General features: G+C 38.3%; 5 protein-coding genes across 6 annotated transcripts in view; 1 reads left to right on the top strand and 4 right to left on the bottom strand.

Moving 5' to 3' along the window:
* Nucleotides 1–10,702, bottom strand: part of LOC306861825 (alpha-N-acetylneuraminide alpha-2,8-sialyltransferase-like) — a gene marked incomplete at its 3' end in the record, with an annotated part of 14,988 nt that extends 4,286 nt beyond the window's left edge. Inside the window, exons 1-2 of the mRNA XM_079404312.1 lie at nt 10,518–10,702; nt 2,322–2,466 (exon numbers count right to left, since the gene is read on the bottom strand). Of these exons, the coding sequence (XP_079260438.1) occupies nt 2,322–2,466; nt 10,518–10,696 (324 nt within the window). The 5' untranslated portion in view covers nt 10,697–10,702. The remainder of the gene's footprint in view (nt 1–2,321; nt 2,467–10,517) is intronic.
* A 14,761-nt stretch (nt 10,703–25,463) lies between these two features.
* Nucleotides 25,464–39,196, bottom strand: LOC306861728 (beta-1,4-N-acetylgalactosaminyltransferase 3-like). Of its 2 annotated transcripts, none has more exons than XM_079404151.1 (20): nt 39,142–39,196; nt 37,953–38,038; nt 37,799–37,816; nt 37,128–37,217; nt 36,948–37,038; nt 36,748–36,848; nt 33,812–33,879; nt 33,651–33,726; nt 33,493–33,559; nt 33,102–33,245; nt 32,897–33,003; nt 32,227–32,327; nt 32,028–32,089; nt 31,334–31,505; nt 30,631–30,854; nt 30,068–30,221; nt 29,899–29,971; nt 29,614–29,767; nt 29,206–29,332; nt 25,464–26,535 (listed from the first exon to the last, which is right to left on the bottom strand). In XM_079404151.1, exons 4-20 carry the CDS (start codon nt 37,203–37,205, stop codon nt 26,433–26,435), a joined length of 1,902 nt encoding a protein of 633 aa, XP_079260277.1. In that variant the 5' UTR covers nt 37,206–37,217; nt 37,799–37,816; nt 37,953–38,038; nt 39,142–39,196; the 3' UTR covers nt 25,464–26,432. The 2 variants fall into 2 exon arrangements, with proteins under 2 accessions (XP_079260277.1, XP_079260276.1); XM_079404150.1 differs by having other exon boundaries at nt 39,036–39,181.
* A 62,373-nt stretch (nt 39,197–101,569) lies between these two features.
* LOC306861823 (IQ motif and SEC7 domain-containing protein 3-like) lies at nt 101,570–242,339 on the top strand (the record flags this gene model as incomplete). Its single annotated transcript, XM_079404310.1, has 15 exons — nt 101,570–102,162; nt 132,251–132,328; nt 160,354–160,813; nt 180,123–181,342; nt 193,360–193,521; nt 212,210–212,332; nt 214,973–215,139; nt 217,018–217,157; nt 220,708–220,833; nt 222,755–222,854; nt 228,502–228,663; nt 231,953–232,045; nt 235,227–235,296; nt 241,583–241,718; nt 241,869–242,339. The coding sequence occupies exons 1-15, from the start codon at nt 101,660–101,662 to the stop codon at nt 242,337–242,339; spliced, it is 4,011 nt and encodes a 1,336-aa protein (XP_079260436.1). The 5' UTR covers nt 101,570–101,659.
* A 10,929-nt stretch (nt 242,340–253,268) lies between these two features.
* On the bottom strand, nt 253,269–268,590 carry LOC306861185 (sodium- and chloride-dependent GABA transporter 1-like). The gene is made up of 15 exons (XM_079403321.1): nt 268,444–268,590; nt 267,032–267,395; nt 265,140–265,271; nt 264,075–264,175; nt 262,397–262,506; nt 262,048–262,180; nt 260,848–260,982; nt 260,081–260,184; nt 259,803–259,927; nt 259,293–259,405; nt 258,515–258,646; nt 258,329–258,431; nt 257,691–257,791; nt 256,325–256,492; nt 253,269–255,739 (listed from the first exon to the last, which is right to left on the bottom strand). The coding sequence occupies exons 2-15, from the start codon at nt 267,267–267,269 to the stop codon at nt 255,635–255,637; spliced, it is 1,800 nt and encodes a 599-aa protein (XP_079259447.1). The 5' UTR covers nt 267,270–267,395; nt 268,444–268,590; the 3' UTR covers nt 253,269–255,634.
* A 10,597-nt stretch (nt 268,591–279,187) lies between these two features.
* Nucleotides 279,188–288,358, bottom strand: part of LOC306861822 (sodium- and chloride-dependent GABA transporter 2-like) — a gene marked incomplete at both ends in the record, with an annotated part of 17,326 nt that continues 8,155 nt past the window's right edge. The window contains 8 exons of the mRNA XM_079404309.1: nt 279,188–279,349; nt 280,555–280,701; nt 281,206–281,306; nt 281,820–281,922; nt 281,996–282,127; nt 282,241–282,353; nt 283,202–283,326; nt 283,432–283,535. Coding sequence (XP_079260435.1) covers nt 279,188–279,349; nt 280,555–280,701; nt 281,206–281,306; nt 281,820–281,922; nt 281,996–282,127; nt 282,241–282,353; nt 283,202–283,326; nt 283,432–283,535 — 987 coding nt within the window. The remainder of the gene's footprint in view (nt 279,350–280,554; nt 280,702–281,205; nt 281,307–281,819; nt 281,923–281,995; nt 282,128–282,240; nt 282,354–283,201; nt 283,327–283,431; nt 283,536–288,358) is intronic.

The following is a 288,358-nucleotide window of genomic DNA, read 5'->3' as shown; positions in this document are numbered from 1 at the left end:
AAATAACTAATCTTTTGGACACCAGTTGGTGAAACGTCATGCAAAAATCTCTAGAAGAATGAAACTCTAGTAAGATCATATCATTGCTGCCTTATCTGGCATCAGTGATACATATTGTTCTGATAAACATTACAAGCAGATGGTTAAATTAAATTTCAGTAAGTCTGACGTATGCTGAAACATAATACTGAGAATGAGAGTGAACGTCATTTAAGACTATGTGTGTAAAAATAAATCTTTTTAATGGCTTTTCTGGTCACAAAAGAACCATTTACGACTAAATGTACTATAAAATTATTCATTGACCCCTTTTAGTAAAATAAAAACAAAAAACGCTGCGTCCATAGTAACATGCAGGCTGCATAACCCATAGATCTCATTGAATAAACGTACTAAACCACATTGTAACTACATTAGAGTGAGGCAGGGGCGTGTGAGTGTGTGTAGGATATTGGGTTGCGTGTTTGTGTCCATCAATAATGAGCGTGGGCTCTGAGACAGTGTAGGAGGAACACTGCGACTGAAAGGCGGCATGATGCCCAGTACAGGACAATCAGGACCCATGTGGGAGTCTCTCCCATGCCTATTTATTTTTAGAAGGCGGAGTGCTGTGCTGAGCTTCATGGAGAGTGGGGGTGGAAAGAAAAAAAAGGGCCAACTGCTTCGCTTTCAAACACTTACACATTCATAATTATATAGTTTTTTAAGCAAAAACATTCCAGACATTTACCTGTAAGGTAACTGAATTTTTTTTCAATTAGATTTAAAACACCATAAGTGTGCAATTACTTTTCTAAGTGATCAAACTTTCTAAATTATTATTATTTTTTATTTGATGTGCAATTAAATGGACAACAAAATACCTACTAATATTGTAATACAGAAAGAAACAACAGTATTTGCTCTCTCATGATTCAGTGTAAAATTCTTGTTTTGGTTCTGCTGAATTTTTGGTTAACCATGCTTGTGTGTACATGTTGAGCATATCATCTTGAATTAACATGAATTTGTAACAGTACACTCTTGTGTCATGCATAACAAATTGTATTAGGAATTAAATAGATGATTGTGGAAACTAAGGATGGCCAGAATGTTGTTATGTAATGTAAGACAGTAGAAATGCATGAAAGCAAACAGTAACGCCAAGGAAGTCAACACAAGGTAAGAATAAAGTTAATATTAGTTTTACTATTTTTAGTATTATGTTGTTAAAAAATGTAAGCTAATGCCAGACTTGGATTCAGATAAATAATAGCATTTCACAACAATCACCAGTCATGCTTACTAGTCTTGCGTTTGGTCTCGTACTGTATCGCGTATCTTGTCAGTGTCCGCGCTTGCTTGGCTACTTGTTGTGATAAAAAGGAAAGTGTGTCCAGCTGAATACAATTAGTATTATGTTAGACGGGTATAAATAAGGTTAGTTTACCGCGGCAGCCCTCGTGTGAAGACCGAAGAGTGTAAAAACCATCGACTCTACCGTGCGACTCCACCGGGCAAGGACAAAGGATAAAGGGCAAAGGATATAAGTATCGCTTTTTATTTCTACTCTTTCCTATTACATGTTTCACTTCTGTTTCAGTTTTTATAACCATTTCTTACTATGTGTAAGTAAGTTTTTTTTTTTTTTTTTTTTTTTTAGCATGTGTGTTTGGCTCAGTATTATTTGTTCTGGATTACTGTTAAACTAACGTAGTTTGATTTTTATTTGTTATCTATTTTAATTTTAGTTAAAGTTGGAGTAATGTTTGCCATTTTATTATGTCTGTATAGGTTTTTTTATTAAATGTTAGTTATTTTAGTACTTCAACAAACTACATGGAAATGAAAAAATATTGAATTTATAAATGTGTATATATGTGTGTGGTTGTACATACACATATGTAGTTGTTTTTTTGGTGTTTGGCTTAGTGTTATGTTATTCCTTTTGTTCTTTAATATTTTGAATTGTTTTTAGCTTTATTTTTTGTTTTCATTTAAATGTTAAGTTTTGATATTTTGTTGTATGCATTTGTCATTTTTATTTAATTTCTTGTATGTTTAAATATTTTAATTTCTTGTATGTTAAATATTTTATTTAATTTCTTGTACTAATTTTATGTGTATATATAGTATTTATAATGTTTTAGCTTTGGATCTGTTTTAATTGTTTTAATACTACAATTGATTGCTTCTGTTGTCCTCATTTGTAAGTCGATTTGGAGAAAGGCGTCTGCTAAATGACTAAATAATAATAATAAAATAATATATCCCAGCATAAAGATGTAGCAGAAAAATCAAGTCATATTTTTTGGCTCATTGACTTTTATGAAAGACAGTACCTGAATAAAGATTGGGTAGGTTTCATTGGTGACTGTGTGGTAATGGTAGATCTCCCCATCGTACCACAAGACTTTGCCTATTGGGGAGTTCTCCTTAGTAACAGCAAACTTCCTCTTTGGGTCACAGCATTCTGTCAGCAGTTTCCTGTCCAAAAAGAAAATGAGATATTATGACACTGATTATGGGAAGCAGAATTAGTCGTTAGCATTTGAATTAGTCCTTTCTAACTGACTGAGAACAAGCAGAAATTTTTGGAAGCACCAAGTCTTTTATTCAGCAAAGATATTTCTGTGCAATTACACTTAAAATAATTCAATTACCAATGTGAAAGCGAGCATAAATGAACAGGATTTATTAAAACAAACAATGAATGAATAAAAAAACTTTCCATGGGAATTAACGGGAATAAACTGGCAAAATTACAGGAACTGGGAACTTAAATGTAGTTGAGAACAAAATCTTGCAGCATAATCTTTGTTAAAACAACCAGTTTTAATGCGATTTCAGTTAAATTTCTATCCTACACATTTCTCAATCACATGCACACAGCACACTGCTTACAGCAGGGATATTGAGGCCACACCCCCTACATGCACTGTGCTTTCCTCCATAATATGAACAGATCATTTCTTAAATCCTGCACACAAAATATCAAAATGTCCATTTTGGTAAGTAGTCATATAAATTACATGAATATGACAAAAAATGGTTGAAAACTTCCTTGTGCCGTGTAATATACTGTGCAACTAAATTAGGCTATACTATAGTAAAAAACAAATACACTGACTGAACAAACATTTAGGTGAGGGATAATAATAACAAAAAAGTCTAAAAATTACCCTCCCCTCACACACAATCCAATCTAGTCACCTGAGAGGGGGATTCCCCTCCATTTGCTGCATTTGAGCCCAAAGACTACATCTAAGTTTTGATATTCTAAATATATTTGATCAATGGGATTTACGTTTAACTAGTAAATACCAAAAAGTGTTTATACAGTAGCTAGACAGTTTATGAGGTATGTGCTATATAGCTCAAGCTGTGATGCTCCTTCTGCTAGTAAGTTTTCTGTTATCATGGTTTTTAAACATTGCATATCTTTTGCTCATAAAGCCTTTATTTATTTGATCAAAAATACAGAAAAAAACTAAACAAAACAGCAATATTGTGCAGTATTGCCGGTATTACAATTTAAAATAATGGTCTCCTGTTGTAATATACTTTAAAATATAATGTATTTCTGTGATGCAAAGCTGAATTTTGAACATCATTACTCCAGTCTTCAGTGTCACATGATTCTTCAGACATTCTAATATGCTGAGTTATTATCAATTTTGGAAACAATTGTGCTGCTTAATATATATATTTTTATTATTATTCTTACCTGTGATTCTTTTTTCAGGAAACTTTGAATAGAGAGTTAAAAAAGGAACATTTATTTCAATAGAATACACCTTTTTTTAACAATAAACTACCATTCAAAAGTTTGGAGTCAGCATCTTTTCTCTTTTTTTGAAATAAATTAATACTTTTATTCAACAAGGATGTGCTCAATTAAAGTAGTAGGAAAGACTTATGTTGTTAGAAAAGATTTCTATTTTGAACAAACACTGTTCATAAGTTTTTATTCATCAATAAATCCTGAAAAAAGCATCACAGATTCCCTCCCAAAAATGTCATTTTTAAAATGTGTATTAATTCACATACATGTGAGCCTATGATCAAACTAAATGTTTATATTTATTTTTGTATATGATACAGTTTTATAAATTTCCCAAAATTTTCAAATAATTCCCATAAATTCCTGGTAAGTTTCAAACTTGGAATATTTCCAAAATTCCCCAGATGAAGTTCCCATGGAAAGTTTCCGGAAAATTTCCGCCCCTTTGCAACCCTACTGGCTAAGTAGTGATTGTGTTCCCTTTCGAGGGTACTTCAAACTGCGTCCTCTAGGGGTCGCTATGGGGGAACGCCTCGGCGTGACCGGTGTCTTGAAGCATATATCTAATCACGACAATAACATTGGCCGGCGACAGCCTATGACATTACTACCTGCGCGGCCACAGTATAAAGAGGCGCCGGGAAAATACGTCATTCTCTTTTTCGTCTTCACTGACCGTTTGCTAGCAGAAGCCAAGCACGACTAGGAGTGCATGTTCTCTCGCACGGAGGCTTTGTTCTGATACCCGCAGTTTCACACAGCTCGCGGGTTGTGTGTGTGTGTGTGGTGAAGAGCAAGCGCGTTCAGCTCTCGAGGGAATTGAATGCGCTCGTGTGCTCATCGTGATGCATTTGCGGGACTAATGAGAAAAAGGGAAGGTGAATGCTTCACTTTTTACTCAAATTGTAATACCCGTGTCTGCATGAGTGTGTTCGCCTCTCGCTGGAATAGTGATGCATTCGCGGCGGTGGCTCCGTTCTCGCTTGATTCGGATGTAATCTAGTGCGTGGGCGGAGCATGTTCAGCTCCTGTGCACATTGCGAGTGCCGTGAGAAATATCTGCCCATTGCCCGTGATTCGCGGTTCATGGGCAGAACAGGGAAAGGACCTGATGGGAAATCTTCCCTATCAGTAATTTATTTGAGTCACACTGTCCTTATGGTCAAACCAGTGAATCGCCCCTCCGTGGAGTGGGTTTGAGTACACTGCTTTCCCTGAGGTACGAGTGAGAGGTGTTTCTGCGGAAACCCTTCCTGAGTGCTTTTGCTCTTCAGACATGTATGGTTTTTTGGTCTATGCTCTCTATCAAGATGGAGAGCGTAGGACTACATTCACCTACTAACAGATGACTGTCTCCCTTTGGGTGCTGCTGGACTGTCCTTTTATTCTGGCACTGCCTTCTGGTCGAGCTAGGGTGTCTCCACTCCCCAGAGCTCTGTGAGTCAGCAACTTCAGGCGAGCTCTGCTTGTTAGTCGAGCTTGCATTGCTCCCCTCAACTTAGAGGGTCATCTATGAGCATGCCGCTCCCTTCTGAGCTGCCTTGGTAGAGCTCTCTGCTTTGGTAGAGCTAGCATTGCTCCCCTCACTATAGAGGGTCACCTATAAGCATGCTGCTCCCTCCCGAGCTCTCCTTGTTGGTCGAGCTGGAATTGCTTCCCTCAACTTAGAGGGTCACCTATGAGCATGCCACTCCCTTCTGAGCATCTGAGTTCCCTCTCATTCTGAGAGTTAGGTTCTCCGCTCCCCGGAGCTCTGTGATTCAGCTGCCTCAGGTTCTTAGGCCTCTCTATGCCTCCCTGTTAGGTCGCTCTGCTTGTTGGTCGAGCTAGCATTGCTCCCCTCACCATAGAGGGTCACCTATGAGCATGCTACTCCCTGCCGAGCTCTCCTTGTTGGTCGAGCTGGCATTGCTCCCCTCAACTTAGAGGGTCACCTATGAGCATGCCGCTCCCTTCTGAGCATCTGAGTTCCCTCTCATGCTGAGAGTTAAGTTCTCCGCTCTCCCCTCACTATAGAGTCACCTATGAGCATGCTGCACCCTCCAGAGCATTTGAAAAGACGGTGTTTACAAATCCATGTTATGGTAAGTGCGCACGCATGTCTCTGTGCACTTTCTGAAAGGCACGTTGTGGTAAGATCACACACTAAGTGTTTTGCGGTCTTTCTAAAATCCTGTACGGTATGGGTTATGCGCTGCGGCTTCGTACCCATTCTTTGAGTCGCTCAGGCCCCGGTTTCACCTTGGGCCTCACTATACCTATGTATGTGCTGAGTGCCCTCTCATGCTGAGAGTTAAGTTCTCCGCTCTCCAGAGCTCTAAAGCCATGGTAGAGCATCTGAAAAGAATTCAGCTCTATGAGTCAGCAACTTCAGGTTGTAAGGCATCTCTCTGCCTCTCTGTAAAGTTGCTTTCCTTGTTGGTAGAGCTAGCTTTGCTCCCCTCAGCATAGAGAGTCACCTATGAGCATGCTGCTCCTTCACGAGAATATTTCAAATCCATGATATGGTAAGTGTGCACACATGTCTCTGTGCACTTTCTGAAAGCCACGTTGTGCTAAGATCGCACACCAAGTGTTTTGCGGTCTTTCTAATATGGTATTGGTTACGCGCTGTGGCTTCGTGTCCATTCTTTGAGTCGGTCAGGCCCGGGTTTCACCTTGGGCCCCACTCTACCCATGTATCCCCAGTGATACTACTTGAACAGGGTGTTGCTACCAAGGATCTGTTGAGACGGTTCCTTCAGCGAGCTCTTGCAGAGCAAGCAGTAGCCCCTGGATGACAGGCCAAGACTTAGTTACTATCCTAAGCGCTTGGTCGTATCCCCTTAAAGGAATCTCTTCTTCTGATTCCAAGCCTTTGAGCTCTACCCTGGGTCCAGGAGGCCTGGCCCCTAACAGGTAAGTTCTGGGGTATGCAGCTCAGGCCTTTGGCCGAAGGGGATAATGTCACTGACAGCCGTCGTACCATCCCAGGGGCAACTCCCTTAGCCGGGTAGAGTTGGTACTTAGTGCTTGGCTTCTGTGCTTGGCTTGCACTCCCCTCAGCATGGTGGCGTGTGTATTCCGTTCCCCATAGCAACCCCTAGAGGACACAGTTCGAAGTTCCTTCGAAAGGGAACATCTCAGGTTACGTATGTAACCATGGTTTCCTGAGAGTAGGGAATGAGACACTGCGTCCTCTAGGTTCGGTGCCATGCTTCGAACGCAACTTCAGACGAAGAAGTAAATGACGTATTTTCCCGGCGCCCCTTTATACTGTGGCCACGCAGGTAGTAACGTCATAGGCTGTCGCCGGCCAATGTTATTGTCGTGATTAAATGTATGCTTCAAGACACCGGTCACGCCGAGGCGTTCCCCCATAGCGATCACTAGAGGACGCAGTGTCTCGTTCCCTACTCTCAGGGAACCATGGTTACATACGTAACTTGAGACAATTTTCAGCAATAGTGTGCACCCTTAATTGACAGAGAAAAGGAGGTCAGAGAAAAATATGTAGATGGAAAAAATCCATACAAGTTCTTTGTGCATTTTTCTTTTTTCTACTTGTTACTTTGCACTTTTTGTTAGAAAATGTTTATTTACTATTTATTCAAGTTTTTTAAGGTATCTAATATTTTGCTACTTAATTTCCATGATCTAAATATTCTTAAAAATGAAAAGTTTGTTGTCATTTGGAAGTGTGTAGGCCTTCTTGCATTATAATGCTGTTACATTATGATTATATATTCAGTGGCATAAAATGGTCTTTAAAATGACTTTATCGTGACAGGCCTAACTGCAGGTTTTGTGAAGTTAAAGTTAAGACTTTTTAAGTCCAAGTCAAGAAAATTCAAGGAATTAATGAAAAGAGGCCACAATGAAATTTATCAAAATAAATAAAATTAATTTTATGCATTTATGATTAAAAAAAGAACAAATATCTGCCAATTTATGGAAAGGTGGATAAAAACTTTTTTAAAGAATTTTCTCCATCAAGTAATGTTTTACAGCAGATCTTTTTTATTATGCATTTCTAATTTAATAATAAAAAAGTATGATATGCTGAGAGAACAATCATTTCGCAACAGTTGTTGCAACAAACTTCAAACCAAAAAAAAATAAAATACAAAATTAATAATAATAATAAAATGTAACAAATCTAATAACAGAATCAGCCTCTTTGTGACATCACAAAGAGCTGCCTTTCAGGGAGTTCAGAGTGGGGGCCAGGGACGGATTAACGCATGGGCCTACTGGGCACCTGCCCAGGGCCCTGGACCAGAGGGGGCCCAGCCGAAATACCGCTACTCCCAGAACGCGATTTCAACCGTGCCCCCTCAGATTTTTGAGGCAAGTGGATTTTGAATGCAGCATCCAAAAGACAAAAAAAAAATAGCCGAATAATATTTTTTATATTTAATAAACGATCACACCGGTGTGATTAGATAATTCAGTGCGGCACATCATCAGCTGCTAAATTAAAATCTGCGTTCGCTCAACTTCGCTGGCAGGCACGGAGCCAGAGACAGCCACGTTTTTCAACAGCACTGCGCATTATAACCAATCACACATGATTCTGTTGAGTTTATGAGTACAATGGCCAATAAGAGGCGTCCAGATGAGTCATCGCTGAAACAGCTGTTTTGTTCAGTGCGCGCACTCCCTGAATGAATTCTGCTCTCTGCCAATTTCTCTCATCAGAAACAACAAAGTGCAGAAGTGCGTACGATGTAAGCAAGATATTAATTTCACAATGTAAGCAACTTGAGTAATTAATGGGAGTTTTTGAGAATGCTTTAATTGTGGCAAAGTCAATGATAATGTTCTTTGATAATGTAAATGTACATTTAGTGAAAATAGCCCACCTTTTGGCATAGGCTATTTACACTAATTCCGCCCACCAACGTGTGATTGGGACTGTCAAGATTATAAAACACTGCTATGAACCAACAGGGGAGTCTGCAGCCCTGGAGCAGGCAGTTTTACGGCCCTGTTATTCCTGATGCGTCCAGTAGGGCGAGGCTGTACAGTCTGAGCTATCAGAACAGACTAACCCTGCGTCCCAATGTGCATACTATCCACCCTATCTGCCCTAAATGGTTTTGAAAATTACTAATATCACATAGAATTTAGGATGGATAGTGTGCACATTGGGACGCAGGCTAAGTCTGGAAGCGACACGAATAAGAGGTATGTAAAATAATCGCTAAAATTGTTATTGTTCAGCAATCGTGCAACGTTGCAACATTTAAAGTTAATTGATTTGCTAAGAGTCGATGTCAATTCGTTTTAATATGTTAACAGATAGGTCTAAAATGTACTTATTGAGGGACAGGTAAATAGTAACATTTGCATGTAACGTTATGCTATTTGTTTTCTTTGTTTAAAGAGCTTAGTCTTTTGTGTGTTTGCTAGCTATTTTGATTGTTATCTCTTGCAGATTGGAAATGCCTGCATGAAACTTGTCTATGAAGAGGTTTGAGCACATGTATAAATCTTTTTCACATTTTATATCAGCTGTAGTTTATCTTCTGTAGTTCTTAATTTCATATTTGAATGGCACACTTTGATTGACAGATGTCTCGTCCAGTCAGCGATGAGTAATCTATTCCCAAATCAGTGGCGCTGTCTCAAACTATACCTACCTCTTCCGGTTTGTCTGATTTGTCATTGTGTTTTCTGATTTGTTAATTTGTTTTCGGATTTGTCATTGTGTTTTCTGATTTGTTAATTTGTTTTCGGATTTGTCATTGTGTTTTCTTATTGTTATAATGTTTTCGGAATTGTTGTTGTGTTTTCTGAATTGCTATTTTGTTTTTTTACATTTGCGTTTGTAATTTGTTATTTTTTTTTTCAGAATCGGGATTTGTTTTGCACTCCTCGGCCACCGTATAAAGCGCATATGTGGTCATTTTGACGTGATCGACTAGTGTTCGAACCCGCCTTAATTTTGCCGAACTTTATTTCTCCATTTTCAAATCTCATAATCACATTGTAAAGTCATTTTTAATAAAAATGAAAGAAATAACCAAAAATTGAAAATAAAGTATCGGGTAGGGTTAGGGTAGGTGTAGCGAGGGCTTTATTATCAATAAGGTGGCATCCATTTAATAATCTGAATTAAAATTATAATTTACACTCAATACGTTATTATTGCATACTGTTTTATAATGCAGTACAATACTGAAGTGCAGATAATTGCCACTATTTTGCAACAAATAGTATAAATAGCAGAAAATCCTGCTATTTTAAGAGTGTACTGTAAATATAATCTATAGCTATTTGCATTTAGTGTAAATAACATATTGCTAAAATTACTGCTGTTTTCACTTAGATAGAATCCATTACTATTTGAACTTAAGAAAAATGACCGTGATTTCAACTGAGGGGGGCCTAAACAGTCCGTGCCCAGGGCACCTATGCGTCATGATCCGTCCCTGGCGGGGACAGATAACGTTTCAAGCGCAAAAAACAAAAACAACAAAAAAAAAAGATAACGTTTCAAGCGCATCTACCTCTGCGCATGCGCGTTCTCTTAATCGGTTTTCCTGGGGAGATGTCTGTCCTCTGCAATACTCATATGTCAGCATGAAAGCCAGATTACACGGAAGAGATACTGATTGCAACCGCTCCATTTACTTAATTACAGTTACAGAGAGACTACATGTCATTCCAAATCGCGTCACGGTAACACTTTTCTAAGATATGCGCTATCATAGATGCGCTCACAATCAATAAATAACTGAATGCGACGAATCAAAGTGCACTGAAATACCTGTACAGATCTACACCGGTTTGGTTTCTGCTCCACGTTTGTCCCTGCCGCAGAACCTCATCCACCATTTCCTTGTCGCTGGGGATCCTATAAACGGGGAAGATGTAAAGCCACAACAACGCCAACAAAGCCAGAGTGGCCCATATATACTTGCTCCGGTGACATCTCAAATACACCATTCCGCCGATCTGATCAGACAAATGCCTAGTTCAAAAGCACGCGCTCACGGCTGACTCGTTTATATAGGTGCCGTTGCCATAAGAAGAAAAAAGCCGCTGAAACACCGTTATCCTGCTATTTCCATTACGCGCTGTGAAAGAGGCCAACAGCGGTGCTCAGAGTTTCATACATGCATCAAATTCCTCCACATTATATTCACAGCTGCAATCACGGTCGAGTTATTCTGGGATGCGATTCCCTCTGACCCAGCAGGAGGAATCTCACGGGATTTTATACGGGATCCAGATATCTTCTGCCCCCATCACCTCCAATGCAAACCGTCTTGAACTCTCCAACAAATCTGATCCCTGCGCTAGCCGGCTTCATGTCGCCTTTAACACCACATCGCGGCCCATCTCTATGCAAATTCAATTTTAAGGCCTTCCCTCCCAACCTGACCGTCTCGGATGCAATCTTCCGAATAAGTGATAGACAAAGCTCAGTTTGCGAATGCTTAGGTACGCATCATTGCCCTGATTATTTGTGACGGTGCTGCCCCCTTCTGGTTAATGTAGTCACATGGAAACGGCCGTGGATACATACAGCACGTTTTACACCATATGTTGCCTACAAATGGTTTTGTCTGCATGATCAGAAACATGCTGTAACAAACATGTTTTGGTCAGTGCAAAAGTGTCTTTTTCACATTTTCTATAGGCTACGCCTCAGATAATTTCCTACTACATTTGAGTCATGCAGTTTAGGTAAGACGGAGTAAAATGAAGATTGTTTTTCTACAGCACATCAGTGTTTTTGGATTTGTGGAGTAAAAGTGATAGATTTTTATTTTGAAGCAACAGAATTGGCAGGTGAAGGCCCCAACTGAGTGTTATTTTTAAATGTAATACTTTGGTAATTGACGGGTTATTATTGAATATTTCCATGAATTCTTTCAAACATCATAGTTTTTATTAAATCCTATTGGTTAATTGAGTGAAAACATTAAATCTGTATTCAAACTGTTGCTATTATGACATATTCAATTAAAATATTGATAATTATTATGTAAATATTCTTATGCCTGTATACAAGTCATTTAATGATTTTACATCTCAGATCAAAATTCTGCTTTGTCATCATCGGCTATATGATTTTTCATCTAAATAGAATTTAGAATCAAAATCAAATTGAAATAGAATAGTTGATTCAGTATTTTGCATTAAAGACATTTTAAAAATATACAAATATGAACAGGAATTATATCCAAAGTCATTTATAAGATTGGGGTACAGGCCAACTTAACCATATTGCAATGTTTTACATTTTGTGCTATAGCAACTGAACAAGCAAATGTTTGTTTATTTCCTATAATAACACATTAGCCGATGCATTATCATCCTTAACATGCTAAACTTATATCTAAATATGTTTACATTTCAAAAGTAAATCCACATCGTTCTTAAGAGGGGCTTCTTCCCCATTTCCCCTGTTTAATATTCATTTAAAAAGTTCGATTTTTCTATTAACAATTTTCTTCAGAAAAAGGCATATTAGAAAAGGGTTATTCAGCAACATAAAGTTACTGAATAAAGGCTTTCAGATGATGATCTTTATTAATGATCTTCCTCTCCACTAAAGAGCTCCAGAACTTTATTAGTGCAAATTATAATGTGCATATTCAGGACACATGCAAATTCATTTAAATATTATTTGTTAAAATGCTTCAGTGGGGTGATGAGCAGACTGTAAACTTCAGCCGCCAAACTGGCTAACTAATACATTATTAGGAAAGGTGATTTGCAAATATTCATAAAAACCCTTATACTCACTTCTTCTGTAGATGAAGCTGGATCACGAATGATTCGCGTGAACATAGACGCATTTATGTAGATCGGGGATCAAAGCATTCCCTTCAAAACGAAAGTAACGTTAATCCTCTGCGTCTTCAGCGGCTCAGATGTAGGTAGATAGTAAATGACGACTGCTATATTCATTATTAGATCCAACAACAAAACACCTCAATCGCTTAATGGGAGACATTCTTATCTTCCGCTGCACCGGAGTCAACACAGTGGCGGACAGCTCTCAGCTCACTCAGGGCGGGTCTAAGGTAAGACGGCCTTGTCAATCAACTATTGTGGGAGCGGTCTGTACAGAACTACGTCACTCTGACAGGAATCTCAGAACAGCCTGATTTGAGAGAGGTGGATTACTGGGTGGATTCTTATCTTTATAGGATGGATGTGTACACACACATTTATGTTCAAACAACATAAAATTAGTTTTTTGATCAACTAAAGTGAATTTTGCATCTGATGACCCCTTTAAGGTCATTTTCTAGGTTATGTAAATACAAGTCAAGTTGATCTCCAGAAATGTGCGGAACAGGCATGTGGCACTTTAGAAATGTGCGGAACAGGCATATGGCACTTTAGAAATGTGCGGAACAGGCATGTGGCACTTTAGAAATGTGCGGAACAGGCATATGGCACTTTAGAAATGTGCGGAACAGGCATGTGGCACTTTAGAAATGTGCGGAACAGGCATGTGGCACTTTAGAAATGTGCGGAACAGGCATGTGGCACTTTAGAAATGTGCGCAGGAACAGGCATGTGGATTGTTGCAGCTACATACCTTTCTGCAAGCTTATTATCTGATAGCTAACATTATGAAAGCATTTTTTCACTTCTTGAGACAGTTTTAATTGACTTCAATCTGTGATTAAGTAAAAAAAAAATCAACAAGTCACTACACACAAATACCATTTTGTTTTAAGATCATTTTGTGTTAAGATCTGTTAACAGTATCTTTTAAAACAAACAGAAATGTTGACAGAAATGCAGTTACACTGGGACAGTTCAGATATGTAATGCCAATGTGTTACTTCTTGTGGGATGGATTCGGCACACATATGCTTTTTACATTTTATATAAATTTCATACAGTTACTACATAATATTTCATTTATCAAAATAATGAATTGTTTTAGTTTTTTTGTCCAAATCATATCCAAATACTTTAGTTATTTGTTTTAGCCATATGCTTGTAATTAGCATATCACAGTGCAAGAGAATAACTTTTCAGTCTAAAAACGATTTTTTTCTTAAAATTACAATAAATATGAATGTGATATTGCTTTTATTCAACAGTTCTTACCAATTAATATATACCTCCTATTAATGTGAGAATATGAACAAACAACAGATTTCCAAAATTTTTCTCTCTTTTATTTAAATGTATTTTTTAAATTGGTTGGATAGCCACAAATCCTTCAAATCTTTGCTAATCTACCTAATTTTGGTTTCATGTTGACAGGTGTTGAAAGGCAGTGATGCATTGAGCCATCAGTGGAGTGAACAGTAGTGAACAAGTTCCCCATAACTGTGTTGGGATCAAGTTTCAGAATAAATAGCTGAAGCACCTGCTCTGGACTATAGTAGCAGCATGTCAACAAGGTAGTTTCCCTTCTACTGCCTATTATATTATTTCCTTTGCATATATGAAACAATATATGAGCAATAAAGCTTATGAAGAAGAGTGTCAAAAATGGTTGTCTCTACTAATGGTTTCTTGCATTCTCAGTGAAATACAGTAATTAATTTGTTGGTAGAGTAGAAATAGGGTAGCACTTTATTTAACAGTATGTGCACTTCCCTGATACATACATGGTAAATATCTTGTACACAGGCAAATGAGTGGTAACACAAAGTACTTAGAAGTGTATGGTAACAAATTAGAAACATGGCTGTACTTAACAGTCGTACATGCACGGTAATTAGTTTGTACATACAGACAAGGGTGGGTAAGAACGATCACTTAAAGGTAGTGCCCATACAAGGTAACTAATTAGATACTTAAAGTGCTACCAGAAATAGTTATAACTAACATATATAATATATAGTTATAGGCATAACTTTAGAAATGTGCGGAACAGGCATGTGGATTATTGTTGCAGCTACATACCTTTCTGCAAGCTTATTATCTGATAGCTAACAGGTGAAAATATAGTCACTTTGTCTTTAATTATGAAAGCATTTTTTCACTTCTTGAGACGTAGTTTTAATTGACAAAAATCAACAAGTCACTACACACAAATACCATTTTGTGTTTGTTATACTTACGTTCTATTTATTTTTCAAAATGGTCATTTTGATTGAAATTTGATGAAAAAAACCTTTAAAATATACCTTTAAATAAACAAGCTAATGTATTATGTTCTGACTGGCATAATTATTACTATTAGTATTTATGAAAACCTTTTTATTTCCGTTTCCTTAATTTTAAGTAGTTCCTGTTAGATGTCAGCAAACACAATGGGAACACAAGGTTAAGTGTGTATAACTTCAGGTTTATTGAGGAGAAGACAAGACACCAGCGAATATATTGTATATCATTATCCAGGTAGCGGATAGAGTAGAGTAGTTTAGCTTGGTGGATTCACGTGTCCTTTCCTTTCTTCCAGGTGGGAACGCTGGAGAACTGGTGGGCAAGTAAAAATAGACTTGGGTAGGTGAGTAACACAGTAACCAGACAATAAGCGCGTGGAGTGAGTGTTCTCTTATAGGGCACTTGATTGGCAGCGACAGCTGAGGAGGATTCACTGATAGATGTCAGGTGTGAGTGATTGACAAGGGAGTGCAGGTAAGTGGCAAGAGGGATGCTGGGAAATGCAGTGCAAATGCGGCTCAACTGGGGCATGTTCAAGCTCAAACTCAACAATGAGCCAATTAAACGTTTTTTTTTTTTTTCTGTTCGTTGTCTTTTTTTTTTCTCAGTTAGCCAAGGCTGGCTCTGAATTCCTTGATCGGTTGTTTATATTGATTCCATCATAGCTATCCATTTTTGGGTCATGAGTCATGACCGGTCAAGGAATTTTAAGAGGGTATATCCTGCATGTGAATGATAAATATCAATTGAGTCAATTTTTTTTCATATGTGTGTTTATGAATTCAACTCCAGTCCAAAGAAAAGTCATTGTGTAGTCTTATGTATTGCTGTATTGTTACAGCTTCATGGTTAGTGATATTTCATTTGTAGAACACTGCCAAGGCATTCCTGGCGACAGACTATATCTGCCAGCCAGTGGCGGCTGGACTATAAAATCCCTTTGTCTCAACACCCTGTTGTTCTGCCTCCTGTCCGTGACCATCAGTCAGACAGAAACCAGGTATGACATCCATACTTAAAAAAAAAACTAACTTAGCTGTAAAATTTGGCATAATAATCTGTATAAATGCCAACCCCTCAGAGGACCTCAGAGGATGCCAACGCTCAGACAACATACAGAATTACCAAATTTTCCCATAAATTAAAAATATTAAGGTTCTGCAATATATAAATATATTGTGGAAACTTAATTTCCTGTAGAGCTGCTTTGCAACAATTTGTATCGTAAAAAGCGCTATACAAATAAACTTGAACTTGAACTCTGTTAAATTTATTGTTAATATTTATTATGTATTTATTTTTTAGGGTTCATCTGAAATCTCTGGTTGAATTTCTTTTTTTAGTAGTTCAACAAGACGGGCAAGTTCAACAAAAATGGGCGAGTAAGTACAGTTCAAAAAAAAAAGAAAAGATTATTCAACATTTGTTCACAGGATAGCCACTCAAAATGCATTTCATCACTATTTAGTGAAGAATAATTGCTTTTTTGTTTTATTACTCAAAATGCTTTACTGATGATTGTTTCCTCTTTTTTTGTACCTTAACTATTGATACTGGCAATACTATTTAACATTTTTACATTGACGGTGTATTTATTATTTACACAGATAACAAACTAATGCTTATTTTCACATTTAAATGTTTCTGCTTTATTTAAATTGTCACTTCACAGATACGAAGGCCTGGAAATCCAAAAGTGGACATCAAAGTATGTCTTAATCAAAGACATGCTAAGCAATATTTTACTCAAATATATAGCTTTTTATCTACATCTCATTTCCCTCTCTTTATTCAACAGCCTAAGTAAAAAATTTCAGCATCTCGAAAACTTTCTCTGAAGGTTGGATTATTTACATTTTTGTACCTACATTATTTCCTACTTTGTTGTGAAATTGTTATTAAAGCTCCTCTTCCTTCTTCAATCAGATAATGCTTCTAAACAGAGCAATAGAGGATTTGGAGAAAGAGAAACAGGACAGGGAAGAAGAGAAAAATCGCTACCTCGAAGAAAAACACCCTCCTTTGCAGCTTTCTGGACTCTCTCTTGCAGAGTTACAGGTGATACACTCAGTCAGAAAGAACATTTAAGTTGAAGACAAAATGTGCAGTTTAGCTTCAATTACTATTTGTCAATTCTCAGACTAGTTGTATTTATGTTGCATATTCATTTTCAGAATCTGTGTAAACAACTCTACGCAAAAATCGATGTAGTAGATGAAGAGAGATACGACTATGAGGATAAAGTCAACAAGCACAACAAAGTTGTAAGTATAAAACCAACCAATAATATATTTTCAGTATGGACTGTACCAGGTGGGTAACTCCCAGCCAACATTTCATGTTGAGGCCAATGCAAGCATGAAATGGGTTTCATCAACTGTAAATCTTTCTACTCACCACGGGGGTTCTGCTCATTCATTCTTGTGAGTGCCTACATTCCACCACAAGCGCACGTTAGCTCAGCTTTACAGAAACTCGTTGATCAAATCACAGACACAGAACAACAACACCCGGACTCTGTTTTAATCATTCTAGGGGACTTTAATAAAGCAAATCTCTCACGTGAACTGCCAAAATACAGACAGCATGTTATATGTCCCACCAGAGACAGTAATATACTGGATCACTGTTACACAGCAATAAAGGACGCATATCACTCTGTCCCACGGGCAGCTTTAGGACTCTCTGATCACTGTTTGGTTCATCTTATTCCGACCTACAGGCAGAAACTGAAATCAGCTAAACCTGTGTTAAGGACTGTAAAGAGATGGACTAATGAGACAGAGCGGGTTTTACAAGCCTGTCCCGACCTCACTGATTGGAGTGTTTTTGAAGCTGCTGCAAACGATCTGGACGAACTCACAGAGACTGTAACATCTTATATCAGTTTCTGTGAGGATATGTTCATTCCTACCAGGACTCATCTAACTTGCATTCTCTCCCCACTGCTCTTCTCCATCTACACCAACGACTGCACATCTAAAGACCCCTTTGTCAAGCTCCTGAAGTTTGCAGATGACACCACACTGACCGGCCTCATTCAGGACTGTGACGAGTCTGCTTACAGACAGGAGGTTAAGGAGCTGGCTGTCTGGTGCAGTCTTAACAACCTGGAGCTCAACATGTTCAAAACTGTGGAGATGATCGTGGACTTCAGGAGAAACCCCCCTGCACTCCCCCCACTCACCATCATGAACAGCACTGTAACAACAGTGGAGTCATTCAGATTCCTGGGCAGCACCATCTCTCAGGACCTGAAGTGGGACATTCACATTGACTCTATTGTCAAAAAATCCCAGGAGAGGTTGTACTTCCTGTAGCTCAAATAGTAGAGCATGACATGGCGCGTCATGGGTTCGATGGGAAAGCAAGAGCTGATAAAATGTAAAAACTGTAACTTGAATGCAATGTAAGTCGCTTTGGATAAAAGCGTCTGCTAAATGCGTAAATGTACTGTAAATGTACTTCCTTCGCCAGCTGTGGTAGTTCAACCTGCCACAGGAGCTGCTGAAACAGTTTCTTCCCTCCATCTCATAAACATTTTAACTCTTAACAATAAACATGAAATACACAACACTATCATACTTTTTTATTTTTTATTTAGCACACATACTTACAAATTAACATACACATACATTTCAAATTTGCACCTAACACACCTGTACATACTGAATTGTCGATTTTGTATATTGTGTTTGTGCTATTTTGCATATTGTCCATTTTGCATATTTGCACATAACTTTTTTTATTATCTGTGTCCAGTACTGTCGCTGTCATTCTGTCGCACTGTGGAGCTACTGTCACTAAAACAAATTCCTTGTATGTGCAAACATACCTGGCAATAAAGCTGATTCTGATTATTAACATTTCACCAAAATCAAGTTCAAATACGAAGTTTTTGACCAGCGAATGTTTTCCCATCATTACCACCACATCAGAGGCAGTACGTGCATCGCATTTACGTTTCATGAACTTGCAGGTTATACAGTTTTCTGTTGCTATGTGGGCGCTCAGTTTTTTCTTTGGCCAAAATATCATATAAAAGATTAGCTTCGCCCATGCTATTTGGCTGTGACTTAACAACAAATGATAGACTAAGACACTCTTTTCTGCTCCTTAAAAAAAACAAAAAACATTAACCTTTATAAATATTGTGTTTCTTGAGTAAAGAAAGTTTTATTCAATCGACAGTTCTTTATTTACCTTCAGACTGCAATCAAGCTGAGATGCTCTAAAATGCCTGCCGCACTTCATTGACGAGAGAGGTGGAAGGAATAAGATTCAAGATTCAAGAGTTTTATTTGTCATATACACAATTATACAGGGTATAACCAGCAGTGAAATGTAGGTCAGGTCCGCTCCAAGGACAGTGCAATTATAAAGTATACAAATATTAAGAAAAAGAAAAGTAGAAAAAATAAGAGAATAAAATAAAATAAAAGATAAAAAAATATAAATATAAATGTGCAGGTCAGTACAGGTCAGTATGTTGTTGACTTATAGCAATAGCAATAATAGCAATAAGAGGAATGTGCAAAAAGTTGTCCAGGGTATTTAAATAGCAGCAATATGTGGTAGAGAAAAATTATGAATAGCTATTGATATGGTGGTATATACATGGAGTCATGTGGTGTTATGACACAGAGTTAGAGTTTAGGAGCCTGATGACCTGGGGAAAGAAGCTCCTCCTAAGTCTCTCAGTTTTTGCCATCAGGCTACGGAAGCGCTTACCACATGGAAGCAAAGTGAATAGACGGTTACCAGGGTGATTTGAGTCCTTGATTATTTTGACAGCTCTATTTTTGCAGCGTTTGAGGTAGATGTCCTGCAGAGAGGGGAGAGCAGACCCTGAGATGCGCTCAGCTAAGCGCACAACTCTCTGTAGTGCTTTGCAGTCCTGATTGGAGCTGTTTCCATACCACACTGAGATGCACTGAGTCAATACACTTTCTATGGTCCCTGAATAGAAAGTTTTCAGGATTGCTGGTGAGACCCTGAATTTCCTCAGCTGTCGCAGATGGTACAGTCTTTGCCTGGCTTTCTTAACCTGTGTTTGGATGTGTGTAGTCCAAGTCAGGTTCTTGGAGATGTTTACACCGAGCTACTTGAAGCTACTCACCCTCTCCACAGGGGTCCCACTGATCATAAGAGGAGTGTAGGGCTGCTGCTGTCTCTTCCTAAAGTCCATGATCAGCTCTTTAGTTTTGCTCACATTCAGAGAGAGACAGTTGTCCTGGCACCAAGATGTGAGTCTCTCTACCTCATCCAAGTATGTGGTCTCATCGTTGTTGGAGATGAGGCCCAGAACCACAGTATCATCAGCGAATTTGATAATAGATGTGGAGCTGTGAGAGGACACGCAGTCATGCGTGTAGAGAGAGTAGAACAGGGGACTCAGGACACAGCCCTGTGGGGCTCCTACGTTCAGAGTGATGGAGTTTGAGGTGAACTGGCCAACTTTCACCACTTGAGGTCTGCCAGTGAGGAAGTCTTGAATCCAGTCACAGAGTGAGGAGTTTAGGCCGAGGTCTGTGAGTTTAGAAGCCAGCTTGATGGGGATTATAGTGTTGAAAGCTGAGCTATAATCAATGAATAGCAGCCTTACATAAGATTGGAGGACGTGAGAGATGGCATCGTCCGTAGATCTGTTTGGGCAATAGGCAAACTGAAGAGGGTCCAAAGTATCAGGGATGGAGGAGCAGATGTGGCTCTTTACAAGTCTCTCAAAAACCTTCATGACTATAGATGTGAGGGCAACTGGGCGATAGTCATTCAGGCAAGAGGGCTTATTGTTCTTTGGCACAGGGATAATGACAGATTTTTTAAATGCGGTGGGAACCACGGACGTAGCAAGGGACTCATTAAAGATGGAAGTGAACAAACCAGCGAGCTGATCGGCGCATGACCTCAGAACACGGCCGGTTATCCCATCAGGTCTGGCTGCTTTCCTGACGTTCACTTTCTTTAGCGCCCTCCGAACCTCATCCTCCGACACGGTGATTACAGGATCGTCGCTGCTCTGCCTGCTGCTTCCTGACGCGCTGGGCGGCAGAGACGTGCCGCCGCCATTGCCATCGAAGCGGCCGAAGAAGGTGTTTAATTCGTCGGCCAGCAACGGATCTGCTCTCACCTCCGCGGAGGATTTGTTTCCAAAGGCACAGATGGTCCTCAGTCCCTGCCACATCCGTCGAGAGCCATTGAGCTGGAAATGAAACTCAATTCTCTCTCTGTATCTGTGTTTAGCGGCTCTTACTGCGCATCGGAGAGCATAGCACGATGCCTTGTACTCGCTCATATTCCCGGTCAGAAGAGCCTCATTGTAAGCGGCAGTGCATGTATTAACCGCAGCACGGACTGATCTGTCCACCCACGGTTTCTGGTTGGAGAATGTCCTTATAGTTATTGTTTCTGTAGCTTGCTCGGTTAGCGTGTTTACAAAGCTCAATGCTACATCCGTGAACTCGCTGACGTCAGAAGAACTCGCCCGGAACATGTCCCAGTCGACGTCATCAAGAGCCGCCTGCAGCATAGCCTCTGAGTGGGAGGACCAGCGCGTCACTACTCTCTGCACCGGAGGTTCCTGAACGAGCCTTTGTTTGTATCCCGGTGTTAGAAAAATGGCGGCATTGTCCGATTTGCCAAAAGCCGGTAGTGAGCGGGCTTTGTAGGCATCCTTGAACTGAGTCTAGCAATGATCCAGTGTGTTTGGTCCTCTAGTTGGACAGGATACATGTTGATGAAATTTCGGCATGGCCTGCTTGAGGTTGGCTTTGTTAAAGTCCCCCGCGATGATGAAGGCAGCGTCAGGATGTTTGTTGATGTAGCCGCTGAGCACATCGTGAAGTTTAGACAAAGCCAGGCCGGTGTCTGCCTGTGGTGGAATGTACACAGCAGTAACTATGATCGATGAAAACTCCCGGGGCAGATAAAATGGGCGGCAAGTAATGGAAAGATGTTCCAGATGAGGCGAGCAGGAACGCGACAGAATGGAGATATTCCTGGGATCACACCATTTCTTGTTAATCATGAAACACACTCCTCCACCCCTGGGGATTAGATATGGGGTACAACAGGACTATCAGCAGCATTGTACTGAAACAACGGCCTGCTTAACCTGTTTATTTACTGCTGTCACTATTGAATAATGAGGTTTGACTGACAGTTTGAGGAGCCAATGGCGTTACGAAGTTTAGTGGCGGTGGCATCTCAATCTCAATAACATCAAGGCTATAATGTGATTGGTTATCAAGGCACACATGATCCAAGTTGACCCTTATGTTGTCTTTAATAGTAAGTAAAACAGACACTTCCAAAACTTCCAAATACTAAGACAATCTCTGGTTTAGCTTCAACCCTAATTAGAAACACAAGAAATGGCTAATCAAGGTCTTCAGGACATTCACTAGAAACTTTCAGGCTGGTGTATTGGAGCAAGTTGTTGCTAAACTCTAAAGGAATATCAGCCCTTCAAGAGCAGGATAGAACACAACTGACTTCAGAAGATTAACTAGCATTAGTTGTGAAAAACTGCAGCCACTTTGTCTGCATAGGTTCCTTAAAATGATTTGAACTATTACATGCCTTCTCATGATTATGTAATGCCTAAGATAGGGCTCTACAATTCCAAACCGTGGAGGGCCAAACTCGCCAAACAAGCTAATCTACTGAATTTCTTTTTAAGGACAGAGAAATAAACAACAGTTCTGTGTTTAATTGTTAGTTTCAAAGATTTTTAATTGCATCAAATTGCACTTAAATGCAAGCACAATATAATATATTATAACTAATATTTTAACACTTTTTACATATATATTGCTTCATGATAATTGATGAACAGCTGGTATTTAAAGATGACAAATGATTAATTGTTTTGTTACAACATGACAATGATTCATTATCCATTCTTACGTTCTGGCTCAGATGTAATATTTCCCTATGGTGAATCTGAGAAGACAAGCTAAGCTAGATGGTTAAGGGATGGGCCATCTCCCATGGTGACAGCAGTAAATAAATGGGTTAAGCAGGCCGTTGTTTCAGTACAATGCTGCTGATAGTCCTGTCGTACCCCATATCTAATCTTACTCAACCTTGAAGAGATGAAGATTAGAAAGTGCACATGTCATTGTGAACTCAAAGCGTGCAGGGTGAAAGAGTTTTCCTGTTGTCACCTAGATGGGTCATTCAAACTATGAGATGCACGGGAACACTGGGAGTCCAGGCATATTTGCAGGGCCGGCCCAAGCCTTTATGGGGCCCTAAGCAGAATTTTATTTGGGGGCCCCTCGGTGCCGCCAATATGACTGTTTATTGTCAAAGCTTGATTATTCACACATTATAAATCTAACACACCCATTATCAGTTTTGTTTGTTGTAGCTGTGTTGCTTACATCATACCATTGCCTGCCTGCATGTTTTTACCTTTCTGTGGTTTTGAACAACAGTTGCAACAGTTGCAAACTTACAACAGTGGTCAAGTGTTAATTTTCACTTTAACATTCAAAGTCTTAGGCTCGGTTTCACAGACAGGGCTTAGACTAAGCCAGGATTAAGCCATAGTTTAATTAGGACATTTAAGTGATTTTTATAAACATGCCTTAGAAAAAAAGCATTACAGGTGTTCATCATAAGACAAAACAAAAGCACTGACATGTTTTAAGATCAGTCAGTGCAAGTTTCTTTCAGCTGAAATAGCTCAGATTTACATTTTAGTCTAGGACTAGCCTTAAGCCTAGTCTGTGAAACAAGAAACCGGGGGTTAAAGTATTAAGTGGCATACTTAATGTGCTGAAAAGTAGCTAAATAAACCAGCAGACAATGCATTTACAGAACAGAATGTTATTTTAACAACATAAATATTAATCGAAGTTGTACTTTTATTACAAGTCGTACTTTTTTATAATAAATATTAAACACAACAGTGAGCATCTATATAAAACAACAACTCTTAATTTATATCTATCTAATTGAGGCATAATGATATTGGAATATAATAGCAAAGACGCAAAATGTAGGCTGAGGAGAAGCTTATTTTTATTACAAAAATATATACCCAGGAAAGTTATGGCAATTTTTACTGATCTGACCAGGGGTGCATTTCCAAAAAGCAACTATGGTGGCAAGTTCTGTCGTTACAAATAGAGTTCAGTGGAAATAACGACCATAGTTAGCTAACAATGGTTTTGAGAAACGCACCTCTGATTTGAGAAACGCACAAAACCCCCATGTTGAATTTGTCCCCCTCCACCTGCAAAACACCATTGATTTTAACCCTTTGAGCCAGAGAAAGACGAGCTCCGAAAAAAATAAAAAGAAAGACGCGCTCTGTGCTTTTCATATTTCATAACTGTTCAGTGTTTTCAACTAAATACAGTTTATTTTAGGTTTCAGACATTTAAATACACTTCAGTTAAGTAAAAAAAAAAAAAAAAGACATTTAGTTTGTTATAGGCTATAGGCAACACGATGATTTCTATGGAAAGCGGCAATAATAATCCTTTCAATTAATGGACGACATGGTTTATTCCTATCAAATAGGCTACACATTTACCATAAAGTTTACTCTGTTTTTCTCCCAGCTGACTGACCACTTACTTTCATGTATTTCGGGAGAAATAGGTGAATTAACGTGATGTTAATCCGACAGATCCAGACGGCAGCGTCCGGCGCATATTATCAAATGCTCATTATTGTGCCTGCATGACACGTCACTATGGAAATAATCAAATGATATGCATAGAATATTGAATTATTTAATATTTCACTTTTGTATAATTATCACTGTCCATTGACATACATCACGAATATAAGATAAAATAAACAGTAACAGCAGCCGCTTAGTTTGCTTATGCCTTGGGCCGGCTCTGCTTATTTGTATATGTAAATAGTGAGGTTTATGCTAAAAAAAAGAAGCAATGACATAAAAATGCTTCTCCAGTAAACTGATCATGATTTAAGAATATTTAGCCTTATTTAAGGATTTAAAGGTTCTTTTAACCTCAACCAGTAAGCAACAACTTCATCACTCATTGTAATCATTCATTACATCTGCCTTTCAGCGCCCTACGAACAATAGCAGAAAATCCTAGCCACTGCTAAGAAACGACTTAGAACACCCTAGCAACCTCATAGCAATGCCAACATATGGAACATATGAATCCTGCCTTTCCTGATTCCCTCTCTCTCTCTCACTCATTTCCTGTCAGATCTCCACTGTCCAATCAAGAAAAATGCAAAAACCACACACACACAAACACACACACACACACACACACACACACACACACGCACACACACATACACACACACACACACGTCTTTTGCATATCACATGGAAATACAATTCCTGTTGTTGACTGTTTGGCTAATGCTACTAAATTGTGATTGGATACTGAAAGGCTTACTTTGGTCATAGAAATGTCCCTTTCTCACTAACCATATTTAGACTAATAGCTATATCTTAATCCATGGTTTTATAAGTTGAGAGAGTAGCGACGTCTAGAGTTGGCATCATCTAAAGTGGCTCGTACTATATTTTTAGACCATTTGTTCATTTGCAACTAATATCACACAACCTTGAAGAACATTTGAGTGCACAGCCTCCACTATGAACTCAAAGGCAGTAGAGAACAAAGATGTTTTTTTTAATGACAGCTATAAAAGACCATGGGCCTTCATACATTAAATACTAAACATTACTGTTGAAAAGTTCAAAATAATGTGACACTGAAGTAATGGCATCTGAAAATTCAGCTTTGCCATCACAGGAATAAATAACGTTTTGAAATATATTCAAATAGAAAACAATATTTTATGTTAATATTTTACAATATTACAGTTTTCACTGTATTTTTTTTATAAAATAAATACAGACTTGGTGAGCATGAATTCATTCAAAGACATTAAAAAAGCTTGTCAACCCGAAGAGTCTATTATTTTATTATTTCATATTTAACAGACATTTTTTTGAGTATGTTTTCTTCTTTATTTCCATCTTTTTTTAATAAATCAACACTTGGTTTCATTGCAACACTGTGCCCAAGGCCATTTGCTAAACACACAATAAAACTGTTTTTCTGTGTACAGAAGTGTAAATATGATCAAGCTGAATAAACAACTGAAGAAAGGAAAAATAACAGATGTTCATACATTATTATTTTTGCTGAGTATGAGAATTACTCTGATATGACTTAAAGTTAAGTCATCCAACAACTTCATTCAAATGGCAATAATAATTCTGCTAGTAAAGGCTGCCATTAGCACTAGCGATTTTTCTTCTTCACTAAACCACTGAAACACCACCAGTTAAGATGTCAATAGTCATGCCAATCACAGGGCTGATTGTCTACACACCACTGAAACAAATGCTAACCTCTAACTTTAATTTACACTCCAAGTATGTTGGTTGCATATCCTTATAGCTAGCAATACTGGTTGTCGCAATCAGATCCATCCATGACTTTTCTGAGTTGAATCCATGAAGTCTCTTGACAGATGACTGCGTGACTGAGTTGTGAGATTGACCAAAGATTCGTCTTTGGTGGCGAGGTTTGCACTCAACTGGTTTGGAAAAAAAAGTCATGCACATTTGCTGTTAGCCTTGCTTGTTGTTTTCCCACATTCCATGTCTGGAATGAAAATGGTGGAAAAAATTTCTGAGGTGGAGTCGTTCCACTTCTAACCCATTTCCTAAGACTCTAAAAGAGAGAGAGGGAGAGAGAGAAAAATATAAAATTTATATATAGTATTTCACAGAAGTGAGTACACCTTCATATTTTTGTAAATATTTTATTATATCTTTTCATGTGAAAACACTGAAGAAATGACACTTTGCTACAATGTAAAGAAGTGAGTGTACAGCTTGTATAACAGTGTAAATTTGCTGTCCCCTCAAAATAACTCAACACACAGCCATTAATGTCTAAACTTTAACATCTAAATGCTGGCCACAAAAGTGAGTACACCCCTAAGTGAAAATGCCCAAATTGGGCCCAATTAGCCATTTTCTCTCCCCGCTATCATATGAATGTGGAGCAGGTGTGTTAAATTTGGTGTTATCGCTCTCACTCTCTCATACTGGTCACTGGAAGTTCAACATGGCACCTCATGGCAAAGAACTCTCTGAGGATCTGAAAAAAAAGAATTGTTGCTCTACATAAAGATGGCGTAGGCTATAAGAAGATTTCCAAGACCCTGAAACTGAGCTGCAGCACGGTGGCCAAGACCGTACAGCGGTTTAACAGGACAGGTTCCACTCCGAACAGGCCTCGCCATGGTCGACCAAAGAAGTTGAGTGCATGTATTCAGCGTCATATCCAGAGGTTGTGTTTGGGAAATAGACGTATGAGTGCTGCCAGCATTGCTGCAGAGGTTGAAGGGGTGGGTGGGGGGGTCAGCCTGTCAGGGCTCAGACCATATGCCGTACACTGCATCAAATTGGTCTGCATGGCTATCATCCCAGAAGGAAGCCTCTTCTAAAGATGATGCACAAGAAAGCTGCAAACAGTTTGCTGAAGACAAGCAGAACTAAGGACATGGATTACTGGAACCATGTCCTGTGGTCTGATGAGACCAAGATAAACTTATTTGGTTCAGATGGTGTCAAGCGTGTGTGGCGGCAACCAGGTGAGGAGTACAAAGACAAGTGTGATACAGTCAATCATGGTAGTGTCATGGTCTGGGGCTGCATGAGTGCTGCCGGCACTGGGGAGCTACAGTTCATTGAGGGAACCATGAATGCCAACATGTATTGTGACATACTGAAGCAGAGACTGGGCCGCAGGGAAGTATTCCAACATGATAACGACCCCAAACACACCTCCAAGACGACCACTGCCTTGCTAAAGAAGCTGAGGGTAAAGGTGATTGACTGGCCAAGCATGTCTCCAGACCTAAACTCTATTGAGTATCTGTGGGGCATCCTCAAACGGAAGGTGGAGGAGCGCAAGGTCTCTAACATCCACCAGCTCCGTGATGTCGTCATGGAGGAGTGGAAGAGGACTCCAGTGGCAACTTGTGAAGCTCTGGTGAACTCCATGCCCAAGAGGGTTAAGGCAGTGCTGGAAAATAATGGTGGCCACACAAAATATTGAAACTTTGGGCCCAATTTGGACATTTTCACTTAAGGGTGTACTCATTTTTGTGGCCAGCGGTTTAGACATTAACGTTAACTGGCTATGTGTTGCTATTTTGAGGGGACAGCAAATTTCCACTGTTACAAGCTGTACACTCACTTCTTTACATTGTAGCAAAGTATCATTTCTTCAGTGTTGTCACTTGACAAGATATAACAAGATATAATGTGTGTGTACTATGCATATTTATTATGTATATATAAATATACACACATACATGTATATATTTAGAAAATATTTACATGTATATATTTATATTCATATAAGTTATATTATATATAAATATATTTAATATATCAATATAGCATATTTTTATATATTAAATATATTTATATATATAATATAAATTATATGAATATAAATATATAAAATATATAAACATAGCATATTTTTCTGAAATATATACATGCATGTGTGTGTATTTATATATACATAATAAATATACACAGCACACACACATACAATGCAATTAATCACAATTAATCGTTTGATAGGCACTATATATATATATATATATATATATATATATATATATATATATATATATAAAATTTTGTTAGCTTTTTTGACACCTAAAGGTAGTTATTATTTTTATTAGCAGTAGCAGAGGTTACCAACTTCATGTGGAATATGAGTATGTTTACATGACAATGATTGTACTAAAAAAAAAATATATATTCCTTTGCATTTTTGAAACGTTTCGTGCACAGACAACAGTGTTGTCAAAACAATCCCTGTTCACACTGATCCGTGAAAATGATACAAAAAGCTGTATTATCCTACCTGGCCAGTAGTTGGTGATGTCATATAGTAAAAAAAAAAACCCTATGTGCCTGCACACATTCAAATTTGTGTCTTCATAGTTTACATGGAGACGATAACGGTATTGTTTTCAAAATCTTGCACTTTGAAACCTGTTTTCAAAAGTTTTCAGAGCCCCAAAATGATATTGTCAGTGAAATAAACGGCCGAAATGCATAAAACTTTTCCAATTTTAGTTTAAAACAGTGCCATATTAACATCACCAAAACAGCTTTTTTGTCTCCACAGAAGACTTTATTACAGTCTTCAACTCATGTTGCTTATGATACTTATTAAAAAAAAATGTAATTTCTTTAACTGCAAAAGTCTTTTAATTAGAAAAAATAACTGAGTGGACCAATGTAATGAACAAAACACTAGAAAATGTTATATAATTGTTAAATAATTCCAAAGATGATTGGCTTATATTACCTGTCCAATAACTCCCAGTCTTCACCCCCCCATTTGTCTTTGAATTCTCTGGTGTTCATGCCACCAATACGGTCCATGTCAGATTTGTAGATTCCCATCAGACCGTAACCAGAAACCTCCCAAGAACCTATGGCAAATATTTAACTTACTTAAGAGCACATTAGCAGCATTATCATGACATATCTGAACATGTACCAAATATGTACCAGTGTCGGCAAAGCAAGAAAAAGTTAGTGAGTGTAAATGTTTTGGTGTTTGGTCCTAAAGCTTTGCTGTTGTCATGAGACACTGCCTTATAAAAGCAGTTTTTTCACCTGTTTCTTCATCTACCTGATGAAATTGCAAGTCTGATTACTTTGCAAACATAATGAGGTTTGTAAAACACTAATTAATATTTGAAATCAGTACCAGCTGGGGCTCTTGGGGAAGCACCGCAATCCAGTCTCATTACAACTGGAGCATAGATCATCTTTCCCTCGACACAATGTTTTCGTATAGTGGTTACTATATTCACCGGATAGTAGAGGTGCAGGTCACAAAGGAACAAAATACTATGTTCATCCTGAGAAAGAAGAACTAAAATTACAACATCTTCCATATATCAATTCATTCATCCATAACAATAGCTTCACATTTCAAGAAAAATGAAACCGAAACATGAAGAGCTTATATTGTTAAAATGAGGTTACCTACTTCAACAAGATCTATTCCAGCTTGAAGGCCACCTGTTCTTTGAAAATTACCATCCATCTTCTTAAACTTGTAGCTGTATATTTGTGCATGTTGACATCATTAGCCATAGGAATTGTGCACTGATCAACACACACATATATACAAAAAAGTATAAAACAATGCGTTTTACCTTGGTAATGTTGCCTTTTTGAGTCTTTTCTCAATATCTATGTCAGAGCTGTTATAGTCTACAATTATTACATTAAAGTTTTTGTCCCCAGTTTCTCTGTACACTTTTTCCATTTCCCTGATAAACTGTATGATCCATCTGGCCTGATTTTTCACTGTTGGAAGATCAATGAAGACTGCATACATAATTTTGTCTTAGGAACCACATGCACAGACAATATCAGACAATAAAATACTGTCACATTCAATTTAACAATGTTGCATTCAGGTTGTAATGTTGGCAAAATAATTTTTTTTGATCAGGAAAATGTTCACATTGTTGTCAAGCTTACATTTAACATGTAATTACACATTAGTTATAAGGTAATTACAAGCGTTTTCATTTTTATTTTATTTTTTTTTACATTATATGACATTATATAACAGTAACACTTTATTTTAAGGTGTACACAAGTAGCTCCAAGTCAAATATCAGAGTTGTTGTTTTATTATTATGGTAATTCAAACAAGACTTGAATGCAGCAGAGTTAAAAGACAGATACCGATAAATCTGTTTAGTTTCACCTGCCACGATAATATGAACAGTAGCAGATGGGTTCCAGCTGAAGGCTTCTGGACTGCAGAGGATTATTGGATTTTTTGAATCCTCAGCTAGTGCATAAACATAACGCGAAACAAGAACTTTCTGACCCTGTGGGCCTACAAGTTCAAGTTCCACCAGATAACGGCTGCCCACATCCTTGTCTTCACGCCTTACAACATTCACCACACTCAACAGGGAGTAGCCACTGTGAAGATGGGGAAACTATTATAGTAAACACCACACCTGCTTTCTGTATTGTCATGTTGGACATATTGTCGTGTCTCATTCTTTTAAAAATATAGTATCAATATGGGTGCAGCTGAAAGAGCCAGACATGTTGATCAGATAATTGTGTATGTATATATTTAGGTTAAGCTGTCACTTAAGTTGCATAACAAAACCATAGAAATATGCTTTTAAAAAAGTGACACAACTTGCCCCATTTGGGGGTAATATGTGTCATGTCAAATTAAGGCATTGAGGAATATATGATTTATATTTCAGATATTAATATTCAAAGAAAGGTTACATTCTTGATAGAATATTGAAAGATTTGACCAACGTTTTGATGCTGAAGTAGTTTTTTTTCCCAGTGCATTATTTCTTCCCTATATATTTGTCTATTAATTGACAAACAATTTAAAATGAGAAGGGTTAAATGAGGTAAACAATGGGCAGGCTTACCGTGTCTCTTCTCTTGAATGCAGTGCATTTAAAAAGGCTCTAACAATTGGCATGGCATGATTTTGGGACATCACAATGTTTCCAGCTGTTCTGCAGGAATTTGCCACAATGGTAGTTTGCTTTGACGCAACATTGAGGGGTTTCACGTCATAGACACGCTGCCAGAAAGGACCTTTAGGACATGAATTAAGCAAGTATTACAGTGGCACTATATTCAGTATATAAATTGAGCCTACAAATATAAAAACAAAGTGTTTTTTGAAGCATTCTAGGTTTTAGCAAAGAACTGTCTTCATATCAAGAACCATTTTTCATTTTATTGTAATGTTAATGACATGGACTCAAACCATCGGAGTGCTTATAATGTGCTTTGTAAATCATTTATTTCCACACCTTTTCACTGTTATGTAATTCCAAACATATCTAGCCAGTCTTGGAGATTGTTCAAAAGTTAATTTACAGTGACAACGCTGACATGCTTGAGGGCAGAGATTTTGTTCCTGCTGTCAGCATATATAAAGCAAACAAAACTAAAATCCCGTTACTCAACAAACATTATATAGCAATTTGGCTGTTAACATTAACCAAAACAGCCTTGTGACAATAACTAAAAGAAAATTTCAGGAGAATCGTGAATCACAATAAGAACAGGTTTTAGTTTTTCCTATTGTTTAAAGCTGTAATAGAGTTTTACCTGTTTCTATCTTTTTTACCTCAGGGTCTTCAACCTCGGTCAGATAAGAAGCAAGTCCTTTACTAAAAAAGTGAAGACGGGGTAGCATGCAGTTAGTTGCTAACAGGAAATACTGGTGATGCTTGCTTATTAACTAACAAAAAGATTACTAAAAGCAGTGGAAAGGTGTATTCTGATTAATGCAGTACTGTATGCATACTCTGCCTGAAATAATGGATCTTGTCTGTAGAAGCACATCTCATCATTGTTTGCATGAGTTTGCCTCGTGTAGTCATTTGGATACACTGAAGAAAACTGAATCTACAAGAACAGAAACATAGCCAAAGATTACTCTTTTTGGTTTAGTTATTTCACTGTTTGTTAATCTAGGTCAAAGTTACTTTATGAATACACTATTGTTCTTTGATGAGTCATGTTAGTTTATAATACATTAAGTACTGCTAATTTATACTTGTATCTATAATTTATACTTGTAAAGTTATACTTCAGTCAATACATGTAGATTACATAACATTAAGATAAATAAATGATGTAAAGTTGTTAATTATTAGTTCATAGCAAATTGATGTGTTGTTTTTGTTTTATTTTGTGGTTGCCAGTCTTTTTAAATACTTACATTGAATTCAGACTGTAAATCAAGTAAAATATGACATATTTTGCCATTAGCTGTAACGTTAGCATGGTAAGGCAAGCACTCTCTTGGCCATTTCTGTGATTAGCATGCTAATGTTAGCGATTTCCCCTCTGAAGGCTGTGATTGTATTCTAGAACTCTTAAAAATCAAATTTGCCTACTCGGGGCAAAATATTCAGGAAAAAATCAGTGGTTGTAATAGAAACTGAAAAGTTTTGTCAGAATGCTTAACTCACCAAATATACACCTTCATATCGTCCAATCTGGTTTTTGAGTATGTAACTTGGATTGTAATGGCATTCAGGAAACAAGTCTTTCAGGTAGGACTCTTCTATCATTTTGTCTGTTTAAAACAAAGGGAACACATTTGGTCTGTTTAGAAAAAACAGAATGTTTAAAATGCCATTAAGGCATTCCATTTAAGATTTCCATAGTGCTGACGTTTATAGATGTGGTCTCGTGGGTCTTCTCTGATCATGTCTCCTGCAGGATGGGGTGACATGGGAATCGGCTCAAGGAGCATATCGTAACTCGCTTTGGTTTGAGGTATGTGATCAATATCTCCCATTTGTAGAGAAGATTCATCTGGCAAAAGAAATTAGTCTACATGTTATCAACAAGTCCTGTAAAAGTCAATATTGATACGCCTCTATCCCACACATCGTGTTTCAATAGCAAATATATCAACACTAGCAAGAACTTGTGCTTGTTAAACATAAATATCCTTTGCATATATATATATATATATATATAAACTATATATATATATATATAAGAGTTCTATTCATGATCGAAAAATGCCTTGCAGATGCCTTCATTGGGACAAACGTACCTTCATATAACGACAAAAACTCAGAGGTTATCACAGAAAAAGCGCCATTGTCACGGTTTAAACTCCACTGCAGAAAAAAAGTAAAGGAAAAGATGTACAATTTTAAGTTCAGTGTACAAGCTAAATCGTTTACCACACACATATACTGTAGTACATACAGCTATTTCCAGATGATCCATTCCGCTATTCTGTTTTAAAAGGATTTCAAAAAAATATTTCATGTCTTTCACTAACCTAAGGAAGAGAGAGACCCAACATTATAGCATGATAGAGTCATTTTTGAATATGCTTTTGAAAAAAAAAAAAAATAAATCCTTACAAGACAGGTTTGGATGCCTGGGATGCAAATTTCCAATACTCGCCTGGAGCAGTCCATTCATTTCCTGTCTGATTCAAAACAGAAACATGATAATCGAGGTGATTTCAATATGTTTTTTAAAAGGAAACATTTAGAGTTTTTAAATAATTAAGTCACATTTACTGTGTTTACATAATTATATATACTGTACCAAAATTTAAAACCAAATGGAATCTGCAAACAACTATTGCAGGAGCTGTTTTTCTATATATTTATTGCATATTTAATTTCGAGAGCATACTTAAGTATGTTTATATTAATTATAACTGTATCATTAATAACAATGTCACTTGGATTCAGATATGTTATAACCAGTTTTTAATACAACAATTTTGATAGGACAGTTCACCTAAAAATGAAAATTCTGTGTTCAACCATCTTTGCCATTTCAAACCGTGTATGACGTTTTATTCATGCACAGCAAGGTGATTTAAGCATTTCAGAGGTGTCGGTGTGGACGAGCAACTTTTGGAAAAGGTTTAAAAACACTAGTGTAAACAGAATGTGATGTGAGTTTTAGGAAGTGTTTACACTGCACTTTTTTCTAATAAAAATGGAAAATGTTTGTATGCATTTTGCACATTCGTTTACATGACAATGGCCTTAAGACTGTCAAGACTGTTTTGTGGGCCGTAAGTTAAAAACTTTTGAAAATGGGATTTATGTAATAGTATAAACACGCAAATTTTTGCCAGATACCAATATATTGAGCTCATTGTCCACACCTGTTCCACATTTTTTAAAATCTTTTTTTACTAAAGCACTTACATAAGATTATTCATTAATATTATTTGAGCAGTGAAAATATGCAGTATCAACGACATCAAAGGTCAATTTATTTAAGACTATCAATCAGTTATTAATTGGGCATGAATTAATAATAAGTGATAATTTATGTGAAATTTGGGTAAGCTATCATATAGGCAAGCATAAGAAAACACAGTAAAAAGTGTGTTGTGCCATCTACTTAAAAAAAGGTACAGTTTTTAAGGCCTTCATTTCTTTAATGCAATCTACCTGAATAAATCATGTAAAATCTCTACACATTTATATACAATGAAATTAATATTATTAGTGAAATGTGCTCATTTATTTTTTAATTGATTCTCAAACGTCTGTGATTTCGAGTAAAGCCTGTTTGTATTTGATAAAGTTATTTTGTACAATTTAAAAAATAAAAAATAAATACAGCTAGACAGCTCAAACAGGAATATACTTGATAAATTCTGGAAAGTACTGCACTAGTATTAGCAAAGCTACTGCTCATTGAACAAAGCATCATACCACAGTGTTACAGCCGTTATAACCTAACCATAAGCTCTACTCTTTTGCACAATGCAACAACAGAAACATGTAACAGAAACTCTTTCAAATGTCAAACATTATTGAACAATAAACATTAACAGATGTTTCCCTTCACTCAAAACACATAAAACAGCCCTTAATTTCAATATTTACTCTCCATATCCAGCAATATGCAAAGCATGTCGGCAACTAACCAACTAATCTGCACAGCCAAAATAAAACGGCATAATTGAGCTAATTCTCTTAAAATAAATAGCTGGCCTTCTTTCCTTAATTTCTTCCTTTTTTAAAAAGTTTAATCAGTTCCTCAATTCAAGACTCAATTGCTTAAATTTCCTCAATAAATGAACGAGACATGAGGATCCAGGTGCAAGCTTTTATAAATAAACAGTCAAAAAACAGGCAGGGTCAAACAACGGCAAACAGGTATGGTACAGGCAAGATACAGAGCAATCCTAGGGCTAGTGAGAGTCGACGATCGACGCGCCGCCACCTCTGGACGGTGAAGCAGACAGAGCAGAAGCCCACCAGTGCGGAGCAGACGGGGCGCCCAGCAATGTACTCTCAGCTTGCCATGTCACGGTCAAAGGAGCCGTTGATGAGCACTGTACCGGTCCGGTTACTGAACTCTACCTGTTTCCTGATGTTACCACTGTAGAACCTCCAGAGGTGGCGGCGTCTGCTGCAGAATCTCCAGAGGTGTCAGTGGTACCCTCCTATGAACCCTCGTCCTGCCCTGTCACGGCTATGGAGGCCATCTATGAATCCTCGTCCTGTCCTGTCATGGCCATGGAGGCAGTTTATCGCCGATCGTCGACTCTCACTAGCCCTAGGATTGCTCTGTGTCTTGCCTGTACCATACCTGTTTGCCGTTGTTTGACCCTGCCTGTTTTTTGACTGTTTATTAATAAAAGCTTGCACCTGGATCCTCATGTCTCGTTCGCCCCGTTACAGAATACTCCGCCGAGAGGAAGTCCATGGTTTATGTAGGCTGTGTGATCAGTGCAATCAGCTGTGTGTCGTCAGTGCAATGGATGATGGGAATTGTAGTCTGAGGTGGCATGCAAGAGTCCATGTGGTGAGCGAGTGACCTCTGGTGGTGCGTTAATGGAAGTTCATAGACCAGATTCATGACACCCAATTTCTTTAATAAAATGTACATGGTATTTTTAACTATCACCTTAATTCTTTAAATGAAAATGACGAGACATGATTAATTTTTACGGGAAGATTTAAAAACATTTTTTTTTTGAAGAATGTTGTGTGAATCTGGCCCCTGAAATTATGTGGTTTATGGTGATCTTGTCATGCTATTTTGTTCTCTTTAGTGCTTGACAGCATGTGGACATTACAAATTGTCACTGTATTGAAAAGAGCTTCATCAATTCTTTTTTTTCTTCTGTTCCACAGATAAAAAAAAAGGGGTTTGGAATGACATCAGGGTGATTAAATAAATACAGAATCTTCTTTAGAGCTAACTGACATAAATTGTATCATTTAAACTTGTATTTATGTGTGCTATGCTCTCTTACATTATAAATCGCACCAACTTGAATCACTCACAAACACATCCGCGTTCAGACCAGACATACCTCACCAACATAGACGAGACGTTGAAGGTTTTCCGGACTTTCATTTAAACTGAGCCAGAACTCTGAGTTATCATCAGAGGAAACAGCAAATATATATTCATCTATAAGCAGAACGATATCAGTGCATTTGTTAATTGCCTCTATATGTTTTATTGCATTCAATATATAACAAAACACTTTTATTTTCATGCTGGACTCACCAGTTTTTGCAGGATGGAGGTAACCAAAGATTCTCAGACCATAATTGTTCCATTGAGGCGCCACAGCAAGTCTGCTTACTGTAGTACGCACCTTTAAATAAACCCATGATATTATATTATACTTATACACTGAGACTATCACTTGAAAACAGTATACAACTAAATATATATAGAACTAACATTGGGAAATAGTGGATAGAGCAGGTTATTCCTAAGTTGCTCAAGGGATCCACCGCAACAATCTTCAAAAACGTGCATGTTCACTCGACCCTGAGGAGAAATTAGAAATGCTCAGGTTGTCTTCAGTAAGCCATGATAGAATAAAATATTTGCAACTGGGTAGTTTTTGTATTTGCAGACATTGTTTTTAAAAGTACAGTTTGACATCTAATGCTACAGGAGAACAGTTTTAGGCTCCACAAACCCTTGTCTATATAGTTGAATGGTTCTCTATATGAGGCAATACATTTTCTCCAGTATATTTACTAATATAATTTGTTTTCCACCACTCCTCCCTTTTTAAGAAATTGATATATCAAATAAATGAACAACAATTCTTTTTGTGATTCAATGAATTTCATGAACTGAATGTTTACAAACAAACAAACAAATAAATAACAGATTTCTGTATTTCAAAATTTCAGTTAAGTTATATTATTTTAATAAATCATTATATTAATATTAATCTTATTTCAAATTTAGGTGGAGATTTTTTCTTGAAGACACCGATAATGTCTTTTGTATATCAAAACTTTCAAAACATTAAAGAATATAAAAAAAATATTAAGAATTCTCTCTTTCTCTCTCTTTTTAAATCGCAAAACACTCAATAAAACTAATGTTATACACACCTTATATGTTTTGATTGGCTGTTGATCATCAGCAATATTTTTCATAGAAAATTCACAAGAAGAAGAAAGTTTTAAAATTGGGAAATGAGAGAGAAATAGTAATGCATCTTATTAAAATATGTATATCTAAATAAAGTCAAGTCAACAATTTTACCTGGATCTCCTCTGCATCCGGAGGTTCATCATTAAGAGGTGATTCTCTCTTCTTGATATCTTTGTCGATGTTTGTTTTTGGAGGCCCTTGAGAAAGTAAAAAAAAAAATATATAAAGCAAGAGTATGCTAATGCTTCTGCATTTGAATGGCTTATATGAATTCACACCTTCAGTGGTGGCAATGTACTATATTGTATGAAGCCTTATCATCCTGTACATGCAAAGCCATCCTTATCTATGTTATATAAATTCAGAAGTAAAAATGTTTGCCCATTTTCCCATACTTCCTGCTAAAGAACTAGAAGTTAAAAATCAAATGTCCTATGGGTGGTGCCAAAACAAGAATTTTCTTCAGTACAGAAGAAATTATAAGCAAATATTTATTAATAGGTTATTTAATAATAATAATAATAATAATAATTCTTATAATAATAGTAAATACATCAACTTGGAATAATACATTTTCCTCCCCCAAACTCTAACTTTAATACAATCTGAATGAATTATCTGAACTATCTCAAATATATATATATATCTAAATAAATAAAAAATTGCTAGGGAAAAGTGTACGTTCTACAAGAGCAACAGAAAAAAAAAACTTCAGCAAAACATCTGAATTGGGATAACTGACAGACACAGACAAACAAATAAATCCCAACAAAAAAATCCTAATAACTCCTAATCTTCCCTAGTAATCTTGATTTGTTTCAATGAGAGTAAAAGTTCTAGCACTTTTAGTGTCACAGTAGATATTTTACACTGGCTCTATGAAAAAAAAGCAAAGACATCTAAAAAGGGCTTATAGTTAAATGAAGGGTGGAGTTGCAGAAAATGACAAAGCTTATGAAACATTACACCTTACATAGTCTCGATCAGTTAATACATGTATAGATCTGGCATTTTATGAATGGCTAATTTGAGCAATTCACTGATTTACTCAGTATTTTTGCTTAAACTCTTTTTCTGAACTGGATCTTGGGACTTACCAGACAAATACTTTTTTGAAAAAAGACTAAAAAGCATAAAACATCAGTCAATAATTAAATAAATAAATCCAGCCATTATAAATAAAAGATAACTTACCAGCAGGCAAAATATTGTTTTGTAAGCTTGCATAATATGCTCCTAAATATATGAAAACATAAAATACAATACATATTATGAGTAGACTAAATAAATGCAGCATCACCTTGCGGTGGTGAAAACCTCTCAGAGTAAACATTCTGCTAGACACTGAGCACCGTATGATGCCCAGAATATATTAAGCTGATTTTTAGACACCATTGTCTCACAAAAACCGGCTGAACAAGATAGAGTAAGCTTCTATGACGAGGGTTAGTTAAATGTCCTGTTGGCTCTAGGCCAGAATCTCTCCAAACCTGCTTTGGCAGATCTTATCAGCTCGTGAAAAAGGAATAAAAAGACTATGAAAAACATGTAAATATACAATATCCTTTATTTAGATCTCAAGCAAGGTAAAATAAAAAGCTGAATGATTTAGGGTGAAGATCACGTTATGTTGATTTCTTCTCCTTTGAGAATTCCCATTTTTTGTTCCCATCTTTAAAAGACAAAAAGTAGCTACATAGCTACTGTACATGGTAAAAATCCATTAAAAAGCCATTTTTCTAAATATATAAAATGTCCTCCACTAATATTGACACCCTTGGTAAATATGAGCAAAGGTGGCTGTGAAAATAAGTCAACATTGTTTATCCTTTTGAACTTTCATAAAAAAAAATGACATTTCTATTCTAACAATTCTAAGCTATCATTGATATAAAATAATGGAAACTGGGGGGGAGGGGAGCGTCTCAGTTATGTATGTAACCCTCGTTCCCTGATGGAGGGAATGGAGAGACGTTATGTAGTGATGACTTTTACTAACTAATAACTAACTAGTTATTACTATTACTAGAGTCTAAGTTATTACTAGGGTCTAACTTGGGAGCCCCAAGAGAAAACGCCAATGGGAATTCAAGTCAAGTCAAGTCAAGTTGAGCTTTATTGTCATTCTGCTACATGGGTGGACATATAGTGGAACGAAATGTCGTGTCTCGCAGGACCACGGTGCTACATACTAGTTAAGCATAAGATAAACATACAACAATGCAAGTATAAGGAAAAAAAAATAGAGCATCTGACTATAGACAAAAATAGACCATCTAACTATACATATACTATAAATACTATAACTACTATACCTAGTTGCCTAGACATACACAAACTGAGACTGTACAATAATTTTACATATATACTGTACATGAAATTGTGCAAAAAAAAAAAAAAAAAAAAAAAAATAGTATATATATATTTTGTACATTATTGTTGTGCAGATAAAAGATAGATCTTGTGGGAAGCAGCGCATAGTGCAAAAAGATTTGTAGTGCAATGCTCAAGTAAACATTTTCTTATTGAGTCTTTGTAGCAGGGAGTGTTCATAGAAAGTGTCTAGTGTGCATATAGTGGGATGACTGCGTTACTACAGGTGGTTTGTACAGCCCACTCACCTGTGTGTAGCACTCTCAGAATTGCACTTAGGAAAAGTTGTCAACTGTATTAATGAGTTGGGTGGGTGGGTCAGAGGGTTAAGAGCTCTCACAGCCTGGGGAAAAAAGCTGTTGAGCAATCTGACAGAGCAAGATACTCCGGTAACTTGTACCTGATGGTAGGAGCTGGAAGAGGTTGTGGGAGGGGAGGGTGGGGTCTTTCACGATTCTGGAGGCCGTGCTGGAGCATCGTGCAAGGAAAATGTCCAGGATGGAGGGGAGAGGGGGACCGATGATCTTTGCGGCAGTGTTCACTGTCCGCTGGAGGGTCTTGCGGTCAGCAGCACTGCAGTTCCCATACCAGACAGTGATGCAGGTGGTCAGCACACTCTCAATGGTGCCCCTGTAGAAAGTGGTGAGGATGGGTGGTGGGAGACTTGCCCTTTTCAGCTGGCGGAGAAAGTGGAGGCGCTGTTGTCCCTTCTTGTTGCGTGATGTGACGTTGGTGGTCCAGGTGAGATCCTCTGAGATGTGCACCCCCAGGAATTTAGTGCTGCCGACACTCTCCACGGTTGAGCCGTCGATGGTCAGTGGGGGGTGGTCAACAGAGTTTCTTCTGAAGTCCATCACAACCTCTTTTGTCTTACTCACATTGAGGGACAGGTTGTTAGCACCACACCATTTTGCCAGCTGTGCCACTTCCTCTCTGTAGAGCGTTTCATCGTTGTTGCTGATGAGGCCTACCACAGTTGTGTCATCAGCAAACTTGATGATGTGGTTGGAGCTGGACTTGGCAGTGCAGTCGTGAGTCAGCAGCGTGAAGAGCAGCGGGCTGAGCACACAGCCTTGTGGGGCACCTGTGCTCAGTGTGGTAGTGCTGGAGGAGTTGCGGCCGACACGGACTGACTGAGGTCTTGCAGTTAAAAAGTCCAGGATCCAATTACAGAGGGAGGTGTTAAGGCCCAGCAAGGTTAGTTTGTGGATGAGCTGTTGTGGGATTATAGTGTTGAATGCTGAGACTTAAGAGTCTTTCTGTTCCAGGTGAGTAAGAGCTAGGTGGAGAGTGGTGGATATTGCATCGTCCGGGTGACTTCTTTGGTACTGGAATTATGGAGGTGGATTTGAGACACGTGGGGACGACTGCCTGGCTCAGCGAGGTGTTGAAGATGTCTGATAGGACATCCGTCAGCTGTGCAGCACAGTCTCTCAGTACACGTCCAGGTATGTTGTCAGGGCCCGCAGCCTTTCATGGGTTAATCCGGGCCAGGGTCTTCCTTATGTCGGCTGCAGAGAGACAGAGTACCTGGTCGTTTGGAGATGCGAGTAGTTTCTGTGCAGGTGTGTCATTATGTATCTCAAATCGTGAGTAGAAGTGGTTGAGTGCATCTGGTAAGGATGTGCCATTGTCACTGACCTGTGGCGGGAGCTTGTAGTCAGTGATGGTCTGAATGGCTTGCCACAGGGACCGAGTGTCTTTATTGTCTGTGAAGTTGTTGTTGATTTTTTTAGCATATTGTTGTTTTGCCTTCTTGATGCCATGAGACAGATTGGCTCTTGCTGTTTTGAGGGCTGCTTTGTCTCCTGATCTGAATGCTTCATCTCTGGTCTTTAGCAGCCCACGAACCTCTGCTGTCATCCATGGCTTCTGGGTGGCACGTGTGGTAATGGTCTTGGTGACTATCACATCATCTATGCACTTTTTGATGTAAGCAGTCACAGTTTCAGTGTACTCCTGCAGGTCTGTGTGGTTGTTGTAGGTGGCTGCCTCTTTAAACATGTTCCAGTCTGTGTCCTGGGAGCAGTCCTGCAGTGCTGAGGGGGCATTGTCTGGCCATAGTGTGATCTGCTTTTGAACCGGTTTGGCGAGTTTAAGAAGTGGTCTGTATGTTGGTATTAGCATAACAGAGATGTGGTCCGAGTACCCGAGGTGGGGGCGGGGTTCAGCTTTGTATGCGTTTTTCTCTGTTGTATAAACAAAGTCCAGTGTGTTGTTTCCCCTTGTTGCAAAGTTCACATGTTGGTAGAACTTTGGTCTTTAGGTTTGCATGGTTGAAGTCATCGGCTATGATGAAAAAGCCATCAGGGTTATTTGTTTGTTGTTCAATGATGGTGCTATACAGTTCACGAAGCGCGTCCTTAGCATTTGCACACGGGGGAATGTAAACCGCGACAATAACAATAGCCGTGAACTCCCGCGGCAGGTAGAACGGTCGACACTTCACAACCATAAACTCCACAGCGATGAACAGTGTTTTGATAATACCGCAGCATTGTTACACCAGTCTTTGTTGATATACACACACAAGCCAGCTCCGTGGGTCTTACCAGATAGTGATGAATCTCTATCCGCTCGGAAGCTGGTTAGCCCGTGCTGCTGAATGTTTGAGTCCGGGTTGTTGTCGTTTAGCCATGTTTTGGTGAAAACAAACACACAACAATTCCTTGCCTCATGCTGTGTAGACCGACTGAGTTGAATTAGGTCCAGTTTGTTTTCCAGAGAGCGAGCGTTTGAGAGCATGAGTGTTGGAAGAGCCAGTCTTGTGGGGTTAGCTTTTAGCCTAGCTCTTATACCTCCGTGCTTACTGCGCTTCCGTCCTCTCTCACACCGCCTGCCTTGTGCGGGTAGCGTCAGTAGACGAGGCCACGGTCTCGAGGTCCGGCTTCAGCAGTAAACAAAGGCCTCGTAGCTTCTCAGTAGCCGCCGGCGAGAGTTGGTGTTTGTACGCGTTGCCAATATCCAAAAGACTTTGGCGATCATAGATGAGTTTTGGAGTGATTTCTTTATGAGTTAGCGGTAAACTGACACTATTTGGAGACGAACAGACGACATTAAAAGACATAAAAGCACCGTCGTTGGGACCCGGAGTAGCCACTGCGTCTGACCGCGCTGCCATCTTGGATCTTACATTAGCTAGTAGATTTTGCATGCCGAGTCGCTCCCTGTACAGACGGGTATATAAGGTGACAGCGTGCATCCACTCATTCAAGTTTTATGCTGAGGAGCTGAGACCTAGTCCCTGCATTCAGCGAGTGGTTCAGGGTTGTGGCAAGGGGAAATAATGTCTCCGTAGGCCATGCTGCAGTTCCATCTACAAAATGTTTTAACAGAAGGAATTTCCTTGGGGGATAGATCTTTCTTCTCTTTTTTATTTACTTTCAGCAAGGCTAGATAAATGCTGGGTAAGCGTGCTTTCCAAGGAGAAGTTTGCTACAAAGACACATCCTATCTGTAGGGAGGTGAGACTAATATAGACTGACCAAGGGGCCAGTACTACATATGAAATGGGTCTGTGAGGAAGGTCCTACCTAGGAGTACCCTTACGAAACAAAAATATATTGCAATATACTAGAATTTATATTGCAATACATTAGAAAATATATTTCAATGTATCAGAAACTTCCTCATATATTTGAAAATATATAGCAATATATGAATGGACAACCTATTGCTATATATTGATTCATATATTAAAATACATTGATATACAAACAAAACTGTATTACATTATTGCATGTATGTTTATTGAAACAAAGTATTTTTTTTTATGAGTTAAGCAAGCTCATGCATAGGTTTACAGAGAGGTTTACAGAACCGTTTAATAACGTAACTTAACTAGGCTGGAGTAAAACACAAACCTCCTTTTCCAGTATTTCCTTGTTCTTGATGGAATCTCATATTCTGAACCATCAATGTCGGTACCACTTTGCTGCTTGCGCGATCCGTTATGCGCATGCGCAGATGATAATCCTGTTTACGACACTGCACGATCCCACGCTTGTGCACCTTTTTTTTTTTTTTTTTTTTTTTTTTTTTATTGAACATATTGAACAGAATATACATACACAATGGCACTGACAAATATAAATCAACAGTATTAAGCAAGGCACATATACAACATAAATACAAAGTATCAGTAATTTTGCACATATTCTGAAAAAAAAAATAATAATAAAAAAAATAAAAAATAAAAAAAAGGAAGGGTAGGGGTCTCTTCATTCCTCTTCAAATAAATCAATTTCTCTTATTATTCCAACAAGTTTCTGGGCCTTTTTACTTTTAATACATTCCAATGATGGAAAGTAATTGTTAATAAAGTCTCTTTTGAAAACAGAAAAATAAGGTTTCGTTTTCATACATTTGCATTTATGAAGAAAAAATTTGCCCAGAATTAACATTGTATTAATGAAAAAATCATTCTTTTTATCATCTAATAACATTCCAAACATAATGTGTTTTCTAACAAAATTGGGCAGTGACTGAATTTTTGTCTCCAACCAATAAGACATATTTTCCCAGAAAATTCTAGAATACATACAAAAAAAGAAAAGATGATCAGTTGTCTCTATGTCGACTTGACAGAAAGTACAGACATTCTCTTCAAAGTTGAACCGATGTCTTAAAAACTCAGATGAGGGATATATACCGGTAAATATTTTAAAATGAGTTTCCTTTGCTTTAGGAGCCACTGGAAAGCTAATATACTGTGTTCGCAATTTTTTAATAGTCGGCTTATCATAAGCTTGTAAAATATTGTTTTGGTACAAGGATGTCGAATATAGTACAGAATTGAAACAAGAGCGAATAAGTTTGTTGGGAAGCATTGCTTTGAGATCATTACCATTAAAAAGAAGTGACGGGAGTTCACATGAACCATCTGGTATGTTAACAAAAGTATTTTGTACTAGATTTATAAAACTTTTTGGAATAGCATTTAAAACACGCTCAAATTGTCTACGTTCACAGTGCAAATTGTATTTGGAACAAAAGTCACCAAAGGATAACAAACTCCCATCCTCGTTCATTAAATGAAAAACTGACCAAACACCCTTCTCAAGCCAATCAAGAATACATAGAGACTTATATCTAAATAAAATAAACCTATTGTTCCATATTGGGGTTCTGTGTGGAGTAAAATTGTGATTGTATAATAATTTCCAATATAGCAAGACCTGTTGGTGAAAGGTAGATAATTTGATTGGTAGTCTGGAAACAGTAAAATCACATCTTAGAAGGAAATCAATTCCACCCAGTTTTCTAAATAAACCTCTGGGAATCCAAAACCAAAAATTATTTTCATTTGCAATAAAACTTTTAAGCCATTTAACCTTCAACATACCATTTATACAAGAGAAATCAAAGGCTTGTAATCCACCATTTTCATAGTCTTGAATAAGTTGTGCTCTCTTAACATAATGCACACGTTTTCTCCATATAAAGTTAAAGTTAATTTGGTTGATGGCATTAATAGCTCTATTAGAAATAGAAAAACTCTCCATCTTAGTTACATAAATTCTACCAAAAATTGACAGATCCCGTTGCATCCATGCATCAAGTCTGCCTCTGCATTCATTCCATCTGTCCCAAACATTTTGTTTTTCCATCATAATCTCTTCTTTAGAAACGTGTATGCCTAGATATTTAACACTTGACTTGATTGGGATATTATATGCAGTTTTAAGGGGGCATTCATGTATAGTAATAATTTCACATTTGCCAATATTAAGTTTTAAACCTGAAAATTTTGAAAAATAATTGACCATCTCAATTACTCTGGGAATCTGATCAAGATTTTTTAAAAATAATGTGGTGTCGTCAGCCAATTGACTAATCACAATTTCCTGTCCAAACACATTTAGTCTTTCAATTTTTGAATTTTTAATAAGGAGGGCCAACATCTCTGTAGCCAAAATAAATAATGAAGGTGAGATGGGGCAGCCTTGTTTAACTCCTCTCTTGATATCAAATCTAGGTGAAGTACCTGTTGGTAGGGCAACAGAGCTATTAGTATTTGTGTAAAATAACTGGATAACCTTACAAAAATTCTCGCCAAACCCATACATTTGTAAACACTTGAAAATAAAAGAATGCTCTAACATATCAAAAGCTTTATAGAAGTCTAGAAACAAAATAACCCCATCATCCTCAATTTCCTGATTATATTCCAGCAAGTCCAAAACTAGTCGAATATTATTATGTATAGACCGGCCTTTAATGAATCCAGTTTGCGTCTCCCCAATAAGTTTTGATAAACCTAATTTTAAACGATTATTATATACATGGGTTATTAATTTATAGTCATTGTTTAGTAAGGTTATAGGTCGTAGGTTGTCCAACAATCTTGAGTCTTTTCCTGGTTTAGGAATGAGTGTTATTAGTCCTTGTCTTATTGAACTAGGTAAAACTAAATTTTTAATAACTTCTTGAAAAGCAGCAAAAACAAATTCCCTTAGTGAACCCCAAAAATGACGATAAAAGTTAGACGTAATACCGTCTGGTCCAGGTGATTTATCTAACGATAAGCACATAACAGCAGAATCAAGCTCTTCAATTGTTAATTCTGCATCACATATCATTTTGAATTGTTCATCTACATGAGGGATAAATTCTCTAATTTTTTCAAAGAGGGAATTAGGGTCTAATATTGAAGAGGACGACGAGTATAAATTTTGATAAAAGTTGGTAATTTCCTCTGCTATTAATTGTGTATTTGAGCATTCTACCCCGTCAATAGTTAAAGTTTTAATCGAATTTCTTTCTTGGCGCTTTTTTTCTAACCTACAGAAATAAGCAGAGTTTTTTTCACCTTTTTCCATCCACTTAGCTCTTGACCTAATATACGCCCCCTTAGCTTTCCTCATATAGATTTCATCCAACTGTGATTGCAAAAATAAAAATTTTGATCCATCAACCTCCGTTAAATTTACTTTATTAGAGTATTCATTTATTTCTTTAATAATAGAGGTCTCTTCCATAATATAATATTTATTAAGTTGTTTACTATAAGAAATAGATAATTGACGAAGTTTGTATTTAAAAAATTCCCATTTACTAGTCCAGGAAACCAGGCTATCATCATTAACAATACTTAAAATTGTATCTTTAACCAATTTTGTATAATCTTCTTTTCCAAGAAGGTTAGAGTTAAATTTCCAATAACCTTTGTTCCGGAAAGATTTATTTTTATGATTTATTCTCAACTCAATAGAACAATGGTCTGTAAGGGGAGCTGGCGATATACTGGATATGGTTTGATAGTTCAAAAAACTATGAGAGATTAACCAAAAGTCAATTCGAGACTTGCTAGAGGCATCAGGTTTGAACCAAGAAAACTGTCTCTGATGAGGGTTTGACTCGCGCCAAGGGTCTACTAAACCTTGATTATTACAAAAATCTAACAATAATGAATTATAATGATGTACATCATATTTAGTTGGTGACCTATCTAACCACTCATCATGCACCATATTAAAATCACCACCCAATATAACAAAATCAGTAGCATACTTAGTTTTCATTTCCTCTAATATCAATGAAATTTCTGAAATTAAAAGTCTGTTTTGGGATACATTGTTGTAACCATACACATTTCCTAAAACAATGCAACAATTTTCAAATTTTTGAATACAAAATAACAAATGCCCATCTAAACTGGACCTGGACTCAATAAGTTTCCCAGGAAAATTGTTAAAAAGAAAAGCAACACCACCTGAACGAGTTGTGCCATGAGCAAATAAAATTGGTTCACCCCACTGATTAGACCAAAAGGTACGATCACTGCCACTTGAATGAGTCTCCTGCAAAAGAATACATTGTGCTTTTCTCTCTTTACAAAACAAAAAAGTAGCCTTTCTTTTGGTATTGTCTCTTAGACCCCTAACATTTAGTGAAAGAAAAGAAATACAGCTGTTAAACTGAAGCATGGAACAAGTGGAACACTATTAACAAAAACACAATAAACAATCCCTACTGGGGATGGAATAACGCCAATTAAGAAAACAGAAAGAAACAACATGAACTGATGCTCTGGCAGATAATGTTCAAGTTCAGTCCTCACTACTCACAGTCTCTTCATTTTATGAAAGAACTCATTCGGCGTTTTTATTTGCAGATGAGATTAGGCGACCGTCGATGTATCCTAAGGGACCACGATAGTACGCCTTCTTACCGGCGCTTCGGGCTTCTTGGATGAGCGGCCAAAGAGCTGCACGCGCACTCCGGTCCTCAGCTGACAGATCCTCCGCGAATCTGATTCCCCGATCAGTGCACAGATGCGAATTCTTTGTAATTTTCCAGAATTCGTCTCGGTATCTTCGCATGGCGAACTGAACAATCATTTGACGGTGTCTTCCACTTTCCTTTTTTCCAATCCGATGAACCGAGTCAACAACATCGTCCAACTTCTGTGCCAAGTGCGGAGCTATGTTTCCCAAAAGTTCAATCACCTCTTTCCGTGCATCCTCATCAACATGCTCTTTCAACCCTTTAATACGCAGATTCCATCTTCGCTTATAACGCTCCAATTCTGATGTTTTCGATCTCAAGTCCTCATTAGATTTCACGAGAACTGCTGCTTGCTTTTCCAACACTCCACATTTTTGCTTGCACTCCTTAATCTCCGCAGCATTAAATTCGACTGACTTGGAGATGGTCGCAATCATGATGCTGTTTTGTTTGAGTTTATCTGCAATATCCTCCAACTTTCGGTCTTGAGAGTCAAATCTCGCAGTTAACGAGTTAATAGCCTGTAGCAAGGCTGCATTGGAAATGTCAGTGTCTTCTGGTTTGGCCTTTTTTGTAAGGTTTTTGGTTGGAGTAATGTGAGAAGCATCCCGTCGTCTTTCCTTGATATTTTCACGACCGTAAATGTGATCCGTCTCCATGGGTAACGTTACACTTTGGGCCCTGTTTGCTAAATGCGCCATATTTTCCCGTATGTTTTATCCTTAACGAAAAAGGAAAAAAACTGAACCAAAGCGCATTAAGAGAAATAAACGCAATAGTGGATTTAATTAGTCAACTGAATTTGTGAGGAGGTAGCAACAAATCATACAAGTTTAAATGATTCTGCCAGAGCTCAGCAAAACATGTGCGCCTAGCTCGCCATCTTGCCGGAACTCCACGCTTGTGCACCTTTGCACCGCGCGAACATATTGCGCATGCGCATAACCGATCGTGCCGCCGAGTCTGTGCGTACGTGCCTCAGCGGTGAGAGGAGAAAAAAAAAAGATGAAGTTTGCGCTAGTGAGCTGGTCAAAGGGGAAGGATAAAGATGCTCTCAGTATAGTCCCCGTAAATTGGATCGTAGACTTGTCCTGAAAACTCTAAAAAGGAGTATCTTATCGAGTGCCGCAGCATCGGTGGCAAGAGGCCTACTAATGGGTGGCCGGTTGAAACAGGACACATTTTGCAGTTGGCAGGCAAGTACAGTGCTTTTTTATATATATTTTTTTACTTGGTTAGTCGTGGAACATTATTGATAGCAATTATCCTGTTGAGGTTTTTGCATTATTGGCCAAGTAACTTTCGCTGTAGGCTATTCGCTTCGGGACAGTGACGAGCTAGCTAACGGCCGTCACGTGAGTCCCGCTTCATTTGAACTTTTAGTTAGCTAAGGGCCATTAGTCACATGAGTATGAATTTTTATTTAGAAGTGAAACATTAAACACTTACTTTAAAAGTCCTAAATTGAAGATTGTCAGCTAAGATTTGGGTTAATAAGAATACTTAACTGTCAACATTGTCAGCCAATAACATTGTACAGTGAAAATCAGTTTAGCGGCTGTACATGGCAGCAAAATTTAACGTGTTAAAATGAACCGACTAAACTTGTATAAAAGCAGGGGCAAAATAATACAAAAAACTGTAAAAACATCAAAATGGCAGTTAAAGGCTCCAAAAAATGAGCGGAGGTGTATTTTGTTTTTTACATGTTATGTATTTACAACTTGTTTGGAGTCCTGTTGTGGTAAATTCGGTGGGCCATATTTTCCAGAAATTCCATCACTCTTAGCAGCTGTGAGGACCCTCATTTCAGACAAGATCACAGAGAGCTCAAGCAATGGAGGTGAAAGCGAATATGAAGCCAGTGTTTCTCTACCATCACCTCCTCAACCCACATCTCCCAAACCAACATCAGTAAGTACATTTTTGTAATGGTCAATTAAAAACATAAAACATTCTGTCACTGGTGATTTTCTTTGTTTTTATTCTGGTTTGTCTTTCCTTCTTACAATTAATTAGGTGCCACTAGGGAATGATGACTCCTCCAGAGTGTCTGCCCATTGTTGGGAGACTGCAAAAGCACAACCTACAGCGAAAGGAATGGCCCGCACCCTCCTGCTGGGCCTGTTCAGCATTGATGTCCTACTGAAGTCCAACCTGACGGGAGGGGTCAACAAGGTCGATCCATCTGCAGAGAGACGCCAGCCTCTGGACCCCAAGAAGCTTACAGCTTTACTCAGTAAGACAATAAGAATTTATTTTTAATGGATTAATATATTTTGCAAAGTTATTGTAAAGGGTAACAAACACTTTAGGACTGAAATGTACACAACTAATAGCGAAACAGATGGACGAATAAAAAGCTTTAACAGCTTTGATATTCTTTTAGATATAAAGCCATTTCTCTATCTAGTCAGAATACATCTGAATACAAACATTTTTTAGCATTAAAATAGATCCCCTGTAGCAGCTTTAAAATCCCAGCACCAGCACCAATTCACCTCCCATAGGCATGCTTGGCTACGGCAAAGTACAGTTGCTTTCACTGACCACAATACTTCCTGGAAAACAAAGTGGATACAGTAGTATAACCTCCTCGCTCTAAAAGCCCCTTGGAGAACCTTCCTAACTCCTTCCTTGGTTCCTTGAGAAGCCAATTCTGATTTCAGACTGAACTATTTACAGGTAACCCACTGAAGAGCGAGGACTAGGCACATAAGAACAATTTTACCAGTATTAGGATCCACCTCATCTTTTGCAACAATCAGAGGTTAACATGGATGTCTTTCTTATTTTCTTTTCTTTTACAGATGCAGTTGTTCAGCAACACCCAGGGGCGAAGATTCCAGACATACGAACGGCCATAAACAAAAGGATCTGTGAGTTAAGACACCAGGAGAAGAAAAAGTCCATGGACAACTGAAGGACTGGCCAAGGCTGTCTTGATAAGTTAGCATGTGGGATCCATAACACTGCACTAAAGGATTGTTGTCCTGTTTTTGTCCACTGAGGGATTGTTCTGTTTTTGTTGCACTGAAGACTGTTTTATTTTATTACAATGAAGAACAGTTGTCCTTTAGGAAATGTTTTATTAATTCTTTTAAGTATTTTTGTTCATTTATAGTTGTTGTTGCCATCTATTGGATCACATAAAAATATAACATGTTTAAAAGAAGAAAAAAAAAAGATTTTATAGCCTGGAACTAATTATGATATGGCATATATGGCACATCCCTACCAGCAAACCAGCTTGCCGTTTGCCGAGCACATTATGTACATTATGTGTACATAAGCTTCAGATGGAACCATGGTGACATGCCTTTCATTCTGTTTGTTCTCAGGTCACTGTCCCTTCAGCTGCTGCTTTTGAAATAAACCTCATTCAGTTAATGTGAACTATATTGATGTCTTATTCAATCTATTATATTTTAAAATATATGACAGACATTGTACATTAGATAATTTCATATTTACCATGTATACAATATATAATATAATAATTATATATAATATATTATGTAATATAAATCAATATATTTTTCAACATATTTAAGACATATGTTCCCATATAAATCTGATTATATTATCGTGTACATTGAGGTATATTATCTCATATATATTTACATATATATACAATGCCTCTTCCAATATATAATTTCATATAATGTGGGATATATTTCAATATACATAACAATATATTAAATAGTATAATAATATGTATTTATTCAATATATGAAAACGGCAATAATTGCAGTATTGTCCCATATATTGCAATATATTATATATATGTAAGTTATATATCATATGATATATTGCTGTGTAAATTTCACAATATATGGAGACACATTAAATATATTGTCACGTAATATATTGGGAAATATATTTTTGTTGCGTAAGGGTAGGGTTGTAACTACTGCCAGTAGAGACTGACAGAGTAGGTCTCTCAAGGGAAGACATGTGTTTACCAAGAGGAAAACCTTGCCGTGGAAGAATACACATATGGGATTGCCCACAGGGAATCACATCATATGGACACCTAGCCCAGTACAGTCTGACTGCCAAGGGTCCTGAAGGATGCTTGACTAGGGTTTGCCATCCGGGGAAGAAAGGCGCTCACATCACCGTGTGAGGAGGAATGGCGCAGCAAGCGTGACACTGAGCCTGTTCTTCCCGTCACTTATCTATGACCCAAAACATGGGAAGATACCGGATTTATGCGAAGGTTGTAAAACCTAGCAAAGGTATTGGGTGCCCAGCCAGCAGCTCTGCAGATATCTGCCAGAGAGGTGCCGTGCGCCAAAACCCAGGAGAAGACAACACTCCACGTGGAGTGAGCCCTCACCCCTAGGGGGTATGGCTCGCCCTGGGATTTGTACACCAAGGTGATGGCATCCACTATCCAGAGGGCCAACCTCTGCTTGGAGACAGCCTTCCCTTTCTGCTGACCTCTGAAGCAGACAAAGAGCTGCTAAGAGCTTCTGAAGCTCCAGGTGCAGTCCACGTATATGCGCAGTGCTGTGCCAAGGTCTTTGCTGGGGATCTGTCTCTGTTGGACATCTAGTTGTCATGGTCTCCGCTGACATTCAGGGCTGACGAGGTCATCTATAAGTGCTTTTGCACCATCTGGACTGGATACGGATTGGATCAGGGTGACTGCAGTGACTGTCTAATCTGCATACAGACTGTATCTGAGTGGCTACATGTTGTTATGGGAAGTGTTCCCAGTTTTGGTTGTCTTAATTAATGCAGCCTAAAAATCGATTAACAGATTTGAATAAATAGAAATGTGTTAGTGTGTTATGTGTAAGGCAGGTTAAAAAAAAGGTCTTTAATCTAGATTTAAAATGACAGAGTGTGTTTGCCTCCCAAACAACGCTGGGTTGATTTTTCCAGAGTTTGGGCACTAATAGGGAGCCAGTGCGGTGTTGACAGAACCGGGTTAATATGGTTATTCTTCCTGGTTCTAGTAAGAACTCTAGCTGCTGCATTTTGGTATTATTTAATAAGAGAGAATAGCAACCACCCAAAAAAGCATTACAATAATCAAACCTTGAGGCCATGAACGCATTAATTAACATTTCTGCATTTGACATTGAGAGCATAGGTCGTAATTTAGATTTATTTTTGTTATGGAAAAATGCAGTTTTAGAAATACTATAAATGTGGCTTTTGAAGGAAAGACTGCTATAAAATAGCACACATAGGTTCCTAACTGAAGATAAAGAATTGACAGAGCAGAAATCGAGTGTTAGACAGTGTTCTAAGTTATTACATGCAGAGGTTTTTGGTCCGATAATTAATATCTCTGTTTTATCAGAATTTAGCATTAAGAAATTACTAGTCATCCAGTTTTTTTTATATCAGTTATGCATTCTGTTACTTTTGCAAATTGGTATGCTTCATCGAGCCACGAAGAAATATAGAGCTGAGTATCATCAGCATAGCAGTGAAAGCTAACACTATGTGTCCTGATGATATCTTACAAGGGTAACATGCAAAGCATGAAAAGAAACAATCCTAGTACCGAGCCTTGAGGTGATCCATCCATACTGCACTTGTGATCGGTATGATATCTTATCATTCACTGCAAGGAACTGATGGCAGTCAGATAAGTACGATGTGAACCATGCCAATGCAATTCCACTAATGCCAACATAATTTTCTAGTCTATTCAAAAGAATTACTAGGTAGTTGTGGCCTAGTGGATAGAGAGTTGGACTTGTAACCCGAAGGTTGTGGGTTCGAGTTTCAGGTCCGGCAGGGATTGTAGGTGGGGAAGTGAATAACCAACACTCTCTCCTGTATATGTATCTCCACCCTCAATACACGACTGAGGTGAGACCCTTGAGCAAGGTACCGAACCCCCAACTGCTCTCCGGGCACCGCAGCAATGGCTGCCCACTGCTCTGGTTATATGTTCACTACTGTGGGTATGGATGGGTTAAATGCAGAGCACAAATTCTGAGTATGGGTCGCCACACACCAGTTCCTTTTCCCTTTCCAAATGCAGCGCTATCATCCAGTAGCACAAATAGAGAGATACAATCATGATCGGGTGATGAGAGCAAGTTATTTGTAACTCTGATGAGAGTGGTCGCAGTAATATGATACAGTCTAAATCACTGGAAATCCACACAGATACCATTTTTTATCAAAGAAGGAACATAGTTGTGAGGATACTACTTTTCCTAGTAGTCTAGTCTTTGACAGAAAAGGGAGATTCGAGATCGGTCTGTAATTAATTCTTTAGGGTTAAGTTGTGTTTTTTTTTAAATGAGAGGCTTAAAAACAGACAGTTTGAAGGTTTTTGGGACATATCCTAATGACAATGACAAATTTAATAATATTCAGAAGAGGATTTAGTAGCTTTTAGTAGCTTAGATAGTATAGCGTCGAACCTACATGTTGTTGGTTTATATGATTTAACAAGTTTATACAATTCTTCCTCTTCTATAGCACAGAATGAGTGGAATTTCTATCTGATGCAATACTATAGCTCAGGGGTTCTCAAAGTCTACATTCAAAGGTCCAAATCTGAATTTTCATCAGTGTCAAAGGTCCGGAACAATTGGTTATTACAAAATGTGTTTTTAATAAACATATATAACATATAACAAATAAACACTCATTTAAAAAAAAAAGGTTCCCTTTGCATTCAAAATACTTTAATAACAAGTGCAAAAGTGGCAAAACAATTAATTTAAGTGTCGGCAGTAGAAGTCAACCTATAATGTTTTTTCTCTGGCCAATGCTGATATTTAGAAATCAGGGCAGCCTATGGCCGATATATGATGCTGATTTTTTGGGCCGATTTTCTCTTTTTTTCCCTTTATATCAAAAGAGAGTTTGCGTAAATGGTTATTGCAGGGCACAAGATAGTAATAGTATTAGTAGTCTAATTCATAGTAATAATACATGGCTCAAAACTTAAGCACCTTCTCAAAACAGTTCTGAAGCATGCTTTTTTGTTTATGTTTGCTGACAGACACCAGTGTTTCCCGCAGACTAGCAAATGCAAGTTGATTCTCTGCCAGCAGGAGGCGCTGTTGGAGCGTGATATATAGCTGTTTCCCCGGTAACGACTGTAATCAAATAAGCGCTACTTTATCAGCCATTACAGGAAAGACCAAATGAAAATTGACAAAGCTTTTCTGAAGAAAACGGACGGTTCTTTTAAAAGATACATTCATATAAAAACACCCGCGCAGCATTTTATTTTTGAAACGCGCAGTGCTCAGTTTATTCAACGAAGTATAAGCCTTTTGGAAAATCAATTTGTAGCGGTCAGTTTTGATATTGTGACAAGCCGCCACAAATAAATGTATACACTGGGCACTGCTATAAGACAAATTGCCATAATATAAGTGATAGCAAAACAAAACAAAAAAATAAAAATATTAGTGGTGAAATATCGCCCGATTACGTCAAACGTCATACGCTCACTGGATGTCATGATGACAACAAATGTCATGAAGGAAAAGTTTCAATATCTCGCCTGCAATTTCGGACCTTCTCCAAAAGACATAAAAAAATAAGAATAAATAAACAAATGATTTACAAGTTTAACGTGCGTTTATCAAAGTAGGAAATATAATTAGTGTTCTTGAAATATGAAATAGAAGCGGGTCCGGATTGAATTCCCTCCGGGTCCGGATCCGGACCGGAGTCCGGACTTTGAGAAGCACTGCTATAGCTGATGGCTGCGTGGTTACAGTTGTATCTCTAATAGGATTGATCTTGGAAGTAGTTCATAAAGTCATTACTGCTGCACTGTTGGGAAATGTCAATGCCTGTTGATGCTTTATTTTTAGTTAATTTAGCCACTGTATTGAATAAATACCTGGGGTTGTGTTTGTTTTCTTCTAAAAGAGATGAAAAGTAATCACATCTAGCAGTTTTAAGCCTTTTCTGTAGGAGAAAGTAATTTTCCTCCATGCAATACGAAATACCTGTAGTTTTGTTTTCTTCCAGCTGCGCTGCATTTTCCGGGCTGCTCTCTTTAGGGTGCGAGTGTGCTTATGATGGAGCCAGTGATGAAGTGGTCTCATATGGAGCAAACCGAGCAGCGTGACTGCAGCTGCGGATGCCATATTTCTCAGGAGCCTGTGAAAGTGTTTCACTGGTACCACTGTTTTGCCTCTGAAGGGACTCAGGCAGTTCAGCACTGATTGGGCGTGCTCATTGGTCATCATACTCACCGATTCCAACTCCATACCAAGAAAAAAAAGAGATTCTCTGCATGGGGGAGAGCTTGCTTTTTTTCCCAGTTGACCCGAAGCACCAGCTGGCTGAGGTGCCAGAGGACCGGGTCCCTGCGATTGCACAGCTGTTCTTGCGAATGGGCCATGATGAGCCAGTTGTCGAGGTAGTAGAGGATTCTGATGCCAATTTTAGAAGACCGCACAGTTGTTTTTATACTGCTTTCCTTCCTCATTGCAGGAAATTCCCTGATGCTGTATAGTAGTACAGAAAAGAGCACTGCTGCAGTTATTGTTTCATTCCTAGTCATTCGCCATTATAATCCTGAAAAAAACGTATCAGTGAATGAGATTCTCTGTTTTATCAACACTAAGACAAAACAATATTACATTAGTGTAGATGTTTTACCATGTTACGTCGGTCTGCTGCCTCAACGGTCAAGACAGTTGCTAGTGAAATGCTTCAGACTGTGTCCATCATTGCCATCATCCAATCAGCATTCTCATGACATCATTTTCCTTTGGCTTCAGAGTAATTGGCTTTTATGGCACAGCTTATTAACTCTAAAAATGAGTGCAAAATTCAAAATCCATAAAAAATCAACATTTCCATTAATTAAATGTTAACATAATAACTAACTAACTAACTAAATATATATATATATATATATATATATATATATATATATATATATATATATATATATATATATATGCCCTTCAGTCATAACTTATTTACAATACAGCTTGCCTCAAGTACCTTATTGAATGAATGAATGTACTGTATATATATTTATATAGCGCTTTCATTGTGTATTGCTGTACACCCAAAGCGCTTTACAATTATATGGGAATCTCTCTATAACCACCACCACTGTGTAGAATACACGTGGATGATGTGACGGCAGCCACAGTACAACGGTGCCAGTGCGCTCACCACACACCAGCTACAGGTGGAGAGAACAGGTTCCTCCGGCTCTGCCTTGGTCTCGTCGACCATCTGTTGTCTCGGGACTCTACTCCTCTGGTTGCGGCTTGTCCCTCCGGCTCCGTCAGGCTCCTCCATCCCTTCGGCTGCTCCTTGGTCCTCTGTCACGCCAGCTCCACCGCGGCCTTTCAGATCCCCGCCTACGCATCAGTCGCCTGAGCCATCTGTTCCTCCTCGGCCCTCCGGATCCTCCTCGTCACCATGGCTCATCAGCTCTCTGTCTCTGCCTCGGGCTCAGTTGTGACAGTCCCATGAATGTCTCTGTATTATTTGTTGGACATCAGTACAAATTTTGTAAATGTAATTTGTTTTATACCACATCCCTTCAGTCCCTAGTACCAGCTTAAATTTTTGTTGAATATTCGTGGATCCATTGGAAGTAACACCAATGATGATAACTATAAATATAGAGTTTTAATAATCATTCCAGTTTTCAGAACAGGGAAGTCCATATTCGAGCTGTAATGATAATGACAGAGGAACAATAGTTAGAATCAATTTCAGAATGATTTTTTCCAGCTGATGAATGATAACATCAAAAAGTGTTTTGAGTTAAAGTGTCCCTATTATGGGTAATGAAAGGTTCATATTTTGGTTTTGGGAGTCCCCAACAACAGGATGACATGCATGCAAGGTCAAAAACACTTTCATTGTCTTATAATATGCATTTTTATTTTTACTTTACTTGCTAAATGACTCCCAAACAATTCGCTCAACGATTCATTTTCCAAACCCCTCCTTTGAGTGATGCTAATCTGCGGTGATTGGTCCAATGGGTCTCATTTTCATTTCATCATGCCTGTAATGCGTGATAAAGCAGTGTTTGTGAGCACAGTGCTGCTTTGTGTGCAGCATTACCAGGGAAACTGTTATTTTAACCGCTCCAAAAGCAGAGGTGTAAAGTACTTGAGTAAATGTAACTAATTTCTGTACTTAAGTATCGTTTCGGATACTTTGTGGTTTTACGGAGTATCAAAGACATTAGCAACTTTTACTCTCTACTTCACTAAATTTTTGAATGAGTATCTGTACTCTTTACTCCACTACCTTTAAAATGAGTGTTGTAGTTACACATTACATTTTGCATGGCACCTAGCTTTTCTGCAGCAGTTTATTTATGCTACAAAAGATGTAATATCACCAACTACAGGGCACTGAAAGTACTATATCTTGTTCATTTTGCCCTTACCCAAACTTGTCAATAAGGTTACTTTATGTGAATGTGAGTTCCTTAGCCAGTAGTTGTGAATCATAGCACATCCAGTGCAAGAAGACTTTGACTTCTTAACTTTACTTAACATTATTTTATTTATCAGTTATACTGAAGATAACTTTTTGAAGGATATAGATTCTTGCCTCTGCATGTTTTCGCCAGCTTCTCTACAACATTTTTTCACTGGCGTGTCTCTTTGACTAGTGCATCTTTGAGCCTATATTTAGTATAAGTAAAATACTTAAGTACTGTTAAAATCAGATACTCTAATAATTTTACTCAAGTTGTTTTGGAATTGGTGACTTGTAACTTGTAGTGGAGTAATTTTCACTGTAAGGTATCTGTACTTTTACTCAAGTATGGTTTTCAGGTACTCTTTACAACTGTCCAAAAGTGTCACCTAGTGTAAAGAATGAAATTGCATTTTCATTCAGACCAACAAGTGGGTGGGCAATATGAAACGGCTTGTGATTGGTTTAAAAAAAAAAAATGACTCGTTTCAGAGATTCAGAGTCAGTTCTTTCTTTTGAGAGAAAATAGGCTTGTTCGAGATGAGCTATACTAGCCTGCCACCGGCTGGCGAGAGTAGCCACTTGCAGTCAGTGCGGAATTAAAGATGGAGATGTCTGTAACGGAGTGACAGAAGTGTGAGGCGTGCGGATCCATCTGCAGAGCTTTATTGAAAGGCGTGGTCATGAAACAAGCATTGATTGATACACAGCAAATAGACATATACGAGATAAGACAGAGTATTCCTAGGACCAGCGTGGATCTTCCATCGGCGAACAATATCCAACAGGGCAAGGCAAAGAGAGATAATTCAGGTACACGAGCAATAATCCAGGCAGGCAAAAACACAATCCAAAACAGCAAGGCAAAGGGTTAAACCAAGATACAGTCTTGCCTTGCCGGTTTTGATTCTAGCCTATGACTATGAAAACTACGATAGGCTCCGTAAGGTAGCTATCAGCTAAGGTAGCGATATGTGCTTACAATACTCGGCGATGAGAGAAACACAAGGCAGGGAACACAAAAAGTTAATCAACAGTTTCCCCGGTGACAACTGAGTGGGCAGGCACTTCATAAACCGACTCATTGATTGACACTGAACATGCAAACAGTTCAAAATCAGGATCACATGCTGACAATTCACACTCAGGCTTATTAGTAGGGACTGGTACTGAATTAGCAAACAGCTCATTGACTGAAGCTGGATAGACAGACTGTCCAGAATTGGTTCCTTCGACTGTAACTGGACACACTGACAATTCATAATTAAATGAATTGGCTAGAATAGGATTGGCAGATAGTTCACAATCAAGGGCACTGAAAGAGGTTGAAGTGGACAGTTCAAAATCAGATTCACTGAGGGAAACTGGACTGGTAGGTTGTTCACAAACAAATTCATGGGCTGATAAAGTATAGATTGACAGTTCACAACTAGTTGTATTAACCGGAGCTGGATTGGTAGACATTTCAGTGACTGAAACTGGATAGATGGATGGTTCAACTAGACTTGGTGTTAACAGAAACCAGATCAGCAGACAGTTTTAAGTCAGATTTTACAACTACATTTGTACAGACAGATTTTTCATAAGCAGGTGCATCGACTGAAACTGGACTGGTAGACATTTCTGTGAGAAACTAAACTGGCAGACAAGTCGCAGTCAGTCATATCATTTGAAATAGAACAGACAGATGGCTCGTTCTCAGGCTTATTGGTTGAAACTGAACACACAACAGCTCAGGATTAAACTCATTACCTTGAAAGGGATAGACCGACTGTTCACTAAATGTCTCGTGAAGATGAACTGTATCTGGGCTTGACTCATGAAGATTAGCGGTGACTGGACTTGACTCGTGACGATCATACGAGACATACACAGGCTCTGATGCAACAGCCGCGATGTTAATGGGTTCTGAGGCAACAGAAATGACATGACAGGGTGCTGTTGTGGACTCATTTTGTGAACGGGCTCCACTGTCGCCACCATTTTGTGAGTGTGCTCTAACGCAGCTGCTATCTCGGTCATAGATGCAGTGTCGCATTCTTCCTCCGCAATACCCACCGTAAACAAAGAGCCTACAGTCAACAAAGCATAATCCATAAACTTGAGCGAGTGATGAATGCAGACCCTCGCGTCTAAAATCAGATTGTAGTGGTTGATTAATGCCATCACAAAAGAACTCTATCAACAAACAGTCTGGTAAATCAGAGTACTGCGCGATGGCTAAATATTCCTGAATATAGTTCTCCAGTGAACGCGTGCCTTGTTTAAGAGCTAATAATATATGCGCTATATCCATACCTGGCCAATGTTCTTTAGAAAAGCTGCTGGATCCTTTTGTGGCTGAGTATTCTAAGTTAAACCAAGATACACAGGCTAGAATCAAAACAGGCATGACTATGGGCTCTGTAAGGTAGCTAGGGTAGCGATATGTGCTTACAATACTCAGCGATGAGACAGAGGAAGTCCAAGGCTTATAAAGCGTGTCTGATGGGATTCAGCTGTGGAATCAGTGCAATGTGTGATTGGTGATAGCTGTGTGATCAATGCAATGGATGATGGGAAATGCAGTCCAGCGTGACGCGCAACAGTCTGTGTGGTGTGAGAGTCAATATGATGGAAGAGCGACCTCTGATGGCGAGTGGATGGAAGACCACGAACAAGATTCGTGACAACGTGAAGTCGGACACTTTCTGCTCCCAGTAGTGACGCTCTCACGGTGTTTCCATACTCTTATCACAGATAAAGTGAATTAAATGCAATATTTTTCAACACCAAACGTTTTTATGAGCAACAGAAACACTTTTTTTATATACTGCTTAATACAGCGCCATCTGATCATGAATAAAGTTAAACATTAACATATACTATTTAAATACCAATAAAATAGGGCTATATATGCTTTTATCAGTATTTTGGATAAAAATGACTCAAGATAACAGTACGACTACACTAAACAAGCTTTACTGTTATAAAAACACAGATTTGTGAGCATTATTGGAATTCATCACAGAATCTAACCAACGAGTATAAAGTGTGTCGTCATCAAGGCTTTCGCAGTCGATTTTGAGCAACTGCAGTGCCTGACCTCGGCGGCTGGTCTCGTTTTGCTCTCGTGGTACTTCGATGGCACATGTGATCGTAAGGCAGCTGCAGCGCCGATCAAACTCGGACAAATGTTCTAACCAGAATGCATTGCTTTTGTCAGGCGGCAGCCAATCTTAGTGGCGCCGCATGAAGTCGAACAAGCCTAATAACTTTCTACACGGTGCACTTTCAGATTTAAAACTTTACAGGATGTTTTCATTCACTTAGATTTGTGTTACACACTGCATGAAAGGTAATTTTCAAAAAGCCATAATAGGGGCACTTTAAATAGTGCTGTTGATGAGTGTGATGAATGATGACAGGTGGCAGTGATTAGTATTCAGGGGAATGGTCTTGAAATCAAGGTGGCCGACCTCTGCTGCAGTGTGCAGGACTGTCAGGATGTCTCTCATGGAAGTAAGTAGTTCAGGGGTGAGGATGTAGTTTCTGGCAAACCAGGATCTCTCTTCTGAGCCGTATCCTTTCCAGTCCACCAAATATTTCAGAAGACCACCACGTCTGGAGCCCAGGATGTCTCGTACTGTGTACATGCCTCTATGGTCACCCCATGGAAGTGCCAGGAATGTGATGTGGGACTATGCTTGCAGTTAGACAGGAACTGCTTCAGAGAGCACCATATTTAAATGACTGGATTTATTGATCCAAAAACTCCTGGAGAACTGGGGTAAAAAAAAAAAAGCCTCCCGAGTAAAAACTGTACAATCCAGTGTCCCAAAAAGACTTACACGTGTGTGTGTGTGTGTCTGTATTATAGTTCCTTTTTCAAGATTAAGGCATTGGATTCTTTTGTTCATGAGTTTTCTGATGTTTTCTAAATAAAAAGCAGTAAAATATATTCCCTTTTTTATTTTTTTTTGTCTATTTCAATTCTATTGACAAACTCACCACTTACAATAATGTACAATAACTGTAATTTCTTGAAAGCCAGTTATTTTCTGAAAAAACGGACACCTTGCACTTGAAGATACCACATTGTGTTATAATTTTATACTCAAAAAAACTAAATGAGTGAAAATGGCCTATTTTAGCTTCCAAAAACGCCTAAAGAACTGGGGGTAAAGAAAATGGCTCCAATTGAGCGCCTAATGGCGCCTACAGAGCAAACAGGTCTGTGGATGATGCTGTCAATATGGGACTGCACTTCATCCTGCAGCATCTGGACAGATCAGGGACTTATGTGAGGATCCTGTTTGTGGACTTCAGCTTCGCTTTTAACACCATCATCACGGACACCCTTCAGAATAAACTGTCCCCACCTCCATCTGTCAGTGGATCACCAGCTTCCTGACAGACAGACAGCAGTTAGTAAAGCTTGGTTCGTCTGTCATCTGTGCTGTTCGTTTATTGCATGATTGTGCACTGGTTCTATGCAGTTTCAGTGCTCACCTACGATCGCCAAGCTTTACTGAATATCAAAAGTTGTATGGGACTTTATCGTGGATGGTGCCCGTTTCTGCATTCTCATTCTCAATTCTTGTTCAACCAACCCGCGCTGGAATGCGTTCGCAGGTTACCGTGCTGTGTTCCTACCTTAAGGAAACGACGCAGGAAGAGAGGAAATCGTGGTGGTGTTTGTGTGAGAATCAGAAGGGCAATTGCTTCTTCCATACAGCCTTTGATGTAATTTCCTCTGGATAGTAGGAGCTTGGAGGGTCTGCAATTATCGCGACGTTCATGGGATTACAGATATGTTTTTCATCTCCCGGTTTTTCCGGATTGTCACTCATCTATTTTTTCTGCTCCTCCGCGTTTACGGATTCGTCAAAGAGGAGTGAACTGTTCAAATCTTTGCCAACTGGACCTTGGTCAACATCTGGATTTGGACTTGTCATCACAGCCTCCTTTGAATATGGCCTTAGTGAACACTAGGTCTGTATGCAACAAAACTTTCATCCTACATGACCTTTGCACCCGTTTGGATCTGGACATTTTGTTTTTGACTGAGACTTGGGCCGGTGCTGGTGAGTTGTCAGTTTTTGAAGAACTTTGTCTATCGAACTGTCGTTTTATAAGTACCCCAAGATCTGCTGGTAGGGGTGGTGGGGTTGCAATGGTTTTTAAGCAATCACTTAAAATTCAATCAGTTTCTGCTCTGACTTTTTCATCTTTTGAAGTACAGTGTGTGGCACTGCAGTCTACCTCATCCGCGCTGTTTTGTGCTCTCATCTATAGGCCTCCTAATTTTGATAGAAGTTTTATAAGTGAGTTTTCTGATTGAAAACTCACTTATAAAAGAAAGTGAAGTTTTTCTTCTGTTGCTCCGTTGTATGATCGTATGTTGCTACTGGGTGATTTTAACATACATCTTTGCTGCCCGGGGCGTCCTTTGGTTGCTGAGTTTCGTAATATATTGGACTCGTTTGGTTTTTCTCAGCATATAAATCAAGCAACTCATATCCTTGGTCGCACACTTGACCTTATTATGTCATATGGTTCCTCTGTAGTTGATGTTTTTATTGATGATGCTTCCTTCTCCGATCATAAACCCATTGTTTTTAAGATTCCTGTTGTGAGCTCTGCTACTGTGAATAAGCCTGTTGGTTCTTATTCTCGTTTTATAAATTCACTGACTGTTTCTCGGTTCAGTGAACATTATCTAGCCAATGCTGTTGAAGAATCTATCTTGCATTCTGCAATGACATCCTATGGGCCTAACGATTTGATTTCTCTCTTTTACACAGATTGTACTAATATTTTAGATTTGATTGCTCCTTTTAAATTGAAACAACCTAAGATAAAATCATATTACTGGTTGGATGACAATGCTCGCTCTCTTAGACAGGCGTGCCATAAAGCAGAGAGGAGATGGAAGCATGATCGGCTGACTGTGTCTCTTGAGATTTTTAAAGAGTGTCTGGTTAAGTTTCAGAGCGCTGCTAAGTCAGCCAGATCAAAATATTTTTCGGAGCTGATTTCAGCACACTGTCATAGACCTAAGATTTTATTCTCCACGATAAATTCAGTTATTAATCCAAATTCCCAGTATTCTAGGGAACTGTCAGCAGGGCTCTGTGAGAATTTTTTGACATTGTGTGTTGATAAAGTGAGTAACATTTGCTTGTCTTTTATTTCACAGCTCTCAGACCGGTCTTTAAATTTGCCTGCTAGTCCATTTTTATTTTGTCATTTTCAACATGTCTCTTTAACTGAACTCTCTGATCTCGTTAACTAAATGAAGACTACCAACTCCTCACTAGATGTTGTTCCTCCTGAGATCATAAAAGCAGCCTTTCCAGTAATTGGACCCAGTATCCAAGCGTTGGTTAACTCATCTTTGGATACTGGTGTGGTTCCTAATTGTTTTAAGCATGCGGTTGTTCAGCCGTTGCTTAAGAAGCAAGGTTTGGATGAAGGTTGTTTTAATAATTTTCGGCCTGTCTCGAAATTATCCTTTTTGTCAAAACTTTTAGAAAAATTTGTCCAATCACAGTTGATCGCATTCTTAAATACAGCTAATTTATTTGAACCTTTTCAATCTGGTTTCACTGCTTATCACAGTACAGAGTCTGCTTTGCTTAAAGTGTTCAATGATATTTTGGTTGCAGTTGATGCCGGTAAAAATGCAGTACTGATTCTACTCGATCTTACAGCTGCCTTTGATACCGTGGATCATAATGTTCTTATTGGGCGGTTAGAACATCTGATCGGTATCAGGGGTACAGCTTTACAATGATTCAACTCTTATCTCAAAGACAGGTTTTTTTCTGTAGAGCTAGGCAAGTTCTCCTCATCATCTGACCCAATTATTAGTGGAGTACCTCAGGGCTCTATTTTGGGACCACTTCTTTTTAACCTATATATGCACCCTCTGGGGGATATTATCAGGAAGCACAATGTTTCTTTTCATCTGTATGCTGATGATACAGTTGTACCTCCCACTAAAAGTTGGTGAGTCCATTCAACCACTGCTGGAATGTATCTCAGATATTAAATTATGGTTGTCGAATAACTTTCTCCAACTAAATGAGAATAAAACAGAAATTATTGTTTTTGGTCCCCAAAAAACGAGAATGAGTATCATTGAGGAGCTGGGCAACCATTTCCCCTCAATTTCCTCACAAGTTAGAAACCTGGGTGTTATTATAGACTCAGAATTATGTTTATCCAAACAAATTAATTTGGTCATTAGGAACAGTTTTTATCAATTGCGGGTCATTTCCAAAATTAAATCATTTTTGTCTTTTCAAGATTTGGAGAAGGTTATTCATGCTTTTATTACCTCACGCCTAGATTACTGTAATTCTCTGTACTCAGGTCTTCCTCAGTCATCGCTTTCACGCCTCCAGTTGGTACAAAATGCAGCTGCAAGGCTGCTGACTGGGGCAAAGAAATATGACCACGTCACTCCAATTTTAGCTTCACTACACTGGCTTCCTGTCCATTTTAGAGTTCAGTTTAAGATTCTGCTGTTTGTCTTCAAAGCTCTTAACAATCACGCTCCGTCTTATCTTAAAGTTCTTCTTATCCCTTTGTCAAATACCAGACATTTAAGATCCACTGACAGGGCTCTTTTATCTGTCCCTCGCTCCCGTTTGAAAACCAAGGGTGACAGAGCCTTTTCAGTCAATGCCCCTCGTCTATGGAACCAGTTGCCTCTAGAATGCCGCCTTGCACCTTCCATTACCAGTTTTAAATCAAGACTGAAAACATATCTTTTTTCCTTAGCATTTTAATTTCAATTTTATTGATGTTTTATTGGTTGTCTTGTTTGCTTCTTTTTTGTTTTCTTTTCTCATTTTAATTTCTGTTACATTGTTAAGCGCTTTGGATAGCTTTGCTATGTTTAAATGTGCTATATTTAAATGTGCTACTTACTTGGTAAATCCACATCCAGCACTCGTACCATCAGCACTGGAGCTCCTCAGGGCTGCATTCTCTCCCCACTACTCTTCTCCCTCTACACCAACGACTGCACATCTAAAGACTCCTTTGTCAAGCTCCTGAAGTTTGCAGACGACACCACACTGATCGGCCTCATCCAGGATGGTGACGAGTCTGCTTACAGACAGGAGGTCAAGGAGCTGGCTGTATGGTGCAGTCTTAACAACAATGGAGCTCAACACGCTCAAAACTGTGGCGATGATTGTGGACTTCAGGAGAAACCCCCCTGCACTCCCCCCACTCACCATCATGAACAGCACTGTGACTGCAGTGGAGTCATTCAGATTCCTGGGCACCACCATCTCTCAGGACCTGAAGTGGGACAATCACATTGACTATATTGTGAAAAAGGCCCAGCAGAGGTTGTACTTCCTTCGCCAGCTGAGGAAGTTCAACCTGCCACAGGAGCTGCTGAAACAATTCTACTCTGCCATCATTGAATCCGTCCTCTGCTCTTCAATAACTGTCTGGGTCAGCTCAGCTACCAAATCTGACCTCAGAAGACTATGGAGAGTAGTCCGGACTGCTGAGCGAATCATTGGTACAACCCTCCCCATTCTCCAAGAACTGTACTTATCCAGAGTGAGCAAAAGGGCTGGTAAAATCACTCTGGACCCCTCACATCCAGCACACTCCCTCTTTGAACTGTTACTGTCTGGTCGATGCTACAGAGCTCTGAGAACCAGAACGACCAGACACAGGAACAGTTTCTTCCCTCAGGCAATCCATCTCATGAACACTTGACAATAAAATGCGGAACACACAACTGTATTATTTATTCACCACACTTGCTTACTTTTTTATTTATCTAATTTTTTTCATTTCAAATTTGCACATATCAGACCGGTACACCATAATTGTCTATATTATATATTGTGTTTTTGCTGTTTTGTACATTGCCTATTTGGATATTTGTATTATTCTTTATTATCTGTGTCCTGTCCTGTTGCTGTCTCTCTTTTGCACTGTGGAGCTTCTGTCACTATAACACATTCCTCGTATTTGTAAACATACTTGGCCAATAAAGCTCATTCTGATTCTGATTCTGATCACACTAACAGAAGTTGAACAGGCAACACTAAAAAAAATTCCATATATGCTCTTTTGCACCAGAGTATCTGTTCATCCAACAGATGTCAAACAGAGCAGATGTTTTGAAGCCAAATAAATAGTAAATAATGATTAAATGATAACAGAATGTCTCTTTAAGCATGTTTATCAATGGTGGAATATATTAAGTGGGAACGAATGCAGAAACATAAGTGGAACAACTGAACTTCAACTTCCTCATTGTCTCACCACAGTTTAGGTTCTTTTCTTTTTTTTTTTTAGGTTTGATTTGTATACGTGCTTTCATAGACAGATGGGAGAAATTTGCCCATAGTCAAATCTGTGCAAATGTGTAAAAAAAAAAAACACACCACGCTACCTGATTTTTGGAGATCTGAGGATTCTTAATTTACATACAGTGCATGCCCTACACATCCAATATCATATTTACTATAGAATAGTTCATTATATAAAAATGGTGTTAATTATTCTTGTGATTACTTTTTAAACTCTCACTTTTAAATTTGATTTTCCAATTTTCAATTTCAGCATGGATACACAACTAAAAGCTTCCAACCTTATTGCCTGCAGAAACAAGATTCAGTTCAAAGACCTAGATGACCTTTTGTGACAATAACGGGGACAATGTTGTCACACTATATGATGAACGCAGTCTCAATAGGGAATGTCATTAAATCAGCTTTTGTAGGACCTTTAAACAGTGAACTAGGTAACAACAACCAGTTATTCCCCTGGTAACTATCCATAGTAATTTGAATGGGAATTCAGTAAATTCATCTTTCTGTCGTTCTTAGATTTCAATTCTACATCCTAACAAATTCAAATTCATCTCATGAACTGAAAAGGATTTAATGTTCAGGCTAATTTGAATTTTGCTCAGAGCTGTTAAGAAAAGGCTTTTATTTATCATTGGCTTTTCACACCTTTTTACACTGTATACTTTTAAATGTATTTCTAAAGACTAGTCAGAAATCAAAAACTTATTTGTCTGTCTGAAACTATATAGCTGCCTGTTATATATCCCCTGTGTCTGCTTGGATTAATGTCTTACTTTGTTCCTCTTTCCTGTTCTGTTTTTGTAAGACAGCTGATAGTCAACTTTGTGTTAAAATTTGATTGATTGCCCTGTCATAAAAATTCCATACCCCAACCACACCCTCCCCACCCATCTGTACACCTGTTTAGACACCTGTTTATGTACACCCCACACATCCAACTTGACATCTGTTTGTACATCTGTTTATCCACCCAAATCCAAAGGAATTTATGAGCTTAGTTTTTGAACAGTTTCAATGTCCCACACAAAAACACATTCCCAAACAATATGTGCTTTAAACTTTAAAATGTGAAAGGGTGTATTGGTTGATAAATGGGATCAAGGGACATTTTTATTGACGTTTTTTTCATATATATTTGAAGAAAAACATCTATCATACAGGCAATAGAACCAATGTGAGGACTCTGTTTTCCAAACAAGTCGAGACAATAATTTACGTATTGTTATACAATTTTAAAAAAGTAGAGTTTGATACTGATATGAGTTAGAAAATAAAAGAAAGAGAGTTGACCATCTTATATGCTGATCTTAAACAAAAAGTCAAGTCAAGTCACCTTTATTTATATAGCACTTTTAACAATACAGATTGTGTCAAAGCACTTAACAGTATCAAATTGGAGGATAGAGTGTCAGTAATGTATAATAATAAGATTAAACACTCAATTTTCAGTTAAAGGCATTTCATTATTAAATTCAGTGATGTCATTGTTGATCTCAGTTTAGTTTAAATAGTATCTGTTAAATCAAATTGACGATAATCGCTAGAAATCAAGTGTCCCCAACTGAGCAAGCCAGAGGCGACAGTAGCAAGGAACCAAAACTCCTTGGGAGAAACCAGGCTCAGTCGGGGGGCCAGTTCTCCTCTGGTCAGTATATTATTGCTTATTTATTGTTTAATTATTGATTTAATTAAAATTTTAAATGTATAGATGTATTATAGTTCTATTTTTATATTTTTGCAATTTCGAACAATAATAGTATTATGTAGTTAGGTATTTTATAATATTTTTAGTTATTTAGTTTTATTTTTATTTTTATTGTATTTTTAGTCAAGGTCTTCACTGGGGATATGTCCCCGGGGCTAATCCAAGTGTCCGGCCTCCGCCAACGATCAAGGCCACAGACATCATCTCCCGGTGCCGATCCACCATCTGATCCGGACACGGACTGAGAAACAGAATAAGAAAGAAACAGACAAATATTAGCGTAGATGCCATTCTTCTTACAATGTAACGAGTACATCGTGTGTTATGAGAAGTGTTCTCGGTTCCGGTTTATCTAATTAATGCAGCCTAACAATCCTTTTGAATAATAGAAGTGTAGCAGTGTTATGTGTAAGCCAGGTTAAAGAAATGTGTCACACTGACAGTGTGTCTGCCTCCCAAACAGTGTTTTTTTACAGGTAAGAACAGGTAGATTGTTCCAGAGTTTGGGTGCTAAATAGGAAAAGGATCTGCCGCTCGCAGGATTTGATATTCTAGGTATTATCAAATGGCCAGAGTTTTGAGAACGAAGCGGACGTGGAGGACTATAATGTGATAAGAGCTCGCTCAAGTACTGAGGAGCTAAGCCATTCAGGGCTTTATAAGTAATTACCAAGATTTTAAAATCTATACGATGCTTGATAGGAAGCCAGTGCAGTATTGACAGAACTGGGCTAATATGGTCTTACTTCCTGGTTCTAGTAAGGACTCTAGCTGCTGCATTTTGGACCAACTGTAGTTTGTTGATCAAGTGTGCAGAACAACCACCCAGTAAAACATTACAATAGTCTAACCTTGAGGTCATAAATGCATGAATTAGCATTTCTGCATTTGACGTTGAGAGCATAGGTCACATTTCAGATATGTTTTTGAGATGGAAAAACGCAGTTTTACAGATGCTAGAAACGTGGCTTTCAAATGAAAGATTGCTATCAAACAGCACACCTAGGTTTCTAATGTTCACGGTGTGTGTGTGTTCATTGCTGTGTGTGTGCACGTTGGATGGTTTAAATGCAGAGCACGAATTCCGAGTATGGGTCACCATACTTGGCTGAATGTCACTTCACTTCACTAACTGATGAAGAAGAATTGACAGAGCAGTGTTCTAGGTTATTACATGTGGGGCTTTTAGGTCCGATAATTAACACTTCTGTTTTTTCTGAATTTAGCAGTAAGAAGATACTCGTCATCCAGTTTTTTTATATCGACTATGCATTTCATTAGTTTCTCAATTTGGTGTGTTTCACCAGGCCATGAAGAAATATAGAGCTGAGTATCATCAGCATAACAGTGAAAGCTAACACCATGTCTCCTGATAATATCTCCCAAGGGTAACATGTAAAGCGTGAAAAGTAACGGCCCTAGTACTGAGCCTTGAGGTACTCCATACTGCACTTGAGATCGATATGATACCTCTTCATTCACTGCTACGAATTGATGCCGGTCACATAAGTACGATTTGAACCATGCTAAGGCACTTGCACTAATGCCAACAAAGTGTTGTAGTCTATTTTAAAGAATGTTTTGGTCGATAGTACTACTGGATCTTAGCGCTGCATTCGACACTAATAAAGAGATACAATCATGATCAGATGATAGAAGCACGTCATTTGTAACTCTAATGAGAGCCGTCCCAGTACTATGATACGGCCTAAATCCTGACGGGAATTCCTCACAGATACCATTTTTCTCTAAGAAGGAATATAATTGTGTGGATACTACCTTTTCTAGTATCTTTGACAGAAAAGTGAGATTTGAGATCGGTCTGTAATTAACTAGATCCTTGGGATCAAGTTGGGGTTTATTAATGAGAGGCTTAATAACAAGTATCAATAATACTTAATAAAAAGTATCAGACATGTTCGTGTAACCAATACGGTAGTTGTCAAAATCTTGTAACATTACAATTATAAAAAGGTATAGTTTGTTACTAATACAAAGTAAAAAGAGCTGAGCATCTTACACTGATCTGAAACAAACAAACAAACAAACTCTCTGTTGCAGTCTAACATTGTGTGTGTTCACGGTGTGTGTGCACTTTGGATGGGTTAAATGCAGAGCACAAATTCCGAGTATGGGTTACCATACTTGGCCACATGTCACGTCACTGTCACTTTCACTGTCACTGTCACTTTCATTACAATATAGTTGTTATTGATACAAAGTTAAGTAAAATAAAATAAAAAGAGCTGAGCATCTTATGATGATCTAACCGACACGCTTGTTAAATAACACCATATGGTAGTTGTCAAAATCTTGTAGTCTAACATTACAATTTTAAAAAGTAGAGTTTGATACTGACACTGTCACGGTTCAAACCTCTATTCCTCTATTGCTCACACTGCGACAGAATCTACTCACCACATTATGGATTCAGCAGAGGAGACGGAGTTGCACCAAGCCCTCTCGCAGCAGGGCATTCTACTGGGTCGGCAGCAGGAAGAGCTGGAGGCTTCTCGTCATGCCTATGTGGAGGTTTCGCTCCCACTTAGCCAGCTGGTGGAACAGCTGGACCAGCTACAGGTCAGCTCTTCGGGGACTCTGGCTGCTGCACCCGCTCCTGGCCCGGAAGGAGCAATTCCTCGCCACACAGAACCGCGGCTTAATCCGCCTGCTCCGTACTCGGGTGAGCCCAACTCATGCCAGTCATTTTTGTCCCATTGCTCACTCATCTTCGCTCTCCAGCCATCCTGTTTTCCCACAGAGCTTTCCAGGGTAGCATATGTCATTATGCTCTTGGTGGGTCAAGCGAGGGAATGGGGCACGGCCATGTGGGATGGCGAGCATGCCTGCTGTCAGTCGTTGGAGGCGTTCTCGGAGGAGCTGCGCAAGGTGTTCGATCGCTCGGCTCATGGAATTGAGGCGGCACGTGCTTTGTCACTGCTTCAGCAAGGCGAGCAGTCCGTGTCAGGTTACTCCATTGAGTTCTGTACACTTGCCGCCTCCTGTGGCTGGAACGAGAAGGCACTCTGGGATCTATTCCCTTGAGCTGCCTGCTGGCTTGGATGGGTTGATGGGCCTCGCCATTCGAATCGACGACCGGATCACTCTCCGCTCCGCAGGGGAGAGCATATGGTGAGCGTGACTGCCACTCGACTGCCATCGTTTCAGGCTTCGTTACGGTTCGGGGGAACCATTTCCCAGGTTTCTGCATTAATCGACTCTGGAGCGGAGGGCGATTTTATGGATTCCGGATTGGCCACACGCCTGGGGATTTCGTCTGTTGCCTTGGCCGAACCCATTTCTGCTAGAACACTTTGTGGCACCCTACTGACTAATATTACCCATCTTACTAAGTTTGTTACATTAACACTGTCTGGTAATCATGCTGAGGAGATCTGTTTCCTCCTTATTCACTCGCCCACCGCTCCAGTGGTGTTGGGTCACACCTGGTTGGTCAAACACAACCCCCATATTGATTGGGCTCGCAGTTCTGTTTTGGCTTGAAGCCCTTTCTGTTTAGCTCAATGTTTAGGCTACCAGCCACCATTATTCCCCTCTCAAGAATCCGATGCCGTTGTTCCTTCTGCGCATTCGTTTATTCAGAGATGCCTCCATACTTGGAGGATCGCCAGAGAAGCCCTCCCTCGGACTGGCAAGAAGAACAATGCGTCGGGGGACCGTCACCGTACCAAGCCCCCACTTTACATGTGTGGTCAGAAGGTCTGGTTGTCTTTTAAGGACATCAACTTCAGACTTCCCTCACGTAAACTGGGACCCAAATTTATCGGACCATTTATTATTGCTAAGGTGCTCAGTCCGGTGACGTTGCGGCTCAAATTAACCCCACAGTTTAAGAAGATCCACCCGGTTTTCCATGTTTCCAAGATCAAGCCCTTCTTTCGCTCCCCCCTCCAGCCCCTGATCTCCACCCCTCCGCCTCCTAGACTCATCGAGGGGTTGCCAGCCTATACGGTGCGGCGGCTCATTGATGTGAGGCGTAGGGGTAGAGGTTACCAATACCTGGTAGACTGGGAGGGTTATGGTCCCGAGGAGAGATGTTGGATTCCGGCTCGTGACGTTCTGGACCGCACTCTCATTGATCAGTTTCATCAGCATCATGGTGAGTCCTCCGGGGATGCCAGGAGGTGTCCCTGAGGTGGGGGGTACTGTCACGGTTCAGGGTGCCTTCTCGGATCCTCGTGCTGTCTGTGTTGTCCTGTTATGTTCGGTAACTCGTGGTCTGGGCAATCAGTGCTGATCGTGCAGCGGGAGGGCACAGATCACGAGCTGACTCTCCCCCACCTGTCGCTCATTACCCCACTCCCATATATGTCCCTGTTTTTCTGTTCCTCGTTGTGAGTAGATTGTTTTGTCCTTCCTCGTGTGTGTATGAGAATCTCACTTCTCTATTTTGACCCTCTGCTCCCTTGTGCTACAGGACTCATAGCACGGAGATCCAGCAGCCTGTGTGGTCCGCAGACTCTGCCGGCCAGCTCTGGAATCTCCGCTTCCTTAAGCCACTGTTATATATTGTTTATGGTATTTTGTGTTTTGGTGGCGAAAATAAAAGTTTCTCCTGCTTTACTCTGCATCTGAGTCCTCTATTGCTCACACCATGACAGACACGAGTTAGAAAAGAAAAAGAGTCGACCATCTTACGTTGATCTAAAACAAAAAAAGTATTGTATTGTTGTGCCCCCTCCCCCAGATATTATGGACGTATAAAAAAACACACAAAAAAATACCTACTATAGAGGTCAAAATAGAACTTTAATAAAATATAAAAGTAAATAAATAAATTGTAGCTAATTAAATTTTATTATTTACAAATTACAATTGTAGCTCTAGACAGTGACCTATGGCTGTCATTTTATTAATACATTTGTCTGATTGATTTTGAGTCTCAAGCACTCAGAAATGTGACAACATTAGGGGATTCACTTGGGAGCCCCAGTCACCTCTGATATTAAGAGAAAACGCCAATGAATATTGACTAGTGGATTTTGCATACATGAGCCACTCCCCATGCATACGGGTATACATAGGCGACAGGTGCATCCACTCATCAGGTTTTCCGCTGAGGAGCAGAGAACGTGTCCCTGGCAACCAGCGATGGTTCAAGATTGTGGCATGGGGACATAACGTCTCCGTTCCCTTCATCAGGGAACGAGGGTTATGTACGTAACCGAGACGTTCCCTATCTGTCGTTCACTACGAGTTATGTCGTGACGACATTTGGGGTTCCATGGAAAGCACCACAACCTGAACCCTGTCACAACCTCAGGCATGCAGATGTTGACAAGAAAGCGCGTGACAGACAAATGCCCTGCAAAGGTTGCAACCTTCCCATCGCCCCAGCGCAAATTCGCTGACCTTGGTACCCGCAGGGACCAGTGGAGATTACATCACTGCTGGAGATAGCCAAACCGCTGTTGCTTTCCCCACAGAGTCTGGAAGGGATTTCGACCTTCAGTGAAAGATTGCTTCAATTCTTTCCTATTTGTTGTTACATCTTGACAGTAATGACAGGGAAGCGAGCCTTCCGAAGAAGGGCGCTACGGAGGCCACATCCTGCCCGTAGGGAGGTAACATGTGGAGACACTGGTATGGACTGACCCAGGCCTGGGGCAGTACTACATACAGAATGGGACTCTGAGGCAGGTCCTACCTAGGAGTAGGGAGGAGAGCTACCAGCAGAGCCAAACAGAATGTTCTGTCAAGGGGAAGACACGGGTTTACCAAGAGGCAAACCTTACCGTGGAAGAATACAGATATGGGATTACCCGTAGGGAATTAAGCCATATGGACACCTAGCTCAGTACAGGGGCTGACCGGTGACCCGGGCAAGCTAACACCAATACTGGGCCTGGCGTCAGACTGCTCTGCCCAGTCTGACTGCTGAGGGTGCTGGAGGAACTCCACCAGGGTTCGCCATCCAGGGAACATACTGGAGGACGAAAAAGGCGCTTGCATCCCGGGTGAGGGGGAATGGCGCAGCAAGCATGACACCGGCCAGCTCTTCCCACCACTTACCTATTACTCAACACACAGGAAGAAACTGGCTCAATGCGAAGACTGTAAAATCTTGCGAAGGTGTTCGGTGTCGCCCAGCCCGCAGCCCTACAGAAGTCTGCCAGAGAGGCGCCCTGTGCGCCAACGCATAGGAGGAGGCAACACTCCGTGTGGACTGAGCCCTCACACCCTAAAGCTCCGGGTGCGGTCCACGTATATGCAGATCCATGTGGATCTGCCTCCTCCGAGGGCAGTGCTTGCAGGTTCACCACCTGATCACGGAAGGGTGTGGTGGGAACCTTTAACACGTATCCAGGCCGGGGTCTGGAGTAGGCCGGCTCGAACACAAGGCACTCTTCGCTCACCGAAAATGCTTGGCGGTCCCTGACCCTCTTGATGGAAATGAGCGCGGTCAGGAGCGCTGCCTTAGCAGACAGGAACTTCAGCTCAATTTAATCCAGCGGCTCAAAAGGACCCCTCTGAAGTCCAGCCAGGATGACAGAGAGATCCCAGGAGGGCACCAAGGGTGACCTAGGAGGATTTAACCTCCTGGCACCCCTCAGGAACCTCACGATGAGATTGTGCTTTCCCAGGGACCGGTCGTCCACTGCATCGTGATGGGCCGCAATAGCAGCCACATACACTTTCAAGGTGGAGGGGCGACAGCCTGAACTCCAACCTCTCTTGCAGGAAAGAAAGCACTACTCCAATCGTGCATCTTCGGGGGTCTTCTCGGTGAGAAGAACACCAGTTTACGAACAGACTCCACTTCAGTGCATAGGCTTGCCTAGTCGAAGGAGCTCTAGCCTGATTGATGGTGTCCACCACAGCCAGGCCACTCAAGTCTGCCGCGTCCCATCCAGGAGCCACACATGGAGGTTCCACAGATCTGGACGCGGGTGCCATATGGTGCCAAGCTCCTGAGATAGGAGGTCCTTCCTTGGAATGCGCCAAGGAGGGGCTGTCGTGAGGAGCATGAGTTCCGGAAACCAGGTCCGGGTGGGCCAATATGGCGCAACCAACAAGACCTGCTCCTCGTCCTCCCTGACCTTGCACAGAGTCTGTGTGAGCAGGCTCACTGGGGGAAACGCATACTTGCGCAGAGCCCGAGGCCAGCTGTGTGCCAGTACGTCCGTGCCGAGGGGGGCCTCAGTCAGGGAGTAATACAGCTGGCAGTGGGAGGACTCACGGGAAGCAAACAGGTCTACCTGAGCTTCCCCGAATCGACTCCAAATTAGCCGGATTGTCTCGAAATGGAGTTACCATTCTCCGGGGAACGTGAGCTGTCGTGAGAGCGTGTCGGCTACATGATTGAGCTCCCCCGGAATGTGGACGTCATGCAGCGATTTGAGCTGTCTGACTCCAGAGAAGGAGATGGCGGGCGAGCTGTGACATGCGGCGTGATCGTAGACCTCCCTGACGGTTGATGTACGAAACAGCCGGAGTGTTGTCCGTACGGACCGACACATGCTTGCCTAACAGCAGTGGCCGGAGCTGCCTCAAGGCCAGATGCACTGCCAGCAGCTCTAGGCAGCTGATGTGCCAAAGCAGTCGAGGCCCTGTCCAGAGCCCCGAGGCTGCCTGCCCGTTGCATGTAGCGCCCCAGCCCGTGCTGGAGGCATCTGTTGTAACAACAACATGCTGGGACACTTGTTCTAAGCGCACCCTGGCCCGTAGAAAAGCAAGGTCCGTCCAGGGGCTGAAAGAGCGGCGACATGATGGTCACACGATGTGTACCGCGGCGCCATGCCCATCTCGGGACTCGTGAGTGTAACCAGTGCTGAAGTGGTCTCATATGATGCAACCTGAACGGCGTGACTGTGGCTGCGGATGCCATATGCCCCAGGAGACTCTGAAACTGTTTCAGCGGAACCACTGTCCTGTCTCTGAAGGAACTCAGGCAGTTCAGCACTGATTGGGTGCGCTCGTCCGAGAGAAGTGCCGTCATACTCACGGAGTCTAACTCCACACCGAGAAAAGAGATTCTCTGCACAGGGGAGAACTTTCTCTTTTCCCAGTTGACCCAAAGCCCCAACTGGCCGGAGCACCAGGCCCCTGTGACCACACAACTGTTCTCGCGACCGGGCCAGGATGAGCCATTCGTCGAGATAGTTGAGGATCCTGATGTCCACTTCCTGTAACGGGGCAAGGGCGCCCTCTGCAACCTTCATGAAGACACAGGGGGACAGGGAGAGCCTGAAGGGTGAGGACCCTGTATTGCCATGCCCGTCCCCTCGAACGCGAACCGTAGGAACGGTCCGTGTCGAGGAAGGATTGAGACATGAAAGTAAGCGTCCTTCAGGTCGATCGCTGCAAACCAATCCCGGTACTGGATGCACTTGATAATGCGCTTCTGCGTCAACATCTTGAACTGCACCGCACTCCTGCGAGAGGCTCGACGCGCCGGCCTAGGTGTCGATTCTGCACGGGGCGGAGGAGCTCTGGAGGACACAGGAGGGCGCCCACGGCGACGAGCAGACTTAGGCCTGGCCCTCGGGCCAGTGGTGGCAGCTGGAGCATCCCGCCGGGGCAGGATGTGCTGGAACACTCTTGCTTTTAAGCCAAATACATGCTGAAAAGAATAATTTTACTGACATCTGGATGTAAGTCACTATTCTCTCCGTAATCGCTGATAAAATTGGTCATGTTTTCTCTGCATTAGCACTGTTTTCAGCTTACTGTTTAAATTCGTTCACTGGATCCTTGGACTTTCCAGGAGTTTACGGTTTTAAATGATGTGATTGCTAAAGCCTGCTTATGTTCATTTTAAGATATGATTTTGGTTATAAAGTTCTGATTCAAATTAATAATCAATAATTAATTATTATTCTACTACTCCGCGCACCTCTCGCGCACCACACAATGAAGTAGACCGATTCTGCTTGCGTTCATTCACATGATTGGTCGAGATGAGAGGGGATCCCGCCTGGGTAGTGTGATTTACATAGTTTCTATATCATTTCTAATCATATATGGGATCATATAGCCTAATCACCCAGACCCTGACGATTTTACTTTGCATACCGGCAACATGTCAGAAGTGCCAGTACTCACAAAAAAGTGCAGGTACTCTAAAGACTAAAATACCATCGCTAGGGTTTACAGAGAATGGTCCGAAAAAGAGAACTATCCAGTGAGCGGCAGTTGTGTGGATGAAAATGCCTTGTTGATGTCAGAGGTCAGAGGAGAATGGGCAGACTGGTTAGAGATGATAGAAAGGCAACAGTAACTCAAATAACCACTCGTTACAACCAAGGTATGCAGAATACCATCTCTACCATCTCCATCTATTTTTACGCAGATTGCATCAAGTAATAATGTAGTAAAACACAGATATTAAAAGGCAAGATTCAGTGGACACCTTATTGATGATGTATATTTTGTACAGGCAAGAGGATGAAGCCAGAATATAAATGCAATGTGCAAAGTTTCACATTAAATGGCTTCCCATAGAAAACCATTAGATGGAAAACACTGAACCATTAAGCGGATTGCGTTCATATTCTGGCCTCATCTGCTTGCGTGTGTAAACTATGCATCATTAATATGGTGAATACTGAATTTGATCTTTTAATATAATCGTTTTAAATATATTACCTGCACTTTAAATGTTTTTACAACATTTTGTCGCACTGTTTATGATTGAAATATTGTCGCGGGTGCTTAATAGGGATTGCAAATGGCCAAAACTTGCATTTTGTTCAGAAATACCTTTGTTTTATTCTTTTGAGAGGTGATCTAAATATTTGCGGCTGGGAAACAGATGAAAAATGTACATACTTGTGCAGCAGTTCTATGGATGTACATACTTGTGCAGCAGTTCTATGGATGTTTTGCCCTCCAAGAGCCGGTCACGTGACTGAAAACTATCAATAGGGAGAGGCTGTACTGGTGGGGGGCATACATAAACAGGTGTCCAGTTAGGTGGGGAGGTTGGTCAGGGTATGGAATTTCTATGACAGGGCAACCCATCAAATTTTTACACAAAGTTGACTGTCAACTCTCTTTTGTAGTTTTTCTCATTTATTAGTTCCTTGATTGATTATGGATGTAATGTATGTATGTATATGTTTGTATTTGTTGGTAGACTGTTAGCCCTGTCTGTATTTATAGTGTTTTCTTTTTTTTTCAGGCTGTTATGTTGGCTTAGTAGTTATTCTGTTATTTCATACCTGGACATCCCTTGAATCCATTTTTTTTGTTTATCTTGGTTCTCTTATTTCCTTATTAAATTAGCAATGTCCAAAAAGTGTCTAGTGTGGATATGGGAACATTTACCTGTGGGAGTTTGATAAAGCGTATTGTTGGATCCATGCTTGGTCAGGTCCTCTGCTACACTGGGTGAACTCAGAGACTAGTGAGGGTTGGATCCAGTTGCATAGCTAATGTTTGAATTGCTAAGATTTAACCTGTTAACGTTTGCCAGAGCGACGGCGCACTGAAGCGTTTTTTTTCGGTTCTAAAGTTCTACAAACTTTCCGGATTTTGCTGTCACAGATCTCATTTGGACAGGACAAACCAATCTCACAATTTTAGTCAAAGGACTGAAGTCACAACTTCAATCACACTTATACACCCACTAATGGTCCTCGAGGGAGCCTTTTTGAGTATATGGACCTAGCCCTCGAGCTAAGTGGATCTCCTTTCACTGTGGGAGTGGTGGAGAAAGATCTGGTGACTAACCCACAGGAAACCCCAAACACGAACCTTGGTCTACTACTGATCTCAGTGCGTGTCCCCAAGTCCGGTGGGCCTAGTGCTTCGAGGCTGTTTTTTGGTTCCTGGACTTCCCTTGTATCTGTTTCTTTGCTTATCTTGCTTCTTTTATTTCCTTATTAAACCTTATTTTGCAATTGTAACCTCGCTTATCTCTGAGTTCACCCAGCGTAACACTCTATGTTTATTTGTCTGGCATCTATAAAGCCCTGTACTGTATATGACAGTTAGATTTCTTACTGGGGCCATCTAGGGGCCAGTAAACCTTATCATAGTTCACTACAGTAAATTTGCAAATCTGAGAAGTGCTTATTCCACACACAGTTTTCTTCTTATTGTCACTGTATCGTTGTTCATTGTTTTATAGTCATTTTTATTTTATTTCTGGCAGACAAATGCTGTTGTTCGAATAGCTAAAGACAAGAAATATGTTTTTTTTGTGTGTGTTTTTAGCTTGAGAAGAGAGAGACTTACCTACCTTATTCAATGCTTATCTAATCATTGTTGTCTTTTTTTCCCCCTCCAATCACACTGATACACAAAAGGAGGCCATTCGCCAAGCTATCTCCATGGAAACAAGAGAGATAGTTTGGGAAAGCCCACTTCAGAGCATCCTTTACATTTGTGTGATCTGGACCCTCATTACAAACGAACCAGGCTTAAACAAACAAAAAAAAAAACGAAAGAAAGAAAGAAAGAGAAAGAAAAAAGAAAGTCCAAGGCCTCATCTGTAACCTACACAACACTTTAGAAGGGCTTCAGGAGAGAAGACAGAGCCATTTTTCTTGGGGTTTCCTGAGACAGCCTGGAAAACATGAATTTGTCCAAGGTCCATGGGGGAGGATGAGGGGTTTGACAGTAAACAATTACCAGCATTTTTTTATGTGGTCTCAGTTCATTTCACCTTTGGAGTCACCAGCAAGTAATGAAAAATTATAGGTTTACACAGCAGGATGACAGCCATATCATTGTTCTATTGTGTGTCTAGGTTTGGGCATGTAGAGGGACTGGTATTCAATAAAGACTGTCATGTAATGACATTGAGAAACTTGGCTCTTGAAAAATAAAAGTGTAACTATTAACTAAAGACATTTCAACTGCTATATGGTCGATTAAAAACTTGAAATGTAAATTTTATATTTATTTTACTACTCTCTATATGCTTATATGCATTTTTATTTTTTTGATCCTGCTCCGAAAGACATGACAACTGCATGCACACACACACACATGCATACAAGATATACTGTATAATATATATATATTTTCTTGAAATATACTTTATTTAAATATATTATTTAGTTCAATATATAGAATTAAAATAAGTGTTTGCTACTGTATATAAAGATATTATTCTCTTGACTTTTTTGTTAAAAAGTTATAAATAAAAGTAAGAAAAATATATTTCTTTAAAAAGCATAATAATAATAACAATTATTATTATTATTATAGTCTTTAAAACATTTACACAGAAGTCTGTCAAGACAAAATGTGGTAGATTTATATAACAAGTATATATTTATTTCTTGAAATATGCTATTTATTTTTTATATAAATATATGATGTATATTATGCAGAATTAAAATAAACATGTTTGTTTAATTAAAATATTACCTTTCTCTTGACTTTGTTTTGTTAAAAATAAGTTATTTATTAAAATAATAATAACCCTAATAATAATAATTATTATTTCAGTGCATTCAAATTGCTATTTATAATGGCTGCAATTCTGCATCATTTTAGCTTAAAATTGCTTCAATTCAGAAATGGAATTAAAATGGGAAAGATATTCTCAATTCAGTTCAGAATGGTGTTTGAAAATGAAATATTTTTCCAGTGAAAGATGTTTCAACAGTACAATATGCTCCCAGAATGGTAAAAGTGTTGCAATTCACTCAACAAACTCAAGATCAAATCAACATGTAATCATATATACGCCTTGCCCCAGCACTGTTATCTTATGTCTTGTGGAGGGTTAGGTAAGTTGGCTGTTCTTCCACAACCCACATTCAGAAGCTTTTGTGACACTACAGTGAGGATGAGGTTGTGTCTCAGTTTGCTTTGAAGTGGAGGAGCATTAGCGGTGGTAGAGGTTGTGTGGGCTGGGGTTCTCATTAAGATGGATAGGTTCACAGGAAGCTGCTGAGCCTTGATTGTAGGATTGGGGAGTCATGTCATTTGGGTGCATATATTCCTTGTATCTCCAGGCAGCCGCCACACTTCAAATACTAATTTATGAGTCATCACCTACATAGCAGGCTTTCTTAGGACTCTGTGCTGCTAATTATACCAGTAAAACACAGAATCTGAGATTATATGATGAAATGCTGGGAAAAAGATTTGATTGGCGACCTGCTGTGTATCCGTAGGTATTTGTGCATCAAAGATACAAAGACAATTTCAACAAAAATCTCATGCCAATTTGTAGCTATTTTACTGAATTGCTGGCTTAATTTTATATGAATTTTTACAATCTCCTTCATACAATCTGTTTAAGCCCCACAGATGATTCTCGGAATTGTGTGTTCTCGTAAGAATCACGTCATATGAATTCACATCATGCGAAATAGCTAAATCATAACAGTTACGTCATTTTATGGGTTCGGGTTGACATTTTTTTTTAAATGTTTCGTTAGACACTAAAATTTATAAACAATTTCTAAAACTAAAGGAATGAAAAAATAAAAAGTTACCATTTGGTCACCCTCATACCCTTCCAAACTTGTATGGCACGGAATGGCTTTCTTTGTGGAACACACACACCCAGAGACAACAATCTTATGAAGAATGTCATCGCTGTCCTTCTTTCATGGTACAACATGCCATCTGCAACCATAAATTAACCTGCTTAATTTAAATGAAATATTTACCAAATTCAAAGTAGGCCTGCTTCTGCAAAAACACAGACCTCTCTCTCTCTCTCTTTCTTACTTTATTTCTTAATCTATGTTTTCAACAAATAAACGTAGCCATCAAAATAAGATAAGTTGATTATTCAAACAAATAAGTTGCTCCAACTAATGGCATTTGTGGCCCTGGAAATTAATCTTATATTTTTTTCATTTAAAATCAACAGCTAGCATAGCACATGCTAAATGTAACTTATTTAACTTATAATTTAATTAACAAGAAATATATTACTTGTCACTGACCATAGCATAGTCATAATTCATAAAATCAATGTGTTTACCTTCATGTCTAATCTGTTGATTAGCAATAGATTACTATTAACAGTAGTATCTACAAGTGTAACACTTGAATAATCTTTTGGTAAATAGTCTCTTTTGCATTTATGCAATATACTGCTGCCAAACTTGAGAGGAGCAAAGATTCCACAGCATTCCTGTATGAATAATTAATATATTATACCTCAAGATGGCGCTTCGCATGGCAGCCATTGTGCTTGGCTCTCCAGTTGTTTTAGTGTTTTTGTTAGTTTTTCCTGTTTTTTGTTTGTCAAACACGATCAGTTTCACCAGGGAAGAACTGCTGAACATTCGGCAGAACACACCACAAAATCTCCAACCGTTTTTCTCGGATGTTTTTACTCGGATGTTTTGCAGAACATAGTAGTCGGCAGAGCTGCGGCGCTGTTTAGATGCTTTAGGACGCACAGATGGGGGAAGCGAGCCGGCGTGCTCGTAAAGCTCAGACAGCGCGGATTTCGAATGCGTTGCCTAGCATCCTTCTGGCAAATCTCCGTTCTCTACCCAACAAAACAGATGAACTCCTTCTGCTTTCCTGGGTTAAACAAGGACTTTTCAAACTCTGCTGCTCTGTGTTTCACGGAAACCTGGCTGAACGGCGCCATTCCAGACAGCGCGCTATTTCCAGCTGATCAGAGCAGATCGCGACGCGGAATCAACGGGGAAATAGTGCAGCAGTGGGACATGCTTCTACATCAATGAAAGGTGGTGTACAGTTGTAAGAGTATTAAAGAGGATGTGCTGTTCAGATCTAGAAACGCTTTTTCATCAACTGTAAACCTTTCTACTCGCTGCAAAAGTTCTGCTCGTTCATTCTCGTGAGTGTCTACATTCCACCGCAAGCGCACGTGAGCACAGCTTTACAGAAACTCGCTGATCAGATCACAAACACAGAACAACAACACCTGGACTCTCTTCTAATCATTCTAGGGGACTTTAATAAAGCAAATCTCTCCCGTGAACTGCCAAAATACAGACAGCATGTTACATGTCCCACCAGAGACAGTAATATACTGGATCACTGTAACACAGCATTAAAGGATGCATATCACTCTGTCCCAGGGGCAGCTTTAGGACTCTGATCACTGTTTGGTTCATCTTATTCCTACCTACAGGCAGAAACTGAAATCAGTTAAACCTGTATTAAGGACTGTAAAGAGATGGACTAATGAGACAGAGCGGGTTTTACAAGCCTGTCTTGACCTCACTGATCTGGATGAGCTCACAGAGACTGTAACATCTTATATCAGTTTCTGTGAGGATATGTGCATTCCTACCAGGACTCATCTAACTTATAACAACGACAAACCATGGTTCACTGCTAAACTCAGACAGCTCCATCAGGTCAAAGAAGATGCTTACAGGAATGGGGACAGAGTCTTGTATAAACAGGCCAAATACACACTGGAAAAGGAGCACCAGAACGACCAGACATAGGAACAGTTTCTTCCCTCAGGCAATCCATCTCAAGAACATTTGAACTCTTAACAATAAACATTAAACACACAACACTATCATACTTTTAAATTTTTTTTATTTAACACACATACTTATTACAACAGACCTGTACATACTGAATTGTCTATTTTGCATATTGTCCATTTTGTATATTTGTACATAATTTTTTTATGTTATGAATGTAAAATACATATGAAAGTTTCACTTTTTGAAATAAGTTACAAAAAAAAGGGGAAAAAAAAAGTTTTTCACGATATTCTAATTTTTTGAGATGTACCTGTATGTTTAACAGACAATAAATTACACAATTATGATTTTGTGCACCAACATCAGTATCAGATTGCTGGGTGTCTTAATCACATCAATTATTTTAATATTAATCGAATTGGACCCAGGATGCTTCTGAAAGAATACTCTGCTGTTGCTGTATAACGAAACTCGTGCGCATCTGATTGACAGATAAACTGCACGCTGTTATATTAGTTGTTTTTTATTTTGTGGATATTTCAGCTAACAGTTTGATTTGTACATTCAGTTGAACAACATTAAAGTGAAAGACTGTCCGCAGCGACTAGGAAGCTGTTCCAAATCCTGCTGCACCATACTTACTGCTGCCACTTCCATAGTTTACCAAAAAAATAAATAAAATCACATTATATTTGTCCCAAATTATTGTTGATGTTCATGACTTTATCCTAGGCTGAAAGATTGTGTATCTTTCTGCACAACGTTTGTCTTTCTGTCCATATGCATTATATAGGTAGCTAATAATAGGCATAGATCGCGCATTCGCTTTCCGTTTGCTCTGTTTTGTCAAACAAACACCACTTCAAACTCATCAATGCAACTTTGTTCATTCCTGAAGTGGGCTTTTATATTAACTGTTTTGGACTGCTGTCTTGAATTGGGTGCAATACCTGTGAGTTGTTCTAAACGTGGCTGTGCTTCTCATCCGGTGTATGACTACATTTCACACATGTATTAAATGAGTGTGTGGTTTTCTAACGTATTTACTTTAACTTGTTAGGTAATATCAATTATATGATGTTTTAGATGCGTCTGAACACACATATATATACAGGAGCGGCACCCGGTGTGGTCTTCTGCTGCTGTAGCCCATCTGCTTCAGGGTTCGACGTGTTGTGCGTTCAGAGATGGTATTCTGCATACCTTGGTTGTAATGAGTGGTTATTTGAGTTACTGTTGCCTTTCTATCATCTCTAACCAGTCTGCCCATTCTCCTCTGACCTCTGACATCAACAAGGCATTTTCGTCCACACAACTGCTGCTCACCGGATATTTTCTCTTTTTCGGACCATTCTCTGTAAACCCTAGAGATGGTTGTGCGTGAAAATCCCAGTAGATCAGCAGCTTTTGAAATACTCAGACCAGCCCGTCTGGCACCGACAACCATTCCACGTTCAAAGTCACTTAAATCCCCTTTCTTCCCCATTCTGATGCTCGGTTTGAACTTCAGCAAGTCGTCTTCACCACATCTAGATGCCTAAATGCATTGAGTTGCTGCCATGTGATTGGGTGATTAGCAATTTGTGTTACCAAGCAATTGAACAGGTGAACCTAATAAAGTGGCCAGTGAGTGTATATATATATATATATATATATATGATTTACACTATCATTCAAAAGTTTTTGAACAGTAAGTTTTTTTTTTAAAGAAGTCTCATCTGCTCACCTAGCCTGCATTTATTTTATCCAAAATACAGCAAAAGCAGTAATATTGTGAAATATTTTTATTATTTAAAATAACTGTTTTCTATTTGAATATATCCTGTGATCAAATCTGAATTTTCAGCTTCATTACTCCAGTCACATGATCGTTCAGTAATCCTTCAAATATTCTGATTTGCTGCTCAAAATACATTTATTATTATTATTGTTGTGTCTTTGTGAAAGAAATGAACGTTGCAATAAGAATAAGATGACACACAAGTTAGCTTGCTCAACTGCTATGTTTACTTCGTTTTTTTATATAGCAACTTCAACCAGAACATTTCCGGAAAGTAACAGTGCATTCTGGGTGCTGTAGTTAAATAACAATGCAACCAAATATACAACATCTCCTCCCCCCTTACTTTTAAGGTCAGCTTAGTAACTTTGAACTAGCACCATGCAGAATGAATGTATAACATACAGTTTCACCTTAACATTCTATGAACTTTTTTTTTTTTTTTTTTTTTATATATATATAGAAATTCTCAGAACATTCAGTTTTCCTTGTTAAATGTCCTTGGTAAATTAACACAACTAATTCCCTGGGAATGAGGGTGGACTACCTCATACCCTAGTTTACCCTTAGGGGATTATTCTGCCCCGATGCAATAAGGGTAGCCCCTAACTAAGTATAATCCAGAAACCGTTGAGGTTGACGCCGCTCCCTCATTGGATATCGGCGGCCTACTTGATTTCCATTTTCTGTCAAAACATCCGGGGATGACAATTCTTTAGTAGATGGGGAATTTGGGGTCTCACCAGGCTCGGTAGGAACGGTCACAGAAGCTGGTGAGTTGGCACCTTCTTGATCATGATCGTCGATACCTTCAGGAAGGTCAGTGAATGTACTTCGTCGATACCTTCAGGAAGGTCAGTGAATGTACTGACTCCGCTCAGCAACTGATCAGTATGTCGCCTCCATAGAAGATTCCCAGCAGTTTTAACTCTGTAGGACACAGGACCTGTCTGGGTCTCCACAGTAGCTGGAACCCATTTCGGACCGGTGCCATAGTTCCGGGCCAGCACTGATGAGCCTGTCAAGAAGGTTCTGTCTTTGGCTCGCAGTTTCCGTCGCTGTACCTGATTTTTTTGTTGTTGTAGGACAGTTTCCTTGAGGGTTGCTGGTTTAAGTAGCTCAAAACTTGTCCTGAGCTCCCGATTGAACAACAAATAAGCTGGTGACACTTTGGTAGTTGCATGCGCAGTACTGCGATAGGACAGCAAGAAGTCATGAAGGCGTTGATGAAAGGTGCCTTGTCCAATCGAAGCTTTCAAAGCATGTTTCATGTTTCACGAACCTTTCTGCTAGCCCATTTGTTGCAGGATGGTAGGGTGATGACTTGATATGTTGCACTCCATTTGCAAGTAGAAATGTGCCCATCTCATGCGAAATAAATTGGGGTCCATTGTCTGAGACAAACTGCACTGGTGGTCCAAATCTACTGAAAATTTCTCCCAACTTCTCAATTGTCTTTTCTGCTGAAGTAGATTTCATGATGGCCACTTCAGGCCACTTACTGTGTGCATCAATGACGACCAGCAACATTTTGTCCTCGACTGGACCTGCAAAATCAGCATGAATGCGATGCCACGGTTTCTCTGGATATTCCCATGGGTGTAGCGGTGTCAGTTGTGGTACGTTGCGTATGCTTTGACATGACGTACATGTTCTTGCCTTCTCTTCAATTTGTCCGTCCACTCCTGGCCACCAAAAGTAGCTCCTGGCAATCTCTTTCATGCGGACCATTCCACAGTGTCCCGCATGCAGCTGTTTCAGCACTGATTTGCGCAACGCTGGTGGAATGATCACTCTCCTTCCCCACAACAAACACCCTGTCTGCACCGAAAGTTCATGACGTCGAGTGAGGTATGGTTTGAGCTCTAGGTCATGGTTCTCACCTTTTCCTGACATGATGATATCCATGACCTTAGACAGGACAGGGTCATTTCGTGTTCCCTTGCGCACTTGTGCAGCTGTTACTGGGGTCCTTTCCACTTGACTGAAATAGAAAATTTCAGCTGCTTTTGTCGCTTTTACTTGGTCAGCAAGAGGCAATCTGGACAGTCCGTCTGCGTTTCCATGCGATTCTGACTTCCGGTATTTGATGTCATAGGTGTGAGCAGATAATAACAAAGCCCATCTTTGCATCCTACTTGCAGCCAGAGAGGGAATGCCATGGTGAGGGCCAAAAATCGCAGTCAGCGGGCGATGATCGGTCAGAAGTGTAAACTTTCTTCCGAAAATATACTGGTAAAACTTACGCACTCCAAACACAATGCTCAATGCTTCACGTTCAATCTGAGCATAATTTGCTTCGGCTTTGTTCAGGCTTCTCGAAGCGAATGCGATCGGCTTCTCTTGACCATTCGGCATGATGTGGGACAAAACAGCTCCCACACCATATGGAGAAGCGTCGCAGGCCAGCTGAATTGGAAGGGAAGGATCAAAATGGGTGAGGGCTTTTGACGTTAACAGAGTCTCTTTCGCTCTGTTGAATGTCTCCTGACATTCAGTAGTCCACCTCCAGCTTTTCTCATGACACAACAATTTGTGTAGAGGTTTCAGCAAAGTAGCGATGTTTGGAATAAACCGCCCGTAATAATTAAGCAAACCGAGGAAAGAACGCAGCTGGCTGACATTTTTGGGCGTTGGAGCATCCACTATGGCCTTAACCTTAGCTGGGGACGTATGCAGACCAGAGGCATCGATAACGTGGCCCAGGTACTCAACTGCAGGCTGGAAAAATTCACATTTGTCCCTCCGTACTCTCAATCCGTACTCTTTCAGTCTCTTGAGGGTAGCGTCCAGGTGCTGCAGGTGTGATTCATCGTCATTTCCAGTCACAAGAATGTCATCTAAGTAACATACTACTCCTGGAAGGCCCGCCAGGATCTGGTCCATCGCTCGCTGAAACAGGGACGGAGCCGAAGTGATTCCAAATGGTAAACGCTTATACCGAAATAGGCCCTTGTGTGTGTTGATGGTCAGTAGTTCTCTTGACTGTTCCTCCACATGCATTTGCAGATATGCTTGGTTGAGATCAATTTTACTGAATTTCTATCCTCCGGTCAGTCCTGCAAAGAGGTCATTTATGAGGGGTAAGGGGTATTGTTCTGCAAACAACACTGGGTTCACCGTGACTTTAAAATCCCCGCAAATTCTTATGCCACCATCTTTCTTTAAAACTGGAACAATAGGTGTTGCCCACTTGCTTACACTGACTGGTTCCAGCACACCCTCCTTCACAAGTTCATTTAAGCTTGCCTCAACTTGGGGTTTGAGTGCATATGGCAAAGGTCGGGACTTTAAGAATTTTGGCTGGCATTCCGGCTCAACAGTCAATTTTACATTGATCCCTTCCATGCTGCCTAACTCCTTTTTGAAAATGTCGCTATGTTTCCGAAGGACACCCTCTAAATCCAGTTTTTGTGATGTCATCATGTGTAAGGCCTGCCAGTTCACCTGCAGTTTCTCTAGCCAGGAACGTCCCATCAGTGAGGGGTAATCACCTGAAACCACATACAATGGCAATTTTTTTGTTTGTTTGTTTAGTTCAACAGTTACCTGGAGGAGCCCTTTCATGGTCACTGATTCGCCAGTGTACGTTTTAAGGGTCACATCGGGTGGTTTAAGTGGCATGTGGCTCAGTATTTTGCTGTATACCACATCCGACACAAGCGACACCGCAGCACCAGTGTCAATCTCCATCTTCACTGGCTGTCCTTCCAGCAGCGCTGTGACTTTGTATGACTTTGTTTCCCCTGCCACAGTAAGCACATGCAAAGGAAGTTCATCATCCGATGTGTCTGTACCCCTCTTGTACTCTTGGTCAACTGTGAATACTTGTTTCTTTTGTTTCCTTCTGAATGTTGTTTTCTGCTGCATTTTCCCTTTTTCTGCTTTATTTCTACATGCACGCTCTATGTGTCCTTTCTTTTTACAACTGCGGCACTCCACGTCCTTAAACCAGCATGTGGCATGCGAGTGCCCAGTCTTGCCACAGCGAAAACATGGGCCTTTATTTTCCATTTGTGTTTCAGTGTCCATTTTATACACTTTGCTGTTTGAGCTCAGTTGCTGAGCTTCCTTAGCAGCTAATTCCATAGCCACGCTCAGTTCTATTGCTCTTTGTAGTGTTATGTTGCTCTCAGTTAATAGTCTTTTCTGAATTCCCTCACAGCGAAGTCCGCACACTAATCTGTCCCGAAGTGTGTCATTCAGTGTATCACCAAATTCGCAATGTTCAGCTAATTTTTTTAGCACTGCCACAAACATTGTGACAGTTTCTCCTTCTAGTTGATTTCGTCGGTGAAACCGAAATCTCTCTGCAATTACTAATGGCTTTGGAGAGAAATGAGCTTTGAGAGTATTCACTATTTGCTCATATGTTTTCTCTCCCGGTTTCTCTGGTTGTAGGAGGTTACGCAGCAGCGTGAATGTCTTTGGACCCATCACACTTAAAAATGTGGGTACCATTTTATCTTGATCAATATTATTTGCTTCCACAAAGTACTCAAAACGTTCTGTATAAGAACTCCACTGCTCACTGCTTTCATCAAACGGACCCATACAGCCGAAAACTGATGCCATTTTGTTCCGTTTCCAGTCGTTAACAATCAATTTAGTCACTTATCTGAATCGTTGTCTGTCCTCCCCCTTTACCAGACGTGAAAAAGCAGCCAGCTCGTATTTTCTCTCGTTTCACACAAAACCGCTTTTTTTTCCTCGTTCTCATAACACACGCATGAGTGCTTGAGTTCTCGTCGCCACTTTGTTGTGTCTTTGTGAAAGAAATGAACGTTGCAATAAGAATAAGATGACACACAAGTTAGCTTGCTCAACTGCTATGTTTACTTCGTTTTTTTATATACCAACTTCAACCAGAACATTTCCGGAAAGTAACAGTGCATTCTGGGTGCTGTAGTTAAATAACAATGCAACCAAATATACAACAATTATTATGTTGAAAACAGCTGAGTAGACTTTTTTCAGGTTTCTTTGATGAATAGAAAGTTCAGAAGAACAGCATTTATCTGAAATAGGTGTTCGGATCCCGGCACTCATGTCTTGTTCAGGCTCATTTTTGGCTCTGTGTCGGGGTTCGGACACTCATATCTTGTTGTGTGAGCGTGCGGTCTCGAGTTCACTCCGGCCGTGCACTTATCTGTCCATGTGATTTGTGTTGTGTTGTGTTTTGTGTAGCACGCAGATCATGTTCGGCCACATGCTTTTCTCATTTTCTTGTGTTGTTCCATGCAGTTCGTGTTTTTATCAGCTGCATGTTTTCATGTTATATTTTGTCTTGTGCTGTGTAGCACGCAGATTGTGTTCTTCATTGGCTGCATGCTTTCATGTTGTCATGTCTTATGCGAACACGCGGCTTATGAGTATTCTCATTAGCTGCGTGTTCTGTGGATGGTAAAATTCACCAATTCGCACCGGGGTATCGGCATATAAGTTAGCGATGCATCAGTTAAAAAATGTCCTTTCCAAATATGATATTCAGATTCGGGCACATTCCTGTGCCATACTGAATTGCATAGCATCATTTCTTTTTTCCATTGAATCATATCGCATTGTGTTGAACTGAATTGAAATCAGATCGTACTGCCTCATAATAGGGGTGAATTGTATCTCATCGCATCGGTAGCTGCTTCATATGTATCTTGAATGTATCGTATCACTGGTTGTGCATATTGCATCGGGCTCAGCTTTGGAGATGCTCATCCGCGTGTTCCTCTTGTTTTGCACATGGCCCGTGATTGGACCATAGCATCAGGACTGCCTCAGCTGAAGTCTCCTATTGAGACGACGGTCCTCAGACCCGCATCATTTATAGGAAGACTAGACTGATAGAACCAGAGCCTGCTCAGGCAGGACCCAATGAGACACACTTAGCAGGGACTCCCTCACCGCCAGGTGCCTACTGAGGGAACCAGTCTCTCGAGACTGGCCTCTGGTGTGCTTAGAGCTGCTAGAAGCGAGAGTGCTAGATCTGGGGAATGCAGGTGGAGATAGGGGAACTCGTCTCCAACCCATCCGCCAGATCCATGCTGCGATCCCTGCGATCTCACTCGCCGCCATGCCTCAGCAGTGGCGGACCGGAAACGCGATATCTTACGGCGGGGAAAAGCACAATCAGCCCTTTATCTTACAGCTGACAGTACGAATATAATGATGTCATATATAATATAATATGCATAATATGCTTGTGCAAACACTGCAGCTTTACAAAGCTCATCGATGTCCTTCACGTCCACCTCCTCGGAGGAAAACAAGCGGAGCGTCGAGCCCTCTCTCTGGGGGGAAGAAACCGCAGGGCGGCCTTCCGAACACAGAGAGCAGGCGCTGGATCTGATGGGAAAGGAAGAAGATATGGGCTCGCCCGTCTTCATTCCCTCCACCTGATCCATGTGCGATTCCCACGAGCGCAGCCGCCGCTCCGGCTTTTTTTCTCATTTTTCGGCAAAAGCAGGACTGGCACCACGAGGAACGCTAGTGAAAGCTCACTCCTCAAAGAGAGCCTTCTGAGAGCAAGCAGACGCACTCCTCCCTCGAGAGCTGACTATGCGTGCTCTACTCTCAAGCAGACCACACATGGACTGTGTATCCCCAGCAGTGATATAACGTTTGCAGGTGAGGAACATACAGCCTGTAATGCGATCTGCTCTCGCCCAAGTGCTTGCACACATTGTGAGCTTATTTCAAGTGATTGTGCTTAGGGACAAACAACACTAAATAAGACTCACAACACAGATCGACAGACACACACACAGAGTAGCGGTTGCTGAATGACAAAAAGCTGACGCCGGCTCCGCCGTACATGCTTTTATGCTTCCTGGTTGATTACGTCACCCGCCTGTGACGTCTCGCCCTTCCATTGGACAGATTATACATGTATTCAGAGCGCGGTCACGCTGAAGGCATTCCCCTACCGTTTTCGACGCAGCTCGAGTTCCTGAAGGGGAATCACAATCATTCTCTCTGAAATTTTGGTGATTCCCTAATTAAGAAAGATGTTTTAATCACATTTAATTGTCTGGTCGGGCAAGTACAATTCTCTTTCACTTGCTCCTTCAATTCAATTCAATTTTTTTCAAAACACTTCTTTCTTTATGATTTGTAAACTTGTTTCCTCAGGGAGACCTAAAAAATGTCCCCACAAGGTCAAAAGAACTGATATTTAGAGTATTCCATTGAACTAGCGGCTAATGCTGCCTTCACGTGCTATCGGAATTATCGTAAATATGAGTTTCCTAATCGGAAATTGGACGTGAAAGGCCTCTCAAGTAGTCTTTACTACTGGGAAATTCGGAAATAATTTTGATAGCTGAGTTTCCAAGTTGGGCGGGTCATAAACTTTAAACGTGGTGGAGGGGACAGCCATTGCTTCTGTCAGTGCTGTCCTCACAACAACTACATCCCTTTGTCTTGTCGCTAAAGTAGTGTATTTATAGGCTAGGTGTGAACGATCATTCGAAGCATATTGTATATTGCAGTGAAATAAGCATGTATTTGACCGAAATTCTGAAATTGTCGGCAAACTGCATGCGGTGAATGTTTATATGATTGTCAACCAATGGGACGATACCTTTAATTCTTTCTGACATTAAAGCACTTGAATACGACATGCTCGTAATCACGACTTCATAAGTGGGAAATAGGAAATTTCCGATAGCACATGAAGGCAGCATTACAGTTGCTTTTGGGAAACACACACCTAATACTCTCCATGTTGTGGGGTTGGCTGTTTGCTGTACGTGCTGCACTTTCAGGTGCATGGGCCCTCGAGTTGATCACAAACCGGATCAAACCCTGATTTGACAGAGAACATTTACTTTATTGAGAGTTGTGAGCCCGCAGAACCTGATCTAAACAAGCTAACAGGGAACGTTCCCAGGACATTCACTAACATTCTTTAAAAGTTGTGTAAATGTTTGTACAAAACGTTATTAAAATAATGTTTCTAAAACGTTCTTAAAACGTTCTTGGAACGTCTTTAAGCATTATTTACTTGATGAATGTTCTTATAATGTTGATAGAAAACTTTCTTAGAACAACGTTCTTGTAATGTTCTTGTAATGTTATTAATATAATTTCAAAATTAATAATTCATTGCTAAATGTTATTATGGTGTTATCATAAAACATTCTGAGAACAGTATTCATGTCCTTATAATTGCAGGCTACTTTATGAACATTGTCATAATGTTGGGAGAAATTAAAGGTTATATAAAATATATGAATATAATAGAATTGAATAGATACATACAATATATATATATATATATATATATATACAATAATTGCATTAATTGCATAGCCACACTAATTATTTCATAGGCATTTTGTAATAACACAGTTTGTTTTAAGTAAACATCTGTTTACTTTACAGATGGAGCATGGAGAGACCAAACAGTTCCCACAGTGCTAGATTTTGGGCATCCACACACAAATTCATATAGAAGTTTTCAATGATTAAACATTAATATGATTCGTTTATATTTAGCTGTGAAGTTATAGATCATTGTCATAAATATTAAACTAAATATTAACTTTATTTACATGATATGCAATTTTCACCAGTCTGTTCAATGTGTTTATGAGATTTTTAATAATTCAGTTACCTGTTGAAATGCATATGTAATATATGCTCGTATCTGGAATGTTGTGTTCATAAAAATTATGCTGAAAGAGAATGTTGCAACAATGCTAATCTTAAAAGAGCATTTTATTAAACTAAACTTTGTAATGTTCAAAATAAATGCTTTTAGAATGTTGTAAATTTTATAAAATGTAACGTAAAGTAACGTTCCAGCAATGTTAGGCAAACTGGACATTTTAACTTTCTTGGAATGTTCCAAATAAACGTTCATAGAACATTATATTTTCAATTAAATTTAGGTTGCAAGAACATTGCAGGAACTTTATGCTAACCATAAAATAACGTTCTAGCAATGTCAAGCAAACTGGACATTTTAACTTTCTTGGAATGTTCCAAATAAATATTCATAGAACATTATATTTTTAAGGAAGTTTAGGTTGCAAGAACATTGCAGGAACATTATGCTAACCATAAAATAACGTTCTAGCAATTTTAAGAAAACTGGACATTTTAATGTTCTTGGAATAATCCAAATAAACGTTCATAGAACGTTCTATTTTTAAATTAAATTTAGATTGCAAGAATGTTGTAGGAACATTATGTTAGCCATAAAATAACGTTCTAGCAACGTTGAGCAAACTGGACATTTTCATGTTTTTGGAACATTCCAAATAACGTTCCCACAACCAAAACAGAACGTCAGAAAAAACATACTCAGAACATAAATTTGATAGTTTTGTAAACTCTAAACCTACTCTAAAACTCAAGTTTTTTTTCCAGCTAGCATACCTTTTTCTGGTCCAACAGCACACATGCTGAGGACCAGCAAACCAACAACCAGCATCCTATGCTGGTCCCAGCAACAAAACATACCTTGTGCTGATCAGCAATGCTGGATTTTTCAGCAGGGCTATAGCATTAAATATATTAACTTTAAATGTAATATAAAATTATGCTACAGTTATATTATAATCAAGCAGTTTACATGTGCTGTACTATGTTAGTCAACACATCATAATAAGTGTACTTCTTTATTAAAGCATGGTAAAATATGATTACAACATAATGATTTAAAATGTACTTTAAAGGCAAATGCAATTTAACATTGTTACAAAGTCTACTTTTTAAGTGTACTCAATTGTGTTAAGAAACATAGTTATGTATTTAGGCTAACTACACTTAAGAAAGAGCTTTATTGTTTTGTTTTATTATTCTGATTCTGATTCTGATTCTGATTCTGATTCATATCTTATGCATGACACAAACAGTCATGAAACACACAAGAGCCAATGCTATTTCACAAATCAAACCTTTTGTAATACTTTTCAGCTGGCAATGTGTTTGTTATTTAAATATTACAGCTGGAGATTGGGTCTGTTCCTTACACAAATCAGTTGCTTGGCCTTGAAGACTTGGATTTATGGTGAGCGTGATTTCACCAAGTACAACATGTTCCTGGATGAACATCCTTGTTGATCCTGGAACAATATTCCAATCAACCAATCGGAATTGACCATTCGCAAAAACGGCCCACCCTTAGTTACTGTTGCCTTGACCGACGAACAATGCCGCTCTCACACTACCAAAGACTACAGGTGTTTCTCAAACGGAAGGCTGCATCCAACAAAGGCTGCATTTCTCGGCTGCCACGTCATCAATCGGAAGGATCCTTGGAAGACAGCCTTCGTTTCGCATCCTTCATTCAGTTGAATTTGAAGTATGCATGGTATGTATCCTCCGCGACCTTCAATCACCCACAATCCTTTGTACCTATTCCATTTCATGAAAATAAACTGATGAAAAACGAGTCAGTACTAAGCTTGTTTGAATTTATTATGAAATCTAAGACAAAAATAATGTTTTCGGACATGAAAGGATAGATGTAATCTTTTGTTTTGCTGTAAATTACTTAAACCTAAACTGCCAATAACTTAAGCCACAGGGAGATTGTAGACGGCTGTAATTCATTGTATTGCATTAATAGAAAGCCAAATAATATAAAGATTTATAATACAAAGTATTTTTCCAAAACTAAGTTTTATTAGTGTTTTCGTGTCGTGAGTGTGAGGGCGGGAACATATGTGACGTAGCCACGCGCACTTACTAGACCGTCTTATTCTGGCATTTATATGCTGAGGAGGACTCTAGCCTACAAGACTCTGAAGGACTGAACTAGGAAGGATTCAGCCTCGGTAGGATGCAGCCTTCCGTTTGAGAAGCACCCTATGGAATACCCAAGACATGTCACTTGTTTCGTTTTGAATGGGGAAAAATGCAACACTAAATATGGCCGCTCAATCGCAGGATGAATGAAAGAGCCAATCGCTAATTGGTAAAGACTGCGCGTCACTGCAGCTGCCGTTAGAAGTCCCGGTTGCTATACAAACGGTCAGCTTTCTGAGACGTGTGCCTAGGATTGCGCATGCGCACTGGCTGATCTAGCCTGAAAAATAAGCTTTTATAATGCTATTTGAGCAAATAAAAAACAACATTTATGATACAGTTGTTGTCAGATTTATTTGGTGATTTCAAATCTGAAATTTAATCGTAAGCTTAATGAACATTTTGTGAGAATTTGATGTTTCCCCATTCAAAGAGATAGGAGCTGCGCTTGCATGCCCAAGAAAATGTCCGCCTAGTGACATGACTTGTCTTAAAGAGACTTTGACACTACACGCGTTCTCACGCAGTGAAAAATACATCGCAGATCAAAGAGGAAACTAACAACACACCGTCACCATCAGAGAAGACAGAGCAGGTTCTGATATGAAACAATGTCTCAGGACCCTCAGCTTTTAAATTGTGTAATTTTTAAAGAAATTCAAACAATAAATACCGTTTTGTGGCTCTTCAATGTGTCGTGACAGATCACTGTATTGCCTCAGTTCAAACACGTGAACCGATCATCTTTTTATATGTACTTAAAGCACGAAATGAACATGAATAAACATCAGAAAGTGTTTTATTTCAACCGCGGAACACAACATTTTTCAAGTTTAAGTGTTTTCTTTGAGCCACATCAATTATTGAAGCCAAAGTGTACTTTAAATGGCCATTGCCTGAGAATGGGCATAACCTAATCACAGCTCAATTTAGACAGAATTTGTCATGTCCAGTTAGATGCCCGAGTCTCTGGTAGCACTGCAAAAAGCATTTTTGGCCCAATATGCTCAAAAATGATATTGTGTTGGCTGGACGACTGTAATTTCTCTTTATGAGCCTGGAGTGATTACATGGAGAAACGGCCTGGCTGGTCTTTCCTTTGCTGTGATTTTCAAGGTCAGTGAGCATCTATGATTCAGCTCTATTGGATGTCAGTCAGCGTTTGCCATTATTTCGAGAGATCTGACATGGAAAAGGAAAACTGAGTGTTCTATTTCAAGGTATTCATAAATGTTTTTATATTTCCATAAGAAAGAGGCATGTTTATATAGTGTCAAACGGGGCCTGACAATTGGTGCTTAACCTTCCTAAAATGTTGATCGTTTGAGATCGTTTGAGATTCTGATCAATGTCAGTATTACATGACTGGCTCTAAGTTGTTAGTGGTTTGCATTTTTTGCAATCCTGTTATCATAATTTGGGACATTATGAACGGATATCAAAATCGAATACACTGTTAAAAATGGCGGCATGTGTAACAAGGTTGAAAATATAGCCTAAAGTAAGCTAGTACTCAGCAAAGGCAATAGCTAATTTGGGACCAGATCTCTTAGTTTGCAATCATGTTTGTTAGTTCCTGTTTATGCATTGTGTGGTGTATTCCCCATAGAGATCATGGATATCAGAGAGAGTTTTCTGTATTTAATCTCCCTCACATGCTGACATTAAGCTGGTTAAGTAAGGCCTGTCAGTTATACACTTATGTATCCCAAAAGCCAAGTTAAAGTTAAATTTAGAGATTAATAATTGTAGTGGGTCATAATAGCTTCACAATAATGCAATGGAGTAATGCTTTTACAATAGATGAAACATAAACTCACTTTGATGTCAAAATCATTTAAATTAATTAAGTTCTTAAAATCATCTGACCTAATTTTTTATAGTGCTTGTAAGTCATATAGCAATCATTTTATGGTGGGTTAGTCCTGGCTGAGCTAGGAAGCATTTCTGTGTGCAAATGTTCTCCCTGTGTTAACAAGGGTTTTATGGCTTTCCCATAGGTGTGCATATGTGTGAGCTCTTTGATGGACTGGCCATCCATTCAGAGTGGCCTCCGCCTGTGACCCGAGATGCTGGGATTGGCTCCAATGACCCTGCAGAGGAAAAAGAAAAGAAAAGAAAAAAACTTATGGAACATTTATGGATAATAGATCATTTGTGTACATAGAATGGTAAATGTTAACATGATAAGCACAAATATTTAAATTTTTCTTTCAACCACATTTATTTTGTCATGGTGAAATATGCAGTTTTGCAATCATTGTAAAAAATAAAATAAAAAATGCTGCAGTTGACCAATCAGGGCTGCGTTTCCCAAAAGCATTGTAACAAATGGTGACTATGGTTCTACAATCAACTTAGGCTTATGATGTTTTTAGGAAACACATCCCAGAATGATGTATTTAGAGACATGTAATAAGAAGACATATGTTTCAGTGATAAACTCAATGTTATTCACACTGATAATATGATGAATCATAATGCTGAACTTCATAATCAAACAGCATCAGTGACTCAGATTTAAGCTTGGGAAGAAAGCAGAAATGAGGTGGACAGCCTGACTCAGATATTTAAGATGTTAATAGGAGAGGGAAGATAAACTGTTCTAAACTTCTTCTTTTTTTTACTACAGTGTGGAAGTATTCATGCAGACTGCATTTTTAAACAGTTTTAAAACTGCACTTTGCAATGATGTTAAATTCGAAATTTTACTTTAAAGTATATTTAAAAATCATTATTTTAATAATATTATGCCATGCTTTAAAATAAAGACACTTATTTTGATGTATTGACTAACATAATAAATCACAGGTTAGAACTTTGGTATAGCTAATTTTATCTGTAGAGCATTATTTGCTATTGCATTTAAAGTGAATATATTTTTAATGTACTAAATTGCAACTATATCATGTCTATGTGTAATTACAAATATACTTCAAAACATACGTTTCAATAGAAATTACATTAAAGTATATTTAAGTTTACCTTAAATATTTTGCAGTACACATTAACCATATTTCAAAGGCAATATAAGGAATTCTGAAATTACAAATGTAGATGTACTTAATTCTCTCTGAAGCGGGTCAAGAAAGCACTCTTAAGTTCAACCTATTGCATTTAATGTATATAATGTAAAACATCTGTGAGTAATTTAGTGAATTTTGCGACTTTAGAGCCACCTAGAGTTAAGTGAGTGAAATTCACTGTTGTGAATACATTATAGTAATACAGTGGATATCTATACCAGAGTTGTGCAACAGTAAATCATTGTTCACGGACACCATAGAAATGAATGAGAAGTAGCCTACAGTTAACTGAATCTTACCTGTTAGGATTTGTTGCCAAAAATAGATCAATCCAAAAAGAATGTTCAATGGTAAACATAGTATAGCCAATAGGCTGTCAGTTCATTAAATAATAAGCTGTTTTGCCACAAGAACACTTTTTTTTTTTATTTTATTTTCTTTACTGCAGAAATATAATGTAGCCTAATGTGGTAAGTTCTTTTTTCAAAAAAATACTTAGAAGTGTACTTCCATTTCACAAAGGTATATTAAGGTAAATACGATGGGGACTTGAAAATCACTGCACAGGAGGCAAGGCAGGTGTAAAACTTTTAATGTGGAAAAAAGTTTCTAGTGCATCTTTAAATTGATGCCACTATTGGTAAGTGTGTACTGCATGCAAACACACTTCTCAGTGATTGGTCAGAGCATTGACATCATCACCCTCCGTAGCTCCTCCCCCAGTCTCCCCTGCATCAGGACCCTCACTTGGCATCCTTAGAGCATCAGCACGCCACAGCACATTCTCTGCATCCAGAAGACTCCTACTCCATCCTGATACAGCAGGCTTGAAGCTTTGAGATTATAGTAATGGAGAGCTTGCTGGATAACCCAATGAAAGCCGTGCTTTATCTAAAAGAACTGACAACTATTGTACAAAACCAGCAGAGTCTGATTCAAACCCAGCGGCAGCGGATCGACGATCTGGAGAGGAAGGTTGAGGATCTGATCGGCGAGAACCGTCAGCTGAGAGATCCGCATCAATATCACCACCATCATCCGCACCACCATCACCACCCATCCCCGCGGACCAGCAGCCCTCAGCCGGCCGCTCACCCGCACCAGAATCCGGCGACTCACGGTCAAAACCAGCCGCAGCAGCATCCGTCCAAACAGCCGCAGCATCCTCCGACAGCACCCATCCATCACCCGCAGCATCTGCAGCTCGTACCCACGTCCCCGCCGACTCTCAAAGCGAGCCAGTCCATCCCTGAGCCCGCGGAGGACGAGAAGAGGAGCCCGTCTTGCAAGTCTCTTGTTCCGCAGACTCCTTCGACATTGTGCCGGTCCGTTGGGCTCGCCAGAAAACCGGAGTGAGTAAAAATCACACTGAGAAACGAACAGTTCATAACACACTCTCTTACCGGGTGATCATGCGGCATTTGTATGCTTTCAGAAATCGGTACATTACAGCGTCTATACGCCAAAAGCGGAATGCAATGATAACAAATTTAAAGGTACATATAAAGATTCATATGACGTTTAATTAGTAATAACACAGTCTAATTAATATTATCTAACTATTATACAAGTATAACTACAGTTATATTATTCATATTTTCACTGATACATTCTAGATTATTATTATTAATAATAATACATTTAATTTGAAAACACCTTCCATACATGAAATGCAACTCATAATACTTCATATAATAATATCAGATTATTATATCAGACAAACAAAAAACAAACAAACTGCAAACAATTAAAATATAAGCCTATATGTATTACATATAACACAGGTTATTACACATATTGCATTGCAATGTATTGACATTATGGCCTACGGATAGCCTAACATCATAAATACATTTTTATAAAGCATTATAGAGAATATGTATAATGGACATTACATATAGATGCCAAAAAAACAAACAAACAAACAAACAAAAAAAACTTAAGTTTTTAAATCAAGATGTTGGATGTTGGAGCTTTAAGATCTTATTTTTACATGATCTGTGACATTTTTTGATGTTACCTTTAGTCAGGGCGATTCCACGTGAAGCATTAGCAACAGCTATACCTGACATTTTAGAGTGTAGAAAATGTACCAGAGTTTACAGAATTCCTATTGTAATGTCATATATGTATACATCTATTATAAATCTATTGAAGCATTCTATGAGTCACAATTTTGAGGAATTTATAGAACTCCAAAATAAGCAATATTTGGTATTTTTAGAAGCAATGTGGCAATTATAATAATAAAAAAAATGTCCATATAGAATTAAATTTGAACCTTTTAAAACCTCTAAAATCTTTCAAATAATAATTATAAATAATAATTATTTTAAAGGTTTTAAAATAATAAAGTTTTAATAAAATAAAATATAAAGTTTTAATAAAACATAAAACCTTTAAAATAATAATTTTCATTATTATTCAGTACTTATGTGCAATTACAGGGTAAGAGGGACACTTTAATGTACCCTAGAATAAAGACATAGACATCTTTTATTTGATTTGATTGCTTTACACAAGCTTCTGCAGAATAATGAATATTAATGATACACAGACAATCAACTGGACGTGAGTGTACTCTATATTTCTGTGTCTTTTAACACACTGACTGGCTTTTACCAACCCAACTCACAGAAAACCAACTCATGCTGATTGCCTTAGCAAATCCTCTTTAATATCAAAGGCTTATTTTAGGGCTCTTTCTACAAATCTGCTAAACAAATTCATTCAAATAATATCTGGCTTTATCCTATGATGATGTGCTGTAACTGGACTGATGACACTTACAATCTGAAAGTGAGAGAGTAAAATAATTGTCTCTTGGTATTAACTCGCAACCTGATTAAGATAAAATCTAGGACAAAAATAAAGTGAATATTGTAGAAAGTTATTAAACAAAATCAGTTGTGTAATAGAAGCTATTAAAGGGCTATTCCGAATTCAGTATAAGCTTAGTCAATAGCACTTGTGGCATAATGTTGATTACAGACTTTGTCTTGTCATTCCTTTTCTTTAATAAAAGAAGAAGAAAAACTGTCTTACAGTGAAGCACTTGCTGAAGACATAAACTGTAAAATACTCACTGTTTCAATAATATAGCCACAGGACATAAACAATATGCAACTTAACTTGATTTTAGTGCAAAAACAATCACTTTCTAACCCTCTCCGTGTGAAATTTTATCTAAAACAATTTAGTTGCCATGACAATGTAATACTAAAACCATGAAATGATTATAAAAATGATGAGAACAACATTACAGCTCCAATAATACAGAATTTTAACAGAAAATGTTAAGCTTCACATTTCTGCTTTCACTCAAAAATTGATCCCTTACACTTTACCTTCATTTTTGATAAACTCCAAAAACTTACCTATACATACGATTCACTATGGTTTCATCTGAAATTAACACTAGTTGCAAAAAAACACTTTGATGGTTGCATCACAGTCAGTTCCATACTGCGTTGCATTTTTGACATAGTAAACTTGCATGGTAGCTCACCTGGTAAAGAATCACACTTGTGGAAGCCTTGGGCGTGAGTCATGTGAATACAAAACTTGTTATAAAAAAGCTAAAAATGGCATGGACGCTTCAGCAATTAAGTTTTCACACTTGCTTGTGTCAACATTATCAGTTAGGTTTAGGGAAGCATTTATTGTCGGTGGTATGTTATTTTTAAATGCGACACAGCAATAACCTTTTAGCGCCACTCATCGGACATAATTGCACAGATGTCTGTGATATTAAACCAGATGTTATATATGTCAGTTAGTATGAACATATGGATATGAACATATTTAGAAGATTTACTTGTAACTTACTCAAATAGATTTCTTCAAACATTTGAAAGTGAAAACTCAAGAGGAGTTTATGCTAATGTCTACTATAGTATTGCTTTCAGCAGCAATGAGAATGCAACACATACTTGCTTTGCGTTATGAATCTCTATGATTTCAGTTTGGCTCTATTTCTGAGTTGAGGCTTTATCTCCTTAGAACGTTCCACTTAAGAAGGATATGAAAAAAAAATTGCATATACCAGATGACACAGTGAGTCACCGCAGCTGGGATCTGAAAGGGCACAGGTCAGAGAAACCTGTGTGTTGTGGAATTAATGTTCATCCTAAGATTAATGGCAGTCATAAATCACACTTGAAGGTTAAAATGGAAGGATTAAATAAATAAGCCACAGGGAATGTCGGTTAGACTGGATGCTTCCAGGGAATTGACTTTTGTACAACATGTTTGTGTGTATGTGTGTGTGTGTGTGTGTGAGTATATCTCATACATCTGGGTATCTAACGACAATATGAACTCCCTTTTATGATGGAACTAGTTCTTAATTTCTACTGCTACTTTTGGCATCATCAGCTTTTTCATTAGACATTTTAAAGGCCAAAACGTTTAAGATCTCAGTGAGAGTCTAGTGTAACTGCTGGGAAGATGTGATTTTCATGCACTACACATTGAATGACAGATAGCATACTTCAGAAAGATGTGAAATTTCTGAATGCATGACCAAAAAATAAATAAATAAATAAAATAAACACATAAATATCCATATGTTTTTTACATGTCTTTGCCAGATTGTTTTATAAGGAAATGTTCTTTATGTTTGTTTGTATGTATGTATGCATGTATATATTTATTATTATTTATCATATTGATTGTAGTATTATGCAATAGAGGCATTTAGAGGACTTGGAATCAGATGAGTACTTAATTTGAATAATGCATATGCTAATTGTTAATTGAGGCCTACATATCTGTAGGCCAATATTTTCCATTCAGCAGCTTAATATATTTCTCAGCTGATGTCACAGACCTCAAAGCACACACATGCTCAGGTCTGAACGCCATCTGTTGAATTTGGCATCTGTGCTTGGTGAAATATCCATAAACACATAATGATTGGAATGCTAAGAATATGCCATAAAACCCTAGACAGAATCTAAGATTTTTACCACTGAAAACCATTTTTTACAGAAATAATATACTTTAAGAATATACTTGTCATAGATGTCAAACAAGACAAGGAGGTGAACTCAGCAGCAGTGCTTTTATTGGAAAACAAAATTACTTGACTGCCAAGTAATTACCACTGTCAAGGCCCAGAAAAGTGTGAAAAGCATCTTCAGGATAGTGCCATCTGCCATCAGTGGTTCAATCTGAATTTTATGATGCGACGAGAATACTTTTTGTATGCAAAGAAAATAAAAATAATGACTTTTTTCCAACAACTTGTCTCCTCTCTGTCTCTCCACGTCAGCGTAGCGCCATTTTAGAGATTATCCACAAATTGCGTACGCTCTTCTGTATCAGCCGCAACACAAGGATGAGCTATTCTAGGTGTATTTACGCTTTGATTTGAACGAAAATAGCGCATCCTTGTTTTGCGGCTGATACAGAAGAGCATACGCAGTTTGTGTCCAGTGGTAATTACGTGACACTGGTAATTACTTGGCAGTCAATGTGACAGTCACGAGCCTCCCGGTTTTCATACAAAATATCTTAAATTGTGTTCCGAAGACAAACAAAGCTTTTAGGGTTTGGAACGACATGGGGGTAAGTGATTAATGAAAAAATTCTCATTTTGGGGTGGAGTAACCCTTTAAACGTTTATAGCATTCTTGTCCTTATAGAATAATCGGGTGAGCATGAGGGTAGATAGACTGTGATAGAAAGGGGGAGCCTGGTGTAACTGTGACAATGCCTCCCCATCCACAGACTGCTCCTGAGGGTTAGAGCCTCTGACGTTGTAAACCAGCCCATTGTCCATGAGCAGTGGCGGAGGAAGATTGTGAGTTAAGATGGCTGTGAGCTGAGTCCCATACCATCTCAAACTGCTCTAAGCAGTGGTTCACACATGGAACCTCCTTGTAAGAATCGCTGGACATCCTGGGACATACTGAGCCACCATTAGCGATTTTGGATGAGTGAGAGGGTTTGCTGCTTGCCAGGATGACCCAATCCCAGTGAGTCTATAAATTGACGGAGGTTTGAAGTGGTAGCTTCATCAATTCTGGTGTCCAGGGCCTATTGAATCAGGCCTACAATCAAGGAACTTGGAAGGATGGGTTTAAGCTCAAGGGGTGGTATGGAAGGAACATGGATTCCTAAGAGAGTGTCTGCCTTGGTATTCTTGGACCCTGGAAGGTAGGTGGCATGGAAGATGAACTGCACAAAGAACAGGGCCTACCATGAATGGCGAGGGTTCAACCACTGGACATCTCTCAGGTACTTGAGGTTGCAATGATTGGTGATGACCACAAAAGGATGCTTGGAAACCTTTAGCCAGTGGCACCAGTCCTCCAGTGCCAGCTTGACAGCCAGTAACTTCTGATTGCCAATAAGTTCTGCTCTGCCGGGGTAATTTTCCCAGAGAAGAAGGCAGGTACATGGACAAGATTTGGCAGATTTCTCCTGTTGCTGAAAACGTACCGCACCAACTCCTGCGGTAGACGCATCAACCTTGCCTATGAAAGTCAGCTCAGGGTCAGGATGGGTTGAAACTCAAAGGGTGGTATGGAAGGAACATGGATTCCTGATAAGTTTTCTGCCTTGGTATTCTTGGACCCTGGACGGTAGGTGACATGGAAGTTGAACTGCATAGAGAACAGGGCCCACTGGGCATGGCGAGGGTCCAACCACTGGACATCTCTCAGGTACTTGAGGTTGCAATGATTGGTGATGACCACAGAAGGATGCTTGGAAACCTTTAGCCAGTGGCACCACTCCTCCAGTGCCAGCTTGATAGCCAATAACTCCTGATTGCCAATAAGAAAATACCCTCTGCCAGGGTAATTTCCTGGAGAAGAAGGTTCATGGATTAGGTTTGGCAGGTTTCCCTTGTCACTGAAAATATACCAACCCAACTCCTGTGGTAGATGCCTCAGCTTTGACTACAAAAGTCAGCTCAGGGTCACGATGGATGAGAACTGGTGCAGTGGTGAAGCAGGACTTGAGGAGTTGAAAGGCAGCACTGGGTGTTCTAGGGCAGAAACTTGGGCTTGGATTTTAGTAATAAAGTGAGAGGGGCGGCTATAGTTCTGTAATTGTGAATGAAACAATGATAGAAATGTGCAAATCCTAGAAAACATTGGAGGTCTTTGTGGTAGGTTGTGTTATGGACAAGACTGAATGGCTTGCATCTTCCCCTGGATCCCACTTGGCTGTTGATATATATGAAGAAGTGTGTGGATGGCAGGTAGATCTCACAAATTTTCAACCAGCTGGTTCTCTTTCTGTTTTTTCCAAAACGAGAGTTATGTGGTGATGATGATCAGTTCCAGGATCCAGGAGTAGATCAGGATATAGTTTATGAAGATGATGACAAACCAATGTTTTCGCTTGACACAGCCTTTTTGACAGACAATCATTGCTAACAAAAGCATTCTTTAAACTATCATAATCAGTGGATCATCAAAATAGCTGGTCAAACAATTGATTAAATTTGTCATGGTTCAGGGTGCCTTCCCGGCTCCTCTGACTGTCTGTGTTGTCCTGTCAGGCTCGGCAGCTCATGGTCTGGGCAATCAGTGCTGATCGTGCGGCGGGAGTGCACGGATCACGAGCTGACTCTCCCCCACCTGTCGCTCATTCCCCCACTCCCTTATATGTTCCTACTTTTCTGTTCCTCGTTGTGAGTAGATTGTTTTGTCTTTGTTCGTGTTCTGTGTTCGGATGCACGCATCATCCTCTTAATCTCTGTTCCCTTGTGCTGCAGGATTCATAGCACGGAGAACCGGCAGCTTGTGTGGTCCGCAGACTCTGCCGGCCAGCTCTGGAATCTCCACTTCCTAGCAGCAGTTAAATATTGTTTTTGTTACTTCATGTCTTGTGGCGAGAATAAAGTTTCTCCTGTCTCTCATACTCTGCATCTGAGTTCTCTATCACCCATTCCCTGACAAAATTAAGCAGTGGAAGTCCCTATAACCAGCCAACTCTTAAAAGTGAAACATTGTAGTAACTTCCAATACAAAAAAGGGAGAGAGAAAGAAAAATGAAAATGAAAAATATAAAAATTAAATTAGAAAATATAAATATTTGATAGTAGTATTGTTGAGAGCTCAATAATGCATAGAGGGCTCCATTCAACTTAGGCAGGAAGAAGAAACTTGAAGCAACATGGGGTGTGGAAGGGTGGATGTATCCCTATTTCATAGCCTCTTCCATATAGTCCTCCATAGCCATAAGGTCTGGTAACGACAGAGGAGAGACCTGTCCTCTGGGCAGGGGTAGACATGGCAAGAGATTGCTGGCATGGTATGTGGAGGAAGTTGGGAGGCCCTTTGTGGACTGAAGATGTTGAGGTATGGATAATATTCAATAGGGACTTCTACCTGACTCTCAGCATGTGATGTAGCATTGATGTAGAAGGGTTGGTTCTCCGCAGGAGATTTTTGATGATGACGCTAAGGCAGATGAAGGCATCTTTAGAAACATTGTTCACCCCACTCAAGGATATCTCCAGTAGCCCACAACAACTGAGGAGAATGTTATTAATCCCAAGGACATCCCATGATGATGTCAGCAGTCAAGCACTCCAGTACCAGAAAATAGATATTCACCCTAGCTGAAGTTGAAATGTGGTTGTACAGTGGGTACACGGTCAAGGGGTTTGCCCTCTATGGAGTGGATGGGGAGTTTCAAATTGCAAGGGATCATTGGGAGAGCTGGCAGCAGAACTTCCTGGAGATTAATTTTCTGGCCACATCAAGGAGAGCCATAACTGTACGAGAGACATAATTAGGAAATCAATACTTAAGTTTGTAATTGTGTATTTATCTTAGAAATTGGTTGAATGATGGTGACAGCAAGATCTCATGGAACACTCTGCGATGACATGGCCACCAGCTCCTCAATATAGACACAGCCTCTCTGTCATATGTCATTGTCATTCATGTGGGGAAAGACAAAACAAGTCCACTTGCATAGGCTCGAAATATGGTTCTGGTGACCAAAGAGGGAGGATTGCACAGCGCTGTTGCTAATACTATATGACTGCATTCAATGACCCACCCAGATGGAGAGCTGAATAAAGTTCTCCAGTTCCATCTGGTTGTCATATGATGTGAAACGCAGCCAGAAGGATGGTCCAAGGCCCGCCTGTTAGCTGTGGACATGGCTGAAGTGAATAATCGATGATGGATTTCTTTCCTTGATGAAAATGGTAAAGTTTTTATTAAGCTTTGCTTCCAGTGAGCAGACAGATGTAGGCGAATTTTGGACCACTTAGTGGGGAACTGCTGCGAATGCATCTCCAGGACTAGAGAACACTGAAGTAAAAAAAAAAATACAATTCGGCAATCCTCCGCTGCATCATAGTAGGGTGCAGGATTGACCATGGGACTAGCGGCACAGGTAGTAAAGGAGGCTGGAATAGTTTATGCATCGGCACTGGTATCTGGGGCTCTGGAGAATGGCTGTAAAGCTAGTTTTAATGATAATGGTGCACTGCGTGAAGGCCCTGCTGAATTCATATTGTTGGTATGGGCTTACAGTGTCACTGATTTGGCTTTTGTTGAAAAAAAAAATTATAACAGAAGAAGGGCGACTACTGATGCTGCAGTGATAAACAGTGATAATACATTTGTAGAGTAACTGACAGTATATGGTTTCAGGTAACTTGGAGATGTTAATTTCATTAAAAAAATATGTTAACAATGAATACTCAAAAGATAACAAGGTGACTGTGGAGTTGAGGTAGCAACAAGGAGAACAAAGAGGGAGTCAGGCAAGACAAAGTAGGTAAATAAAGAGTCCAACAATGACGGTATACACAAGTGAGTACAATCAATGAGTGATAATTTTTCCCAATTGCTTATAATATCTTTAATAACGGTGATGATTGGTGACAGGTGTGGCTTTTTTCTTTTCTTTTTTTCTTTTTGCGGACACTTACAGATTAATATTATATGCAGTTGCTTTATCGACCCACTTAAGTAGCACTTATTTCATAATTACTTCTTTTGTTTTTTTAAATATGGTTAATGTGTACTGACAAATGTACTGAAAAGTATTTTTGGTAAAACGAAATACACTAATGTAATGTCTATTGAAACTAATTTTACACATTTGTAATGATGATTTTGCATTTGAGTACTTTAAATATATATTACATTTAAATGTACTACTGGCACTAAATTTAAAATTATAATTAAGTACTTCTTTAAAGCGCAACTAAATATTATTAATACAAAGTGATTTAAATGTACTGTAGGTTCGATTTGGCTTTATAGTGCACCTTTATAAAAGTGTACTTAAGTGTATTAACAAACAGTCATGAATGTATTCTCTCTTTAAGAACACTTAAGAGGGCATTCATTTTATTAATATTGTATTGTAAGTACAGTTATTATTTCTTATACTTAAAGTTTATTTATGCTTATACTTACAGTTATTATTTTAGCGTTTTTGTTCAGTGTTACTAGGGGTGCAGAAATTACACTCCACCTAAAAGTTTATAAAGGTTAAAAAAAAGCACTGTCAGTTCCAGATTCTGCTCACTGAATATTTAAAGGTGTCCTCAAAGTTTGTTCCCTTCCTCTTACGAGTGGCATCAGCTCTGAAAGCAGCATTTGAAGCAACTCCAGACAGGTTCTTGTCTTCACTTTCTGCAAGGGACACAGCGTCACAAGTCCGCTTTGGAGTTTGTCTCAAATAAGGACAAGTTGTTTTTCTAATTTGGCTGTACCGCTGAGAACACATGTCCCTGCAGGGAGGAGGGAAAGGTTTCTACTCGAAATGGGACTGATGTGATGGAAAGATATAAGGGCATGAGGGAAGGTGGAGGATGCCTGGTTTTCAGAATGTTCCTGATGAGTGATGACAGCTAGGAGATGAAAGTTTGTCCTAATTTGACTTAATTTAATCATTGGTGTGGTAATTTGATTTTGTGGAACTCATTTAATTTTTCTCCCATATTTTATTGGTGCAGACAGCAAAGAAGGGAGAGGAAATTATTGAGATAAATGGACAAATCAGATAAGTGCATGGTATGGGTGGGATCAAACCTGCATTGTCCACATGAGCACTACAGCTCTTTTTTTTTCTACTGGTCATTCCACTGTATAAGGTATACACTCTATAAGGTTCCACTGATTAACTACAGTAGCCACGACCAGGGGCGTATATAAAACAACAATAATATATATAACATTACAATATAACATTTCTATAATATATATAACCTACCAGTCAAATGTTTTTGAACATTTTAATGTTTTTTAAATAAGTCTCTTTTGTTCACCAAGCCGGCATTTATTTGATCTAAAGTACAGCAAAAGCAGTAATATTTTAAAATATATTAAAATAGAAAACAGTAAATATTTCATAATTTTACTGTTTTGCTGTAATTTGGATCAAATAAATGCAGGCATGGTGAACAGAAGAGACTTCTTTAAAAAACATAAAAAATCTTACTGTTCAAAAACTTTTGACTGGTAGGTTATATATATATATATATATATATATATATATATATATATATAGGCAACTTAAATTTTTCTCTCATTTCTATCTTTTAATTGACTAAGAAATAATACACTGCATATACTACAAACACTTTTTTTATCACATAATATATTCTATACTCTAATATACTATGTCAATTAGCACTGCATTGTTCAAATACTTTATTTATTACTTGGAGATGAAAAACACAAATGAACTATGTATATGTTTAATGTCTTCATGTTTCCAAACATTTGTGTTTTTCTGTGAAAACAACTGTTTTCATACAGGGATCGCTGGACCTTTTGTCCATATTAGGAATTTCCTGGTACAACTTTCTCTGCGAGAGCGCCCTCCACATCCCCCGAGTGATCTACGGTTTTTATAATTTAAAAATAAATTTACAAAATATAATATGTCATTTTGGGGACATAATCATGAGGCAAACATGTAGATCTGTACATTTTGTAAAGTTGCAAACCTCCTTCACAGTTTGTAACTTTACCCTCCATTTCTGCTTCTAATTCTAATTACTGTTTGATTATGTGTGTGTGTGGAGTGGGCTCTTGAGGTACAGGCTGCTCTTGAGCATCCCTCTGGCTCTGAAGGGCTGCCTCAGGTGCGACCCACAACATCGCCAGCTCTCACCTCAATTAGAACATGCAGGTGTTCGCCCAAGTGATCTGACTTACACTTTTGAGCACACACAATGACATCTACTACAAATATGAATACACACACTTGCATATTCTGCCTGGCTTACACTAACTCCCTATCTGCTCCTTGGCTCCTGTTTAGCTCCCCGTTTCTCTCCATATTTGTCTGCAGCTGAGGAGCTACAGGATAGCAGTGTGTGCCAAGACTTGTGAAGCTATATAGAAATGAAGGAAAGACGTAGCTATGCCATTCATAAAGCACTTAACAATTCTATGATTTATTTAATAATTTTTCAATGCCAGATAATGAATCCTCACTATATTATCCATCATATTTTAAATATAAGAATGATCTGGTCCATTTTGTAAGTTGAATGTGCGAGGCATCCAGTGTCAGCCACTTCCAGTCATTTTTGCTGTACAGTCTGTTATGCTGTTTGATATCGCAAATTATATCATTTATATTATCTCAGTCATAAACACACCGCTTTGTTGTGAAAATAGTACTGTTATTCTTCTAGTTATTCACCTATAGTGAATAATGAATTAAAAGTCTTGAACGTTCATGGAAAATAACTTACTTCTGTGTTGCAGCACATTATGGATACCATGTACCATATTGGATTTTTGTTTATAATAATTATAATAAAAAACTATTAGTTTTGTAAAATTTCATTATTTTACATTCTTAAATACTGTATACATTATTCAATATTTATTAAGTATTGTACACTTTATTACATGATTAAATATGTACTTAAATATTTTACATTACCCTAAAAATTGTGTATCTGTATTATGAACTATCATCATATAATCGAGCAGTGTTACTACATAGAATTCTCACAAACATTTACAACATAACAGCAATGGTTCATGGTTTATTTTGAATCGGATATGACCAGAACAAAGACTTGGAAAGACACCGAGTCACATGTATAGCAACCGCTCTGACTTATTCAAGTGAGTGAGCTTATTTGTGATTTGTTTTGACCGATTCATTTGCGACACATTGCAATAGGAAGATGCAACGTATACATTTAGTTGTTTAGTGACATCCTTTGTGACATCCGGTGACAAATGTAGATTACTGTAGAGAAGACTGTCAGAGTGTTTTAGTCTGGTGTTGTTTCCACACCAGCAGAAAAATGCAGACACTCAAAATCATTCGGTTCCAGTATTTGTACACAAAATGGAATAAAAATCGGTTCTCGATTCTCAACCCTAGCACTGGTGCTAGGATATTCTCAGTATGGATGCCAGACACGTCTGTGTGGTTATGACAGGGTGACTGGCTCTGGCTTTTTGCGTGGCAGAAACCCAAATCATGAATATCACATTTTCTATTGAGTGCTTTTAGATTGCTTCATTTTTCTTTTTCCTTTTTTCCATGTCTGTGCAGTCAGCAGCAGCATCTGAAAAAGCCTTGCACAACATTAGTCAGAGCCGTACGTGCTCAGAGACAGGAATGTGGGGGGAAGGGTGTGAAAAGGTGAATATGCAAAGGTGACTTTCAAACATTTGCAGATACTCCCTGCTGCACCCAATGGACAGAGAGACAGAGAGAGATGGGTATTGGGAAAGGTCGCACAGCAGTGGAATTCTAAAAGGCAGTGCGACCAAATGTTTTTACATAGTGACCGCACACTGGCTCACTCACCAATAATAAGTGTCAGGCTACATTGTGGTAACACTTTTATATGAAAATTACAACACTGCTACTGACAGCAATGTTACTGACAGTCACTGCCACGGACAGCAACACCACTGTCTGTATGAGAGTAACGGCAACAATGCATTGACAGTGTGACATTAACACTATTGATAGTAACACAACTAATAACCATGCCACTGACAGCTATATCACTGACACCAGTGTTGCTGAAAGCAATGCACTTGGCAGTAACACCACTGACACCAATGCAATAGACTAGCAGCAATGCAATTTAAAGCATTCCCACTAATGGCGATGTCAGTGACAGCAATGCCACTTCCGGTAGCGCCATTGACAGCAATGATACTAATAGTAATGGTAGCACCATTGACAGCAACAGCACTGACAACAACTCTATTGGCAGTAATGGAACTTACAGCAATGCTACTGACAGTAAGACAGAAAAGCTAAGATAATAAAGACAGTAACACCCTTTATAGTAACATGACTGAAAGCAATGCTGCTGACAGTAATGCTGTTGACAGCAACATCACTGACACCAGTGATAGACATCAACACCACTGACAGTATTGCTATTGACAGCTACACCACTGACACCAATGTAACTGAAAGCAATGCCACTAACAGCAACACTACTAGCAGTAACATCACTGATTGTAATGTCGTTGACAGCAACACCACTTATAGCCACTGACAATAACAATGCAACTGTAAGCAATGCTACTAGTAAAGCTACTGACATCTACAAGACTGATGCCAATGTGACTGACAACAGCGTAAACTCATTGTAACAAAAACACAGTTTGCAACCTTTTGAGAAATTTATTAAGTGCTGGTCAAAAGTATTTTTGGTGTTTTAAGAGTGTGATAACCACTGTGTTGGTAATTGCTTTAATCTAAATACGTGTTTTTTAAATCAGCTTTTTCTTATTTTAAAAGATAATATATTTCACAACATTTTTTTCTACTATTTTTATTTTTTAGCAAATTTTCATGCTCTAAGAGTGAATTATAAATAGTATTGTTAAGATTATACACACTGTCCCCCACCTAAAATTAATCTGTTGCCCACCTGCGCATTGAGAAATCCTGTTGGATCTTCAAGGATGTGCATTTCGTCTTTATCATAGAAATTAATATTCCTTTTCAAATAATGCTTCAGTGGAGAAAGATGAATTATATTTGCATTTAACCAATGTTTTATGAATACGGAAGAGCTTGCTATAATCACTGCTATGTCGGCATGTTGACAGTGCAATCATTTCTCAGCATGGGCACCAGGAAGGTGGCAGCAACTTCTCATTTGTGGAAAAAATTTGTTGTTTTGTACAAATTTCTGATTTACTATGTAATATACTTCATACTTTCATATATTTTATATTTTATCATATATATATATATATTCATATATATTTTACTAATTCATTTTTTACATGTTTCTGAAAAACACCGTGCAAAACATGACACTGTGATTGGGAAAATACCTGCAGTTTTACATAAACAAACAAAAAATGAATGGTCCTAAAAACAGGCTCTGTTTTGGACCAAAATAGATTTTTTTTTGGGGGGGGTTAAAATATGGCCAAGAGATGAAACCCTTTAAGTTAATCTTATGAGAATGGAGTTAGCTTCCAGAAAAATCTCAGTGGACGTTTGAAAGGGACTGCAGCTGTGGATTGCATGCACATGTGGTCAGTGCTGCAGTGCAGTTGTGCAGTGCTAATCGCCCTGACCTTACAGAACTCTTCGTTACGTCATCAGTTCGTGTGGTGATGACTCAGGGCTTAAACTGCAACGGTGCATGTCTGAACATGTCCTTCCTGTTAAACCACAAATAATTTGCTTTATGTAATTTGTTTAATAACCTATACAGGCATTTGAAGAAATTAGCACTCAGACATGCAACTTAATAATGTTATAAAGGTGCCTACTGGATCTATTAGTTTTTGTTTTATTATTTGACACAGTCATAACAGAGCGGCTCAGTTTATAGTATGTTAAATTTGGGCTCTCCATTTCTAGCGCCACCTATAGTTTAAAGTTCACTTATGTTTTAGCAGTAACACTTTACAATAAGGTATATTCGTTAACATTAGTTACTTCATTAGTTAACATGAACTAAAAATGCACCCTATATTTTCTTACAACATTTATTAACCTTTAGTAATGGTAATTAATAATAAAACATTTTTTTTCATTGGTTAATCATGTTAGTTCACGGTACATTGATGTTATCAGATGCAGTTAAGTTTAAAAATTTGTGTAGAAGCGTTGTTCATTGTTAGGTCATTTTGACGAATGTGGTTAACTCATGTTAACAACTGAAACCTTATAAAGTGTGGCCACCTTAGCTCACAACTTTTGAGATGTGGCGTAAAAGGAAAAAAATAAATAAAATAAATAAATAAATAAAAATCTAATTCCTTTTGTTTCAATTTTTGTTAGAATTTCAATTCCAATGTTTAGACTTTTCCATTGTTTTGGAGACAAAACAAAGCATTTACATTTACCTTATCAATAAACAGGAAGTGTTGCTGTATCGTAACAATAATTTCCTTGTTGAAACGAAACATTGTAAATAACCTTGGTTCCATGTGACCAATCTCCAGCATACTGCAATTAGATTATCTAAATCAATTCTTCTTTTTCTAAATAATTGTTAGTTGGTTGTTGAACATGCCTGGGATGGGTTAATGAAAAACAATGAGTTTATCATCATGAAGCATCTTTTTACCTTTACAGTTGTTTACAAAAAAATAAATAAAAAATCTTTAGTGTTCATCTTGTTAACACAATGTTCTAACGCTAACAATTCTTGGTTGGCAGTTGCTTCCCCCCCCCAAAAGGTTGAATGCACATAATCAGCCTGAATTCTGCAGTCTCACAGCTGTTAACAGGAAAAAATAGAAGCAACGGACAAATGTAATGAGCTGTGTGCATACTGCATGCTTGAAAGTAGGGTGAACCAGTGGCATCAATAGGAAACCCACGCATCTGCAACCATAACATTATAATTTGCCTTGTGCCGATATCGCATGTGGCTGGTCTCAGTCTGTGTGGGTGTTCTGAACTTTTGTGAATGTAGTGCTAAAGGCTTAGCATTATTTCGCCAAGTAGGACATATGCATGGATCAACATCTTTGTGGGTTTTGGTTTTATATTCCTATAAACCGATCAGCTTAGTTTTAGGGATGAAGCTCTGACAACATTCTTATCAGTGTGTCTGCTGGTTCCTAAAAAGTATTCAATATTTGAAAACCAAGTCAGACTTTGTCGCTGTCAACCGGTGCTCATTCTTGCACAAAAAAATCAATAGTGTGAGCATGTGGTACTGCATTAGTCTTTTTAAACACCATTTTATGGTATGTAAGCCAAAGCAGATTCTGCGCTGCCTTTGCATTGAACAGATGCCAATAGTTTACTTTGTTTTCCAACCGAATAATATCTGAATCACGACTGAACTCGATAGTAGTAGATGCAGTATGAAAGTGTTAAGATGGGGATGTTCTGCTATAACCCTGCTTGTAGTACTTCTTATTCTAATTTAGATGAAGAAAAATACGGAGTAAGTTTGATTAGAGAAAAGGGTAATTTCTGTGAATCAGTTCATTTCATTTTCATGCAATTACAAGTGTAAATCTAACAATAGTGACTTCATATCTCAAGTTGCAGTTATATATCATATTTGCAACTTTATTTTTCAATTATAGCTTATTCTCTCATGATTTTGTCTTTGCAATTTTCTTTCAAAATTGTGGCCTTGTATCTAGTAATTGTCTTAATTTTTTCACATTTGTGACTTTTTTCCTCATAAATTAGGCTTTATTTTAGTCATGACAACTCTCGGAAAGGATTGTAAAAGCTTTATTAATAAAATTGGAAAGAGCATGGGTTTGGTCTTGGCAGACTAGATCTGCTATGCTGTTGCTGCTGCGGAGCAAGTAGACTTGATTTGGCTAAATGCACAGATCATAAATTAAAAGGAACATGCTGCTGCTGCTGCTAGAGAGAGAGGAAGATCCCCCCGTAGCAGATATAGGCAGGTGTTGCTGGGGAGGCGGTGGGCTAGCAAGAGGATACGCATTGCGTAAAGGTACACGGTAATGATTAAGGAAACTTGATTGGCTGGGAACATAGATTTGAATGAACCAATTAGGGCACCTATAGAGTTTCATGGCTGAACTACTCATATCTACAACAATTATGTCTTTATTTTTTCCATACGCAATTTTTTTTTATCATAATTGTGGCTATATTTCTCAAGACTGCATCTTTTTTCACATTTGCAACTTTTTTTTGTAATTATGCCCTTATATTTCACAATTGCGTGTTTATTATTATTTTTTTTTACATTTGCAACTTTTTTTTTCAGATTGAATGTCCTCGGTGTAATTTTAATACTTTATATTCTTGATTAGTTATAAAAATGGTCTTGAACTTTTGTTAAAATTTGCATTATAAAATGTTTTACATTTTATCACCTTAAATTACCTTTATCATTTACCTTCAGATTTTAGTGGCCGAGTTGGGAGTTATTTTAAGAGCAACAAAAAATTATCTAGAAGCATCTAGAAAATATCCAGGAAGTCTTAAGAAGATGGTTTCCAAACTGTGCTTACAAAACCTACGTCACAGAACAGTCGAGTAAAAGGCACACACTTTTGGTTTGCTACTTAAACCATCTTCTAAATTCTTAAAATATTAACGTCTCAAATCTTTCTGGTCGTTTCTCACCCCTGCCTCTGTTTTGCTTGTGTTGTGGGGAGAATGCAGAACCTTGCGAGACTGCTCCAGCCTTCCTGCTGATGCAAACCTTTCAAGAAGGCTTAGTGCTTTAATACTGAATGAGTGTATTTGTTTATACGTTTGTGAATTTGAGAGATGGGGCTAAGTCTGTTTTTAAAAGCTGATCTCCATAGGGCTATCCACATGCTATTATTGTCTATTTGTCCACCTTATAGACTGAGTAACATGATTTATGCATCATATTCTGTTCAACAGGACAAATTCAGCTGAGAATGTGAGCTGTGGCAGATGGTACTTTAAAGATGCTTTCATGCTAGAGTCTGATGTCTGTTTGTTCCAGTTTGGTTTGTTTGCTTAGATGGTCTGTTTTCTGAACTTTTTTCCAAATTGAGTATGCGTGAAAATAATAGTCTGGGCAATATAAGGTATTCATCTTTGAGTACATCCCTAGAACCCAGGCTCCCTAATCAACGAAGTCTGGATAGGACACATCTTGATAGGTCTCACTTATTTGGTGTCCTGAAGAAACTTATGGCTTAGCTTAATAATTGGATTCCTATTACAGTCAATCAAAGTGACACCAAATAATCATCATTTTTCCACAACAGTGGAGCTTGATTTGATACAAGGCATCTTCACAAGATTCCACACATGCTCTGCTGTCAACTTGTGAAATACTCAACCAATTTGTAAGTGGCATGTAAATGCATAATGAACTACCATAGTTAGAACGAGAACAAGAAAGGCTAAAGCTAATTCAACGCAATCTTCTTTCTCTGATTTCAAATCCATTAATTGCTTTGGATATATTCTTTACTTTTTTATCCTTTTAATTAATGAACATTTACCCCTTTAATGTTTGCTCATTTTATTCAAGTTAATATCGACCCATGGCCGTTAAAAATTATCACTTTTCTTTTTTTCTTTTACATCAACATAGAACATGACATTTCATGATGTTTTACCCGTTGATGTTTTTTTTTTTTTTTTTTTTTTAATAGGTCTCTAAAAGTGTAAAATTGATTTTAGGGAATGCTAATGGATAGCTTTGTCTGGTATTATGGACCTCTTTGTCTTGACTTCATGTTATTTTGAATGTGCGTTCATTTTAAAGAAATAACAACTGCTGTTTACCTAGTGTAAGTCTGAATAATTTCTGCAAATTGGCTCTTTTTGAAAATTTAGTTTAGTTTAACCTGAAAACAAAACAAAATGCCTTTACAAGACATTCTGTGACATTTCACATGTTTTTAAGATGTTTTAATAATTGTCTACTGTAGATAAATAGCTGTCAAAATAGCATTGGCCAAATCATCTTGATATGGGTCATTATGAGCTAAAAATCTGTAAAAGACTGAGTCACGAAACAATCCCACTGCATCTGTCATGGTGTGGTGCAGGAGAAATGCACAAAGACGAAGAGGATAATGAAGAACAGGCTTTAATAATCCACATAACAGTAATCCATATCAGAGAGGCAGCACACACCCACCAGGGTAATACAGACGAGATCGGACGAGAGAAACACTGAACCGAATATACTGTAACTTATAATGGGATATAAATAGATGAGACACACCTGAACATTATGACACAATCAAACATGAGGGAAAACTAGATCACAGAGAGCACATGGGGAATGAAAACACATCAAAACGTCCATGGGTGTAACAGATTGCCCCCTCCCGGAAGTCATGACCTTGAGCCGTAGGGACAAAGGGAGGGACAGAGCAGGACTAAGGAGGACAAAGTAGTGGATGTGGGATGAAAAAAGGTGATTGGAGAAGGTTCAGGAGGTGGCCGGATGACTGGGAGGAGGACGATCAACAGAATCCTAGGTGGTGATGATGGAGGGATGAGCCAGGGAGGAGACAGTAGAAGCCAAGGCGGATCGGATGGAGACATGAGGAGACTTGGAGCAGGAGGGCGGGACCCAGGCCACAGCCATGATGGTGGCTCACGGTGGAGGAAGGGCTGACAACTCCAGTGGGCCGACCGATGGTGGCAGAGCAGGTGGAGAAGGAGCCTGAGGCGGAGACCAAGGAGGGCCAAGGTGGAGCAGATAGCACCGGGGACCGAGGCGGGGATCCGGAAGGCTGCGGTGGAGCTGGAGCGACTCAGGAACAAGGTGGAGCCGGAGGGAAGGAGGAGCCTGACAGAGCCGGAGGAGTGGAGTCCCGAGGCAACGGATGGTCGACGACAGACCAAGGTGGAGTTGGAGGGACGAGGGAGCCCGGCCGAACTGGTGGACTGACGGGCCACGATGGAGAGGAGCGAGCTATGAGCCATGGTGGAGCCGCTGGGTCGAAGGGCCGAGTCGGAGTCCAGGACTCTGAGGCTGGAGGCTGAGACAAAGGATCCTCCAGCCACGACGCCGATGGAGACTGGCAGACCCGCGGCAAATCCAACACACAGATGATGGGCTGAGGATGAGCAGAGGGGCTTACAGGAGACAGCGGTGGCGATGGTGAAGCAGGGATGACAGGAGAAGGCAGGAGAGGGAGGGTGGGAAATCTAGACAGGTAAAGGTTTCAGGGATGGTGTGTGCTGCCCACACACACCATATAGCGACTGCCAATACTGGGAGTGCGGCAGACAGGGGAACGACATCTGTGGTCGTTTCTGGGCATGCAGACCATTCAGGACAGGCAGACAGTTCAGGGCAGACAGAGAGTTCAGATGATGGCAGGAGAAGAGGGGGCGTGTCTGCATATATATCCCAATCCCAATGGCTTTCCGGGGCGATCCTCAGCACTGTCGCACTCTCTGGCGATGACTCGTCGGTCACGGCGGGCTCTGGCTTCCCGTCAGCAGTGGGCTCTGGCTTATGCTCCGAGCTGCGGGGTGATCGTGGGCTGTGCTCTCGGTTGCCTGCGAGACGTCTGTGAGGTGTGGCTGGACACTGATGTTACTGTCTACATCCGCTTCGTCCGCTGTGAAGGTCCAATGTGGATCTCCCATAGGCAGGACAAAGCGGATTTCGTCGTCCAGACCACACCGGAATCCCTCCTTCAAACAGACGTTGTCACAGCCTGCACGGTGGCAGGTGTTGAGAAACTCCTCTACATAGTCCTCCAGATTACGGCTGTCTTGGAAAATAAAGACAGTCCTCTCATCCAGCAGTGTGCTGCCCCTCCTTGAGGCAATGTTAATGGATGCGATGTCCATTAATAAAACAAAAATAAATAAACTGAAACACTTACAAAAACGAGAAACAAAAAGTGGGGAAACACGCCACGCACTGTTTATGGTCCGGTCTTCTGTCACAGTGTGGTGCAGGGGAAATGCACGAAGACGAAGATGATAATGATAAACAGTCTTTAATAATCCACATAAGAGTAATCCATATCAGAGAGGCAGCATACACACACACCAGGGTAATACAGACAAGACCGGATGAAGAAACACTGAACTGAATGCAACTTATATGGGGAACATAAAACAAGAATAATAGACGAGACACACCTGAACATAATGGCACTATCAAACATGAGGGAAAACTAGGTCACAGAGAGCATATGGGGTATGAAAACACAACAAAACGTCCATGGGTGTGACCAGAGCCGTTGAGAAACAGAGTTGTGACAACGGAAGTTCAAAACGCTCAATCGTCACATGATTCACGTAGACCTCAAAGGAAGTTCATAGCGGGCAATTGGAATGCATTGAGTTAGAGAGACAGGACTGTGATTTTTGGTAATTAGTAGACAATAAAATAATTTATAACATATACGTAGCATATGTAGCTGTATCAGTGTTGTTTTTAAAAGATAGAATCTGCTAATATCAGCTATCCTTACCTGCCTTGTTATCATATTTTAGGCTAAAGTTACCATTGTAAAAGTCCATGTTATACTAACGACATTGTGGTCTTTTACCAAGGTAACTTCATGCTCTGAACATATTTATATATATATATATATATATATATATATATATATATATATATATATATATATGTATATATATATATACAGTATACAGTATATATGTGTGTGTGTGCGTGTGTATTCTTACAACTTGTATGTTGTAGTTAAGTGCAAATCACATCTAAATGTTCATTGTCGTATTACTAATCTCATGGTAAATATTAAGTTTGTTCATAGAAAATGCATTCCAAATAAGTGAAGATATTTTAAGACTAAGTGAAAATGCATCTTGTTTAATTTTTTTTTGATTCTTGTGCACCCCTCAGTTATTAATATATACAAATATATTTGTAGTATATTCAAATTTAAAACAACTTAAAACATTTTTACACATTTAATTATATATTTTATGTATTTTGACTTATTTTATGCTTTTATTTACAGCAATCTATTTATACATTTATAATAACTATACATATTATAGACATAGTTTCAAAGGAGTTTTACAAAAAATCAATGTTTCTATATTACAAATAAGAGTTCTGTTAACAGGTGTAACGGTGTCAAAGTAATGTTCCTATGGCAGACATGTTCTAAAATTAGGCTATACAAATCACGCAGTTAAGTAACGTCATGTATTCAGAAACAATGAAACATGATGTGATCATTACAATGCAAGGAAAATTTAGCAGTTTTGTATGTTTATTCAGAGTCAGCTTCATCTGAAGTCCTCTCAAGGGCTGGTGTCATCTCTTCACAGGTGTTGGGTCATTTGAAGTCTTCATGAGAGGCTGGATATAGTCAGCAGGAGCAATCTATAGGTTACACCAACAAAATGTGATGGAATCATACTTGGGAACTGGCACTTTTTCCACAAAGAACAGGGAGAGACTTGCCAAACCCAGAGAAGAGACTCATTGTGAGGGTGATGTCTCATTACAGGGAGTCTTCAGGTGGTTCATGTTCTGAGCAAGATAGAGAAGGAAAAAAACACAGGAGAGTTATTCTCCATCACATTTCAGTCCTGTGGCATCACTGCTCCTTCAACACAGTACTTCTATAGTTGCTAAGACGTTTAAGTATAAAATACAGTAATAATGTACAGGTTTACTGTGATTACTTCTATAAAATAGTAGTGGTATATAATACATTTTTGGAAATTTATTCTGAAATGAAAACTGCTCACCTATTTTAAACTTTTCATTCTCACTTAGGTCCAATAGCATACTTTGCAATAAATCCAAGTCTATTAAATTACTCACCACCAGCAAAAGTCACGTTTAAAAGCCTTAATTAAACAACAATGTATGAAACTGCATGTAACGTTAGAGAATGAATAACATCCCGTAAATCCACTAATTAAGTGAGGAATAATCTAATTATGATCCGTTTTAATGCACAAGGCAATTTGATTAGCTGTGCTGATAATATAAAATTTGTTTCTATAAATGTCTTACCTTTTAAAAGTTCATCACAGCGGTCTTTTCTGCTGCATCTCTACGGCGCTGATAGTATGAGAGCTAACTTCTGGGAACCTTTTGTACCTTCTGTAAAAAATTGGCCATTTGAGTCAACGGAGTTGTCGCAACTCTCTCTCTCTATGGCTCTGCGTGTGACAGCATCAGTCTGATGAACAAATTCTGAAGTCCACTTTACACACCAGTTCACCTGGTTCATTGAAAAGAACCAAGTCAAAAGAATGATTGTCAGGAAAGAATGAATACAGGACATGAAATCCATAGCTGTGGGAAGATTAACGCTCAGAACAGTTTGTGATGACCAGCTGGAGCTTTATACATTTGTTTAGTGAAGAATTAGAGGCTTAACCTTGGAAGGTTGGGCAAAACGTTTTGGAGATAATTCCATTTGTTTAACCTGGAATACTAATGCTTGGCTGCATTGTCATTAGGTCGGTTGGTCTGTCACAAGCTCACAGGACAATGACCTCATTGCAGAGAAGGACACAAATTATGTTTATCTCGAAAATAAGCTTTTAGAGTAAAAGCCTTTCTTAAAAGAGACAGAGACATAAGCTATTTGGATACTTTTAGTGCATGACATCAAGCGACTCATATAAGTATGTTAATGCATTTTAGATTTTTTTTAAGAAATAAGTAGTGCTTGCCTGAATAATATTTATTATTCAGATACTTGCTAATATTTAGGGGTCATTCAGTTGAATTTGATGGAATTGTACTATACAATTATAACGCATCTTAAAATAAAATAAAAATATAAAAAATATAATGTGATAAATCACCCCAAAATGACAATTTGCTGTTAATTTACTCACCCTCAGGCCATACAAGATATAGATGACTTTTTTTTTTCTTCAGACGAACAGTAAATAAAGTGTTACCAATTCTCATTATCAACTAGTTGCATATTAGCATGCCTAATATTAACATATTGGCTGTTTATTACTACTCATAAAGCACATATTCCTTGCACAAATTGTCACTTTGAGTGTCAAAAATGCATACACTAACAAGACAAAATAATACCATAAAATTGCTTTGGTTTTTCTAGGGTATTCTAGGTGGACAAACAAGTTTTGTGTCTAGTCTGGATTATTTGTGATCCACGTTTATTGTAAAATTCTATCCACCTTTTTCTTCAATGCAGAAGTAAGCCTATGGGCGAGATTAGCCACTATAGGAAAATAACGAGAAGAGTAGCAACGTGCAGTAAGTGGTAAAACTGTTTGCACTACAAATCAGTGTGCTCTTAAGAAAATACATTAAAATAATATGGTAAAACACCAATTTGCAATATCAAGCAGCAAACCGAGTGGTTTTGTACAGCTAAAAATAGCTGGAAGCGAATGAGACCGGAAGCAAGACCCATAAAATTGACAAATTTGCCATTTTTACGGGACAAATAAAGTGGATTATGCTTATTCTCCTGCCCTCTGGCATCAGAAAAAGCATGAACTGAATATTCTTTTAATAAAATTTGACTAATTTTGGGTTGTGTCATCTAGAGTGCCTGGAAAAGTGCTGCATACTTAAGCTTACTTAAGTCTGGATTAGTTGATATACTTTTAGACCCCTGTCATCAACACACATACACAATCAAATGATTCCACTCACCAGGCCTAATCCTCTGTAAGATTGGGCTCAAACATGCCTTGAGACAGATTTTGAAGAAGTTTGTTTGTGCACTGTAAAAAAAAATAAAAAAAATCAAAACATTAATTTTATGGAAACCCTGTTATAAAGCTGTTAATTTTAATCATTTGTTTATTATGGATACAATAGTGGTGTTGAAGAAATTGCCAGGGGCACTTGAGGTCAGTGTGTTTGAAATGTGGAAAACGTTGCATTTTACTCAAAAACACAATTTAAACTTTAAAGTGATAAAAACTGAACTGTACAAACTTGGATCTAATGTTGTGTTTATGCTTTTAAAATGATGAATTTCTTCTTGTGCTGTCAGAAAGATGTATTTCATCTTTTCAAAAGCCCTTGGGCTGCTATGAGTTCAGGGTCCTTTGAAATATATAATTTTATTCTGAATCAGATTACTGCGCTCTTGATAAATGCATGCATGTCTTTCTCCTTTAAACAGAACCATCCTGTCGAAAGTTACTGTTTATTTCTTTCAAGCATACCTTGGCTATCCTTTTGAATTGTAACACTTGCTTTGGAATGTTAAATAATGGCCAAGTGTGTTTGTCAAGTTCGTTGATTTAAATACTTAAGTTTCATTTAAACAACTGTTAATTTACTGAGCCTATTGACCAAATCCAGGTTTATGTAAACTGTTAATAATCCAGTGTCAAGTCACACCCGTTAACAAAAAAACAGTTCGAAGGACTATTAACAATACTAATTAATTAACCACCACACGTTTATCCCTGCCTCCTCTTCCTAATATTTTTTTGCCTTGACGATTTATCATTTAGGGTGTCAATAAAATATTTTAAATTATAGGAAATTATGTTTCAAATAAATAAAAAATAAGTAAGTAAATAAATACATACATATTTTTTATTTACTTAAATTGATCCCAAATAATTTCATGTATCGATATTTACTGAGAAGAGTCTCCAAACACTGACTGAACATTAATTGGCGAGGCACAATGCCTAGGGCTGTGCTGACTTCTCTGCTTTGCATTAGGTGATACCTCAACAATGGTTCAAATGGTGGAAAAATTGTGTATTAAATAACTTGTGTATGGGTGGAGACACAGAATGTTAATTTGGGGTAAATGTAATTCAGGGCTAGCCAGTCCTGCTTCTGTAGGGCGACAATGACCTTGTTCCAAATGACACTCTAAACCCTCGCGATCTTCCTCTGAATCCACACTTTCATAACGTAATGCCTCTTTGACTGCTGGGCACAGCAAAATTGTGCATTGAGGGAACATTTCGGTCACAATGTTGGTACTCGTGGGCATGCTTCTAAAAGCTGAAATAATGAATGGACACCCTAGGGTCTCGTGGATTTAACAGATACGCACGTGGTGGCAAGAACACAAGTGCACATTAAGGCCCCGTCCACACGAAGACGGGTTTCTCTGTATACGCATACATTTTTTACCGTATAGGCGTTTCGTCCACACGAAACCGGCGTTTTCGAAGAGTGAAACCGATAATTTTTGAAAGCGGGTCCCAGGGTGGATAAATTTGAAAACGCCGGTTTCGTGTTTTCGTGTGGACGGCGAATCCGTATATTTTCTGAAACGATGACGTCATCAGCCCACGTCTCGCCCCTAATCAGACACCGCTGCGTCACATAACAGCGACAACAACAACAACAATGTCAGACTACGTGCCTGTGTTCGTGCTGCAGAACCTACTGAGCTCATTAGTTTTATTAAAGCAAAATCTTCTGCTTTGTGTGTTAGTTTATATTCAGCGCGCAAGGTTTACGCACATGGTCCAAGTCTTCTTCTCTGTTTTTTTGTGTATCTCTGTGGCAGAATTACAGCGCCACATATTGGTCTGGCATGTGTACTACATCGTTTTCAGTGATTCCGTGTGGACGCAGATATTTCCTGAGACGACTCCGTGTTTACGGAATTTGAGGCAAAAAAAAGATCGGATACGGAGAAACCCGTCTTCGTGTGGACGTAGCCTAAGTCTACCATTTGGGACAATTCTGCAGAGTTCAAAAGACACCTGAACCAGATCAAACACACCTGAACCAGCTAATCAAGGTGTTCAGGATTACTGGAAATGAATAGGCGGGTGTATTGAAGTAGAATTTGAACTGAAATCTGCAGGAAGGGAACACTCCTGAAGCAGGGTTTCCTGAATTTAGTGATTAATCATGATTAATAGATCAAATTGGCAGCCCTATATTTATCATAATGTTTTTTCTTTGTATACATAACCTTATACAAACCAACATGGATGTGATGTTACTGAAGTATTTTGAGTTAGTCTTCTTCAAGTGTTGGGGAAGGTTGCTTCCTCATAATTTAAAAATCGGATTACGAAATTTAGTTGTTAAAAACCAGGTGGCTGGAAAGGAGTCCTGTTTGTTAGCATTCCCATTCATATCAATAGTTGCACAATTGGCATAGAATGTAACCTTTGAGCTGAAATTGAGTTTGACAAAAGGGTGGGTTCAAACAAAAGGTGCTATCTTCTAAATTGTGTATCAGATCCAGATGAAAATACCTCTAAATAAAAGCTGAAATGTTAATCTCTCATCTCATATTCATATTGTGATGTCAAACCCAAATATTTACAGTCTACAGCAAAAATAAAGGAATTGACCTTACTGTTCCAATACTTTTGGAGGGCACTGTATATACTGTATATATATTATCGAGAGAGATTAAAAGTGGCACTTTATGTCAATATGGTTTCTGTCCTCTAGTCTAGTATGGTTCCATTTCCTCTTGACCTCACCTTTATTTATATAGCGCTTTTAACAATACAGATTGTGTCAAAAACTCCTGCTGCTGTGTCCTTGAGTTGACTCTCCAGTAGTCCAGTAGTAATTCTCCAAGAGAGACCAGGATGAATCATTCTGAATTACTCTTCAAGTAATTGCGGAGAAGAGTTAAAGGGTTGAAATAGAGGTTGAATGAGAAAGCGATCTGTCTTAGCAAATGGGATTTCTGCCCCCCACAACTCCGAAGACTGTAGAGATAAAATAACAGCATAACCTTTATTAACTCAGCCATATGACATCTTGAGTAATACTACTTACCCTCTGTGTGCCAAATCCTCTTCTATTTGCTCTGACGGACTAGAGGCACCAGCGGCATTGAGGGTGAAAAAAGGAAGCAGAGGCTTTGGTGTGGTGGAGGATGCAGTGGTGTTTCTGGACATGTCATTTATGATGGCACCCTCATATCTGGAAATTAAAGCAGTAAGCTGAGTGGCAGATGATTTGTGTTTTGCATTAGGAAGAGGTCGGCGGGGTGTGAGCTGGCTTTTGAATCGACATGGCCGATTGTCCTTCGTCGTTTCCTGCTTAGAGGAGTTTTGATGTTGGGCTTTCACGGTTGTATCTTCATGTACACTCTTTAAAATAAATGTGCTTCACGATGCCAATTTTTTTGTCAAAATGGTTCCATAAAGAACATTTAACATCTGAAGAACCTTTCTGTTTCACACAAGGTTCTTTGTGGTGAAAGAAGGTTCTTTAGATCTTAAAAAGCTAAGAAAGAGAAGGTTCTTTAAAGATCCTTTGACCGAATGAAAAAAAAATGGTTCTTCTATGGCATCGTTGTAAAAAACCTTTTAAGCACCTTTATTTTTAAGAGTGTACCATTTTGGGCTGTAGCACCTACAGTTGTAGATTTTGTCCTATGAGTGGATGCATTCACAAGAAAACATTAAATATTTCAAGCACTGATTATGGCAATCTGTAGAAAACTATCTATTGGCTAATTTTAATAAAAATTATTTTAATTAAAAAAAAACATTTTTTTTTTAAATAGCTGGCAATGGAAAAAGATGCTTTTTGAGTCCACAACGGATGAATTATATCTGCCATCAGGGGATATCTGGACCATGTTTAACAGCCAAACTCTGACTCTACGAGTACTGTCTTACTAGTCAAGTAGTAATTTTGGTCAGTCTTGTGGTTGAGTCCTCATCTGAGGCCCAGACCTGAGTTGAGTCCATGACAAGATCAAGACCTTGAAAATATGATCGAAATGACTCGAGACCTAACCAAATAATACAATACACTCTTGTATTTGAATATTTGAGTTATTAATCCAATTAACTAGAAATGACCACTTTTTTCTTTACTTTCTATTTTTAAATAAACTTTTCTAATATGATGTCACACACAGTCATTAAATAATGAATAATCAAATAATTATATGGTGAACACACAGTTCTTATTTTACGAATTCCTCTATTTGCCCACTGTAAAACTATAAACTTCTCTTTAAACAACAGTATGTTATTATGTGAATTGCGCTGACATTATGGGATTGTAAATTAACTGTCAAAGTTTTAACTGGCAAATAATGTTTTTGTGTTTTGTAAAAAAGTTGTAATATATAGCTAGTTCATAGACAATAAGGACTAAGCAGTTTAAATGGCAATGGTTATAAACGTTTTAGTCAGGTTTAAAAAAAAAATTGAGAAAAATACCTTTTTGCTAGAGTGATTGTAAAGACCCTCTGTTTACTCATTAAACTTTATTGTTGCCCATAATGTTTTATTGCACATATTCTCCTGTGTGTGAAATTCAGGAAAAATGCTTAAATTTTAAATGCTTAAAGGTTTTAAATGCTTAAATTCTTCTACAATCATATGAGATAAAGTGTCATAACAGCAAAAAAAAAAAAAAATATATATATATATATATATTACATGGGTTGACTACATCCATGTCACCAGCTGTAAGAATGCAACTGCCATTTCGGCCAGAGCAACATAACAAAAAACAGTTACAGTTTTTCTATAGGTTAATTTGATATACCCCAATAAACTATTACAACCTATTTTTTAACTGTTTGGTCTGTAATTATGTCATTTATATGTACGAAGCCAAATACATTTGGCCTTACAGCGTGAGCTTCGCTATGCTGCTCTGTGATTTGCCACAAATAGATGACTTCATTTAACACTCCATTACACAGTAAACAGGACAGTCAACTGTGACAGTGCAAAGACAGATGCACTAGTATCCTTCTGTGTAAAGCTGTTCTAGGTCAGCTTCTAGCCTATTTATGCCATAGTAGCACACCACTAAGTATAATCGGCAACTAGATTATTACATTGTATTCAATGTTCTAAAACTGATCATTTTGCATTTAGTTTTTTTTTTTAAATCCATACTTAAACTCTTAAACTCAGCTTCAGCTGATATGTATCAATTATATGCAATAGAAAAAGTGACACAAACAATGATATATTTTGTTTATTGTAAAGCCAATTAACGCTTGCTTTTATGCAACTCTTTGACAAATTCTGTTATCATGATTTATAGTGACCTCCACATTGCAAGTGTAATACTGCACCAGGTGAGCTACTGAGCAAGTTTACTTGATCAGAAAATCTGTACACATGGAGCTGTTTATGTAACACAAACATGAAAATGTATTAGTTTATAAATCATGCACTATGGTAAAAGCGTTTAGAGGTCAAAATATAGTATTGTGGGAGAAACTATATGAAAATGGTCTCAATCGATAATCTGCAACATAATCACAATTTGTGTAAATAGGGATAAAAGTTGTTGGTGATTTACAGCCACTAGTGTTCATTTCATTTCAGGTATATGTTTGGGGGTATGCAAATATACAGGCAAATAAAAATTGTTTCAATTATTTTGGTTCAAAACCGTTACATAGGTTTACTTAATTTAGAATACCTATTAGCAAAAGTATGATATTTCCTGCAAACTTCGCACCTTGACAATAGATCACACATTATCCATGTTTGACAGTATTTTCACACTATTTTCTTGTTTGGGGATTGAGGTGTTGGCAAAAGTCTGCTAGTTCAGTCCCTCACTGTAATGACCCACTTTAGTTCTACTTAATAATGAGTCTGGAAAAAAAGCCTTTACACTCTAGTGTGACCATTTCCCTATCTCTTTTCTTACAGGAACCAGACGGTTCTACACCAGTTCTGCTGTCCTGCTCCAGATGCCCCTGAGTCTGACTCTCAGGCCTGTGTACCCAGGTAGGGGGAGGGGTTGGTTTGTGCCTCCTGACCAAAAACTGCATTGCCACAGTAAAGACTGTGTTTCTGATGGTGCTAGGCAACACAACTGCCCTAGTTATACCCGTCTTGAAGTGGTTGTGAGTCTTTTCATGCCTTGTCTCCTCACAGTAAATTCAGTCCCCATTATCACAGTAAGCTGTGACCTTGACAGAACAAAAACTGATATGATTTCCATCTGAATCAGGCAAAAAGAAAAACGTGTATCTAATGTTTAACTGCCATGTTTGTCGGTAGGCATAAGTTCCGCTCAGCTGGCTTAGCTAGAGGCTACAAAAACCTTGGTCAGAGTAATTCCCTATTCTGTTTGCATAACCATGTTTACACAAAGTATCACGATAAGTATCTTGCTTTGCGCTGAATGTTCAAATCAATCAACTGGAGATCCCCATCTCTGTCCTTTTTAGTCACTTGAAGTGTTTTTAAAACAGCTACAAATCTAAGAGCAACAACCAAACACAACCACAAGATAATTAATTATGATCTGGTATTCATGTCTGCATTGGAAGTAATTTTTGTTCAAAAATACTGTGTGAAGCAGCCAATAACAGCCACTGTATTTGATGCCACTTTGGGTAAACATATATGCTAAATGAATAACGTTAATTAATCATTATTTGCCTATTTTCATATTATCTGATTATATAGTCCTTCAGGGTTATTATAATTTTATAATAATTTATAATAATAATTTTATAATTCCTGTTGTTGTGCAGCTTTTCAAAGTGGCTTGAATTGGTGGGAAGTCGTCAATAGAAATGAAGGAAAGCACTCCATATTCTGTGGATCTTGGGTGTTTGGAAAGGTTGTATTGAAGAAGAAGAGATGAGCACAGCAACTAAAGCAAATCGGTATTGATGATGGCCTTTCTCTCCCAAAGCACTGGCCATTGTTAGTTTGGTTGGAACACTGCAGTCGCCCACTGAGACGCCTCTAAATCTCACTGTAAATGCCACAGAGGGCACAAGCTATTGAATTAGACCCGGAAAGACTGCCAGAGTGGAGGATAGAAGAAAAATGCAATCGCACATCTCCCTTAGGTTTGTCTTGACAGTGTGCACTGCAGAGGTGGAAACAACATGGCATTTATCAATTGGAACATGTTTGTATGAGCTTCAAATCCTCAGCCACTCATGGGTGTTAACTGAGAAAGAAGATTCAATAACTCCAGCTGCACAAAACTTTAGCTTAAGGAGCCATTTCTACCTGATCTGAGGCTTAAAATTTTATTTTGTTGATGAAACCGAATGGTTACTTCATATTCAATTAAAAAATTATTAAACGGAGACCATGTGTTATATTTTCCAAGACAAATAGTGAAGTAGACACCAGTTTGTCCCTTGTTAAAATACACCAATTATCACAATAAATACTTAACTATTTAATAATTATAATAATGGTAATGAATTTGGCTGGCAAGTTCTAAAGTGCATTAACCTGTAGGCTGTATGCGGTTTCCAAGCAATATATCAGCTTGGCAGATTAATAACAACTTGGCATTTAGCAGTGTCTTCAAACATGGCTCATTCAATGAGAATTTAGTGTCAATTAAAATCATTCAATTGATTTTACATCATGAGTTACAATTTTAGGCTATCAGGCAAACTTTTACTGTTTAAGCGTAAAATAAACTGTTACCGCCATTTCTTTCCACTTGTGCACTGTGGATTGAGCTCACTTTCAAAAGGGAAACAATATTAACTTCACTGTTAACACTTAAGGTAAGGTCTCATTAGTTGTCATTAGTTAATGCATTAACTAACATGTACTAACAATATACTGTACATTCATTACAGTATTTATTCATCTTTGTTACTGTTAATTAACACAATCCAATCCTTTATTGTTGGTTTATGTTGCTCAAGTCCATTAAATAACATATAATTATGCAATGTTGAAATTAACATCAACTGAGATTAATTAATGTTTTACAATAACTTATTAATTAATTTATTGTTTGTTAATTAATGTACTTATTGGGACCTTATTGTAAAGTCTTACTGCTTTGTTTAACCACAGCATTACTCTGGTGCTCTTTTCAATATTACCATATTTAAATGAAACAGGATATGGAAGAAGTTAAAATTAATTTTGTAATTTAATAATAATAATAATTGAAGATAAATGGTAGATAAACCCATTCACTAAATGTTCATTTTGTATTTCAAAATGAAAAAGATGGTTCCTGCAGAAAGAGTGCTGAACATTCAGTACCAAATCCAAGGACCTCTCTGGTACAGAGAAGCAAACCACTTCAGACAGGGCAGTGACGGCAGTCCTTGAGTTGCTGGTTGTTTGCTTTTAGAGAAAACTAGTTCTCGTTTTCTGTTGTCTGTCAATTTTGACTGTTTGTCAATGAGTCAGTGTTCATGTTTCTCTCCTCATCACACCGCTGTGCTCAGAAACGCCAATTCATTCATGCCATCTTCTGCGTGCTCATAATTCATCACTTCATCATTTGTGTTATAATGTTGTTATTACTATGTAATAACAGTACTATTGTATAATATAAACAGAATAACTCAGATATTAAGGATTTTCTCACAAGACTCATTCTGATACAGGTTGCTAAGCCTCAAGTGTGATAGATAGATAGACAGACAGACAGACAGACTGACTGATTGATTGATCGATTGATTGATTCTGTCTGTCCAGCTGATCATACAATGAAAAAAGGATACTGTTAATTTTAAACAATCTGAAAAACTATAACAAGTTTGCAATAGGTGCCACAGCCAGACATTTTGGTCCTGGGTTAGAAATGTTGACAAAAACCATTACCCCAAGTGTTTACAATATCAGCATATTGGCATAAACATCTGTAAGTTGTCTTACACATCATAAACATCATGTTTCATTATTCATAGTCAGCTTTGAGGGGAAACTAGCTATGGTGTCTCTGCATGTTAATGGAATAGAGTAGAAGCTTCTTGTTGTGTTTGCGTGTCTGTTTTTCTTGCAGTCTTGAAATAGTCATTTATAACACACTCTAGCAAATAATCACCAACAAATGTGCATTTTATTTAACATGAAGAAGAAATAAATATCTCATTAAAGTGAATTCAGGGTTTTCTTGGTGGGGAAGTTTTGATTCATATGGTAATCATAACGATGAAAATGTGCCTGTCAGTTGTCTTAAAAGACATTATAGTATATTTCCGCCTAACATTTTATTTTCCACTCATTGCAGTTTTTACTAGGCATGCATGTTATAATCAGTGGGAATTGGGCTACTTTTATAATGATGCTGATGATGCAAAGGCCCCTGCCCCCCAAAAGCTGAAAGGGAAACCCTGGAAGGAGGTTTTGATCTTCCATTTTCCCCAGAAATGCGATTGGGAAAGTTTCAGTCATGATTGGGCTAGTTTTGAATACCAGTTGACCTGGCAACCGTGGTAACAACAGTGTACATATTGTGAGCTTCTTTCTATCTAAATCTAAATCTCTATCTATTTTTTTTTCTAAAACAACTGAACAAATGAAGGACTAATCACAAGTGTTACATGTCAGGAAACATTTTTATACTTTATTTTTAGATATTGTGTATTTCATTATTATTATTATTACAATTTATTTATTTATTTCCACTTTATAGATACTTCAGATAATGTTCTTTCCACTGCTGCAGCTGAGATACTGTTTGCAGCTTTTTTCTTTGGTCTGGGATTGCTGTGAGAGGTATTGTTAGTTTAATATCTGTCAAGACCAGGAAGAAGGGAATCACAGATAGAACATTTGCTTCAAGAAAACACACCATGACAAGCAGCAGCTGCGGCCCTCCTATAAAAACACACAGCATAGCTATTATGGCATACGAGGGGACAGGAGTAGCATGTGGGGTCTTTTATTATGAGTCACTAGCAGCTTTTGTCTATAAGAAAACAAATTAAATCACACACCGTCTATGGATAAAATGTATGAATGCAAAGTAAGTAATTTTGGATAAAAGTGTCTACCAGATATTTAAATGGAAATGTTGACATCAATGCAGAATCTCACATAATTCATTTTTGTAAAGGGGGAAAAATATGTTGACACCATTTAACACTTCGGTTTATTAATACCCATACTTGCAAACAGAGCACACTCTAACCTTGACCAAGCAGGCCTTGACCTAAAACAACATGATCTCATTACCAGCCCCAAATGGAATCTGCAGATTTTCATTTATTTATTTATTTTTCTCAAAATTTTTGGAATTCTAGAGGAACCGGTTTAAACATGGTCAAATGTGTTAAACAGTAGCATATGAAAGTGATGTGACATACGGCCAAGTATGGTGACCCATACTCAGAATTTGTGCTCTGCATTTATCCCAGTACACACACCATGAACACACACCCGGAGCAGTGGGCAGCCATTTATACTGCGTCACCCAGGGAGCAGTTGGGGGTTCGGTGCCTTGCTCAAGGGCACAGCGCTGTACATTCACTGCCCCCACCTACAATCCCTACCGGCCCGAGACTCGAACCCATGACCTTTTGATTACGAGTTCGACTCTCTAACCACTAGGCCACGACTTCCCCTATATAGTAGCATTCTGTTATTGGTAATTAAAAGCAGAATAAAATAGCCAACAAACTCAAGAAATCTGTAATCTCACTGAAACCAATGAATAAATTTCGAAATACCATATTTCAAGTTTAAACACTAAACAATTTAAACAAGATCGACAGCATATCAATAAAATTTTCCCCAAAGAGATTCATTTACAACTTCAAGATTGTGCGCTAGAACTACACATTATTGATAGGACTTGAATTACCTATGAATATTACATATTTATGAGATCTCATTTAAAATGAAAATGTATTGCTTTTCAACTTGTAAATTAGGTACAAGTTCTTTATGGCACTTCATTACTGTTGAGAAGCATGACAGTACTCATATTCTTGACTTTCTCAATTGAATACCACTTCCTCTCGGCACTTAGGCACGCTTTAATGAGATGCAGTATGCTAATAAGTTTGCACATTCTAGCATAATGATCCGAGTAACTGAACAGATAATCAGTCATTCAACTCTCACTAACATCAGTGCATATTAAACGTAGATGACAACAACAATACAATATAAGTCTGCAACATATATTAATTGATTATTGAAATATAAAATTCAATACGTTCAAACTTTATTGCACGAAATAAAAATTAATACAGCAAATAAGTATTTTAGACTAGAGTGATCAAAATCATTCACGATGAAAATAAGTAGGAAGTGGCTGCTAAACTCTTGTTTATCAATTCCCATGGGTTCATCTGATTGGTTGATCTCTGTTCAGTAGTCAGTTAGTAGTGTTTTTTAAATTTGGAATTAAACATATTTCCACAGATCTTTTCTGCAGTTGCTAGTTTTAACACTATTAATGGCAGAACAATGTAATTAGATTTATCGCCAAAAGCGCATAGCTTTAGCATAGTCTGATTATAATTCCAGCACATTTGTACCTGCTGTCTCTGACAGTTGGTTCACTTAATGTGCTGGGTTTGCAGAGTGTCGTTAATTAATGAAATTAGTATAACTATGCTGGGTGCTAAAAGAATACTAAAAGAGAAACAATAAGCCAGTTCAACTGCTCTGCACAGAATTCACACTATTTTGGTTACAAAAGTCATGCAATTCTAATACCACATACATCACAACATAATGCCAGGAAGAAGCGTTTTGAAAACCCCATAAAAAACATGTGCAGTTTTCTTTTCTTGTGTAGATGTATTTCCTGTTGAGACAGAAAGTTGAAGAGGTACATGTTGAAGACAGATTTTTTAAAAATTTAACTCTAGTTATAGTTCTTAACTAGTTGATTGTGACTGTGTTTGGGAACAGAGAACTAGTTTTTATTTAGAAATGTTAGAAATCTCTTGAGCCTAGTAAAACTAAAATATACAGCACCACCAGTGTAGTAGATTCCCGAACAATTTACTCTAAGGAGCCATTTTTTTTTGTTTGCTTGTTTAGATTTTTTTTTTTTTTTATATTAATTTAGGAGAAGTTCTCATAATGTTCTCTTATATTGTATTGGTAACTGTTGATTCCCCCCATTTTCTCTGGTTTGTAGACAATTTGAATTTCCAACACCCAAGCCTGCCATTTTCTTCCTAAGAAAAGAAAAGAAAAGAAAATTCAAGAATGTATTTGTAAGTGCAATTACTGAAAAATTCTCAAACTTTACAGAATTGTTAAGTTCTATATTAAGTGCTGTTATAATTATATTAAATTCATGTAATATAAAATCAAAGAAAAAAATGGAAGAAAAAAAATCCAATTTGGCTAATTTCTCTTAAGAAATGTCTTCAAGCCATTTAAGAAAAAATTGTGAATCCAGCTCAATAATTGTTAAACTCTGAAATCAATCAATCAATCAATCAATCAATCAATCAATCAATCAATCAATCAATCCAAAGTAAATATGCAAAAAATAAATAAATAAATAAAATCCAGTTTGGCTTATGCCATGCAAATAATTGTGCAAATGCATTACGCTCCACTAACAATACAACATTTATAGAAATCCAACGTGCAGTCTGCAATGCTTTGCAATGAGGCCAGCTAAAAGTTAAACAGTTCGTCTATTGTAATGATATGGTCAGGTGTTAGAATAAAACAGAGCAATTACAGAGAGTAAAAAGGTCGTCTTTCATTTGCTGTGAAACGCCCACTCAAGACACAAAGGTTAATGAACACACAAATGCACTAGTAATTAGAACCCCACATGTTATTTTTTCTTAATTACTGTCTTTTTTTTTTACTTTAATTTCTCCGTCTGACCTTCTTTCCTTTGGCACATAGTCTCAAAATGATTTCACGTGTTGCCGCTACCTGTGACCTTGCTGGCTTGTTGTGCTGTTGTCATGGGAACAGAGGCCACAGTGGGAAGATGTGCAGACATGCCCGCTTTCGCAGGCAGGCTTTAAAAAGAAAAGACAATCTCAGGTGTGTGTGTGTGTGTGTGGTTGAATGTGTTTTGAAAGTGAGAAAAAAGACCTGAGTCATGCTTAGAAATGTGAAAACCTCTGTCCCACTGTCTCTTGGTTCAAGAGTCACCATGTCTGCTTCAAAAATGAATTGCCTTTTCACCTTGTTCTTTAAAAAGTATACATATGAACAAAGATTCATAATATATATATATATATATATATATATATATATATATATAGTACAGGATGTTTAGGGTGAGATTTCAGCCAAAACAACCAGAAGGTGTTATTTCAAGCTGGTTAGTGAGATGCTTATAATTGGTTCCTAATCAGATTAATAAACACCTCAATCAATCCACCTGAGCTCAATCTAAATTAAATTTTGATTCAGTCGAAAGGGGCTGATGTGTAACTTCAATATTCTGTTCAACAGGAAAATTTCAGCCATGTAAACTCTTGAATCTGACTGTTTTCTCAATCAGATTCAAAAATACCTTGCACACATGCATAGTGCATGGTTTGCATTGAGTCTCTAGAATAACCCTTGAAATAAACAAATCATAGACAGATAACTAAACTTCAAAAGTCCATAGACTATGACTATTCAAGACTTTGAATGATGGATTGACAAAGCTTTGAAATAACCCTAACAGATGCAGTTGTTAGCGGATGCAAGGTTAACACTCCATGAGATCCAGTCATAAATGACTTTTGTGGTTTCTTACCATGCTGTCATATTGGTTAGATGATGTACTATTTGGACAACTTCTTCAAACACACTTAGGGGCCTGGCTGAATGAAAAATAAAGTGAGTTTACCAACATCCTTGTCTGATGTGGTGAGCCGATGCATACTGAGGCTATTCATAAACTTCCACTGATGGAAGAAAGCAATAGCTATTTCTATAGTGCCTTGAATACATTTTTCACTCACATAGTGTCTAGAGATTTGGGAGCCAATTGAAAAGGGAATGACTGTTAAATAGAGAGAGAGCAGATGCTCACCTGCAATGCAGTGCAGTGTTTGGAAGCACTTCAATTGCCATTCTAATGCAGATGGTGTGTACAAAAGTGTAAGTGTTTAATGCAGCTGATGCAGCACATTCAAGATCACTTACTGGCCCACCGCCAAGTCTCTATGACATTATGATCTCTAGATCTGACTTGAGTCCTTCCTTCAATGTCAAAAAAAAATATGGTGGAGCCAGACAAAATTATAAAGGAAATCATGTCAGTAGCTGGAACAGTGGAATGGAAAATACAGTGGACTTTTCGAATGATCCATGCTCAAATTCACCATTTTCCATTCTTCGCCATTTGCTTTCCTCTTAGAAATTTGATTAAACTATTTTGAAAGTGAGAAGGAAGTGTTTTTAAAATTGAGCTTTGCTTTAGGGATAGGGACTATTAAAGTCCATCACTGGCAATTCATAACTTCTTTTATATTGTTTTACGTTGGTAGCTAAAATCATAAAGTCTCATTTGTACTTTATCGTACAATTAACAAGTCACCTTTTTCGTTACCCTGGAAACTTGTTTCTTTTGTAACTTGTATTTAAAACTTTCAGAAGTATGTAGTGAGTTAGGGTTGTTGTTACTGTAGAACATTTTAATGGATGCCTTCCAAATGGATGTCTGGCTCTTTTTAGCACTGAGCTATTTATAGATAAATTACTGTGGTATTTAAGTGCTACTTTGTAACAAGTCCAGATAGCCGATACATAGTGGTGAGAAGTGAGAAAGAACAAGACAGACAGAAAAAGAAACATTTTAAAAAAGAGAGATATCCTAATATTTTGCCATTTCCCGGTCTCAAATTGGGTCCCCTGAGAGATCTCATGAGGGAAAGTGAATATAATGAGCAGTACACTTTTACTGCAGTGAAGTGTCCTCCAACTAAAGCTCAATGTCCCCAGTCACCAAAATGCCTGATTCAACGGCAGGTTTACACTTTATCTGGTAAACTTCCTTCTTTCCTTCTAATGGCCTGTTGTGAGATAGCTCATAGCTAAAGGTGCAGAGAGGAAGCTGTGAGTCAATAAACCGCCCCACTTCTCTGTCTAATGGTTAATGTTGAACACTGAAGGGAGCAGTGGTGGTTTCGACCCTTTGTGGCCAAGAACCTCACCCAGACTATATCAATATGGACATAATGAAGATTGATTTGGTTGCTGATTTGGATGAAGTTGCAGGGGCTGGAAGAGCTTAATATCACCCAGAGGAAAAATGTATTGGTTGGAGATTGCTCTTTTGCAAGCAATGGGTTCTAATATATGTGTAAGAATCAACTTTTCTTTTAAACATTCTTTAGGGGACATAGAAATACAGAGTGTGCAGAGCTGTTAAATACATGTGGACCGCACAGTCTAATAATTTTAAATGAAATCTACTAAGCCAACTTTGGCAAATCTGTCTCTGAGACAGATTTATATATCTGAGACAGAGGAGAAATCAATTAGAGAAAGTCTCTATTTATTATCCAATTTGCTATATTGAAGAAACAATATAGAGAAACTAAAGTTTCCTATAGATTTCTTTTTTCAATCTCTGCTGCTAACAGACCATTCACAACTGATGTATATTTATGCATAAAAATAGCAATTCAATCTGAAGGCAAATTATTGTATTTGCACAAAAAATGTCAGGCCACTAGTAGGCAAATGTGCTCAAATACGAGATATTTATGACATAAAATGTTTTAAAGATATTTAAGAATATTATTTCAGGTGGTTAGTAGTAAAACTTTTTTTTCTGATTTTTTTTTTTAAAGTTTGTATGTGTAATTACTTGTGTAATTACATAGTAATTACTTATGAATTATAAATGAATGATTACAGAGCCTATTTACAGCTTTGTGTGTGTGACCATGAATATATCTATAAATGCAATTTGCTGCCACACCAGTAGCTCAATATAATTTTACAAAAATGTTGTCACAAGCAGTTTTTTCCAGTGAGCCTGGCTTGGCTGTTTTATATTGCTTATATTGCATTATAGGCTATTGCTTGTTGCAGCCTCTCAACTGCGAATGGCATCTGTTAATAATAATTTGTCAGGCATGTTTGCCACCTGCCCCGCAGTATGTGTGGCACATTTGCAAATACTTTGGAGAAGTGCAATGATCCTTACCCTTGTGTTTGCCAACTCAAGCCAGATTGTACCACGCTAATATGAGAAATGGATTCACTTGGGCTTGTCTGCACATTTCCCGTTAGGACGGGATCCAGAAACAGACAGTGAATCATAATTGAAATCCTCAAAGTCTCTGCAAACAACAGAAGTCTATAATCCAGCAGCAAGTATTGTGGAACCCTATGCAAATTCAAATTGAAAACGAAATGAGACGCTATTCTCAGAGGAAGAACTGATAGACAAGGAAGTAGAGCTGACACGGATAGTGTGTAAATGTGCCAGTCAAGAGCTGCTATGGTACCATCAATCAAACAAGAGTAGGGAAAATATGTTTCACCACACTGGAATACAAGTGTAAAAGTGTTCTGCAAGTGTTCTATTGCTTTTTCATATTGTGACAAAGTTCACTGAGGACCAATGAGTTATATAAAGAGAGAGCTGTCCATTTACATTCGCAATCATTTCAAGTGCAGTTACATGGTTGACGCAGGACCCTCAGGGCATTGGCGTTTTAAGCCAATCACCTGAGCCACAAATGCCATGTGATTAATCACTCTGGAGTCAAAAAAAAAAAAAAAAAAAAAGATGTCACGACAGCATTAAATGAGTGATTACTATTAACTGAATGAACCAACTCAGACTCATGTGCCAACATTTCTGTTGCAATGATAGATTTTTGCACATTTTGCAGCACTTTCAAAGTGAAATGTCCAGTAAGTGGCATTAAAAGTCATCTGAAACAAATTAATTTGTTTGCTCATTACATTTTACTATGTTGATAGTTGTATGTATTGTGGCAGTTTGGAAACAAAATGTTCTAACCGGTTCTAACCGATAGCTTAACAAAAGCAAACATGAGAAAGAAATTAATTTGATGATGCAGCAATGCGATTTTAGCTTGTAGTTTTTGAACCCTTTTATTGAATATCATTACTTGAGTTTCACAAGCCTTGTGTTCAAATGCTCTGTAATGGAAGTGTATTGCTGTACCTGGTGAACTATCATGCAAAGTTTATTCAGTCCAAATAGCCATACATATAGAGCTGGTTTTGTGATGCAAACATGAAAATGCATTATTTCTAATAAGCTAACATAGTATTGTGCAAAGAACTGCACAATGTACTGAACAAGGAATAAATGTTATTGATGTTTTGCTGCCCATAATGTTCATTTCAGTCAATTTGCAGTGAATTGATTGTATAAGTGCATTTTGAAGGGGTTAGCAAAATTGTAAGTAGAGGCACATTTTTCCAGTGAGCCTTTGGATAAATGTATCTGCTAAATTAATAAATGTAATGTAAAATAGGTGTTCTGAGGATACACACTTGTGCCTGTATGAGCCCTAAGCGTGTTCCAGTCAGAAAGTCAGAAAAATTGAAGGTGGTTCTCTGCATGTTAGTGATTTTGCTGACATCTCTTTGGAGGGTGGGATTCTAGATTTTTTGGTAGAAAACTCATGTTTGAAGTCTTACAGAAGTTGCATTGCTTACAACAGCTTGAACTAAACATGAGATGGCATTCAAAACCTGCTTTACTTCTATCATCTGATATGTCAGTGTAAAACCAAATATTCAAGAAGGCAAAATATGGAGCAGAGCTTCATTTTATCTAACTACAATTTACTGGATGGCAAAAGATGGGTGTTTCAAGTCAAGTCAAGGTCAGTTTCACCTTGACTGCATTCCAATGTATTCTAATAAAAGTACTTATTTTTTAAAATGTAATTATGCTATTATTTTATTTGCTATTAGGCATTAATTTATTACACTAAGTTTTAGAAAGAACATGGGCCTCATTTATAAAGTGTGCGTAAGCTCAGATTTGATCTTAGAGTGTGCGTATGCTTAAATCCACGCCAGCGCTCAAATTTATAAAAACGGCCTTTTGACGTGGATCAGGGTCTGAGCAGACGTATGCACTTTTTGTTGTCGGAGTATTGCAGGTTTTTTTAAATGTAAGCTGTTCTTGCAGCCCGCTGTTCTAAATTATGATGATTGGTGATATTTTGTATGTTAATGGCATTAATTAGGAGTCGTTTACAAGCAGAGAGCTAAAACCATTCAATTGCATGCAAGTTCAAGATAATTTGTGATTCATAGATTTCACATCTGAAAGAGACGCGTACGCGCGTTTTCTGTTCGTACGTTCATTCTATGAATCAAACGCACGCATATTCGAGATATGATCGTAAGATCAAATTTAGGATGGTTTCTGCGCAAAATTTTATAAATGAGGCCCTGTATTAGGTGCAACCAAACATATTCATAAAGAGCTATTTGACTATTAGTTAACTTTATTTTACCTTTCCACCCCGAGAAGCATGCATAATAAGACTAGGAATGTGTAATGTGTATGCAAATTAAGAAATTAAGAAGGGCTCATCTACATTCAAAAATCCATTTTACATTGCTAGTCTCAGGAGTCACACTTTCATTCAACTAATTGTTTCACACTAATTACGTCTAATAAGGTCAGGCGTATTCAACACTTCATTGTCTGGTGCATTACAGCATCTCATCAAACTGGATTATATATAATAAAATGCTTATTTTTGGATGAATATAAAATTTACAGAATTGAACAACTGCCATTGAGATTAATGAATGGGAATACTTTAAAATTTACCCCAGGTATTAAAAACTATAAATTTGGCAGTGCCAGGCCTGCGTAGATCATCATTATACTGTACATTGATGTGAAATTTGCATAGAGACAACAGCGTTGCTTGTGATACTGTGAGTCACTGTGCTGCTTTTCACAATCGTGTCCCTAGAATGACACACCAATTGCATTTCAAACCCACTAATATATTGTTGAGTCACAGTCTGCCAAATGCATCTGCTTCACTACACACAGAGAGCAGCTGATTGTCAACTAAATCATGATTCAGTCTTCATCAAAGATGTTCCAACATGTGCTGATGTGATGTCACTTTCTCACTGGGCCGTGCATTTGTTGGAAATTCATGTCAGTCGTTTAAATGTGTCACTTCCTGTCTTGTCACAAGGAGACGGTTGTCAAGATGTGACAAGATGTTACAAGCTTGAATACGCCAGCTGAGAGACTTGGAAAGGATTTTTTTTATTATTATTATTGTAGAAGGAGTGTTTGCTCAGAAAATAGCTCTGAATGCCTGTAAGTAAGAGGGCTGAATGAAGCAATTTACTGTAATGAAATGTAGTTTTTTCACTGGCTAGGGATTTCGTATCACTTGGGTCCTTTGGTTTTTAAACACATCCTGGCGAAGTATGCATGCAACTATTTCCACTTAAAAAAGAACCACAATATATAGAAAAACACAAAGATCCCCTGTGAGAAAAGCAAAGTTTCTGTTAGAGCAATATTTAATTATAATCTCATACAGTACAAGGGGGCATGTGCCCCCTCAGATCTTTTTTTTTAATGCAAAATGTATCTTTAATAATAAGGTTGTACAATTACTGTTGACGGAAAAAAACGTCTAAAATGCTGTGGCAGAAATACAATAACAAAAGCGGACATGCAAAAAAATGACAGATAGATAGACAGAGAGACAGACATCAATCAATTAATCAATATTTGAAGCCATGTCTCATTGCGTGCTAATCAAATTTCCAGTATATCAAATAAATTATTAATATATAATTTAAGGTTAGATACTTTTTTTCAAGTACAGCAAGTTTCTTAAAAAAAAAAAAAAAATGACATGGCAAGGCTACTTCAGGCTGTCAAATGGAATAATCACAAGGCATTTAGAATAATATTAAGAATAAAAATCCTTGAAAATATTTTTGAAAACAGTCGTGTGCCCTCACATATTCCAGAAAAAAAAAGCCATTTCATTATTTTTGTTAAAAAAGTGATGGTTATGCCAACTGACATTCTTTTGTTATATGTAGTATTTGTGACATGAATGTCATTAAAAACATATCTAAACCAACATTAATACAAAATATTTAATTTGTAAGAACATGACACACATTTTAAACATTTTCTTAAACATCCTTACTTTTCATTTACCATTTTTGCAAATGACATATGGCAAATACTAGAGACTTCAGTCTATCCTTCTGTTTCCATAATAAAACCTTCCCCTTTAACATTTTATTTTATTTTATTTTTTTGCCATTTTCTTATCCTCTTTTTCGAATGCTTTTCACTTTGGTATTTGTTGCTTCCCTTATTCCCAGCTCTCTGTGCTCACTATGGCTCTCACTATTTTTACTCATTATTCCATCATCCCTTCAGCACTTGCGGTTTCTTTCTCCTTTTCCCACTGTGACCCCACACGACTGATCTCTCTGTGATTTGTGATTTGCAGCGTTAGAGGAAGAGCTGATTGGATTGTGTTTTATGTGCTCTCAGTAGAGAGTACCACCTGTTTGTATGGAATGTGCCACCTGTCAGTGTATTTACTATGACAGCAGACAGTAATCATGCACCTGATGGAACGTAAGGAAAGTTTTTGACGTTAAATCTATTAGAAACCACTAAATATACATTGATGATAGAATAAATTATGTTAAATACATCATTTTCCATGCATAAAAAAAAATGCTTTCTACAGACCTTTTGACGCAAAATTATATTACGTCACTTCTTTCACATTTTGGTACACTTTCACAGTGAAATGTCCATCACCAATGGCATTAAAAGCATGTTCAGTTATATACTACACAGGTGAACATGAATCTGGCTGTGATTACATTGGTTGTTGTACATATTACAGCAGTTCTGAAATGAATTGCACATTGCAAGTGCAGTGCTGTACCAGGTGGGCTAATGAGCAAGTTTACAATGTCAGAAAAGCCAAATGGATATGCAAAATATATTAATCAAAGTCAAAATATATTCATTCATGTTATTCATTGATGATCTGTCACTTTAATGATAATTTTTCTCAAAAGGAGTGAATGTTTTAGGTGTTTCACAGTGTTCATTTAAGCTGGAATGCGCAGTGAATTGTATGTATAGGAATGCTTTTTTCAGTGCGTTGTTCCTATGTTGATTATTTGAGGTGTGAACTGCTGCTTTTCTTCCTCCTCTCTTCCTGACTCATAATCAGACTGTCAAATCACATTTCCTGTCTTTTGCTCTCCCCCGCAGAAGCGGCCCATTCTCTCCCTTAGTGTGTGGGGAATAAAAAAATAGCCTAACGCAGTTGTGTATACTGACATTTGAATTAACAAAGGTTGATTAATAATGGCTGTGCTTGAGTATTGAGAGTTTAAAAACAAAGCTCAATCTCTGTAATGCGATTAGTGATAGTTTACCCAAATATGACAATTTTGTCATCATTTACTTCAGTCTTAATTGCTTTCACTTCTCTGTAGTGTTTTGACATAAACTCAAGAGAAAAGGTTGCATCGCCATTATTTTTAGATCATTTAATATATTTTCGCTCTTAAGCCAGAAATAGCCCCTTTAGCTGCACATCTTGTGTTATTTACAAATGGATTCACATTTAAATTGTGAAGTTATAAGTCCCTACTGTTCAACTGAGTCTAGACTGCACCTGCTCTGGCTCGACTCAACCTTTATTGTGCCAAGACTGGCCAAATCTGTTCAAAAACCAAACAGCTGAATGTCTTATGTTGGTCACATTGAATTATTTCAGTTAATTGTGTTGGGAGTTTTTGTTTCTATTAATAAAACTTAAATTGCAGAATGTAGGTACATCTAAGTCAAAATTTTGCTGTTTGTTTGAGCATCCCATTCAGTCTGACAGCCTATTTAGATTATTTTTAGAGTTTTCACTTAACCAGTGGGCTGCTCTATCTTTAAGGCTCTTATCTTTATCTTTTTGTGCTTTGATATTTTGATACCTTTTGGAGCTTGACAGACACAGTCACCATCATCACATCTGGCATTCATCTCCTTTTGTATTTCACCAAAGAAAAACATTATCAAAAAGGTTTGAAGTGACATTATGATAAGTAAATTGTAACAAACTTTCATTGTTGGTCAACTTTTCCTTATAACCCTTGCCATTTGTCTAGGGTTTTTCTTTGGGGAAATGGGATAGGTTAGAGTAACTTTACTAAAACAAATATCTGCTTTATTAGTAAAATAAGTAAATAAATACAAATGTGACTCAGCAAAACAATGTATCAGTCCCAGAACCCTCGGCACTATAAACACGAGCCTCATCTGAATCTTATAAACCTTTAATCTTTCAGCCTTTTATTGTTCCTTTTTTTCAGGAATACTAGATGCAGACTCTTGGTGTGAAAAAGCAATGCTATTTATAAGAGAGCAGAAGTGGCAATAAAAAGAAGAAAAATTAGACTAAAAACAACTGTAGAGAAAATACTCATGTGAGGTATTTTATGTGCTTCATTATACTATGTGACGTCATTCAAATGTGTGTGTATGTAATGTGTCTGAATGTAGTTACTTCCTTGTGTATATGTGAGTAGAACATAAACATTTTGTAATGTACTCCAGTGAAATTACACTAGTCTGTAAATAACAGCATCCTGGTCTTGCTTTGATGAAGAGAGGTTATTTATTTTCTTCTCTACAACCCTTTATTTTCTTCTTTTTGCCTGGCAGCTTGCCGTAGCCATCTATTACCATAACGCTGACGCCCGCACTTCAGCATGCTCATTACTGATGCAGTTAGTCTTATTCACACATCATGTGCCATCAGTCAGGTCAAGGGCTCGACCCTCATCCGTCAATCCACCAATCAACGTTGCTACTGGTTCTCTTTTTTGGGATCTCCAACAATGCTCCTGTAGAGCTAACTTCCTGCAGGCTTCAGCTCCAACATTGCTTCAACACACCAGTCAGTTATATTCAAGTAACCCTGCAGAGCTTTATTAGCTGGTTCAGGTGTGTTTGATTAGGGTTGAAGCTGAACTCTGTGGGATAGAAGCTCTCCAGGAACAGGGTTGAAGACCCCTGATCTTTTTTCACATATGGGACACAGTGCTATCTCATGCTATATAATGGTAAATTCAAGATGACCTTGTCTATGCATTTGTCTTGTGTTTGAACACAGTCAGAGCGCCACAGTTTTGTGCTTTGTAACTATTATAATAGTGGAAATGAATGTTGAGTTATTGAAGAAGCTAAAACAGGAAGTTCTGGTAGTTTCAAATGTTGTATTTTACACAACAGAGAATGTTAAGACAGATAAAACACTTGCAAAAACTATTCAACTCATACAATGATTTGTGATTAGTGCCTAAGGATTTTTAAACAATCATTTATGGATTAAAAATTATTCTCTAATGAATCATTTAGGTTTTGTGAACCTGTTAGGTTGATTCAGAATCAGAATCAGAATCAGAATGAGCTTTATTGGCCTGGTATGTTTACACATACGAGGAATTTGTTATAGGGACAGAATAGCTCCACCGTGCAACAGAAAGACAGTAACCGGGCAGGACACAGATAATAAAAGAATAATATACAAAGAATAATATAGAATAATATACAAATATACAAATAGGCAATGTACAAAACAGCAAAAACACAATATATAATATAGACAATTATGTGTGTACAGGTCTGATATGTGTAAATTTGAAATGAAAAGACAAGTATGTGTGATGAATAAATAATGTATAATAATGTTGTGTGTTCCGTGTTTATTGTCAAGTGTTCATGAGATGGAGTGCCTGAGGGAAGAAACTCTTTCTGTGTCTGGCCAATTCCGGTTCTCAGAGCTCTGTAGCGTCGGCCAGACGGTAACAGTTCAAAGAGGGAGTGTGCTGGATTTGAGGAGTCCAGAGTGATTTTACCAGTCCTTTTGCTCACTCTGGATAAGTACAGTTCTTGGGGAGTGGGGAGGGTTGTACCAATGATTCGCTCAGCAGTCTGGACTACCCTCCGTAATCTTCTGAGGTCAGATTTAGCTGAGCTGAACCAGACAGTTATAGAAGTGCAGAGGATGGATTCAATGATGGCAGAGTAGAACTGTTTCATCAAGTCCTGTGGCAGCTGGTGAAGGAAGTACAACCTCTGCTGGGCCTTTTTCACAATGGACTCAATGTGATTGTCCCACTTCAGGTCCTGAGAAATTGTGGTGCCCAGGAATCAGAATGACTACACTGCAGTCACAGTGCTGTTCATGATAGTGAGTGGGGGGAGAACAGGGTTGTTTCTCCTGAAGTCCACGATCATCTCCACAGTTTTGAGCATGTTAAGCTCCAGGTTGTTAAGACTGCACCAGACAGCCAGCTCCTTAACCTCCTGTCTGTAGCAGACTCGTCACTGTCCTGAATGAGGCCGATCAGTGTGGTGTCATCTGCAAACTTCAGGAGCTTGACAGAAGGGTCTTTAGATGTGCAGTCATTCGTGTAGAGGGAGAAGAGCAGTCGAGAGAGAACGCAGCCCTGAGGAGCTCCAGTGCTGATGTTGCGGGTATTGGATGTGAATTTTCCCAGCCTCACTAGCTGCTGTCTGTCTGTCAGGAAGCTGGTGATCCACTGACAGATGGAGGTGGGGATGGAGAGCTGTGCCAGTTTATTCTGAAGGGTGTCCGGGATGATGGTGTTAAAAGCTGAAGCCTATGAACAGGATCCTCACATAAATCCCTGGTTTGTCCAGATGCTGCAGGATGAAGTGCAGTCCCATGTTGATTGCATCATCCACAGACCTGTTTGCTCTGTAGGCAAACTGCAGGGGGTCCAGCGGAGGCCTTCAGATAAGCCAAAAGCAGTCTTTCAAATGATTTCATGGCCACAGACGTTAGACCCACAGGTCTGTAGTCATTAAGTCCAGTAATTTTGGGTTTCTTTGGGACGGGGATGATGGTGGAGCATTTGAAGCATGAGGGGACTTCACACAGCTCCACTGATCCATTGAAGGTCTGTGTGAAGATCGAGGCCAGCTGGTCAGCACAGATTTTTAGGCAGGCTGGTGACACACCGTCTGGGCCTGGTGCTTTCCTTCTTTTGTTCTTTCTGAAGACCTGGAGCATGTCATCTTCACTGATCTGAATCGTAGATATGGGGGAGAGGGGGGTTGCTGGAGGTGTGAATGGTTGTGTGGAGAGGGTGTTTTTTCAAACCTGCAGTAGAACTCATTCAGATCGTCTGCCAGTTGTTTATTCTCCAAAGTGCTGGGGGATGGTGTCTTGTAACTGGTGATATCTTTCATACCTTTCCACACTGAAGCAAAATCACTGGAAGAGAATTTGTTCTTTAGCTTGTCAGAATAATTCCTCTTTGCCACTCTGATCTCCTTTTCCAGTGTGTATTTGGCCTGTTTATACAAGACTTTATCCCCCTTTCTGTAAGCATCTTCTTTGGCCTGATGGCGCTGTCTAAGTTTTGCAGTGAACCATGGTTTGTCATTGTTGTAGGTTAAATGAGTTCTGGTAGGAATGCACATATCCTCACAAAACCTGATATAAGATGCTACAGTCTCTGTTAGCTCGTCCAGATCGTTTGCAGCAGCTTCAAAAACAGTCCAATCAGTGAGAGAGAAACAGGCTTCATTGAAAAAAAATGTAATAAAACATTCATTGAACATTCTTTTTCAACATTCTTTTTCAACATTCATTGAAAAATAGCTAAAAGTCATCTCAAAAGAACAAAATGAACTGCGATGGCAAGTTTTACTTTACAAAAGCACTTTCAGTGATATTTAATCAATAAATATTTTAAAGCAGAGCATGTATACTACTAATGTGTATTCTAATACAATCTCATGGCAATTCATAGCTATCTCACATTTAGGCGAATTGGTGGCTAATTTCTATAAATTAGTAGGATCTCATTTGTACCTTTTCATATGATCTGCTTACGTCCCACTGATGGTTCGATTTATAAAAACATATGTTTGTGTGCAAGTCACGTTATACAAAATCATACAAAATTACCACCTCGTGAAATAGTTATGTTTTCTTGTGAGACATGGTTGCATATTCACCAGACATTTCAGTGACTTTGAAAGCACTTTTTAGTGAGACTGTTTTAAGTACCTTACTGCACGTTTCACCGCAGTTTCATAGAGAAATGTCCACTGAGTGGCGCTAAAACACGGGTTCAATACATAAACCTTGGTATGTGTTTTTATTATGTTGCTTCAGATACGTATTGCGGTGTTTCAGAATTCAAATATCCGGGGGCCATCGCTAAAAATTAATGCTCTATTGGAAATATGCCCTATACCAAACCCAACCCTAAAGCTACCCGATAGTTTTGACAAATGCAAAACTGATATAAAAACGTGTTTGTTGATGCAACCATGCTATTTGAACTTCCTTATATGCAGATTTAAACTGTTCTGTCGAACCGTAGTTACACTGGATTCAAACCGGAGCGTCTCACCTCTCCAGTACGTCTCCGTACTCCGTAAGCTACCGAACAAACCTACCGTCTATGAAAACCCATAGATATGAAGCTGGATATGTGTGATGCTAACGTTCAAAAGCATCAGTTTTCAAATTTCCCAGAATATTAATATTGTTTTGAAGTCATAACATGAGATTGTTCAAGTAATTGTGCGAAAATAACTCAGAGTTTTACTGCCTCTAGTGTTCAATTCTTTTGGAAACTGCAGTGATATGTACTTATTGGTACATATTTCGCATCTTGCTAAAAAGTGCGCCCAGGTACGTTTATGCCATGAGACCAGGTAGATGTTTTCTAAAGTGACACTGTCCAACAGCGACACCAGGCGTTAAAGTTACAGTTGGAGGCCATGTTTCTCTTGCCTCCACTGAGCCTACTGAATTTTAACAGACCTCCTATAGCATGGATTGAGTAATGGTAAAGTCACATGACTGGATACAATTGTTTTTTTTAGTGAGCAATAAACTCTTAAAATTAAAGGTACATCTCCTTATCTGTGACCATCATGACACCTGCAGTGTTTAATGAGCTTTTGTGACTGATAAAATACATTGACTATTAAAAATAACAGCTGAATATCAGTTTACAAATGCAATAATGATACAATTTGCTTGTTGCTTGCAATTGTGAGTTATAAAGTCAGAATTTCAAGATATAAACCTGCAATTACTTGTTAATAAGTCAGAATTGTGATATATAAACTCGCTATTTTTACTTTATTTCTCAGAATTGCACGAATTTATCTCAAAGTTCTTAGATAAAAAGTCTGAATTGTTAGATTAAAAAATTGGAATTATGGAAACGGAATCAGGCTTCCATAAAAATTAACCAGCATGTACCAGATTGTGCCATCTATGCAAAGTCTGCTTATTTTATATTTTCATAATTCACTTTGTGGTTCATTATCAAACATGAGCTATTGCATATGTGTTGTAAATTGAGATCTTAGATCTCCAGTCTTGTCGAATAGTTGTAAAAAAAATTGGAGAATTACAAATATTGTGAAAGTAAGACAGGATCTGAAAGCACATGTGTAGCAAAACAAATAGTAAATCTTTATGAAAACACATTCTGCATTTAGCAGATTTCCCTCAGGGTTGGGTGGGGAATGAATTAACTTTGAGCCATGTTATCGCTTAGTCAATATTCATCCTGTTGGGTCATGGCTTTAAAAATGTATCTATTCCCTAGATGTAATGAATGATGTTCAAAAGTAATCTATTTAGAAAGATGAATTGCTGATGACGTTGACACTTTTTACTAATAACAGCACTGAGAAATCACTCTCTGTATCTGAGGTAGGATGTCAAAATGTTAATCCTTCTGCAGTCTCATGACCTCTGGTCATCTTTTTTTCTAAACGTTTCTTTATGTTTTTTGGTTATAGAATTTTCCAAGCATCTTTTGAAGCAAACTCAAACTTGTGGAAGTGCATTTTTTGCAGCATCCTACGACATGAAAGTTTGTCTACATTTCACTTAATAAAAGAAGATGCATAATTTATGTAGTTGGTCGGTAATTGGGGGGCAGTTCTTGGGCAGAATAAGCTGCAGACCTTTGGCTGTTAATCAGTGAGGATGACTAGCTTTGAAAAAGTTGCACAAGGTCAAATTTGGAGAGAAATAGTAGGTTATAGTAATGACAGGTAATTAGGGGAAATAATAGAACACGAGAAAACATGTCGGAGTTTGGAATATCAAAAAAAAATTCAAAGCCTATTTTAGAGAGTTTGAAAATTAGAACAAATAGATCAAAGTATGGTCTCCTGCCAACCAAATAGCTATTGATTGTGTTGGGTTGCCTTTAACTCAATTTAACTACAAGTGGTCAGAGCTGCACATTATGAAAAGCCACAATTAGATGATTGTACAGACTCTTTCTTATCGTAAGAGTCTCTTTTGCAGTTTAATAATCACACAAGGCCATATCACTTCGATTTTGCAGGGCTGAATCATAGAACCATGAAGCCTGGGGCATAAACATCAGAAGGCCCTCCAAATCCACATGAAACATGTTGCCTTTGTGCAATTATTTAGTCCTTCATAGGATTTACATCTCTGTTAAGAGCGATGTTAATAACTGCGGATGATATTAGGCACCTGGAGTATGGGGCCCTCCGCAGCATACATGCAGCCCCAGAGCATGTGCCACAAATTCTAACATTTTCAGAAAAATCACATTTCCCTTCCTCAAGATCAAAGTGCAAGTCTCAAGCAAGCAAATAAAATAAAATAAAATGACTGGTGACCCATCATCGAGGGTGGTTGGTAGTTGGGGCCCCTTGAAATTTGGGGACACGTGCCACAAATTGCAATATTTTCAGAAACATATGGGTCCAATATGGAGCTGGCCCTTTTTTAGAAATAAATTTGAGGTTGCTAAAAGCATAATCATATTTCTCAAAGTACCAGCTGCCAGTTGGAATGAAATAAACAGGTGCCCCATCCTAGAGGGGCCCTAGAGCATATGCCAGAAATTACAACATTTTCAAAAACTTAAATGGATAGTTCACATAAAAAAATAAAAATAAAAATAAATAAATAAAATATTCACCATAAATTTGTTCTAAACAAAAGATAGGCCCTCCATTCCTAGCCCTCAGGTGGGCCCCCAGTAATCACTGGGTAAACCTTTCCTTCTTTAACAAAGATTCTGCTCCAGATTAATAAAATAAACGGGTGCCCCATACTAGAAGGTGGTTGGTACTTAGAACCTCTGGGTAGGGAGTTTATGGCCTTAGGGCCTGTGTCACAAATTGCTAAATTTTTAGAAACTTATGGGGCAGATAACTGCGCTGAGCAGTTTTAGGACAAGCTTGCAGCTGTTTAAACTGCATGATACAGCTTCAGAAATGATGTGTCATTTATATGTTACAAATGGTCTTACAAAATTACACTTGTACTCTTTTGTATGGATTGGTAAGGATTTACATGCTAGATGAGCTTGTATAGGGCTGATAAAATTTCCTCCCAACAGCCACAGTCTCATTATTATTATTATTATTATTGTTTAAAGGCTGCCAAGAGTGCAGTTGTAGTTGAAGTCATACATATTGTGGGTGGATAGGGGACTATGTAAAAAAAAAAAATCTCTCTCTCTCTCCGCAGGCACTTGAGCTGCTTTTGTGACAGTGCGGGGGCAGGAGCAGCAGGGAGTCACATACACGCAGAAACACACACACACACCCTTCAGAACTACAGGAGCATGGATTCATCCCCCACATGCTCACTAATGCCTGCACTGTGTCGCAGTAGTAAAGGCAGCAGTAGTTGCTGCAATATGCACAATACCCATCTATCAGTGTGCTGCAGCTACAGTCTCTGCTGTGATCTGAGGAAACACAGAAAATTCTGGGTACTTTAATTTTAAACCTCTCCACAGTTTGTGTCTCTCCTCAATGTTAATCTGCTGGGATTCCCAGGAAATGGTAGTGATTGAGCTAGAAAATCTCACAATTTTTTTAATTAGTTTACTGTTTTATGCTCACCTTTTTAGTCTTCTTCTTCTTCTTCTTATTATTATTATTATTATATTTTACAGTTTATTTATTTTATGTATCATTTATCATTAATTTGGAACAGGTCACTACATAACTAAAATCAAATTTCCTCAGGATCAAAGTACAAGCTGCCAGTTAAAAAAAAACAAAAACAAACTGTGACTGTCACAGGAAAATTATCATGATAATAAAATGACGTTCCATGACCCTACAGTAATCCCATACTGGCCACATATTACAAACCATATACTCTCTGTGTAGTTTGCTCTTAACATTTTTATTTTTATCTTTTTTATTTATCATGCTTTTAGTATCAAAGGTTTTGGGAAAACTGGCAAACAATTGGCCTGGAGCCCTTGGTGACCGACAGCTCCTGCAGAGTATCAAATACTTGAACTGAAATTCAACTCTCTGTGCCCTGTAATAAATCACAGATTAAAATTTAAGAACTGTTTTGTCTTAGCCATGTTACATTGTAAATGTAAAACATGAATTACTATATATTTCCCAAGATAGACATGACATTTTGAGCTGTAGCAGAAATGAACAGGAAGGGTGAACACAGTGGGGAAATTAATATGACAGAATGAAAGGAGATGAGAGGAATAGTAGAGAATAACTTTGCTAAACCAACTGAGAACTGAAAATAGGTCAAAATTACAAAAAAATTACAATGAAGTTGATGACAAAAAACAAACAAACATAAAAATAGAAAAGGAGAGAGAGAGAGAGAGGTTCATCTAAGTTTAAATGAAGCTTTGACTCATATAAATACACAGCACTTCACTTTCTTTTATAGCTTTTATACACACATTCGCACAGACTGTCTATAACATTGTGTGTGCTTGTGTATGTTTAGCATGGCATGGCACTGGCCTTTTTTATAGTCTCACTTGGAATGCGTGTTTGTGTGTTGTCTAGTTTACACACTTTGTATTTGGATTTCCCAGCAGCCCCATGACTTCTCGCCCCTGCATACCTGCTTTTACATCCTCTCACCCCTTCTGCCTCACTTTGTTTTCTCTCAGACTGTCCTCAAGAGAACAATGTGGATGAATTCAAAGAAAAAAGAGAAAACAAAGTAAGAAAATAAACATTATTAACCAGTTGCTTCAGCAGTTGAAAACAAAATCCGACAAGAAAAAAAAAAGAAAAAGGCAAGACCCAAACATTTTATCAGACAATGAGCACTCCATGTTTTTAGCACTGTCTATTTTTGCTCCCTAGCTTTGCCACCTGCTGAGAGGAAGCTTTATTTCAACATCTATTATTCACAGGTTTCACTTCTTTGGAACTTTCAGATAGAATGGAGTAAACTTACATGGTTCTTCTTCAGTCCACTGGACTGACTCTAAGTGCCTAGGAATTTAAAAATATGGAGCACAGTTTCTCTTTAAATTTGAAGTTTGTAATTTCTGCACCCCTAGCGGCACCAAACAGACTTATGCCATTGGTTGGCCAAATAGGTAGTTCTATCCCAAACTGCCATTGATTGAGCTAATATTGCTTTGTTGGAATGTTTAGGATACTCAAACAATCAGAGCAATGTTTTGAGTGCAAGTAACTGACCAGCCCTGGTTGTTGGCTATCATCTTAATAGTAGAAGAAATTGGCGCTATATAATGTCATAAGTCTTCATCTTCCAATATGTAACTTATTATCCATTGCTGAGCCTGAACAAGTGCTTTTTTCATGTATTCAGAGGATGAATGGATTAGCAGTATTTTCTCCCTGAACAAGCTCTCCGCTTTTCACTTTTATTCCTCCAATCCTTTCCCCCCTTGGGGATATCCTGTGTGCGTATGCCACGCTGCATACGCTGCCTATAATGTTCTGATTTCGTGCTCACTGACTCCTGTCTTATCGCCTTAGCCATTTTTGGAAGGCATTGATCTTTATCGCCCCTTTCAATCCCGCCGGCGAGGCCACAAACGCATGTTGAAATAAGATACTGGCAGTGCTCATACCACAAACCATGTTCAACATGAGAGTCTTCTGAGTCTTATTTTCCCAGTATTGCTAGGTTAATTCCTGGATACAAGCTTTTAAACCCCTGTCATGTTTCAGTATGCTGGTTTATTAGTTAGTGGGAGGTTTTATTTTGGATGTCCCTGTGCTATATATTCACTGGTGTCTACCGAAGAAGCAAGAAAATGTATACAATTTTAAAATGGCGAAAACTCAGTTCTGTTTTGTTGGAGAAAACACACAAATCTGCTTTAAATGTTAGTGAGCTGCCTTGCTATCTACATTACTGCCTGTATAGACAGCTAGATTTGAAGGCAGCATCCTACTGTTACTACAATGGAACCTCATAAGTAACTGAATACAAACACTCTATTTGGCAGAAATTTTGGGCATCACAAAAATAGCACTCCTCATTTTAAGAACAAGCATGGGAGACATGCTAACATCTTTATCTTAGCATGATTCTGTGCTAACAACACCATACTCTAATAAGCTTAAAAACACATGCAGCCTGCAAATATTGATTAAAATGTATTTATTTTTTGGTTGATTTTGTCAATTTATTTTTGTTGTTATCAAATGGCTCTTTTTTTCTTTGTTCTCAATTTGTCTGGCAATTTGGATTCATTTTCCCCAATGCAGCATTGCCTCTTTGGCCAAAGAGTGTCTTAGATGATCTTACCCTCGAGTACAGCCAAAATAAGTGGGTTCATGATGCCTTACAATGTTTTATAGCTAGGCATCTCACTACATTTTGGAGTTACCATTTTTCTCTGTCGACTAATTCATACTAAATTCCTAAAATACCCCCCCCCCCCCCCCCCTCCTTTGGAAAAACATTGCCTATCAAACATCAAATCCGATTCCATTTACAATCAGCAGCTTTTTTGCTTTGTCGCCCCCATTGCCGTGTCATCTGGACAGAAAGATAATTGAGTTTCGCTGCTTCATGCATACATTGATGCCAGCAGAGCCTTTTAAAAGCCTGTCTGTGTGCAGAACTCTGACTATGACCTGTCCTGGTCCTCTAGCACTCTGTGATATTAGACTGCGGTTAGACAAATGCATACAGGCCCGGAGTGCTCTCTCAGAGCCTCACACATACACAATCACACTCACTCATGCTAAAAGAAAGAACCATGTGAGTGGGTAGGGGACGCAAGGGACTGAAAAGGTAGAACCCAGAACGAAAAACAGGGGTGGCTATAAACGAAGAGAGTGATCTAATGTGACATGGACAAGGACGGAAGTTAAAACAGAGAGGGTGATGAAAGGCGAGAGATCTACGGTCTCTAATTATTATCAGCCTACCACTTCAAAAGCAAAGCAAAAGCCCCTACTGTCATCTAGATCCCCATTGATTCAACTCAATGGCTTGAAGAGTCTTAAATCTGGGGCTTTAGGTAGACCACTGGTGTACGGGACAACCCCACTTTCCTTCATGGGAAAATGAGCTCAATATAGTCTGGTACAATTTGTCTTCTGTACACTGCAAATTAAGTTCATTGTCAGAAGCGTGACATACATATTTGCAGTAGCTACATTTACATGGAGCTTAATAATTTGAACGCTTTCTTGGCATATTTTAGGTATGGTAGAAATTGTGACAATTATGGTGTGCCGTGCTGAGTTTCCTAACATCTGTAGTGAGCTGACTGTTGCTTTCTCTGAAAGAACCACTCAGAGGGCTCAAAAGCTTCTCACTATTATGCCTAAACTGACACTAAATTGACACTAGATTGTGGATGGGGCTCCACCTCAAGTTTAGCAGGGGGTCCAACAGATTTGCAAGAGTTAGCCTGAACAATTCCATTGCTACATCAGGTTACAGAACAACACCGCAATAAAGAGCAGTTAATGTACCACACTGATAGCTGCATGACTGTGTCTGTCATGTCTGTGTGTCACATGTTGGGTGTCGCAAATCACTGTGTGTCCCACCCTCCCCCTCTGGTTGTCTGGTAACTCTCGAGTCCATCCTGGAATGGACAGTAGGGGCTTTGGCCCCAAGACAATCGCTTCATCTCTTTCTCTTTGCCCTGAGGGGCACAGTTGATGAGAGAAAAGGGAGGGAGAGATTGACATTGACCCACCCCTAGGCCACACCCCCCTGAGCTGGAGGACAAGGTCAAATGGTGCCTGGGCTGCAGGCTGACTCTTCGTTTTCTCCTCCTTTCTGCAGTGAAGAGCCACCCCCCCCTTCTCCCATTGCAACACCATCACCTGCTGCATCGCCATCACCTGGGGTGACTTCCCCCAGTGCCGCCCAGCCCGAGGTCCAGGTGGCATCTCAGGTTGCAGGGAGCACCGTGACATCTGTCGATTCAGGAGGGGGAGATGGGGATCGAGATGGAGGTGAAGCGCAAGAGAGAGAGAGTGCAGAAGAGGAGAAGGAAGAGGTGAGGGTACAAGAGATTGAACAGGAGGAAGAAAAACCCCAGGCTGAACCGTCACAACCAGTGCAGGAAGAGGTGAAGAAGGAGACAGAGGAGCAGGAAAAGGAAACAGCAAGTACGGGAAGCACAGGAAGGAGGCCAAGCTTGCATCACACTGCTTCGCCAATCAGAGTACAGAGGAATGGAGCATGCAGCCACTCCACCACCTCCGACTATGAACTCTCGCTCGACCTCAAAAACAAGCAGGTAGGGAGCAAGGCACTGTGGGATTGCAGTCTTGAGGACGTGTGAATGTATGCTTCAGGCTTTTGAGGATTGGCTGTTGTGCTTCCGATGGTTGCTTTTAGTGGCTGAGTGTGTTGGAATGTGTTGAAGTTGGTAAAGGCCGCTGGACCTTTTTGGAATTGGATGTTTACAGGTTTATCATCCATCCTCATCTCATACACATTCATTTCTATCTCCATCAGCTTTCTAACCTATCACAAGGCTTACATGGAATCTGCACTGAATTCTTTGAAATTATGGTAAAATGTGTGAAATGGAGCTGAAGAGTATTGGATGCCATTCACTCTCAAGGTGTGTTCTTGCATTACAAACACCCAAATGAAATTGAACAGAATGTGTATGTGTAGCCATATCAGCTACCATTTACCATTAAAAATAGTTATTAGAACAATTTTTGAGCATTTAAACTATCCCTAACTTGGCACAGCATTTTAGCGATAATAAATTCAAGATCAAACATATATGTCTAGTGGATATTTACATAAGTCAATGTTGAAAAAAACAGAAAAAAACCCAGATGCAAGAACACATTCGTGGTAAATTGCCACATACACTTTAAATTAGCCACAATAAATGTAAGGGAAAGGAGAAATCTGGAGCTTTCTGTGAAATTCACAGATTCTGTGCAGGCCTGCCTGTCATTCTTATTGCATTGTTTGGGGACTGATTATCAACCGATTAGTGATTTGCAACTCTCTAATTCTGTACCAAAACCCTGTTAACTGCCTACCTACACAGCATATTAAGAAATCATAGGTATGCACAAGAATCAGCTGCTTTTCCAGAAGGTAGGCAGCATGATTATGCTTATATGTTAGCCTCATTTGGCCAAATACTAAAATATATTGCAACAAGCTCCAAGCTCCAGATGGCGGATGAGTCAAGTAAAATGTAAATTACAAATTTTATTCAGTAATTAAAACTATTTAGCTATTTAACTATTTTACCAATATTTATGTGGGCTCTGTATTTTTACACTTATTAGAGTATCACATTTGTTAGCTTAGCAACATGCTAATGTCAAACTTGGTCACACTTTCAAACTTGGTCACACTTTATTCAATTCTTGCTATTAACAATCCATTAACTACGACTTTTGCGTCAATAAACTCCTAATTTCTTCTTATTAATAGTTTAGGATTAATAGATTATGGATTTAGAATATGCTCATGCAGAATATGTGCTTTATAAATGCTAATAAGCAGCCAATATGTTAATAATAGACATGCTAATAAGCATCTAGTTAATAGTGAGAATTGGTACCTATACTAAATTGTTACCTCAAGCATTATTGGAATCAGTAGTGAGTTGAGTCTCCTTTTTTGTGTATTTTTCAGAATTGCTGCTTATGTAGAATGTTCCAAATTAGACATCTGTTAAGTTCCACGATACAGCCTATGTAGGCAGTAGACTGCATGGCAGACGTGTTTCTTTACAGTATTTTATGGCTGAACAGAAAACACCAAGGCAACCTCATTCGGGGACTATCAGAGGTTTCTGAGAGGGGTACATTGGAGAGAATTAGATTGAGATGACAGAGACAGAGAGAGCAAAAGTGACAGCAAGAGAGATGGATGGGAGGAGAGGAGGAGAGGAGGAGAGGAGGAGAAAGGGTTGTGTTGTCATGGTAACACAGAGGTCCTCTTAAAATCCCCATCCTTCATTTGTTGTCATTTTCTTGCTGAGTGTTCATATTGCAAATTGCATTCCCCATCCCCCACTGTTATTGCTCCGAAATATCTAATAGAATTATGTTTGCATTACAAAATGACTCACAGTGATTTATTCTGCTTTTAATATAAGTACAAAATCAAATTATATTTAAATAAAAATAAATTCTGAAAGAGTAGTGTTATAGATAATTTGGGAGAAAAACAATCAGGATTATATAGCTGGGGTTTTGCATGTTGAAACATCTAATTTTAAATAATCCTAATTTAATATATTTAATATAATTAATCGTTAGTAGTTATATAATTCTATATCACAATAATTCTAATATCACAAACATAATAGCTGTTCGGAAACTTATATACATTCAGGCCAAAGTACATTTTAATCAAAAAGTTATATTTAATTTATTTTTTTATCTTTATTTATTAATTAACTAATTAGTTAATTAATTAAATGTGTTTATTTATTCCATGATGAAATTGTCTTTTTTAATTGGGGCCATTAATATAAAATTAAAAATTAAAATTGATTAACTACTATACATTCTATGCAACATTTTACATTTTGCTACTGTTTAATTAAACATTGCTGAAAGGTTGGTATTGGCAGGTTCACACTGTGACAAGTTAATCCATTTAGTGTGATAACATACCCAGCTAATAAATGTAAGAACTGTTTTGCAATTTGTCATTTTTTTTAACCCCTGCTGACTTGCTCCTATTTGCATTAGCCACTTTTAGGTGAATAAAGGAGAATGGTCTGGCTGCAGACTTGCACTTGCACTCTCAGACACTTGCGCTTCCGCGGGTGATGTCACTTGCAGTCTTTTTTATTTTTTATTTTATTCTATTTATTGATTATTTTTTTTGTTTGAATCTCTTAACATTTTACAACAGTAGCTAGGTGGTGAAGACAAGACAAAATAAACTAAATTACAATGTCACTTGCATTCGACATGAATCTTGTGCGCTGCCAATGGAGACAAGACGCTGTGGTGGTTAAACGATTAAAACTAATTTAGTAAAATAACGAACAGGGTCCCGCAAGTCAAAAAGAAAAGACCTGCAAATCCATGGCTACAGAACAGCAGAATATGAATGCAATGCGCAAAGTTTCTCGTTAAGCGTTTTCCTCCCGCAGAAAACCATGAACACTTAATATGGCTTAATGTATTAAGATACATTAAGTGCAATTAAAAGATAAAATTCGATGTATAGTTATTATTAAATGTACTACAAGGCAAGCAGATGGCCATGAACACAATACGCAAAAACGTGGCATAATGGACTATTTATAATAATAATAATAATAACAACAAGGGACTTAAGGGTATTCTGTAGCCTTTGACTAAGATGATAAAGACAATTCATAAGCCTATAAGTCTTGTTTGCACAAAGATACAAACCAGGAGACATGAACTTGCATTATGAAATGCATTAAGTGATATTAAAAGGATGCAATGTGTTAAATAGCACATTATTCTCCCATAGAAAATTATTTTAAATAAAACACGTAATATAGCTTAATGGACAAAGACGATGATATAAAAGAGCTGTAGACTGTTTATTCTATTTGGAAAAACGCTTAACGTGAAACTTTGCATGTTGCGTTTATTCTGGGCTCCCCTGCCTGTATGAGTTATGTATATTCAGTTATGTATATTTTAATAATGATGAGGAGCATATTGAGTTTGCTCTTTATCATCTTAGTCCATTATGCCACATTAACCCACGTTTTTCTGTATGGGGGGAAAATGCTATATGCATATTCATTATATTAATAAACTGTATATTGAATTTGATATTTTAATAGCACTATCTTAACACATTAAGTCATTAAGTGTTTATGGTTTTCTGCGGGAGGAAAACGTTTAACAAGAAACTTTGCGCATTGCGTTCATATTCTGCTGTTCTGTAGCCATAATTTGCAGGTCTTGTCTTTTTCTCCAACAGATGACTTGCGGGACCCTGTTCGTTATTGTACTAAATTAGTTTTAATCGTTTAACCACCACAGCGTCTTGTCTCCATTGGCAACGCACATAATTCGTGTCGAATGCAAGTGACGTCGCAGGTAGCGGAGAGTGCAAGTGACATTGTAATTTAGTTTCTTTTTTCTTGTCTTCACCACCTAGCTACTGTTGTAAAATGTTGAGCGATTCAAACTAAAAATAATCAATAAATAGAACAAAATAAAAAATAAAAAAGACTGCAAGTGACGTCAATCGCGGAAGGGCAAGTGTCTGAGAGTGCAAGAACTGAGAGTGCAAGTGCAAGTCTGCAGCCAGACCCAATTGTGATAAAGTGCTCAGACACTGTCATATCAGTATCCAATATAAAATCGGTTAGCACCATCCACACTACAGCCGTTACCTTCTAATCCCTCATCTAAATAAAAAAATAAAATCAAATGTTTTTTTGTTTTCGTTTTTTTCATCGCCACTATGTATGTTATTAAGTATTTGGACTTTTACATAACTTGATGCATTATTCAATTTACATCAACAATCTATTATAGAATCCTTAAGTTTACATTTACATTTATGCATTTAGCAGACGCTTTTATCCAAAGCGACTTACATTGCATTCAAGTTACAGTTTTTTTTTTATTTTATCAGCTCTTGCTCGAACCCATGACCTTGGCGTTGCTAACGCCATGCTCTACTATTTGAGCTACAGGAAAGCTAGAAGTTAGTCCTTAAGTTATCATGTCATATTCAGATTTGGAAAGTCTTAGTTTCAAATTGGAGTCATGGGTTCAAGATCAGGAAGCGTATGCAAATGCTGCTGCCAGATCTATAATATCAAAGAATAATGGCCTATTCCAGGATTATGGTGAAACTGATTATAGTTCAATAATTATTAATATTATTATTGTGTAAAATAACAGAATACATGTAGTGTATAAACACATGCTGATTAATTAAAAAAATCGACAATCCCTCAAGAGCTAAATATAGAGATCATGTAGAGATAATAATTTCACATAATTATTACTGAAAGTGACAAGTTCAATTGAATGTGCAAAAGATGCAGTATGCAAACTTAAATTAATGGCCCTATTCAGGAAGCTGTCAATACTACAATATTTTGAATAAATAATCGTAAGAGTACCTGCTCATCCAGCAACATCTTAATTTCAGGATTTTTCAGGATGGTCTGATAAAACATCACAATACAATACAATTTATTGGCCATTTTGTCAAGACATGATGAGCAAACAACTTATTTAATGTACTTTGGATGTACTTCTCTGAAAACTTTAAATGTGTGTGGACCTTATTTAGTTTAAACAAAATGCAGACAAGTCAGTCTGGATGGCCAATGCAGTATTAGGCCATTTAGTCAAGGAATATGATGAGTTTCAGTTAATACCCATTAATTTATTCACTTTTTCCCTCCATTATTCAAGCAATTTAATTAAATTAATTTCTTCTTGAGCCACACAGATACGCTTACCCTCAATTGCACAAAATCAGAAACAAACTTCTAAATTAGATTAAACAGTTAGCCTTTAGATTTTCATTCACATCAGTACAAGGAACCCCTGTTGCTGAAGTCTAAAAATGTACATGCACAGGCAAGAAACATGGGCAAAACATTGTGCAGTTTTAACATTTATTGAAAAATTTGTTGAATTAAGCTTGATGGATGAACACTTCTTAAAAAAAAATTAACTTTTTAATGTTTATTTGGAGAACATTTTGTAAGTTGGTTTGCAAGGTGATGCCATGGCTGTATGTTAAAGCTGGAAGGAAGATATTGAAGATGATTAAGTACTTGGTTAATAAATAATTAAATAAGTTCATGTAATAGCATCTACAGCTGGGCAGTTGTCATAATGAGTGGCATGTGGATGCACTGAAATCATTATGTTGATACGAATTTGGTTGCAATGTGAGACACTGTGCTGCGTACAGATGTGTGGGTGTGTGTCTGTACCAGCATTTGTGCTTGAGAAGATGAGTATATGCATTTTCGTGTACGAGTCTCTGTGTCTGCATTATGTCATTGATCTTCTGTCTGTAGAGGTGTGAAATCTCTCCTGAAGGCAGATAAGGGTGCAGAGTCTGACACTGCGGATTAGTACTAGAGAATACTAGTATCTCTCTCTTGGAGACACACAAACACACACGTACAATCCCACGGATTTATCCAAAACATAAATGCATGCCCTAAATCCATATACTGAAACTTTTAGTAGAGTTCCTTACTCAGGGGTTTTAAAATTTGTGTTGGGGAAACACTAGGGGCAAATTTTGCCAAATATGAAAGTGAGTGAATGAATGAATGAATAAACAAAATATATATGAATAGTATATATATATATATATATAATATATATATATAGACCTTCTTTGAAGTGTCCTACACTTGCACATGCTCAAACTGTTACTGTTATGGCTTTGTTCACACATAATATTCCCAAATCCCAGAGCTGAAAAATTACTGCAGCTAAGGCTGCTGGCATTTTGACGCGTAGACCCATGCAGAAAAACACAAAAAATGCTGATCAAATTACAGTTGTACATCTAAAACTGCCAATTTTAGTAACGTGTTGTTTAGTTTTGCATTGACCATGTGCATTACCAATACATGTAAATGCATTCATTTCATGTCATGTATTTACAAGTACATACATCTGGCTGTTGAAGAAGTATATCTAGCCTGTGGAGCGCTGTACCCCAGGTGTTCATTGACACACATTAGTCAGCACGCAAGAACTTCATTTCATGTCCAATGCCACTCAGAACTAGGACATCGCTGACTTATCTTCACAACCCTTCTAGAGAATTCCTGTTCACTCTTAGAGTAATTGATTTTCACAAGTACTTCAGAGACTTCCACGAAAGCCAGGATATCGGTCTTAGAGTACAAATCAAACACTGTTTATCCATTTTTCCCTAGTATTGCAGATAGTCTGTAGCATGTGATGCATCAGGGTGAACTTCCTCTTACTAAAATAACAGAACCCTGGCTAATGCAAAATGGGTATTCATGAGAAATGGGTCCATATCTCAGCCTACCATTTTATAAATAGAACTAATCCGAATCCCCTCTGCAAAACTTTCTGACAGTGACACACAGGAAAGTTTGATGTGTCTACTTTCACTCTCGTCTCTAAACTGCTGATGTTTGAAAAAAAAAAAAAAAAGCGGATTAGCAAATTTGACATGACATGGATGTTGAAAAAAATCAACAAAAAAAAAAAAATCAGTGAAAATAGATCGTATCCTGTGTTCCCTCTGTTGGTTACAGTATTTTCTGATTATTTATTTATTTATTCACCAGCCTGAGATTGATAATTTGAAAAGTGGGCACATCAAAACCTGTTCAGGATCTTTAGCTATTTTTGGTGTGTGTCTAATTTTCACTTTTTAAGTAGAATTTTCATTGCATGCCAAATTTAAAACATATACAGAAATAAATAAGAATAATACAAGCTATTTTCAGTATTTTGGTATAAAAACAATACAAATATAAAGGGAAGGAAAGGGGAAGGGAAGTGGTGTGTGGCCAAGTATGATGACCCATACTGAGAATTTGTGCTCTGCATTTAACCCATCCAAGTGTACACACAGTAGTGAACATACACCCGGGGAGCAGTTGGGGGATCGGTGCCTTGCTCAAGGGTCTCACCTCAGTCGTGGTATTGAGGATGGAGAGAGTGTTGGTTATTCACTACCCCCACCTACAATCCCTGCTGGACCTGAGACTCAAACCCACAACCTTCGGGTTACAAGTCCAACTCTCTATCCATTAGAGACTACCCAATAAACGAATAACTATTTACAACATTAAAAGACTAATTAATTTAACCCTAAATGCTAATTAGTTGTAATTTTACATTTTTTTATTTGCCACTATCCTAGGTTTTGCCCATTTGTCAGTAATAATTATCAACAGGAAATCAAACATGGGAAGAACACTCAGAAATGTATGCGTGGCAAAACAAGACTTCGCAAAGAGAGCAAGGGCAACACAGCTTAAATAGACTGGGCAATGAGAAACACCTGTGCAGGTGATCAGTCTCAGGCACTGGGGAATATAGGAAATGAAGTCCGAATGGAATGGTTAGTACTCTGGTGATAGTTCCCTCTGGTGGTGATCGGAGGGAGCCACAGAGGCTGAGTTTGTGACAGAGCCCCCCTGTGAGCGGCTCCTGATGTGAAAAGGTAAACGATGCCGGGGTCTACCACAGGGTCTCGGGGCCAGCCTTTCCAGGTGGTCACGGTGGAAGTCTGCAGTGAGAAAGAGAACCAGGATATCCTCTGCACTAACCCAGGACCGTTTCACCAGGCCATACCCCTCCCACAAGGTAATGAATTATTCTGCGCCGGCAACGAGAGTACAGAATCTCCCGAACTCTGTATGCCTCCTCGCCGTCTATGATGATGGGAGTGACCCTCTGGTCACCAGCCTCCTCCTGGTCCTCCGCTCCTCTCGAACCACCAGCGGGCTTGAGCAAGGAGACATGAAAAGTGGGTGAGATACGATAATGAGCAGGTAAAGACAAACGGAATGAAACAGAAGTTATTTGTCTAAGAATCTTGAATGGACCCACGTACCTGGGACTGAGCAACCGGAGACGAAGATCCCGCATGGACAACCAGACCCATTGACCCGGAGAAACGAGGCAGACGACGTGAGCGAAGAAGGTTATCAATCCAAGTGGCTAGCTCAAGGAGTTGATCCAGAGATCTTCCCTCATCCCAACAGGCCAATTCAGACTGTAACTCCGGACTCAAACCCCTGCGGAAGTGTAGTTTGAAAGGATCATCTGGCCATCCTGCTGCAAGTGTACAGAAGGAAACAGCATAATCAGCCGCCGATCTTCTTCCCTGGCGTAAAGATAACAGCTGCTCACCCACTTCCTTTCCACCAGCGGCATGTTCGAAAACCTCCTTAAAGCGCAGGATGAAGGTAGGAAAAACAGGATGATCCTCACTCCACACCGCGGTAGCCCACTCCAGCGCCCTCCCAGCGAGTAGCGAACAGACAAATGCGATGCGACTATTGTCTGAGGGATATAGCATGGGTTGTTGGTTAACAAACATGGAACATTGAAGTACAAAACCCTTACATTTTGTGGATGAGCCGTCAAATATCTCTGGGAATGCCAAAAAAGGACTGGCGGTGGATGTGAATGGAGCCGAGGCTTGAGGTGGTGAGCTCGGAGGAGGAGCTTGAGCTTCGGGTGCCTGCAGATGAAGACCTTGCAAGGTCCTTACCGGGGAAGTCGTGGCCTAATGGTTAGAGAGCTGGACTTGTAATCCAAAGGTTGCGGGTTCGAGTCTCCGGCCGGCAGGAATTGTAGGTGAGGGGAGTGAATGTCCAGCGCTCTCTCCACCCTCAATACCACGACTGAGGTGCCCTTGAGCAAGGCACCGAACCCCCAACTGCTCCCCGGGTGCTGCAGCATAAAATGGCTGCCCACTGCTCCGGGTGTATGTTCACGGTGTGTGTGTGTGTTCACTGCTGTGCGTGTGCACGTTGGATGGGTTAAATGCAGAGCACGAATTCCGAGTATGGGTCACCATACTTGGCTGAATGTCACTTCACTTCACTTCACTTCACTTCATTTCTTTGGTTAGCGAGTTAAGTGGATTTAGTTGTTACTGGTGTGTGGCTAGAATCGAACCTTGAGCAGATACCTCCGCAGTGAAGTGGTAGAAAGCCACTGGATCGATTTCTGGCGAGTGTCTTCTGTAATGATGAGTCAGTGGCGTCAGGATCCATGTGCAGCTTTATTGATTCACAAAACAAGTCAGACGGGCATAGATCAATCACTGGCATTAGATACAACAAAGGCAAGGCAGATTCATAAACAGAGTTCGTAATGAGGGTCGAGGCAGGCAGCAGACAAACAGTAGAATAACTCAATGAGGCAGGCACGGTCAGAACAGGCAGGCAGCAGAATATCATAAACGGGTAAACAGTCCAGGTTATCAACAGGAAAGCAAACATGGGAAGAATGATCAGAAATGTCTGCATGGCGAAACAAGAAATTGCAAAGAGAGCGAGGGCAGCACAGCTTAAATAGACTGGGCAATGAGAAACACCTGTGCAGGTAATTTGTTTCAGGCACGAGGTGTATGGGAAATGATATATATATAGTATTGATTGATTGATAAATTACAATTATTATTTATAATAATACAATTTTTGATTTAATAATATTCATAATTACACTTAGTATAAGTATTTCATGATGACTCTAAGCTAAGTTCACAAAATATACTTGTGATTTGAATGGTTTTTGCAAGTTAAAATCTCATAATTACAGTAATTCCGACATAATGTTAATGAATCGTAATTGTCAATTGTCAAATTGCCAAGCAACACTGCAACATAGAAATTCCAATGATGTGCAGTCACAGGTGTGCATATATCGCTATACTTTCTATCCTTTAAGAGCTATCCTGACTGACAAGGCTGAAATGCTGAGCTAAATGCTATGAGCCATGATCCACTGTCAGCAAAGTCTGAGTGCTGATAATCTGGCTTTAGTGACTCTAGACACGATCTCTCGGAGGCTGATGGCTCCACAGATAACTACTACAGCACCTCTTCTGTGTGATTGCCTCTTTATGCTAATGAAGGTGTGCATAACCTCCCAATGAGACCTTTGATTATCCTGTCTTATGCTGATGGCCTCATAAATATACATGTATCCTTGAGACACAAATCAATGCAAATGAGAGACTAATGTCAAGCACCAAATATGAACAGATATACCAAATATGACGTGACAAAAAGCAGCTATATGATCAATTGAGCCAATGAGATTGCATGTACAGAGCAACGTTTTCTAGCAGGTTCCCTTTTGATTTCAATAGTTTGTCCCCTGCAAAATGTATAGTCACAGCTGGACAGTACAAGAACAACAGGCAGTTGTTTGACATTACATATTCACTGAAAATCCTCTGTGTAGCTCTTAAGTATCAACTTGATGCATTACGATCAGTTATGACACAGGAAGGTACCAATGGCATATACCATCATTGACAGCAAGTCAATTGTGTTTTGATGTACCAAAAATGTACACATTATACAAACATCATTATACAATGCAGAGATACTATTATTATAGACTATCACAGCTATCTTGTACAACACTCTGGTCTGCAGGTGCAGTTGTAAAGTGTTTTATAAAAAAGTAAATTAATGACTAATCTACTATTTTAAGTACAGGATATTGCAATATCTAGTATTAAGATACTTCCGTGAAGGCATATTAGTATTATTATTATTAGATGTAATAGCTTGCATAGTGTATGCTTAGCCTAGCTAATTGTAAGCTATTATAATCAAAACAAATTTCCAAAAATGTTGGATTGATGGATTACCAAAATATTTTAGAATTTCCTAATTAGAAAACCCCATAAACCTTTAGTCTGGGGAATCATATAGGGGTCTAGTAGGTTTTTAGTCTCACCTAGCCAGACGTTCAGTGGAACAACAGAAGGTCTGGGAACCTTGGCCGCTTTGAATGGCCAAAGACTGCCCAAGAGCCCATAAAGCAACCAATCATGTTTCGTTTTGTTCCGCGTCATGTTTGCAAATGTCCCTTTGCAAATCTAGCGTTTAGGTGATACTGATAAGTGCTCATCATCACAGTTGTAAACACAATTGTGTGTGTGTGGGTGTTATCAGCGCTCAGTTCAAAAGCCAGCATCTCTGATGGTCTGGGTGTGCATAAGAGCATACGGTATGGGCAGTTTGCCTGTTTTGGAAGGCACTATGAGTGCTGAAAGGTATATAAAGGTTTTTGAGCAAAATATGCTCCCCTCCAGACGATGTGTATTTCAGCAGGACAATGCAAAACCACATACTGCAGCTATTACAACAGCATTGCTTCGTAGTAGAAGAGTCCGGGTGCTGAATTGGCCTGCCTGCAGTCCAGATCTTTGACCTATAGAGAACATTTGGCATATCATTAAACGAAAAATACGTCAAAGACGACCACAAACTCTTCAGCAGCTGGAAATTATCAGGCAAGAATGGGACCAAATTCCAACACCAAAACTCCACAAACTCATAACCTTGATGCCCAGATGTTTTCATCTGTTTTGAAAAGAAGAGGAGATCAAAGTCAAAAGTCAAAGTCTTCTTTATTGTCAACTCTGCCACATGTACAGCACATACATACAGAGAATTGAAATTGCGTAACTCTCAGACCCTTGGTGCATACAGCATGTTTTGTTTATTTAACAAAACATTAAACTAGATGCTACACCATGGTAAACATGCCCCCGTCCCAAACTATTTTAAGACCTGTAGCAGGCATCAAATTTGAAATGAGCTCATGTTGTGCATAAAATCGTACAATTTCTCAGTTTAAACATTTGTTATGCTATCTATGTTCTATTGTGAATAAAATATTGGCTCATGTGATTTGAAATTATTTTAGTTTTCATTTTATTCAAATAAAAAAAAAACCATCCAAACATTTCTGAAATTCGGGTTGTATGTGCCATATGCATCAAACGTTTAGCCAAAGGTCCATGGGCTGAGACTTAGTAGGTTTTTAACAATGGGGTAGGATTTCAGTTTAACACTCACCTCCATCACCTTTCTTGTGTAGTTTATGTAAGCCTGTCTTATTTGGATATGTATTATATGTCATTTTCTGCTGGGATGGTGAAGAAGTGAGCTTGGACAGAGTGCTGATCCAGCTGTCAAGTCTGATTTGCCTGGGCTGAGTTGATAGGGAGTAGTGTCATATACCCCTTTCCTTTATGGCTGCAATGGTTCCGGAATGATCTCTCTCCCCGGCGCCACTTAGTGAAGTGATCGGAAACGGACCTGACAGCTGGCTAATGGGTGGATTTGCAGCAGGACTGCATTCGTTACACGCCTTCATGTCTCTTTGTCTTTTGCTCTCACCCTCTTTCATGTCCCTGCTCTGTTACGCACCCGGTGTTTTTACCACACTTCAGGGTTATAGAGATCACAGCTATGTTTGAGATTTTGTAATCCCAGCAATCAAATTTGTCTCTGTATCCTCTCTGTAGGTCATCTCATTGTGTTTCAACCATACTGTCATTTATCTCATTTACCTTTCCAAAAGCTCAGAAAATAAATAGCTCTGAATGTCACATAGATCTGCTGTGTGAAACAGTGGTGACATCCATTATTTATTCGCTCTCATATTTCAAGGCACATGTAGCGTATGAAAATAAAAAAGACATCCTTGGCAACTATAGCATTCTTTTTGAAATACCATCTTGTGTCCAAGGCCACCACTGCTATTTCATCCCTTGCTATCGATAAGGTTCCAGGTGTGACGCTTTATGCTCAAATACAGCCTGTTTCTTTCTTTTAAGGTTCATATTTACTTTTAAAGATAGGGTGTATTGTTGTATGTCTGCACCAGTATTACATTCTAGGTAAAAACAATGAATATTCAAGACAAATTGGGAACTAGCAGTAGCATTCCCAGCTTATAGCCTCTCCTGATAAGAAACTCTGTAGCTCAGAGCCCAGACCCTATTCAAAACTTAATATTCCCCAGACATATCTCTCCTTTCTAACCTAGTCTGAGACAAATGTAGATTATTAAGATAAGATGGCTTTTCGGTGTTATTCAAACTTCTCTCAGGGAGTTTGAATCCGTAACAATGACTGATTGCATCAGCTCACTCTCTCTTATCACACTGTTTGAAACGGTAGGACTTTAATGACCTCTAATCTGAGCTCACCCAGGAAAGGACAAGACCACTGACAGCTGATGGGAGCACAATAGAAGTCTAGCAGGTGAAATTCAGCTTCAAATATCAGCTAGGGGCTTTGCATTCACTTTCTAGAAAAAATCCATGACTGACGGAACAAATTATTACTCTTTTCAGCTTGGAAGGTAATGTCGGGGCTACAGATGGAAACTTATCAAATCAGAGTTTCTCATAGACTGTCTTAAGACCATACAGTAATGCCTTCATCTGTCTGTGATAAACAAATGTGCATCACCCAGGAAAGAACAAGACCACTGACAGCTGATGGGAGCACAATCGAAGTCTAGCAGGTGAAATTCAGCTTCAGATATGTGGTGAAAGTTGGCCAGTTCACCTCAAACTCCATCACTCTGAATGTAGGAGCCCCACAGGGCTGTGTCCTGAGTCCCCTGATCGACTCTCTCTACACGCATGACTGCGTGTCCTCTCACAGCTCCACATCTATTATCAAATTCGCTGATGATACTGTGGTTCTGGGCCTCATTTCCAATAATGATGAGACCGCATACTTGGATGAGGTAGAGAGACTCACATCATGGTGCCAGGACAACTGTCTTTCTCTGAACATGAGAAAACCTAAAGAGCTGATCATGGACTTTAGGAAGAGACAGCAGCGGCCCTACACTCCTCTTATGATCAGTGGGACCCCTGTGGAGAGGGTGAGCAGCTTCAAGTACCTCGGTGTAAACATCTCTGAGAACCTGACTTGGACTACACACATCCAAACACAAGTTAAGAAAGCCAGGCAAATACTGTACCATCTGCGACAGCTGAGGAAATTCAGGGTCTCTGCGAGTAGATCTATTTGGTCTCTGTGTGGTGGTCGCCACCACAATGTGCAGCAAGGACGCTCAAGTCCTGTGCGCAGAGGTGATGAATCTGCTGGTAAAGGGAGCCATAGAAATCGTTCCTCCAGCCCAGAGCGAGTCAGGCTTCTACAGCCGCTACTTCCTCATCCCCAAAAAAGATGGTGGCCTGCGACCTATTCTAGATCTCAGCCTCCTGAATCACGCCCTGTTTAAAAGGTCGTTCAGGATTATCACATTGAAATGCAAATATGCCCAGGGGACTGGTTCATGTCGCTGGATCTGAAAGACGCATACTTTCACATCCAGGTTAGCCCCCCGTCACAGACGATTCTTGGAATTCGCATTTGAAGAGGTGGCATATCAATACAAGCTCTTCCCGTTTGGGCTGTCCCTAGCTCCCCACACTTTTACATGATGCATGGATGCGGCTCTCTCCCCTCTGCGACAGATGGGAATCCGCATCCTCAACTACCTCGACGACTGGCTCATTCTGGCCCAGTCAGAGGCAGTTTCAACATCGCACAAGACCCTCCTCCTCAGCCACTTAGATCGCCTGGGGCTCAGGGTCAACTTTGCCAAGAGCATACTGTCACCCAGCCAACGAGTGTCATTCCTGGGGACAGGTATCGACTCAGTGCAGATGACAGCAACTGTCTCAGCGGAACGAGCCATGACTATTCAGCGCCGCACGACCTCCTTCAAGGAAGGGACCAACCACCCGCTCAAGGCTTTCCAGAAAATGCTGGGCCTTATGGCAGTAGCTTTGCCAGTACTTCAGTTGGGCCTGCTTCACATGCGGCCCATGCAGTTCTGGCTGAATCAGAGGGTTGCATCTGCGGCTTGGCATTACGGTCGCCATTGCATAACGGTGACTCGAGCCTGTGTATCAGCCCTGACCCGTTGGAGGGACCCCCTCTGGCTGAAGCAGGGTGTGATCTTCACGCTGGCGAAGGACCTTCTTGTTTTGGCTCAGACCAATCTGTGCTCACTGAAGGCGACGCATGTGCTGGGAAAAATGAACCTAGGAGCGGATATGTTGTCAAGGAACAACGTCACCTCAGAAGAATGGACGCTCCACCCGCTCGCGGTTCAGAAAATCAGGAAAGTCTTTGGCAGAGCTCAAGTAGACATTTTCGCCTCCGAAGGCAACTCTCATTGCCCAATCTATTTCACGAAGAATGCGTTCTATGCGTTCCCTCCAATCGCTCCGCTACCGCAGGTACTCAGACAAGTCAGGGAACAACGGCACAGGCTTCTTCTAATAGCCCCTCTCTGGAGGAACCAGCCGTGGATGTCGGAGTTATTCCAGCTGCTCGAAGCAGCCCCGTGGCCCATTTCTTTGAGACAGGACCTTCTCTCTCAAGGAAACGGCACACTATGGCATCCCCGGCCATCCCCGGTCTATAAATAGCGTTCCTCATCCACCATCAAAGTTTACGCAGCAGCCATAGCGGCTTTCCATGCCCCTATTGCTGGCCGATCGGTGGGCAGGAATAGTGCGGTGGTCCAGTCCATACATCGAGCGTTCTACCTCATACAGGATATCAGAACAGCTTTTTGTCAGCTTTGGTAACCGCGCTAAAGGTCGCCTTGTTACAAAGAAAAAAAATTACAGCTGGTTAAGTTCAAGTTCATTTTAGTTCAAGTTCATTTTATTTGTATAGCACATTTACAACAGGCACCAGGCTGACCAAAGTGCTTTACAGAGGAGCAAGATTATACCACATACACAGAAAACAGACCAGACAAAAGTTTAATACAACCCGTTTAAAAATGAAAAATATCACAGTAGCCATATCACAGTAGTCAATACACTAAGAAAAACAAATACCTTTTTAGCAGGGACTTAAAAACAGACAGCGAAGGGGCCATTCTAATCTCTAGAGGCAGGGCATTCCAAAGTAGAGGCCCTGCCACTGCAAATGCACACTCACCTCTACGCTTAAGCCTAACGTGAAAGCCTGGTCACAGGATCGTAGGCTTCTGGACGGAGTGTAGAGATGAAGAAGTTCAGAGAGGTAGACAGGGGCTAGGTTGTGTAGGGATTTATATACAAAGAGGATAATTTTAAAGTCTATTCTCTGATAAACAGGCAACCAGTGTAAGGATTTAAGAACTGGAGTGATGTGTTCATGTTTACAACACTTTAAAAGAAGTCTGGCCGCAGCATTTTGAACAAGCTGAAGACGTGCAAGGTGGTTAGTGGATGCTATCACCCTAGCATACTCCTCCTTGGGCTTTCAGTGCCCCGTTGGAGTCAGAGCCCATTCCACCAGAGGCATTTTCTCTTCCTGGGCATAGTCCAGCGGGGTGTCCATTTTGGAAATTTGTGAGGCAGCCGGCTGGTCCTCGCCGTCCACATTTGTAAGGTTTTACAACCTGCACATCCCTGCCTTGCAGGCCAGAGTCCTTTCTGTTTAGTTTGCCGCCTCCGGCTAGTTAAGCAGTCTTTTGGGTTCACTTGACCAACATTGTTCAAGTCCCTCCTTCACTTGGACGGTCCATATTATATAGACACCAAGTATCAACTATATGGGACGACACCCAGGCCACGGATGACCCTGATGGCTCAGCCTGTGCTCGGTGTATTTTATTAACTCCCCTGGGTCTTACTCCCACGTGAGTCATGGTTTTGAGTCGTTCCCCGTCATAGCACGGCGTGATTGTACTGGTTCCCATACAATCGTCTTACAGACGCAGTACGAGTGGAATATTGAAAGGGAACGTACTCGGTTACTATCGTAACCTTGGTTCCCTGAGATATGGGAAGGAGTACTGCGTTCCTGCCCGTGCTATGAGCTGCACGCCTCAGTCGCTTCATTCAAAGAAATCTGAGATGCGGCAGCGAAGCCATAGGCTCGCTCAGCGCCGCCGCCGAGCCATTGGTTCAATTTGATAGCACTGCACGAACCAATGGACGTGCAGTTTCACGTGATTGAAAAGGCTTCAGTTGAAGAGGAAAAAAGGAGTTTTTTCCATACAAGCGTCTTACAGACGCAGTACTCCTTCCCATATCTCAGGGAACCAAGGTTACGATAGGAACAGAGTACGTTATTCTTGTTCTGCAAGGTTCTATCACAGTTTGGCTGTTTTGACTGTATTTTCACCTGCTATGTCCACAAATTATTTAATCAAATGTTTATTCAAAAAGAATGTTTGGAGTGAGTGAAACAGTTTTTTAATGCTTAAACATAAATGATGTCTAATTAACACAACTGCTAATGCACAGTTTAACACGTATTTCAGTGTATCTTTTTTCACTGTGTGGTAATTACTTTCACTGTTGTATACAGTGTACAGGTACATCTCAAAAAATTTGAATTTCGTGAAAAAGTTTGACAATTTTTTCTTGTAACATTTCAAAAAGTGAAACTTTCTTATATTTTAGATTCATTATATGTAAAGCAAAACATTTCAAAAGTTGTTTTTTATTTTTTTTTATTTTGATGATTAGAGCTTACAGCTCATGAAAGTCAAAAATCAGTATCTCAAAATATTAGAATATTTACTTTTGAGTTTCAATTGACCATCCCTACAGTATAAATTCCGGGTAACTCTATAGACGGTAACCACAATAATGGGGAAGACTGCTGACTTGGCAATGATCCAGAAGACGAACATTGACGCCCTCCACAAAGAGGGTAAGTCACAGAAGGTCATTACTGAAAGGAGTGCCTGTTCACAGAGTGTGGTATCAAAGCATATTAAATGCAAAGTTGACTGGAAGGAAGAATTTGGGTGGGAAAAGGTGCACAAGCAACAGGGATGACCTCAAGCTTGAGAATACTGTCAAGCAAAGCTGATTCAAAAACTTGGGAGAGCTTCACAAGGAGCGAACTGAAGCTGGAATCAGTGCATCAAGAGTCACCATGCTCAGACGTCTTCAGGAAAAGGGCTACCAAGCCACTTCTGAACCACAGACAACGTCAGAGGCGTCTTACCTGGGCTGTGGAGAAAAAGAACTGGACTGTTGCTCAGTGGTCCAAAGTCCTCTTTTCAGATGAAAGTAAATCTTGCATTTCATTTGGAAATCAAGGTCCCAGAGTCTGGAGGAAGAGTGGAGAATCCATGTTGCTTGAAGTCCAGTGTGAAGATTCCACAGTCAGTGATGATTTGGGCTGCCATGTCATCTGCTGGTGTTGGTCCACTGTGTTTTCTGAAGTCCACAGTCAACGCAGCCATCTGCCTGGAAATTTTAGAGCACTTCATGCTTCCTTCTGCTGACAAGCTTTAAGGAGATGCTGATTTCATTTTCCAGCAGGACTTGGCACCTGCCCACACTGCCAAAGGTACCAAAAGCTGGTTCAATGACCACGGTGTTACTGTGCTTGATTGGCCAGCAAACTTGCCTGACCTGATCCCCATAGAGAAGCTATGGGGTATTGTCAAGAGGAAGATGAGAGACACCAGACCCAACAATGCAGATGACCTGAAGGCCGCTATCAAAGCAACCTGGGCTTCCATTACACCTGAGCAGTGCCACAGGCTGATTGCCTCCATGCCACGCCACATTGATGCAGTAATTCATGCAAAAGGAGGGCCAACCAAGTATTGAGTGCATAGAAATTAACATACTTTTCAGAAGCCTGACATTTCTATTTAAAATATAATTTTTTTATTGATCTTATGTAATATTCTAATTTTCTGAGACACTGAATTTTGGGTTTTCATTATCTGTCATATAAGTCATAATCATCAAAATTTCAAGAAATAAAGGCTTGGAATGTTTCACTCTATGTGTAATGAATCTATATAAAATATGGGTTTCACTTTCTGAAATGAGTGACAAAAAATATTGACCTTTTTCACGATATTCAAATTTTTTGACATGCACCTGTATTGGCATTTATTGGCAAATTTTATTAAGAGTTTCTGCATGAAATGCAGTCGGAGACTGGAAAATTGGTTTGTCTCAGCATGTCATGATATTTAGCAATCTGTAGTAAGTCTTGTTATTGATTTAATTTCATGCTGTCATCTCTTACTGTGGATATTTGTCTGTGCTTGTCATAATGTTGCCTTATCTGACCTTGTTTCATATCTCTTTCTTTGCAGATCGAAATGTTAGAGCACAAATATGGGGGCCACCTCATCTCACGCCGTGCTGCTTGCAAAATTCAGACGGCCTTTCGCCAGTATCAGCTCAGCAAAAACTTTGAGAAGATCCGAAACTCCCTCCTCGAAAGTCGCTTGCCACGTCGTATCTCCCTTCGAAAAGTGCGGGTGCAAAATACAGAGGGTATCTCAGCTGAACGGGCACTGGCTGAAGGCTGCAATCTGGCAAGTATCCCCCTTGTCCGATCCCCATCCCTGCCTACCACAGTAGGTGGCTCCCTCACTGACCTCGAAGATTCCTTCAATGAGCAAGTCCAGTCTCTTGCCAAATCCATTGATGATGCACTTAGCAACTGGAGCATGAAGACCATGTGTTCACTCCAAGAAGGTGGCACCTACCAGTTTAGCTCAGAGGCCTTTAGTACAGCTGGTGGCAAATCTGGGTTGGCAGGAATAGTCCGAGAAGGTGGCCCCATGGACCCTACCACATTCCATAGCGGAACAGGTGAAGTAGACAATTCTGAGAACGTGGCCCGGAGTGCCAGCAAGCTGATGATGGCCTTCCGGGATGTGACAGTTCAAATTGACAGTAAGAACTTTCACGTGTCCTCTTCTGTTATGGAGTCCTCCACCTCTGTTTCTCTCGGTAATTGTGTCCAGCAGGGGGCTATAATTACTGAGAGCCCACAACCACCTCTGGTCAGTGATGCAAAGGAACAACCTCAGCAAGGACAACCACCACCATCTCCACATGATCCAGCTCCTCCTCCCCTAGAGCAGGATGCTGAGGAAATACCTGATGACGACTTCCCAGCTCCTCCACCAAGTGAGGAGGAGCTTGGGGAGTATCTTCCACCTCTGGTGCTGGAGAAACAGGAAGTTCCAGAACTAGCAATTCCGGCAGAGACAGCAATAACCTCTGAAACCTTGTCTCCACCAGAGATTGCAGAGACGCCAGTCACCCCAATTGTAGAGGTTTTGGAAGCTAAGCGAATTGAGTCAGACACAGCAGACAACAGCTCAGAGCAGATGAGTAGCAGCAGTACATCCACATCAGCCCAGTCAGCTTCTGAGGTCTCATCCAAAGAGGCTTTACAGGCCATGATTCTTAGCTTGCCCCGATACCACTGCGAAAACCCAACCAGTTGCAAATCTCCTACCCTCTCTACTGACGTCATTCGAAAACGCCTATATCGTATTGGCCTCAACCTCTTCAACATGTGAGTACCCTGAGAACCTCTTATCTCCATTTTATTATTATGGTTGCAGAACTCTTTGCATCACACTTGCTTGAAGTGACTAATGCCAGATATTTTAGGCTATAAAACAATTTTCTGTCTCATTTTATCAAGCTGTCCTCACGTGCCACTAATATCGCTGCATGAGGACTGCTCTTCAAAACCAAATTCTAGTTTTCACTGCTGTCTTGCTTCCGTCTCACTCCTGTCATCTAGTTCTGTGTCCAGCTGTGGCTAACACCCCCTCCCCGATGTCACCTTTGGATTGTCTGACCCTATTAATAGCTCTGCTTTTATTTAAAGTACTCTCTCATTCCCCTTTCCCTAATCTCATCTTGCTTCATTGCAAACATAAAGACATTTTAAAAGTTGGTCTAGTTGCCTAATTAATAGCACACTACAATAAATAGTTTTTCTTCCACATTTTGTCTTTTGGTCTTCAACATCACTCTTCAGATAGTCAAGTCACCTTTATTTATATAGCGCTTTTAACAATACAAATTGTGTCAAAGCAACTGCACAATATCAAAATAGGAAAATAGTGTGTCAATAATGTAAAAATGACAAGATTAAACACTCAATTTTCAGTTAAAGGCATTTATTATTGAATTCAGTGATGTTATTGTCCAGCTCAGTTCAGTTTAAGCAGTGTCTGTGCAATCACGTCGACGATATCGCTGGAAATGAAGTGTCCCCAACTTATATATAAATGCCATCTCAATAATGGTTTGCATTTTGACACTAAATAGCAGTGTTTCCCAAACCTGTCCAAGAGGTTCCCATTTGGATAGCTCTGTTTACTGACACAACTATTTCAGGTCTTACAGTCAGTAATGAGCTGATGAGCTGAATCAGGTGTGTCAGATGACGGAAAACAGTGTTTGGAAAACATTATTTATTTTTAGGTAATCTTGTCCCAAGAATATCACATAAATTGTGACTACCAACTATTCAGTTACAATTTGTAATTACTACTTGTAGCTATGTTTAATATTTTATTACTTTGCTATTTTTTAAAGTAAGATCTTTATAGTAGGGTAAGGTCACTTCTCTATATCGTTTCCTGCATTGCTGACTGTAATACTATATCAAAATAGTTCTCTCCACTGTGTATGTATTTTTTGATCCAAATGGCTAATTTCCTCAAATTCATTTTACAGAGGCCTAATCTGAGACATGTTTTGTTGAGATTTCATTTTTAATACAGGACCAGTTTGTTCCTTTATTCATAGATAATGGATTTATAAGGATTAGATAACATCAAGATCATGTCGGTTTACTAGCAAGAAACATAATTTCTAAAATTCATGCATGACTGCAATATGGCAATCTCCCTGAAGGCATTCAAATATTATTTTGCTGCACCCCCAGAAATCACAATAAGTGTCTGATTTGAAATAATCTTATATAACTTGCATATAGAGTAAATTCAAGGAAAATGGGACAGTGTTAAGATGGATGTAATATGTATACACAAACTTATGTATATTACAGTATATTTTAAATAAAATTTAATGTATAGTTAAATAATTTTTGTTTGTATGTTTTGTTTTAAATCTTTTAGCTATGTTTATTAATTGCACATTGTTTATGTACTAATTTGCATATTCCATCAAGATGTCTCTTTTTTCTAATTGCCTCTTATATTAATATCAGTGATATTAGCATTCCAAAGAACTGTCCTATCACCCAGATACATCTTTCCAACAAGGAAATCTGTTTTTCAAAGCTGGAGAAATGCAGCTCCACTTTACAAATCCTGTTGGCTTTATTTCTGCAGTGTCACATCACTGCCAATTAAAATTCTGCTCCCGCATGTCTATTCTCTATGTTCAGCCAAGAGTGACTGAGGCAGAGCTTGATAAGCGCTCTCTATACGCAAAACATCACAGAGGTGCATGATGGGAAAGGTTGAATCAGGACTGTGCTGGACTATGTAACAGATTAAGGTCAGAAACGTTCTGCAAATGCAGATGCTAATGCTGACTAACACATTGTAAATGTACATAGTTGGCGGCAACAAATCTCAGCACTTAAGGGGATAATAGAGTTAATTTCAAACGTCTGTTCCATTAAATTGGATGCGTTACCATTCCCATAGCTACAACATGCTGACATTTTAAAGAAGTGTGATTCAGCAAGATTATTCTCAAACTATTGCTCTTTCATGACAGTTATTATCCTGAAAGATAAAACTAATTGTAGATGACAGCAGCTGCACAAAATGGGATCTCTTGCTAAGAATGCAACATATTGAATTGTGTTTTGACGCATTTTGAATTGCAACAATACGGGCAATTAAGTATATTTCAAAGTAGGACAATTAATCAATTTGATTTCTATTTTCCCAAAGCCAATATACACAGTAAACATTACCGAACTAAAATCCAGTAATAAGTATTATGTTGTATCCACAAATTTTTATGGTTTTGATTCCACTTTATATTTATTAGGTGTATTTAACTACCAAGTACTAACTAACTAAATAAATGAAAAAAAAGTAAATTAAATAATTGTAGATCGTATGTACTGTGTTCATTAGTGGTGCAACGGATCATAATTGATCCGTGATCCATTCGGATCAATATTTTCGGTTCAACACACACGTGATCCGCGGATTGATTTATGAAAAAAAAAGTGTGAATGTTCAGTCCACACATAAGCGTGGTCATGGCGAGCGGAGGAACGGAGGAGCTTGAACTCATTTAAATTTAAATTTTAAAATTTTAAATTTTAAATTTAAAGCGTCATTTAAATCCCCTGTATGGGAGCATTTTGGCTTCCTTGTCAAATATAATGATGAAGGAAAGAGGTTAGTGGATAAAACCGTGACAGTGTGTAGGCACTGTGGCACAAGAAAGCCATATGACAGTGGAAACACATCAAGCATGGCCACCCATTTGAAGCGACATCACCCCGGTGTTTCACTGACAGGAGTGAAAACGAAGGCTGCTCAACAACTGCTTATCACCGCGGCATTTAAGCAGCCCCTTGTTGCACAATCAGACCGGGCTAAAACCATCACAAATGCTATCGGTGTGTTTATAGGTGCAGACATGAGGCCATATTCGGTTGTGCAAAATGAGGGCTTTAAACACATGCTGAAAGTACTTGAGCCACGTTACGACATCCCGTCGCGCACCCACTTCAGCGAAAAGATTGTGCCAGATCTTTATGAGCAGGAGAAGAAAAAAGTTGTGGATGAACTATCCCGAGCATCCTCTGTTGCGCTCATGACAGACGGGTGGACATCCATGGGAAAAGAGAGCTATGTGACGATAACCGCTCACTTCATCACAGCAGACTGGGAGATGAGAAGTCCGGTGCTGCAGACACGCCCCCTTTACGAGAGTCACACAGGCACTCATCTTGCGCAGGTACCGACACAAGCAGTGGAGGAATGGAAGATAAAGAGGCCCAGTACTAATATCCCAGTCACAACTGATAATGCCAAAAATCAAATAAATGCAGTGAATGAGGCAGGACTGGGCCCACAGATAGGGTGCTTTGCACATGCAGTGAATTTGGCATCACAGAAGGGAATCTCAGTCAATAGGATGGACCGCCTCCTTCGGAGGGTCAGGAAGGTGGTTTTCTACTTCCACCGAAGCACAACAGCTGCTCATGTGCTTAAGACAAAGCAAGAAATGCTAAAGCTGCCTACTCATAAGCTCATACATGATGTCCCAACAAGGTGGAACTCCACTTATGATTTGTTGGAGCGTTATCTGGAGCAGCAGGCAGCTATATACTCTGCATTGACCGACAAGACCCTGAAGAAAAATGTCAAAGACATCATCACCCTGTCTGATGATGATGTGAGAGTGGCAGAGGAGGTCCTCCAGGTGCTTAAACCCCTCAAAACTGTTACATCTCTGCTCAGCACTGAAACTGCACCATCTGTGTCAATGATCCTGCCGCTGAAAACAAGGATTCTACAATCCATGGCTCCAAGTGTAGAAGACAGAACCATCACTCGAGATGCCAAGAGTGCCATTAGAGAGGACCTGAAGCCCAGATACACTTCACCCCCTACTCTACAGGACTACCTTCACAGATCTACTGCCCTGGATCCGAGGTTCAAGTCCCTGTCTCACATGGACCCTGCCCTACGCCAGAGGACATACAGTGACCTCACCACTGAGATTGTGAGCAGTCTGGGCACTGAAGACTGTGATGAGGTAAAGAAAAAGAATATTATTTAAAAATGATAAATTTAAATCTAAATACATTTTTTATTTTCAGTAATAATGGCTTTTATTAAATGTTATTGCCACATTTTCATGTCTATGAAACATGAAAATAAATAATAGGTTTAATTAATCAACTAATTTTTTTCTGCAGGGTCAAGCTGCAGAGCCAACAGGAGCAAACTTGGACACATCTCCTCCACAAAAGAAGTCGGCGATGGCAGAGATTTTTGGAGAGACCTTTGTCAGCAAAGACATGGACAGCAAGACTCCTGTTGACATCATCAAAGAGGAGGTGGCATCCTACCTGGCAGCAAGCGGCATTACAGTGGATGGTGATCCACTGACATGGTGGAAAAGCAATGAGTGTAAATACCCTCATATTGCCACAAGATCTCGCTGTGCCAGGCTCTTCAGTTACTTCCGAGAGAGTGTTCTCAACAGCAGGTGACATAGTGACTGCAAAGAGGTCCACACTCTCCCCAGACAATGTAGACATCCTTGTCTTTTTGAAAAAGAATTTGAAATTATAAGCTCAGGTATGCTTTGCTTTCTTTCTTTTAGTCTTCTTTGATGATGTGGACATTGGCTTTATTTCACTATCCATGTTTCAAGGAAGATGATGTGCCTTCTTATGTTGCACTTTAAGTTGTTTTCATTAATTATGTTAAAAAGAAGACATTATGCCTTGTGCACTTTAAGTTGATTTTATATTTTAATTTAATAATATAAAAGTGTTAATAAATAAAAAGACAAAACTTATGTTTATTTGTCTTGTCTTTTTTTTTTTTTTTTGCTGATCCGAGAAACGATCCGAACCGTGCGTTTTTTGATCCGTTGCACCCCTAGTGTTCATGCTGTACGGTAATTAGATGCTATTACAGAAATGTATTTACAGATGTAATTAAACTGTAAAATCACAATGTAAAAACATAAACGTACACAATAAGCACAATGTATCAAATTATTTAAATGTTAGTACGGAGTGGTTAAATACACTTCATAAAAAGTAGATCCTTTTTCTTGCTTCCTATAGTACAGTCTCTTTTAAAAGAAAATTAAAGATCCCACTCCAATAATTGAAGAAATAGATTACTTTTACCCTTACTTCTATATTTACTACCCTATGTAATGGCACTTCAGTGCCATTTGTAGTTCCTTTAAAGTGAGAGAAATATTCTGAAGATAGAGGGCCTAATTAAAAGTTCTTAATCAGCTATAAAAAAGTCATTGGGGCAATGTGGCTTTAAAAAGTTAAAAGCTTATTCAGATGACGCGGTGTTTTTTTTTGTAGTATATTAAACTATCCAAGATCTCCATGCACTAGCATCAGTTTATTTTTCCTTTTATTGCTGTTACAGGGTCCAAGGTGAAATGCATTGTTCCTACCTCTTAATGAATGCTTTTTGTACTGAAAGTAATCGTGAGTGTGTGACAGCAGAGACAATTAAATGTAGAAGATGCAAGAATCCCTGTCATGAGCGACCGGTAACAAAAAAAAATAAAAAAATAAAAAACCTTCAAAATCACATTTCCAGCATGCTCCTGATGTGGTAACTTATATAACTGACAAATAGGCTTGCATTTATGCACAGCAGCTCTTTATCCATCTTGTGAAAGGGAAGGTGCATAATCTACTCATTTATTTTCCACCTTCACCAAGTGAAACCTTCTTTGCCCTGTGTTGATGGCGACAATACTCACCGTAGAATACAACAGAAGGGATTCATCTGTTTTATAGGGTTGAGTGGATGTATGTGTGCTCTTGATTATGAATCAGCTGGGAGGGCGATACCGGCTGCCAAGCTGAGTGAGAGGCTGTTTATTTTCCACCCGCACATCAGATTTCCTTTAAATAAAGGAAAGTACAGTGAGAATTTTGAACATATGGTTAAATCTCTGAAATGACTCAGCTTCATCTGTCATTCAAGGATTAGTTCACCCAAAATTGAAAACACTGTCATTGTTAAATCATCCTCATGTTGTTCAAAATCCATATGACTTTCTTTCTCCTTTGGAACAGTTTTGTCACTGTTTTATGGTTTCAGTTTTTTTTTTTTTTTTAAGTTTAAATTAATATTGTGTGAAATAAAGTGTTCATTTAGTTTACATAAATTCATATACATCTCATTTGGCATCATTAGATATATTTATATTGTATAAGCACTCCTGCAGTAAATTCTTTCGCTTTTCTTAAAAATGAGGTGCCTCAGAAAGACTGACAAACTTAATTTGTGAAAGAGTTTGTTGTGGACCAGTGCTTATTATCAGTTATTTGGAAATCAAACAAAAAGCTTGGTTGAGGCTTAAATCAGAAGTATGTTTAATTAATTGAAGAGTCAGATTTAACATTGCATCTAGAGAGTACATATAACAAATTGTATTATTCTTTTTATTCTATATATGTGACCCTGGACCACAAAACCAGTCAGGTAGCACAGGTATATTTGTAGCAATAGCCAACAATACATGGGTCAAAATTATCGAGTTTTCTTTTCTGCCAAAAATCATTTGGATATTAGGTAAAGATCATGTTCCATGAAGATATTTTGTAAATTTGCTATCATAAATAAATCAAAACTTAATTTTTGATTAGTAATATGCATTGCTTAGAACTTCATTTGGACTACTTTAAAGGGGATTTTCTCAATATTTAGCTTTTTTTGCACCCTCAGATGCCCTAAGCTAACAAACCATACCTCAATGGAAAGTTTACTTATTCAGCTTTCAGATGATGTCTCTCACAGATCTCTAGATGAAAACCCTTATGACTGGTTTCATGGTCCAGGGTCACATATATATGTAACACTGACCCTTTCTAGAGGTTCTATCTTAGGCCAGTAGTTGACAACAAGTGAGTCATCATTCACTTAACCAGTTTGAGAGAATATAGAGAGAGTCGTTCACAAACAAAACACAGTTTATTAAAATTAATAATTAACTGATTCGTTCACAATCAAAACACTACAGCTGCATGCAGCTGCATAAACAGCTAAATGTGTCATTGTATCATACTCAGAAGCTTTAAAACATTAACATATAGCAATTCAATTAGCCACCTCGTAAAATATATACAAATTGCCGTGAGATCTGGCTGGATTTTCTTTGAATTATCTTCATTTGGGGGCTATTCTCATCAAATGCAGATATCTGTGATTCATTTGATTAAACTTGCAATTGATTCAATTAATTTGATTAAATCTGCTAATTAATCGACAGCCCTACTTTTAATATTATCAAAGAAAGCAACATATAAATAAACCAGTCTCTCCCTTACCCAGACTTCATCGCCTCAAACACCCCGACAGATAAGTCAATTTTTAATCAAATGGAGGTTTTGCTCCAAGAGAGTGAGTGAAAAGAGAGAGGGGTTGTCATTAGTTCCAGCAGTTCATTTTCTGCAGGGTAGCCTAATACCTGTGACAGCTCAGACTGAATCTAAAGCAGGTGTGTGTGTGTGTGTGACATGAGATGCTGAAATCTGAGTTTGGATTAAAAGAGAGATTTTGGGACTGGAATGTGCTTTCACTAAACAGATAATTAAGAAAGAAGAAGGATTTTGGGGGCTCTATGAGCGTGTATATGTTGGAAAGAGCATGTAAAGGACATATATGTGTGAACGAAGGACGGTTGGTAAGCGGAGTGAGTATAACGCTCTAAACTGAGTTTTCACCTGCCTCGTGAACAGAATGGGAATGTTTATTTTCCCCAAAAGAGAGAAAAACAGCAGGTGAGAGGAGAAAAGAAAGCAATGATATTGTGTGTGGGTTTAAACATAGATGTTAGATTCTGTTTATGTGTAAGTATAGGAGACTGGCCATGATCGTAAGGTGCCTTCAAAAAGCTGTGCTCTTAAGTGTCATGTTTATGCAGGGCTTATCCCTGCAGTTGCCCCCCTTTTTTCTTACAATACCAGAATAGAATCAGAGCATAGATGTTAGTTGAGTGTCAGGTGAACTTTATGTAGCTACATGTCGCAAGAGCTCTTTCTGTCTATCTGGTTGTGAAGATAGGTATTTCTTCAACTGGAAGCACTTTTGGCCCTGTGTACTTTTAGAAAATACAATCCCTTAAAACATACTGTTCACACATTTTAGATTCCTTTTTAGTTTATGTATCCTAAATACACAAAACTGAATTATATTCAGATCCGTACAGACTGCATTTATGGTTAGTTAGACGTGTAACCAACATGAAAACCAGAGAGGTGTCTATGGGTGAAAAACGAGCAAATGTGAAGCTGAGAAAAGATGAAAAATCAAACCATTGCACAAACACTGGCAATAGCAACTACAACCATTTGGAATCTCCTGAGGAAGAAAGAAACCACTGGTGTACTAAGTAACACCTCAAACGGGTAGATCAAGGACAACATCTGCAGTTGATGACAGAAACATTGTGACAGCTGTAAAGAAAGAGAACCTAAAACAACTGTTAGTGACATCAGCAACAAACTCCAGTGGGCAGGAGTGAAGGTATCACAATCTACTGTTTGCAGAAGACTTCATGAACAAAAGTACAGCGGCTACACCAGAAGATGCAAACCACTCATTAGCAAGAAGAATAGGAGATGAGCCTCAAATATTCTGGGACAAGGTTTTATGGACTGATTTTATGGACCAACGTGATGGAAAGGCTAAAGTTTGGAGAAAGAAAGGATCTACTCATGATCCCAAACATACAAGCTCATCTGAAACACAGTGTACACAGGTGTACATTATAGTACACATTACACAAGTAATGAAATGGCTTCAGCTTTCATCGCTTCTTCTGGGACAGGCTCATTAATCTTCATTAATGATGTAACACATGATGGCAGCAGCAAAATTAACTCAAGTCTACAGAAATATTTTGTCTGACAATTTACAGAAAGATGCAACCAAACTGATTGGGAGATCCTTCATCATGCAGCAAGATAATGACCCAAAACCTTGTGCCAAAACAACAAAGGAGTTCATCGGGCAAGAAGTGGAAGGTTTTAGATTCAAGATTCAAGATTCAAGATTCAAGAGTTTTATTTGTCACATACACAATTATACAGAGTATAACCAGCAGTGAAATGTAGGTCAGGTCCGCTCCAAGGACAGTGCAATTATAAAGTATACAAATATTAAGAAGAAGTACAAACATAAAATAAAAGATAAGATAAAATAAGATAAGATAGGATAAAAAATATAAATATAAATGTGCAGGTCAGTATGTTGTTGACAAATAGTAATGAGAGGAATGTGCAAAAAGTTGTACAGGGTATTTGAATAGCAGCAATATGAGGTAGAGAAAAATTATGAATAGCTTATTGATATATGATATTTACATGGAGAAAAAATTATGAATGAATAACTTGTTGATATGGTGATATTACATGGAGTCAAGTGATATTATGACACAGAGTTAGAGTTTAGGAGCCTGATGGGCCAAGTCAATCTCCATACTTAAACCCTGTAGAGAATGCATTTTACCTGCTAAAGAGACTGAAGGGAGTAACCCTCCAAAACTGAAAGAGGCTGCGGTGAAAGCCTGGAAAAGCATCACAAAAGAAGAATGCAAAAGTTTGGTGATGTCAATGGGTCACAGGCTTGATGCAGTTATTGAAAGCAAATGATTTCCAACTAAATATTAAGTCTTTTTCACTTTAATCTATGTTAATTCTATCTGTTCCAATACTTTTGGTAACATGCAAAAATGGGTGGGTTCAAACAAAAGGTGCTATCTTCTAAATTGTGAATCAGATCCAGATGAAAATACCTGTAAATAAAAGCTGAAATGTATATCTCTCATCTCATATTCATCTTTTGATGTCAAACCCAAATGTTTTCAGTCTACAGTAAAAATAAAGGAATTGGCCTTACTGTTCCATTACTTTGGAGAGCACTGCAAATAATTATGAGGACAAGAGATATTGACTGTTTTAAAAATCTTACCCATTTATTACCTTATAATCTATTGCAGTGTAGAAAACAATCGTCCTGCATATCAAGAAAGATGAAATCAGCAACAATATTACAGTATTATTAATACTGAAGTCAATTTATAGCTATAACAGAGACACAAGATGGCAGCAGTCGAGTTTGCATGAAACAAAAGAGAGTAAGTCTGCAATACCCGGATGAGCAGAATATTTGTTATTGACAGCAGTTGTTATCAGGGAATAACACACCTCAGAATGTCGCAACTGACCGAACAGAATCAACTATTCCATAACGCCGTGTAATAATGTTAGATATAATATAGATATGCTGTTAAAAGCAGTGGGGGATCCTGCCATGGGTGACACAGGTAACATCAACCTCCACACAACCCTCTCAGATGTGCTCTTCATTATTCTATCACTCATTTGCCGCAGTTTTAAGATTTGCTGTGCTTACTGAAAATTAATTTCGTCCTAACTCAGCACTACTTCTGCCACCCATGAAAAAAGTTTTCTCACCTGCTAATAGCCAGAAGTGAAACAGCAATGAATGTTAATATTAATGGAACCATATAACAGAGCTCAAGTTAATCAAGTCAATGAAATTGCAAATTAAAGTGACATTTAACCAATTAGCAGCATTTGTATAATAGTTTTCTGCTAGAACAACCATTTAAAAAAAAAAAAAACAGTTTATGTTTTATGGCCATTTGAGTTGTTTAAGAATGAGCCTATCGTTACTGTTTTTCCATCACGATAAATAGACAAAATAAAAACAACACAACCTGTTCAGAAACAAATATTACACTATTGCATATAATTTCAATTCCTTTAAAATAAAACATTGTGACAGGCCTTTTATCATAACTGACAAACAGGCTGTTCATAAACTACATTATGTTCCCCTCAGTAAAGCTAGACAGTGTCAGCAGGGGTTGTACATTTATTATGAGGAGTAAATCATTGTAATGGATAGGGAAGATTGTAGAATGCAGTCAGGCAAACCAGAAAAACACGGTTCTCTCAGCATGTGGATGAATGAAAGTTTAGTGGACCCTCTATAAATCCATGTACTTTTTTCTCCCAGGGCAAAGACTTAGCGATGAGATGCTGACTGAAGGAATAAAGCAACTCTATAGTACTGCTGAGAAGCTTCTTTCTGTCCCCCGTTGCCTCTTTTATTGTCTGAAGACAGGGAAGCGTTGACATTCTGGTTATTGATAAGCCACTGAATAGAAAAATAGCGGTTATTAATGTCCACTTGGCTTCTGTGGAATGAGAAAGTGTCTGAGGGACTGTAGAGATTGAAACTCCTTTAACAAGAGACACATAAAAAAAAAATTTCAGTGTAAATATGTATATATTTTACATCTTTATATCCAATAATAACAACAAAACGTTTTTTTTATATAGTTCAATGATAAGATATAAATACATAAATTATGAAAAAAAAAATCTTCATCTTTATTTAAAAACAAAAACACCAGAGCATGATAAAATTATAAGTAATGCACTATTTTCCCCATCTTGTGAAGTCATACAATAGCTTTGTGCAGTGACTAAACCAGTCCGCTTATAATCTTTCTTTTTTAAAATCAAATGATGGTGTCTTTGACATAAAAATTGCTGTTGATGTGCTATTTATGCAATTCATTTGACTAGTATTTTTTTTTTTTTTTTTTTTTACTTTGCCACCAAACAGAATCGCAAAAATCTGCTAGATGTTTACTTTTTCTGGTACAATCCAATGCAATTACCATACAAATGCTGTTGTAATATTATAATATTAATATTGTAAGTTAATGTCTATACAATACTGTAGTTATGTACTTGGGTAAAAGTTTTAACAGTGCTAATAGTTTTTCTCTCTCTATTTATCTATTTCTCTGTGCATCAAACAGAAATCCAGACAAGGGCCTCCAGTTTCTCATCTCTCGTGGGTTCATTCCGGATACGCCTATAGGTGTAGCACACTTCCTACTCCAGAGGAAGGGGCTGAGCCGACAGATGATCGGCGAGTTTCTTGGCAACAGCAAGAAGCCGTTTAACAGAGATGTGTTAGAGTGAGTATATGAAAATGCCTCTTAGTATCCATAGCTTAAAAAAAGAGCAATGAGAATCTATAACTGTGTGCGAAATAGAGAACAATATCATAAAAGAGAGAATATTTACACTTTTAAATGGAAGCATTTTTGTTTTTTCTCTGTGGATTTGGAGAATCACGGCATCTTTTAATGACATCTCCCTTGGCTGCTGAGCTCCCGCAGTCTAACTGCAGAGCTTTGCACTTGGAAATGATACACTCTTGAGACCTCTTAGAAGAGTCAGTGTGTGTGTGTGTGTGTGTGTGTATACAGTGCAGTACATATGAGGTTTTTGAAGTGATGCATCTTCTAGACTTAAAGGGACAGTTCACCTAAAAATGAGAATTCTGTGCTCTTTTACTCACCAACATCTACCCACATTCTTCAAGATATCTTCCTTTATGTTCAACAGAAGAAAGAAACTCATACAGGTTTGGAACAGCTTCAGGGTGAGTAAATTATTTTATTTAGGCTAAATGTGTAAATGCATCCACACTTATGTTGGGCCCTATGTGTACTTTAAGGGCCCTTCAGAGACAAAATGAATGAATGAAAGAGTGCATGAATGAATAACGAAAGCACGTAACAAAATGACTAAAACTTAAACTAAAATAAAAATTAAAAGTATAAAAAATACAAGCTTATTCTATTTTTTTATTTATTTTAATAAGTACTATTTATATATAAATAATACTAAAATAATATAGACTATTACATGACCTAAAATGATAAAGCCTAGATCATAATATTCCATTTAATACAAGAAGTCAAGAATGCTACATTATTGGATGCACCAAAAGTGTGAAAAGGTCTTCAATCTTTGAAATTAAAGAAATAACTCCTCCCTGACAGATTTTTGGAGCATTTGGGAGCTTTATTATTTTCCCGTAGAAGCCTGGAAAGGTCTTTCAAATACTCCCCAGAAAGCTTTATAATGCTGTGGTAATCCATCAATCCCTAGTGCTTGTAATTTTTTTTTTTCCCTGTTCTGCCCAACATCTCCACAAAAGCTTGATTCTTTTTGGAAAGGTCAAGGTGTGTGTAGGCTTAGTATTAAAATGTCAGTAGAAGAAAAGAGTTTTAAAGTTATATGTGCCATGATACAGTTGTGATCATAGAGAGAGAAAAAAGACACATACATTTGGTATAACTGATGTTTCAATAGCTGAATAGGCATACTCTCCCACCACAGACCTATTTACTGTACCTTATTTTTAATTAATTCCCTTAAATGTAATATGTTCTATCAATTCCTATTTGCATATAAGGACTCCAAGACATAAACATAGTAAAACATGTAAGGGAAACAGGTCAATTTAGCTCAAAGAGAATTCATTATGATATTTATAGGGAATTTGAACAGAATCATTGTTTTATGGCTGATCACTTAGTCAGCCAGCGATTCATTGAACGAGCCGTATAACATCAACTCTACAATGGATAATAAAATCCAAAATATAGTGGAAACACCATTGATTAGCACAGTAACAAGAATCAGAATTAGAATCAGAATCAGAAAGAGCTTTATTGCCAAGTATGCTTACACATACAAGGAATTTGTGTTAGTGTCATAAACTTCCAGTACACCAGTACACTTCCAGAGACAACAACAACAAATAAAAATAAAAATAAGATGACAATAAAAAGTACACATGTAAATATAAATAGACAAAAATTGAAAAATAAATTGAAAAATAAATAAATTGTATGTACAGTTGTGCTATAGATGATAGAATGGAATAGAATATAATGAGATGCAGGGACGTACTAGGATGGAGGTGGTAACAAATAAATATAAGGTTATTGCACATTTTTATTGCATAATGTGGGGAACATTTAACTGTTCATAAGGTAGATTGCCTGGGATAGGAAACTGTTCTTGTGCCTGGCTGTCCTGGTATTTGGGGCTCTGTAGCGCCGGCCAGATGGCAAAAGATCAGCAGTTTAAGACATTAACTTGTAAGCACAAAACACAAGATACTCCTTGTGTTTTGTGCTACTTGAATGAGTATAGAAGAGTGAAAATATGAAATCCCAAGTTTTAAGGAAATACATGCAATTGCGTAGACCTGAACAATCATCAATCATTTAACTAACCCTCGCATTGAATTTCTCAATGAAGCTATTAAGCTTTATAATAAATGCACCCGTTCAGCTAGAATATGGAGGTACTTGCGTTATTCCCTTTGTTGTCATCGTTGCAGAAAGGGGTTTCCCAAGGTTGCTGATTGGCTGGAAGTTCAGTAGTCGTTCGAAGTGAAGTCTTGGGTGTTGGCTGAAGATGTGGAGTTGTGGGCTGGTCGAAGTTTTGATGTGAGCGCAGTCGGAGTTGGACTCGGAGACACAGCTTTGTGGCAAAACTTAACTCAGAACACGAAACTCAATGGAAAATAAAAGAAAATTAAAGTAGATGTCAGCAAGAAGAGTGACGAGACTAGATCACGTTACTCCTCATTGTTTTAGAGGAGCAGCTGGTGTGTAAGCCAGAAAACACTTAAAGAGCGCTAAAAAGCAGCGTCAAAATGCGGTGGCAAAAAGGCAAGAAAAAAAGCATGGCTTGAAGCGATGACTAAAAGCATAAGTTGGCGTCCTAGTTTATAAACTGGGCTGTTGGACACATCCCAAATGGCATCTTGACCAATTAGACATTGTCTTAGCTCGGGGTGTTACTATTTTTCTCATCCCAATACATAAATCAACATATTATCTTATCAGTCACATGGTCACATGGAGTTATGCATAGAAATGCTTAGTTGCTCATAAGTCCTTTTAGCATCATTTTGGTGCATATATACATGTAAAAGACATTCTCTGTGCCATTCTGTGATGAACAAAGGTGAAAGGTCAAGAAGGAACCTGGTCTTTGTCCTGGGTGGGGGAACCACCCAACGAAGTCTGTACCACGTGAATTATATCATGGATTTACATGTGATGGTCATGCTGAGCATCTCTTAGACTATCAATCTTGGTTACTTGCCCCGAATTTGACAATCTCCTTCATTAGTTGGGACTATTAATAAGTGCTCTTTTGCGTTAATGTTGCAAGCTGTTCTGTGAAAGAGTTGTTTGGTTAGGCTTGCTTCAGTCTGGCTGGCGCTAGGATCTGATGGGCTTCTTTGTGATATTCGGCTTCTCGTGTTTCAACCATGTTCTTGGTCGAATCTTAAATTGTCTGATTCGCTCTGATACCTTACAAACAGGATGTTTAAAAAAATACAGTTGTGTGAGAAAACAGCAGAGCAGAAAAAAAGCCAAATTTAACTTGGCACTTTTAAATGACCTCTTCTAGGCAAGCAATTTACCTTGACAGTTTTTGCTTCTTGTCTAATTGCTATTATATATTTCTTTAACCTATATTTCTGCTTAAAAAAGCACTTTTGTGCTGTTTTCCTTACGTGCGTTCAATACAAATTCAACAAACTTCTTCAAGTTAGGGGAAAATCTCTCTAATTCCCCAACAGTCTTTCTTTTTGTTTCATCTGACATTGCATTTATCAGCTCCAGGAAGCCGCAATAGGCAAAATTTTACTAGGTTTAGGCTAATTATAACTTCAAATCATTATTCTCCAGTTTTTCATCACTTTCATGCACAACAAACACTTTTCTGGAGTTAATAAAGTCCAAAATCAAACTTATGCTGCTTACTAACTGTAAAACAAAAGAAAGCATGTGGTATTTACTAATTTCATTCACCAGAGAGTTTTACATTTAATTGAAAATTGGTGATTTGGGAATATTAACAACAATACTACGAAGAAAACGAATAAAACATTGCCCTTGGCTGAAAATCATTAGTATCATTAATAAGCAATTTTAAACCAAACATTTAGGCATAAAAATAAACTGTACAGCTCATTTTAGGTACAGACTTCACTTCTGATGCTTTAACACGTAAGCTATAACATGCAACACAACAAATTAAAGACTCTCTGCTGTAGCCAAAGACAGGATGTTATGAATATTTCATGCAGATATAATAAATGGACACTAATATTTTCATTTCCCTCAAGTCAAGTCAAGCCTTTGCATATAAAAACAAATGCCATTGCTATAAAATTAGCTTTGGTACACACATAAATGGGAAAGAAAGAACAAAGACTTAATGTTTAAAAAAATCATCAAATAAACCATCAATCTAGATTCCTTCTTTGGATCTCCTGACTCAGAAGGCAACCTGTCTATCAGCTTCAACTGTTTTCCAGAAGACAAGCTTTGTTCTTCAGTGGCTTGGATCTTATTTGGACAAGCAGAGCATTTATTCTCAGTATCCCAAAATTATAACAGAGTAAACATTACAAGCTTGCATGAACCTCTCTCCGGGGTGAGAGAGGCAATATTGCCCACGCAAAGTTAGATGCCGTAGCTCCTTAACAAAGTGATGCAAAGCAAGGCATGGAAACCCATTCTGTTACTACAGTAAGTATAAATAGTTTTTCATGCATATGCAAGGGTCCACATGCAGTGCACATGAGACAAATTTTGTCACCAGAATAGTACACGCACCGCTCAATATCTGTAATTGCTCGTGCTTTGTATGCCCAGGTAGCTCATGCACATTAAATTTGGGTAACACTTTATTTTAAGGTGTCATAATACAGAGTAATTACCTAATTAAGTACTTAGTATAAGCCGTTGTACTTACATGAAAACAAATGTACTTACCATGTAACTAAGTTATGGAACAGCCTGTAATTACAGTGTGTAATTATGTAGCTGTAATAGGCAGCTACTTCCTAAAGTCCATGATCAGCTCTTTAGTTTTGCTCACATTCAGAGAGAGACAGTTGTCCTGGCACCATGATGTGAGTCTCTCTACCTCATTCAAGTATGCGGTCTCATCGTTGTTGGAGATGAGGCCCAGAACCACAGTATCATCAGCGAATTTGATAATAGATGTGGAGCTGTGAAAGGACACGCAGTCATGCGTGTAGAGAGAGTAGAGCGGGGTACTCAGGACACAGCCCATGTTCAGGGTGATGGAATTTGAGGTGAACTGGCCAACTTTCACCACTTGAGGTCTGCCGGTGAGGAAGTCTTGAATCCAGTCACAGAGTGAGGAGTTTCGGCCGAGGTCTGTGAGTTTAGTAGCCAGCTTGATGGGGACTATAGCGTTGAAAGCTGAGCTATAGTCAATGAATAGCAGCCTTACATAATTCCCATTGTTGCTGTCCAAGTGTGTGAGGGAAGAGTGGAGGACGTGAGAGATGGCATCGTCCGTAGATCTGTTTGGGCGATAGGCAAACTGAAGAGGGTCCAAAGTAACAGGTATGGAGGAGCAAATGTGGCTCTTTACAAGTCTCTCAAAAACCTTCATGACTATAGATGTGAGGGCAACTGGGCGATAGTCATTCAGGCAAGAGGGTTTATTGTTCTTTGGCACAGGGATTATTACGGATTTTTTAAATGAGGTGGGGACCACGGAGGTAGCAAGGGACTCATTAAAGATAAACGTGAACAAACCAGCGAGCTGATCAGCGCAGGACCTCAGAACACGGCCGGTTATCCCATCAGGTCCGGCTGCTTTCCTGACGTTCACTTTCTTTAGTGCCCTCCGAACCTCATCCTCCGACACGGTGATTACAGGATCATCGCTACTCTGCCTGCTGCTTCCTGACGCGCTGGACGGCAGAGACGCGCCGCCGCCGTTGCCATCGAAGCGGCCGAAGAAGATGTTTAACTCGTCGGCCAGGAACGGATCTGCTCTCACCTCCGCGGAGGATTTGTTTCCGAAGGCACAGATGGTCCTCAGTCCCTGCCACATCCGTCGAGAGTCATTGAGCTGGAAATGAGACTCAATTCTCTGTATCTGTGTTTAGCGGCTCTTACTGCGCATCGGAGAGCATAGCACGATGCTTTGTACTTGCTCATATTCCCGGTCAGAAGAGCCTCATTGTAAGCGGCAGTGCATGTGTTAACCGCAGCACGGATTGTTCTGTCCACCCACGGTTTCTGGTTGGAGAATGTCCTTATCGTTATTGTTTCAGTAGCTTGCTTGGTTAGCATGTTTACAAAGCTCAATGCTACATCCGTGAACTCGCTGACGTCAGAAGAACTCGCCCGGAACATGTCCCAGTCGACGTCATGAACAGCCGCCTGCAGCATGCACTACTCTCTGCACCGGAGGATCCTGAACGAGCCTTTGTTTGTATTCCGGTGTGAGGAAAATGGCGGCATGGTCCGATTTGCCAAAATCCGGTAGTGAGCGGGCTTTGTAGGCATTCTTGAACTGAGTGTAGCAATGATCTAGTGTATTTGGTACTCTGGTTGGACAGGATACGTGTTGATGAAAGTTCAGCATGACCCGTCTGAGGTTAGCTTTGTTAAAGTCCCCTGCGATGATAAAGACAGCGTCAGGATGTTTGTTAATGTAGCCGCTGAGCACATCGTGAAGCCAAGCCGGTGTCCGCCTGTGGTGGAATGTACACAGCAGTAACTATGATCGATGAAAACTCCCGCGGCAGATTAAATGGGTGGCAAATAATGGAAAGATGTTCCAGATGAGGCGAGCAGGAACGCGACAGAATGGAGATATTCCTGGGATCAGACCATTTCTTGTTAATCATGAAACACACTCCTCCACCCCTGGATTTACCGGCCTCTGCTGTTCTGTCCGTCCGAAAAACAGAGAAGTTATCACTTGGCATAACAGCAGTGTCCGGGACCATGGACGAAAGCCACGTTTCTGACAAACAAAGGATGTTACAGTCCCTTATGTCCCGTTGGAAACTAATCCTGGCTCTAAGATCGTCCATCTTATTCTCCAAGGATTGGACATTTGCGAGCAGAATGCTCGGAAGGGGAGGACTGTGAGCCCTTTTCCAGAGTCTATCTCAAATCCCGGCGCGTTTCCCGCTGTGTTTCTTGATCCTTCGCCTCGGGGGGTTGTTGTTTATCTCTGCGTTCCGAAGAATCTGCAGAGGCCATGCTGGATTCCTGGATAAAGTGTCCTGGAACAGGTTAGTGTAGCGGTTTCCAATGTCCAAAAGTGTTTCTTTGTTATAGGTGATCAGTGCCGACGTGAGATGTGTAAAAAGAGAAAGTAAAACTAAGTAAAAAAGTAGATAAAAACACAATCTTAGCGGAGCGACCTGGACGGCGTCCGAATAAAGCGGCGTCATCTTGATTATCCCTGTAGTTACATGTAGTTAATAATTATTACTCGGTACATAAATGTATTATTGTAACAAGGACACCTTAAAATAAGGTGTAACTTAAAATATTGTGCAACTATGAAAACTGAATGGTGATGAGGGACTGTCAAGCTCAAGAAATGACAAAAATAAATAAAAAATAATACTAAAAAAATAGTGCAATTAATCATCAAAGTGCATATTACTAGAATATTAGCCATTTATTAGTAGTAATTAAGCACATATTACTGCCTTATTCTACATGACCTTATTCTACATCCCTAATCTTACCCAATACCTAAACTTAACAACTACCTTCTAACTGTTAATAAGCAGAAAATGAGGAATTTATTGAGGGAAAAGTCGTAGTTAATAGTGAATAAGTGTTCCCTATTCTAAAGTGTTACCTATACGACTAATGTGCCATTAACCAAGTCGTCTGAAACCATACAAAAAACTTTGCATGAGATACAGACTGGAATTAATGCTGCAGAGGGGAAGCAGAGACTGTAAGCTTCAACATGAAAGCAACTTGAAAGCTAGTTCATTGCAAACATTTACTTTCTCACTCTGTTAAGATATTGGAGATTGAGAAAATACTCAAGTAAAAAAGAAAGATAAATATTCTCTTGATTATGAGTTTGCCTTAGCATGTGACTGCCTACTGCAACAGCCATGGAAGGAATGGAGTGGAAAGATTTCTCTCCTTTTATAAGTAAGAACTATTGACTCGCATCCTTTGTTTGCACACCCACTGACATATATGCACTTAATATATTTAATAAATAAAAAAATAAAGAACTGTTGAAACATAAAGGCGATGTAAGGTTGATAGTAAAGGTGAGCTTTCAAATAGCCATAGTAATACGAACATTGTAATCGTGCATACTTTCTAAAAAATTTAGTTGGCAGAAATACACCTGACAAGGTGACAGATTTCATATAACATGTCCAAAAAGAAGCACTAGCAGAAGCAGAAAGACATTTTATTTTTGGTTCTTGTCAGATTGTACAAAATGACCCCCTTGAGATCTTGGTTAGCAACCACGGCAGACTGCGCAACATCAACGGTCTTTTGTCAAAGATGTCAACACGTCAAATGGTTTGATAAACATCTAAAATTTTAGTAACGATTGAGGGAGTTGACTGGGTGTTCAGTCATGCCACATTCTGACATCCTTATTGACACTCAAAACTGAAATGGTACCTATAGGTTTCTACTGGTAGCAGTTAAAAACATCAGACAGACAAGATTGGCAAAGTTAATTATTTGCACATGTGCCAGCAAATTTTAACAGACTTGTTTCCTACTGCTTTTCTTTGTCTTCCATGCACAAATCTCCTCACTTGCTAAATGCCAAAAGCGACCAAAGGTGTTAAACAAATGGATTTTCTGTGAATTGCTGCATGCATTTAAGGTCAGTTGATCAAGTCAGTGAAATTACAAAATAAAATATCCCCTCACTATCAAAGACCCGACTACTTATCAGCTGGAGGCCCCTGGCATTCAGAAGCTCTTCAGAAACTGATCCAATTAGCCCAGGCCATAATGCATCCTTAAGAACAAGCTGTGATGTACAGTAATCTTCAACAGAATAACACGCAGGAGGTAATGTGCTACTGGGAAACCTGAATAGGTTTACTGGGGGAAACATTCCCCTATCACCATAAGGTTTAAAGTGCTGGAAGGGGATGTTTCTTGCTGTTCAATTCACATTAGTTGGTGTGGCACAGTGACTAAAGCTCAGGATTGAGCTCATAAGGACCTGGCCATGAGCTACGAGTATTCCCTTAGTACCCTCGAGCAAGACATTTAACCCAAGGTTGCTCCAATTGTACTGTCTCCATAATAAGTGTATGCTACAGGCATGGCTCCAGAGTCTTTTTTAATCGGCCACAGGGAGCTCAGAAAATGTGCAAACCTGCTTTTTGGAGATGCTCACCACTTCTTTTCTCTTTCCTCAAGACTTTGTTGTTGTACCAAAGAAAAGGCAGCATAACACCATAAAGACCGTTAATCAGTTTCTCATTTGATGAAGACCTTTTGAGAGGTTGTTCCTGATCTATTAGACCAATGTTCCCAACCTTGATCTTGGAGTACCCCTAATAGTACACATTTTGAATGTATCCCTATCAGACATATTGATTTCAGGTATTGAAGGACATGCAGGATAGGTGAAGTGGAGGTATAAAAAATTGCTTAGAGGTTTGAATGAATTTGTTTGTTAGCCTTGCAATGCACTAGCCATCCATCGAGGTTGTTTTTCTACTTTTTTTGGCCTGAGATGCTGATATAACCTCCAGGACCCTACATAGGTCATCAGTTTGGAAAATGGAAATGGATGATCTCTGTGCAATATGTCTGTGCACACTTTACATTAATTTGTCTGCAGTGCAGTATCTGAGTACATTTTGTGCCGTTCTGTGTACCGTTCTGAAGCTGCTTGCTGAGAAGAAGAAAACAAATGAGGACATTGGCAAAAATCCACTATGCTTTTCTTTTTGTCCTGAAAGTAAGAATCTGTATGCTTGTCTTTTTGAAAATGAGCTTAAGGAGTGTTCTGCGTTTGGTGCAGAAACACTAGATTCTTCTCTCAATTTCTGTTGATAATGTAACCAGTTTGACAAATGAGCAACCAGTTCTACCAGACACACAGGAAAAGCTCAAATTAAAGTTTAATGTAGTCCTTACTTTACAAAGCACGTCCATCATTGTGAGCTGGCTTTTAGAAAAGATCTTCCGGTGTTTTTCTGGCTAATACTTTTTCTAAACTCTTGGGTCTGCTAAAGCAACAACACTTTGTTTACTTTTATTTAGCAACAACATATTTAATTGATCAAAAGATTGTCAAATGAAGCATACCAACAAAAATAAGAAACCAATAAGCAAGCAAGCATTATACAATCAAATATTGCTTTTCTTCACAAACTAGTGTGGACTAAACATCTAAAACTGCTTTTATAAAGATTACTAAGTGACTTTCTCTACATGTGCATGCTATAATCATATTCCCATTCATATGAAAGATATGTAAATTATGGACTATAATAGAAATCCATGTACTGTATATTTCAAGGCACATAATGGTGTGTGCATTTATGCTTGTATGTTTTTAGGTGATCTGTGTGTGTATGAATTGTTCACTAATGTTCATTAGGTTATTCGGCTTTGAACAGTCTGTTTTTCATATTGAAAGGATATTCTTCAGAAACTTTACCAAAAGGGAGAGAGGAACAGATTGACTCACTGTTCTTGGATATTTATTTCCCTGCAGAGATGTCTTACTCTCTCTGCACCTGCTCTATGTACAAACGACAGCCGTTCCTCTTTCTGAACCCTCCAGCTGGCAGCTTAGCATAATAAACATCCAAACATTAGTTGAAGTAAAAATAATTATCAATTATTTATTGCATCCATACAGACCACATATATTTTATCTGATAAACATTTCCGTGGTTCTGAATTGGTCTATGTGGAGTGCAGCTTCAGTTGGACTTCCTGGGCTGTGAACTTTGTTTGATAAGGAATAGTTTCATCCCCCAAAAAATGAAAATTCTGCCATCATTTATGTAATTTCAAACCTGCATGATAAAGAAATCACCAATATCCAAAGAGCACCACAAAAAGTTTTCCATACTACTAAGTGATGTGCTAAATTACCAGCTATTTTTGTGAAAGTGATTTTGTAAAAGTTATTATGCTATATTATATCTATATGCTATAAATGTTTGAGGTCATGACGATATTAAACATATGAGCATATATTACCAATATTAACAAATCAGCATACTTGAACGATTTCTGAAGGATCATGTGACACAGAAGACTGAAACAATGACACGGAAATAAATTGCATAATTTTTGTATGAATTATCCAGTATAAAGGCAGTTTGGTGCATTCGTATGAAATAAACTTTACAGTTATTCATGTAAGTGGGAGTTCATTGCTTTTGTTAGCTGAGATGCGATTACTCTGGGCCTAGTTGTGGGTTGAAATCATCTGTGAGTGATGTCTCGTGAACAGTGTTGGGAATAACGCATTACAAAAGTAATGCATTACAGTAACGGATTACTTTTTGCTGTAACACAGTAGTGTAAGGCATTACTAATCAATTTTCAGTAATATTTTACTCGGTAAATGTTCAGTAATGCTTGTGTTACAACACACTTTTAGCCCCATTTTTTAATATATATTTTTAAATTTAATTTAAAGTCGGGCTCCGACTTTTTTATGTCCCTAGGGCCGGGCTTTGGGCCAATATTCACGTCATAGTTCAGACACGGGCCGGTCCTCTGGCCTGTTTTAGGCTTCTCCTTATCTTTATATTTTAGACATCCATCAATTATTGATGGGACAAAAATTGCCACGCTGGTGGAAACAACATGAGACCGTGCTGCCGCGACTGTCAAGAGAGGCTCGACGGTGTTTAGTGTCCCGCAGCAGCAGCGAGCCGTCAGCACAGCTGAAGAGTTCTGCTTCAAATACATGCAATAAAGCAAAAGCCCCAGCAAAAGTAATTACCATGAATGTGTCTGGGGGAAATAGTAAGGATTCACCATCTTCTCGTTAGACGTGCCTTTAGAGAGAAGTGCATCTTCACGGATAATGATTATATTAAATAGTTTTTGTTTTTGTTTTTGTTTTTATTTATTTCATTAAAAAGCTAGTAATTTAAAGCTTTCTATAGATATATTTATCATGTCTGCGTGGCATGTATTCGCTGTCTTTCGGTTCATTTTTGTGAAGCGCTCCTGTTCAAGATAAAAGCACAATGTATTGTTGACATTGTGAGTGGACACAAATAAAAGTAGACCCTTTATAGTTACGAATGATGTATTACTGTTACGTTAATGATCATTATTATGAAAATTATGGCGATCCATTGAAAAAAAAATAATTAATTGATTGTGCTGGTGCCTCCATGTCCTGTGCTTTAGCTTCCACTCTCCGCACAAACTACTGGATGCAGCGCACATTTATCTTGGTTTAACGTTTAAACATTGTTATATGCTTGAACTGTTTTAGTATATCTATAGATTTTATTTTAGGTAAGTCATGATGATTTGAGAAGGCTAAATTGATCAAACATAAGCTATGATCAGCCTGCCGGTCTGCCGCTTGGTCGTTACTTTAAGAAAGAAAAAACTTATTTAATTGACAAAAAATGCTCCAAATGTTACTTAATAAAACTTAATAAAAAGCCGGAACGAAATATAAACACTTTGCCATTAGGGCAGGGCTCTAGTACATTTTGTCATTTTAGAATGTTAAGTTCTACTTCTGTAGATATTTTGGTGAAAGTAACTCAAAAGTAATACAGGAGTAATGTAATGCATTACAATTCTGAGACAGTAATATTGTAAGGTAAGGATTTACTTTTCAATAACAGTAACAAGTAATCTGTAATGTATTACAGTTTGGAAGTAACTTGCACAACACTGCTCCTGAAGGCTATTGACATCCCATTGCCCTGTCTGTACAGTACAGTGTGTTAATGTTAAGGTTCACTACACAAAGGTCTTGGGCACTAAGAGTGGCTTTTGATTCCATGTGTCATTATTATGATTAATAGAAGCCGCATTACTATTTGACATAAAATCACATGCATATTGTAATTTATTCTGCTGCAAAGAGAAAGCAAACATGCAATTTAATTAATGAAGAGCCTTCTGTCCTACACTGTAAAAAATGTCAGTGATTTTAACGGTAAAAAACTATGAAAATGCTACAGTAAAAACTTGTTAAATGGTTAACGGTAAGTGCCTGTAAAATGTACAGGGAAAAAACGTAAACTGATGTTCCGAGAATTTCCTGCATTGCATTTCAAATTTTGTTTGAATTTTATGTTTTTTTCTTAGTTTTTTTTTCTTATCAGTTATGTTTATTAGGTTTGTATGTTACATCTAATGTTGTTAAATTAATGTTTATTGCATATTTCAGTTTAATGAGTCTCACCATGATGGTGTTTAGTGTTTGTGTGAATGACACTGTGCACCTTCTATATATGTTATTATTTAAAAACTGCTTGTGATGGGCTTTGGTTCATCTTGTGACTTTCTCATCACCACCTGCATTTGGTGATTATCAGTGTATTTCAAAGGTACAAAAAAGATTTCAGTACTTCAGTAGGTTGGTATATTGACATTATATCATTTAATGAAATTATGGTATTTAACTGTAAATTTAAGTTAAAACCGTAAAATCTCAAATGTTCTTACCGTATTTTTTACCGTAGAATTCCGGCAACCACAGCTTTCAAATTTGCTGACAAATTTGATCCATATAGATATTATAAGTATCAGATATTTTAAGTACTGGATAGTTGTGCTTTGCCACATTTACATAAAATGTGCATTTAAATAATTTACAAATTCTAATTCTGAGAGAGAGATTAGTGGGACATTTTAGCTAAAATGTCAATAAATAATGTTTTTGTAAGAAGTATCACCACAGCAGAAAAATATACACTAACTGGCCACTTTATTAGGTACACCTTGCTAGTACCGGTTTGAACCCCCTTTTGCCTTCAGAACTGCCTTAATTCTTTGTGGCATAAATGGAAACATTCCTCAGAGATTTTGGTCCATATTGACATGATAGCATCATGCAGTTGCTACAGATTTGTCAGCTACATATCCATGATGCGAATCTCCCGTTCCACCACATCCCAATTGTGCTCTATTGGATTGAGATCTGGTGACTGTGGGGGCCATTTGAGTAAAGTGAGCACATTGTCATGTTCAAGAAACCAGTCTGAGATGATTTGAGCTTTGTGACATGGTGCATTATCCTGCTGGAAGTAGCCATCAGAAGATGGGTACACTGTAGTCATAAAGGGATGGACATGGTCAGCAACAATACTCAGGTAGGCTGTGGCGTTTAAACGATGCTCAATTGGTACTAAGGGGCCCAAAGTGTGCCAAGAAATTATCCCCCACACCATTACACCACCACCACCAGCCTGAACCAATGAGACAAGGAAGGATGGATCCATGATTTAATGTTCTTTACGCCAAATTCTGACCCTACCATCTGAATGTCACAGCAGAAATCAAGACTCATCAGACCAGGCAACGTTTTTTACAATCTTCTATTGTGAGGTACAAACTTGTGAACCAAGATGGCGCCGAGCATGGCAGCCGTGTTGCGAGCTCCAAGAAAACTCTGCAGTTTTTCTTATGTTTCTTATGTTTTATTTGTTATTTTGTTGTTTCACGTGTTAGATGTTGTCAGTATAACTGTCTACGATAGACACACGCTTTTAAACATTGGTTCCTTCGTCGCGCAACGCAAACTGGACTTTGAGCTCCTGAACGCCGGCGCCTTGTTTACAGACACCGCATCAGAGCCCTTTGTCTGGGCTGCACGATCGCGACCGAGGAAACGCCGCCAGAAAAGGGGGAAGAGAGCCGGCGTCCTTGTCAGACTCAGACGCCGTCCCCTCCGACCTCTTCTCCCAACTATTTTGCTGGCTAACGTTCAGTCACTGGACAACAAACTCTGTGAACTGCGGGCACGCATCTCATACCAACGGGAAACAAGGGACTGCTGCATTATTTGCCTCACAGAAACCTGGATGTCTGCAGTGGTTCCAGACTCAGCCATCGAGCTTACGGGGTTCTCCGTGCACCGCTCGGACAGAACGAAAGAGCTCACAGGGAAAAGCAGAGGTGGGGGCGTCTGTTTATTTATCAACAACTCGTGGTGTGATGAAAGGAACCTACACTCTATTAAATCCTCCTGCTCCCCTGATCTGGAATTTCATATGCTTCTGTGTCGACCATTCTGGCTACCGAGGGAATTTACAGCGATCATAATCACAGCTGTTTACATTCCCCCTCAAGCCAACACAGACCAGGCACTCAAGGAACTGTATGGGAATATAAGTGAGCAGGAAACCGCGTACCCAGATGCAGCGTTTATTGTTACGGGGGACTTCAACAAAGCCAACTTCAGAACAATAGCTCCAAAATACTTTCAACACATCACCATCAACACGCGTGGTGATCGTGTACTTGATCACTGCTACTCTCCATTCCGGGACGCCTACAAATCGCTCCCCCGCCCACCTTTCGGCAAATCGGATCACACTTCCGTTCTGCTCCTGCCTGCTTATAGGCAAAAACTGAAACGAGAAACACCCGCCCTCAGGACAATTCAATGCTGGTCGGACCAATCAGACGCTATACTACAGGACTGTTTTGATCACGTGGACTGGGACATGTTCCGGGCAGCGTCTGATGACGACATAGAGGCGTACTCAGATACTGTAACGTGTTTCATCAGGAAGTGTGTAGAGGATGTAGTACCAACAAAAACAATCCGCATCTACCCCAACCAAAAACCGTGGATTAACAGCGATGTTCGAGCAGCCTTGTCAGTGCGGACATCTGCCTTTAAATCCGGAAACTCTGACGATCACAAACAAGCCAGTTACGATCTCAGGAAATCAATCAAAGCCGCCAAACGACAATATAAAAACAAAGTTGAAGAACAATTCAAAACCAACAACGCAAGAAGCATGTGGCAGGGTATCAACAACATCACAGATTTCAGAGGGAATAAACCAGCTACTGTGAACATTGCCGCCTCTGTACCGGACGAACTTAATCACTTTTATGCTCGTTTCGAGGCTCACAACACCGCCCACACAGAGCGCGCTCCCGCGGCTGTAGCAGAAGAGGCGAGCGCACTTTCCTTTTCTGTCGCAGATGTAACCCGATCCTTCCGACGGGTGAACATCCGCAAGGCTGTGGGTCCCGATGGCATCCCAGGCCGTGTGCTCCGAGCATGCGCATTCCAACTGGCCGGGGTTTTCACAGACATTTTTAACCTTTCCCTCTCTCTGTCTGTGGTTCCCGCATGCTTCAAAAAATCCACCATTGTGCCCATACCAAAGAAAAATAAAATCACATGCTTGAATGACTGGAGGCCCATTGCTCTGACACCCATCTTCAGCAAGTGCTTTGAGAAACTCATCAGAGACTACATCTGCTCTGTGCTGCCTGACTCACTGGATCCCCTACAATTTGCATATCGCAGAAACCGTTCCACAGACGATGCTATTGCCTTCACCCTGCACACTGCTCTCTCCCACCTGGAAAATAAGAACACCTATGTGAGAATGCTGTTTGTGGACTACAGCTCAGCATTCAATACCATAGTGCCTGCCACACTGGTTGAGAAGCTCCAGACTCTGGGACTAAACGGATCTCTATGCAGCTGGATCCTGGACTTCCTGACAGGCAGATGTCAGGTGGTCAGAATGGGCAACAACACTTCATCCCCGCTGACCCTCAACACTGGTGCTCCTCAGGGCTGCGTCCTCAGCCCACTCCTGTACTCCCTGTACACACATGACTGTACAGCAACACACAGCTCCAACGTCATCGTCAAATTTGCTGACGACACAACGGTGATAGGCCTGATCACTGACAACGATGAGACGGCCTACAGAGAGGAGGTGAGAACCCTGACTAAATGGTGTCAAGAGAACCACCTCTCACTCAACATCGACAAGACCAAGGAGCTGGTGGTGGATTTCAGGAGACAGAGCAGAGAACACACACCCATCACCATCGACATGACACCTGTGGAGCGAGTAAACAGCTTCAAATTCCTCGGTGTTCACATCACTGAGGACCTCACATGGTCCGCTCACACAGATGCAGTGCTGAAGAAGACACACCAACGCCTCTTCTTCCTGAGACGGCTGAGGAAGTTTGGAATGAGCCCCAGCATCCTCAGATCATTCTACACCTGCACTGTGGAGAGCATCCTGACCGGCTGCATCACCGCCTGGTTTGGAAACAGCACTGCTGGCAACCGCAAAGCTCTGCAAAGGGTCGTGCGAACTGCCCGTCACATTGTTGGAGGTGAGCTTCCCTCCCTCCAGGACATCTACACCAGGCGGTGTATAAAGAAAGCCCGGAGGATCATCAGTGACTCCAGCCACCCGTCCCACAGACTGCTCTCTCTGCTGTCCTCAGGAAGACGTCTCCGCAGCATCCGATCCCGCACTAGCCGACTGAGGGATAGCTTTTTTCCTCAGGCTATCAGGCTAATGAACAGTCAAAACTAATACACCCTACAGCACACTCCCACTTTACAATATACCACGCACTGCACTTTAATTCCATACAGTTCAAACTGGACTACCAGTACACTACTGCACAAATACAACAATCTTTTTGCCAGCACTGGATACCATCCAATGCACATCCATGACATTTGCACATCCGGTTTATATATAATCTGCTGCATCTTCGCATATTACTGTGTGTATATAACGTAGAATGTGTACTACATACTGTGTATAATGTGTATCGGTAACTGTATGTCTGTCTAATAGTACACTGTGTGTACTGAGTATATGTATGTGTATATTACACATTGTCATCTGTATAAGTCTGTACGTATGTATGGTAATGTCTATATGTAAATTGTTTCTGCAGTGTCTGGAGCACGCTCTCAAGAATTTCACTCACGAAGGCACATGTGCTGTGGTGATGTGACAATAAAAGTGATTTGATTTGTCCAATTTTGGTGAGTCTGTGCGAATTGTAGCCTCCGTTTCCTGTTCTTAGCTGACAGGAGCAGCACCCGGTGTGGTCTTCTGCTGCTATAGCCCATCTGCTTCAGGGTTCGACGTGTTGTGCGTTCAGAGATGGTATTCTGCATACCTTGGTTGTAACAAGTGGTTATTTGAGTTATTGTTGCCTTTCTATCATCTCTAACCAGTCTGCCCATTCTCCTCTGACCTCTGACATCAACAAGGCATTTTCGTCCACACAACTGCCACTCACCGGATATTTTCTCTTTTTCTGACCATTCTCTGTAAACCCTAGAGATGGTTGTGCATGAAAATCCCAGTAAATCAGTCTGGCACCAACAACCATTCCACGTTCAAAGTCACTTAAATCCCCTTTCTTCAACATTCTGATGCTCGGTTTGAACTTCAGCAAGTCGTCTTCACCACATCTAGATGCCTAAATGCATTGAGTTGTTGCCATGTGATTGGCTGATTAGCAATTTGTGTTACCAAGCAATTGAAAAGGTGTACCTAATAAAGTGGCCGGTGAGTGTATAATAATAATAATAATAATTTTCGGAAGTCATTGCTATGCATTAAGGTAAGTCTTTGCATCAAGGTCAAAAAACAGCATTACATAGAAATCTTTTGCAATGTTATAAATGCCACATAAACTGTCACATTTGATGATTTATTTAAAATCAATTTTATCTATCAAGCATGCATCAATTTAATGCATGCTTGATGGATAAAAGTATTAATTTACTTACTCCAAATTCAACAGTATTACAGTAGTAATACCGTGGTTAAAAAAAATAAATAATAAAAAATCATCAAAGGATGTCCCCAAACAGTTCCACAAAGGTCTGGGCTAAACCTCAAATATCCACTGACCGTAGAGTCGGCCATGTGAGCTTTCATCTTATGGGTCTGCTTAATACCTTGTTTTTCTTACACACTCTCTCTCCCTCTTTTATTTTCTTTCTGTTTCTTCTTTTTGATAGCTGTGTAGTGGATGAGATGGATTTCTCGGGGATGGAGTTGGATGAGGCTCTAAGGAAGTTTCAGGCACATATCCGTGTGCAAGGCGAAGCGCAGAAAGTGGAGAGACTGATAGAGGCATTCAGGTGAGACTCCAGACACTGTTACACACACACATAAATGCTCCAGCCCCCTTCATATGTGAGGGGAAGATAAGAGCCGGGGCTGATGGGAAACCTGTGCTTATGAACTTTTTCATCACTGCACTGAAGGATAAAAATGCACGTTGAATGCTCTCCATAAATCAGCCGCATTCTCAAGGAACACAGCGCTGTATTACATTGAAGTAAAGATTAGTTTGAAAAGCAGTTGGGTAGCTGACATGAAACATTTTTGGAAATGTATGTAAACTTTAAAAATATTTTTTGCATGTGACTTTAATTAGCTCATATTTATTGAAAAACTATATCTGTACATTTATTGTCTGTCACACTGCAGGGCCATTTTAAACGAACTAGTGAAAGCAAAAACGTGTTGATAAATTAAAGGAAATGAAATGTTATGAAACGTTTCAACACTTAACATATATACTTTGCCTAATAAATGCACATATAATTAACTGCTACGGTGTAGTGGTTGTTAAAATTAAATGATCAGGAGAACGACATAGCATCAACACACTTTAAACCTTTAATTAACATTAAACGCAGGCAAATACAAAGGGAGAACTGAGGACTTATAAAGGAACAAGAACAAAAGAGCAAACAAGATGATTAATACAAAACAGGTGAATGGAATAAACGATGATTAACTAAACTAGGACAGGAAAAACGAAATAAGGGAAAACAGGAACTAAACGGAAACTGACATGTGACATTAACCTTAAAAAGTAAATTTTTAAATTGTTTTAATTAAACACTTGTTAAAATTATTTATTAACTATCGTTATTTTCTTGACAGTACTGGTCTGATAAGCCAAATAATCATCTTGCTAGAACAATTACTTTCCATTAAAATGCAGCAGAGGCTCTTATTGGGATTCTGCAAAATAATGCAGTTGCAGCTATCATCGTTTCTTGGGTGATAGCCAAATATGCTTTTGTTTTCAGCACTGGAAATAACAAGACTGCTGATGATCCTTATGCTGTTGTGTGTGTGTGAGACAGTGTTGCACACATCTGCATCTGTCTGCGAGACACTGGTTCATAAATAACTGTGGTTGCATAACACAATCCAGTGAAAATGAAATTAAAGACAGTTTACAAATAAAAAAGATCAAAGACATAGAAACAAGCTAAATGGCATGGTTGCTTCAGCAAATACATTTTTATCTCACATTTACTTTTGTTAACAATATCAGTAACGTTAAGGGTAAGGTTTAGTTTAGAGCATTAAACTATGCACAATAGTGCATTAATCTTTTAACACAACTCACCGGATTTCATTTAAGTTCCAAACTTCAGCAATATTTACAGCAACCAATGCAATAAAGCATTGCCAGATTTACTGTTTCAGATAAATTGATCTGTTTTGGATAAAAATTAAGACCTTTTTAGCACCACTCACTAGACATTTCACTTTAAAAAAGTGTCACAAAAAGTGCAAGAAGCAGCAAAATTAAATTCTGCAGATATGTTGCCACAGGCACATTTTCACAGTGAGTCTAGTATTGCATAAATATTATCTAAAATCATAAATTTTAATGATGAAAAGTGATTAAACGTGGGATTTTCACCTGGCAGACGTTAAAACAAACAGAAAAATCCCCCTCTGACTTATATCAGTGGAAAGAGCCAAGTCATATCAAGAAACCTTTGCAGAAAATCAGTCCTACCATAGTGGAATAATTTTACTTTATTTAAACAACCATATAGCAACATCTTACACTACATCTTACACTTACAATTTTTATATAGTGCATTTTCCTTACACTATATAAAAATTCAACTATTTTACAACAAATTACAATGAATGCATATCCTGTGATGACTTTATATTTGACCATTTTAATTGCATTTCACTTATTTGCAATATTATGGGGCTTTTAAAAACCCAATATATTTTGATAAATAATAGATGATACAGTCTAAAGGTAGAACATGTATGAGGTATAAATTAATAAGTTAACTGAAGTTAATAAAGCATCATGACTTTTATGAACTTATGATTTTATTTATTTATTTATTTATCATGTTTTAGACATCTATTTCAGTAGTATCTGTCAGGTAATAGGGACATTTTTAAATAAAGAAATGAGTGCTGTCAAACAATTAATTGCAATTAATCGCATTCAAAATAAAAGCATTTATTTACATAATACATCTGTGTGTACTGTGTATATTTATTATGTATATATAAATACACACACATACAGAATATATTTTGAAAAAATGTACATGAATTTACATGTATATGTTTATATTCATATAATTTATATTATGCATAAATATACTTAATATATAAACGTAGCATATTTTTCTTAAATACATGCATGGTTGTGTATTAATATATACATAATAAATGTACACAGTACACACACATTTACTATGTAAACAACAATTTTATTTTGAATGCGATTAATCGTGAGTAATCTTTGGCAGCACTAAAATAAATAAATAAACATATAGCAAACAACACTTTTGATAAGCTGTTTTTACACAAGTACCATCACATTTACAAATGATTCATGACTATGAAACATAAGCAAAAGAAGGGTCTATTTATGAAAATGTGTTTAATAAACATAGCTGTTGTTTGGGTATTTTCTTGTATCCTGTTTTTCTCAGCCAGCGTTACTGTATGTGTAACCCAGACGTGGTGCAACAGTTCCACAATCCTGACACAATCTTCATCCTTGCGTTTGCCATCATCCTCCTCAACACGGACATGTACAGTCCAAACATCAAACCCGACCGCAAGATGATGCTGGAAGACTTCATCCGCAACCTAAGAGGTGAGACAAGACGAAATAGAAAAGAATGTTGGTTAAAAGCGAGACTAAATTTATTGAAATACATGAAGGGACGAACAAACCTGTAAACCTACACTGTAAAATTTATGGTAAAAAAAACGGCAGCTGCGGTTGCCGGAATTGTACCGTAAAAATACGGTAAGAATATTTTAGGTTTTACGGTTTTAATTTAAATTTACAGTTAAATACCATGATTTCATTAACTGATATAATGATAATATACCAACATATTGAAGTACTGAAATCTGTTTTGTACCTTTGAAATACACTGATAATCACCAAATGCAGGTGGTGATGAGAAAGTCACAAGATGAACCAAAGCCCATCACAAGCAGCTTTTAAAAAATAACATATATAGAAGGTGCACAGTGTCATTCACACAAACACTAAACACCATCATGGTGAGACTCATTAAACTGAAATATGCAATAAACATGAATTTAACAACATTAGATGTAACATACAAACCTAATAAACATAACTGATATGTAAAAAGGTCAGTTTGCGTTTTTTTTCTCTGTAAATTTTACAGGAACTTACCGTTAACTATTTAACAGATTTTTATTGTAGCATTTTCACAGTTTTTTACCGTTAAAATCACAGACATTTTTTACAGTGTGCAACTAAAATTTACTAAAGTGTTCTTTTTCCTCATGCCTTGCTGTTGTCGAGTGTCATGACAAAGCAACTCTCATTTAGCATTTAAGCATAAACAAAACTGAACACCATTCCTTTGCTGCTTTTCTTCAGTAAATGCAGGTCTAGTTTTCCAATAGCAAGATACACATACATTTACACTTTTACTTCATCATAAGTTAGGTCAGGATCATTTCACTTGACTAAGTGAGTGGGCGAAACCTAATTAAGCATCAAAGTATAATGCTATTGAAAGCGCCCTAAAGCACATTAATTTAATGAAAACAGCCAGTGACATCAGCTCTCTGTTAATCTCACAGTGTAAACTTTCATTTTCATTACTCTGTGACACAGAAACTCTCTTTACATTAGCAGATCTTACTGCATTGCTGTACTTTTGTCTCTGAACTCATAAAATTACAACTTTTTCCCTTTAAAAATATAAGATACAGAGTCACATTATTTTCAAATAATATAAATATAACAATATTACAGTAACACTTTATAATATGGCTTCATTTGTTGACATCGCTGGCTAACTACATTACCTTAAAATTAACTAACTAACTAACGTATTGCTCATTGTTGGTTAATACGCTGCATGAAATAACATTAACTGATGGGAATTGTAAAGTGTTACCAATGTTACAATAGTTTGATATCATCTAAATGCATTTGCTGCCTGCACCTTACCGTAATTAGCTGCAGCTCTGCATATTTTGTCTCTCGTTTCCATCAAACCAAGTTTTTCTCAAATTTTTGACACTGGCTCCACTCTGTTGTCAATCCCACAATCCCCTGTACATTCAACCCTCTCTCATAGGGTAAGAAAAAAATTACTATATTCCATATACATTTTCTTCATCTCCTCATCTGGTTTTGCATAACATTCCCTAATGTTTTCTTGACTCCTCGAGTCTTCCTAAATTTCATTAGTTTAATCTGCTTTGCTGCAAATTATGTTTATAATGCACATCTACTGTAGCCTAGTGGTTAGATAAACCACTTTCTCTTAAGAAAAATTCATACAATGGAAAATATAAACATCCGTCCAGACACAGTGTAAATAAATCAATACAAAAGTGTAACATTGTGTGTCAAAGGCTGTTGACCAATGGAGGATATGAAAGTAATACAATAGGACTGTGATTAATTTAATATTTTATATGATATCTATTTATTAAGTGTATATATTCAGCACTTTTGATGTGTGTTTTTATTTAGGGGTTGATGATGGCGCAGATATTCCACGAGACGTGGTAGTGGGAATATATGAGCGTATTCAGCTGAGAGAATTACGATCGAATGAAGACCATGTCACTTATGTCACCAAGGTGGAGCAAAGCATTGTGGGAATGAAATCGGTGAGTGAAACAGTTTGAGGTTTTCTTTACAGCTAATATTCATGACATACTGCATCCAAATATATTCATGACTCTTAATTTGTCACAATTGAACAGTCAGAGTTGTGCAATCATTTCTTCATAATAACTGAATATTACTGTTACTGAGTATTACTATTTATGTATGTATGCAATACCCAAACAGTATACCACACTGGGAACATGTTAAAATATGAATATACTGAATCTTTATAACATCTGTGTTCTGTTATTTCACCTCTGCCTTCTCTAAACGTTGCATGCATGAAGTGGTGTAATATAATAATTCACTGGGCAGTTGATGATTCATTGCGGCTCATGCCGGTAGCATTGCTGCCATTCCTCATTACTGCAACAGAAGAACAGCGGTACAGAATAACCTCACAGTTTTTCATTCATTAATTTATCTCAGATTTACCCCTCACTGTTACGTTTCCAAGCCACACTCCAAAATCAATCACTATTTTTGTTTTGTTTTGTTTTTTTCCAGTAAAAGGCTCAATTTACTTGAGATGTAAAAGTACATGTAAGGATTAATTATCATCAGTAAAGCTTAGCATAATTCACTGGTAAATCATGTAAATGCAGCCTGCTCAATTTTGTTAAAACCCATAACTCTCATTTGTTCTTTGCAACTTGATTCTTAGTCTGTGATATTGCTTTGTTATGTTCCATATTTAAATCTAAGGAAAAATAACCAAAAGTAGCAAGTAGCAACACTATAAAATTGCAAGATATATTATTTATGCACACACACACACACACACACACACACACACACACACACACACACACATATACTGTATATATATATATGGTTTTAGAGTTAAATGCTGTCACCTTAACTGTTAGTTTTTTTCTTTTCTTTTTTCTGTCCTATTTCTTATCTGTTCACCAGTACAGACTCAAAGATAAAAAGTTATTTCACTATAGATCATTTAATTCTATCACGCTATCCCTCTGCTCAGATTTATCTAGCAGATTTATGAGAACACCTGCCGCTGTCATTAAAAAGCATTTTAATGGCTTTATTGTTTTGTTCTCATAATGTCTGGTAAAGGACAATGCTTTAATCCACAAATGGGTGCAGTAATGCCCTGTGTGTGTGTGTGTGTCTGGTTTGTGTGATCAGCTATAATTTGTCCTCTAGAAACTGTTCATTAGAATGTAATTATCTTTCTCTTTTTCTTTCTCCTTGTTTTGAATCCAGTTATATAATTCAGGAACATGTATGGAATTTTTTTTTGCATGCGTGTTTTAAAGATGGTTAAATTATTACTGGTTTTGCTGGCTTATGTTGGTCAGGGCTGAGTTTCCCAAAAGCACTGTAAGCCTAAGTAGACTGTAAAGATCATTGGTGCCAATGCAACCTTTGTAAGCTTTGTTCCAAAAACTTAGTGAGCTGCCTACTTAGGCAGAGGCACTTTATACAGTTTTAGTACTTTATACAGTACTAAAAGTTCACTCTATGTGTGCTATGTATTTTTATGCTTATTGCAGGGACAGTTCACCAAAAAATTTAATTTCTGTCATTAATTACTCACCCTTGTGTCGTTCCAAACACGTAAGACCTTTGTTCATCTTCAGAACACAAATTAAGATATTTTTGAGGAACTCTGAGAGCTTTCTGACCATAGACAGCAATCCAACTAACATGTTCAAGGACCAGAACGGTAGTAAGGACATAATTAAAATAGACCATGTGACATCTGTGGTTCAACCGTAATTTTATGAAGCTACAACAATATTTGTTGTGCACAAAGGAAATGTGCATGTGTCATGATACTGTCATGAAATAAATTGCTGAATAAGTCGTTATTTTTGTTTTCTTGGCACACATTTTTTTTTTTTTTTGTAGATTCTTAAAATTACGGTTGAACCCCTGATGTCACATGGACTATTTTAATGATGTCCTTACTACCTTTCTGGGTATGAACATGGTAGTTGCATTCCTGTCTATATTCAGAGTCAGAAAGCTCTCAGATTTCATCAAAAATATCTTAATTTGTGTTCCAAAGATGAACAAAGGTCTTACAGGTTTGGAACAACATGAGAGTGAGTAATTAATGACAGAATTTTCATTTTTTTGGGTGAACTAACTCTAACTGTCACATTGTTAGCTTAGCAACATGCTAACGATTGTGAATCAGGTCCTATGCTTATCAAACTAGTCACTGAATGACAAATGTTTATTTGAAACCATTTTACTAGATATATTTTTATAATGTTGGCAAAGAGATTCCTACAGTATATAAACAAATTCAGTGTAGAATGAAAGGCCTTCTGTTGCTAGTCAATCTCCTTCAAGGTTCTGATACTAAAGATGCTCTCTATTTGCTGCAATGCAGCCTTTTTCTAGTCCTTAGCGACTTAGCGATCATAGAAGTCAAGGACTTTGATTTAGTGAAATCATTTCACATTCTACCTGGCTTGCAAAAATGTTTCATTCCCTCACAGCCAGTAGACATATTTATTCACCTTAGACTGAAAAGCAAACAACAAGTTTTATTTTCTAGACATGAATGGATTATCAAAATAATTTGATAGTATAACTTGACAAATTCAGTTTTTGTTGTTAGCTAAGCATAATGCCAAACTAGATACCTAGAAAAAAGCTATCCATTAGCATTCTCATTCATTTAAATGTAAGTTGTGGTGGCACAGGACCTTCTGGTGGTATCTTTGTGGTTTATGTCTTGTAGATACAATAAGCACAGAATTAATGTTTGTCACAAAAATTTGGTGTGACAAGCATATTTATTTGAAGAAACAGCTGTTAATGCATCTTTTGGGACTGGCATGAGACACTTTTCCATTGATTTCCATCAATTTTTTTTAATCCTGTTTCTGTTGATTAGCTTAGCAACATGCTAATGGCAAACTTCACTAGAATCAATTGGGAATCATCTTTCCCATGTGTTTCACGTGATGTGTGTCAATAAATGTTCCAAATCAGTCACATATAAGATTGAATTTCCGTTTTTGTCAGCCTTTAGACAGCAAGGCAGCTCACTAGCTATTGGAACACGGCTAATATGTTTGCTAAAATACAATTATCTAAAAATAACTTGCGCTATGAGTGCTCAAGAAACTTAATGAAGTTGTTGTGTGCTGTTTTTAAGCATGATAAATCAATATCAGGGTTATTTTAAATCAACGGGGGGGGGGGGGGGGGTCAGCAAGCTTCTAGGGGGACGACAGAATGACTTTAAATGATAATATATATTATCAGAAATATAAATATATTTTTAATGTACTGAAATAATCTAACTATAAAATGAAATGCTTAAAATATTTATTCATTCAGTCACTCACTCAACTGTTGTTTTTATTGAAGAACATAGTTGTGGAATGCAGAACAAATGATCTCTAATCACAGAATGGATTAATTTAATGTCTCCATCATCATATTCTTTGAATATAGTGTTTGACAAAAGGTTAAACCACTGTTTTTAATGTAATTTGAATTAGCAAATGAAATGTCACTCAATATGTATATTTTAGAGAAGTAATTTTATGTGTCCATCCTCAGGTTCTGTCAGTGCCTCACAGGAGACTGGTGTGCTGCAGTCGGCTGTTTGAAGTGATTGACATCAACAAAGCCCAAAAGCAAGCTGCTCACCAGAGAGAGGTCTTCCTCTTCAACGACCTACTTGTGGTAACTACAAGTTACATTTCATTATGTAGATTTTATTTTTTATTTTAATTAAAATTTTCTTCATTTTTCATTTTCTTGTGCTTATACCATTGTTAATCATGGCAAGGAAAAGAGAAGATGACAAATTCAAGTATAAGAATGAAGCATAAAACATCTGTCCATAAAAACCCAAAAGGAAAAGTATCTGATTATTACAGTTTCCCAGTAATGCACAATACAACAAAATCTCTACAACACAATGGAAACAAGCTGCAACACAATGAAATTAGCACAATGCAACACAACAAAATGAGCAAAACACAATGGAAACAAGCCACAACACAATGGAAACTAGACGCAGCACAACGAAAACAAGTCGCAGCACAAGGTAAACAAGTCGCAATACAACGGAAACAAGTCGCAACACAAGGTAAACAAGTCGCAACACAACGGAAACAAGTCGCAGCACAAGGTAAACAAGTCGCAACACAACGGAAACAAGTCGCAACACAAGGTAAACAAGTCGCAACACAACGGAAACAAGTCGCAACACAAGGTAAACAAGTCGCAACACAACGGAAACAAGTCGCAACACAAGGTAAACAAGTCGCAACACAACGGAAACAAGTCGCAACACAAGGTAAACAAGTCGCAACACAACGGAAACAAGTCGCAGCACAAGGTAAACAAGTCGCAACACAACGGAAACAAGTCGCAACACAAGGTAAACAAGTCGCAACACAACAAAATTAGCACAACACAAAGGAAACATGTTGCAACACAATGGAAACAAGTCTCAACAACAAAATTAGCACAACACAATGGAAACAAGTTGAAATTGGTCATATGCGTTGTGTTGTGGAGATTTCATTTAGTTGTGCACTACTGGGCCACCATAGATTATGTTCAGAATAGCATATACAAAATGCATATTCAATAGCATTTTGAAATTGTGTCCAAAGAAGAAGAGTTCAGCTGCATATACTATTACATATACTGTGCAGAGTGGACAACTTGATCTTCTGTTTCCATGCTCTTTTTGCTCTACAGATTTGTTTCCCATTGTGTGAATGCAAATCTAATGAAGTGCTCTCTCCCACAACTGCTCAAATAATTTGGTCAAAGCCACAAAGTACAGCTCTTGAAATTAATCAAAGATTAAATGTCTGTTATAATTAATGGAGGGCATTAGACTGACTGAAAGGCTATCACAGCAGTGTATTAAACTATTCTCATAATTGCAAGAGCTCATGTTAATCTGGCCACATAAAAAGGGAAGGGAAAACCACAAAACATACTTTTCCCATTACAGTCATAGGTGAAATTTGGTGAAATAAGGCTATTTGAAAATAAGAATGGCATTTGCGAATTGAAACACTCTCTTAACATTGTATATGAAATGGAAAAATGAGAAATATATCAAATCCGAATATCCAAATATATTACTCATTATTACGTTTTTGTGGCAATATCGATTCTCATAATTGCTTTTCTAACTTTGCTTATAGAGTGTTTTTGGCATTAATTGTGTTGCGATATGAGTTGGCTCAGTGATTCTTCATCTTCTTCACGAGGGTCTCCCGCTTCCCTTAGATTTGTGGCAGAATGAAATATAGGTTCAATATTGTGGTATTTTGAGTAAACCAATAGGGAGTCTGGTAAGTAGACTCTCAACACTACACTAATCTGTGTGGTCTTCTATTTCTCACGTACACTCAAACACACAGGGTTGAAGTGTGTCATTCAAAACTGAATTGAGAATGTCAGCTGAGAATTCAATTCCTGGATTTAATTTAATGTAGCAAAATAGATGAATAATTGCAATTTGAATGCAAGGAAGTAGAAATAAAGTGTGCTGAAAACTTGTGCTTACTATTTTTGCTCTTTTGCTCCAGTGAGTGATAGTGAATCTAATTAGCATTTCTATTTCCTTCCTTCACAGATTTTGAAATTGTGTCCAAAGAAGAAGAGTTCAGCTGCATACACCTTTTGCAAGGCCGTGGGGCTGCTGGGCATGCAGTTCCACCTGTTTGAAAATGAATGTAAGATCATACTGTTTTTGTGGTAAATCCACCCTAGGCTCATTTGAAAATCTGCACTTTTCAGAATCAGAATCAGAATCAGAATCAACTTTATTCACCAAGAGTGCGCAAACACACAAGGAATTTGTTGTGGTTTTTAAGAAGCTCTTGGTACAAACATGCATACATACATAGATATCTGACATGAGAACAGAAACATTTAAATAAGACTTAACAATAATAATAATAATAATAATAATGTGTAAGAATCTGAAATAGAAGATTTATGTACATATTTGTGCCTCATTTACTCTATAAATACAGCTGTTTAGAAAAATTTGCATATATATTTGCAAAGTACTAGGGAGAGAGTCAATAATTAGAGATGGGAAATTAATTACAGGCATGAATTACAGGACACAGGTAATAGGCTGGAGATGGCATGGGGGAAAAAAACTGTTTTTATGCCTAGATGTTCTAGTGCACAGAGATCTGTATATGTTACCTGCCTGTTTCTTCACTCTGGAGTAGTACAAGTCCTGAAGGCTGGGCAGGTGGACACCAATGATCCTTTCTGCTGACCTAACAGTCCGCTGCAGTCTTCTTATATCTGATTTGTTGGCTGACCCAAACCATACAGTTATAGAAGAGCACAGGACCGACTCAATAACAGCAGAGGAAAACTGTGTCATGTGCGCCTGTGGCAGGTTGAACTTTTTCAGTTGACGAAGAAAGTACAATCTCTGATGAGCATTTTTCACGATGGAGTCGATGTGAGTATCCCACTTCAGGTCCTGGGAGATGGTGGCGCCCAGGAACCTGAATGACTCCGCTGCAGTCACAGTGCTGTTCATGATGGTGAGTGGGGGGAGAGCAGGGGGTGTTTTCCTGAAGTCCTCTATCATCTCTACAGTTTTGAGCGTGTTGAGCTCCAGGTTGTTGTGACTGCACCAGACAGCTATCTGATCAACCTCCTGTCTGTAAGCAGATTCGTCACCATCCTGGATGAGGCCGATGACTGTAGTGTCAAGTTTGACAGAGGGGTCTTTAGAGGTGTAGTCGGTCGTGTAGAGGGAGAAGAGCAGTGGGGAGAGAACGCAGCCTTGAGGAGCTCCAGTGCTGATGGTGCAGGTGTTAGATGTGAGTTTTCCCAGCCTCACTAGCTGCTGCCTGTCTGTCAGGAAGCTGGTGATCCACTGACAGACAGAGGTGGGGACGGAGAGCTGTGTCAGTTTATTCTGAAGGGTGTCCGGGATGATGGTGTTGAAGGCGGAGCTGAAGTGCACGAACAGGACCCTTGCATAAGTCCCTGGTTTGTCCAGATGTTGGAGGTTGAAGTGCAGTCCCATGTTGACTGCATCATCCACAGACCTGATTGCTCGTTAAGCAAACTGCAGGGGGTCCAGCAAGGGTCCAGTAAAGTCCTTCAGGTGAGCCAACACGAGCCTCTCAAATTACTTCATCACCACAGACGTTAAAGCAACAGGTCTGTAGTCATTAAGTCCTGTGATTTTTGGTTTCTTGGGTACAGGGATGATGGTGGAGCGTTTGAAGCAGGACGGGACTTCACACAGCTCCAGTGAGACAGTCAAGCCCGCCGGATCGCCGCTGACTCATCCCCGCCGCTCACGGGGTATCACGCCGCCGTTCGCGGGGTATCACGCCGCCGTTCGCGGGGTATCACGCCGCCGTCTGCGGCGTGATACTCTTGTTGCTGTTTCGCGGGGAAGGCCAACCCACCGTCTGCGGTCACTCGGCCCGTCGCCGGTGGTGGCTTCCTACAGCCCACCGGTCCCCGCCGTTGGGATGGTCAGCCGGCTGGCTGCCGCCGTGGTTGTCGTGGCAGCCGGCTGCCGCCGTATTGACCAGTGACCAAGGTCTTTTTTAATAAATTCCATTTTGTTTGGTTCCCGAGACCCTGATACCCCCGAACTGCCCCATGGAAATTTTGAGGGGGGTAGAAGAGTTCCGGCTGAAGTGGCCGGGCTGAGGAACGAGGCCATGGGCATAAGGACCACCTGCCATGGCCTCCTGAGTTACACCTCGGCCTGCGGCCTTCTGTTCCGCGCTGGAGGCCCCGTTCTGTGTATGTTTGTGTCTGTCCCGAGGGGCCTCCAGAGCGCCCACCCCCCCTCCCTGATGGAACTGAGTAGGCTCGGGACGAGCCTTTCGGGAGGGGGGAGTAATGTTAGGGTTCTGTCGTGTGTGTCATGTGTTCCTGCCTCTTGTGCCCATTTTTGGTTTGTTTCCTGTCCTTGTCTGATGTAATCATTAGTTTATTCGTGTCTAGCCGTGTCCGTTAATTTACCTGTGTATTTCTAGTCCTGTCTGTGTTGTGCCATTTCGTCTGGTCTACTCGTTACTCCCCGGTGTTCCTGTCAGTGTCTGCCCTGCCTTGTCTTGTCCTGATGTCCAGTAAAGACTGTGTTTGAGTTACATCCGTGTCTGCGTGTTCCTCGTTCCTCCCTGCTGTGTGCACCGTGACACCTAGTTTCAAAAGCTAACTAAATATGCTTTATTTTATTATTTTGTCATTAAAATATTAGGAGAGTTTTATGCTATTGCAGCAGTTAGAGATCCATGCGTATTAGAAATATAGGTCCAGGTTGCTAAAGACCTGCATATGTAATAATGATCGGCGAAACATTTGTGCATTTAAGGGTTAAACTGTGTTAGTAATTATGGAACTTGCAACCATAACAGTTGCTACTGGGAAGAAAAAAAAGGGAATCTAGAACATTGTGATCACCCCCTGGTGGCTGGCTGCAGTATAGGTTGTAACCCCTTTTTTTTTCCTGAAATGGTTTGTCATTTTAAATAGTTTTTATCACTTTGATGTATGTTCAAGTGTTGATGTTTCTAACAAGCTTGTGTTTAATTCATTATCTGTTGCTTAAAAAGAGATATTCTGAAATTATAATTTTTTTTATTTAACTTTTAGTGTTATGCTAGTAATGTATTATATTTAGTAAATAATTATATTACAGTATGCAATTAATATGTAGTAACTATAATATATCGTATGAATGAATGAAAAAAAGGTCTCAGAATTTTGGACCATATTATACTGCCATGCAAATGCAGTAACTTCATACGAGATCCAGACAATTATGTGCCTTTCAAACACCCACTTCACTGATTTCCTTCCAACAAAAAGAAAACCACATGATAAATGAAGATGACAGGCACCCTCTCATTTTCCAATTAAGGTGGCCACAAGCATTTCTCTTTTCCTCCCACTCATTCGCTTTCACACACACATACAAACATTCATGGCAGCTGGGCTGTAATTAAGCAAGATGAGCGTGTTATGGCTCATGCTCATATTTTCCCCACTTGATTCTGTAATGACCGACTGAACAGACTGGACGTGATAAGAGAGACACAAACGTGTAAATCAACAGAAAAATAAACATGTTTCCAGCCATGACCACGACAATAAAAGACACTAAATATTTGCTGAGTTGACAGTCACTCTAGTGATGGAGTTTGTAAGGTTTATAAATCTAAATATGGCAAGAAATTATAAGATGTGCTATAAAGGTGTTATTAATGTGTTATAAATGCATTATAAAGGTATATCTTATGCTGTAACAATGTAAGAAGTTTTAAAGCCAGTCAGAAATTTAACAAAACATCACCCTAGCATCTTTTATCAAATGTCTGTTGTACTAAAATCACTTGGGCTTTGTGCACTACTGGTCAGTAATAGCCAAATAACAAATAGACAGTGTTTTAGGCTACTGTTTGAAGTAATACAGTCTTTCTAAATCTTTGCAATTTCATGGCAATTTTAAAGATCATGGAAATAATGATAATAAGTGATAGCAATTTATTTTATAAAGAAGTTTTACCACCTGGAATATGCTGAGATGTTTCCAAAGGTGGACTTGACCAACCAGCAAACTCATATTGAAATACAGAATATAAATCAAGGTCATCCAAGTCTTCTTTTTTTTCTTTCTTTCTTCTTTTTTTTTTTTTTGTAGGTAACCTACTGATCTTCTACTTAAGCTTATTATTAGTGGTGCTTGCCAAAGGCAAGGCATCACTATTGTTATCTTGCATACTACTTCTTCTTACTTACTTTACTTTACTTACTTTTGTCATTTAGCAGACGCTTTTGTCCAAAGCGACTTACAAATAAGAAAAAGTAACTAAAACGAAAAAGTTACAACTCTATAAATACTATATACCCACATATTTAAGAAAATAAAGAAATTAAATAAAATTGACACATGCATATAACAACATTTCAATAAACATATAAATGAAAAAATTAAATAAAAAGCGATACTACTATCCCTTGCCGGTGTCCCTGCCCGGTGGAGTCGCACGGTAGAGTCGATGGTCTTTACACTCTTTGGTCTTCACACTAGGAGGGCTTCACACGACGACTGCCGCGACCGCTGCCGCGGTATAATAACGAGCTGATTTTAAACGTCCACTGATAGACTGCTTCTCTTAAAGGCTATTTCATTACACTGCCTTCTGCTGGCGCTTGAACCCACTTTCCTGTTTATCAACTAAAAATGGCCAAGCAAGTGCAGACACTGACAAGATACGCGATACAGTATGAGACCAAACGCGATTTCAGCACCTCTCAACACAAATGCTAGCAACATGCTAGTCACTTGCTAGTCATGCTAGAAACATGCTAGAAACATGCTAATCATCCTAGTAACATGCTAGCGACATGCTAGTCATTTGCTAGTCATGCTAGTAACATGCTAGGGACATGGTAGTCATTTGCTAGTCATGCTAGCAAAATGCTATTAACATGCTAATCATGCTAGTAACATGCTAGCGACATGCTAGTCACTAGCTAGTCATGCTAGCAATATGCTAGTCACTTACTGACCATGCTAGTTACTAGCTAATCATGCTAGAAACATGTTAGTAACATGCTAATCATGCTAGAAACATTTGATCAACATCTATTGAATCTATCTACATTTTCAAACTTCAGGCTTTTACAACTGCTTTAAACTTTCAAGCTGGGCTTTCTCAAGCCAAACTAAAGTTTGTCTTGACATTTTTTTTTATCTAGTTGTTGTTGTTGAATTTTCTGTTTTAATTGGGGAAAATGTCACATTAAAGAGTAATATAGGTTGAGTTTATATGTATAATTAAAGATGTTTATTTGGGATTATTATTATTATTATTGTTATTGTTAGTATTAAAATATTACCAAAAAATTAATAGTCATATTGATTTTCAGATGATTAAGGAATAGTTAATAATTTTAAAAACTTTAAATTCCGCCACTATTCACTGACCCTCTCGTGTAATTTAAAAATGTCCAAATGTATGTGAAACACAAAAGAAGAAATTGTTGAAGAATCCAAAAGTGGCCATGTCTGTCAACCTTCATAAAAAGACAAAAAATACACACAAACAAGTATAGCATGACTCACATGACTCATATAGCCCATTTAACTCATATATTATAACATCAGTATATCAAAAATAAGTCATGTTAGGTTATAACAGACATATTCAATTTTTCCGACTATGATGGCGTTGAAGTTGATGAATAATTGAATCTGGAAGTGAACATATTCTAGATGTGACCTTCAGAAGAAATTGCCAAGATTGTCAGTGAATAACAACACAAACCTTAATTTTTGCTAATGTAATGTTTCTATTTGGTCTGTTTTTGTTTCAGACTATCCTCACGCCATCACTATTTTGTCTCCATGTTCGGGCTCTGATAAGAAGCAGGTGTTGAATTTCTGTGCTCAGAGCGCAGAGGAGCTGCTCAAGTTCGTAGAGGACCTGAAGGAGTCCATCGCCGAGGTGTCAGAAATGGAACAGATACGTATTGAATGTGAGTATGTTGTGTGTCAAAATACGAAGTGCATGTATATAAGAGAATACAGATGCATTCATGTTTAATGTGTAGCTGATCCCACATAATTTGTGTAGCAGACATGAATGATACCTCACAACATGCAGTCTGTCGTTACTTTTCTAAGCAAATGGTTTTCGCCTGAGTGACAAAACCCTTTCAAGCAAGACTTTTTTGAAGGAACGACCTGAGCCATATCTGTAGAGAACAGAATATCATAGCCTTTTAAGGATCTTTTGAGTTGAGCTAGTAAGCAATCAAGGGAAAATATACTTTTTCACTTGACTTTTTTTCTTGCTTCGTGATGTGAATCAGCAAGTCATCTCTTGAATATTGGACAATGTTTCCATGGTAACTCTGGGTAATGCTGCCCATTTGCTGGGTTATCAGAAGTAATCCAGTTGTTGGCAGCTGTAGTAAAACAGATCCTGAGACTGTTATGAAATCAAGAGAAGGATTCAATAGCAGATATACAGCAGTTTATTTGAGAGACAAACAGAGTCAAATAGTTTAACTAGCATAAGATATGTCTAATATTTATGTCATAAATATGTATGCATCATATTTCAGTGTAAATGCAATTATTACATTTAAAACATCAACCAAAAGAAGATAAAACAGAACGCATCACTTTTCACCCCTTTTTCTATTTACAAATATGAAGGTTGCTTATTGGACCAGTTAATTTCTGTGTAATATCATTCTCATTTTGCGGTCTTAGCTGCTCTGCTGTTTATTTGCACTGCATTTTTGTAAATGTGGTGTGTATATGTTTGCTTTCCCTGTGCATTTGTCCTTTAGGACTCTCAGTGAGCTGTTTTGATGTTCTATAATAAATTAAATGTTTCGTTTGCACAGTGCTGTCAGGCTTTCAAATATCCTCTGAAGGAACTGAGAAGGAAAGACATGGAAGCAGGAACAGAGAAATGTCTTTTTGTTTCCATGAGGGAGAAAAACAAAAAGAGAGACAGAAAGAGAAAGGGCTGAGTGCCAGTGGACATCAAAGCATGTATTCTGCTGAGGCCGGCTGGTTTTCATTACATTGTGAGCTAGAGAGAGCAAGGGTCCATGAGAAGTCCTGTGCTGTATGTATATCTGTGTCAGCAATTTCACCGGGAAAAAGTTTATTTGTAAGTAACTTAGGCTGTCAAGGCTATTTTATTCTATATATTTATTTATATATCGAGTGAAATTATTCTTTCTATTTAATACAGATGATGCTGGATCATTAATAAATTAGTCATGACAAAAAATGATGATATCCAGTGTATTTTTCTGTGAGCAGATGGTTAAGGTTCATAAGGTTACCAAGCTTAATTCCGTAGCTTGTCACCCACTATAACTAACACGGCGATAAGCCTGATCTGATATTAGGCTAATATTGTAGACCTACCGATGTGTTGGGTTTTGCTCAATATGATGTTAAGTGGCAGATCAGTGAATATCTAAAGAGAAGTCCTCAGTCCTAGACGAAACCTAAATACTATGTGGAGGACACAAAATAATAATTATAATATGACTGCGTGGTGAACAATATGAACCAAACTCATATTTAAACGTGGTCTCCATGCTGTGTACACATATCTAGCCGTACAAGTACAATTTTGGCTGTATTATTTGTGTCCCCTTCAAAAATTGCTCTTGAGAATTTTAATGGTTATAGCCCCCCCCCCCCCCCCCCCCCCCCCCCCCGGCCCAACTGTTAGATTACATTTACGCCCCTGTTTCTAATTGACAGAAATGTAGAAAAATAAACTGACGTTTCCAGGAGAATAGTTCGAGAATAAAAATATTAACGGTATTATATAACAGTATAATGACAATACTTGTTTATCCATATTTGACAATAATATTTGACATCACTAATGGTTTATATAATAATAATAATAAATAAATAAGTGCATGAGTTATAAGTAATCATTTTTATTAACCTATAATATTTTTTACTTAAACACAAACTTAACTTAAACTTGATGTATACTTTTTTAAATTGAATCAATCCATCATTATTATTATTATTATTAATGAAAATTCATGAACAACATAAAAACCAACAATAATTTTAATATCATTAAAAAATAAATAAAACAAAAAATAAAAGAGTGAATAAAACATTAGAATGAATAATTGCATAATTTTTACTTTTATTTATTTATTTATTTATTTTTAAATTAATCACACTATATATATATATATATATATATATATATATATATATATATATATCCTAATCATCCCCATACACTGATTGGCTTCATCACTCTGTCTCCTCTCCTCTGGTGGGCGTTCAGGCGCACTATGGCACCACCCCTCACAATGTAGAGCGCTTTGAGTGCTTAGAAAAGCGCTATATAAATGTAATGAATTATTATATATATATATATATATATATATATATATATATATACTAATATATATTATTATTTTGATTTTAACATGAACAACATTTTTAATTTCATATTAAAGAGTAGAGTATTTTAGGGAGTATTTTAAGAGCAAGTGACTGCACCGCCACTTCTATCTGTCATGCAGTGAGCATGCTGCTGTTCAGCTGGCCATGTAAAGTTGCTAATACTTACATATTTCAGACGATAAGCTATATTTGAGGTAGATGAATGATAGGCCAGCGTTTAGATGTCCTGTCTGATGCATTGTATTACCATAGACTAGCCGTTAACGATCTGTTAGTCACTGACTGTGGATTTTTTCTTTTCTTTTTTTCTGCGACTAAGCGACAGTCTTCTGGGCGACTAATGATTAGTTGACTATTGGGGGGCAGCCCTATTTTATTCCCATTTGTATGCACACCTTTTCAGTTCTCTGGAATAAAATAGGTCACATTTCCCCCTCCTTTATCCTCAACTTTACTACTGTAATAAATATGTTAAATTAGGTAGCATGCTGTGTTTTAGTATCCTGGTGATTGGTTGTCAGCTATTCTTTGTGCACTCACAGTTTTTCATCAAGACTTAGTCCTTTCATATGGCTTCATTAAATCAGAAGGCATATTTTCCCTAAAAGAGTCCTAATGTAAAGCCAGAGCTTTCTTACAATTCTTTTGGAAGAGGGGAAAGCTCTTTTGTAGCCTGATTAGAAATGACAGGCAATTATCATCAAGCCCTGAGTGTAAGTATGGTGATTTGGAGCTCTGCTGTTTAGAGACGGACGACTCAAGGTTTAGAGGATGTGAGCATGCTGTTGTGTGTGTGTGTGTGTGTGTGTGGCATAGACTTAAACCTCTTCTGGTCTCTTTTCACTGTCTTTTCAGGGGAGTTGGAGAAACAACAGGGAGCCAAAACTCACTCCATCAAGAACAACGGGACTCAGCTTGAGTTGAGGGGAAGACAAGGTTCTCCTTCAGGTACAATACAGTCAGAAACACATTTATCTGCTGTATTTCACATTATTTGCATTCAGTATCTGTTTAGGTATTTTCAAGTAGGTTTTACCCCCAACTATACAGTAAATATCAAAATATTATCAAACGTACCAAACAATACAGAGAATTTGAGTGAAGTGGTTTGTGCATTCTTTCTTTCTTTCTTTCTTTCTTTCTTTCTTTCTTTCTTTCTTTCTTTCTTTCTTTCTTTCTTTCTTTCTTTCTTTCCTCAGTCATGTGGTGAATCTCACAGAAACATTTTCATATGCATTTATCGAAAGTTATGGCATGGAACTCTAGATGGCGCAGTCCGATAAGTCAAACTCACAATGACACAATGACATCATCTCATGGCGCAGCTGATTGGTTCTTTTCGTATCAGCAGCCAATGTGTTCGTTGCTCAATATTCAAATACTAATTTGCTAATGCTAATGCTTGCTGTAGCAGTTGCAGCGTGCTTCAGAACTTCACCACCCGCAGCTCCACCTGTATAGATCAGCTACGGGGTAATTTCATATATGTTCAATATGGGGTTATTTCATTTATGTGACCCTGGACCCTGTTTCAGATTCTCCCTCTGTGCACGTCACTGAGAAGAAAAAGTCCCGCCCATTTGTGACTCACTCTACCCTATTAGCATAAACACAGCCCTGAGTGAGAAGTTGCGGTCCGCCATTACTGGAGTTATTTACAATGTCAGCGCCAAAGAGGCTTTACAAGTATTGTGTTTTGGGATGCACTGATGAACATAGGAGTCGCCATAATCTCCTCCCATCTGAGCCGAGGACACTGCGGTTAAATTTCATTTTCGAAGGAAATATCCGGAAAAAAGCAGTAACATCCCCTATATGTTTAGGAATTAATACCAATGCTTCGTGCGCGAACGTCAGCTGCAAAGTAAGTATCACGCGTTTGTTTTCCTTTATTGCCGTTCTGAAAGAGCTTCTTGGCACTCTGTAAGGCTTATTGCTAAAGCTATCATTTTCAATGTGTGCTTTCTCTGATGCTGCCTTCAAGTGCTACCAGAATGATCGTGAATAGGAATGTGGTAGTTAAAAGTTGCGTGTGAAAGCAATGTGAGTCGATCGCTTGATGTTGTCGAGCTCATAATCAGAAGTGGGACTTATAAAGTTTGTGAACGCATGAGACCAGCCATGTTGTTATTTTTATCCCGCCGTGCTCCCTGTCTGTGTAATTCATAAACTTGAATTTATTATGCACAGTATCATCAGATGACTGACTTTGAAACCGAGTATGTTTTCTGTAAAGATAACAGGCTTGTATTAATAGTGGAATGTTTATTTGCAAAGGCTAGCACTGCTAATGCCGGAGCTTACGCTCTTGAAGCTCCGCCCTCTTCTCCGGGAGCAACAGCTCACTAGCATTTAAAGCAACACACTCAAATCAGCTCGTTTTGGCTCACACCCTAAAAGTGGCAATTTTAACAAGCTGTAAAAATGTATCTGTGGGGTATATTGAGCTAAAATTTCACATATACGTATGCATAATAGGTCCCCTTTAAAGGCGATTTTCTCAAAAAATTTACCCTTATGACTGGTTTTGTGGTCCAAGGTCACATATATTATATGTACAGCACAGCAGCAGTATTTCTTACATGCTCACAGCAGAATGTTGTGGATGTATTAGCAGTAGCAAGTCTCCGTATTTGCTCTGCTGCAACAGGAGAGTAGCAGATCTATTCCGTCAAGAACAAACACATTAACATTGTCAATAACATTACAATGCCAATCCCTCCAAGAGTTCTCATGAAAGAAGTTTTTTTTTTTTTTTTTTTTTCCCACAAAAATTTGAACTTTGTGTGTATGTGATTTTATAAACTTTTACATTTACATTTAGTCATTTGGCAGATGCTTTTATCTAAAGCGACTTACAATTGGGGAATACAAAAAGTGATTCATCTTGAAGAGGCAATCAGACAGAGGAAGTACTCGTAACACCAAGTCTCAGTCATTGTTCAAATAAGTACAAGCTAGTAAGGGAGGGAGAGAAATATAGAAGGAAAGAGTGAGGGTTTTTTTTTAGAATGAAGTCAAGTACTGCCGAAATAGATCAGTTTTCAGTTGTCGCTTGAAGATTGACAGGGATCCGGCGTTCCGGATAGGGGTGGGAAGATTATTCCACCAGCCAGGAATGGTGAACTAGAATGTTCTGGAGAGTGATTTTGAGCCTCTCTGTGATGGTACCACAAGGCGTCACTCACTAGCAGATCTCAGACTTCTGGAGGGGATGTAGGTTCGTAATAGTGAGTGGAAGTAGGAGGGTGCTGAGCCTGTGGTAGTTCTGTGTGCAAGCATCAGTGTCTTGAACTTGATGCGAGCTGCCACTGGTAGCCAGTGCAAGGAGATGAAGAGAGGTGTAACATGCACTCTTTTGGGCTCGTTGAAGATCAGTCGTGCCGCTGCATTCTGAATCATTTGTAGAGGTTTGATTGTGTTTGATGGCAGACCAGCCAGAAGAGCATTGCAGTAGTCCAGTCTAGAAACGACAAGGGCCTGGACAAGAAGTTGCGCAGCATGCTCTGTCAGAAAGGGCCTGATCTTTCTGATGTTGTGTAGTGCAAACCTGCAGGATCGAGCAGTCTTTGCAATGTGCTCTTTGAAGGTCAGCTGGTCATCAAAGATTACACCAAGATTTCTGACCGAAGTTGATGGGGTAATCATTGATGAGCCGAACTGAATCGTGAAGTCATGCTGTAGAGTCGGATTGGCAGGGAAGACAAGAAGTTCCGTCTTTGCCAGGTTGAGCTGTAGGTGATGTTCTTTCATCCATGCCAAGATGTCCGCCAGGCAGCCTGAGATCCGTGCAGCTACCGTTGGGTCATCTGGTTGAAAAGAGAGATAGAGCTGCATGTCATCGGCGTGTCATCGTAGTTTCAAGCATATTTACTCAAATTATCATCCACGGTACACTGAAAGAAATGATTCATTGAATTTACAATTTTTTTTTAAGGTAAGTGGTTGCAATCAATTTATTTTAGCTACATTTAAATAAACAAATGTAGTTGACTAACTTTCAATATATATATATTTTTAATTAAATGTAGCTAAAATAAATTGTTTGCGACCACTTACCTCTTACATTCAGTGTATATTCACCCGTTCTTTAATCTTTAGTCTGATTTTTACTCTTTTCTTTGCTTAGGGAAACAGGAAATGAACGCATCACAGAGTGGACACAATGCAGTAGAGGTAAGAGCTCAGTGTTCTCGCAGGTAAGTCTCTACAGACCCCTAGCATCCGACAGTAGCTTACAGTTTTTATGGCACATAAAGTTAGTGAACAGGAATTAGCAAGCTACAACAGCCATATGTTCCTGCTGGAGTGAAAATGCAGTGTCCTCAACCAGACGACCTTCCACTTCCCCTAAAGTCATTCTAAACATTATCGCCACCGAACCCAAAGTCGACAGCAGCCCCCGGAGGTAAAGCTCATCTGTGCACTGTTGCCCCCTCCTGTTAAATTAACTTTGCGGGGAGGAGAATTTAAGAAAATTGTTGAAACAAACATTTTATACATGTTTTTACCTCGTTGATGATCATAAAAAACAAAAACAAAACAAAAGGTTCAGCAGACAGAGGATAGAAGAGAGCAGAAATTCTATGTAAGCTCTCCATATTTGTGGAGCATTTCAATAAAGTCAAAATTTAAACAGTATGCAAACAGCTCACTAATCATTAGTTAATGCATGCATAAAATGAGTTGTTACTGTTTAAAAGTAAAACTATTAAAAATCATTTTGAAATCTTGAACTCCTTGAAATCTTGAAATACAGTTCCTAGAATTGTTAATCAATGTGTATATGCATGCTGTGCTCACCATATTGCCACCATATCAAGTTTAAAAGTAACTTTGAAAAGTTATTAAACTTTTGAAGAATGAACTGAATGAATAATCCAAAACACTACAGTGGCAATATTAAAATCGTACTAAAGTGTTGCATTCATTTATTTTATTTTTTTAATTACTGTCAACATGAAAACTTAATGGTTTGAAACATGACATCAGGAAGTTGTTTAAGAACAGAACTAACTAAATTAATAAATACAATAAAATAAAATAAAATAAGAAATGCAGATTTTTTTCCCCTTTAGAATAATATGCACTAATAATCACTCACAATAACCTTTGTTAAAAAGAGTAATTATTATGTAAATAATATATTTTAAAAGAATACTCCAGTCCGAACTGAATGCACTGTATTCAGATTCTTAATTGCATGATAATTGCAATTAAATAAAAAGTATTGCAGTCTAAATTTAGATGATTTGGAATTCAGTTTTTCATGAATGATTTCAGAATTCATGTTTAGAAGGGCTTAAGCATGCCATTATTTGGAATTTTATAATTACTTAGAAATATGGTTCAAGTGTATTGCCACATCTACTGACAAGCCAATCAGGTAACACTTTATTTCGATAGTCCACTTTAGACATTCTAATAATAGTAATAGTAGACTGTCTGCTTAATATCTTCAAACACTTTCTTTTTATGGGTCCACAACATACAGCATACTATGAGAAACTTTGCAAGTATATGTCAACTTATTCTACTAAACCTAATCTAACGGTCTACTCTGAGAATTAGTTGACGTAGTTACAGAGTTACCGTGTTAAAGTGTAACCGCCAATCAAAATATATTGTCATTGAAACTTGTGTGCCTGTATTTCAAATTATTTGCAATTACACATTTGTAAAGTAGCAATTTAGTTATTTTAAAATATATTAACTTTAAATATTTCAAATAACACTATAGTTAAAATTATATTATTTTATAATTTTTTTTATTATATTATATTTTTAAAATTCCACTTACAGTAAGTGCACTTCCTTTTCAAAAGGGAAGACAAGAAACATTAAGTAAATAGATTGTTTAATTGCAAACCCAGACTCAGTGCATACCAGGTAGCAAGCGTTCAGCATTTCCACTGTGGCAACCACAAGAACAAGCCCCAGTGATCTCTAACATTAATCTGATGCAGCATCATCACCTCTCTGCAGGGGGATAATAGACAAACACTACATAAAATACATTACCCAGAGGGCTGTGCGATTAGCATCATGAGGTAACACCATGTCTTGTGCATGAGAGGGAATTCAAGGACACAACAGCAAAGAGGCACTGTATAGGTGCACTTTCTTTAAACAGATGCACTTGCCTATGTGTGAGACATGGCAGCTTTCATTTCATATGCCCACAAGTCTTAGAACCTAAATAGAGCTCATTGAGTGTAAAATGGAAGTTGTGGGAAGGCTGCAACCTTACACGGATATTTCAGTATTGAGGGTTCAAAACAGACACTCAGAAAGCAGCAAATTGGCATAGACCAGTAAATGAAATGGAGCACGTTGACTGGTGACCTTTTTTTAGGAATCAGTAAGATTAAAAAAAGGCAAATCAAAAAGATTAAAGTAGCAGCAAGTAAATAAAAGGATGTTGTCTGACAGCTTTTATCTTAAGCCTTCTACACAGTGCACGATTTTAGAAATCCTATAAGGTCATTGCAAATCACACTGTGCACTGCGCAAGTTACTATTAAAGAATAGAACGTCATTACCATGCGCTAGTGGTAAATAAAAGAGCTTGACGAAGCAAAGTTTGGCAATTGTAATTTTTATGTTTGCTGAAAAGAAGATGAAGCTGTGAAAGAGGAAGTAAAAAGTTTTAGGTAAGCAGTTTTAAGATTTAGCGCCATGTCATCTATCTATCTATTATCACTTTATCTGGGAAAAAAAATGTTTAGGAAAATGTACACTACATACAACAACAACAACAACAATTATTATTATTATTATTATTACTACTAGAAGGCATTAAATTGAACGTTGTAAGCACTAACATGCTGCTAATTGTCCACTAGTTAATAGTGAGAATTGGTTCTTTAAAAATAAAGTGTTACAAAGAAAAAAAAAAAACTTATTTGTTCTAAATCCTCCAGCCCTGTCTACATGTTTTGTTAAGCATGCAAATTTCAGTTCTGCTAGCATTAGATGTAGCATATTAGTGGGCTGCTCTTAGCCTGAACATGATCAGAGTGGCAGCGACTTCCTGTCTGGCACTGAAAACCCTCACCTTAATCATGCCACATGTAAATGTCAGCACCCTGCGAACCCCTGAAGGGCACGGGGTGTCAGAACACATCGCAGGCAGCAGAGGGGTCAGAGGAAACGCCAGCCATATCCTGAAGGAGTAAGAGGGAAAGAGAGAGAGAGAGAGAATCAAGCTGTCCAACTGCTATAGACTAGTTGAGCCACCTGCCAGTTTAAACACGGCAGTATTGCCGTAATACATTTTAAAACACGTTTTAGCTGTTATGGATGGCAGTGATTGGCACATGTTAGCTGGAGAGGGGATGTAAGGCTGAGATGGACATGACCTGAAAAGTGTGCTAAGATGGACACAAACATTGAGAAGAGAGCGAAAAGAAGGCAGCTGAAGTGTGTCGGAGGGTTACTGAGCTTCAGCATACTTTTATATAGAATGGATTAATATTTCATAATTTAACATCAGTTTGCAATATGACATTTTTCAGCTCTTTGCACTTTAAAAAAAGCTTTACCTATATTGTAATATTCATATATTCTTTACATATATTCATATAAACCAGATTTGGAATATGCCCAGATGTTTGCGCAGTGGCAATTTCATTATAACTGACTAACAAATAAAAAATAAACTTTATCATGTTACATTACATAACCATACCCTCAAGTAAAGTCATGAAACCTTTATGCATATTTTTTAGATTCTTATTTGAATGTACCTAAAAGATTTATTTAATGCTAATGTGTTAAATCAGACAAATTTGAAATGTTAAACGCTTCAACCTACAATTAGCTAATTGTAACATACGACAACCAGAATGGTCACACTTTATTTTAAGGTCCAATTCTCGCAACTATCAAACCATTAACTATGACTATTTCCTCAATAAACTTATAATTTTCTGCTTATTAATAGTTAGTAAGGCAGTTTAGGTTTCTGGGTTAGGTAGGATTAGGGATGTAGAATATGGTCATGCAGAATATGTGCTTTATAAGTCCTAATAAACAGCCAATATGTTAATAATAGGCATGCTAATAAGCAACTTGTTAATAATAAGAATTGGTCACTATACTAAAGTGTTACCTAGAAATGTGTTTTTAATGTTTAAATAATTCAGTAAATTGAGCAGTATGTGAATAAAGTTATTAGTTTTGAGAACCAAATGGGGGGGGGGGGGGGGACATAACTGAGGAAAACACAAACTATTCTAACGTACATTTTCAAATCTACATATCAAACTACCAACTTTTGTCAGCTTTTAACATATGAAAACTAAAATAAAAAATAAGAAGAGTCTTATCAATGGAGTTGGTTCTTGAAGTAGGCCTATATTTTCCTTTAATTTTTCCCAAAGTGATTTCTAAAGTTCTTCATTAAAGCATTGTTAGTCATGCACCAAGCAAACCAGCTATGAGGTAAATCACAATTACCATCTTTTATTTGAAGCAAAAAAAAAAGTATTTTAAAAGTGGACAAAAGGATAAAGGTACAAGACTGTGTTACTTACTAGCCTTAGGGCGTGATTTATTTAACAGGGAAAATTAGCGTGAGAGAGCAATCCCATAAAGGAGCCTATGGAAAGTTCTGCGGTTGATCTACTGACAATGTGCAAATTAAAGAATACAGATGCAGCCAGATCATTTCCATAATGACCAACACAATCTACCATAATCAGTGCAAATTAGCATAGGGTCGCAAACAAGCAGAGATGATAATCAAGTGCGGGTAATTTATTGACAACACAATTGCAAAATGGCTTAAGACTTGCATTAAGCAATGGTGCAAATACCAGTAAATTGACAGTCATATACCTCAGCAAATCACCTTGCATGATTTATTTAAACCATAAATTTTATGTCTGAAAGGGAAATTTTATGCTCCTACAAATGCATATGCAGTAATGTCAGCTGCAAAAATAACTGTCTCCATGCCATAGGATTAACAACCTCAAAAAAGTAGGTAACATAAGTTATAGTTTAAAAAATCTGTTTCCCTATGGATAATATGAATTAAGTTTTTACTTCCAGAACCAGTAAATTCATACATATTTTACGAGGTGGCTAATTCGTATGAATTCGTGCGACCTCACTCATACAAATTCATGCGATTTTTGATAAACTGTACGTATTTTACGAGTTGCACAATTCATATGAATTTGTACGAATTACCTACACCTAACCCCGCCCCTAAACCTACACATCATTAGGGTGTAGACAAATCGTACAAAATCGTACGAGTGAGGTCGTATGAATTCGTACAAAATAGCCACCTCGTAAAATACGTACAAATTGGTCGTGAGATAGCATTGCCAGAACCAGACCGTTGCACTTCATCGCTGTACTAGAATCTTATGCTGTCACCAACCAATTTTTCAACCCAACTGAAATCCCTCCACACACTCCGTTCTCAGACAAAATGGTGCACCGTCAGTCAATTTGTGCCCTATCTCCAACAGTCAAGAAGATTGATTCTGAGGAAAGTGCCCTCACTTTAGCCACCAAGCCAACCCTCAAGTGCCAGCATCTATCCTGAGACAGAGCTAGATTACCTCACTTTGAACTATGAACTATATTCATCACTCCTCAAAGACATCAATCCCAGAGGCAGTAGAAGTATCCCACAGACAATGGTGGATACGTGTCATTATTAGAGCCCAGGAGACGATTAGGAAGAGAGAGTTGTTTGCAAAAATAAAAATAAAAATTCTGTCATTAATTACTAACTCTCATGTTATTCCAAACCTGTACGACCTCTGTTCATCTTCAGAACACATATTAATATATTTTTGATGAAATCCGAGAGCTTTCTAACCCTGTATACACAACTGAAATGTTCCCAGACCCAAAAACGTAGTAAGGTCATCGTTAAAAAGTCCATGTGACATCAGTGGCTCAACTTCAATTTTGCGAAACTACAGGAATACTTTTTGTGTGCAAAGTAAACAGAAATTACATAATTTATTCAACAATTTGAAAAATGCATGCGCTTTCTCCTGAACATAAATAAAGCTGATTACGCGTTGATTATGCGTTGCGATGTCAAAATGGTGGAAGACAGTAACTCGAGGAGAAGAATTGTTGAATAAATTGAGTTGAGCTACTGATGTCACATGTACTGTCTCTGGGTCTGGGAACATTTCAGTTGCATTGCTTGTCTATGGAGGGTCAGAGAGTTCTCAGATTTAAAAATATCTTAATTTGTGTTCTGAAGATGAACAAAGGTCTTAAGGGTTTTGAATGACATGAGGATGAGTAATTAATAAGATAATTACATTTTTGGGGTGAACTAACCCTTTAAGTCCGGAACCTTATGAGAAATATTGATGGCATGCATTCGGATGTGTGTCGTCTGTAGTTGTCCAAATACCCCCTTCCCATTGTTTAACCCGTCCCACCCTTTCTTGTCCCCCTTCTTCCCTGAAGTGTTCTTCATTCTCTATTCCCATAATGCTCTAGTGGTTTCCAAGGGAGACACAGGGGCCCTCAGTGTCCTCTTAATAACCACCACACACCTTATAGACTCAAACACGCGGTCCCCGAAAACCTCCACATCTGCATCCCTGATTCCAGCATCCCACCCTCTGTCCGAGTCGTAAGACACCGAGCAAACCCTTTGTGCCACATCCACACGCAACACTTTGCGCATGTCTATTGTGATGTGTGTTCACCGGAGGGCTGATGGCAGTAGAAGGAGAACAGTCTTATAACATATGATGCTATCTCTGACTGTTTTCTAAACTAGGTGTCAATTCACAACAGGCTTCAGACGTACCAGCTCAACGCGGCCCCGCCGAGCCCTGAGAGCACCGCCCTTCTCTACCACCAGAGGGAGCTCTTCCAGCAGCCTCCGTTGCAATGTGCTAGCCCCACACCCTCGCACTCCTACCAGCCCGTGGCCCTGGCCGAGATACGACCCGACACGCTCATCCAGTGCCAGCAAATCGTCAAGGTCATCGTCTTGGACAAAGGCGTTCACGGACGCATGGAGGCGTTCCTCAGCCAGAGCCCCACTCATCACCAGCTCATCCAGTCTGTCATCTCCACACCAGTGCGCTCACCCGATGGTGGAGGCAACCAGGCGGGAAACAACGACGGTTCACAACCGCCCTTGCCTCCACCTCCACCACCGTATAACCACCCTCACCAGTATATACCCCCAGATCCCCGCCTTGCACTTCAGAGGACCCCAAGTGGCTCTCGAAGCCTGATGTAGAGTTCAAACCGATAACTATAAAACACTCCAGGCACACTTTTGACAGTATTTATCTACATATGTATATATATATATGAAAGAAATATAATGAAAAAAATGTTATCTATATGCATATATTTAAGGTAAGAGACATTTATTGACTTTGCAGATATGTGAAACAACCAATAAGAAAATACGATTTACCTAATTGCTGTGTATTTTGAAACGTTATGTAGTTTTAACAAATTTCTATAACAGTTTTCGTCTTTCTGGACACTCTCTGAGGTTATATCGTTGAGTACTTGTTCTTGACAGGATTTCTCTGGTGCATTTTGTTATAGACAAAATGATTTCACAAAAAAATGTGGCATCCGACAACATTCGTTTCAATTCCACCGACACTTGCTTTTGTGTGGGAACTGATTTTACGTCTAAAATCACCCTTTTTGGCTTTTATTATCCTACCGATGAGTCTATTTAGTGTGTGTGTATGCTTTTGACTGGAAAATGATATACGTGCCAAAATGAGGACTCCCTCTACCATGGACTTTTTGCACTGTTGAACGCTTAGGGCTAGAGCAAACATTTGTGCTTATATCAACGATCATTTAGATTCCCTCTAGGTACACAGACATTTTTTTTTATAAAAAAAAAAAAAAACCTTTTAAGCGGTACCATTAGCCACAAACTGTTCCTTCCCCCACTTCTTATGTGGCCGATGTTGTATTCCTGTGAAATGTGAATTACTTCCTAATTATCACCTGTCTTTGAAAATGTCTTTTATGTCACTCCTTTTAATAGATATATGTGTGCGTAAATTGAGAATGTAGAAAGTATTAAGGCTCTTTCACATGACTCACGTCAACATTCAGTGATTGGTGCACAGGTCAAATCTTACAACGTGACTCTCAAAAATAAGATGATTTCAACTTTGACCTCATTTGCTGCTGATCTTTTTAAATATAACGAGCGAATACCAGACAATTTGCATGATTTATCTACATGTGAGCAGTGCCAATGCAAAAAAAAAACAAAAGAGACAGATAAGAAACGTTGTACAAGACAAAATCAAAAGGAATTTTTACCTTTTTTGGGGGGGGGGGGGGGGGGGGTGCTACTTGTGTCAACCTAAATCATTACTTATTTGCATGTGCTGTCTTTATTGTTTCAGTACCTTGGTGTAAACATTGCCAAAGAATGGTATATCGAACATATTTTTATGCCACAATCCCAGCGGACTTCCACAATATGGTACGCTTCAGTAAACTATTGCTTTTCCACAGTGATTCGGTGGACTAAATTGACTCCAGTTGACTGATTAAGTGTAAATGGCCACTTATGACACTCTTCACCATGGTTTGGTCATCATTATGGCTAAATTATGGCTTCCTTGATCCCTAAAAGTGTACAATTGCAAGCAAATAGCATGAATTTAATGGAAATTACTCACATTCTATAACAAGCATCATTTGGATAGAAGTGATGAAAAAAAAAATTAAATTGATTTCGATGTACATGGCACTATACCAGCTCGTATTGTGCATTTAAAATGGATTTTGGGTGGTTTGTGAATGAGACGCAGGTTTTTGAGCAGGCGTTGAGCTAACTGTGTGGTGAAATTGCTGAAATGCCAGCAGTCTTTCTATGATGTAGGGGTGCAAACAGTGGGACTTTTATCCTGTTTAAAGCTCAAATATATAGTTTTATATAAGTTCACTATTTACTACCTGGCAACCTTGTAAATTTGCATTTGTCTTTGAAGGTCAAAGTTCATAGAGGGTTGTGTTAAAACCCTGACACGAGTCATGTGAAAGGACCTTTAATATGTGGCAACGTATCATGGCTCAATGACAAAAAAAAGAGCCAGTCACAGCCAGCGAATGGCTTTTGTTCTCACGCTCAGGAATTTCAGAGAGTACCTGAAAGAAGACTGAGATCTTTTAATGCTTGTACTTGAACTCTATGTAGCAATTTGGAACGTATAAGGCCCTTGTGAAAAGGCCATTTGATCCCAGCAACCATCTTTGGACACAATGTGTGTTTGTCTGACATTCTGTGAAACATGACAGAATGTTTCATCACATAACTCAGACAATATATCATGGTCTCATAGTGTTATTCCTTCATCACTCACAACTATATAAAACGCCCAAGAGACACCCTTCAGCACCATCAAACTATCCATTTGACTCCTAAAACTCTTGTCTGAAGCTTTTCGAGAGCCAAGTGACACTTGAAAAATCAACTGAGATGCACATTGCTGGCACAAAACACTTTAACCTGAATGTTTGTCTGGTTTGGTCTGGTCTTATCAGCTGAATGGAAAACTGATTAATGGTTTATTTTTGTTTTGCTTGTATGTAGCTATCATATATCAGCATATTAAACAGCAATGAATTAGCTCTGAAAAATTTTAACTACCCACAATCCAACCATTTTTAATAATGGTTGTCATCAACATATTCAAAGTCAACATGAAACACCACCTATTTTGCATCCACGATATACTGTGTTAAGTTTGTATAAAGTGATACATAATATTTAATGAAAAATCTGGGACTAAATATTTGAAAGTGGATGGAGTAATGGAGTCAGACATAAAATCTGGTTTGCCAGCAATCCAAGGGATGTGGAGGCCAAAGATGAAATTCATCCTCGAGAGCAAATATGACATTGCCAAAAAAGCTATTTGGCTATTGCCCCTCACAGCCATGGTAATATTACCTGGGGAAAAGAAAGTGATTTCAGCGGCACAAATGCCAGGAATGTGTATTAATTTGAGTTCATGTTGACTTTAAGCTGTAGGATTTATCGTAACACCATTGGCGTGTCATAAGTAGCTGTGTGTCCTATTTCCTCTGTTTTCTTATATGATTGTTTCATAATTATATTGCTGCTGTTTGGAGCTCCCGATCTGATCTTTGTTTCCTCTTCTCATTGTGTCTTTATTTCCATGTATGGTGATGATTTTAGGATGACAGACACCAGGTATGAGAAACTCAACACATGAGTCGATTGCACATCCTGGACATCAACTAATTGTATATCCCTCTCTTCCTAAAATCTGCTCCAAAAAAAACATGAACTGCCCAGCCCTTTTCAATGAATGAATATTGCATCTTTTTGTTTCCATACATTTAAGGTAAAGGAATATTTGGAATTCTGTCATTATTTAATCTTCTTTATATCAAAGCCTGATGTTGTGTCATAGTACAACATTAAATAAAATGTAATTTCACCGAATTACCACTTAATATCTCACAATAATCGTTATTTTATAATTATTTTCATCAACCCAGGCCAATAGGAAAATTGTGCATGTGAAAACATTTCTAAAAAATGTTATTAGGTTGCTTCTTTGATGTTTCATGGCACTTCCAAAGTAAAATGTCCAGCACATTCGATTTTCTCCAAACCAGATTAACATGAAATGTCCAGTGAGTGGTGCTAAAAGTACTATGTCGCATTTGAAAATAACATATTGTACCATGTACACTGAAGCCTATACTCAAATCTCATAGTTTAATCTATAGTACAACCATAAGATAAAAAGGTTTTTTTCAGAAGCAACCATGCCAATTGAGCTTGCTCCCACTAGTCTTTGAGCTCTTTTATCAACAATCATGACTTGTATTTAACATAGTATAGAAAACGCCCAAAGAACCACACAAAAATACGTCTTTATTAGTCTACTTCCATGATCTGCCTCTGTAATCATTTTTGTGAAAAGGAATAAAAGTTGTTGGTTTTATACAGCCACTAATTTTATTTTAGCTGGAAACTGTAGTGAATTGTATTGTAGAGACACATTTTTCCAATGAGCTTGTGTTGGTTTTCATAGATGTCACTATTGTATCAGGAAAAGCATAGTGAATATTCTTCAAAAAATATATCTTGCATACAAAACAATAGCATACAAGATATGAGGGTTTGTAAATAATGACAGAATCCTATAAAGATCCAGCCTTGGAGAAGCAGACAGCTGTCATATAGATCTATCATTCTCCTCTATCAAACATTTCAACAGTAGTTTAGTCCTGAAAATCAATATAGGCGAATTGCACAACCAGCTCTAAAAATGGTGAAAGAATCAGCAGCAGTTTCCTTTCTATGAAATACTGAGTGACAGGAGTTCACTTTTTGTCTTTTTCTATTCGTAGCCTTGCATTTGGCCCCTGAGGGAGTTGGCGTGGAGGTGATGGAAACAGGGAGCCAGATTAATTGTGCATGACCCTGGTTTTGAGGAGTTTATTATGCTTGAGCGAATGTGCCCTGGCTAGCAAATAATATGAGTTCTAACCCAACAGATGAGTGTTGAATTTAAGCCCTTCACACAACCAAAGGCTATGATGCTAACCTTGGTTTAGCCTGCAGAATGGCTCTTGCACTGGTGGGTTATGCTGCATTCAAGTCCTGTTAAGAATTATGGTTTTATGAGATGAGTGCAAATGAACGGCACCACAATATTGTAATCATCTATTGATTGTATGGTTGCACTTTATTTTACACTACGTGTACTTTCAAGTACTTACAATGTACTTACAGTGTACCTACCTAAGAAACTACTGGTAATATAAGATAACTACATGGGGTAGGGGTAGGTTCAGAGTTATTACCTTGTTATTGTAATCACTATAATAAGTTCATAGTGTGTACATGAGGAACATGACTGTAAAATAAAGTGCTTGTACATTAAACTAGTTAACTAACGTTGATGAAAATACATGTACATCTAAAAAAATTAGACTATCGTGAAAAACTTAATTTATTTGTAACTTATTTCAAAAAGTGAAACGTTCATATATATTTTACATTCATAACATGTGACGTAAGACATTTCAAAAGTTTTTTTATTTTTTATTTTATTTTGATGATGAGAGCTTACAGCTCATACTGTCAAGCAAAGCAGATTCAAACACTTGGGAGAGCTTCACAAGGAGTGGATTGAAGCTGGAGTCAGTGCATCAAGAGTCACCAAGCTCAGATGTCTTCAGGAAAAGGGCTACCAAGCCACTTCTGAAACAGAAACAACATCAGAAGCATCTTACCTGGGCTGTGGAGAAAAAGAACTGGAGTGTTGCTCAGTGGTCCAAAGTCCTCTTTTCAGATAAATGTAAATTTTGCATTTCATTTGGAAATCAATGTCTGGAGGAAAACTGGAGAGGCACAGAACCCAAGCTGCTTGAAGTCCAGTTTGAAGTTTCCACAGTCAGTGATGATTTGGGGTGCCGTGACGTCTGCTGGTGTTAGTCCATTGTGTTTTATTAAGTCCAGAGTCAATGCAGCCGTCTACCAGGAGATTTTGGAGCAGTTTATGCTTCCGTCTACTGACAAGCTTTATGGAGATGCTGATTTGCTATTCCAGCAGGACATTAGCACCTGCCCACAGTGTAACCACTTCCAAGTAGTTTGCTAAGCATGATATTACTGCTTGATTGTCCAGCCAACATGCCTAACCTAAACCCCATATGGAATCTATGGTATATTTTCAAGAGAAAGATGAGAAACTGTTGATCCAACAATACAGACGAGCTGAAAGCTCAATAGTGCCTCAGCAGAGCCACAGGCTGATCGCTTCCATGCCATTCCTCACTGATGCTGGAGCTTTTGTGCTGAAGGAGCCCTGACAAAGTATTGAGTGCATAAATGAACATACTTTAAAGAACTTGAACTTTTCTGCTTTGCAAATCCTTTTTTTGACTGATCAAGAAATATTGTAATATTTTGAGATACTTTTTTTTTCATTTCATGAGCTGTAAGCTCTAATCATCAAAATTAAAAAAAAAAAAAACTTTTGAAATGTCTTACTTCACATGTAATGAATCTAAAACATATATGAAAGTTTCACTTTTTGAAATAAGTTACAAAAAAATTCAGTTTTTCACGATATTCCAATTTTTTGAGATGTACTAGTACTACTCATTTAGGTGTTGTTGTTTTTTTGTGTTTTTTTTTTTTTTACATTCTTGTGTTAAACAAAAATGTGAATAATTCAATTCAATTCAATTCAATTCAATTCAATTCAAGTTTATTTGTCCAGCTCTACAGGAATTTAAGTTTCCACAATATATTTATATATTGCATAATCTTAATATATTTAAAGGATTAGTTCAATTTAAAAAAAAACTTTTGCTGATAATTTACTCACCCCCAAGTAAATGATGTCCATGTCTTTCTTTCTTCAGTCGAAAAGAAATGAAGGTTTTTGATGAAAACATTTCTCCATATAATGGACTTAATTGGGACCCAAACGGTTCAAGGTCCAAATGACAGTTTCAGTGCAGCTTCAAAGGGCTTTAAACGATACCAGACGACGAATAAGGGTGTTATCTAGTGAAACGATCGGTCATTTCAAAAATAAATAAAAAAGTTTAAGCTTTATAAGCACAAATGCTCGCCTTGCTCTGTTCTGTGATGCGCGTTCGTGACGTCACGTAATACGCAATTACGTTGAAAAGGTCAAATGGAGAGCAGAAACAGAGAAACAAATAGAGACATAATTAGCGTAGCTGCTGTTCCATCCAAGCAAAAATTATTTGTTTAACCCAAGCTAAAGAATAATAATAAATGTACATTTGATCAGATGTAACTGCATTACAAGATTATAAGATGCATTATGTGAATGCTTGGCTAAAGAGATGTGTCTTTAATCTAGATTTAAACAGAGAGAGTGTGTCTGAACCCCGAACGTTATCAGGAAGGCTATTCCAGAGTTTGGGAGCCAAATGTGAAAAAGCTCTACCTCCTTTAGTGGACTTTGCTATCCTAGGTACTACCAAAAGTCCAGAGTTTTGCGACCTTAGGGAGCGGGTTGGATTGTAGCATGGTAGAAGACAAGTTAGATACGCAGGAGCTAAACCATTTAGGGCCTTATAGGCAAGTAATAATATTTTGTAATTGATACGGAACTGAATAGGTAGCCAGTGCAGAGACTGTAAAATTGGGGTAATATGATCATATTTTCTTGACCTGGTCAGAACTCTAGCCGCTGCATTTTGGACTATCTGTAGCTTGTTTATTGAAGACGCAGGACAACCACCTAGCAGTGCATTACAATAGTCCAGTCTAGAGGTCATGAATGCATGAACTAGTTTTTCTGCATCAGAAACAGCATGTTTCGAAGCTTGGCAATGGTTCTAAGATTGAAGAATGCTGTTTTTGTAACATGGGAAACATGATTTTCAAAGGATAAGTTGCTGTCTAATATAACACCCAGATTTTTGACTTTAGAGGACGTGACAGTGCATCCGTCTAGTTGCAAATTGTAATCCAAGAGATTACAATGTGTACTGTTTTTTGGTCCAATAAGTAATATCTCTGTCTTATCTGAATTTAATAGGAGGAAATTATTGGTCATCCAATCTTTTACATTTTTTACACAATCTATTAGCTTAGATAGTTTAGAAGTTTCATCTGGTCTTGTTGAGATACATAGTTGAGTATCATCAGCATAACAATGAAAACTAATCCCGTATTTTCTAATAATATTACCAAGAGGCAACATGTATATTGAAAATAGCAGTGGACCTAGGACAGATCCTTGTGGTACTCCATCCTTTACTGGTGATAATTGTGATGACTCTCCTTTTAAATGAACAAAGTGGTAGTGATCGGACAGGTAGGATCTAAACCATCTTAAAGCCTGCCCTTGAATACCAGTATAGTTTTGTAATCGATCTATGAGTATATCATGGTCTATAGTGTCGAACGCAGCACTAAGATCAAGTAATACAAGCAATGAGATGCAGCCTTAATCTGAAGCAAGAAGTCATTTGTAATTTTAACAAGTGCAGTTTCTGTACTATGGTGAGGCTGTAATTTGCCAGTTCATTAGAATCTACGTAGTTGTGGTTTCTTAATAAGAGGCTTAATAACCGCCAGCTTGAATGGTTTTGGGACGTGACCTAAAAATACGATGGGTTAATAATATTGAGAAGCGATTCTTCTGCTACAGGTAACAACTCTTTCAGTAGTTTAGTGGGTACAGGATCTAATAAACACGTTGTTGGTTTAGATGCACTGATAAGTTTATTTAGCTCTTCCTGTCCTATTGTTGTAAAGCACTGCAGTTTTTCTTTGGGTGCGATGAATGAAGCTGAAATACTAGACGCAGTAGAATCTACATTTGAGATTATATTTCTGATGTTATCTATTTTATCAGTAAAGAAATTCATAAAGCCATTACTATTAAACTGTGAGGAAATATTTAGATCGGGCGGTGTCTGTTTATTTGTTAATCTAGCCACTGTGCTAAATAAGAACCTTGGATTGTTTTGGTTATTATCTATGAGTTTGCGTATATGCTCTACCCTGGCAGCTTTTAGAGCCTGTCTATAGCTGGACATATTGTTTTTCCACGCAATTCTAAAAACTTCCAAGTTAGTTTTTCTCCATTTGCGCTCAAGATTACGAGTTTCTTTCTTGAGAGAATGGGTATAACTGTTGTACCATGGCGCAGTACGTTTTTCTCTAACCTTTTTCAATTTGAGGGGGGCAACAGCTTCTAATGTATTAGAAAAGATACTGCCCATGTTGCTAGTCATTTCGTCTAGTTCATGTGTATTTATGGGTACACAGAGCAGTTGAGATAAATCAGGCAGGTTATTTGTGAATCTGTCTTTGGTGGCTGGAACAATAGTTCTGCCTGGACGATAATGCGGAGCCATATAATTAATATCAGTAATACGCAGCATGCACGATACAAGGAAATGATCAGTAACATCATCACTTTGAGGTACGATATCTATATCGGTAAGATCGATTCCATGCGATATAATTAAATCTAGCGTATGATTAAAACGATGAGTGGGCCCGGTGACGTTTTGCTTGACTCCAAAAGAGTTTATTAGGTCAGTAAACGCAAGTCCTAACGCATCATTTGTATTATCAACGTGAATGTTAAAATCTCCGACAATCAGCACTTTATCAACATTAACCAACAGATCTGAGAGGAAATCTGCAAATTCTTTTAGGAAATCTGTATATGGCCCTGGTGGTCTATACACTGTAGCCAGAGCAAGAGATAGGAGAGATTTATTTTGCATATCTAACAGTGTAACATTAAGCAGAAGTGTTTCGAATGAGTTAAACCTCCTGTATCCTGTTTTCTGAGTAACATTGAGAGTATTACTATATATTGTTGCCACACCTCCACCACGACCAGTCTGACGGGGCTTATGTTTATAACAGTAGCTTGGTGGAGTAGACTCATTTAGACCAAAATATTAATTTGGTTTCAGCCAGGTTTCAGTCAGGCAGAGTACATCAAAATTATTATCTGTGATCATTTCATTTACAATAACTGCTTTGGGTGCGAGTAATCTAATATTTAGGAGCCCAAACTTTAAAAATAGTTTTTGTCCATTTATTTTGCGTTTTTCTGGTTTATTCATGATCAGATTTTTTCTAGATCCTGTATTAAATTTATATTTTGTCCTCGCTATTCGGGGAACAGACACAGTCTGTATAGATTGGACAACGCAAGTACTTCTATCTTTTAAGTGGGTAGAACAAAAGTCATCATAGCAGTTATTTGAGAATTAGCTTACTAGTCAGATGGAGCGTAGCATCCTGGAGATGTTGTCTGACAGGAGTTCCGCTCCGACTCTGCTGGGGTGCAGGCCATCAGCACGGAAAAGCCTAGGACGCTCCCAGAAAAGATTCCAATTATTAACAAAGAGCAGTTTCTGTTCTTTACACCATGACAATAACCATTCGTTTAAAGCAAATAGTCTACTGAACCTTTCGCTTCCTTGTCGATACGTGGGAAGCGGTCCTGACACGATGATCGTCGTCGCAGGTGATGTGCTGCGTACTGTCTCGATCAGGCTCCTGAAGTCCCTCTTCAGTGTCTCCGTCTGCCGCAGCTTGGTGTCGTTAACCCCCGCGTGCAGCACGACAGCACCGATGCTCTCATCGCCCTTCAGGATCGCGGGTATCTGTGCAGAAACATCGAGAACACGAGCACCGGGGAAACAGTGAGTGTGCACTTTACCTTCAGCTAACGTAACACGGACGTGCTGGACGATGGAGTCTCCGACGATCACAGTGCCGCATTCCGTCTCACGGAGGGGAGCGAAGTGGTTCCGGGTGGAGATATCGAAGACCGGAGGCGACGGAGGGGGAGAGGTCGTCGCCCGGGGCTTGGCTCGCGTCTTCTGCTGATGGTACACCCAGGGTCCGTGGCGTCCCGTTGCCGGAGTGATGGACATCTGGGAAGATCGCGTCCTGGGTGCACAGGGTCTGTGCAGAGAAACACACGAGTCGAGGTGGTGGGAGTGTTAGCAGAGTGCTGTATACTTACCCCGGACTTATGAGCATCAGCCCAGGATGTTTTCAGCGCGGCTCTCCGCTCTCTCAGCTGAGCCTGCTTCTCCACCATGTCGCAGATCTGCTTCTCCACGGCCTCCAGTTCCAGCTGCACCGAATGCAGCTTGAACGTGTCCTCACCTGCACTCAAAGGTAGACACAAATCCGCCATTTAAGCAAGTAAGAGTGAAACAATGGTAATGTGTGTGAATAGAGTATTAGCAATCTAAGCGAGATTAGCGGCAGCCATGCTGCCGATGCTAACGGGCTATAAGCTAATAGCAGACACGAGAAATCAAAATAAACTAGTGATAACAAGGCGCTCTGATTGGTTTTGTTTTAGAATGCTATAGTGGATATATTCACACGTTATAAAAACGAAAATGATAGTGTATAAAATTGTTTTTAAGATAGAAAATAGATGATAAAGAATCAACTTGACGGAGCAATAAGGCATCTACTGTGCATTCTTACACCTTAGTGATGCAGCAGTAGCGCTAAAAAGCTTTGTTCTTAAATGAAGACAGGAAAAAATTAAATAAATAAAGGGCCAGTTTTATTCTGAAAAAAAAAATCACTTAAACTCATATCTTGTTGTACTTATAATTTCAGAACTCATGAAAACATCCCAGGAGAACTTGAAGGCAGAATAACATCAATGTTTATTGGCACTAATTTTCACAGGAGGTTATCGTGTGTAAGCTAATTATTTATGTGTGTTTGAAAGACATCCAATTGTGGGTTTTACTCCATCTGTATGATAGATTTACATGCTATTAAACATGTTTCTGTCTATTCCAGACCTACATGAGTGGTCTGGTTATTTATTTACTGTCCTTTTCAGACTGACATGAATGGTTTGTTGTATCCACACATTATAGAGCCTTTTTCAAATTGAATTCAGAGCTATGGATCAGGTCAAAGGTCACTAACAGAGGTCAGCTTACTAATAGTGTCTATTTTGTCCTGTCAGAACTGCTAAAATGGAAGGCAGTAATAAAATATCACTGTGCATATTGCTTTTGGTTTTTATGCTGCTGCTATGCCCTGCTGGATTGCTAGTTTTTGTTAAAGTATGCAAGAATAAAGTAAGACCATAGTTCCTCTCAAGACATTCTTATTGTTTAATTACTAACATTTTCAAATCACTGCTGTTTAAAGTTAAATTGCATGGCTGATGTTATCTAGTATAATCTATATAGATTTATTAATGTGTATAACTTGAAGCATCAGTGAACTTGAAAGTTGAACATACGTTTCTAATAGGGTTTCTTGTTTGGACTTGTAAATTACTTCAGTTTTTACCTTTATTGAATTTGAAACCAATCAACAAAATATCTAGTGAGGATAAAACAAATACAATCTCAAAATATGAGTTCTCTTTGTAGCTTTGGTAACGCTTCACATAGACATTTGGAACAGATGGCATATTTAATTTGACACAAATGGAAAAGAGGCTATGAGGAAGCAAAGTTAAAAGAAATTAAGTTAAAGAACCAATTATTGAAAGTTTTAATTCATGTTTATGATCATGTCTATGAAAGAGATATATCTTCGATATAGCCCATCCAAACTTCCTGTTTCAACAGGAAATAAGTCAACACATTAAAAATCATAAATAAAATGCTGTCAGGCCTTCAAAGTCATGTCTAATTTTGCTCAAGTGTTACAAAAAATGGAAAAAACATATCGCTGACTGAATCATTGAGAGTTGAATGGATTTTACAGACTGTTCTATTTCCCATAGCCGTGTATTCAATCATTTCAAATTAAATGTGTTGTCTGCTGTAACACATTGTCTGTTATGATATATGCCACACATACTACAAGTAAATACAGTTGATTAAAATATTTAAATGATACTAAAAACATGTAATTACTGACATGCTTATTAAGAGTTATGTCCATTAACATCACTTAGTTCTTACTATTTTAACATTAATACTGTAATGTAAATGGTGAATTTTAATATAACAAATGGAAAACAATGTATGGTTACACTATCTTTTTGTTTTAAATTTGATTAAAACAATATTGGCATCCCACAACGGATGCACAGAACCCAGAAACTCAGGTTTCACAGAAAATACATTTAGATATTTTTATGATGAAAGCGCAGGTGTAAGATGCAGTTTTAATAATACATCTAATGGGAAAATGACTCATTTACATCAACATATCACTATGCTGCAGCTTCACACAAAAGCAAAACTTTTAGTTAAAGTTTTTTGAGCTAATTTTATTATCCATCAAGCAATAAATTTTCATTTAAATTTATGATACCTCATATTGGTTTCATGAGACCTTAACCACTTACTTTTGTGAAGCTGATAAATGTTACAGTATAACATAAAAACGTTCATCTGAATTTAGTTTAAACATAACTTTTCTAATTCCTTTCTAATTAGTATGCATGAATCTTTATCACATCATATTATTTCAAAGACTTTAATAGTTATAATGCAAAATTTGTCAGAACACATGGCCATATAAAATGAGCTAGCCAAGGCAAAAGGTGATTAAAATGGTGAAAAAGAGAAATGATGTTTTAAAAATCTGCCATCTCTCTTATACATTCACAAAACATTTTTTTCATCTAAAATCTTAATGCTGATTTTAAAAGATTTCCTGTAGTTAATTTTGCTAAATAAATTGTGATCAGAAACAGACCACTAAACACATGCGTTCGTTCACTCCCCAGCTCGAGGTAAATACTGTCAGAAATGTAATTTAGCACAGGAATGCAACAGTTATGTAGATCTTCCAATCAACTGCCTGGGTTGCACCTACATTTATACCGATCACTGAAATTGTCGCTGTTATTTTGTCGCAGCTTGCTCTCCACTGAAAACAGACACAGGTACTGTAGCCCCCTCACATTACGTGATGCCACATCAGAGAGGCATGAAATAAAATAAAATGGGAGAAAAACAGTCATATGAACATGTGCGTAATCCGCTTCCATCTGTAGACTACTGGTCTTTAATGGCCATTGTACAGAAAAGATGTCAGACAGAAGCTTCATCTGTACTTCCTATACGTTTGGATTGTTGTGTGGGATCATTGATTTCCGATGTTGTGAGCTCTGTGGGTTTGGTCATCTTATGCCAACGCTGAGAAGAAAAAACAATTATCAATTAAGGAAGTTTGTTTCCAAATTTGTTCAGAAAGAAGGTAGGAAGTTCAGCATAAAGTAAGTTTATTTGGGAATACATTTGGTCAGAAACTCAGAAGTAATGCAGGAAGTATGCAGGCTCAAAAGAAAGGTTCTTTGGAGGTACATTTGGAATTTCAGAAGTATGTTTGGAAGCTCAGAAGAAACTACGCAAATTCGAAAGGAAGCACTTTCAAAGGGTTGTTTGTTTTTTTGTGCTTTTATTTTTAAGAAAGGAGGAAAGGAAGAAAGTACATTTGGATATTAAGAAGTTTGCTCGTTTGTTTGGAAGGAAGGAAGTTTAAAGGTTTGTTTGCAAGTTTGTTCAAAAAGATGTTGGAAGGTTTGGATGTTTGCATTGGAAGGAAGGAAGCTTGCGACTTCGAAAGAAGGAGGTTTGGAAGAAAAGTAAAGAGGGTTTACGAGGAGGGAAGTGGATTTTAAGCTGTTTAGAAATTCAAAAGGATGGAAAGAAGGAAGGAAGCAGGGCAGGAAGGACACTGTGACAAAAAAAATAAAAAATAAACATTAAATCCGGTCTTGCCTGCCGGATGCTGCCTTTGGTAGTGAAGAACATATAGATGACATATCCAGGTATCAAAACCATGGAAGAGAGGGACATTAGCCAGCCGATGCCCTGACCCCAGGTCGGGTACACATACTTCCCTAGTGTCAGAGGAGTCATTTCTATGGCACTGAATGTGAAAACACCCTACAAACAGAAAACAGAAGTCAAATCAATTATAAGTTCATTGAGGACATTGGCTTTTAATTTGTATAATCAATTACTCGATTCATCACACAGTTGAATGAAAGGATAAAATTAGTGACACACTGTATACACATTTTTGTTTCTTTAGGGCTGTCATGGATTTTTATTAATTTATTTATTAGTTTTTTTAACAAATTGCATGATATTTTGATTATTAATTGATTGATTATTGACCTTAGAAAACACATCTTATAGGATTTGGAATTGCTTTGAAATATAATGGTTCTTTTCCACTGCATGGTACAGCACGGTACGGTTCAGTACGGCTCAGTTTTGGGAGGTTTTCCACTGGGTACAGTACGTGGTACCTGGTAATTTTTTTTAGTACCACCTCGGCCGAGGTTCCAAGCGAACCGTACCATTACCAAAATGTGGTGTGTAAACTCTGCTGATCACTGATTGGCCGGAGAAAATCGTCACTGCCTGCATCATTGAACTTGTGGCACGAGACACAACAGACCCGCTAGATTTTAAGGCCAATTCACACCGCACAGACAAAGGCCAACAAACTCCAACAAACACGTTTGCTCAAGATGGCCGTTGGATTTAGAATCTAATGAAAAATAACTGTCATGTTCACACTGCACCAACAGACACCGACCAACTCTCACTGACTGGGGAGAAAATGGATGATCCTATATCTATAAGCATGTTCATTTGGGTGAAAACAAACTCCAACCGATGCCAACAGGGGTAACACACTGATCCAACAAACTCCAACAGTTGTTGGAGTTGGTTGGCGTTTGTCTGTGCAGTGTAAATTGGCCTTAAATCAGCACAGCCAGCAAAGGGTTGAACACAACGGTTCTGAATGAGCGTGCCTTTCTTTTAACAACCAAAAAATGTTTCGTTGTCTATTGAGGAAGTACAGACGTTCCTCTCGTTGATAGCCAAGCAGCGGATCCAGAGAGAGCTTAATGGAGCGATGCGGAATTAAAACGTTTTTCAGAAGTCACGGCAGTAGAGGTGGCGCAACTATAACGACACGTGAATAATCCCACCCACTCTAAAGCGGTACTAAACTGCAGTGGAAACGCAAACCGAGCCTTTCTGAGCCGTGCTGAGCCGAGCCGAGTCGTACCCCGCAGTGGGAAAGCGCCTAAAGTTTTATCTCATTACTTGCAGGTTAAGTACTTACCAAACAGATTATTGGAGTGAAGTAAATCCAGCAATATTTCCAAAAGCCACAAGGCCGATAACCTATCATATCTTCAATATTTTTATAGAATTTCTCTGCACCTAAAGAGAGAGAAGAGATGGATATATACACTTATCAAGCAAGCTAGATCTACTAGAATCAGTAGAGCTTCTTCCTTCCACACTGTCCCAAACACACTTTTAACTAGACAGGGTTCAGGAACCTTGCCTATTTTTTATTATTATTATTTATTTTTTTATTTTTACATGTATGTTGAGGGCACACATTGACTGCTTCATCACTACAGTATAGACTTTTCTGGCAACAACATTTAACTGAACATCTAATTTCATTGTTTTAATTTCATATGTACACAGTAAATCACTGTCTAACATTTTCTATTTGAAGTTATACCTTTTCATGCCATAGTAAGTGCCTTATTGCAACTAGTGTGTATTGTATATACATTTATAAACTATTGGTACAAGGCAAAATTACTTGAAAACCTTTGACACTACTTGAGAACAGGAGGGAATCATCTTGATGAAGGTTAGCATGAACTGTTCAGATTTTAGAAACTTCACATCAAATAAATTTGTCTCCTCGTCTCAAATATGTTTATAGTATAGGAGATGTACCGTAAAACCAGGAAATGGAGATTGTCTCAAAAAACACCAGGTACAGGAGACACATTCCACTGGCCGAGTAGTAGTCAAACAATTTGAACACATATAAACCACCCTAAAACAAAGAACACACACATTACTATAAGGAACGGAAGATAAAATAAGACCATCAATAAAACTGGTTTTCAGGCATCTTACCTGGGTGATGTTGGAGAAACCGATGATGAAGGATATAATACAGACCATGAGGATGAAGATTTTCTTTCTCTTCCTCAGGACGGTGGGATATTCATCCATTAGAGCAGTTATGAAGCCTTCCACTGTACAAAACTGTCAAAGATAAGTGTAAAAAGTGTCAAATAAAAAGCATTAAAGTGTTGGAAATTGCATTACTTTAGAACTAGGTTAAAGCAAAGAAAACATAAAACATAAAATAACCCTAAAACGATATTATTATTCATTCATTATCTTGTCTATTTTTAATAATTTATGTTAAAAATTGTTTTTAGTAATTTTGCTTTGAAATTCAAAAATCAAAACATATGGTGTTACAACTGGAGTACTTTATGATATTCTAGGAGTTACTTATTTTTAATACACATATAGTAAACATGGACTTTTGATTAGAATCATTTTGAAGTGCTGAATTCTCTTGTGATCTTCTTTGGCTTTACTTTTCACCTACCTAACAAAACAAAACTGAAGTAACACCACATGAATTATTCATAACTTGTTTAGTTTTAATCATTAAAAAATCATTAAGCTCTGAAATCTATAGAAGACGAATGGTGCAATGCTGCTAAATGTGGCATTGCACCATTGTGGGTTCAATACAATCTCTATCAATAACTCCATTGTCTCTGGGGCATCATGTCAGGTATTACAAACAATAAATTAGACTCTTCAAATAGATTGTAAAATAAAAATAATATTAACTACTCAATTTACCAAGGTTTTTTTCAACAATGTGTTATACCTGACTGTCCAATCCCAGCATCATGAGCATTGAGAAGAAGAGGATAGCCCAGAGAGAAGACATGGGAAGCTGTGTGACAGCTTGTGGATAGGCCAGAAATGCTAAACCAGGACCTGATATTTAAACCATTAAACATAAGTGTCAAGATGAATCCTTTCAACATATCACTATAATGTCACTCACTTTAAATGCATGACATACATTCAGCAGTGCACTGCTGAATGTATGTCATGCAACATTTTAAAGACAATAGAAGTAGTTTGAAATTATATATAAAGATGTACTTTGTCACTTAAATTAGTCAAAATGGCACTCTAATGTATGACTAGTTGTATGTAATATTAACTTAAACAATAATATTTTATTGTAATTGTATTTAATGTGCAATTAAGTGATTTTACGTTCAGTTAAAGCATCACAGAAAAAAAGTGTATTATTTCCATAATATGTAAAAGTGTGTTAACATGTTTGCAAGAATGAAATTTGATAATGTCTAAGAGACACAATGACCTGAAGCAGCCAGTTCTGCAATGGGTCTCTTTGTGATGTACGACATGAAGCCCACAATGGAAAATATGACAATCCCAGCAAACATACTGGTGCAGGAGTTTATACAGCACACAATGATAGAATCTCTATAGAAGGAACAAGAATCAGATCAAGTGAAGCACAGAAAACAGCAGTAAACTGAACAGAATTTTATAGAAAAGGCACATCAGATTGTATGACATGTAAACATCGTCAATACAGAATTTCTGTACATTTGGACAGAAACTAGTAGCTCTTACTTGTAGACGTTATTGTTGTAGGAGTTGTAGCTGCCCAGAGCAATGAGAGAACCTAAACCCAGACCATAAGAGAAGAAGATCTGCGTGGCAGCATCCAACCACACCTGAGAAGAAACGTAAAATAAGCAATATTGATAGTAACAAAAATGTCAATGCAAGATGCCATTATTTTTAGTAACATGCATTTTCAAATCCAAATCCGTTCGTTGTCCCCTAGGGATCTTTTGGGCAGGTGTGAATACAGCAATCGCACTCGGGTGCGGACCACACAACCGGACCGAGACCCAGCTGAAGAGGTGGTCTCGGTCTGCTTCCAAACAAACTCAGGTTCGGTTGAATGGATGACCTTAGCACACGTGTGGTTTTGTTTACAATTTCTGGTTCACTTGCAAAAAGTGAAGTGTGAAAGCGACCAGCATCAAAAAAAAAAAAATCAACATTGTATTTGGTCCGGACCAAAGCAAGTGAACTAGCGGACTTTCCTGGTGTGAATACACCCTAAAAGTGTAGCTTGACAAGTTAGAGAATAGGGTAATTTATGCCTTTTATAAGGGTGTAAATTCATAAAAGTGATAATTGTTTTTGACATTAGTATAGCAGTATTGCAAGTGTGTATATCTATGAATTAAAGTTCTATAAGTTTCTATGAGTTAGCAGCATTAATACTATAGTTTAGTTATTCCCTCACAAATTCAAACATATCACTCATCATATTTGAGATTATATAATTTAAGATGTTAAATACATTTCAGTATTCATAATTTTACCTCAGATTTCAAAAGCTTGTTGAAGTCTGGGGTGACATAGAAGAGGACGCCATCTATCGCTCCAGGGAGAGTGACTCCACGGAAAAATAGAATAAAGAGCATGAAGTAAGGATACGTGGCGGAGAAATACACCACCTAATGAGGACAAGAGATAAATTAAAAGAAAGAGAGAGAGAGAGTTATAGAGTAAATCATTTTAAAGTAGGTGCAGAGGACAACGTTATTAACTTGTTAGTGTAATGCTTTCACTGGCTTCTGTTTGATGATTGGTAGCAACATGGTTTTGCTGTGTAGGATAATGATTGTCCTTAATAAGGGGTGTCCATCAAGGTTATGGACTGCCAGAAAATGTATTTCTACTTGCCCAGTGCTAGGATCACATTAAAATTCAATTATCCTCAGAGAAAGGGCAGATAAAGAAAGCAATTTTCCTTTCTCGCCGGGGGAAAAATAATAATTAAATAATTAAAATTGCTTACAATTTAATGTCAAGACATGGCCGTTGGCAACTCATCATAGTGCTTAAACTGTGAAATTTCTGCACCACTTATGTTACCAAATGAAGTTGGAAAAATAATGCATAATATGCAAAATAAAGACATCTCATATATCTAGAAAGTAATGACAGAAACGCACCAGTTATTTCACATCAACTAGTGTTTCTGAAAGGATCCCAAAGCTGTGCACAGACTGCAATTAAACTCAGTTAAAGGTCTGAACTCAAACTCAAAAAAAAAAGTTGAGCAAATTAAGGCAACCAGCTTCAGCAGAGTTTCTCAACTTGTTGTTTTAAGTTCATACAACAAAAAGTTGAGAATCTCCTACAAAAATAAGTTGAGAAAACTCAAAAACCCGCTGCAGCTGGTTGCCTTAATATTTTAAGTTGGCTCAACTTTTTTTTGTTTTTGTTACAGTGCATGTTTTTTTTTTTCTCCTTTAGAATGATACAACAAAGTTACATAAAACATACTTTAAAACACCAAGAAATCTACTGAGCAATGATAAAGCAACCTCTGAGCAATATATTTTTCCCCTGAGATTGTCAGGAAATGGAAGAACAAAAAGAATCCAAAAATAAGGGTTTGCATAAATGAGATGAAAGAGAAGGCAAATAAGAAAACATGCGGTGAAGGTTTGGCAGTTTTTAGAAATATGTCTGGGGTGTTGTATGAGGAATAGAAAGAATATGGGCAGTCACACCTTCCCTGTCCACTCCACTCCTTTCCAGATTGAGAAATAGACAAGAATCCAAGACAACGCCAATGTTCCAACCAATGGCCAGCGCAATTCCCCTGGTTCATCCAAACCATTTGTTAACTGATGCATGTTCCTCCTATAAAGTAAACAATTATTTAGTTAGACTGTCATGTAACTTGTGCTTTTCTTGAAATAGTTTATATAGTGTATATGTACATTCTCAATGGAATCAGAAAAACATTGAAAATAGGAAACAGGAAAATAACTCCTTGATCAGTGCAAGTGGATTTTAACTTACGACTTCATTAAATATTTTACAAAAAATATTCTTATTCCTATTCTCTTGACTCACTCCCAGAACTCAGTGACAGTACTGGTCAGGTTGGTGGTGTCCATCAGACTGTAGTTGGAAAAGCAGCGATCAGTATTCCAAGGGTTATCACATGTTTGCCATGGTAACTCCTAAAGAGAGAGAAAGATTTGGAAAAACCTTGTCGAAAAAAAAAGTGCACTTAATTGTATTGAAAGCCCTTGTAGTGTACTTCAAAGCTTAAACAAAGAAAAAATAACACAACTATACTACAGATATTAAAATATTTTAAAAATAAAACCGTTTATAGTCCTCACTGGAAAAAATACTATGGAGATCAATGAGAACCTTCAACTATTTAGATACACACATCATTCAAAAAATCTTCTTTTGTGTTTAACAGAAGAACGACATTCATACAGGTTTGGAACAACTTCAGCATGAGTAAATGATGACAGAATTTTCATTTTTGGCTATTCTTTCAAGTGTAGTTAACGAGGCTTTAATGACACATTAAAAAGTGTAATGTGTAATGCCAAATGTTTTACTTTAAACTACTTTTTAAAATGATGTTTTAATGATCTTTTGTCATGCTTTAAAAAGTACACTTATTTTTATGTGTTGACTAACATACTAAATCAATAATTCATTATAATTTTAGCTGTAGTGTTAACTGTCATATATTCAATATTACATTTAAAGCTAATGATTTTTACTAAATTGAAACTTCATCATTGTGCAAATACAATACATGTTTTGATACATGACATACAAGTTTCAGTTGACATAACCTTACAGTAAATTTTAGTTTACATAAATGCTTGTTAGTAAATTTGAAAGTACGTTTACCATATTTCACAGACAATTGAAGTAATCTGAGTGGTTTACATTGTGTTGCTATGCAGTTGCTAAGGTTTCTGTTAGGATGCTAATAGTTAATAGATGTTCTGAGTGGTTTTTAGTTGACTACTATGTGGCTGATATGCAGTGTCAAAGTAGAAGAGCAGACAAAGAATTTGGAAAAAAAAAGTATGTGTATTAGAGGTCTGTTCAAATATCTCCAAGTCTGAGCAGTCATAGTAGTTAGTGATACTTGCCTTGGCAAACACCACCATGTGAATAATAAAGTTAAAGGATAAAGCAAACTGAGTAAAGCAATGAATAGCGAATGAAAAACATAAAAAAAATAATAGCACAATGCATTCATAAAACAAAGGCATTTTTTGTTTCCAATTCCCTCTGCACTGCTTTAGAGATGAGCTCTTATTCCCAAGCAGAAACTGCAGTTCGATTTCCACAAAACAGAGGCAATTATTATTTCTGTGGAGCCTTTAAAACACTCTCTAGAGCAAAGACAGAGCCACAGAGAGTTTAAGGGGGTCAAGGAGGCGGAGAGAGATACAGAGAAACAGGGAGAAAGAGAGAGCTTGAAAGAAGAAGCAATTCTGAGAAGACACTGAGAAATTCTTTGAAAATCTAAGACAAGTGTAGTTGAATTTTCTGGATTAGATAAAGACACCAACGATTGCAATGAATAAATCTTTGTGTTAATCAAATTATTAAGGGAACAAAAATGGCAGCAAATACCCCACATTTTCTAAAATTGTGCATTTTTGTCTAATGACGAGTTCCTTAACTGTATGTTATGATGAGTTTAAACTAGATACTAAATAAAACCTGTTGGAGCACTTTGAATGGTTTTTGAAAAAAGGAAACTCACTGCTTTGAAAGAGTTGAAGAGGTAATAGAGAGCCCAGGCGATGATGATGATGTAATAGATGTTAAGCCAAAAGGACAAAACCACAGAAGCCAGACCCACACCTGACACAAGAGGAGTTTAAGAGTGAAACCTTGGATGATACAGCACAAATAATAAAAAAAAACTCCTGTGAAATTCTTGTAGGATAAACACGTTGCACATGTTTTTCAGATTACTCTCTAGACACACAGACACAACTTACAATAGCAGCTACCATCTTTAAGTTAAAAAAAAAAAAAAAAAAAAAAAAAAAACACTGATTGCATAAATCAAAAGTTTTACAAAGAGGATACATTATTACTGAATTAAAAATACCATACTAGCATACTATTTAGTATTTAAAAATGCCAAAAGTAGTATTTTAGGTGTATAGTTAATAATAAAGAGCTACTTCAGTCATGAAACTCTAGATGCCGCAGGCTGATCTGCTAGCATTCACATCATTTACTACAAGGCACAAGCTGATTGACCTCTGCTGATTCTGCAACCGATGAGCTTGCTTGTAAGCTAGTCCTGCAGCACATTATTAGACTCTGAAACCCTCCACCTCCCCCAGCTCCACCTGTCTAGATCTGCTATGGGATTTATGTATGCCAATTCATGCATGTATGTGTTTCATTGGCAGTAACAAGTCTGTATGTGATCTAGTCGGCAAAGACCAAATGCATTACCATAGTCATATCTGTTAAAATGCTAATCTGTATGAGAGTAGTCATGACTGATTTACATTTAGTTGTTTAAAGATGAAGTGTGGCATTTCTGTGCTGTTAGTCAACAAACAGAACTGCAAAAATAATGATTTTAAAAAAGTTTCAAACACAAACCCCCATCTGCCATTGGTTGAACATACTTCAAACAATGGTGTTATGTTTTTGCTTTTCATATATATATATATAACCCAGTCTGCTAAAAAAAAAAAAAAAAATGACTGTAATTCCATTTCATGGTGTTGCAAAACTTATTGCGAGGCAATAGTACTCATTACGAAGTCCCCAAATAGCTAATGCGTATGTGAATATTTCTTACCTTTCATCATGGGTATTAATTTCCATACTCCCAGCCCCCCGACTGACGTGAACTGTCCTAATGCCGTCTCCAACAGAAACAGTGGGATACCAGCAAAGACCAGAGTAGTGAAGTATGGGATGAGAAAAGCTCCTAAAAACAATGCAATACATAAGTCTTGACATGCAAAACACCTGCTTGAAGGTTGAAGCAAACTTTTATACAGCCTCCTGTCACCTCTTCTATCGAATTCTCAGACTGCTCACATTAAACATGTGAACAGTTTAATCAGAGCGACTTTAATAGGAGTCTGCAAGGTTAGAAAAAAACGTGCAGTGCTGTGGTATACTGGGAGACAATGGGTCCTTTTTTCATGGAAGTCTGACTTGAAGCAGACTGTTTTTGAGAGGAAACAGCTTATCACTTAATGAATCGACAGCCTGTCTGCTATCTTCAACAGGTTTGCCTTTAAACATTAATCTTGGATTAATTTTGAATATTTCTAAAGTTTAAACTGAAAAGAAAAATAAGCTGTTTTATAAGAGTCACTGGCAATTCAGCTAATTAATCAGTTTGAGACTCAGTTAATGCCAGCTTATTGCTGTAAATAACAAATATGACATCTGAGGACTACAACTACTACAATTAAAGATCTTGCTCAATATTCCTTGGAACATTGGTTTTGGAAAACACTGAATCATTGAGCTATTTTGCAAATGACAGAACTTGTTCAGAAGTATGAGAGAACCATAGTTGGTAAACACTACTTTTGGAAAGTGTACCTCTGGTCTTTCAGCAGAGAGGCCTACAATGTAAATTCCACATGTCCATTAAGTTCCTGCTATTCACACTCAAACTGTTTCTGGATCATGACATCAGCGCATTTTACCAAGAAGGGAATGTTCCTCTATCTTTTTCTTGTATCTGGAACAATATTCTTGTCGAATTTAGTACTAATTCTATCCAACACCTAATCTAACAATTTTAAACCCCGACCACAGCCCTACACCTACTCCTAAAACCTGACTGATTGATTGATTGATTGATTGATTGATTGATTGATTGATTGACAGGAATGATTTCAGGAAAATGTCCTTCATGACAAATACAACCCAGGCTCATTCGAAATACGTGCCTCTAAATACATTTCTGCAGCACCGTTATTGCGTACCTTACTGCACGTTTCACAACAGTTTCAAAGTGAAACGTCCAGTGAGTGGTGCTAAAACGCGGGTTCAATACGTGAACCTGGCACGTATTTGTTACGTTGATATAGGCACGTATTGCGGTGTTTGTATTACGTTGCCTCAGTATTGCGTTGGTTCATAAATCAAAATCTGAGGAGTGTCGCTAAAAGTTAATGCTGTATCGTGTTGTAAATATCCCCTACACCAAACCAACCCTAAAGGGATATAAAATGCAGTTTTTGATGCAGCTGTGCTATTTTAACTTCCTTATGCAGATTTGAGCTGTTATGTTGAACTGTAGTTTCATGGGGTTCGTCCAGGAGCTCTTCATCTCTCAAGTGCAAACCCTACTGAACTAGAAAACCCATGCATATGAAGCTGAATATGTGACGCTAACATTCAAATGCATCAGTTTTCAAATCTCACAGCATGCTAAAATTGTCTTGAGCATAATATTCCTCAAGTAATTATGTAAAAATTTGACTTTATTTATCAAAATTGTGTGAATAAAAGTTGTTGGAGTTTTACTGCCTCTAGTGTTCATTTCAACTGGTAACTTCAGCGATTTGTATGTATAAGTGCATTTTTGGAGTATCGCTGAAATGTAGATAGAGGCAAGTATTTCCAATAAGCCTATAGGTTGGACGAATGCATGGAAAGCATATTGATCCAACCAGGCATCTTCTCAACAGCCTAACCATAATGGCTTTGTCTGTCTTCACTCACCTCCACCATTCTTTCCACACAGATATGGGAACCTCCACACATTTCCCAGCCCAATGGCATATCCAACGCAGGAAAGCAGAAAGTCAAATTTTCCCTTCCAAGATCCTCTATCTGGTACTTTATTCTCCTTCTCCTCTTCCACAGGAACACTGTTGTGATCCAGGTCCTCAAACGGGACGGCCTGCTTCACATCTGAGGGTGAGTTGAGGTCCACCGTGCTCTGGCCAGTCTTCCCCATCACAGCAACAACCGTCACACCACAGTCAGATAATAATCCACCACAGTCCAGTACTGTATTGTCCAGCTGTCGAGTACAGGGCTACTGACTTGATTGTTTTTGAGTGAATGCAATACTTCAGATGGGCTTCAAAAAATAAAAGGAAAATTATTTAAAATATTTAACAGTAATAAATACTGCATTCAGAATTTTACTGTGAAATCAATCCAGGCAAAATATAATTTTTTTGCAGAAACACAATTGGTCAGAACTATGTAGTAATATTCTAGTATTGTATGTTATAGTACAGAAATAGTATTATTTTTCTAAATTAATGGTGTGTAATAACGTAGCTATAAAACAGCTATAACATAATAGCTATCACACAATTACAGTTAATGTGTAAAAATATGAGCCTAATTGTAATTTATTAATTGTTTTCTGGCAACCTATGCTTTGTAATACATACACTAAAAACTGCAGTCACATTTTAGTTTAGGGAACAATTCTTACTACTAAACTAACTATTAACTATGACTTTTGACTCATGCATGCTACTACTTTATAGTAAGAACTGGTCACTAAAATAAAGTGTTACCAAAACTATCTATTGTTTTTATATTTTACCTATAGCATCTGTGTAAAGTGCCATTGCTCTACTCGCCCATGTAATTTCTCTTTAAAGCCAATTAAACCACCTGCTTTCTACAGACAAAGTGCAGTTCATGAGAATCATTAACTTTCCTGATGGACGTGCCGACTATCAGACTGTCTTAATGGAGACACTAATTCTTATCCACGCCCTACTAATGCGATGAATTCATCAACTTTATTTGTGACTAACTGCTTTGAAAGTCTCCAACCTGCATACTAATGCATAACAAAACCACTCTTTTAGATGCCTCATTGTTTTCGTTTAACGAACAGCCATCATACATTTAGAAACAGTACCATTAAACCACAGCAATTCACAGTAAGCAATTCAATGTGAGTCAAGTTTGCTTCAGGCTCTCAAGAGTATTTGAAAAATCTCCAGCATTTTCTTTGCATCCTTTAAATGCTTTTAAATGGCTACGAGCTCAGGAGGGAATTGAATGCAGAATTATTGCATGAGGTTTGAATAAATAGACTGTCGAGTTCCCAACTCATTAATTTTTTATGGTAATTACCAGACTTTAAAAAAAAAAAAACTTACTTCTGAGATGTCTTTATTCTGTAGTCAGGTGAGTCGAGATGTCACCAGCTAGTCCACAAGTGACTTAACAGATCTTAACTGTTGAACTGTGCCAACTACCCAGTGCCTTCATTCACAACAGAACCAAAAGAAACTGACCCGATGTCCCAACTAGGGCAAAAAGTTTCCCTTTTTCTCTCTCTCGTTCTATGTATCTGGAGGGCCCCTCTATGCCCTGGTGTTCCTGTGGCTAGTATTGAGCAGCAGATAATAAACTTCGACCTGTTGTTTGATAGGATTACCGCTTTACCACACTAAGACCCCGAGGCTACCAAACAAGAGTCGATTGCCCTGTTCTGGTATTTTGTGCGTGTGTGTATTAGTTGTGTGTCAGCGTGTGAATTTGTGTGCAATGATTCTTGTGCCAGTTTGGTTGCCATGGGATATCCCCTTAGAAGAGTGCTCCGTTCTAGCATTGAAAGAACTTGTTAGGATTTAAAAATGAAGCAGGCATAGTGCCTAAAATACAGACGGCATGACGTCTCCCAAAAATGACCCCAAAGGCATGACTTTTTAAGTCCCATAATTTATGACTGATACATTTATAATTGTTTTGTAAATACATTAAGGTGAATACAATAGATTTGAAATGAATAAATGTTTGATGCATTAATGATCAAACTTAACTGATCATGTACGTTTCACAAAAATAACGATGATACGTTTGCTCTGTTGCTAAGATGTTATGATCTGTTGTAGTAATAGCATAGTAATTACATTGCAATACACTGAGTAATAAGCTGCATCTACAGCACACAAATCTCACAGCATTATACAGATAAGGAACGCCTTAATTTTAAAAGAAGATCAAGCAAGTTGCGAAAGCATACTGTAGCAACACATCTGTCCCAAATGGTATACTCTATAGGGAAGGCTCTGAAAGGGCATTTTTGGCAGCACATACAATGCACCTTTAGGATGTGGAAAGTGCCAGGTCCGTTTTAAATCAAGGAGAAATTGGATTTCTGAAAGGACAACTGGCCATTATGTCTGAAATTCTCATAGGTCAACAGATGCCCATGTCAAAGTATGCTTTCTTGGCTGTATGATGATAAGCTGCACTTTGGCAAACCCTGAGGTTTTCCAGATGCACTTTATTTTACAGTATGTGGTTATGGTTAGGTTTAAGGGTAGGTTCAGCGTTATTACCTGGTTATTACCCAGTTATTTTAATTACTATAACAAGTACATAGTACGTACATGTGAAACATGACTGTAAAATAAGGGTTTTCTCTATATCCCTGTGATGCACATCCTATTGAAATTAAGAAATTTGCAGAATCTTTGCTGCAAAATCTTTACTGAAACATCTGCCTGGAAATTTCGTTACACTTTATTTTAAGGTGTCCTTGTTTCATAGTAATTATATATTTATGTACTTACTATATGTTTAGGTTTAGGATTTGGCTTAGGGTTACTTGCATGTAATTATGCATAGTTTGTTGTTATTATAATAGTAAGTACATGCAACGTGTAACAAGGACACCTTAAAATAATAACAATGTGCTTACATGCAGGAATGACAAAGATTGTGGCAATAAGTATGGGGATACCTGAATATCACACCGTTTATATGTCGCACATTTAATTTTAGGATTTGTCCTCCCTTTCCTGCCACAACAGCTTCCACCTTCCACTCTTCCAGGAAGACTTTCCACTAAATGTCGGAACATGGCTGCAGGGATTTGATCCAAATCAGACACAAGAGCTTCAGTAAGGTCATGCAGTGATGTTGGGTAATGGGTGGAAAAATCCCACAGACACAGTAACACAAATGGAATGGGATGATTTACGGACCGAAGTTTAAAATATAAAATAGGGGAAAATCTGGGACAGATGTGAATCTGTCCAGAACCGTCAGTCCATTTCTAATAAGAGAGGTCATAACACCATATAACAACTGACTTAAGAGCTTTCTTTCTGTCAAGTTTTATGATATGACAATGTATGAGATAGCAAGAGCATGCACACCTCATAAATCTGGCTGGGTGGAAAAAAGAAACATTTCACATCGCAGTTGTGGAATGTTTGCCTGAAGCCATGTTAGACACCCAAAAAGCTTTTCTGTTGGATTCTTGAGGATTCTGTTGTCTGATAAAGCCAGAATTGCTAGGCAGTATATAAGATCCAAACCTTACAAAGTACCTCTTAGTGGGAACATCGCTGAACTGAGGTACTGTATGGTCATGATAGCTGGACATATCCTTATTTAGTGAATGACACAATTTTGAAGAGTGATACAAGTCTGATGAGTAATTTTCCTCATTGCAAAAAATAATAATCTTATTCTTCCTACAGACATCTAAAAATAATCCATTAATATGCCAATTCTGAGATATGTTCTCAGTTGTGGTGGATATTATTATTATTTTTCTTTATCTGATAAGAAGAAATGTTCATAAACTAAAATGGAAACACATTTGCCAAATAAATTCCTCAGTGCACAAAAAAAAAAAAAAAACTTGTGACCTTGCCAAAGCAAGAGTGAGTAACCTCGGAATTCCATGTATCCTGTTGACCGAATTGGACAGCTCTCATAAAAGCAGTTCACTTCACAAAAGCACCTCTGCTATGAGTAATAATTGGGAAACTGACCAAGAACACTGCCATGAACACCATCCACTTCAACTATGTTTCTATTTTGTGTGAAGCACAATGTTACGGAACTCCAAGGAGGAAGATGAGATCAGGCAAAGATAATCCAAAATAACAGTCTTTAATAACAGTCCACTCAAAAACGTGTAACATAGACAATAACTGGGAACTGAAATGGGGAAAACTCAGGATTTATAAACCCAGGGGCTAATGGGATAATTAATGAAACAACAGGTGGTGACGATGAGCTTAACAAGACACAGGCAAAAACTAGGTCAAAAACAGAGACTCAACACAGACATGTGACACTGTGTCATTGCTTATCCTATAATTCAAACTAATATATGATATAATAATGCTAAAAGAAAAAAAAATAGTGTTAAAATCTCACCAGAAGATTTAAATTTGGCTCATACAGCTCTTTTACGGTTCAAAACACATTACCTTCTCATTTTAATGGTTAATTTAGTAAAAAGAAGTTGTCTTTTAATCCATTGACTAAATGTTTTTACTGTCATGGCCTAAAACTGATCATACTTTTTTTTGTCATCATCACCACCTGTTGTTTTATTAATTATCCCATTAGCCCCTGGGTTTACAAGTCCTGAGTTTTCCCCATTTCAGTTGCCAGTTATTGTCTATGTTACACGTTTTGTCACACTTCACCAGGAACACAGAAACACTGAGATTCAAGTAACAGTCTTTAATGGCACTGGAGACATGGAACACACACAGGGAAGACATTCAAGGACCAACAAACACTAACTGAAAGGACTGGGGCTTTTATAGACAGGACAATTGGGGCAGGAACGAGACACACCTGAAGCAAATTAACAAGGCAACATGAGGGAGAAACTAGGTCACAGGGAGAAAAACCACACACAAGACAGTCCAGACATGTGACAGGTATATTTGAGTTTTGAGGAAAAATGGTTTATCTGTGTATTTCACAAACCATGTAGACCAAGTAAGTACTCGAGCCAAGAGGTCAAGCGGTGACATTTGGATCCTCTATTAGTTACAAGTCTTTCCAACGCTATCTCACGACCAATTCGTACGTATTTTACGAGGTGGCTAATTCGTATGAATTCGTACGACCTCAGTCAGATTTGTCTAAACCCCAGTGACAGGTAGGTTTAGGGGCGAGGTTATGTGTAGGTCATTCGTACAAATTCATATGAATTGTGCAACTCGGAAAATATGTACGATTTGGCAAAAATCATATGAATTTGATTTTTGGTTTTGAAAGTGAGGTCATACAATTTTTTACGAATTAGCCACCTTGTAAAATATGTACGAATTGCTGTGAGATCGGGCTGGTCTTTCCTTTCTACAATTTATACAATACAAAGTGTTTAAAGTGTGATAGCATTTTAAATCTCATAAATAAATAAGTAAAAGAAACATTCACAATGGTTGTTCATGCATGACAAGACATAAGCAAACTGAACAGGTAGCACCATGTTTGATAGTAAGTTCACAAAGTTTCCTCCTATGTAAAGCAGTGTGTTAACTTTGTAGTCTCACTGCGTCGCCACCATGAGCCATGCAAGTTCATTGTGGGGTGTAATTAGCTTTTATTGATTTGAGGGCACATACAATGAGTGATGAAAACCAACTCTGACAACTCCAATTCTGTGCCTGCCGCTTAACGATTGCAGGCAATGACAAACCTAATGCGAGTAACCTCTGATTTACTGTTGACATTGTGGCTGCATTAAAAAAGCAATTGGGATTTAAGTCTTTTCATTCCCAAGACAAGTGCAAATTAACTTTGTACGTCAACCAAAACATCCACTACCACTAGCATTTGCTTTGTGAAGTTATCTACTGGCAATGCAGTTTCCTTAGTCATGCTTCTCTTGGCACGGAGTGTTGATAGAGATGAAGAAGCTACTAAAATATGCCCTTGAAGTAACTCAGCATCTTGGCTAACTCCATGTATATGAATATTCAGTTAGAAATACATTGATCTAACACTCTTGATAGCTTTTCCCTGCCTCTTTAACCTGTAAAGATTGTATGTTTATATGTAGTCAGTTTGATGTAAAATTATAGTGGTTGGCAAAAGCAAACATTCAAGTGCTTCAATAAAGGCAATTAAAATTTGGCAATATATGATATAATATTATACTACAAAAACAGCGAGAATTTTCATAACAATATTTACATATACGTGGCAAGTCTGAATAATATATTATACACCTATAACACACTCTTGCTTGTTTGATATTACTTCAATATACAGTACAAACAATTTGATGGTGTGACTGCACATCTATTAATATCGCAAACTGTGTGTTACGGAGCTCCAAGGAGGAAGATGAGATCAGGCAAAGATAATCCAAAATAACAGTCTTTAATAACAGTCCACTCAAAAACGTGTAACAGACAATAACTGGCAACTGAAATGGGGAAAACTCAGGACTTATAAACCCAGGGCTAATGTGATAATTAATGAAACAACAGGTGGTGACGATGAACTTAACAAGACACAGGCACTAGGTCAAAAACAGAAACTCAACACAGACAAGTGATAGATATCGCCCCCTCCCGGGAAGGCGTGTCCTCACGCTGTAAAGAGTTCAAACTGAGGAGGGAGGGTGGGGGCTCTGGAGGAGGGAGTGGAGCAGGAGAGAGGGCAGACCAAACACAGAACAAAACAAAAGTCCATGGGGGAGTGGAAGGTGTTAGGAGCCAAGGGGAAGCCAAGAGCAGGAGGAGCCATGTGTTGAGCCAAAGATCCGATGAGTCCACGCTCAGCCGATGGTCCTGGAGACCGAGGAGGAGCCGCGGCGACGAGCGTCCGAGGAGGAACCGGAAATCCAGAGGTCAGAGGCTGAGCTGGTGGGACCGAGAACAAAGGCGGAGTCGGAGGGAAGGAGGAGCCAGCCGAAGCCGTAGGTGCAGGCAGGTCAACAACTGACCAAGGCGGAGCCGGATGGACGAGGGAGCCCGGAGAAGCCGTATGGCCGATGGTTTCCGGTGGAGCCAAGGGAGGGAGGAGCCAAAGTGGAGCCGAAATGTCGACGGACCGAGGTGGAGCAGGGGGTGCAGAGGTCTGAGGCGGAGACAGGGGATCCTCTGTATAGGATTGAGCTGATGGTCCGAAGACACTCGGCATATCCAGTTGACCAGTGGATATGCTTCACAGGGTGCCGTGTGTGTTACGATCTCCTCCCACTTTAGGTGGGTTTAGACGATCCCCTGAGTTGCAGCTGGCCTGTCCTGTTCCCGCTAAGCCTGGCCCTGGAGAATCATTTTAATAATCTTGTGTTTCCTGGGAGAGAGAATTTTTAATGCTCTTATAATAAAGTGTATTTTTTTTTTATTGACATTCACATCTCTATTTATTTCTTTGCCTTCAATTGGGAAAACGTACCTGTGCCCTTATTGGGAGTATTTCCCTGGCGCTCCACCAGGGTGGCTTAGTCGGATTAAACTAATTGTGCTTTAGGGTCTTTTAGACCTATGTGAGTGCCATATAGGTCACATAAGCTGAACGAGATATTTAGAATTGTTTTCAGGGAATATATTTTAAATTAAGTTCATATTTGGTAACACTTTATTTCAATAGTCCACTTTAGACATTCTACTAACAGTAAGTAACTTTGCAACTACATGCCAACTAGCAGTAATTAGAGTATTAGTAGACTGTCTGTTTAAAATCTAACACTTTATTTTTATGGGTCCACAACATACTGACTATGAGAAACTTTGCAAGTATATGTCAACTTATTCTGCTAACCCTAAACCTACCCTAACAGTCTACTCTGAGAGTTAGTAGACATGTAGTTGCAAATTAATGAGAATTAGTTGACATGCAGTTACAAAGTTACTTATAGTTAGTGGAATGTCTAAAGTGGATAATCAAAATAAAGTGTAACCTCATATGTGACCCTGGAGCACAAAACCAGTCTTAAGTTGCTGGGGTATATTTGTAGCAATAGCCAAAAAATACATTGTATGGGTCAAAATTATTGATTTTTTTATTGATATTTATTTTATGCCAAAATTCATTAGGGCATTAAGTAAAGATGTTTCATGAAGATATTTTGTAAATTTACTACTGTAAATATATCAACCTAATTTTTGATTAGTAATATGCATTGCTAAGAACTTAATTTGGACAACTTTAAAGGCAATTTTCTCAATATTTAGATTTTTTTGCAGCCTTAGATTCCAGATTTTCAAATATCTCGGTCAAATATTGTCCTATATGTGGAGCTGATTATTTGATGGAAATACCAAAATGTATTAGTTTACACATCATGCACTATCGTGCACATGGTAAAAGTTATATGCTATCAGAAGATACTATTGTGCAAGGAACCACACAAAGATAAATCTTTATTAATTGACAGTCTTCCCCCTGTAATCACTATGAGAATAAAGTCAAAGTTGTTGCCTCTAGTGCTCATTTTGCTGCAATGAATTGTATGTATAGGCACATTTTCCAAATGACCATTTTGATTATAATATGCTGTTACTTTTCTAATAAATTCCCATTAAAAATAAAAAAATTGCCGTAAAGGTTGTGTAGAGCTTTTTGTGCATGTGTGGCAATGCAAGTCACACTTACCAATGCGTTAAATCAGTGCAGAGGTTATTGAGCTGCATGAGTCCCTGGCATGCATAGATAGCAGGGTAACACTGAGGAATTTCATCTTTTAATACTGTGGCAGGGGACATAAATCTACATCACAAGACCTGCGGAGAGAAAGAGAGTGTGTGTATTTGAGAGACAAGAGGGAGGGGATGAAAGATGCTCATATGACAGTGTTGTGTGATTTGCCTCAGACCTTGCAGCAATTTTGCACCTTCAGCAAACTGTCCTTCCTAAGAGCCTCACTGGGTGGAATTCCAATTTCTTGCTGCTCTTTGAGATCAAGTATCTTGTAGAAAATTGCCCAGCTATGGAAGGAGAATTATGCCCCCAAGTGTAGTTTAAACAAAACGAATAGCTCACTGCAGAGTTAAGTCATAAAAATTGCATTAAGGATACAATACCCAGATATTACAGAGGATTTGGACAAAGATCCAGAGCGATCAGTGCATTTTATAGCCTTATTGTTCCCCCTTTATATTTGGTGTCTTTAACTACTGTGTTGCGTAAAAAAATGTTTTGTTTACTTATTGTGTTCATGCTTTGCATTGTATTGTAGAGCTGGAAAGTAACTGAATACATGTATTACAAAATCAAAATTAAATATTTGTAATTAGATTAAATTAAATAGATTAAATTGTGGTGGCTCCACAGCATTTGACCATTGGATTTATAAAAATCATTTCAGGTTTAAGAAGTGTTTCATCATTGCATCAACTACTGACGAACACATTATTTTTTATTTTAATTATCACTTGTTTATTTAAGCATGCATTACTTTGTCTTTGGAAGGCTTTTGTTTTTTATGAATGTAAAATAATGCCATAAAGATTTGCATACGCAGGGTAAGAGTTGTGGAAGTGTACATAAGACTGTAAGCATAATTTAAATTAGCAAAATTTGTACAGGTGTAAATCGCATTTCAAGTGTAAGAAAAAAATATTTGCAGCATTTTACTGTTACTCGTAAGTGTAATTCATGTATTGTGAAACTGCAGCTTCATGCTAACGCAAAATAAATATGATCTGCATTCTTCTGACTTCCATTTTTCCACACGTTGTTTTCGCTAAAATATGGTCAAAAGTACTGCAAGCCTGTGAACAGTGATTTGCAAACGAAAACAACAGTTTAAAGAACTGCAAAACGGATTGACTGCGTAGAACCAATCTGTATGTGTAAAAAAAACAAACTTGCAAATGTCTAAATGACTTCTTGTGCATGTGGGGCAAAAAGTTCCCGAAATAATCCGATATGTACAGCTCCGTCTTTCTTTTCTCTACGCTTACAATTTTGGCACGATTCTCTCACTAACTGAGTTTTGCCAGCGTGAAGGGGAGGGCGGGTCCACCACCTTCTTGTAGCCAATAAAATTAGTCTCTCGCTGACTCTGTTTACTATTTTCTGATTGGTTCAATAAACACATCACACGCCAAAACATTAATCTTCATTTAGTTCAAGATCGTTCTCGCTGCCAGAATGATACTTTTAACGTACACATACAATAAAAATAAACAAATGGTTTTAGAGCAACATATGCTCCCCTCCAGAAGACATCTATTTCAGGCCTTGTGTATTTCAGTAGGACAATTCAAAACTACATACTGCAGCTATTACAACAGCATGGCTTCATAGTAGAAGAGTCCGGGTGCTGAATTGGCCTGCCTGCAGTCCAGATCTTTTGCCTATAGAGAACATTTGGTGCATAATTAAACGAAAAATATGTCAAAGACGACCATGAACTCTTCAGCAGATGGAAACCTATATCAGGCAAGAATGGAAACAAATTCCAACTCCAGAAACTCATAACCTTGATGCCCAGATATCTTCAAACTGTTTTAAAAAGAAGAGGAGATGCTACACCATGGTAAACATGTCCCCGTCCTAACTATTTTGAGACCTGTATCAGGCATTACATTTGAAATGTGCTCATTTTGTGCATAAAAAATTTCTCAGTTTAAACATTTGTTATGTTATCTATGTTCTATTGGGAATAAAATATTGGCTCATGTGATTTGAAATTCTTATAGTTTTAATTTTAATAAATGTCCCAACATTTCCGGAATTTGGGTTGTACCTTATATTACTCAATTTCTTGTTTAAGTGTAATGTAGTGCTTGTACTGTAAGTGCATGCAAGTTCATGCACTGTAAATAAAGTGCAACCATAATTTCTTTTAGAAATGGTTCAATTGAAGAAACAATTGAAACAAGAATAAATACTTTGATTAGCCAGTTGTGTTGACCAGATAATCTACTGCAAGTTCACTGGATTCCATGTGTTCTAGAAATTTAATCATTTATGTTGTATATACTTATATTTAGAACTGAATCAATACTGAACTGACCTCAACTGAACAATGACACTATTGTTTTTTAGAGCTGCTTTACAGCAGAATTGATCTGTGTTTGCATCAATGAATCATTATTTTCCTGTTTATCCCTGTAAAACTGCTTTGAAACCATCTGTATTGTATGAAGCACTCTATAAATAAAGGTGACTTGACTTAGTACAAAAATAATTAAATCCAGTTTACTTGCATATCAATAAATTCTGGAATTCCTATTCTATAATAACAAAATAGTGTCAAAATATTATATATAAGGCTGTTAATTAACCCTAAACTCCTCAAAATATCCATAAACTGGTTCCCTTGAAACATCCTAGTCACTCCTCCCTTTGAGAGCTGCTCCCTAATTGGTTCCCCAGAGTAAACTCCTCCATTAAGCCTGCCCCTTTATGTTATGACAGGCAGTGATAGACCTAAAGCCATCACATGACATTATCTGTTAATTGAATGTCCTTTCAGAGTATGTGGATGATAGGCTCAGATGAGAACAGCTAATTACTGACTGAAAGAGATATTGGTGTCCCTGTACAGGAGTTATGATTTTACTAAAATTCAAAATTGTATTTAAAACTGTTCTTAGTAGATCATATCTGTTTTAGAGTTGTAAATTAGAAGTCCACTTACTTTTGGACACATAATATAATAGTAATATATCATACTGTATATATATGTAGCAGCAGAGAATGGACTATTTAAACCAAGTTTTAAAAAATATATTTGGAAAAAAAGAACAGTATTAATGTGATAAAATGTATCAAAAACTACATTGTATTACAGAAATGGGATAGAAAAGTTGTATAGAGGAGTGTAGTTAAAAATATCTTGGTTGGCCGAGGGAGAGTAAATTAACAGCACATTTTATTTTTTGGGTGAACTATCCCTTTAATTATGCATATTAACAGTAAAATTTCCAGCCAAATCTAGTTTTGATCATTTGGCACCCTGAGTGATGTGTATTTCATGCAGTCTCATACACTGTAATGAAATGCATTGTCAAGAAATCTAATTTACTTTATATTTAGATATATATATATATATATATATATATATATATATATATATATATATATATTGATTTTATTCAAGTCAAATATATTATTTAATATAAAATCCTATATATAATATATAACCTGAAATACAATCATCATTCTGCCTTCTCAAACTCCACTGGTGTGTTCTTTGTTTGCTTTCTCTTCTCCATCTTCCTGAATGTGTCGAGATCTCTGTGGCTTAATGATTTCACGATTAAACAGTGTGAGGCGTGGACTGTTTGGTCGGAGCTGCTTCAGGTCACTAGAGGGAGTGATGATGTCACGACCCTGAGGAGATGGAAAGAAGACTGATAAATTAATTGTACAATAAATTTCCTAAAAATTACATGATGAGTGTTTGAAAAATTATGTGCTGTTACAGATCGCAGTAAGGTTCCAGGATTAAACTGATTTTGAATAATTATTTATTTTGAACAATTAACTGATTTTTAACAATTACATACATATTTCAAGATAAACATTCCTTAGGCTCTGAGGTTGTTAATATATGCTTCTGTAGAAGTCAACATGATTTCAGTGCATTTTTATAAAATCTTGTTCATTAGCCCAATTCACAGTGAAGAACTTCATTACCCACAATCCTTAACAAAGAACCACCAATCAGAGAAGACTCTGTTAACATGGAAATGTAAACTCATGGCAACACATTACCATTATGTGATTGAGTTGTACTCCCTACTAAAAAAGGTTCTATATAATGCTTGTAAATATTATATACTGCATATTCTAGTTCATTCTAAGATGTACACTGACTTTAATTTTTACATACTTAATTTTTTATGTTTTTATTTTAAAATCAGTGTTTGCAGTGTCGTGATTATGTTGGTTGGTTGGTTTGGTTCAAGACTTACAACTTTTTACAGATTTTTATTTTTATTTTATTTATTTATTTTATTTTTATAAATCACTATTGAGAAATAAATGGGGAAAAATACTTTCGGAACCAAGACAGCTAAAAAATTAAGTGGTCACTGTTGAGTATTATAAAATCCTGCTTTTTAAATTATGGATTTCCTTTTAGTGAAAGTGACATGACATACGGCCAAGTATGGTGACCCATACTCGGAATTCGTGCTCTGCATCGAAGAGCACGAATCCAAAGTGCACACACACAGCAGTGAACACACACCCGGAGCAGTGGGCAGCCATTTATGCTGCGGCGCCCAGGGAGCAATTGGGGGTTCGGTGCCTTGCTCAAGGGCACCTCAGTCGTGGTATTGAGGGTGGAGAGAGCGCTGTACATTCACTCCCCCCACCTACAATCCCTGCCGGCCTTTGCATTATGAGACCGAATCTCTAACCATTAGGCCACGACTTCCCTTTTATTATACAATATTTACACACAGAATTCTGTGTTAAATGGTAAAAAGTCAGTGTTGGTATTTAAGAATGGAGGACAGATGCTGTGACAGATGGAACTGACTAAGATAAGATGAATGAATGCATTGGATGGATTGATGGGTTTTACTCACCCTTCCTAAAGAGATGAATAAGAAGATTGGGATGCAAACCATAGGAATGACTGTGAGCAAAGGTGCCAACGTGTAACTCCAGTCCGGCACAAATTGATCAGCTGAAGACACAGATTTCCTACCCAGCAGGTTATACAGCAGAGTAGCCTAAGGAGGAAAAAAGAGACAAATTCCTGTACTTTCAATTGGTACATTTTTTTAATATGATAAAAAACTGACACAAATTACATACAACTACACAAAATATATACAACATTCTGACCATACAATAGTACATGTACAATGTTGATGTAAAGACCTTGAAGAGCCTGAGCTCTGTAACACTAAATCACTGACTCATTGTATTCATCATTTGGAAATTGTAAATGAAGATCTACTTAAAGTAGTTATAGTTTGCCACTTGTTCTTTTTAAGTGTTAAAAAAAAAAAATCCATCAAATAAAAGAGACAGAAGACTCCAAAAAAGCTCCAAACCATGACATAAACTGCTCAGATTAATGACTGTATTGAAGGAACGGATGCATAGCTCGATGGCAAATGAAACATGAAATAATCATTGATGAACTACTGAGAAAACAATGCAGATTTTGAAACAATAAACAGTAACAGAAGAGTGAGAGAGAGATAGAGAGAGACACAATGTGAACTCACAGCACAGATGAGAGGGCTAATGAAGAGCCAGCAGTACTTCAGCACAGGGAATGGTGCATATCCTATCATATCCTCAATGTTGTCATAGAAACGGTTTGCACCTGCAAACCAGCCATTTGCGTGACATTTTGTTTTTTTCTTGTTTACCTTTCTCTATTTTTAAAATGTATATCTTAATGCAGTTATTATACACAGTGCAAGGTTTTTGAGTAGCAAACTTTAAACGCCAGGGGAAGATTTATGAACAAACTTTAGTAAACATGAACTAAGAATGAACAATACTTCTACAGCATTTATTAATCATAGTTAATGTTAATTTCAGCATTTACTAATGCATTATTAAAATCACAAGTTGTGTTTGTTAACATTAGTTAATGCACAGTGAACCAACATGAATAAACAATGAACAACTGTATTTCATTAACTAACATTAACAAAGATTAATAACTAGTGTAATAAATGCATTGTTCATTGTTTGTTCATGTTAGTTAATACATTAACTAATGTTAACAAATGACACCTTATTGTAAAGTGTTACCAAGATATTCAATAAGAATAAAAAAAAAACACACTTTACAGTGCATTGTATGCATGCGTATTGTATCGTTTCTTACCATAAACCCATGCGACAACAATCGTCTCAAAGGAGGCGATAAAGAGCAAGTTAGTTCCACTCGGGCCATAGGTGTCCATCACAGTAACTAGATGGAATCCTCCCTAAAATATGGCATGCTGTAAAGTTAGAAAATATCTATTATCTAATATCTATTTTCATTTCTTTTTTCTATACCTTTGTGATGAATGGCAGACCCAGTAAGAAGCAGATGATGGCGATTCCTAACACCAAAAGCTCTCGCCGCTTCCTTAGAACTCCAGGAAATAGGTCTGTGAGAGCTGTGGCTAAACTCTCCACGCACACAAACTTCAAGAGAAATTAATATAAACCCTCACACATTTAACAAAATCTAAGATTCATAGACAAATATGATAAAATATTATATGTTACATATACAATGTGATGTTGAACAACCATACCTGGCTGTCAAGGCCCAGAAGAAGCACCATAAAAAAGAAAAGAACAGACCAGAACTGGGGTCCAGGTAACAGCGAGAGGGCTCTAGGATATGCTATGAAAGCTAGTCCAGGACCTGAAATGAAATAAAATCAAATAAAAAGTGTTCCGTTATTGTTGTGTAACCCTAAAATATTTTTCATTCATTTACTTTAAACAAGTTATCCGACATATTTCATTCATACATTATATTTTACATTTACTTATAAATGATGTTTATAATTTTTGTGTCCAAAGTAACATTCAGACATGCATAGGCCACAAGTGTTGGCCTGAGATGCTCTCTTGTGGTGGATAGCAACATAGCAAGAGACTGTGATACACTACATGGTCAAAAGTGACCATGCATGTAGTTGGATTGCCAATTTATACTTAAAGTGTTCAGTGAGCTTCAGATCTGAAATTTGTGCAGGGCTTTCCCACTAGAATCGGTACTTGATGTGTGTAGAGGCATAACATTCACCGGGGTCTTTGATACGCCTCACTGCACTGTAATTGTTTGTTTAAAGAGATTGAAAACAGCATCTTTAACCCATTAATTAGAAGGCGGTGTCCACATATTTTTTGCCATGTATAGTGTAGACCCATATATGGAGGCCCTTAAAGTGTAGAAAATTAAATAGGAGGGAAAATGCATGTTTTGTGAGGGAACACAATACTTTTGCAAGAGAATACAAGTGTTTTGTGAGAGAACACAAAGATTATCTATAGTTTTGTGAGAAAACATAAATGTTTTGTGAGAGAACACAAAGTTTCTTGGGGGAATGTAGTATTTTTGTAAGCAAATCCAAAAGCACTGTAATATAATGTTTCCTCCCATCTCATATTTTGTTTCATCACAATGTCCCCTTAGGGGCTGCATACCAATAAATAATGAAGTGTACTATCAGACAGCTTATATAGTCTTATCATAACAATATTTACCTGATGATGCTATGTCTTCCATGGGTAAACCTAACTGATGGGACATGAACCCCAGAATAGAAAAGACAACAAATCCAGCAAAGATGCTGGTGGAGCTGTTCAGAATACAGAGTGCTATACAGTCCCTGTGGAACACAGAATATAGAAATAACAATAAATGACGACATACAGATGACTGTGATATGTATCAATGGGTGGGGTGAGGCACATTAATACAGGAGGTTACTGACTTGTAGCAGTCATTGTTGTATTTATTATAACTGCCCAGCGCTGTCAGGACTCCTTGACACACAGCGTATGAGAAAAACACCTGAGTGCCTGCATCACGCCATACCTGCAGAAAATGAGATAAAGAAGCTAAACAAAATGTATTTTAATTTTGGGGTGGAATTTGACGTGGACATTTCTTTATGAGATTAATAAAGAAATGTCAAATTCAAATGTACAGTACAGTTTTGATTACACCAGTTTGAGCAATGCACTCCTCGCATTAGTCTGCACATCTGGTTACTATAAGCAGGGTTAGAGAGCTGACGTTCTCCAATTCAGTTTCGTAATGCTAGTGTTTATTCACTTTTTGTAGACTCTATATACAGTACATGATACCCTATCCGCCTACATATTTATACACACTTCCTGTGTGAGTACACTGTCTCTGAGAAGGCAAGGGAAAGTAAGAAAGAAAATAATCAACAGTACAAACATAATACAAAATATATTTCTAAATATTATATATTTTTATAATTTTATACTGTCCTACAGTGACACCAATAGATGCCGTTTGGATGGCAACATCTATATGCCTCTCTTAAGCTCATTGTGTTTTCATTGAGGTACCAAGCAGGGGTGAAACTGTGATTTCGGAGTTAGAAGAAAGTTAAATCTGGCCATGATTCTGATGTATTCTGATCTTCTACCAAAAAAACAAAAAAACTAAATGCCTTGAAGTGGTTTTCAAACTGATATAAAATGTGTGTGCTGGGTCAAACAAAAACTGGACTAGAACATACACGTGTCACAGTTGGTTGCAGGGAGGAAGATTTTAGGCTGGATCTATTTGCAAGCAGTTTTCTTAAAACTCAAAAAAGCAACAGATAATCCAAAAAGACAAGCTTGACAAAAAGCAAACTAAATTTACAATGAAGAGGACAGACAATAAATAACAGAGACTGAGGGCTATATATATATATATATATATATATATATATATATATATATATATATACATATACAAAGGAACAAATATATGCACACAAAAATTCTTTCTGGTCCTTTAATCTGATTGGCTGAGAGCCTTTTCCAGGCATGCAATAATCTAGTCACAACATAACTCCAACCGTTTCACCATTTGTATCACTTCGCTTGAATGAGGCATTTATATAGCGCTTTATTGTGTATTGTTGTACACCCAAAGCGCTGTACAATCATATAGGGGGTCTCTCCTCAACCACCACCAGTGTGCAGCATCCACTTGGATATTTCCCAAGGCGAGTGTCATGCAGACGCCCAAATCCACTATAATTTTATAAATAATACTGCTTTTGTGCATAGAATGTAGTTTTATTAGTTTTTTTAAGCAATAATGTAGTTGTTTAGACTTAAAGTATGTGGTTTTTTAATAAAGATAATGTCTATTTGAAAATTGTCTTTAGTATTTTCGGAGCTCCAGGGCGTCAGCATCCGTTCAACGCTTATTAACCCGCCAAGAGCAGCCTTACCTCGGCCAGATCTTCTGGAATTTACCACTGGCTCTGATGTCTCTATAGCAGTTAAACATGACATATATTTTGTTTTGGGTAAATCTAGTCTTTGGTCTCATTAATCGATTAATTTCATCAACAAATACTTTTTTCTGACTAAAAAGATGAGCTAAAACTAATATCTGATGATAAAAACTATGACGAAATTTATGCAACGTCTTCGATAACAAGATGAGACTGGACTAGAATGTTATTTGAGAACTACCGGGCATTCAAAATACATCCTACAGGCTAAGTTAACTGTCTTGTCTTTCAAAATATGCGTCCATGCCATTGGATTGCAATCAGATGAGGGGTGTTCGTATATCTAGTCTCAGTATAGTAGCCGCAGCAGACGGATAGGCTACCAAAACACGAAATAGCGATCTGAAACAATGGCCTCAGCACCTGAAGGGTTAGGGATAGGGTGACCAAACGTCCCGTTTTTTCTCCGGGAGTTACAATTCGTTGTCGATTAACTTAAAGTTAACTTAAAGATAGGAGTGATAGAACGCTCCACTTCTTCAGTTCTCATACAGCGCGCAATCAGTTCTCAGTGCTCAAATACACACACAGCAGTCCAAATGTCCATCGTGTAGAGTATCTCACGTAAATACAGTCGGTTGGCTTAAGTGAACGTAAACAGGTGAGTGAAAACTGAATGTGTGTCAGTATTACATGCATCCATCTTCAATGGACAACATTCCTAATTAAATACCTATGTAATTAATGTTAACCAACAAAATACGTTAAATAAATGTATACTTGTTAAGTAAACCTACTGTATCTGAAAAATTAGTTTAATTTGTATCTCTACCAAAAGATTTTAATTTATTCCAAATTTATTTAATATTCCAGATTAAAATTTCTCATAATCTTAATTGATTTGGTATAAAGAGAGAGGAATTAATGACTATTTTTGTTTGAAGACTACATTTAAAATAGCTACCAAAATAAATGTTGGTAACTGCACTTTGACTAAAAGTAATGACTAAAAGTTGACAAAAATGCAATGACTTTTCGTAGTCTAAAACTATGAAAGATTCAAATGACTAAAATGTGACTAAGACTAATAAGCATTTTCGTCTCAAGATAAAGACTAAATCAAAAATGCTTGCCAAAATTAACACTGAAGCACCGAGAGGGGCTTTGCTTCTTCATTTCTGAAGTCTACCAGGCAAAGCCAGTGATAGTGGAGGGGTGGACGACACCCTATAACAACCCTGTGATTGTTATACAATTCCAAGATATCTTCTCTGCTGCCTCCCTGCCTCACTTTTGCAGTTGCCTTGTATAATTCCAACAAACTTATTTTTTACACCTCCTTACTGTACTGCATATCCAGAACAAACCCCACAAGACAATTGTGGCTCCCCTCCAAAAACCAAAAGCACTTCCCACGCAATACATCGCCTTTTCGCTTCATTTTCTCGCCAATCTTTATTTTGTTTTGCGGTGAAAGCAAAGAAAATCCCTCTCTAAGAAAATAGTTGTGCTGTTTGATAGCAATCTTTCATTTGAAAACCATGTTTCTAGCATCTGTAAAACTGTGTTTTTCCATCTCAAAAACATATCTAAATTGCGACCTATGCTCTCAACGTCAAATGCAGAAATGCTAATTCATTCGTTTATGACTTCAAGGTTAGACTATTGTAATGCTTTATTGGGTGGTTGTTCTGCATGCTTGATCAACAAACTACAGCTGGTCCAAAATGCAGCAGCTAGAGTTCTTACTAGAACCAGGAAGTATGACCATATTTGCCCGGTTCTGTCAACACTGCACTGGCTCCCCATCAAACATCGTATAGATTTTAAAATCTTACTTATAAAGCCCTGAATGGCTTAGCTCCTCATTACCTGAGCGAGCTCTTATCACATTATAGTCCTCCACGTCCGCTGCGTTCTCAAAACTCTGGCCGTTTGATAATACCTAGAATATCAAAATCGACTGCGAGCGGCAGATCCTTTTTCTATTTAGCACCCAAACTCTGGAACAATCTACCTAACGCTGTTTCGGGAAGCAGACACACTCTGTCAGTTTAAATCTAGATTAAAGACAGATTTCTTTAACCTGGTTTACACATAACACACTAATACGCTTCTATTATTCAAATCCATTAAAGGATTGTTAGGCTGCATTAATTAGATCACTCCCCATAACACACAATGTACTCGTTACATCGTAAGAAGAATGGCATCTACGCTAATATTTGTCTGTTTCTTATTCTGTTTCTCAGTCCGTGTCCGGATCAGATGGTGGATCGGCTCCGGGAGATGATGTCTCCCTGATCGTCGGCGGAGGCCGGGACACCTGGATGAGCCCCGGGGACATATCCCCAGTGAAGACCTCGACTTAAATGCAATAAAAAGAAAAAGAAAAGAAAATAACTAAAAATATAATAAAATACCTAACTACATAATACTATTATTGTTAGAAATTGCAACAATATAAAATAGAAATAAATACATTTATACATTTAAAATTTTAATTAAAACAATCAGTAAACAATAAATAAACAATTATCTCCTGGCCAGAGGAGAACTGGCCCCCCCAACTGAGCCTGGTTTCTCCGAAGGTTTTTTTCTCCATTCTGTCACAGAGGGAGTGTTGGTTCCTTGCCGCTGTCGCCTCTGGCTTGCTCAGTTGTGGACACTTAATTTCTAGTGATTATCGTCAATTTTATTTAGCAGATACTATTTAAACTAAACTGATCTAGACAATGACATATCTGAACTCGATAATGAAATGCCTTAACTGAAAATTGAATGTTTAATCTTATTATTATACATTACTGACACTCTATCCTCGAATTTGATACTGTTAAGTACTTTGACACAATCTGTATTGTTAAAAGCGCTACATAAATAAAGGTGACTTGACTTGACTTGACTTGCACTGTGAAACTCCTCTCACAAAAAACAAAGAAATTCTGTAGAAACTCTTTCATGTGTATCTGTTTTTCCCTTTAGTTCTATATACAGACCCAGTGATAGCAGCTATGCCTGAGGCTCAGAGAAACAAACCTCCCTGTCTGGAATCATTACAAAGTCATCATAGTCAAGGAGTTCTTAAGACCATTAATAGGCCATTTTCATGGAAACAGAATACTCCTTTATGGATTACGATCCAACCTGACCACCCGCATGACCCAGATTTACACATTTGGGCTTTTCTACACATGTATGGAGCTTATAATATGACAAAACTATTTGAATTTTAATTGTGTAAATTTGAATTATTGACAGTGTCATTTAACAAAACTAAATATTATGTGGCACTTAACATAGTTCTGAATTAGATTTTTTTTTTTACTTGAATAATGAACATTTGAAATTTAACACAATTGAAACATATTTATGGCAGTTTTTTAATAGACATGTATTTTCAAACAGCAGATTTTTTGTTCTGAATTCTTTG

The sequence above is a fragment of the Barbus barbus genome (genome assembly GCF_936440315.1).
Source record: "Barbus barbus genome assembly, chromosome: 42".
In the NCBI taxonomy this organism is placed as follows: Eukaryota; Metazoa; Chordata; class Actinopteri; order Cypriniformes; family Cyprinidae; genus Barbus; species Barbus barbus.
The sequence above is the reverse complement of the archived record's forward strand: the minus strand, read 5'-3'. Positions and strand labels throughout refer to the sequence as shown.

Bases quoted from the DNA above. Each gene is read 5' to 3' on its own strand.
- LOC306861728 (XM_079404150.1), bottom strand. From the start codon at position 39,174: ATGTTTACTCTGAGAGGTTTTCACCACCGCAAGGTGATGCTGCATTTA. The intron at 33,004-33,101 runs GTCAGCACTATG...TGTTTTAAACAG, and splicing joins ACGAGACCACATCTATAAAC to ACAAAATGATAGAAGAGTCC. The intron at 32,090-32,226 runs GTATGCATACAG...TCACTTTTTTAG, and splicing joins GATCCATTATTTCAGGCAGA to TAAAGGACTTGCTTCTTATC.
- LOC306861185 (XM_079403321.1), bottom strand. From the start codon at position 267,269: ATGGGGAAGACTGGCCAGAGCACGGTGGACCTCAACTCACCCTCAGAT. The intron at 260,185-260,847 runs GTAAAATTATGA...GTTTCTTCTCAG, and splicing joins ACAAGCTTTTGAAATCTGAG to GTGTGGTTGGATGCTGCCAC. The intron at 259,928-260,080 runs GTAAGAGCTACT...TTCCTTCTATAG, and splicing joins TACAACAATAACGTCTACAA to AGATTCTATCATTGTGTGCT.